Raw genomic sequence first — 288,358 nt, forward strand, 5'->3', positions numbered from 1 at the left:
CTTAAACAGTAACAATATCCAGCACAGTAACAGTGCAGAAAAACAAACAAAATGGCATGTGACAGAGTATTATCCAAGCACATAAGAGGAAAGTCAAGGAGGGCTTTGGGTCTAATCTGAGACCCAAAAGATGAGTAGAATTCAATAAATTAAATAGATGCTGAAAGGTAAGGGTCCTCATTAAAGGGAATGTTTAAGAAAGCAGGAAGAATTTACCCTACCTGGTTCCCATTGGTGCTATGGAGGTCACAACAAACAACACTGGTGTAAAGGGTGAAGCAAATACCCCAAAATATGAACAATCATTATGTGTCAAACAAAAGTGAAATAAAACTAAAATAGTAAATAAATAGTAAAATAAAGCATCAGAGCTCTCAGAATCAGTAATAAGTCTATATACATTATACAAACATGCAAACATATACATATATGTGTATGCAAATATATATTTACATACATCAGGGGCTGGAGATGTAGCTCAAGTTTCTTTCTCATACTTCAATGGTAGAGTACTTTCTAACAAGCCAAAGTCCCAGGGTTCAATACCTAGCACTGCAAAAAAAAAAACCCAAAATTTATATATATATAAATACACACACATATACACACATTTATATACATGTATGCATATACATACATACACATATCCATATATACAAAAAAATGGAGAGGTACAAATAGATATCCCTGAAGTTTAATGGTAGTGCCTGCCTGAACTACTCTCTAGGGAAAAGAACACCATGATATGCTGAAGAATTCCAAAGATTCAGGATCAAGCTCTTTGGAATCCATTTACAGGAACAAAGTTATTTTTCCAGCAACTTAATCCAAGAGAGAAAATTGACAGGTTGATTATGTATCCTTCCCTGTTCTCCTAAAATTCCCGCACTCAGAGACTTCTCTCTATTATACTGTGAGCATCAAATTTGAAGCTTTTAGCACTGTTGTTTAGCACACACTAAGATCTTGATTACGTTCACTTATCACTCTTCAGCCCAAATTTATCATTCTTCAGCCGAAATTGAATTAAGCATTCTTCTTAAACCTTATAGTTTCAAATTTCCCTAGTTAGTAAAAACTATATCATCCCCATTTTATAGATCAGAAAACTGAATGATGGCATAATATCCACAAGGATACACAGGTAATAGTAGTGGGAACAGCAATATAAACCTAGGACTATTAATTTAAATCCTGATTAAACTGTGTTTAACTAAATTACTTCCACATTCATTTAGAAAGAAAATGATATGGTATTTGACTGAAATTTTCTTCATGCAAGTACATACATATTAAGCAAGTACAAACCACTAGTCCATCATAAAGCCTAATCAGCACCATTTGTAGTGATCGTGACCCTCTGGCATAGACATCAAAAAAGCATGGCTAAAGTCTTCCAGTTTCATTTTCAAGTTTCTTTCTCATACTTCATGACCCCTCCAAATTTTCTTAGTTGGCTGGAAGCAACACAACTCTCAGAATCACATATCTCTTTCACTTATCTTGAACATACTTGTTAGTGCAAATTAGAACTTGTTAAAGATTAATTCTTAAAGCATCCTCAAGCTTTCTTTTCCAACAAAGGAAACATCAATTATAGGCTCACACATAAACTTTGCCCCTTTCTTGAATACTTGCTGCCCTTTATAAATCTTAGATTTCTTCCCCTTGAGTATTCGTTCAAAGGAGAGATTTTATTGCCTCCAGGGGTTGTTAAACTGATTGCAATACTGCCTATTTAGAGCAGTTCAGTGGGAATTAAGCTGGTTCAATGCTGTCAGACCTAGAATATAGCTGTCAAATAGCATTACAAGTAAAACACCCTTGATAAGAAATAATGACCAAATGTCAATCTGTTTTTCACTACCCTTACTTCAGACTTCTCCTGCCACACACACAAAAAAGCAATGTTTTACACTTTATAGTAATAGGACATTTCTGATATTTCTGTCAAAATTCTAGCTGTGTTTTCAATTATATATATATATATTATATATATATATATATATATATATATATATATATATAGTTTTAAATGTAATCTGAGCTCAAAAATTGATGAGAGCAGTTTTATTTTTCCTCTTAATTATTTGGCAATCCATTTCAAAACTAACAAATTTTATTAATGCCTGTTCAGGATTGTCTTGAAAATATTTTTAAGTTTTATCATTCATTCATTCAACTAACATTGTTGAGTCCTATGAGTTTGGTATTGTGCTAAACATCAGAGTACAAATGTATGGTGTCTCATGAGCTATTTTAAGGAAGAAAAAGTTCTTAATGAAAAGGTTTGGTAATGGGCTGGGGTTCTGGCTCATTGGTAGAGTGCTCGCCTAGCATGCATGAGGCACTGGGTTCGATCCTCAGCATCATATAGAAATAAAATATTGTGTCCACCTAAAACTAAAAAACAAATATTAAAAAAAGGTTTGGTGAAACAGCAACAAAGATATTCTTGGTCAAATACCAAAAACATATACTGAAATGTATAAAGTATAATGAAACTAATTTTCTCAAGTAGGGGGAAAAACTGGCTGAGGGGAATGCTGTTATTCATGAGACAAATTAGAAAGGCAAGTAGTATTCAGATTTCAGAGATACATGCAATGGGGGAATCCATTAAAAGTAGTGGAAACAGTAGTGGAATGATGTGTATAGAAAAAAAATGGATATAGGGAAAGGGAATAATACTTGAGAAATTAAATCAAATGTTTTTCTTAGCATTCAGACATTATGATTTTCTTCTAAGGAACTGATAAAACAACCTTTTTCAGTAAAATGATTTAATTTGATATGATTTACTAGTAAGCTGATGTTCTATTCTTCTTGGTTAAAAATAATTTTGTCACCATGTATCCATGGATCTGTATACATTGTTTCTTTTTTCTATTTGTTCCTATCGGAGGTGTACCTTATGGTTTACTATAAAACAGCTTCCTCCATGTTCCTTCTTTGTTATTCTGTTTCCAGAAAAGGTGAGTCTTCATGGTAATTTGTTCTATGTAAACTCTTTTGAAGATTTCTCCAGTTTCTGAGGGGAAAAAATTCTATTAGAACTTTTTTTGGAATTGCATAAACTGTACAAACAATGAGGGGAAGAATTTGATATTTTTATTCCTAGACATATCATGGTTTTTGTTACTATTGAATAATATCTTTGTTTCCATCATTTTATAGCTCATTATCATTGATTTTTGTAACTTGATTGTGTATCACTTGTATTGTTGAACTTTCATATCAACTCTAATTGCTGAAATCCCTGCAAGATTTTTTGGGTTGATAATTATATCATGTACAAATGATGGGGGTTATGTCTCTTCCCTTCCAGCTTGTATATCTCTTTTCTTTTTTTCTTGTTATATTGACCAGATCTCCAAAACAATAGTTAGTCACTATTAAAACAGTAATAAAGGGCATTCTTGTATGTTCCCGAATTTCAAAAGGAATATTATATCTTGGTTACTGGTGAAACAGCAAAAAGATTGTTGAAATATGCTCTTTGCTGTGTAATACCCTTTCTGTTGTCAATATTTGGAGGGAGGCTAGGTTAAACATGTATTAAGCTGCATCAGATTTTTTTCTGCAAGGAAGTTATCATGTGATTTTTCTCCTTTAGTCTTTTATTTATTTTTTTAGTTGTCAATGAACCTTTATTTTTATTTATTTATATCCCATGCTGAGAATCAAACCCAGTGCCTCACATATGCTAGGCAAGGACTCTGCCACCGAGCCACAACCCCAACCCTCTTTTAGTCTCTAAATGTAGTAATTTATTCTGATAAATTTTTACATACTAAATATTTGCATTTCAAAGATAATCTCTACTTGGTTTTAATGTATCATTTCATAGTCTGTCAGGTTTTTGTTAACTCATTTTCAGTTAGAATTTTCTTCATAGTTTTAAATCATGTTCATAAGTTAAAAGGATTTATAATTTTCTTCCTTTACAATTACAATTTTGGATTTATCCATTTTTCTCCATGTGTGTGTCAATTTTTTAATTTTTATATCTTCTTGATTTATTGGTCAGTATGCAATATCCTCTTCAATTCTGTTTACATTTTTTCACCTTAAATTTAATTACTTAAATAGTGCTTTCACTAAGTTCTCTTTAATATTCCAGCTTAGTATGTCTCCTGTCCCCTGTGGGGATGCTCATACAGAAATTTCTTCACCAATCTTCCATATCTCTTAACATTTTTTTATACCTTCTCTTTATCCTTCTTCATGCCTTCCAAAAGAATTTCTTGTATTAATCATAAAATTCACTAATTCATTCTTTGGTTATTTTCATTCTACTCAATGTCTTAATTCTTATTTGGCAATTATAATTTTATACCCAGTGTTTGCAATATATTCTTCTTACTGCTTCATGGCTCCAATATAATCCTATCTATTTAAGGGTACTTATTATGTATATTTTAAGTTCTTATTCTGTTAGTTTCATTATTCTGCTTTACCCAGCATATGCTTTTCAGTTTATGTTCTATCACAGTGTTATCTTTCTGTTCTCTGGTATTTTCTTCATATTTTCATAGGAAACCAACCTTCTAGAAAACACTGGCCAGTATTGTATACCTGAAAGAGAAAACCTACAGTCCAGTCCTAACTTACTCCTTGTTTTATGAACTTAGAGAGTAAATGAGGGGGAAATTGCCTTCGAGTGGAGTGTCTGGTATTGGAATCTAGATTTGACTATGTGCCACTGGCATTTCATGCACCAAAAAACTATGCCTCTCAGAGGACTGCCACCCTTGTCTTCCTTATTATTTACCCTTTGTGGTGTGAGTAGGGATAGGTAGAGCAGTGTGAATACTTCTGGGTTTTATCTGCTTACGGCCCCCTCACCTGACTCAGTACAACTCTCATGTTACTCTCCTTCTCCCACCAGTTGTGGGCTAGTCTACAATTTTTCTGATAACAGACAGTGCAGGTCATGGCCTATTTAGGACAATATGAAGATGGGGGTGAAAAATGACACACATAATTTTCCTTGTCTATTCCCTGTACTTGACATACGGCCTACTTCTGCTCTGGATCTCCATCGTTTTCCTATACAGGGGCTCATCAACCTTCTCTGTCTTTAGGGATTTGTCACAATTTTTGTGTCCTCATAGATTTAATAACTTTCATATTTTCCCTTTTTTCGTTTTTGTTTGTTTATTGTTCCTTTTGATTCTGGGAATCCAACCTTGCATGTGCTAAGCTGGTGCTCTACAACTGCTCTGCACCACTGGCCCCTTCATGCTTCTGTCACAGCTTCTTTAAAAGATGATGTTATGTTCCATTCCTGGAGCTGGCTTTGAACTCCTGCACTCAAGTGATACCCCTGCCTCAGCCTCCCAAGTACCTGGGACCGAAGGTGCATACTACAACACACACTCTTAGTGAGTTTGGTGCTAGGGATGGAATCCAGGGCCTCACACATGCTGGACAAGTGATTTACCACTGGGATACATCCTCAGCCCTGTTGTAGAGTTGTTGTGAGAATGAAATGAATTAATAAATGTGAAGAAAAATTCCAACACCTATTGAGTGCTTATTATATTCCAGATGTTATTAATAATTCCTCACAGACATGCACAATTATAACAGAAACAATTCTATACTTCAAAGCATGCAGGGATCAAGGAGGATTTATGACATGGTTTTAAATAGGATAAAACAGTCACCCTGTCCAACTCTCAAATAAAGCCTTCTTCCTTTGGCTAGAGCATTCAATCCTATTAAAATGCTACTGCAACTGAGAGGGACAGAAGTCATTTATGCTTTAGTGTGAATGAGTTTAGTCAGTTTTTTCTCCTAAACAAGGGAAAGAATCATGAGGACAGACTGTCCCCTTGGAGAGAAAAGGCAAGCTAAGGAGATAACTATAAAGTCTTCACATTCGCACTTCATTTAAATAATATTTAATTAACTTATGTAATTATAAGAAAGTAGATTTAAGAACAAGTACAGTGACCCACCAGAAGCATACCTCACAAAGGAGCAGAAACACATGGGAATGAGGGAGAACAGCCACCTAACAGGAACAGTCAGTCAGCAAGGGCATCACGTTAGTCAAGAGGACTGTGGGAAAGTACATGTATGAAGACACGAATTGGTGTGAATATACTTTGTGTACGACCAGAAGTATGAAAAATTGTGCTCTATATGTGTAATAAGAATTGTAATGCATTCTGCTGTCATATATAAATAAAAAAAATAAAATTAAAAACAAAAGAGGACTGTGGGAGAGATACGTCTGAGTTGCTCGAAAGCTTCAGTTGTTCTTCACAATTTGGATTAGGGTTGTTTGTAACTGTGTACCACTACCAAAATCTACCTCTGCTAATTCAGAAACACAAAATAAAACAAAATTCAAAAAAATATGTATCATCATATTTTTGAGCTATACACCAAGTACATTTAATATGTTAATTTCCAGGTACTATCAGGTGCTTTATGTTTATTATCTTACTTGGTCCTCACCATAATGCTGATATAAGTATTATTATTCCATTTTACAAATGAGGAAACTCAGGTACAGACAGGTTAAATAATTTCCTAAAGAAGAATAGCTATGAAGAGGTGGGCCCAGAACTCAACACCACCCACACTCCAAAGCCTAAGCTGCTTGTTGCTGTATTTCCTGAATTTTGCATGTTACTAAGAAATATTACCAACCATACTATGTACTAGTCACTAATTAAAATTTTGTTGAGACTAAATGCCAGGCCCTATGGTGCCTTAGGGAATATGAACATAAATTCTTGAAGAAAGGTGAATCCAGTAAAGAGTAAAGGATAGGAAGATTACCTGAGTTCAGATGCTAATTCTACTTCTAATAGTGTGTAAACCTCAGAAAACTGATTCAATGTCTTTCACTTCAGTCTCTTAAATGTAAAGTCGAATGGGAGTTCCTCCCTAATACAGTTGTTTCACAGAAAAATGGCAAATGCATTAAGAGCATAGTGCTAGGAAAAGTGTTCAAGTCACTTTAAGCCATTAAAAACTATCTTAATTCAAAAATCAGAAAGTCCAGTTCACATAAGAAGTTTAACTTCTAATCTGATTTAATGTTAAATCATCTCTGGGGAAGATTGTGCCCAAGGCTGACAGCATTTAGTGGAGAAGAGTCTCATCCTCTCCCCACCCCACATTCTCTCTACAGCCCTGGGCCTGTCTGCTCTCCCAGCAGTTGCTGACCAGGTTAATGACCCTGCCAGAGGCAAACAAAGTTGGATGGAGGAGGGGCAAAGAGGGACAGAAAATTCTTCTTTTGACTGATTCACTTCTGGGCCAGCTTCTTGCTTTGGAGGACTAATGGGTATTTAAAGATGAATAATAATTTTATGGATTCTTTAGAGTCCCCTCCAAAAACTTAGGAATATTCTACTCTTCTTTGCCTGACAGAAAGTAATGCATCCTACTCTGGCTGGCCCCCGTCTTTTCCGGTGGTTTCCTATCTCCCCTTCTTTTTTTTTATTATTAGTTGTTCAAAACATTACAAAGCTCTTGACATATCATATTTCATACATTTGATTCAAGCAGATTATGAACTCCCATTTTTACCCCTTATACATATTGCAGATTCACATCGGTTACACCTCCACTTTTTTACATACTGCCATACTAGTGTCTGTTGTATTCTGCTGCCCTTCCTATCCTCTACTATCCCCCTCCCCTCCCCTCCCATCTTCTCTCTCTACCCCATCTACTGTAATTCATTTCTCGTTTTTTTCCCCTTTCCCCTCACTTCCTCTTATATGTAATTTTGTATAACAATGAGGGTCTCCTTCCTTTACCATGCAATTTCCCTTCTCTCTCTCTTTCCCTCCCCCTCTCGTCCCTGTTTAATGGTGATCTTCTTCTCATGCTCTTCCTCCCTATTCTGTTCTTAGTTGCTCTCCTTATATCAAAGATGACATTTGGCATTTGTTTTTTAGGGATTGGCTAGCTTCACTTAGCATAATCTTCTCTAGTGCCATCCATTTCCCTGCAAATTCCATGATTTTGTCATTTTTTAGTGCAGAGTAATACTCCATTGTGTATAAATGCCACATTTTTTTTATCCATTCATCTATCGAAGGGCATCTAGGTTGGTTCCACAGTCTAGCTATTATGAATTGTGCTGCTATGAACATCATTGTAGCAGTATCCCTATAGTACTCTCTTTTAAGGTCTTTAGGGAATAGTCCAAGAAGGGGAATAGCTGGGTCAAATGGTGGTTCCATTCCCAGCTTTCCAAGGAATCTCCATACTGCTTTCCAAATTGGCCGCACCAATTTGCAGCCCCACCAGCAATGTACAAGTGTACCCTTTTCCCCACATCCTCGCCAACACTTATTGTTGCTTGATTTCATAGTGGCTGCCAATCTTACTGGAGTGAGATGGTATCTTAGGGTGGTTTTGATTTGCATTTCTCTGACTGCTAGAGATGGTGAGCATTTTTTCATGTACTTGTTGATTGATTGTATATCCTCCTCTGAGAAGTGTCTGTTCAGGTCCTTGGCCCATTTGTTGATTGGGTTATTTGTTATCTTATTGTTTAATTTTTTGAGTTCTTTGTATACTCTGGATATTAGGGCTCTATCTGAAGTGTGAGGAGTAAAAATTTGTTCCCAGGATGTAGGCTCCCTATTTACCTCTCTTATTGTTTCTCTTGCTGAGAAAAAACTTTTTAGTTTAAGTAATTCCCATTTGTTGATTCTTGTTATTAACTCTTGTGCTATGGGTGTCCTATTAAGGAATTTGGAGCCCGACCCCACAATATGTAGATCGGAGCCAACTTTTTCTTCTATCAGACGCAGAGTCTCTGATTTGATATCAAGCTCCTTGATCCATTTTGAGTTAACTGTTGTGCATGGCGAGAGAGGGGGATTCAATTTCATTTTGTTGCATATGAATTTCCAGTTTCCCCGGCACCATTTGTTGAAGATGCTATCCTTCCTCCATTGCATGCTTTTATCTCCCCTTCTGACAGCAATCTTGGGAAGGATTTTAAATGACTCCAGACTGGGTGAGTCTCCCAAGTGGTTCATACTCACTCCAAGAAAATTCTCATCAGCTAACTGTGGGAGTGGCCCCTGGCTTCTACCACTAGAGAACTGACCAATCTGTCCCTTTGCCTTTTACAAATTCTAGGCAAGATTCAGGAAGCAGCTGTGCCTCCCAACAGCCAGGGTCCCTTAGGAACCTCTCTTGAATTGAAGGTAAAAGCACTCTCCACACTCCCTCTCATGGGGGCAGCACCCAGCCCAGCATTCCCAAGAAAAATCCTCAACCCACCTCTCATCTCCCCGACCCTCACCCTTTTCTTTTTGTTACTGGTGTTTGAACCCAGGGGCACTTAACCACTAAGCCACATTCCTGGCCCTTTGTCATATTTTATTAGAGACAGGGTCTTACTAATTGCTAAAGGGCCTCACTAAATTGCTGAGGCTCACTTTAAACTCTCGATACTCCTGATTCAGCCTCCTGAGTCACTTCATCTCCTCTTTCTTGGCCTCTTAATATCCACCATGTGGTTGGAGTTTTTTAAGAGTCAAGAAGTTCATGAAAATGGGCATCAATAGACAGCATCTCACTTTGGAATTCCATATTCATTACAATTTAGTGTTTAGTCAAAACTACCAATTTAATGTCATATTTTATTATTTATCATTTGTATGAACTATGAAGCAGCTCTCAAACAGTGGAATAAGCACTATAATGCAAATTTAAACAAATTGATATGGTAAAATACAAGAAAAATAAACAAATTTTATCCAGAATTGGGAGTAGAAGCAGAACGGAAGTCTTCACTGAGGTGATGACATTTGAGTTGAGCTTTCAAGGATCCACTTGTTCACTTAAACATTGTTAAAAACATTTATTAAGTACCTGTTGGGGTCTCAGCAGTATTCTAGGCATTGGATATATCCAGTGAACAAAACAAAAATCCCTGATCTTGTGGGGTTCTAGGAGGAAGAAGGAAGACTACCAAGCAAACATAATAAATTATATAACTTATTAGAAAATTACAAATGATATGGGGGAAAAAGAAAAATAGGGCAGGAAAGAGAAATTCATGAAACAGAAAAGATGAAGAACATTTGAATGGAAAAAAATAATATGAACAGAGGCCGCCAAGTTTAAGGGGAATGCATAATCAAAGAACCTGTGATATTGTGGGGTGACCAGAGGAAAGAGCACTGTTAAGGATGTAAAGATAGGAGTGGAGATATAGCTCCTTGCAGACTACTTGCCCAGTGTACATGAGGCTCTGGGTTTGATCCCCAACACTACACACAAAAATTAAAATTCCATAAGACACTGTGCTAAAAATGCTTTGATACCAATTCACTAACACTCAAAAAATAAAAATTATCAAACCCTATTGCAAAGGAGGCTTACAGATATGATAACATATATGATAGATAGGCTGTTCTTCATTAACAAAGCAAACCAGAAAAGGGAAAAGGCAGCCCTTCATCCCTGCATGGGGCCCAGCATGGCTCTGGCACACTGAAGGACAACATTAAGACCTACCACTCGGGTCAGCAATGACATCACATCACCTGACACAGCGAGCAAAGCACTAGAAACAAGAGACCTCATGCCACTGGCTCCGTGGGCAATCTAGACAGTAGGGAAGACAGGTAAAATGACAGATTGCAAAGAATGGAAGTCCTGCAGTAGTAAGTTAGGTTAGAAGTCTAGGTTATTGTGGCTTAATTTCATACCCTATCCCAGGTCAACCTGATTTCAGGAAACTCAGCCAATAGCAGCAACAAGGACAACAGACTATAGTCAACATGGATTGTATAATAACAAACATATCTTTAAAGTCTAACAGCAATGATAGGGTTTATTTTGGGGTTTTGTTTGTTTGTTTGTTTGTTTTTTCAGTGTTGGGGATCAATCCTGTGTGCTGCCTTGTGTGTTGTAGGGTACAGCCTCATCCCCATAATTTTTGATCTTAAATACAAACCTGAGTCTTCAGGATGGAATTAGCGCTCAGGCTAAAAATTCCCAATTGCAGTTCACACTTCTACCTTCTCCAGTGAAACACCATCAGACCATCACCAGTAAACAAATTCTTAACTCCTTTCTTTAAAAGAGATCACCAAAATCAGATTAGAGACACAGGCCCCCTAAGTAAAGATTCAATCCATACACTGTGCCCAAAGACAGCAACTTAGGAAAGAAATTATTTTCTTTAACTTTAAAAGGGGAATATAACTTCCTTAATGACAACAACAACAACCAAAAAAAGATACACAGAAAGGCAGAGGGTGGTCTTTCTGCTGAAATTTCGGTTTGATCCTTTGAAAAGTGGGGCTCTGCTGCCCCCTGCTGTCCATTACAAAAATTGCATTTGGTAGAAATGGAAATCACTAAATCATTACAGTAAAAATGCACCCCCAGTTCTGCCCTCAGACACACACACACACACACACACACACACACACACACACACACACCAAAGCAAAGCCCACTGATGTTACTCTAGCTTAGAGGTTCCAAAATATCCTCTACTATCTGAACCCCATTATTATCTATCACTAGGGCCCAGCAAGGCTTCATTCAGCACATGGAATGAAGGCACTATGGATCTATTTCCCAGAGTCTGCTCCTACCAATGCTCTTCCAGGAATACATCTGTGACTTCAGCCATCTCTTCCACACGGACAAGGTATCTCCAACCCTCATCACCCAAGCTTTGCTCATACCTAGATACTCAACAAAGTCTTCAAACTCAAATTACCAAAATCAAACTCAAGAGTTTTCCTCATTAACCAGCCAACATGACCACTGCCTTCAGGAAACTTGACTTTTTTTAGTGATATTTCTAATAGTCACTCAAGTTAAAAAAGCTTATTTGTGAGCTTTTATTTTTCCTTTCTCTGGCTTTCTGCATCACATAAATTTCAGGCACCATCTTATTCTATGAATATCTTCCAAACCTATTGCCTCCTCTCCATTATGACCCAGGTATAACTCTTCACCAGTCCCTTGCTATTTCTTTCTGGAATGTTACACTAGCCTTCAAACTACAATTGCTTCTTCATACAGCTTGTATTTACTTCAGTGCATTTGATAATTGTTGGCAAGCCAAAGAATTCCTCATCCAGAATGAAAGTATTATGAAGTACCATATAAATATAAACACAAATACATTGTTTAGGAAAGAATTTCTGTAATGAAATTAACATGATCACAGTAATTGTTTAATTAGCTGCTTCAACTATAAGTCAATTTAAGTACCAATAAAATAATCAATTAAAATTTTGTGATGTGAAAAACATGTAAGTTTCATGGCATGTACAATTCAAATACATTAATCAGTCATATTTATAACTTTACGTATCAAACCTAGTGTCTCAGGAAAACATTGCTTCATTAGAATTCCAAACTGAAAAATATCATACTTAAATAGAAATTGTGAGGTGTTTTTCTTTTTTTTTTTTTTTTTTTTTTAGCTTTCAGCTTGTAGTATAGAAAAGGCTTAGACCATTCTTTTTGAGTTTAAAATTACATTACATAGTCATATGGTCAGCATCCTGTAGCTGGATACATTCGTTCCCTATAGGAAGTTTATAACTTGTAAAAGGAGTTTTATGCAGAATACAAATTGGGAGTATTACATGACTACCTCTTGAGGACACTGAGTTGTGCAAACAACATCACTTTATCTGACGCAGTGGCTTTCCATTGGTCTATCTGTTCACCCCAGGGCTGTCTGGAATTATAGATCAGGGACATCACTGTCGTACCCCAGCTGCTGCAGAAAGCTACTGGAAGAAAGGGAGATTTATGAGTATTTTGGTTATACTGAACCAAGGATACAAGAGCTATACAACAGGGAGTCTGGTGGCTTTAAATTGTAGGCATTATGCAAAAAGAAAATGCAGAGTAGGGTGTCAAGGGAGTCCTCCAGAAGCAATAGGACATCTTTTGTAAAATCTCTGAAGAATAAATTTAACAGTTATTAAAGAATACCACCCTGTTGTTTCAGACACTGAACTTTATTTCAGCAGAAGGGATACAAGGGATTTGCAGGAAAACATCTGTCATTTAACAGTGACCTCAGCACTGACAACAATTCAAATCCCAGTTGAGTAGAGTGACTTAACCCTTTGGGGGTGACTAATTTGGGAGCTCTAAGATTAGCAGTTTATTGATATATTCTTGTCAATTGAGGACCTTTGATGTCAAAGGGGAAAAAATCGTTAATGATGAATTCTCTTATGTGAGACATTTGTGAATTATTTCCCTTCAACTATATTAAATCATCGGGTCTAAATTTTGCTAATTTTGACCAAAACCCTATGTAAACCTTAAAGAGAAATGAGTTGATGGTAATCTTCAAAATAAGTCATGAAAAACAAAACTGAGTCAAAATGAACATTTAAAAATTTTAAAAATTTTTGTTTTTTACATTTTCCTGTAGCTTTACATAATGACTTACCAAGCCAATATTGTTTTTTTATCTCTAATTAAAAATAAAGAAGTTCTGATTTTTAGGTAACAGTAGGAAAACTAAAAATTAAATGTTGAAAGCCTGCTAAGCACGTCAGACAGTACTACCTGCTTACTTACATTTGTTTAATCTTTATAACAACTTTAGAAAGAAAGTAACTATCTTCATTTATAGATGACAAAAATGAGGCTTTTCTTTATTTAAATGTTTTTCTTAAGGTGGACAAAATTAAAAAAAATGGTACGGCTGGGGAATAGCAAGAAAGGAACATCTACTAAATCCCAAGGCTAATAAATTATTTTATACTATATTGCCATGAAAAATTACATTTTTTATGTCAGACACAAAAATACTAAAATTCATCACTTGTAAGAGAAAGCATTAATACTATAAGTTGATCATGAGCTCCCTCCCTCCAATTAATATACTCATACATCCAATTGTTTACTTGATAATACCATTTAAGTGTCCCTCAGACAGCACCAGCTTATGCCCCAGAATCAAATTATCATCTTCGTCACCTAAATTTGGCTCTTCTTCTCATTGTTCTTTCCTGAAGAAACAGGGTCAACATTGCATAGACTAAGGAAATATACAAAAGATAAGGAAACAAAAAATGTTAGCATTATTATCTGGATGATTGGATTCTAATTTTTATTTTATTCTTTAAATTTCTCTGTATTTCCAAGACTTTTTAAAACATTTGCACTATAATATGACCCATACTAAATAATCTTATTGTGTTGAAAATAAAAATAAAAAACAACAACCCATACCTTTCAATGAGATTTCTCTCTTCATGGGTAAACACTATTTGTATATCTGCTCAGTTTTTTGTATTTTTTTTTGTTGTTTTTTTTTTTGTCAACATATTTTTACACATTGCTGTACAAATAGATAGCTTGGAATTTGTATATTTACATATATATAGCTTTTCCTAAGTGGAATTCAAATATATGCATTATATTGTAACTTGCTTTTTCCTCTTTAACAACATATATTGGAGATTTTTCCAAGCCAAAACATACAGGTTTCTCATCATTACTAACAATATTCAATTGTGAAACCTATACCATAATTTAATTATTCCCTTTACTGCTGAATATTTAGGATATTTTCAATTTTTCATTACTACAAATAATGGTGCAAAGACCATTCTTATATACTCGGTTTTATTAATTCTTAGACAAAAAGTAAATCCCCTATATTTTGTCATTTCTGATGCTTGGATGCATCTTATCATGCTGATGGCAAGTTACCATTACTGTCAGCCAGGTCAGCCAGATGGATTTGCTGTCTAAGTTTTTGTTTATTTTTACATTTTCCTGGAAGAATAAAAAAAAAAAATAACCCTAACCTCAATACCTTTTATATTAGCTAGGTATCTTCCATTCATATATACTTCCAGGCATTTACAATTTCAGGCAAATACATGGCTATTTATAGGTAAGATTGATGGACTTTTATGTACATTTTAAATTTTGCTAGATGTACCCAATTTGCCCTCAAAATAGGGAAGCAATCTATACAGCCATCAATCTTGGAAAGGGCTTATTTTCATCTTAAAATAGTTATTATAAATTTCCAAATATTTACCAATGTAAGAGTTGCTAAATTGAAGAAACCAACTTTATTCTTTAGTCTCTTATATATTATAAATATTTTCTCTCCTTGTTACTTTTGTTCATGGTGTCATTCACCCTGCAGTATTTTCTTTTTTTTTTTTTATTTACCAAATTCATCATACTTTTTCCTTAGGACTTTTGCAGTTTACATCTTGCTTAGAAACACCTCTATTACAAAATAAATGACTTTTTCCTGTCTATTACTTCAGCATAACATAGTACTTGAGTACTTGTGGAATTTTAACCTTTCTTTAATCCACTTATTTTCGTGTAGTGTGGTATAGGTAATATCTGTCCCCTTCCAATGCGGCTATTCTGTCTCTAAATCATCCATAGGCTTTCTTACCCTTGTTTTTAGCATATACACATTCAGATGCTAATCCTGCCCCCCCCAAAAAAAAAAGTCTGAGGGATTAGTATTGGGGATAAAGGAAGATTTTATTCAGTGGCCAAATAATGGAGAAAATGTAGCTCTGCTCACAAATCAGCTTCTCTAATCCAAGTGATTGACTACAGATTTAGGGTAGGAATGATGAGGGAGACAGGCTAATAAAGGCAAGCAATAATAATGAATTTTCTGAATTTCTGAGAATCAGTGGAGATCTCCAAAGAACTCAGGTGCTGCTGGTTGTCATTCCTTTCGTTGTTTGGTGTTTACTCATGGTAGCTATTAGGTGTCTTTAGCCTTGGGGTGGGAAGAGTTGAGGCAGGTCTAGTTCAAGTTGACCCTATATTATAATTTTGGACAAATTATTTCTCAAATGTTCAACAGGTCTATGTGTAAACAGAGCTGAACAGAATCTGACCCAAAAGTTAAGGCAACAAAAGATCGACACAATATGAAAGCAAGAAGTGGGAAGCCTTTCATTCCATTCTAGTCATCCACAGGCCCAAACGAAGAGTTCAACATGTTTTCAGCAAAAACTACCTTCAGGTCCCTGAAGAATAACCATTATCTTCATAACCTATACATCAGAGGTATAATCTACAGTAAAGCTAGTAGGAGACTATTAACATATTGCCCAGCTCTGTGACCTCCAAATTAGTGACTTTTTAACCCAATTAAAAGCAAGTGAAGCTAAAGGGTTCTTAGATTTTTCCTTAGTACCAACACTGTATATCTATATATTATTTTTTCCCTTTTGGTACCAGGGATTGAACTCTAGGACTCTCAATCACTGAGCCACATCCCCAGCCCTATTTTGTATTTTTATTTAGAGACAGGGTCTCACTGAGTTGTTTAATACTTCACCTGGCTGAGGCTGACTTTGAACTGATTCTCCTGTCTCAGCCTCCCAAGTTGCTGGGGATTAACTGCACCCAGCTACATGTGTCTATTTCTTTAATGTTTTTTTGATCTATTTATCTTCATAACTTACCTCTGTAGTTTTGTTATACATTTCCAGCAAGAGATGTAAATCAAATTTTCCTCATTGTTCTTTATTTTTTTCTTTTTTGGCATGGGAAGTTCTTTTATTATTATTTTTTTACTCTAATTTGTTATTATATGACAGCAGAATGCATTACAATTCATATTACACACGGAGCACAATTTTTTATATCTTTGGATGTATACAAAGTATATTCACACCAATTCGTGTCTTCTTACATCTACTTTGGATAATAATGTCCATCACATTCCTCCATCATTTCTTTCTTTTTTTATTCTAACATTTCTTTATTAAATTCTTTTTTTTAAATTTTAAATTAGTTTTATTCTTTTTTTATTGATTATTTAAAGCATTACATAGCTCATGATATATCATCTTTCATACATTTGACTCAAATTGTGTTTTGAACTCCCATTTTCACCCCAAATACAGATTGCAGAATCGCATCTGTTACATATTCACATTTTTACATAATGCCATATTAGTGACTGTTGTATTCTGCTACCTTTCCTATCCCCTACTATCCCCCCTCCCCTCCCCTCCCCTCCCATCTTCCCTCTCTACCTCCCCTGCTGTTGTTCAATTCTCTCCCTTTTTTTTCCCTCCCCCTTGCCCCACATGACCTCTTATAATTTTATGTATCATTGAAGGTCTCCTACCATTTCCATATGCTTTCCCTTCTCTCTCCGTTTCTCTCTCCCCATTCATCTTTGTTTACTGTAGTCTTTTATTCATGCTCTTCCTTCCTGTTCTGTTCTTAGTTGCTCTCTTTATATCAAAGCAGACATTTGGCATTTGTTTTTTAGGGCTTGGCTAGCTTCGCTTAGCATAATCTGCTCTAATGCCATCCATTTCCCTGCAAATTCTATGATTTTGTCATTTCTTAGTGCTGCGTAATACTCCATTGTGTATAGATGCCACATTTTTTTTATCCATTCATCTATTGAGGGGCATCTAGGTTGGTTCCACAGTCTAGCTATTGTGAATTGTGCTGCTATAATCATTGATGTGGCCGTATCCCTATAGTGCGCTCTTTTAAGGTCCTCAGGGAATAGTCCGAGAAGTGCGATAGCTGGGTCAAATGGTGGATCCATTCCCAGCTTTCCCAGGAATCTCCATACTGCTTTCCAAATTGGCCTCACCATTTTGCAGCCCCACCAGCAGTGTACAAGTGTACCCTTTTCCCCACATCCCCGCCAACACTTATTGTTGTTTGACTTCATAATGGCTGCCAATCTTACTGGAGTGAGATGGTATCTTAGGGTGGTTTTGATTTGCATTTCTCTGATTGCTAGATGGTGAGCATTTTTTCATGTACTTGTTTATTGATTGTATGTCCTCCTCTGAGAAGTGTCTGTTCAGGTCCTTGGCCCATTTGTTGATTGGGTTATCTTATTAATTTTTTAAGTTCTTTGTACATTCTGGATATTAGGGCTCTATCTGAGGTGTGGGGGGTAAAAATTTGTTCCCAGGATGTAGGCTCTCTATTTACCTCTTTTATTGTTTCCCTTGCTGAGAAAAAACTTTTTAGTTTAAGTAAGTCCCATTTGTTTATTCTTGTTATTAACTCTTGGGCTATGGGTGTCCTATTAAGGAATTTGGAGCCCGACCCCACAATATGTAGATCGTAGCCAACTTTTTCTTCTATCAGACGCAGTGTCTCTGATTTGATATCTAGCTCCCTGATCCATTTTGAGTTAATTTTTGTGGATGGCGAGAGAAAGGGATTCAATTTCATTTTGTTGCATATGGATTTCCAATTTTCCCAGCACCATTTGTTGAAGATGCTATCCTTCCTCCATTGCATGCTTTTAGCCCCTTTATCAAATATAAGATAGTTGTAACTTTGTGGATTAGTCTCTGTGTCCTCTGTTCTGTACCATTGGTCCACCTGCCTGTTTTGGTACCAGTACCATGCTGTTTTTGTTACTATTGCTCTGTAGTACAGTTTGACCTCTGGTATCACTATACCTCCAGATTCACACTTCCTGCTTAGAATTGCTTTTGCTATTCTGGGTCTTTTGTTTTTCCATATGAATTTCATGATTGCTTTGTCTATTTCTACAAGAAATGCCGTTGGGATTTTGATTGGCATCGCATTAAACCTGTAGAGAACTTTGGGTAATATCGCCATTTTGATGTTAGTTCTGCCTATCCATGAACAGGGTACATTTTTCCATCTTCTGAGATCTTCTTCTCTCTCTCTCTTTAGGGTTCTGTAGTTTTCATTGTATAAATCTTTCACCTCTTTTGTTAGGTTGATTCCCAAGTATCTTATTTTCTTTGAGGATATTGTGAATGGAGTGGTTTTCCTTATTTCCATTTCAGACGTTTTGTTGCTGATATACAGGAATGCCTTTGATTTATGCGTGTTGATTTTATAACCTGCCACTTTGCTGAATTCATTTATTAACTTTAGCAGCTTCTTTGTAGACTCTTTTGGATCTGTTAAGTATATTATCATGTCATCCGCAAATAGCGATAATTTCTTCTTTTCCTATTTTTATGCCTTTAATTTCTTTTGTCTAATTGCTCTGGCTAGTACTTCAAGAACTAAATTGAATAGAAGTGGTGATAGAGGGCATCCCTGTCTTGTTCCAGATTTTAGAGGGAATGCCTTCAGTTTTTCTCCGTTTAGGACCTCCCATCATTTCTAACCCCATGCCCCCTCCCTTCTCCTCCCACCCCTCTGCCCTATCTAGAGTTCATCTATTCCTCCCATGCTCCCTCCCCCACTATGAATCAGCCTCCTTATATCAGAGAAAACATTCCACATTTGTTTTTTGGGGATTGGTTAACTTCACTTAGCATTATATTCTCCCACTCCATCCATTTACCTGCAAATGCCATGATTTTATTCTCTTTCATTGGCACAGGAAGTTCTGAATCAGCTTAAGTAGCATAATGCTACTAGTAGTATCCTAATATCCATTCTCACCTTTTCCTATATTAGAACTTCTACTTTTACAGCTGGAAACATGATCTTGGAGAATAATTTCTAGCTTTCCTTGAAGCCAGGTGTGTTGGTGTAACTATTTTAGGCAACAGTATTAATGTAGATAAACAGGCAGAATTTCTGGGAACAGTTCTTAAAGTGAAGGTGCGTATCTTTCTTTTCGCCCTCTCACTGCACAGAATATGGACTGAATTGGAGAGGTTTTTAAGATGGCAGGCCAAGACCAAAGGGCTTCAGTCTCTGACACTTTGAAGGGTCCCACTGGCCCTCCACTGTCTACCTGAACTTTTATGAGAATCCCAATCTTCCTTAAGCCAGTGATTTTTAATTTTCACAGCCCTAATGAATCCTAAATAGCTAGAATGAGAAATTAACTGAATCACCTGAAGATAGAACTGACATCTAAGTAATATTTTTATAGACAGGAATATAGACAGCTCTATCTACACATAAACCTGTTCTCTAATATTCAGGCATTTTACATCCTTCATTAAAATGTATAGTTTCCTCATATGGATACTGCCTTTCTCCTTTTTTATTCCTAGCTCATACACAGTTCAGGATTTTATTTTTTTGGAAATGAGATATTTTAAATTATACTTCCAACAGTCAATGCTAGTCTATAAAAAGCAACAAGAGTTTTATTTGTTGAACTATCACACAAAACTACCTTGTTATTCTATACTTTTTCAACTGATTCCCTTGGATGTTCTGTCTCCAGTCACCCGCCTGAAACAGTGACTGTGATGTCTCTTCCTAATGTTTCTTAGGGTTAAAAGATCTTCATATTGCTAACAGCCTTCACTGTTTTGATCCTGCCATAAACTTGAATGTTTGCTGAAGCTTTCTGATAGACCTACTTATCCATATTAAAAAGGTTTAAAGGAAACCTATCCTGGAAAAAAAATTAATCAAAATTTAAGTGTTAAATGTGTTTTTTCATCATCCATCAAAATAGTCATTATTTTTCCCTACTTAATGTTTTTTAAATTATAGTACTATGTTTTCTAAAGGACTGTCATGTTATGTTACTTTCTTTGCCTTGACACAATTCTTTAATTGGTAATGTTTTCCAATGATTCTATCTGTTCCTAAGAAAGACTGGTGTATAGTTTCTTTAATGAATATTATCCTGAAATAAGAACATGTTTGTTTCTGAGACTAAACTGAGGTGTTTCAAGATCTTGTATAATATAGACTTAAATTTTTAAAAATCTTTCTAAGTTTTTATTTCCTTTTAAATGTGAGCACTGCAAGGACACTTTTATGACTGACTGGATCACTTGTCAATCATTTTATTGCACTGTAATGACAGGATGAAACCTGATTTTACCTAACAAAAATTCTTTTTGTGGCCCACTTTCATGATCATTTTTTCAAGGTGTTTGAAAAGAAATATATAGTCTATAACTACTAAAATTTACATTCAAAATTCTGTTTCCTCAATTTTGAACTGACAACTTCTTAGAGCTATGTTCAACTATTTAGCTATGATGGCAAATGTCAGTATCTCCTTGTTTATCCAAAATTCTCTTTATATAACTTGATGTTATTTAGCAAATAGGTTTTGACAGTTATTTCTGGAATTCTCGCACATTCTACAACTGCTAAAATGTCCTTCTTGTGTCTTCATTCTCAGTTGGTAGTTTGACCTAAGGTTGAATTCTAAATTTAAAATAATTTTCCTTTGTAACCTTAAAAATAGCAGTATCCTTCAGCATCCCAACACACAGAAGTCTGAGAATGAAAAAATATTTCTCTTTAGACACTGAGATTTTTCTCTTTATCCTGAGATTACAGAAATTTTAACAGGATTTATCCTATATGACTCCATTTTCATTATTTTTGCTTACCTTCAGCCTTTTTTTTCTTTCACCAAAAATTTTTCCTATTTTTTTCACCATTTGAAACTCCTATATAAACATACACACATCCATTTGTCCAAAAATACTTACTGTACACTTACCATGTGCCTGGCACTGTGATATAATCAAGATCTTCAATGCTAAATTCCATGTTCCTAATTTCTGAAAGTTTAAGTGGATAGTGTTTTCCAACATCTTCCCTATCTTTTCTCATAATTTTCATTTATTTAATCTTTTCTTGTAAGATTCCTTTAGTTCAAAATTATAATTAGTACTAATTATTTCATATAATACTAATTATACTTTTTTTTCCCTGCATTGTTTCCCCAAGAATTCACTCTGCTTATGTATGTCACCTATCTTTCATATTGCTCCTTCCTAAGTGTTGTTTCCTGGTTGTGTGTCTCTATTTGCAAGACACTTTACTGATCAGTAAATCTTTACTGTAAAGATTAGGCTTTGAGATCCACATACAGTATGATTCACACGTTCTTTGTTTTGGTTTTATCCAGCCCTTTCCGGATACAAAAATCTGTACAAATACAGGCAGTTGAAGGCCTGCAAATGGTAATTTTCTAACCACTATATTTTTTTCAGCATTACCTAATTTTTCCCAGCTTGAGTGAAAAAATTCCCCGGCAGGTTTTTATTGCAAGAAATCTAGCATTTTAATTTTGCAAGAAAGTAAGAATAGTCAGTAGAAAAACTGGAAAATAGACAGCTAGCAGGTTGGTTGGTTGTGGAAATATGAGGAATCAAAGCCCTCTAGTATTCACAAAACACCAGGGGAACTGGCATACTCTGGTATATACACACACACATACCCACTCACTCTCTCCATATATGCTCTGTGTCTCAGTTTATTTGGTAAACAGCAAGAAATGTTATGGCTTTACCATGGAAGGATTCTGTAGACTAGCAGCTCTGAGCCAGTAACTAGAGTAATTAACTAGTCCTTTAAAAATCTGGTTACCACACTATAACCACTCCCTCTCATTCAAATGTTTTAATATATACTAATATTGCCTTTGTAGTTCTTTTTTCTGTCATGTATACAAGAGAGATCTTGTTACATGGAAAAAAACTACTAGTCCTACTACTGACTTTACAATATGATGGATTAAATTTAAAGGGGGGATAGGGTTCTGACTCCTACAGGTCTGTTACAGATCATTCCAAAGCTTCCGTAAACTATTATGAAGAATCCCCAAACCTATGCATATTTACAAAAGGACCAAAGCTCCTGCTTTGATATGAGAGTCATAGGTACCAGAAATTTACTTGAGGGCCCTATTTTCTAAAATTGCAATCATTTGCCACTACCTTCAGAATCACATGGAATACTTATTAAAAATACATAGCTTCCAGCTGGGTGCTGTGGTGCACACCTATAATCCCAGCAGCTCAGGTGGCTGAGGTAGGAGGATTGTGACTTCAAAGCCAGTCTCAGCAATGGGAAGGCATTCAGCAACTCTATCAGACCCTGTCTCTAAATAAAATACAGAATAGGGCTGGGGATGTGGCTCAGGGGTTGGGTGCCCCTGAGTTCAATCCCTGGTACTCCCCCTGCAAAAAACAAAAAAAACAAAAAACATTACTTCCAAAGAAAATACTCTTTAAGTCATTTTGGGGTGGCACTCCAAATCCTTGACTCTACAAAAATTTTAAGAACTACTGCCCCTTTCTAACATTTTAGGTGATGTTAAGGAGGAAGAGTCAGCCAAAGACAGCTGTCAGGTAAAGGCTACAAAAAAATGTGAAAGGTCTCTGAAGAGAAGAGCTTCATCAAAAAGAAACAGAAGGCCATCATGGCTGATGAGAAGAATGGCATAATATGAAGCTAGAAACCTAGGCCAGGACTGATCACCATAAGGAGTTTGGATTGCACAGGTCCAAACAGAAGAGACTAGCACTACCTGAATTATGTCTTTTTTTTTTTTTTTTAAGAGAGAGAGAGAGAGAGAGAATTTTTAAATATTTATTTTTTAGTTCTCAGCGGACACAACATCTTTGTTTGTATGTGGTGCTGAGGATCGAACCCGGGCCGCACGCATGCCAGGCGAGCGCGCTACCGCTTGGCTTGAGCCACATCCCTAGCCCCCTGAATTATGTTTTTAAAAGATTATACTTTGTGTGGCTGGGCACAGTGGCACACACCTGTAATCCCAGTGGCTGTTCAAAGTCAACCTTAGTAATTTAGCAAGGTGCTAAAGGGCTTGGGGTGTGGCTCAGTGGTTAAGTGCCCCTGGGTTCAATCCCCTCTACAAAAAATAATTAATAAAAAATTATACTTTTAATCTGTGTAGAAAACTAAGTCTAGCAGAGTTAAGAGTGGAAACAAGATTAGTTATAAGCTATTTTGGCTATCCAGCAAAGACAATGATGATTTCAATTGGGTAATAGCAGCAGATTTAAAAAAAAGCATGCAGATAAATTCTGGAAGTAGAATAGACAAGACTACCTGATAGATCAGATGTAGAAAACAATAAAAAAAGAAGACTACAGGATGGTCCCTAGCAACATAATTTATACAATTATATGGAACATAATTTCTTTGGTTATTAGAACTAAACTACATTTTTTTTTAGTTGTTGATTGACCTTTACTTACTTATATGTGGTGCTGAGAATCGAACCCAGTACCCCACACATGCTAGGCAAGCATTCTACCACTGAGCCACAATTCCAGCCCACTTCTTTCTTTTTTAATCAAGAAAACAAGTAATGCGGGGGCTAGGGATGTGGCTCAATCGGTAGCGTGTTCACCTGGCATGCGTGCGGCCCGGGTTCGATCCTCAGCACCACATACCAACAAAGATGTTGTGTCCGCCGAAAACTAAAAAATAAATATTAAAAAAAAAATTCTCTCTCTCTCTCTAAAAAAGAAAACAAGTAATGCTTAGAAAACAGAAGTTGAAAGACTGTTAAAGTTCTTACACAAATTCTTTTTATAAAAGCAATGAAGATATAAACACTAAGGGGATCACAAAAATTAATCTGCCTGCAAACTACAAATCTACAAATTATCCACTGGAAAATACAAGAACTTGAGTTTCTAAATTAAGTATAATAACAAGATATATTTTATTACTACTTTGTAAATAAGCTATTCTGTATAAAGCCTCAAGCCTTCCATAAAAATTACTACTTAACTCCTGCCTCCTCTCACTCTAAAACATTAACCTGAAAGTTGTTACACTGAATTCTTATTATAGAGGACTCTTCTAAAAGATTTTCTTATATCTTAATCTGATTAGAGACATGACATTTTAAAATCCCAATTTAGTGTCAAAAGAACTAAATACTAATAATAACCCAGAGAAATCTATTATTCTTTTACCTTAGCCTTTACACAATTATTTTGAAATAAAGAATTAAGAAGGTTGACCAAGTCCTATTATGTTAAAATATGAACTCCTGAGCAAAACAGGTTTTCCACTAAGTAAATATGAATTCCCTTCTCTTGATTGGCTCCAAATATTTAATATCTAATATTGAATTTTTCCAACTTAAAGGTAAGCAAAACTAGTTCACCATTTAAAAAAAATCACAATGGTCCAGGAAAATTTCATCTAGTTTTAAAAGCCTTGTTTTATACAAAGAGAAATTATCTGTGAAATTCTACAAATGCCCATATATTCATCCACTTAATGCCTTATTATCTAATACATGGTACATTTATACAATTGCCTCAAATTTTTGAAAAGCTAATTTCACTAAAATTGAACCCAGAATAAAGATTTAAAGATGCTGCTCTTTCAATTCATGTTCACAAAAGATTCATATAAGATTTGTAAGAGCACTGATTTTCAGTGAGACATACACACTGTCATTTGAAAATAAATGACTGAAGAGTAGATATCTACCAGTTTTATGTTCTCTTGTAGAATATATAGGTATACAAAACATAAGTTAAAAAGAGAATATATGAAAGAGAAAGAATTAAAAAAAAAAAAGTTTGCTTCTTGGTTCTTTAGGCAAAAACAGCCACGATAAAAGAACTAAAACTGGGGCTGGGGCTGTAGCTCAGTGGTGGAGCACTTGCCTAGAACGGTTGAGGCACTGGGTTCGATCCTCAGCACCACATAAAAAAATAAATAAAATAAAGTTTTTTAAAAAAGAAAAAAGAACTAAAACTGGCACACTTAACTTGCATTCAAATGTATCTTCAGGAAGATTTCAAGATTTGACACAGGCAGAAACAAAAGGAAAAAACTAAAACAAGTATAAACAAAGTCAGTCACACACTGACCTCTCTTTGAAATATGCTTAAAAATATACTTTAGTCACACTTTTTAAAAATATGACTGAGAAATATTTTTCTTTAATTCAAGTCTTCTCAATCATCTTGAAATCCTTGCAAGCTGAACTCATACATTAGAGCAAATACTGATTTTAGATACTCATTTCAATGATAAACCAATTCATTTAAATTGCTAATCCAAGGATAAACATTTTGTAAAAAAAAAAAAAACCAACAAAAAAAAACATTTTATTACTACAAAGGGAAACATGTACACAAAAAGCTTTTAAGGTATCTTAACGCAAATTACTGGTCAATGTCCAATGCAGTAAAAAAATACACAGAGCACAAAATACTTGCCCAATTTATCTCTTCTAGGGTAAGTATTCAAAAAAATCAATGCACACTTGAAAATTCACTCCCAAGAGCAGCTTTTAAGTTCAAATGATTAGAATAGATATACTAATAATACACATCTATTATCCTTAACACCAATAATAAAGTAATAAAAATTAAGCTTAAAAATTATACAATTTATCAGATCTAAGTTTGATAGCTATAAAAACTAAATTAGTCTTACCTTCATTTTATTAAACAAATACCAAACGTGTACAAATTATATAAAACAAATTTTAATGGGTGGAACGCATGCAACATGTATGTTAATTCATATTTTAAGCTATTAAAATTCTTACCCTTTTCCACATTAGGACAAAAATTTAAAGCTTCTTTTAAATCTACTACCTTATATTTAATTTTCTTCAGGTTGCTCAACAGGGAAGTCAACAGGTTCTTCCTTTGCCTCTTCCTCCACTTCTTCTGCTTCTGCAGCTCCCTCTACTTCCCCTACTGCCCCATCTTCCCCCACTGTCCCTATTTCCTCCCCTCCCTCTACATCCCCCTCTCCCTCTATTCCTCCAACTTCTCCCACATCCTCTACTTCTTCCACTTCCTCTGCTTCCCCCACTTCTTCTGCTTCTTCTTCCTCCTCTTCATCCTCCTCTTCTTCAATGGGTTCATCAATCTTTTCTTCATCCTCTTCATCTCCTTCTATTTGCTGATCCTGAGAATGATCTTGAATTTCAAAAGGATTCTCACCCTAAAAACATGAGTAATGCCTTTTAAAATCAGCACACTTGTTTTTTCCATCAGTGAAATTTTTATTTGCTGTATCATGAAAAATACTATCTGTAGTTTTTTCACTTATGAAAAGTCCATTAAATCTATGTTCATATCTATTTCAGAACTCCATACTTAAGTCACTGCTTTGCACTCCACAAACTAGAATACTTAAAAGTCATATTTTCTCTTCTTTTTTTAAATATTTTTTTTAGTTGTAGATGGACACATACCTTTATTTTATTTTTATGTGGTGCTGAGGATTGAACCCAGTGCCTCACATGTAGGCAGCGAGTGCTCTACCACTGAGCTACAAACCCAGCCCCAAAATCATATTTTCTTCTTAACTGAATTTCTAAAATTATATGTGAAAGACAAAGGCAAATATGCAGGTTTTGGTAGAAACAGAGAATACACAGTTGTGCATCTTAAATAACTAATCACCTACTATTATTGTAGGGTCTTTTTAAATCTGAAATGAAAACTGGGTACCTTGTTTTACCTACCAGATACCATGATTTCTTTCCACTTTAAAAAATAGACACCCACTATTGTGTATAGTTACAATGCACCAATGAAAAATTAACTCAAATAAATGAACAAAAGCAAAAATGAGCATAGGTCATTAAAAATAATAATAATAAATTAAAAATAGACAAGTCTTTGGGGCTGGGGATGTGGCTCAAGAGGTAGCGCACTCGCCTCGAATGCGTGCGGCCTGGGTTCGATCCTCAGCACCACATACAAACAAAAGATCTTCTGTCTACCAAAAACTGAAAAATAAATATTAAAAATTAAAAAAAAAACTTATAAAAAAATAGACAAGTCTTTAATTCAGTAAACATTCATAGGAATAATTTTAGCAATTATATACCTGACTCAAACTTCATATAAGTTGGACCATATCACAAGACCATATATTAATGTAGTAAGAAATAGAGAGGCAGTAAAAGTTATTAAACAGGAAAATATTAGGACTGATGCCCAGAAAGGAACAGGCTGTGAGTGTAGCTCAGTAGTACAGCATGTGCTTAGGAGGCCCTATGTTCAATACCCACTGAGAATAAAAGAAAAGTGAAAAAGAAATACTAATGAGGGGGCTACACTAATAATCCAGAAAAGGACAACATAAAAGATATGACAACATAAGAAAATAGGTAAATTAGAGCAGGGAGAGGAGAATTGGGTGCAAGCAGTTGTGAACTTGCAACTCAAAATTTGAGAGAGAACGTATGAAAATGCCTATATGTGAAGGTACAGGTCAGAAGAGAGGAACTGTTCAGTACAGAAGAACCCATGATAGTAAAATATTGTCTGCCAAAAGAGTTTCAAGAAAAATTGTGATTAATCAGCAGTGTCAAAAAAGAACACAAATAAAAGTAACAAAAGGACTGAAAAATGTCATGAAAGCCAATCAACTTATTAAAGCTAAATAAGGGTTCCCAACTGTTTACTTTTCCATGTTAAATAAATCATAGTATGTTAATTTTTTAAAGGCCACTGGATTTAATAATTGGGTCACTGGTAATCTTAGGAGAAGCAGTTTCAAAAGTGTAACACAGGGCTGGGATGTGGCTCAGTGTGGCTCACTACCTAGCATGCACAAGGCCCCAGGTTCAATCCCCAGCACCACCAAAACAAAAGGAAAAAAAAATACACAAAACATACACACACTCACACACGGGAGTTTGAATAGTAAGTTTTCAAAGACTCCATCTTCATAATTCCCTGTGAAATTCACAAAATCCAGAGGCCTTGGTCCACACTCAATATTTTAATTGACAAGTATTAGAGATCTTACTAAAAACACTAATTTCTGAATCAGTTTCAGACCTCCTGAATCAAAATTTCCAGAGTAGAAGGTAACCTGTATATTCGAGCAGCATTTCATAAAATGTTAATATGAAAAGTTTGAGGAAACCTTAATTCAGAAGATCTGAAAAAAAGGCCTTGAAACTTTTTACTTGATCATAGCCTCATAGGTGATTCTGATTTCATTCCTCCTGGTGAGAACTACTCAGTTAAAGAGTGAATAATAAGAAGTAAATAGCACAACACAAAACAATATTTTCAAAGTACAGTCAGATGAGAAGAAACACTAATATGGGGAGGGCCAAAATTCAGGAAAAATAAAGTCATTTTTAGTTTGGAGAACTCATAAGGATGTCTGCTTATAAAAACAGAAAATAAATAATAAGCAAAGTAAAAATCAGATGCAAGCAACGTAAAACAAGAGATAAGGGGTAAAAATAAGAGATAAGGGGTAAAATGAGAAAAGATAATGGTAAAATAAGAACATAGATGAAGGTCAAAAAAGAATATTTTCCTCACTGATAACAAAAAAGATAAAAAGAAAAGGTACATAAATCTAAGGCATAAACTCATTTCTAATAATCTTAATCTCCCTAACAAAAGAGAAAAGAACATGGAAGTGAGGAAAATAAAGATGAAATATAGAACATATGAAGAATGAAAAAGAGTTTAGAATGTTCACTACAGAAGATACAATATTGATAATTAATAAGTAAAATTACTGAGTGAAAAACTGGCAAACAGGATTGAAACAACAGCATGGGTTTTTTTCTTTTCTCTTCATTTTTTAGGCAGAGACTTGTTGTATTGCCCAGGATGGCCTTGTACACCTGGGTTCAAATGATCCTCCAGCCTCAACTTCCTGAGTAGCTGGGAGTACAGATCCCATGCAACTGTACCCAGCTCCATGATACATAGTTTAGCTAACTAGAGGTAGCTAAATGCTGGGAACTGGTAAGCAGTTGAAGAACAAATAAGCAATTGTAGAACACTATTGCTTGTTGAAATGGTTGACCATGAATGTCCAAGGAAGGAAGTAAAGGTAGAACATAATGATACAACTGGAAAATAAACTGATGAACTGATTATCTTGATGGGGTCAAAGATTTAAAAAGGTATTTTTCTCAGGGTGAAAGCAACTGAAGGTAAAAGAGGTTTAAGCCATGACAAAAGCTATTAAGAGCAGAGGATGTTCTCAGGAATGACAAGGAACATCACAGACAGAAATGCTTAACAAAGGCAAATCAATGAGGAATGTGATTCTAGTGCTTCTTGAATTTTAACATGCATATGAATCAAATGGGTTCATGCTAAATGAAGATTCTTATTCCTTACTCTGTAGGCATAATAAGATTTAAAATTCTGAATTTCTAATGAGCTCCAAGGTGATGTCTAGAATACTGATCTAGAGATCATATTTGAAGTTCTAGAGATCTCTTCAGTTCAGGTGTTTTCTCTACAATATGCACATAAGCAAAACACTTCCACCAGTGATGTCTCCCATTCCATGAAATGACTCAATTGGATAGTCTGAAAACCCTATGTAGAAACTCCTAATTTATATTTTCTTCATTAGAAATTCATTCAACAACAGAAATCACTAACTTCCTGAAACTTTGTGATAAAGCAAGGATAAAAATCTAATTTTTCCTCATTTAGCTATTATCTTTTTAAGCTTCTGTCTTTTTGATGCCATACCTCCCCCCAAAATTAACATTTCAATTCACAGCTGCCTTTTTTTTAATAGTGTCAAGAAAGTAGTGAACAGCAACAAGCACAATTAATTAGAATTAGAAAATGGCCCTTGAGGAATAAATCAAAAGAACTGAGATTATTCAGCTTGGAAGTCGCTTGATAATAGTTAATAGCCATTAAATATATCAGGCTTTTTCACAAGAGTAGTGAGCTGTGAATCACCATAAAAGCCAAAATAAACTTCTTTATTCTATAGATTTACTAAATGCAAATAACAGACTTTTGTAAATCTTCAATATAACAGGTCTCATTAGTGCAGAATGATTTTAAATATTTTGCAAATACTCAAAAACTAACCTGTAAAATTTATTAATTTCCTGAAAAACAGTGTGTGTGAGTTCATGTTTGTACAAAAACTATTTGAAGAAATTCTGTGTAAAGAAGGAGTCAAGCAGTAACATATGACGAAAACCCTGAGTAGTAAAGTGGGTAGGGTACCCAATTTGTACTGTATTTAAATATCACAAAGTTACTATGGTGTCACTTTTAATTACTACTATACTACAGTATTTCCTAAAAAACTTTTGCCCCCAAATCTTACCTTAACAAATCGTTCGTATCGTGCCTTCACTATTGGATTATTTAAAATGCTTGTGGCAGTCAAGACACTCTCTCTTTTTATTTGTTCCTTATAAGCCTATGGAAAACAGAATACATTTGAAGGTTAGAATGTCATGCCATAAAAAGTGCTTGTATAACTAAAAACATTTTATGCTCAAATCCTTAAATTTAAATGATTTCTCTTATGGCAAATAAAACTATAGAGCAATAGCTATTGGGATCATAATCTAAATTAAATAATAAAGATTAATATGGACTAAACACTAACCGATTTAATGGATTATGAACTTAAAACAATGAAGATTCATAAGCCAATTAGTTTCAATAAAAACAATAAATCCCTAAACACTATAAATCTAGATGTACTAGACAGTTGCTTTCTCTCCTCTCTAAGTCATCTCTCAGCCCAAATACTAATTTTCATGCTATCTCAATGAATATAATTTTTTATTAATGAATATACTTTTTAATTCTGTAATTTGTTCTTTTTAGTTATACATGACAGTAGAATGTATTCTGACATATCATACACAAATGGAGTATAACTTCCCATTTTTGTGGTTGAACATAATGTGGAGTTATACTGATTGTATATTCATGTATGAACATAGGAAAGTTATGTCCAATTCATTAACTATCTCTCCCATTCCCATCCCCCTCACATTCCCCAAACCTCCTTGTCCAATCCAGTGAACCTCCAACTCCTCCCTCCCCGTCCCACCTCTTGTGAAAGAATATTTTTCATACCACAAGAGTAACTAATTAGTCTTCCTCTAGGCTACAGGTATCACAATAATGTATTAAGCAGAGAAGAAAAGGTAATAATATAAAATGTTTGGCTGCAAAAAGCATCAAAGAATTATCAAGGGCGGGGGAAAGGGCAAAGATTAAGAAAACACTATTATGTGCTCAAACTGCATATAGAAGTCTGAGTTAAATGAAGTTCACTTCAATACAAAATATGAATTTAAGAGACAGGTATCCTCTATTTAAAACTTAAGAGCTTTAATATATGAATCTTTAAATCTAGTTCTCAAGTGAGTTAATTTCCTACTACATTAACAATTGTGTTGTCTGAAATAAATCTGACCCCCAAAACAACAGCCAATATGCAGAAGAAATAAGCTAAAAATTTTCCAGGATATTCTTCTCAAAAACTAAAAAATAAAAACAGTAGACAGTAACTGATCATCTTAATTTTAAAATTTATTTTTCATAACCACCAGAAAATGTATCAGTTATAATCTTTACTCATTTTTATTCTAAAACACATGCCTACTCTCACAAAACCATTTTGCATCAACTATGAAAAAAAATAGTTCAATAACTGATTTTCTCAATGCTTACTGTAACCAGACACCATTTTAATTACCTTAGATGTTTTAATTTATTTAATCCTTAAATAATCTTATTAGAGAGAATCATTATCCCTCCTATTTCCTTATATATAAGGAAACTTAGAAAGATTAATTTACTTGTTACATACTGATTGAGGATTTAAACCCTGAAAGTCTTGTTCCAGAGCCCACAGTCTTAACCAATATACAATGCTGCTTCTATGAGTATACTTTTAATTATTCTCATTTGAGATTAATAGTATTATATGTAGGAAGATAGTTACAAAACAATGGCCAAAAGATAATAAAGGACTGAGAAATTTCAAGGATTTTAAGATAGATCAAAACTTACCTGTTTCCCTTTGATATGATCAGGAGATTTTAAGTGTTGCTGAACTGAACTATGTAAAGCAGGAATGTACACACTGCAAGCACTGCAGTGAACAGTCTCTACTTTCATCATGTGGTCATCTGCAGTAACACCTACAAAACAAATCCTATCATTAAAAAACTAATATATTCTTTTTTCTGACAAATCAAGACTCTACTGCTTAGTTTTCATAACCATTTGTACCCCTTTTACCACAAGAAGGATAAGAGTATATAGGTTTATGTCGAGATTTTTAACACATCTCATAAATCTACAGATTTTTTAGATATGTAAGATAACTGGTTAAAATTACAAGGTGCAATTACATTGTACTTCCTAATCATGTTATACACTCATACTCTGAGGCCTATAAATCTATCTTCCCCAAAATATAAACGAAAACAAAGTTGATTTTGTAATAAAATAAGAATTTTTCATGATTATAAATATGGGTGGGTAGAGAGAGGAAAAAGGATGTCAACATTTGATTCTTTTTTTTTAAATATTTATTTATTTATTTATTTTTAGTTTTTGGCGGGGCACAACATCTTTGTTTGTATGTGGTGCTGAGGATCGAACCCAGGCCGCACGCATGCCAGGCGAGCGCGCTACCGCTTGAGCCACATCCCCAGCCCAACATTTGATTCTTAAGGGGAAAAAATATTTTTTTAGACCTTGAAAATGATTAGAATTTATTTCAAGGAAAGGTATAAATATATGCAAGGGATATTTTGTGTGTATGCTCAAGATACATTTTTAATTATTTTTCTAAAATTTTAAAACTTACTACTTTAATAACAACATTATGCAAATACTATTTGCCTTTTTGGCCCCACCATCAAATCTGATTTTGTCAGGGATTACAAACAAGTAGAAAAGAGAACATAAGTCATAAACAAAATCACAAGCAGGGTCTGAGCACTGGGGTCTCTGCTAACCATAGAGAAAATAGCACAGATTTTCTAAGAATTGCAAGCAATTTAGTATGACTAGGGCACAGACTATAATTAAGGGACAAAAGATGAGAACAGAAAAACTAAAAAGGGCCTAGGTTTAAAAGATCTTTGTGTGCCATGTCTAGGAATTTGAACTAGAGAGTGTAGAGAATGGAGAACCACTGCAATTTTCTGAACTAATAAGATTACACAGAATTAGAAATATGAAAGACTGGAAGTAAGAAAACTAGTTAGGAAAATACAACAACTATCAAGAGAACAGGTAAGGATTTCAATAAAAGCAAAATCTAAAGGAGAGGTTAAGGAACAGACTTAGTAAATATTTAAGATAGAACCTGTAAGAAATAGTGCTACAAACACAGAAAGGAAAAGGTATCTTAAATTAACTCCATACTTCTGGTTTTGGTAGACGGTGGGACTACTTTTCAAGATAAATGAAGGAGATATTAGTGGGTTTTTGCTTTGTTTTCTCTGCAGGGGGCATATGCTGAAATAAATGATAAAATTGTTTTGGATATATTGATTTTGTCTAACTGATGAAGAGATGTCTATAGGCAGTTGGACAAATAAGACTGGAGTTCAGAAGGAATTACAGGAAAAGATGAATTTTCTTATAAACTCAAATGAAGGAGGCAACAGTAGGTAATAACAAATTTGTAAGCACTGAAACAGGAAATCAAAATTCACTTCTGTTAACCCACAAAGACAAGCAAATATTTAATTATGTGCTATATCACTTTGTAGGGGAGAACAAGAAAGCTATCATTTATGATAAAAAAGTTATGTTAAATATACATGTAAATTTCCTAAAACAATTTGCCTACTTACCTTCCATAACATCTTTTTCAATTATTTTGACAACCTCTGTTTGATTATTTGTCTGTTGTTTACGAATAGATGTTTTCTTAAATTTATTCACCATGCATTCCTAGAAAATAAAAAAGAATCCAAACAGTTCTCAATAAGCACTTCAGTATATGCTTAGCACCATGCTCATCTTATTGAAGACACAATACCTGCTCTATAAGAATTAATATCTGTTCATAAGCAGCTTACAATTTAGGTGAGTAGGCTATCATAAAATACTAAAAAATTACAAAAAGTATTGACTTTTCAAAATGTATTTTACACATAGAGAAAAAAATCAAAAACAGCTGAAATAGTGAAGAGGGCTTCTTAGGTAAATGCATATTTAAGTCGTAAGTGACGGATAGCAACCCACTGAGGAAAGAAATTACATAAAGATTTTTTGTTGTTGTTGTTTGTTTGTGGTGCTGGGGTTTGAACCCAGGGCCTTGTGCATGTGAGGCAAGCACTCTACCAAATGAGTTATATCCCCAGCCCCTCAGAAAGAAATTGTAATTAAGGGACACAATTCTGCAAGGTCTGAATGATCACTGTATTTCTAATCCTCTAATAATTTTTATCACTCCTGTCTAAATCTGTTTTCTGTACAATTACCAGTTCAGCTCAAGCCTCTTCTTTCTGCATTCCTGGTCCCAACAACTTTTCTCTTGCCCAAGCCCTTACTGTACTTCTGAACTATTGCCATTTATTCTTAAATGTATCATCTGTTTATCTGTCAATATGTTCTATTATTGTTGCATTAAGAATGGTATCTCTAGTCTTCAGTGCCTGACAGCATCTTCCATAGAAATTAAAAAACAAACAAACAAACAAACAAAAAAATGCATGACCACATACTGATAATATAAAGGATGATGGTTTGGATATGAGTTGTCCCCCAAAAGCTCATGTGTGAGACAATGCAAGAAAGTTTAGAGGAAATAATTGGGTTATGAGAGCCTTGACCTAATCAGATTAGAGTATTGATTCCCTGATAGGGATTAACTGGGTGGTAACCGTAGGTAGGTAAAGTTTGGCTGGAGGAGATAGGTCACTGGGGACATGCCTTTGGGGTAATATATTTTGTCCTTGCTGAGTGGAGCTCTCTTTCTCTACTTCCCAGTGTCCTGAGCCACTTTCCTCTGCCACGCTTTTTGCTGCCACAATGTTCTGCCTCACATGGAGCCTCAAGGAATGGAGCCAGCTGTCTATGGATTGAGACCTCTGAAACTGGGAACCCCAAAATAAACTTTTCCTCCTCTAATTGTTCTTGTCAGGACTTCTGGTCATAGCAGTAAAAAAGCTGACTAAAACAACTAGGTTCTTTGCCTCTGACAGGATCTTTAGCTGCTCTGAGCATGATCTTTCAATTATGATAAAAATGAGTTGCTATAAGGTTCAACTGAAATAATGAATTAAAGTGGCAACCACATGTATACACAGTGGATGATAGCTGAAACTACATGAACAAACAGTGTAAAGCAATTACTTTTCTAACACTTCTGCCATTTCTGTGAGAAATGTAAAATGGTTTTCCAAATACCAAATCCAAACTCTATTACAGAAGAATTCACATCTAATTCTGGGTTAATTTTAATAGCTTTTTCTCAATAAAGTTAATTATTAAATTTTCAGAAACATAGAACAGAAAAGGTGGGGAACTATAAAAAAAAATAAGATAATTCAGATCAGATAAAAGTGCTTATCACCTCAAAAACAGCTACTTACATGCAAAAACTCCATAACAACTTTGTCAAATTTGGTTTGTTTCTGAATATGATCTAATGTTTCTTGGTGTGAAGAACTTTCCAGATGCAGTTCGATATCTTTTTCTTCAAAGGTTCGAAATTTGCAAAATGAGCATGTGAATGCCATTCTATGAAGAAAAAAAGTTTTTCTTTAAATATTACCATTTCCTCTTAGAGAATACACCAATGAAACTAATTTTACCACATAAATCATTTCCTTTTTTTCCATTTTATGACTTACTTGAATTTAACTTAAGTCAGAAAAATATAGTCTTTCTTTTACCTATTTGGACAGCACTGTTATTATACCATTTTTCATTTCTGGCCCACCTTGGAATTAATACAATTAAAAGGCCAAAGCAAACAGAGGACTATTAAATTCGAAAGTTCTACAACTTATTTTACATTTGTATCATCAACAAAGCCAGGTAGCAAACCAAACAATGTAACTCTTGGATGATCAAAAGTTCTACTCACTATACAACATTTCAGGGAAAATAATAGGCCTGGCCTAGACAAATGCATATATTTGTAAGCTGAAGAGCCATATCAGAATGAATTTCCCCATTGTTTCTACTTTATCATAATATATCATTTCTTTTTCCTTGAATTATGTCAATATTGTCTCCAAAATGGTTTCTGACCACAATCTTCATTTTCCAATTAATTCCCCACACTGCTATTAGATTTATTTTCCTGGTTCATACTATGGGCTCTAGAGTCAAATGCTGGGTTTATATCCTGGCTCCCTTATGTGAGATTGAGCAAATGATTTAACTCTGGCTCAGTTTTCTTATCTTTATGAAATGAGATTTCTCATAGAGATGCCATAAGGATTAAAAAAAGAAAAATTATTACATATAAAGTCCTTAAAACAGCAATTGTTCAATTAATTATTATTATGTCCTAATCTGGATAATACCACAATTACGCTCAAATGCTTGAATGGCTCCTTGTCGATCAAAAAACAAAGTCAAATGCTTTCAGCTGCCTAATCTCTCCTCTTTTTGACTTTATACACCAATACCTTTAATGGAATCTACGACACAGTATGTCTTTATTAAATGTTTAAATTACATTATACCTTTTGCCCTACTGTACTCACTTTAATCTATATAGCTTTTCATTTTCTGAATATAAAAAAAAAACCCCCACACAGTTCTTTGCTTTTATCTCAAGCCAAGCACTCCACCTACACTGCCTCTCACAGCTCCTGCAATCCTACCATTTCTAGATTAGTACAAATACCACTTCCATGAAGTACCCTTCCCTGATTTACCTGCACTCTTATTTACAAGTTCTTGCTCATAAAACTACCTTGTATGTCTTCTTGCACTCTTCACCATATACTATTATTTGTATACATCTCACACATCTAACCCTTTCTTCCTAGTTTCCCTTAAGCACATATACATAGTTACATTTCCATCTTCTTTATATTAAGAACATTCAAGTAATCAAAGAAACATATCACAAGAATAGTAGTCATTTACAGTCAATCTCTAATACTTCTAACTCAGAGAAAAACTGCTCTGGTAAATTAAAATAATTTGGGGTTATTTTAAAGGGTTCTTATCCTAATATGACAACTGACATTCTAATTGAACTGACATTCTATTGGATGTATCATCAGGTTTTTATTTATAGTTATGAAGAAAACAGTTAAATGAAAGTTGAGTTCTTTGATTTTCTCCAAATCACAACATTTATTATATTAACGTGAATGTCATATTCAAATCTATAATTTAATGGGGAAAATACTCCTAGGTTAATTAAACATAAAAATTAATCTTAAAATGCTAAATCATCTTTTGACTCCTAAACATTTGATACAAAGTATTGACTTTAATTCATTTCCATATTAAAATAACTATGCCCATTACCTCTGTAGCAAGAAGGAATTATAAGAAATGAGGAGTAGAAAAGATATTCATAAATACCAAAAACAGCAGTCCTCTTAAAACTAAAACTTCTTTTTATGGATCAATTCTTAATAAGGTTAATCTTATTATTACTCAAATTCCAATAACAAATCCCAGGAACAACAAATCAAAAAAGAATAGATTATTAAAGCTAGATACAAATATTACACAAGTATAATTAACAGACTAAAATAAAAAAACAGACAAATACAAAATAATCTGGGTCTTCAGATATAACTGAATTTTCTTTTCCACATTTTACATAAATAAAACTAATACCTATATAATTACCAAGGAGTAACAAAAAGTTACCTATTTAATATGGAAGAAACTCACTCTTTAAAAAAGGATCTCTTAATATTAAAAGTTTCTCAAATTCTAAATTCTTTTAGAGGAAATTTTGGTTACTTACAAAATTATGTGAAACACTTCTTTCTCTTCTTGCTACACCAATAAGTTAACATTTAAAGAACAAATGTACATTCTAAATGGGAAATTTACTGAATTTCCATTGTAAATTTTATATCCTAGCATAAGTAGAACCTTATGAGAAGACTGCAAAGAAAATGATGGAAAAAAGATCAATGATAGTCTTTTTGAAAAAAATTCTAGGCCCCATTTTCTCTCTTGGAGGTGGCCCACTCCATGCACCCTCAGTGTTATTCCACGTCATTAAATAAGTCCTTTATACTTAGTAAAAAATAAAAAATAAAAATAAAAACTTCTACTAGTCCTTTTCTCCAATGCATAATTTGCATTTTATATATGTATTTTTCTATTTTGCCTGCATTTTTCTCCATGCTATCATAAATTTTATCATCTTCATTTTTAACAACAACCTAAAAACCCATAAAGGAATGTGTCAAAACTTCCATCTACTTGCTCACTTTCTATAGTTGGTTTTATTTCCTGTTTAGAGCTATTACAAAAAAGTACTGCAATGGGCATATATGTTTAGACTACACTCTCTATGTTTTTATATTATTTTCTTGGAAAGGTTAATGGGTACAGAGAAATTTACGACGAAAGAAACAAAGAAAAATGGAAAGGGAGGGGAGGGGAGGGGAAGAGAGAAAGGGGAAGGACGGAAAGGAGAGAAGGAGGAAGGAAGGAAGGAAACTGCTAATTGCTTTCCAATGGTAACAACATTATACAGATTTTTTTTTTCAATACTTGGTAATGAACCCAGAATCTTGTACATGCTAGGCAAGTATTCTGTCACTGAACTACCTCCTGTCCTTTTTATTTTACTTTGAGACAGGATTTCACTAAGTTGCTGAAACTAACCTCAAATTTGTGATCTCTCTGCCTCAGTAGCTGGGATTATAGTGCTGTGCCAATACACCTGGTGGCAGCAGAATTTTAAGTGTCTTTCGACTGTACCTTAGTTCACAAATAAATATGTTCTCTTCACTAATAAAATAGCATATTATTATTTGCATTTTCTGGTTCCTTAAATTACTGTCTCAACATTTCTCCACAAGTTATTAACTACTGTTGTTCCTTGACCACATTAAGTACTGGACATCTTGGTTCTCATACTTTTTTAAAAAAAGTTTGAACTCAGCTACTTGGGAGGCTGAAGTGGGAGGATCAACTTGAGCCCAAGATTTTAAGACCAGCCTGGGCAACACAGGAAGACATCTTTACCAAAGAAAAATCGGATGATTTTTATCTAATTTAGACATAAGACATTTCCCATGATTATATTTTCAAGATTGTTTGCTTGTTTTGCAAGTCTGTATTTAGCCAAATTTGTTCATTATCTCATTTATTAACTTATTCAGCAACAAACTTATTAGGGGAAAAAATTTATACTTGAAGAGATTAAAGTACTCCAATTATTTTCCTGTAATTTTCCATTATTTTTAGTAATCTATTTGGATTTATTCCAAATGGTAAACGAGAATCTAAACTGATTTTTTTCCTTATTATTTTGTTGCTTAACCAAATCCTTTTGTTTTTATTACAAGTTTACATTCCTACATATAAGGGAATCTGTTTACAGGCTACTAACTGTTATATTGATTAGCCTATTACCACTTGTGTGTGTGTATGTGTGTGTGTGTGGCGCCAGAGATTGAATCCAGAGCCTCACATATGCTAGGGAAGCACTCCAGCACTGGGCTACATTCCCAGCCTTACCACATATTTTAAACTACTACAGACTTTTAATAGTCTCAATATCTAAAAAAGCCAATATCTACTCATTTATTCTTCTTTTTCAGAATCTGTTTTGGGATCTAGATAGAAAAAACTTATATCATTTGGGTTCATTTTGTTGTGGGGGTGGTGGTACTGGAACTTGAACTCAGGTGCCTTTTATTTTTTTTATTTTTATTTTTTTCAGGTGCCTTTTATATCCCAGGTCCTCTTCATTTTTGAGAAGGTCTCACTAAGTTGTCTCGGCTGATCTCAAACTTGTGATCCTCCTGCGTCAAACTCCTGAGTCACTGGGATTACAGGCTATGCCACCACACCCAGCTAAGAACAGGATCAGCTCTCTGATCCAAAAATATCAGTAATAATCAGATTTTCTATCCAAAAATATCATTATGTCTCCGTATAGCCAAAATTATATCATTATGTCTCCATATAGCCAAAATTCAAAACTTCATAGTTTTCTTCTGTAACAAGTATTTATTAAATAATTCTATAACAAGTATTTCTTTTTAAAAATAGTGTTATTTCTATATATTTTATATTTTTGGATTACCATTATGAATTGGATCTTTTTTCTTATACTAATAGGTGATTACATATAAATATTAAAAAGCAAAAAATTCTATATATCTTTGACCAAACTTTTTCACTTGACTTTTAAGAATTTTTTCATATTCCAATTCATAAACTTGCCTTAACCAGGAAACTATTTTTCAATAAGCCCATTTTTTTATTTTTGTAACTTTACTAAAAATAAACCCACAGGCCTGAAATCCCAGCGCCTGGGGAGGCTGAGATAGGAGGATCGATAGTTCAAAGCCAGCCTCAGCAATGGTGAGGCGCTAAGCAACTCAGTGAAACCCTGTCTCTAAGTAAAATACAAAATAGGTCTGGGAATGTGGCTCAGTGGTCAAGTGCCCCTGAGTTCAATCCCTGGTACCAAAACAAAACAAAAAAACAAACCTGTATCCATCTCCATATTTCTCACTGTTTTTTTCTCTTCTGCGCCTTTGTTTCTCTCGCCGAGCCTCAATCCGTCTCTTTTCTTCTTCTTCACTTTTAGGATCAGTTTTTGCTAGGATATTAAACAAAGAGTCAGAACTAAAAATCATTTTTTCATTTTCCCTTTTCAAGTACCAGATTATAATAAAGTATAGACATGACAAAGATTCCTTAGTGATCACAATCTAAACTGAATTCATCAGAAAAATTTAAGAGTTGAGACTACCCAGAATTTCAGAAACTGCACTGAATAAATTTCATTTGCTTTAAGGATCATAATCTTGCAATATTTGCTTTTCATCTAGTAAATCTGTTCATTTTTTTCTTATCCTTACTCTAAGCAATAATATCCTTGTTACCTTAAATTATCTTGCATATCACATATATTTAACATTGAAGAAATTGACCCAGAATGAAAATAGAAGTCCAATGAACACCAGAAAGTCCTAGATGCAAGAATTCATATTCTTATTATAAGACCATGCCCAAAGTTGCAAAATATATGTTTCTAATTTTGTAATAATATGTACAAAACATAAAATTTACCATTTAACCATCATTTTGAAGTGTCCAATCCAGTAGCTTTAAGTACATTCACATGTTATACAACCATCACCACTATCTAGTTCCAGAACTTTATCATCAGTCCGAATAAACCTTAGTAGCTATTAAGCAGTTATTCCCTATTTCAACCCTACTCTAAAGTTCTAGTATCTACTAATCTACTTTCTGTTTTCTGGTTATTTCACTTAAATAGAAACAGCATTGTCTTGCCTTTTTCTATTTAGCTTCTCTTATTTAATATGTTTTCAAAGGTTATCCATGCTATACTATGTTATAATATATACTGTTTTTTTAAAATCTACTCACCTGCTTGATGAACTTTTAGATTATTTCCACCTTTCTGCTACTGAACTACACTGCTACAAATATTATTATACAAATCTTTGTTTGAACACCTCTTTTTAATTTCTTAGGATATATACCCCTACAAGTGGCATTATTGGGTCTGTTTCCCAGAATGGCTATACCACTTTACATTTCTACCAGTAGTGTATGAGCATTCCAGTTTCTCCATATCCTTGCCAATATTTGTTACTTTTTTTTTAAATTATGACCACCATAGTGGATATGGAGTAGTATCTCATTGTAAGCAGACTCTCTTAAAATACATTAAACCTAACAGCTAAAAAAATCCTACCCCATTTGCCCTTACACTTTTCCTTTCAGCTTAACAATAAACAATTTTAAACACTTGCGAAGTACACAATGGGATGTTTTAAAATTATACAAAATCAATCTTAAAATTTAATATCTATTTTTTCATGATTTATAAGAGCTTAAATGTATATTTTTTAACCATTTTTCAATACCCTCATGATTCACAGATTTCCCTCAAACCCTCAACTAAAGTTCGTTTACATATTACTTCAAACAAGAATTAAATTTCCCTTCCTATGCTAAAAATATTGATTTTTTTTAACCTCCAGGCAAATTAAAGAATATGGTTCCTTTCTTATTAATTTTCTATCAAACATACAGTCTATACTACTGTAACATAGGAAGAACTCATATACTGGAAAATTCAGTACATATCCTTTTAAGTTATCCATTTCATGCCTGAAAAGAGAAGGCATACCTGAAGAGAAGGCTTGATTTAACTAAAGAATTCTGGCTTCACTCTTAGCTACCCCTGTACTTCTCTCAAGTTTTATTAAGAAGAAAAAAAGGATAAGAGGGAAAGGACATATATCTGCCTTAATGGTAAGTCAGTTTCTATAACAAACTTTGCAATATTTACATAACTGTAATTGTAACTGTAAAATGCATCTTTCAAATCTGTTCCAAGAAGACCAATTAGCTGAATTATCTTATTCTACTAATACCAGGTAAAATTTCTTACATGGTAAATAAGTATCTATCAATGAACACACTATAAAAGGTACCCCCCAGCTGGGCATGATGGCGCACACCTGTAATCCTGGTGACCTGGGAGGCTGAGGCAGAAGGATACCAAGCTCAAAGCCAGCCTCAGCTACTTAGCAGGGCCCTAAGCAACTCAGCAAGACTCTGTCTCAAAAAAATAAAAAGGGCTGGGGTTATGGCTCAGTGGTAAAGCACCTCTGGGTTCAATCTCTGGTATAAAAAAAGGTACTCCACTAACTTGGTATCAGATTGTCAAAATATATTTCTGGCAGTGCTGGGGATTAAACCAGGTCTCATGCATGTTAGGCTAGTGCTCTACCACAGAGCTACATCCCTAGTCCCAGAATGTTATTTCTCATTAAATAATGTAGGTATCATAACAGGAAAGTAGATTTAAGTATAGTATTTAATCCTTATCCTAAGTTTTACATTATAGTTCATATATTTTGAGGAAAGAATCTAATATTGTAACTTCAATTTTAAAAATATAAAATCAAAATGTCTATAATGTCATAATTAGGGAAAAAAGTTGTTTAAAAATAAAAAGAGGGCTGGAGTGTCCAATCCAGTAGCATTAAGTATTACTTAATGTGCCTCAGTGGTAGAGTGCTCACCTACCATGCATGAGGCACTGGGTTTGATCCTCAGCAACACATTAAAAATAAAAAATAAAGATATTGTTTCTACCTAAAACTAAAATACAAATATAAAAATAAATAAATAAAAGGAAAAAATAATATAAATTTCCGTTATAAACATTTGGAAGCTTAAGAGCAGGGTTTCTGTGAACCAAACCTTGCCCTGAAACAAATCCTGGATTTTAGCCATTTACTGATTATCTGACCTAGGTGGCAAATTATTTATCTGTTCTACTCCTGCTGCGTCAGCTGTAGAGAGGTTTGATACCCACACCCATACCTAAGCAAGTTCACGTGAGAATTATAAAAGTAATGTACACTATGCTCTCTAACAGTGTCTAAAGTCCAATAAGCATTCAATTAGTGCCAGCTTACTATTATTAGCAATTACTAAAATCCCATTTTTAATAAAGATACTTATCAATCCTTAAGCAACTTAAATGGAGACAAAATTTTAAAAACAAACATACTGTATTTCAAAAATATATAATATAAACACAAGTTTTTAAAAAATCAGGACTTACTTAGGTCTTCATGCTTTACTCCCTCTTCCCTTTTTGGGAAAATTACTTAAAGGCTATCCACCACTTTCTTAGCAATTCTGACAGCAAAAAACACACTCTAAGACATTCACTGTAATCCTCACTACCTCTTATTTTTAAAACTAAGTGTAAAGACATCAAAAACTTTCACCAGAACTTGAAAAGATTCATTTATTACAATTATCTAAACCTTCTTCAGCTCCAAATGAGTTATGTAATTAATTATTAATCCTGAAGAGAGTAACTTTTGCACCTTTGTAATACCACCTACTTAAGAAAGACAAAATACTTTAGTAATAATCAAGGCAAAAATTTGAAAAATAAAAGTAATTCAATGCACAGGCAAAACATTTACTGTATACAATTTTACTATTATGTTTTCACAGAATGCTGATAAATATATTTCCTTAGCTTTTTTATTTATATCCTTGGCTTACTATAATTTGTTCAGATATACTTGCCCCCATTTAGAGATACGTCACAATGTTAAACAACAAAAGTAACAGAGAAACATAAATAAAAGTAATGAGAAAAAAAGAGTAATTTGGTTCTGTGCTTTAAAAAAAAAAAAAAGAGCTTTATGGAATATAATTCCCTTCTAAATTATAGGATCCAATAGTTTTCAATGTATTCACAGATACGTGCAACCATTATCACAATCAATTTTAGAACATTTTTATCAACTCAAAACATAAGTTGCTAAACAACCAGGCTATATTCTGAGAAATGCATCATTAGTCTATTTTGTTATGTGAACATCACAGAGTGTATTTACACAAACTTAGATGGTATAGTGTACTACACATCTAAAATATATGACATATATCATTCTATATGTACTTATCATTGACCAAAACATCTTTATGAAGTATTTGACTGTATGTTTATGTGTGAACTGATATTTTCATTTATGTTTGATATAAACAGAAGTGGAATTGCTGGGTCATTTGATGATTCTGTTTATTCATTTGAAGAATTGCCAGACTATTTTCCAAAGTGGCTTCCCCATTTTACATTCCCACTAAACGTGTACAAAGGTTCTAATTTTTCCAGATCCTTGTTAAAACTTAGTATCTTTTTTATTCTAACCATCCAAATGGATGTGAAGTAGTATGTGATTGCAGTCCTGATTTGCATTATCTGATACCTAATTATTGAGTACCTTTTTATATGCTTATATTTTTTGAAACAAATGTCTGTTTGGATTCTTTGCCCACTTTTGAGTTGTCGTTTTGTTACTGAGTTCTAACAATTCTTTATACATTCTGGATTCAAGTGCTTTCCAGATGCACGACATACAGAAATAATTTTCTCCTATTATATAAGTTGTTTTTTCATTTTCTATTGATGGTGTTCTTTGAAGCACAAAGTTTTAATTTTGATAAAGACAATTCACCTATTTTTTGTTGTTCATCTTGTCTTACAAATTCCTTGCCAAATCCAAAATCATGAAAATTTATCCCTGTATTTTCTTCTAAGAGTTTTATAGTTTTAGATCTTCCAAGTAGGTCTTGCATTTTAGTTTTGGCATGTGGCTAGCCAGTTGTCAAAAATACTATTTTCACCTCTACAATGAAAATTACAGAACACTGAAATTAAAGAATACCTTGGAAGATGAAAAGATCTCCCTATCTCCCTTGTTCTTTTTTTTTTTTTTTAACATATTTATTTTTTTGGTTGTAGTTGGACACAACACCTTTATTTCACTTGTTTATTTTTGTATGTGGTGCTGAGGATCGAACCCAGGGTCTCGCACGTGCGAGGCGAGTGCTCTATTGCTGAGCCACAACCCCAGCCCTTCCTTGTTCTTAGATAGGCAGAATTTATATTGTCAAAATGACCATACTACCAAAAGCATTATACAGATTTAGTGCAATTCCAATCAAAATCCCAATGACATTCCTCATAGAAATAGAAAAAGCAGTCATGAAATTCATCTGTAAAAATAAGACACCCAGAATAGCTAAAGCAATCCTTTGCAAAAAGAGTGAAGCACCATAGAGGCTGGGTAAGAGGGTGTTGGTGGCCTTCGGTTCCCTTGTTTCATCGTCGGTGATATTGCAGCGCAGCCATGGTAGAACCGCAGCCCGCGACCGGCCTCACTGACGAGGTCGCTCTCAGTTGCTGTTCCGACCCGGACCCTAGCACCAAGGATTTTCTGTTGCAACAGACCATGCTGCGAATTAAGGATCCTAAGAAGTCACTGGATTTTTATACTAGAGTCCTTGGAATGACGCTAATTCAAAAATTAGATTTTCCTACTATAAATTTTTCACTCTATTTCTTGGCTTATGAGGATAAAAATGACTTTCCTAAAGATAAAAATGAAAAAATGGCATGGGTATTCTCCAGAAAAGCTACACTTGAACTGACACACAATTGGGGTACTGAAAATGATGAGGCTCAGAGTTACCACAATGGCAATTCAGACCCTCGGGGATTTGGTCACATTGGAATTGCTGTTCCTGATGTATATGGAGCTTGTAAAAGATTTGAAGAACTGGGAGTTAAATTTGTGAAGAAACCTGATGATGGTAAAATGAAAGGTCTGGCATTTATTCAAGATCCTGATGGTTAATGGATTGAAATTTTGAATCCAAACAAAATAGCAGCAACTATTAGTTCATGAGAATGCTCCTTTTAAGATGTCAGTGAAGATGGCGATAAGGAAGGAAACAATACGACTCAAGATATCAGATACCAGAAGCATCTAGAACTGATGGATCATTGTTCCAGTTCAAATTATTCTTTAGTCTATTTCACTTTCCTTTTTCAGCTGTGTTTTTCCACCTAAGTGATCATTCTAGTTTTAAAGTAGTGCTTTATCTTATGACCTTGAATGTAGTTCTGTAACTTTACTTTTTAGGCAATAATTATAACAATTCCCTTTAGAGGCTGCATTTGCTGCCTTCTGTCTCCTAAATATTACTTTTCTTCAGGTCTGCCTTTGAATCATCATCTTTTGAAAAAGAAACATTTATCATTTTTTTGTGGTGGTTATCTTCTGGGGTTTCAGTTCCTCAGAAATAACTTTTCACAATGGAAAGTAAAGAACACTGAACAAAAAAAAAAAAAAAAGAGTGAAGCACCAAAAACATACATTGGAGAAGAGATAGCCTCCTCAACAAATGGTGCTGGAAAAATTGGAAATCCATATGCAACAAAATGAAATTAAACCCTTATCTCTCACCATGCACAAAACTCAACTCAAAGTGGACCAAGAATCTAGGAATTAAACCAGAGACCCTGTATCTAATACAAGAAAAAGTAGGCCCAAATCTCCATCATGTTGGATTAGGCCCCTACTTCCTTAATAAGATTCCTATAGTGCAAGAATTAAAATCAAGAATTAATAAATGGGATGTATTCAAACTAAAAAGCTTCTTCTCAGCAAAAGAAACAATCAGTGAGGTGAATAGAGAGCCTGCATGTTGGGAGCAAATTTTTACCACTTGCACAACAGATAGGGCACTAATCTCTAGGGTATATAAAGAACTCAAAATGCTAAACATGAAAAAAACAAATAACCCAATCAATAAATGGGCCAAGAACTGAACTGACACTTCTCAGAAGAGGATATACAATAAATCAACAAATACATGAAAAAGATGTTCAACATCTCTAGCATTAGAAAAATGCAAATCAAAACTCACTCTAAGATTTCATCTCATTCCAATCAGAATGGCGCTATTAAGAACACAAACAACAAACAACAGTAAGTGTTGGTGAGAATGTGGGGGGAAAAGTACACTCATACATTGCAGGTAGGACTGCAAATTAGTGCAGCCAGTATGGAAAGCAGTATGGAGATTCCTTGGAAAACTGGGAATGGAACCATCTTTTGACCCAGTTATCCTACTCCTCATTCTATACCCAGAGGACTTAAAAACAGCACAATACAGGGACACAGCCACATCAATGTTTATAGGAGCACAATTCACAATTCCACAGCTAAACTGTGGAACCAACCTAGATGCCCTTCAGTAGATGAATGGATAAATCAAATGTGGAATATATACACAATGGAATATTACTCAGCAATAAAAGAGAATAAAATCTTGGCATTTGCAGGTAAATGAATGGAGTTGGAGAATATAATGCTAAGTGAAGCAAGCCAATCGCAAAAATCCAAATGCCAAATGTTTCCTCTGATGCAAGGAGGCTGATTCATAGTGGGGTTGGGAGGGGGAGCAAAGGAGGATCAGATGAACTCTAGATAGAGCAAAGGGGTGAGAGGGCAAGGGGGAATGGGGGTAGGAAAGATGGTGGAATGAGATGAACATCATTACCTAAGTACATGCATGAAGACACTAGTAGTGTGAATATACTTTGTATACAACCAGAAATATTAAAAATTGTGCTCTATATATGTAATATGAACCTGTAATGCATTCTGCTGTCGTATATAACAAATTAGAAAAAAAAAACAACTATTCTCTCTCCACTGAAAAATCTTGATGCCCTTGTTATAAACCAGTTCTCCACAGATGTCCGGGTTTATTTCTAGACTTTCAACTTTATTCCACTGATCTAAATACACTGTCTTGATTACCATCACTTTGTGGTAAGTTTTGAAATCATGAGGTGTAAGTACTTACACAACAGGAATTTTGATAGAGATTGTGATGAATCTATAGATCAGTTTAGAAAGTAATGTCATTTTGACAATTTTGTCTTCTAACCTAGTTTAGTTTTTCCATTTGTTTAGACTGAATATCTTACAACGTTGTATAATTTTCAAAATTTAGTTTTGCTTTTTTTAAAATGTATTCCCAAGTAATGTATTATTCTTGATGCCTTTTTTTTTTTTTTTTTTTTTTTTGAGATAAGGTCTCACTATGTTACCAAGGCTTTTCTCAAACTCCTAGGTTTAAGTGATGCTATGACTACAGCCTCCCAAGTAGCTGGAACTACAGATCACGTCCCCCTGCCTGGCTTGATGCTACTATGAGTAAAACTTTAATTCCATTTTCAGTTTGGCTCAAAATTTTGCACTGGTCAATGAAATTATGGCATTTGCAGGTAAATGGATGGAGCTGAAGAATATCATGCTAAGCACAAAATAAGTCAAACCCAAGAAAACCAAAGGCTGAACGTTATCTCTGATAAGCAGATGCTAATCCATAATGGGGTGGGAGTGGGGGAGGAAGGAACTTTGGATTGTGCAGAGGGAAGTGAGGGGAGAGGAGAGGATGTTGGGGATGGGACAGACAGTGGAATGAGACAAATATTATTACCCTAGATACATGTAGAATTGCACTATCTGTGTGACTCTACACCATGTTCAGAGAGAGGAGAAGCTGTGCTCCATTTGTGTATAATGTGTCAAGATGCACTCTACTGTCATGTGTAACTAATTAGGACAAATTCAAAATTTAAAAAAAAAATTGCACTCATCAATATATAAATAGAAATATCTCTAAGAGTCATCATGTCCAAAAGATTAAAAGCAAATGAGTTTTCTAGAACAGTTTTCCCTATTGCCAAGGACCAGGAAAACTTTCTTTGTCCTCACAAAGAGATTCTATCTGATATAACAAACCACTCTTCATTAACAATGCCTTCAACAAAAACTGTAACAGCCAATTAAGGGGTGTGAATCAAAATTATGTGTATTACCTTTTTACAAATACAGATGTTCGGGCCCCACCTCACACGACTCAGAAAAAAGATCTAGACAAGGGTGTGTAAATTTAAAAAGTATTTCTGGGCAGTCATGACTAATTAATAACTATACTAGGGATTCACAGATCTAATGTGCATAGTTATAATTATTATGCAGCTTTTCTACATAAACACTGAAAAATTACCTTAAAGCAATAAATTTCAAAAAATAAAGAGTATCCTAAACCATAGCAATTATGTTTTCTTACTTACTAGGCGATTTGCTGAGGCTCATCTTCTCCATAGGTTTTGCTAGCTTAGGTTTCTTGATAAAGGTTCCACCGGGCTTATTAAATGGCTGCATCATTTTTCTCTTTATTCCTCTTGCAGCAGCAACTGTCACATTGGTGGGTTTGTTTTGATAGTCAACAACAATTCCAGGTCTATGAATGCTTCCAAAATCACCCATATGCTGTAAATTTGTGAAATCAAAAAATATCAGCATATTGTCCAACGATAAAATATAAATTCATATAAAATTTTCACTTTATCTATTTACTAGTTTTCACCTGAAAATTCCCTGAAATGTGACTAAATTTTACATGTCCACTTGGAAAAAACACATTAAAAAGCTTTGTAAAGTATTACATGAACTTGAATCCAGTGAATTAGTGTTTTTACTTCCAGTAGAACAAATGTGAATATTTCCTACTTTTTAATTTTTACAATTCAAAATTATCTGAGATCATGAACAACATATGTGCCTGTCAGAAGGTTACCACTTGTACAACTCTCTGACAACTCCTCTTCAGAGTTCCTAATTGATGTTTTTCCATGAAAAGACCTTAAAAGAAATCTTTATTTTACTAAAACCTGGCTAAAAGCTAAGATACACAAAGAAGATTATATTTGTAGTTTGAAGTAAAAAAGATCCAGAAATCATTTAGGATTTCTCCCTGTTGAAAAAGGGAATGAGAAGGCGAGATGGAACATTAGTATGAAATAGGAGAGTTAAAGCATAACCATGCATCAACTTCCAAAACACACTTCAGATAAAGAATTGCATCTGACGTTCCATTCACATTCTTACCTAGAGAAACATTCTGACCCAGAAGCCCAAGAAGCAAAAGTTTACAGACGAAGAGTCATGCCACCAAAGGACTCTTTATATCCCTTCCTCTTCTCTTACCATTAGCAAACTCCACTACACCAAGAAGTCACATGTACACAGAAATTTATTCTGCTAATCTTACTTTTAGAAGGTAAAGATTGAGGAGTAATCTGAAGAGAAGGACCCAATGGGAATTGTACAAGTGAAGATTAAAAATGAAGATCCTACTTGGCTCATCTACTTGGTTAACAGGAGGAAAGAAAGAGAAGTCCATTCAGACTAGAATGTATGTAAATACAAAGTACAGGAATACTTGATTTACTATCATGAAACCAAAATTGACATGTGAGGTTCTTATTAGGAAAAAAATCCTTCACCTAACATATTAACAATGTTAAGTGTTTTCCAATTTCCAAACTAGAATGAATTTTCAATTTCAAAACCCAAAGCAAGTCTATTACCACTCTGACTACTTTCAATTAACCTACAATCATCAAATATGGTGGAAGAGCAACACGGTTGCTTACACTTGTATATTATGGCTTAGGTATACCTAACTAACCTAGTAGTTTCATATTAATCTTTTTTGGTAATCTAGGTAGTCACATCAGAAAAATCTTTGTTAACTATCCATTAAAGGTGCAATGCATTTTACATAAGTAAAGAGTAACTGTTAAAACTGCAAAATTTCTACACAAGTATGACAAACTATACTGTCGTACCAAGGGCTAATAAACAGTTGAAAATATGTGCTCTATTACATTTTTTATTACAGGTACTTTCCTCTGCAAAGAGAATATTAAGAGCAATTGCCTTCCAAAGAAATTCTTACATTATAGCAAAAACACAATAGTCTTTAACACGATCAAACTAAATAATCCCAAAATCTACATACACTTACTAGGTAAAATTTTATATCAATCACATAACCTAAAAACATAAAATATAATCTCTATATTTCCTGAAATTAAACACCTGAGGACTAATATATATACTCATTTAAGTAATAATTTACAAAATATTATTGTCTAGGAAGGAGCCATAAACATGTCTTACATTTTATAGGTAGAAAATTATTTCTCAATAGTAAAGCTAGAGACACAAGGGGAAATAAAGCAACCACCAACAGGACATACTGTAAGACAATAAGTTATCAAAATTATACTGACCACAAATCATTCTACAATCTATTATACACATCGACTTCACCATGCTCTCCTGATTTATCACCAACTTTTAAGTCTCTTGTGTTTAAGGTGAAACATAGAGCTCTAAAGAAATTCTAACTGCTAGGGTTTAGTAACAAAGCATAAACATTTTATCATACATTGCACCTTTAACCTACTCAAAAGCTCAAAAAGGGTTCAGTTACCTTTTACAATAATCCAAGAACTGTCCCACCAGCAAAACTGCTAGTGTTTACAAGGAAAAATGTAACTCCTTTTAACCCCTTTTAGACCAAACCTAACATCCTCACCTTTTTAATAAAGGGAGATATGGCATAATTTTATGAACATTCATCTCAAACTGCCACCTATTTTCTGAGGTGCTAGAAAAACTTTTATAGTCAACCTAAAACTTATGTTTATGACTCAGCTTTTGCTTAAAATACACTGGGATGAACAGTGTTTATTCTAGTTGAAAACCATGGTCTTGAAAGGGTTTAAAAGAGTTGACTAGTGAAAAGAATCTGAAAAGATTCTGTTGTACTTACTCCTCGGCCTCGGCCTCTGCCTGTTGATGGTCCTCCAAAAGCATCATAGTTTCTGCTTCCAAACGTACTTTCAGGATAAGCAGGCGTTCCTCTCCCCCGAGAGCCTACAGGTGCAGGCTTCATATGGGGTGAAGAAAAACTGCTGTAGGAAGAGTAATTCTCTCTTCCTCTGTCCTCCATAAACCCAGGCCTCAATTTTGAACGGGAGTAAGGTGCTTCCCAGCTAGACCCGCCCTGGTTTCTACCTCCGAAAGAGTCAAGGCTATTCCGGTAGGAGCTCTCAAATCGACCACCATAACTACCTCCGAAGCGGCTTTGTTCGGGTTCATTAAAACCATAGCCAGATCTGTACAGATCTCGCCCACCCAGAGAAGACCTGGAGTCGTAAGACTCATAAGGTCCAAACCTGGAAAAGTTGCACAGTAAGGGAAAAAACAAAAGTAAGCTTACTAATGTTAGACAATTCAAAAGACAAATTATCAGATGACATTTATCAACTAAAATTCATTTATACCATACTGATTTGCACAGTTCTACTTTTGTTCACACTTGATTAGGGCTGGGCAGTTCAACATGACACCAGATAGAAAGCTATCTGAGTCAGTTTCTAAATATGAATTGATAATAGTAAACCTTAGCTTAAATATCTGCTTTTTAGCAGCATTTCAATTTGATGAAGAAAAGATTTGTCTGTGATTATTTAAGCCCAGCCCTAGTCTTAGAAAAGGTCATTTGCTAAAGTTCACAAACTATTCAAACTTTCTTTGACACCATCCCTAAATTGAAAATCACAAAGCATTTACAATGTTTTGGCTTTCCATTGGGACACAAATTGAAGACTAAATAGATGTAGGCTATTTGTGACAGAGAGCGATCCTTTCGCACCCCCAATAATCTATTATCACAAAGCTGCCTCCTTGTGTCTGTAATAATCAAAATTTAAGGAATTATCTCAGGTTATAAAATTTTGACAATCTGCCAAACTTAGGCCAAGGTGAATAATCAATCCCTAATCACTTTTTACTTGTAGACTAGTAAACCTACCAAATCTAGAAGGATAAACACATAAACTAAAACATAAAAAGTAAAAGATCACCAACATATACCCTCTGCATATGAATTTTCAAGGCAGATGAGAAAGAACACATTTTAAAATGTCTTCAATTATTTGAAAAACTATTTCCTATCAGAAAATTATCACATTAAACTACTCTAAAAAAGGAGAGCACACAGTCTCCTTGATGTTTTAAGTCAACAGAAAAAAAAAAAAGTCATCTTCTCACAAAACTAAAACATGGATTACAAAAATTACTTGTTTTCTTACAACACAGTTTTATAAAGGCCCACAATTACATGAGATAAACGATAACATCTACAGAAACAGTTTATGCACACATTACATTTACAACATAATAGGGCAATAACTGACATTTCCAAGCATTTAAATGTGTTACATTACTTCAATTAATTACAGATCACTAAATAGAAGATACTATTCATTTCTAAATACTAGTAGTCATATAAAAATTATTCCTCTTCTCAACTACGTATTTCAAAACTTCTTCCACATAAGAAAAAAGTTAACTGTTCATTTTCTTGATTTTTCTCTACTATAAATCATAGTGGCACACTTGAAGCAGAAAGAAGAAAAGTAAGCATCATTCGGTCCATCATTAAGGAATCCGGATCCTTCAATTTATGAAGAAGGAACGATGATTTCAAATGTCTCCTAACTTAGTTTTACTTAATATTCAGCAGGAAGCTTTGTGCCTCAAAAAGTAGACCCCCTTTCCTGAAATTCAGGCAATCCTAAAGTCTGTAGATAAACTTAAGTTTTACAAAGTATCAACCATGATATATAGATACAATCTAGACTGTAATCGAAGGTACAGTATATGAGGCTTTAATACAATGCTCCTAACCTGGAGAACAAGTGTTTTGTAAACAGTAACTGCCAATAAATAACCTGGATATGATTTAAAGAACACTCTTATTATCACAATATGCTCTTACAACTTACTTTAGAATTTAAAAAAAAAAACTTTCTGAAATGTTTCTTATAGAAATTGAATGGTGCTAAACTGATTCACTTAAACCCATTCTCCGGCTTTACATAACACCCCACATTTGAAAAGATATTTTTTCTTTAATTGTTAAGCTTCACAAGTAATATTTTTAGAAACAAATTTTCATATCAGTTGTTCAGACATTTTGACTGGTAAGGAGTTAAAAGTTAAAAAAAAAAGTTAAAAAAAATTCACTGCTGAAGATAGAATATCTTACTCTATTATATTGAAATGATAAGAGTTAGCTGAGATTTCTGTAAAATAATGTCTGGCAGTGCTCCTGAGATAATTTTTATGAGCATTAACACCCTTAAATATTTAAGGTGATTATTCAATTCTAAACAACAAAGTTCAAGAATTATAACATGCCTAAAGAATACTTAAAATAATATATCCAGAATCTTATAGTTGTCTAATTATTTGGCCAAGTGATTAAGCAATTTACCTGCTACCCCCACCACCACCACTGTGATTGTCCATGCCATATGACTGGTTTAGGTAGGAATCCATGGATCTTTGACCCCCATAGGATCCATGGCCATAGTCACGATCCATCCCTATAAGAGTTTAAAAAGAAAAAAATTAAATGATGCTCACCTTTACTGGCACTCAAAAGAAGAATTTTTAGATAAATATCCTTGAATGTCAGACCTCCATAAGATCCAGGGCCATAATCACGATCCATTCCTAAAAGAGAGTCAATGAAGAAACTTTAATAAAATATATCATTTTCTTCAGAAAACTTGGTATAAAACAAGATATTCACATCACCTGAGATAATAATTTTGTCATTAATTAAGCTAAACTCATATGAGACATTGAAAGAGAACACACCAAAACGACTACTTGCTAACAAAGCTTTGTATTTCAGAGAAAAGTATATTATCAACTACAAAATTCTATATTAGAATTATTTTTAATTTAACCAATACTTACTTGACTAAAAAACTATGTTCACTATAAGGTCTTGTATTTGCTATTACAGCATATATAATTAATAATACACGATTCCTATTCTCAAGATAAGTCAGCATTTAATAAAGTGAAAAGAGATGATTTTTTGTCCTAAGCATGCTGTGACATAAACGTACTGTACTTAATCTTCTGCATTTAATTCTCCTCAAATGTCTAAAAACTCAGAAACAGCTACATTTTTTACTAGCTCCATTCACATTAACTGAAACAGATATTTTAAAAAAGTAAAATCACAGACTGGGATCAATCACTGGCACCATGTCTATAAATAATGACTCAACAAACAACAAACACTCAAATTCTCTTGAATAAAGGAAATGAATATGAATTCTAGCAATACAAACACTAAAAAAAGTTGTGACACAACAAGGGTAAGGTATATTTTAATACACTGCAATTCTACCTATATCCTAAACTCTGATATGAAAAATAAATACAATGAGGTAATAAAATTAATTTACATTGACTATAAAAATTTGAAATTAAAACTACTATTTAAAATGTTTCCTATAAAGTCCCTTAAAATGCCTCATTACTACCCTCCCCGTATTTTATGTACAACAGTGAATACAAATACTTGAATTTATATTTTTAAAGCATTACTTATAATAATTTAATATTTCTAATAATGAGAAGAACTGAAAAATTGAGAGTTTTGTCATTTTAAACCTGGAAGCAACCTAAACAATCAAATTTAATCTTCTCATTTTATAGATTTGAGTCTTGTAGACATACTCCTGTCTAGCTTCAAACTGTTGCTTATATATGAAACATTTTCTTCTACCACTCAAACACCTGCTTAGTGAAACCTTCTAATTTTTAAAGTCTACTTGAAATAACCTATCAATAAAACGTTTACTGATATTGTCTCTCTACTATTTACAAAAGCCTGTATATCTTATGTGGTGCTATCATTTTAAGTCTTAGATTCTGTTGTTCATGCCTTATCTTAAATACCAGTTTTGTGCTAAGGATCTGATTTTTTAAGAATCTTATGTTTCAGAGAAACAGGCATGAGTTTATTAGTAGAGACAGAAAAAGGGAAAAGGGAAACATTCTCAAGGGAAACGGGCAGGTCCTCTAAGAGAAGAGAGAGACCACTAATTTTTTTTTATATATCTTATAGGAATAGTTCTCATGAAATGGTCTGCTGATCCCTGGGATTTGCTAAGACCGTTTTTCTAGGGATTCACAAGGTCAAAAATACTTTAATAAATAATAATAAGGCATTATTTGCCTTTTTCAGGGTGTTGACATTGAAGATACAAAGTACTGGTGGGTAAAACTGCTGGCATTTCAGCTACAAATTAAGGCAGTAGCTGGCACCAGACTTAATATCACACACCCACAATGAAAAAAATAAATAAAAATATTACTTTCACTTAAATGTGTCCTTGATGAAGCAATAATTATTTTTATTACATCATGATCTTTGATGTAACCACATCTTTTTTTACATTCTATGTAATGAAAGAGGAAGTATACATGAACCATTTCTGCAGCCTACCAAAGCATCCCAGATCCTTCCAAGAAAAGCCATCCTCAAGTGTTTCATTTATGAATTAAATTAGCCACTTTTTACTAGGAAAGTGCTCTTTTCTAGAAAGACTGAAAGTCAAAAACTGGTTTTCAGACTTGAGCATGTAGCAAACATTTTCTCAAAAATGAACGAAGTAAACTGTTGCTTCAAGGAAAACAACTAAAGCTAAATGTTACTTGTTGCCAATGATAAAAATCATACCTTTAAGTGAAAATTAGAATTAAAAAATTTTTTATCTATCAGTTTGACGGTGTGTCAATACTTCAATGTTTTTCTGATAAGACTGTTGTTAGTATTAACTGGTTTTTAAAATATCATACAATAAAACCTGTCTGCATAATGCAGCAAATGAATATTTTATAAATAACTAATATTACAGAATCATACATGGTAAAAAGGTCCATTCAAAGTACAAGACATACCAATGAATTTTAATATAACAGAGTACAAAACATTTAGCAATATAAAAAAGCACTAATGAGATTTTTACATCGTTTGTTCATACAAATACAGTACGTAATTTATTCATGGAACCTCTCATTTCAGACTACCCATATTTCAAGTGTTCAATAGTTTCCTATGATAATGGCTACCACAGTATGAGCAACACATTTCTACATTAATAAAATAATCAATTATTTGTCTTAAATGTTTTAAGATGTAGTGTAATACACAACTGTTTTTCTCCTAGAGATAAAAATTTTGAGATAAAGTTTAACATAAAAAATGTTTTCCTCTAAGGACTCACATTAAAATATAATCTTAAGGACTGGGGTTGTAGCTCAGTGATAGAGTACTTGCCTAGTATATATGAGGCACTGGGTTCTATCATCAGCACCACATTAAAATAATAAATAAATTAAATTGAATACACACAGGTATTGTGTCCATAAAAAAATTTTTTTAAACATATATAATCTAGGTTTAGTCAAACACAGAAAGCAAAAAAATCTTGTTGTTTTTGCCCTTTTTGAGTTAGCAGTGGCTGCCTCTGGGTACTAAATCCTTTAGTTATTTCCTTTTTCTTTAATTCTGTTTATTTTCTTTTACTATGCTATCATATAACTAACATTTACTGAACACTTTTATGTCAGGCACTATAGAGTACACAAAAAATAACACTTCTTTTATCTCTTTACTATTAGTGTTAGATAAGAGAGCAATTTACTCAGGACTTAATAAAACGGACCTATTAATTTGAATGAAATCCATGCTATTGCTTGGATCACAATCATAGATTCCTAACTGGTTTTCCCACTTCTACTTTTACTAGCTTTTTGTTTATTCTGAAGACAAAAGCCAGAAAAATTCTGGCAAATTTAAGTTATATCATGTCCAATGCTCAATATCCTCCAACAGCTTCCATCTTATTCCAAGTAAAAGCCAAACCCCTTAAAAAAAAAAAAAAAAAACCAAAGGTCATATATCAGTGGTTCTTAATCAGGGGCAATTTGGGGCTCACAGAGACACTGGCACTGTCTGAAAGCATTTTTGATTATTACAACTGGGGCCAGAGAACAAGGATGCTACTAAACAAGTGTAGGGTATAACTTGAACAAACATACTTTGAAATAGCTCCCCAGAGGACTCTAATAATTACCCTCTGATGAGAACCACTACTGGAACTAAAATTAAGAAAAAAGAAGTCAGCATTAAATCTCTTTTGTAACACTGTACATTCATAAGGAAAAAAATGCCTGGCCCTGAATGGTTTTGCATTTCACCTCCTTCTTTAGACTGTAAATCCAATTCTTCAGGTCTTCTGTCTTTCCAAATCTCTCTTTGGTAAAAGCACAAGACCTACTCACTTCAGTTTAAAATCCTGAGTTCACTTTTCAACTAACAAGACATTGCCCCACAACAAAAAATTATCTAATTCAAAATGTCAACAGTGTCAAAGTTGAGGAAATTTACTCTATATGATCTACCCCATTACCTCTTCTCTTCAACATCCCTTGTGCATTCCAGCTACACTATGCTCCTTGCAGTTTCTAGAACAGGTGTATGCTAGTTTATGCACTTTGCAGCTTGCCAGGCCAGGAATACTCTTCCCCTATTGGCACTATTCACTACTCACCTCTTTCTGGTCTTTTCTATAGCTTCCCATAAATATGTAAATTACCTTTGATTTTCAATGCCTTCTGGCTACACCTCACCTCTCTGGCCTTAGTCTTCAGATTGCTCAGCAAAAATAATCTATTCTGGTCAAACCAGTTAAGTCTCTGAGAAGCACAGTACACTCACTCCTAGCTTTGTTCATGCATTTCCCTCTACCTGGAAAGTTCTTCCTTTTTCTATGGGCTATTTATATAAAAAGAGTTATTATGAACAAAACGGAAAGCATGGAAACGCTGGAAATATAACTTCCTTTCAAAAAATAGTATGGAGGAAATCATATCTTGACATTTTCTCTGATGCCTTATACTTCATTTCAGTAGAAAGCTAGAAAATATGGTGCTAACAATGAAGTATACTATTGGTTTCATTGGGTACCTACATATCTTTTATTTCCTGAAGTTCTTTCTCTAGATAGCCCTCAAGGTTTGCGTCTGAGCTTAAATGTCACCTGTTTTGTGAGTCCTTCCCCAAATTCTTTAAAATCACAACTTAACATACACACCTGTCCCCCTTTCCTACCTTATTTTTCTCCCTAGCATTTTTTACCTAGCAATTTTAACATACAACATTTGTTACTTTTTTAATCTTGTTTTCTATGTCATCCCATTTGACTGAAGTGCCACACAGGAAGGAATATTTATCCTTTTTTTTTTCACTGCTGCAGTCCTAGCTCCTAGAAAAATATCTGATACACAGGAGTCACTAAATAAATATTTGTCCAATGAAGTCAAATCAAATTCCTAAAGTTAGTCACGATATGTAATTAACTAAGACCTCAAGTATTTTCAATTAGTGGTCTTTAACCTGAGGTGAAAGCCAAAATAATTCATTCAGAGTACTTTTGCAACACATACATAGTCAGGGATAGCTTGCCCTAAAACTAAGTTTATACATACTTTGAAATAGCTCCCCAGAGGACTCTAATAATCACCCTCTGATGAGAACCACTACTGGAACTAAAATTAAAGAGACAAAAATTCAGCATGAAATCTCTTTTGTAACACTGTACATTCATAAGGAAAAAAAAATGTCTGGTGCTGAATGATTTTGCATTTCACCTCCTTTCTTTAGATTGTAAATCCAATTCTTCAGGTCTTCTGTCTTTCCAAATCTCTCTTTGGTTAAAGCACAAGACCTACTCACTTCAGTTTAAAATCCCGAGTTCACTTTTACTCAACCCTATCAAATTTTTACCCATTATTAGTCAGCTTACAAGTTCTATTAATTTTCTTTTTTTTTTTAACATTTATTTATTTTTTCTTAGTTCTCGGCGGACACAACATCTTTGTTTGTATGTGGTGCTGAGGATCGAACCCGGGCCGCACGCATGCAAGGTGAGCGCGTTACCGCTTGAGCCACATCCCCAGCCCTCTATTAATTTTCGTAACATCATCATCTTTAAAATCTAAGGTCTTCTGGCTAGGACTGTGGCTCAGCAGTAGAGCGCTCGTCGAGCACATGCAAGGCCCTGGGTTCTATCCTCAGCATCATATAAAAATAAATAAACAAAATTAAGGTATTGTGTCCAACTACTTCTAAAAAATAAATATTAAAAATAAAATAAAGTCTAAGGTCTTGGGGCTGGGACTCAGTAGTAGAACGCTCACCTAGTACGTTCGATCCTCAGTAGCACATAAAAATAAATGTATTGTGTCCAAATAAATAAATATTAAAAATAAATATTAAAAAAAAAAGTCTAAGGTCTTAAATTCCCTACATCTGAATTTGTAAAGTTTTCTAATTTTCCAGTTCCCAATCTAACCCTTGCGTGGCTATGTTGAAGTAAACTAAATTTCCTTTGGTAATTGTACATCACTTTTCCTCTCAAAAACATATTCTTAAGCATTCATTTAATATATATTGACTATTTCCTACATGTTGAGCCTTTTTTATACATCAAATCCAAAGTTTCTCTTAATCGTTAAGAGATAATAAATAAAAACTGCATGGTAATTATTTCTATAAAATGGCAGTCTTCTTAGTTCATCTACTTACATTTTATTTTGTGAGCACATTATATTCTCTACCATAGCTGGATTTTGCCTTTCTCTGGCAGACAGGATATCACTCCTTCAAGTATTTCATATAATGCTTTTTTAACCTTTTTAAATTGTTCTATGCTCTTTTTTGTGTTATTATCCTCTCTGGCAGGGACTTAACTCTAATAACTACCAAAATAACATTCAATTCTATTCTACATCTCTCTTGTGATTTTATCTAGCTAGCACCTAACATCATGCTTATGTCAATAAACAATCAGTCTTTTCATGTACTTCTCCAGGCAGCTCTTATATACCAACACATTTGAACACACTGTGAAAAAAATGGCCTCAAAAACAAGATGCAGCTGCACACACCGGTAATCCCAGCAAATGGGGAGGCTGAGACAGGAGGGAGGCTGAAACAGGAGGATCCTGAGTTCAAAGCTAGCCTCAACAATTTAGCTAGGCGCTAAACAACTCAGTGAGACCCTGTCTCTGAATAAAATACAAAAAATGTCTGAGGATGTAGTACAGTAGTTGAGCACCCCTCAGTTCAATCCCTGGTACCCTCCCCCAGCCACCAAAAACAAGATGCATTACTGTAAAGATATACAGAACCAAGCCACTAATCCACTAAATCTACGTTACTAAACATCAAAAAAAGACCTCCACAAGGATGGTGGAATGTGACAGACATCATTATCCAAAGTACATGTATGAAGACACAAATTGGGTGTCAAAATATTTTATATATACAGAAATATGAAAAATTGTGACATATGTAATATATTGTAATTTAATGTGTAATGCATATATATGTGTAATATAATGAATTGTAATGCATTCCGCTGTCATTCATTCACTTATTTATTTATTTTTAAACCAATTTTTAAAAAAAGACCTCCACTATACTGAGAATGTAGTCAGTCTTTGAAATAAGTTAAAATAATCATAATATAAAAAAAAAGACAAAAATTCAAGCCAATTTGAGTAACCTTTTCTGATCCTAAATGATAGTATAACAACACTGAAACCTAATAAATCACAAGCCAAAACAATGTTTGAAATAAGGTGGGACTGGCTTTTTCCATTGCCTCTTTACTTTTATGGATATGAAAGAAAAAAACAAAATGCATTCCCTCAACAATTTTAATAGCAAATGAAAGAGAATACTTACCATTAAAGCCCTGATAAGTATTCCTGCAAGCAGAGTGTGTGTAATCTATGAAGACATATTTAACAAAAAGGAATTAGTGCAGTATTTACAAAAACCCAAAATTATAAATCCATCTATTAACACGATTTTTAAATGCCATTGACTCAATTATCTGAACAGCTGGGGCACAAATAATTACCAATATTCATTTGGGAAAACATGTATTCATGTTCTTCACTACCTAGCCAAATGACAGGTTCATCATCCAAGTTATGCCAATGTAAAAATTAGTTTGTAACACCTGATATTATAATAACAGTCAAAAGAGGGGATTTAGTATTGATTCATATTAAGTAACAAAAGGGCAGACATATTATGTATCAAAAATGTAAAAATCAGATACATCTGAGAATTGATTCTATGTTAACAAATTGTTTTCAAAGTTAATATTTCTTTTATCATTTAATTTGCTCTCTAAAGATTTCAAGGTCTTATCAGAGAAATGCATATTTGAGTTTGTGCTACATCTACCCAAGATGTACCATCATAAAAAACCATATTGCCAATTTCTTTGTCAAAAACTAATTTCACAAAGTTAAATTCTTTACTTAAATTTACAAGTGATGAAAAGAATAGAATTCAATTCAATGGTCATTTGGATACAAAAGAACACTACAACAGTACACAGGATTATATTCAGATAAACCCTTTAAGTCAAATTCCATCTTGTAAATACAGCAAGGTGGCTGAGGATGAGCAGTGATGGGCAATTACAAACACTTTATAGGTGTAGGCATATGGTGAAAAGAAAGAAACAATAACAAAAGAGTTATTCTATCACTTTTCCCATACTTAGATTTGGCAGTTTTAACTATCTGTCCTATGAAAACAAAAGATCAAAAGTTCATTCAATGTTACAGATCATTTTTTGGTGGGATTGAATGCATACAATTCCTAGTGATTTCGTTTTATTTAGAAGTGCCCGGTTACTCAGGATTAATTCCGTGTAATAATATAAACTCTTGCCCATGTCTCCTTAATGATGTCACTACATACCATTTTATCTTGATGCTAAGTCCTATAAAAGTTGGACAAGATTTGAGGACAACCAAAATAATTCTACTATGTGACCCTGTGAACTGGTGTCAGAGATGATTGAAAGGTCTTGTAAAAATCCCGTTTATTTAATCAGTAAATCCAACACAGGCTGCTGTGTACTGATGTGAAGGGCGTCTGATGCTTGCTGTGCCAGAATTCTGATTGACTTAACACAAGCTTAAAAAAAAAAAAGTGCTTTGGTTCACAAATTTACTGCCTATTAGGTATTTACGTCTAGGTAATTTAGGGGGATGAAATATCCCAGTTTGCTAACCAGGAAATAGACTGCTTCTCGTTCGGTATAAATAACTACCTAAATATGACGCCCTTCAAACTCATCTTGAACTAAGTCAACCAGGAACAACACCGCGTACAAGCTTCTGGAAACTGTATTTAGCAAGAAGTCACCCAGGTTGAGGATTAACTAAACGGGCGATCACGGTCACCGCCCCTTGGGGCCAAAGCGAGCCACTCCGGGGCGGCCCGCTCGCCCCGCTGCCCGAGGCCGGGAAGTTGGAGGAGTGGAGGCAATCTGCACGCCCAGGGGGGCAGGGCGATTCCGGGGCCCGAACCCCGAGGCCCTCGCGCTCTGTGCTCTTCCTTCTAAGCACCGAGATCGGCACGGACCGCTCAGATCCCCTCTAGCAGTGGACACCCGGCGGGCCGAATAGCGGCGCGCGGGTAGACGAGGAGGTCAAGTCCCGGCGCTGGGCCCGCGGAGGGCGGGTGGCCTCCGGGCCGGCAGAACAAAGCCCACACGGCCATCTTGAGACGGTAAACAGACCCCCAGCACAGGCCACCCCGCCTCCCGCATGCCGCGACCACCAGCCCGAGGCGGTGCTTACCGTCCTCGAAGTCCATGGCGGAGGCTCCGGGCTGACGACCACGGCGGGAATAGTTGAGCTGCAGCCCGCGGCAAGAGCTCGCGACCTACCGTCCCACTAGACCAGTTCACGCGACCAAAAGCGGCGCTACCGGCCGGGGAAGCCGCAGGCCACAGCGAGGCTGGGGGCGGGGCGGGCCGGCGCTGCCTGCCGCAGCAGCGCGGTCTGCGATTGGTTGGCGCGGGGTGATGGGCGGGCCTCTGCGTGGAGGCGTGAAGCAGGGTCGCTGTTACTCTCTAAACTCCCTGAGCTACCGAGTGTGACGGAAGGTGAAAAAGGAGCGCCAAAGACTGGAGGGGATTGCTGGAAAGTGAGCTGAGTGTTCTGGAAGGGCTGGCTGTGGCCCGCCATGTTTGAACCTGGCAAAAGCGAAAGGATCTGGTGGGAACATCTTCCTCCTGCCCGAACTAATAAAACCACGTGCCAACCTTCTGCTTTTTATTGGCTAGTGATGACCGATCAGAAAAATTTTTAAGTACTTCTCAGTTTCTGCCTTGGAGACACAGAAGTCTGGAACGTGCGCAGAAGAACAGATTACTGAACAGAAAACAATTATGGAAATTATCCAAATGATTCTGAATTTTAAGGTGCAATTAAAAGAACTGTAAAAGTTCTCAGGGTTAGATTTGTGGTACGAGTAATTCAGAACTTGAATGGCCCTCACAAACACACACACACATATTAGTATTGTATTATTGCCACTTTGGAAACAGTATTAGGGACATAAGCAAAGTTACCCATGGGGCAGTATGGGGGGGGTGCAGCTGTTTTGGTGATTCTGACCCTGGAATGTCTTGAACCTCACGTTAGAAACTTTTTTTTCCCCACAGAGCAAATGGTGGCAACAATGAATTCATCACCACATAGGAAACCACCAATGAGACTTTGCTTTAGTCAAAGGGGGCAGCCTCCTTTGAACTGGAAGTGAATTGGAAGGAAAATTCGCAGGTATGTATTATTACTGTAGCTCCATATCTGAACAAAGCATTGTTTCCTTCTCATCATTTTCCTTCTCCACCTTGATTGACTCATCCTGTTCTCCACCCATTATTTGTTTTCTTCTTTTTACCCCTCCTGTACATGTTTTCTGTTCACCTGAGCTGAGCATGTTTAAAACTGAACTCATAATTTCCCTTCTCAAACCTGCTCATCCTCCTTTATTCTTTCATCTACTAGTGGCATCATGAGCAACCACCCACTAGTACCCGCCAGAAGGCTGCGAGTCATCCAGTTAACACTCAGTCTTCTCCCAGCCTCCCATCTGCAATCCATACTGAAGTCTTTCATCTATTCATTACCTCCTAAAGTTTTTTAAAGCTGTCCCCTCCTCTTCATCCCCACTACCATTACTTGAGTTAAAACTCTCATTATCTCTGTATGCATCTGTTGCCTTAGCTTCCTAATTAATTTCTCTATCCTTCAGCCTCTCCTGTTTTCAGCCTCCTCAGCCTGCAGTGATCTAAAAGCAAACCTGAACGTGTCATTACACATCTCTAGCATGGTTTAAGTCTAGTCAAAGCTCCTTAACCTAGAACATGTGCAGCAAGATCTGGCCACAGCCTGACCTCTACTATCTCCCTTTATTTTCCCCCTTCTCTCTCCCACACTATTCCTTTTAATGAGCAGTTTCAGACTACTGGCTTCCAAAACATCCCTTTTTTATGCTTTTTTATGCTACTGAACTTTTGCTCACATTGTTGCCTCTTCTTGGAACATCACCTGGTTAAATCAAGGCATCCTCAAAACACAGCTCAGGATTTGCCTTTTCTAGGAAACATTTCCAGACATCATTCCTGCCCTCTTGGTCAGCACCTTTCAAGTATTACTATGCAAGTTATTCACCTAAGGACTTGTTAAAACAGATTCACATTCAGTCAGTCTGAGATGAGGTCAGAGAGTATGCATTCCCAACAAACCTATAAGGGCGGCTGCTGCTGGTGGCTTTGTTCTCTGTTACAGCACTGTCTCCCATGCATCAAGTACTCTGGTGTTACATCTTTTCACAATCAAAGCTCTTTATTTATAGAATAGTCTTCTGGGGCTGGAGATGTAGCTCAGGGTAAAACACTGGATGAACACATATGAGACCCTCAGTTCAATCCCTAGTACCCCCCTAAAAGTCTTCTTGTATCCTTAGTACCAAGCACATGTTTGCCAAGTAAAATTGAGCTCTCCACTCCCTGTTTTTAAATCTTTTTCTTGTTTTCATTTTTACCCACAGCTTCCTCTGGTAAAGGAATGGTCTTATAACCTAAAATCTTCAGATCTTACCATGACTAGAAGGAAATAAACATTGGGTCACTGTATTTTGTGTAACACACACACACACACACACACACACACACACACACACACACCCTTCTACCTTGAAAAAGAAAACTGCCAGACAAGGAATTCTTAACTCCAGAGGAAGCCTGGCCATAATCACATGGACAGCCAGGATACATATAGCTCTTCGCCCCTTTCTTCCTCTTTCCCAAATAGGAAATGTTCTTTCACAGATGGTCATACCCCAAAGATACCTTGCAATTAATGCTCAAGAGGCCATCAAGTTTTTCCTTGACTCACTTATTCAACAAATACTAATTGAGCACCACCTATATGCCAAGCATCATTTTCTCACTTCATTGCCATTGTTCACCCCTACCACTCCTACTTTGGAGAGTCTAAATGGGACTACCTGATTCCCACTTTGCTAGACTCACACATTTTTACCCCAAGATCTCAATCTTTTGTACAAAGTCATATGCCATTTTGTTTTTCATATATTTTACAACAGGTGGAAGCCGGGGTGTGGCTCAGTTGTAGAGCACTTGAATAGCATGCACAAGGCCCTGGAATCAATTCCCAGCCCAAGACATAAACATACAAAATTACAATGAGTAACAGGTTCATAAATCCCAGAGCAACAAAGTCTAAAGGGAAAAATAAAAGAGGGTTTTTGTTTTGTTTTGTTTTTTACTTTGCAGAGTAGCAAAAGATATGGGGGCTGAAATCAAAAACAAACTTCAGGGACAAGGAGGAAATAGAGGTCACAAGTAGGACCTGTTCCTAAGGGAGTTGTCAGAGAAGCTCCACCCCCGAACCTGAAAAGAACTCACTGAATGGACTCCTTGAGGACACAGAGAACTTTGTTCCTCAACTCTTAACCCTTCTGCCTATATAACTTTTGTTTCAACAACCAGCACCATCAGCTGTTCCCTGAACAACTCTGTATTTTCACATTTCTGTGCCTTTGCTCAAATTATACCTTGCTGCTATTGCTGAGATGACTTGCTGCTTCCTTCTGTGTTTTAGGGTCACTATAAATGTGGCCTCTTTTTAAACCTCTCCCCAATCAGAGTCTCATTCACTTTATGTAACCTTATTAGCAGTTTCACAGTCGGATTCTTGTTATAGTGAGTGAGCTAGTTATATCTTTCTGTAGCTCCTTGCTTATCCTTTTTGAATGTGAAAACCCTTCTCTGTGCCCTTTAGGTGGCCTATACATAGCACACTAACATCACATATGTTGAGGGAGAGGAGCATTCGCTAAATCACTACTAAGAAAAAGACTTGACTGAAATTGGTTGCCCAGAGATTCATCTGCACAAAACTACATTGGGGCTGGGGATATAGCTTAGTTGGTAGAATGCCTGTGTCACATGTACATAGGCCCTGGGTTCAATCCCCAGCACCACCAAAAAGAAAAAGAAAGGAAAAAGAAACTACTACATTATATAATTATTTTGGAGAGTAACAGTAAAGTTGAGACCAGTTTTCACAATGCTTTCCTATTTTGCCTCCAAGTAATTATTATTCCCATGTTCTTTATGGAACCCAGAAACAGTTAAGGAATAAACTCAAGACCTAAGAATTACTGTCTTATAGCAAAGCAGTCAAACTTAAAAGCAATTCCCACTGAGGACTCGAAGGACTTATCAAAGGAGAGTTGGTTACAGGGCCATACAATGGAAAACTGAAATCAACTAGTACGATGGTGTGCGACGGAATGTGTTTTATATATATGACAAAGTGTTTCTCCCAGGTTTTAATATAGAACTTCAAAAAGCTGTGGGAATCTCTGCCAGTTGAAAGGAATAGCAATAAAAATAATTAACCATTATTAAGCCCTATAATATAAATATGCTTTTAAAGGTACTTTACTTATATTAACTCATTTTAGCCACCTGAAAAACCCTATGATGCAGTGGCTAATAACATCCCAAACTCAGTGAGGAAACTGAGACCAAGAGAGGTAAAGCTACTTGCCCAACGTCACACAGCTGATAAAGGGTAGAACAGAGATTCCAGCCCAGCCAGGCTGGTTCCAGAATCCAAACTTATACGTATATCTATCATTTTGAAGTACTTACTATGCTATACTAAGCAGCTAATTGTGTTCCAGAAATTTTGATGAACACCCTATTATGTGCCTTATTTCTGATCATTACAATGAGGTAGGCTGTACCCTTTTCCAAAGGAGGAAAACTGAAGAGAAGTCAAATAATCTACCCAACAGTACACAACAAGTAGTTGCCCACTCCGTATTCATGATAAATATTATACAGTCAGGCATAGATCTATTGGTAGACCCAATATCATCATCAGAGTCCTAGGTTTAAAAAAGAAATGACCGATGGTTTCACATCATTCTGCATAATGTGGACAAAGAGAACTACTCAGGAAAAGAAGTGATCATGAATGCTTTGCCCTATGCTCCAGGCCTTCCTCAAATTAGAAAAACCAAACAGCTTTGTATGAATTTCCTTCCTAAGAAAGCAGGGTGAAGTTCCAAATGCACAGGTGCTTTCAGAATGTAACAGTTACTTTCCTGTCTCAGCTACATATTATATAAAGTATGCTCTTTTTGGAAAATGAGGTTAATTTTCTTTTAGGGATTTTCTGCCATTTCTTTTATACTACTAATGTGTTTTAGTCTGCCACAAATTTTAATTGTCCAAGTAAATTGAAAGCAAGCTGGCTGTGACATCTGTCGACTGCACTGGGTTCTACAAGGAATCAAGTTCTTCCGTTTGGATGTCCCAGTCTTGTTGAACAGGTCAACCCACTTGGCCCTGTTTTTCCCAGCAAATAATGATCCCCACGAAAGCAAATATTTCATCTTCATGTCACCAAACCCCTAGAAGCATATCTGGCACATGGTAGGTTGTTGATGTGTGTTGAATAAATAAAAAATAGAAAGACCTACATCCAGATCCTGTATTTATATAGTTCCATTATACATTAAGGCAACATCTGGAAATAAAAATACAGACATATAACATTTAAACACAAAGGTATGCAATCTAAACCACTTGTAGAGTCCTTCCCAACGGTATAGTTTACAACAGAAAAGGGCACAGTCCTAGAATAGCCAGTAGAGGGCACCATACACCAAATGTAGACAACAGAATTTGGGCACAAGTTCTAGTTTCTGGTGATCTGAAGGTTCTCAAATGAACACCATGGTAGAGAATAGTCACGTGGGCCTATGTTCTGCAGGTACCTGTATTTCTATTACGGTGTAATCATAAATATAAATGTTCCCATTTGCCTTCATTAGCTTTCATTTTTAGAGATGACTTTGAAAGCATGAAACAATGCAAAATGCTTGTTTATTAGAATGACAAATTTTGAAAAGGAAAATACAGAATTGCATGTGAAATTGGATCATTGCTATGTTAAAAATTTTTTAAAAGATAAAGTGTAGAAATAAAATAGAAAAAAAAATCCAAAACGTGAATAGTGATTCTATGTGTAATGACCTTTTCTATACACAGGCATGTTTTATTCTTCTACATTCTCCAAATTTCTTGAGCACTTTGATAATAGAAAATATGTATTTGACATAAAATAAGATGCTGTATTTATTAATGACTAGTATCTATTAAAAGTTGTCTTTAGTCAAATACTGTACTTACTATTGTGGAGACATAGTTAAGGTGGGAGATGGGGTGTTCCAGTGGCCATTTGAGTCACTCTGGAATCCAGGGCATTTTTTAGTAAGCACCAATACTCAAGCATCACTTCAAGGATTCTGAACACAGTCATCAGTGTTTAATTATTTTCAAGACATTCTAAGAGATGCTATTTGAAATAAATTATTTTGTGTTTTAGTAACTTGTACTTGAGAAAATGTCAAGTCTGTTAAAAGAACTTTAGAGATTGAATAACCACACATTCCCTGATTGATCTGTTGAGAAATGGGAAAACAACTGCACCCTGAGTCAGGGCTGGTACAGACACGTGTACATCCTGCAGCTCTAAAAGCTGGCTTGATTCCCTATAACTACCCTGCAGCCCTTGGGAGATAATTAGCTAATGACAGTAAAGGGCTTTTAAACTTGAAACATGTTGTATAAATGCTAAACACAGGAAATACACAAAGGATTTCCCCTGATTGCCAATACTTCTCAACCAGAGACAATTTGATGAATCTTTTGGTCAGTTTCTCTTCTGCACCTAAAATCTTTCTAATCTGTCATCTAAGGGAAACAAAAGGAGTTATTTTTCAAATGACTTTCCTACAAATCAAAGACCTAAGAAGATTACATCTTTCACTCTCTTAGAAGTGAGATGCCTGCCTTAACAAAACACCACATTATAAAGTGGTTTGTGTGGATGTAGTTTAGGCAGTGGGCTAGTTTGCTTGTATAACTGAAGAAGCACCCTAGACATCATCTTTTGGGGCTGTTTGATGTTGTTTTGTGTTTTTGTTTGCTTGGTTTTTAAGATAAGGGATTCACTATGTTCCCCAGGATGAGCTCAAGTGATCCTCCTGTCTCAGCCTCTTGAGTAGCAGGACTTGAGTTCACACACTACTATGCCTAGTTCATCTTTTGTTTAAAAGCAAATAATTGTGTGCATTCGGTAGAAAATCACATAGAATGAAAGAGCTCCAGTGAAAAGTAGCTGGTTTTCCCCCACCTGGTTCAGTTTTAGCTTATCTGCAAAGGAAACCTCTTTTTTATCTGGTGTGAGATCAATAATATTTACTTCCGGGCTGGGGATGTGGCTCAAGCAGTAGCGCGCTCGCCTGGCATGCGTGCGGCCTGGGTTGGATCCTCAGCACCACATACAAACAAAGATATTGTGTCCGCCGAGAACAAAAAATAAATATTAAAAAATTCTCTCTATCTATCTTAAAATAATAATAATATTATTATTATTTACTTCCACCGTACTCTATATCTCTTCTTCTTGGTTTACCAATGTAGTTGGCATTAGTAGATTCCACAGTATGAAAATGGACATGCATCACATCCTACCTTCCTCCTCTCTGCTTTCAATGCAACAATAGTATTTTATTTCCCCATAGGAACTAAACTTTTATATATATAAATATATATATATATAGTATTTTATTTCCCCATAGGAACTAAACTTTTATATATATAAATATATAAAAATATAAAATATATATAAAATATGACATAAAATATATAATATGTATACATAATATATATCATGTACATATAATATGTGCATACATTATATGTTATATATTATATAATTGTCTGTATTCATATATTATATAATTATATATAATATGTATATATATCTCTATTATATGAACATATAATATATGTTTATATATATTTATTTATATATATTTTGGGGGGGTGAACAGGGAATTGAACTCAGGGGCACTCGACCACTGAGCCACATCCCCAGCCCTATTTTGGGCTGAGTTGTTTAGCACCTCACTAAATTGCTGAGCCTGGCTTTAAACTCATGAGCCTCCTGCCTCAGCTCCCCTATGCCAGACGTTGGGATTACAGGCATGTGCCACTGCACTTAGCCTAAACTTTTATATTTTTAAATAAATATTCAAATTTCTACTTCTTTTAATATAGTATTTGTGGATTTCTGTTTTATAGAATAAAAGTAGTGGTTCCTCTTCACATTCCTCCACTCTTCCTCTGCTTTTCATTTTTTTCCAGCTACACTTTGCCACTAACAAAATTGTTAACATTTGCATTGTATGCTGTAGCCGTTAAAAAAAGAAAATCATTCTCTGCTTTATCTTTAGGTTGACTTTAGAAGTTAAAAACCTATCTATTTCCTTCCAAGGTAAACTATGCCAAGGGAGGAGAAGGAAGTGATTTTATATCAGAGATGCCTGGCAAACACAAGGTGATCAAGGTCAACGTCAACAATGATAAGTCGGGTATAGTATATACTCTTGGTCAAATGTGACGAAAATGGCACTTTACCTTTGTGGTCTTCACTAGAGAACCAATAACCACATCCCAATTGTAAGAAAAAATGTCAGATAAACCTCGAGAAAGAGATATTTTTATGCCTGGTCATAGTTTGCTTCATGTACAGTTTGTGACTTAATTGCTCAAACTTTTTTTCTCAAGTTTCTAACTGTCATTTTATTTTGTGTACTCCAGCTTGTAGTATTTTCTGCTCACTTTTTTTTTTTTAAATCAGGGATTAAACCCAGGGTTGCTTAACCACAGAACCACATCCCCAGCTCTTTTTTGTATTTTATTGGAGACAAGGTCTCACCAAGTTGCTTGGGGTCTCACTAAGTTTCTGAGGCTGGACTTGAACTTGCATTTCTTCTGCCTCAGCCTCCCAAGTCACTGGGATTACAGGCGTGCACCACACCCAGCTGGCTGCCCATTCTATTTTAATAGGAAAAATAACACAGGAAATTTATTACATGCCTAAGACACAGGAGTATTAGATTCCTTCCTGTCCATTTTAACCATTCACTTTCCACTTTCACTTTCTTTTAGAAATTGGTTGAAGTTACCAGCCTGCTGGTTTCTATTTCTATATCTCCCCAATACATACTAATTTTTTAAAATTTATTTTTGTTGTTGATAAACATTTATTTATTTATATGTGGTGCTGAGAATCGAACCCAGTGCCTCACACATGCCAGACAAGTGTGCTACCATTGAGCCACAACCCCAGCCCCATACTTACTGATTTTTTTTTTCTGTACATGTCTACTTGTATTTCAGTGGAGCCTCAGTTGAAGATAACTGCCTTTAGGTTTCCTCTTCTCTCTTGACAGGGAAACTTACTTCACCTTTCCTATGGTTTTATCATCATTCCTTACAGTGGGTATATTAGTAGCTTTAAAAATGGAAAAGTAAAGCCAGGCACACAACCTGTAGTCCCAGCTACTTAGGAGACTCAGGTGGGAAGACCACCTGAGCCCAGGTGTTAAAGGCCAATCTGGACAACATAGCAAAACCCTGCGGGGTGGGGGGTAGGGAGGGAGCATCCGGAGCCTTATGGTTTTGAACTTACATTGGCTCCTTTAGGAGAAGGAAACAATTCTTTTGATCTATCAGTGACTTCCTGCTACCAAATATTTCTAAAAGTAGATTGCTCAGATTGATACAATTCTCTTCCTTGTTTTAAAAGAACTGCATGATTATAGGAAAATGATTAAATTTAATAGAAACTTCCCTTGATCATTTTTAACAGATCCCTGTCTAAAGCACATGTTGTGCTTTCAGCATTGTCTTGAATGAGGCAGGCAGAACTAAAAGAATCACAGAGGGGAGGTGAAGTTGTCAAGTCTTGACATGTATTTGGGGATCATTTGCCTTTATTCCCAACTTTTCAGCTGAGGACAAGAAGACCTGGTAAACTGAAGGTACTTGTCCAAGATTACTCAGCAAATAAGTACAAGCATTAGTGTAAGAAAACAAGTCATTTTATTGTGTATATTTCAGCCTGTGGCATTTTCTGCCCATTACACTTTATTTTAACAGGAAAAAGAACACAAAATTTATTACATGCCTAAGGCATGGGAGTATGCCGCTCCTTCCTACTCATTGTAACCATTCATTCCCTTCTTTCACTCTTTCAGAAATTTGTGAAACTCTCTGGTCTGTTGGTTTCTACCCCTCACCAACGCACACAGGTTACTCCCAATAGCCTTCTGACACATACCCCACCCTAAGTCTTGAGAAGCTGTTTTCCTTTTGCTTCAATCACCTTCCTCCAACCACATCCTTTTCAGGAATTATGAAAAGAAAAACTTAGAGAGGAGGGCAGGCTGGGAAGAAGAGGACTGCTGCTGGGATGGAGTCAGACCTGCTTTCTCCAGGGATCTACCTGCTAAGGCTGGGATCAGTGAACAAAACTTGTAACTTTGGGAATTACCCTTTTCTCCTCTCTCCCCACCCTTACCCCAAGGCTGCCTGAGAGAGAGTTGATACAGATGGCAGCTGTTTTTGACAAACCTGTGTCCTGGCCCTAGAAATGAGAGATCTCTTTTACAAAAGGAGTTAGTAGATGTTCCTGTTTACATAATACACTGTTCTCCCCAGAGCCTTCTTATGTCCTGTCATGCTGGTATGAATTACCAGGGGAGAAAGGTGGTAATTTTATGATGTTTAGTCCACTAATGAGGCAAAAGAAATGTTTTCTCTATTGTTTAATTTGTTTATTGCTGTTTGCTTCAGGAAATCAGAAAGGAAAATGTTAAGAGTATACTTGACTATTCATGTAGTTTTAAAAATGCAAAGTAATGAGGAAGAAGTCCTCTTCCACATCCTATAATGGCCATCTGTAACAGCTCTGACAAATAAACTCTCATGTGTATCTCTGCCTGGTCTCATCTTTTATTTCTTGCTTACCCGCCTCTCTTCCTCGCTTTCCCTTCATAGGCAACCTTCAAACCCTTGGCACTAATGTATTATAACTGTAACTGTCTCTGAGTCCCATCTGAAAATGTAACCAGCTTTGTGAGGCACTGAGGGCTCACTTCTGCATGCCTCCATTGAGTATCTTTAGCTGTGACTCAGCAAAGTTTCTTATTTAGGAGGGACAGCCCTAATCTCCCTTAGCAATTTCTGTCCATCCTTTCAGATTCTTGTCTTGTAAGCTGTACCTTCTATAAGGTCAGGCACCAGTGATCAAAAGGAGGCAGGTTAAAAGCTGCTGAACAAGGCTTTATTGAAATTCGCTCTGGGAGAGACCCTGCAGTCCAACAGAGCAGGTACTAGGGAATCACACCCAGGCTCAGCTGGATTGGAATTTTATTGAGTTTGGAGCAGGAAGGGAGGGCTTGGGACAGGAAAGGGAGGTTTTTAGAGTCCCTTGTCCTCCTGGGGTTGGTCGGGGGATCTTGCTGAGATCCATGTCCTTCCAGGATTCATCAGGAGACCCCGCTGGTTGACAGGTGGTTGAGACACCATCACTGCTTGTTTGTGGGCACCTGATTGGTTGTTCTTTCGTCCGCCAGCAGTTTGCACAGTGCTTTGTTCCCTTAACCACCTCAAACCGACCTAATACCTTATCAGTTAGAAAGTTCAATGCTAGGATCTTCTTTTTTTTTTTCTTTTCTTAAGAATAATGGCAAATGTAAGCTTTAAAATTAAATTCCAAATTGTAAAAATTCTTCTTGAGGCTGAAATGAAATATTCAAAAATCTCAAAATGGGACTGGGGACATAGCTCCAGGGTAGAATGTATACTTGGCTTGCATAGACAAGGACCTTTGTTCCATCCCCAGCAAACACACACACCCTGTACCGTCCAATGCACACACATAAAAACAACAGCAACGAAACAAATCTCAAAACAGTTTATACTCAACAACGAATGAATGCCTAATAAGAATAATGAGATAGTCATAGAAAAGATATTTGAAGATAAAGAATAAGGTTGGGGTTGTAGCTCAGTAGTAGAACACTTGCCTAGTATGCACAAGTACCTGGGTTCTGCCCTCAACATTGGAAAGTGAGACAAAGAAAGAGAGAGAGATAATAGATGGTTAGTATAGATCTATTAATAGCATAGAAGCATTGGTATAACAAAAATATTGATGGACAAGCTGGGAAATCAGAATATTGATTTGACTATTAAATGATATTGATGTACAACAATTTAGTTTACATTTCTAGATTAATTTTGTCATTGATATACAATATTTCTCAATGTACCAATGGAAACTCACAAAACATGTGAGTAGTGGATGGACACTACAGCACATGAACACAAGTACATCCAGGGTTTGGATCCCATCTCTGCCAAAGTGAACTTTTACAAGTTTCATTCTGAGATAGTTTATCTATAAAGGGGGATAATAATGGTATGTTTCATAGGCCATTGTTGTGAGGATTAAATGAAATAATCCATTTAGCACAGTGCCTGACATATAGTTAGCACTCAGTGCTTTCATCATCATTCTGACTTTAGACAACCTCCTTTCCCTTCTTTAGGAGTCTCACCGTCACGGTTACAAAGGGTCTTGCAGGTGTGTGTGCAATGTGCCTGCACATGAGAGTGTGATCTTTCTGAAAGAACTGTGCTTTCATTCTTTTTTTTAAATATTTTTTAGATGTTGATGGATCTTTATTTTATTCATTTATTTATATGTGGTGCTGAGAATTGAACCCAGTGCCTCACACATGCCAGGCAAGCACTGTACCACTGAGCCACAATCCCAGCCCTGTGTTTTCATTCTTATAGATTACTCGTTTTGGTAAATGATATTCTAATATGAATGGTCAGTAAAGTTCTAATATATTTCTTTTTCTCTACATTTCCCACTTAAGTCACATTTTAAAACAAAGGTTTAAGATGGCATTTAAATTTCAGAGTCATGAGGACACATAAATACAGCAAATTCTGTTATCTAAGGCAATTTTTTCAAGGTGTCTTTTTAAACTCTAACTCATAGTTGACAATTTTCAAGGTAACTGAAATTTTGTCTGCACTCATCAGTAAAACTATACTGACCACTGTTTACACTCTCTCTTTCTCCCTCCCCATCTTTATCTCTGTTTTAAAAAATATTTAAAATAAAATAAAATGTTTAAAATAAAAAATTTAATGGACTTTATTTAAATTAACTGCTTTTCCACATTGTTAAAAAAATAAAACACAAGTTTTGGAAGAAATATTTGGAATGCATATATCTGACAAAGACTTGCATCTAAAATACAAAAGAATAAGGATACAACAACCTAATTTTTTTTACAGAGAGAGAGAGAGAGAGAGAGAGAGAGAATTTTTTAATATTTATTTTTTAGTTTTCAGCGGACACAACATATTTATTTGTATGTGGTGCTGAGGATCAAACCCAGGCCACACGTACGCCAGGTGAGCGCACTACTGCTTGAGCCACATCCCCAGTCCCAACAACCTAATTTTTTAAATGGGCAACATATTTGAACAGATGCATAATAAAGCATATCAATGGTCAAATGCTTGTGATAGATGTTCAACATCCTTAGTCATGGAAATGCAAATTGAAGTCATAATGATATATTACTATGCATCCAATATAGAATAATTAAAATTAGATATATAGACTAGCTGGACCTCTAATACTGATAATAGGAAAATAAAATGGCATGACCTCTGAAAAACAGTTTGAAAGTTTTTTTGTGAAGTTTATATGTAAGAAAAATTAAAACTATGTCTATACAGAGACTTTTCCACAAATGTTCATAGTAAGTTTATTCATAGTAGCAAAAATTGGAAGCACTCCATATATCCATCAACAAGCAAATGAATAAATAATTGTAGTGCATCCACACAATGAAATTCTACTAAGTAATAAAAAGAAATGAACTACTGATAAAGGCAACAGCAAGCATAACAGCATGATTTTTTTTGTTTGTTTGTTTGTGCTGGGGATTGAACCCAGGGCCTTGTGCATGCAAGGCAAGCACTCTACCAACTGAGCCATATACCCAGCCCCAGCATAGATAAATCTTAAAAACATTATTCTAGGGCTGGAGATGTAGCTCAGTGGTATAGAGCTTGCTTAGCATGCACAAGGCCCTGGATTTGATCTCCAGCATCACAAAAACAGAAAAGAGAAGAATATTATGCTAAGTGAAAGAAGCCAGACTCAAAAAATGTACATTCTCCATATATAAAACTCTAGAACATATAAACTAGCCTATAGTAATAGAAAGCAGAGCAATGTTACCTGGTGCCAGGAATAGAGATGGATTTTGACTACAAAGGGGCATGAGGGCACTTTTTGAGGTAATGGAAACTTCCCATAACTCTATGTGGTAGTTGCATGGTGGATACATTTGTCAAAACTTATCAAATTGTATACTTCTAAAGATTTAAAATTATTGTACATAAGCTATGTATTCAATAATTTAAAAGAATATAATTTATCATTTTAAAAAATTAGAGCACTGTGAAGATGTCACTGGAGAATTGAATATAATAGCAAAGAATAGGAAGTAGCCTAATAATAATTAATGAATGCTTAGAGAAATTATTTATGATGAATCAATACTATAGAACAAAATGTAACCATTACAAAGTTTGTTTGAAATGGAACTTTATGACAAAGTAAAAAGGTAACAGTATGAATAATATGATCTCATTTGTATAAACATATTTTGCATCATATTTTCCAGGGAATCTATACTAATCTATAAATTTGATAATTGGGAGCTTAACTATGAGGTGAGCCATTTGCAAAGGGATTTTTAACTTTTCCATTTTTCAGTGTTGAATTTTTATAATAAGGTAGTTAGTTTTACACACATAATCAACAGAAACAAATGATACTTTCATTTGGGAAAATTAAAAGACAATTAGGGATAGCTTTGCACACTCCAGGCATCATTATGAACATCTATCATTTTGTCATCTCCAAGTGGAGAGATATTGATTAACAGGGATTCCTATTTGATTAAATACCAATAGACAGGGTTTCACTCGATGTTGCATAAGAAAATATTCTGCTCAATTCTTCCAGCAACCAGCTGAAAAAACATGAAATGGAATTGTGGAAGGGAAAAATATAATGACTAGACTTGGTAAGGTAGGGGACTTCCATGCCTAATCACTTTTCCATATTTTTTCTAAAAAACAGTTAATATCTTTTAGTCTAAAAACTGAGAGCATCTGTCTCTACATCCTTTTCAATGATACTTCCTGAGGGCAAAACTGACAAAGACCAGGGCATTGAAACACAGTTTTCTCTCCAGTCTTTAGAATCTTCTTGAAGAAATAAGATTTTATGTGGCAGTGATGGGGGAGAGGGTTAGGGATTGAACTATCGGGGCCTGTAGCAAGCGTCCTAGCACTGAGCAACACCTCCAGCAGAAATGAGAATTTTGACAATTCCAAGTGTTCAGACAAAACACAAAGATGCCCCTTTGCATAAGAGACGGTGTCAAGACAATCCTGAGAAACTCAGCTCGGTACAGCATTATTCTCTGGAGGGACTTTCAAAATCCTGTCATCTTCATGTGTCTTCTCAACTCTGCAATTAAATATTCTCTTATTGCCTTCTATAGTTTCCCAAGTCTAGACACTGTAATTATCATGACAGTCCTTCTAATGTCCTAATTAACAGAGAATGAAAAGCCCTAGAAGAAGAAAGGATCCCAGCAGTCACATCAGCCAATGCCAATGAGCAAATTAGCCAAATATAGAGGAGAATGATTCATCTGCTTCTCCACTTTCCTATCTCTCATTGCTTGGCTTTTCTGTATCCTTCTCAAAGGAACATATCAAAAGTTTGCTTCTATTTTTTTTTTTACCTCCTTTTTAATCTTCGCATTCCACATGGCTCTGCATAGGCCCTTCCTGACCATCAGAATTTAGCAGATGGTCTGTACTGGACCAAGACATTCCAGTTTGCAGTATGTTTTTGAAAACTACTTTCTATGGATAAAACTACAAAGTTCTGCAGCACAATTTAATTAATTCATTTTTTTCTATTTGGATGGCTTGTACAACCTTTTTTAAAAATTTTAATTTGTTATATATGACAGGAGAATGCATTACAATTCGTATTACACATATAGAGCACAATTTTTTGTATCTCTGGTTGTACACTAATTAATTCATTTTTATATGACAAACTAAATGTGGACAACCTGAGCCTATTCAGACAGGACCCTAGTTTCAGCTTCAGGACAGGAGGCTTTAAAGTATTAGTTCAGCCAAGCTTCCCCCTCTCTGCCTTATTAAATAAGGGGACCTGGTAAACCCAATAACGAAGCTGCTATATACCCTTGTCAGTGCCTGGCCCTTAGTGGCTACCTCTGTAGTGAGTCAGAAGATCCAGGGGTTGCCAGATGCAGTTTTGCTCAAGGTCAGGGCCACTTTTCATACAAAGGGCTTGATATTTACCGGCAGCTGCAGGATGTTTAGTTAGGAGCCAAAATTCCCCAGGAGTTTAATTCTGTGGGCTGAACTGCCCAGCCCTTCTGGGAACTCACACCCAATATCTTATTACTTCTGCCTATGCACTGTCACTTCTCTCTTTTCGGCTCTCATTTCCTTACTTCCTGTGTGCTTTTCTCTTTGTCTTTAAAAATTTTTGAAGATGTAGTGAAGGAGGTGGCACTCATGGAGGGGAGAAGAGGCTCTGAATAAATAGAAAAAGGTTCCTCGATTCTGTCACTTGTTTTACACACACACACACACACACACACACACACACACACACACACACCAAGTACTCAGAGCCTTGTGAGAGCCTTGCGACCAGGACTCCTGGTTAGCCACCTAGCCACCTCTGGATGTCCCTTAATGCAGGATAACAGGAGATTCCAGGTCACTCCCCACCCATTGTATCCTGTCCTTGTTCCCTTTCTAGATGAATGGATGCCCTTTCGGAGAAGCTGAACTGTTCAGAATGACTCAAGAGGTTATTCCTTTTGATAACAATATCATTAGTATAATATTAAACAGTTTACAGATCACTTTTACCTCTGCACTTATCCTACTAAAGCCTCACCACAATTCTATGAGATAGCTTTAATTGTGATTTTTGTGTATAGATAAGGGAATTTGATTGTCAACTGGTCAAGGAAATCAGGCACATGATTTGATGGTGCTAGGACTCAGCTTAAATACACATTCCAGGGACTGTGTTATAAGATAATCACTTTTAGTACGAATTGCTATATCCATAACATCCAGGATCAGGGAAGTCATTTTGGTTGGGCTAGTATCTGTGCAAAAGCAATTGCTGAGTGGACCAGAGGTAGATATCTGGCCCAAAGTGGTCTGTTCATTGTTTGGCTCATGCTTATGACTATGTCTTGGGGCAGAGAGTTCTACTCAAAAGGCAATGCCAATGAGCAAAGTCCTTTACACTACCTGTCTCTGGCACTTGAACTGAAGAATTAGTAGTCCTATTGATTAAAAAAAAAAACTGGAGCAGGGGTGGAGGTAGGGGTTGGGGGTGGGGGAGTAGGCGGGGAGTGGAACATTACAAGAGAAAACAGAGAGATGACAAGAGGGAGAGTTTACTGGCCATGAGAGAAACAAAAGGAACAGCCAGTCCCTGGAACTGCCTCAACACTGATCAGCTTTCTGGCTGCCATTTGTACATCTATGATAACCTTTTCTCTCCTAGAAGCCTTCAGCCTCTCTCTTCTCCTGGAGACCAAGGAACCCTTTTCACTCTTTCTCAAGCAGTGATTTTTTACTGACTTAACCCAAAGCATTAGCCCATGTCAGGTACCCACCAGGAATATATGTGAATGACTATGAGAAGTGGCTGTTCTGATTTTCCTCTCTGCCCACAGAGAGGTTCTGTCCAAGCCAATAAACCCAAGTCATTGCAATCTCTCTGATTCAACTGGTTAGGCAGGGGACATGCAGGACAAGCTACTGAGTCCAGGTGTCTACTAATCTGGCTCTTTGAGGATCAGTTTTACAAAGATCAAAAATTCTGGCGCAGGGAATATACTCCGTAATAAGGTAAACATTTAGTTTTATTTTACAAACTCTAAGATTGTGTCCCAAGGGGAACGATTCTTACAAATAAAAGGGCTTTTTCAGTAAGAGAATGCTTTTGAAATTCTGCTGCTGAGTCAAATCTGTTTTATAAACCCCTCTCGAGGCCATCTGTTGGGAAGGAGGGAGTCACACAGGACAGGGGGACTTTCTATCTCAGGGAAGCTCTTCCTCAGGAGGCTCTGTTTTCCACTCACTTATATCTGACAAAGGAAGTACAATCTGACAACACCTCAAACCAGTTTGTGTACTTTTGCCATCCCCCCCCCCACCCGCCACTTTACATTTTCCTTTTCTATTTCCCTTTATCTGTAAGTTTTTAAATTAATCTGAGTCATTTTTTATTGTGTTCAGACTTGGGAGAGTAGCTACTCTTCTGAATACATTTTACCTGTTTCAACAGGAAGCATGGACAGGAGAGCCCCCAGGTGTTTAAATCACGGCACTTCAAAAGTTAGCTGGTTCTGTAATCCTGAACATAAGTCTATACAAATATGATTCAGCTCGAGTTTATAGCCATGCCTAGAGCTTTCTAACCAAGAACATCCTGACATGAAACAGAATATAGAAAGTTTTATCTGCACTCCTTCAAAGCTAACATGCAATCATTCAATCCCCAGTTTTTTTGTTACCAGGGAGGTAGGGCAATGAATGAACCACACAGGAATATGTGTAGTTACAAATAAACAGCAGAGGGAAGGGAGCAGGTGAAGGTGAGCCATTTAGTAACCCCTCGTGACATTTAAGTCAGGACACATATTTTGGTAAACAGTTTCTGTAGCAGAGGGCAATAAGGAAAAAGACTTTAGAAGCCATCCCCCAGTGTTTGCCGTGGACAGAATTGTAAGGGAGAAGAGACACCTTAAAGTCACCCACTGAAGTGGGAAGCTCCTAGGATTATCCCCTAAGAGAAAAGTCATGCCCATCATTACCCTAGGTACATGTATGACTGCACACATGGTATGACACTATGTCATGTACAACCAGAGAAATAAAAAGTTGTGCTGCAATTGTGTACAATGAATCAAAATGCATTCTGCTGTCATATATACCTAATTAAATAAATAAATAAAAGTTTTTTAAAAAAAGTCATGTCCCATTCCAGACAACTCAATGTTGAACTGGCTCTCTGTTTAGAGCCCAGTGACATGTTTATGGTCAGCCAAAGAAAAGATGCCTTCAGAGAGAGCCACATGGAGGAGGCACTGTCTGAACTGGAGATGGCCTGACTGGAGAAGACCTCTGCCTACTCACTGCTGCCTGCTTTTCCAGATCTCAGGATGCATGGTGATTCCTCTAGATGCTCTAACTTGACTCCTGATGCTAAATTATTAGCCGTTGCTAAATTCTCTCACCTAATCTTGAAGCTGGTTCTCATTACATAGCTCTATCGTTGGGAAATTGTTTGATGTCTTCTTTTCTCATTAGACATGGAAATTCTCTGAGAATAGATTCCATATTTGTCATGTTGACTGACATTTCTCAATCACTTAGCATAACAATTGGCATATAATGTACTCTCAGTAAATTTTTTTGAATGAAACTAAACTGATTTGGCTTTTCTACTAGTACATTGTGCTCCTTCAAAAGTTATTACATTTGCAATTATTTATCATAATTATAATATTTGTAATTATTTAACATCTGTTTTCCCCACTAAACTCTTAGGTCTATGAAATCAAGAGCTAAGTCAGTTCGATACATTGAAGTTTCTGCAGCACCTATCACAGTGCCTGGCATACAAATAATTGGCATAGATGTTTAAAAAAACACTTGTTGAATGAGTGATTGCTTTAGTTAAGATATATAACCTCTATAACCTTCAGCTTCCTAATCTGTAATGATAATCACCCATAAGTTATAATGATGATTAGATTCCATGCATGGGTAGATGCTCAATTCATTCCATAAATTACAATGGGCTCACAATGGTGAGTAAACTAAAGTTTTGGGAATTGCCATAAGTATGAAAAAGCAGAACAAGGAATTCAGGAAAGTTATTTGGAATTTGGTCCCAGAAGCTCAAAGCTTAAATCTACAAAGGATCCATAACAAGGGTAAAGGAGTATGTTAATTTTCTAGGGCTTCCATAACAAAGTACCACAGCCTGGTGGCTTACACAACAGAAATTCTTTTTCTCACTGTTGCAGAGGCTAGAAATCCTAGATCAAGTTGTCAGCATTGTTGGTTCTTTCGAGGCCTCGATCCTGGGCTCAGAGATGGCTTTCTTCTCTGTCTTCACACAATCTTCCTTCTGTGCATGTGGGTATTCTAATCTCTTCTTATAAGGATACTAGTTATATTGAATCAGGGCCCACCCCAATGACCTAGTTTAGTGTTCACGGTCATTTTAAAGATCCTACTCTCAACATTCTCACAATCTGGAGGTTAGGGGTTCAACATACGGTAATGTAGCAAAAACAATAATTCAACCCACAACAGGGAGCACTGGAAAAGTGCTCCCCTTTCCTTCTAATTAAAAAAAAAATTCATAAAAAACATACAGAGAAGTGTCTCTGTGCTGTATAAGTACTAACAGTGAACACCCAAAAGGACATTCAACCCCCAAAGCAGCAGCCAATGATATGTATATGGAGAATGTCACACAAAAAAATGAAATAAAATCCAGAAATCCAATCAGAAGCAGAGAATGTGAATACAAAATAATGTACAAGAAAAGAACCAAAAGATTGGTGGGTTTTCTATTTATTTATTTATTTATTTATTTTTAGTAGTTGTGTATGGACAGCATGCCCTTGTTTATTTTTACACAGGGTGAAGGATCAAACCCAGTGCCTCACACATGCCAGGCAAGCACTCTGCCACTGAGCTACAGCCACTGCCCCAGATTGGTGGGGTTTGATGCTTGATGAAACATGGAAATTCAGAGGAGTATCTTCATTTATACTTGGACTTGACCCATAATGTTTCTCGTTGTTATATAGCTTCTGATTTAGCATAAGTTATGAATACAACCATACACAAATGATTTAATTTTATTTCATTTTCCAAACCAGATTGTATTTAGGTATCTATTAATAATTTGCATAAAGAATTTTTGTTAATTGTATCACTATTTTTTGGTACCAGGGATTGAACACAGGGGAGTTTAACCACTGAGCCACATCCACAGCCCTTTTATAAGAATATATTGTTTTAGTTGTAGATGGACACAATACCTTTATTTATTTATGTGGTGCTGAGGATCAAACCTAGTGCCTCACATGTGCTAGGCAAAATGCTGTACCACTAAGCCACAGCCCCATCCCTCCCCAGCTCTTTTTATTTCTTATTTTGAGACAGGGTCTTGCCAAGTTACTTAGGGCCTTGCTAAGTTGCTGAAACTGGCTTTGAACTTGTGATCCTCTTGCCTCAGCCTCCTGACCTACTTGAGTTAGATGTGTGCCACTGCACCCAGCTAATTATATGTCTTTTAATTTAATTTTATTGTATCGTGTAATCTGTCTGACACAAAAGAAATGTAACAGGGGTTCACTTGATGCTTGAACTATATCCCTTGTGGCTTTGAAGCTTACATGTTTTTTTCTTTTTTCCAATCTTCTTTTCCCCACACTTCTCCTCCCTGATCTCTTCTTTTCCCTGATCTTCTTCCTGATCTCTCTTCCCTAATCTCATTTTTTTCTGAATCACTTCTATAAAAGCCCCCTTGTTCCTGCAGATGGGCAGAATCACAGCCTTTGGGATAAGAGTCCTCTGTGTTTCTCCTTTGCTAGCAAAGCAATAAGCCTTCTTTTTTCTTTTTCTCAAAACGGTGTCCTCGTGTCCTCATTATTGGATTGGCATCAGGGACAATGACCGAGCTTTCAGCAATAGGAAGATTAAAATTACTTCCCCAGGGAGCTGGGGTTGTAGCTCAGTGGTAGAGCCCTTGCCTAAGGTGTGTGATCAAGAAATCAAAAGTAATTACAACTCACAAAGTGCTACTATGAAGGACAAAGCTGGGTAGGCCTAGGAAAAGTAATAAACAAAGTTTCTTAGACAATCCCTATGTGTTTTGCTAAGAATGGGTGACATTAGTCTACTTCCTATATTTACTTCTCACATTAAGAAGATGAGGCAAATATATTATCATCCTCATTTGCAGTGAAGAAAGCTTAGACACAGAATGATTAGGTTGGAACAGAGAACAGAATCAAAGTCTGACTGAAGCCAGAACCTACACGTCTTCCTTCTACATTGGGGAAAAGTTTTCAATATGAGGATTTAGGGACCATGAGGATAGGAGTGTGAAAAGAGGAGGAAAGAAGAGCAAACACAAACTTCTCATTTGGGGGGAAAAATCTAGTACATTCCTTTTGACATGTGTGCTGGAGGCTGTCAGTGGAAAGGGAGGATGTCAAATGCCCACCCCAAAACACTCGCCCAGCTTCACAGATGCAAATCTTATCTATGCAGGAAGGGTTGGGGCTCAGCCCTGGGTGTTCCCCCTTTTGGAAAGCTTGTGCAAACAGATCCTACTCTTAAAACTCAACATGAGTCAGGTTTTTCTCTAGAGCAATGGTTCTCCACCCCATCAGACTTAATTCCCTTTTCTTTTTATATATTTTTTTAATTCCCTTTTCTTACAACAACATATTTTGTAACACTCTCTTCACCATCATAAAACTAAACACATGGATAATATAAACTATCTACATGATTTCAGGGAGCAAAACCCCACTTCATTTCGGATGATCATGAGTGCTCATTCACCTGGGATTGAGAAATGTTCCGGGCCACATGACTTTTAGTACAAAGCCTTAACTACAATATAAAGGAGAAATAAAAGAAAAATTAAAATAAATTAATAAGTATTGGAAGTCTTCGCTTGTGCTGGGCTCTATTACAAGACAAAGTAAAATATCGGTTGCTTATACTTATTTACAATGAATGAGTTAGACTATAAAACCTAAGAAAGAAATACAAAAATATGAAGAACAAGGGTGTATAGAACACTAGAATAAAATCTAGTATTTAAAGAAGTAATAACAGACTAAATTTATTCATATAAGAGAAGGGAAAGTGTCCATTTCATTTGACTAGTGCTGGGATAACATGCAAAACAAATTACATAATGTCAAATCTGAGATCCATGATGATGTGCTGCCTTAAGAAGTGAGTTGGCCAGTAATGAATTGTCCTTCATCATGTGTGACTTTCGAATGTCCCACCAGATGAGGTTCATGTAGGTGGAAACCCAGACATAGTGTAATGCCCAAATCCATACTAATGGGACTTGTCATTAATATAGAATCTTTCTATGACACTATAGACAATTACATGGGCAAGGTGGCATCTCTTTTCTTGAAAACCCTCACCACTTTGAGGCATTTAAAAGTACTTAAGAAGACCCTGGGGACATGCACTTGAATGGACAAGTGTACAGATTGGAAAAGAGTCACTCAAGAGTTATAGAGGTTATGGGGTAGAGCTCTGAGGACAGCATCAGTATAACCCCAAAATAACTTTGTTGTTTTCATATTATGAATTTTTTATCACAGCCTAAATTTTTTAAAATTCAGGGTAGGTAATATGAAATATTTTTAAAACAACTGTTATTCATAAAACTCAATGAGATTGATTCTAAACCTATTGAGAGGGGTGTGGAATCTTCTGTGTTGCATATTTGCACATGAAAGCTACAAATGCAGGCAGATGCAGGCACAATATTCTGTGAGTCAGCTATCATGAGCAGGCATTATAGTAAATGATATGCTTGCTGAAATGGTGAACATTTCTTCATAAAAGTTCCAACTTGAGTACGATCTTCCCTCCCTTTAGCTGGTGACTGCATTCAGAATGTATGTAAAATGCAGTTCTATTTTAAGTTTGAAGATTATAAACAGGTTTTCTACCTACACGAACCTCATCTGGTGGGACATTTCAAAGTCACACTTAAAGAGGTTCATTATGGGCCAACTCGCTTATGGCAACATGTCTCTTCCTTCTGGTCTCTGACCACTAAATGCTAGTTTTTTCCGCTCACATATTTCCAAATGGCTCCAGTGGAGAACTTTTCTCTGAGTGTCCACATTGAAATAAGGGAATCCCAAGTGCTGATAGAACCGAAGGCTTAACTGTAGAGATAATAATATCTGCCTTGCAGGGAATTATAAGAATTGAAATGAGATCAAATATAAAAGTGCATGATACAATGCCCAGGCCATGCTAGTGAATGAATGGTAAATCTCGTCTGCAAGCCTTAGAACTTTCCACTCCCTCCACTTGGAATGTTCTTTCCCAATCTGCCTCCTTATCATTCAAGTCAAGCTCAGAAGTCCCCTCATCAGAGATGCTTTCCATAACCGCCTACCTAAGCCAGAAGTTGTGTAGGCCTTATTCAGTTTCTGCTAACTTTGATAAGTCCCTGGAGAACTGATATTTATGAACAAGTATATAATAGGCACTTCCTTTATGCAAAGCAAAGGATAGAGATTAAAAGAGCATTTCCTGTTGATCTCACTTCTGCATTGACCCTGAGGAGCTTCCAGGGCCCCCTCCTCTCAAGATGATTGAACCTCTGGGTCTTTGAAGACTCTGGGCTAGCTCTCATAAAAAAAAGCCCAACCAAACTGGCTGCAGGGTGCCTGAATCCTCTCCACTTCGTTGGGGAGCCCCCACTCCCTCCTGAAAGGAATGAGACACAATGAATATCACTGTGGGAAGAGGTACTGGAAAGAACATAGTCTGGAGTCAGGTGGGCACATGTTTGTACTCCACCCACCAATCATAATTGACTAAGACTTTGAACCATTCACATAATTTGCCTGTGCTTCAGTTCCACATTTCAAAAATACATCTATAATACTTCTGTTATGGAGCTTCTATAAGGACTAAACAAGATTGCAATGCATATAAAAGGCTTAACGTACCTTTCAGGGGCTGCCTGCCAAGTATTATTTCTTGCTTTAAGTGGGAGAGTGAAAATTACCACTAAGTGGGGGAACATGATGAGGGAAGCTTCCCACAGCCTAGTTCTTGGAGAAAATAGAAAAGGAGAGACGAGGAGGATGCAAAAGTGACTAATTCAGGAAGAGGTGACATCTGAGTTATCAAGTAAGATAAAATTAACTTGGTTCACAATCAGTAATAGGAGGCCTTGGAAGAGCACAGTGACTCTGCATGTTTTATATTCAGAAAACCTGGCTTCCTGTCCCAGTTCTGCTGCTTGCAAGTGAGCTGGGCAAAGACACTTCACTTCTCATGTTCTTTATAGGATAAAATGGGTTGAATAATACCTGGCTTTCAAATTTACTGTGAAAATGAACTAAGACGTAGGATGGAAGGTACCTGGCTCCCAGCCAGATTTTTATTCATAGTAACTCTTAACCTACCGAGAGCTGCTAAGCCAGTATCTGAAGAGACAGGAGTAAAGAACATAAACATCAAGGCCTTATTAGTATTTCAGCTGGGCTAAGCTAGGCTCTGCGGTGGTGATAAGTAGCACCCAAATTTCAGTGACTAAAGTTTGAAAATAAAATTTCTTATTCATAATACTCTTTCATAATAGCTGGAGGCTCTATCCCACACCTTTATTATCTGTACTCAGGCCCTAGTCTGACAGAGTTTTCCTTTTAGGAACATCACTGTTTGCCCTAACAGGAAAAAGATAAGATGATACAGCATTCTGACTTTTAAAGCTTCCACGGACATTTCATTGGTCAAAGCGTGTCATGTGGCACTCCCTCCCAATGGGTGAGAAATTACTATCCACCACAGGTCAGGAAGGAAAGAGGACAAGAATATTTGTGAACAGCTCTAATGACTACTGTAGGTAGGGAGAAAAGACTTCAAAAAGATTTAATTATCTCTTTTCCCGGGGAAAGATTTGCCATGAATTACCTTGTTGAGAATTGGTGTATTACCAAGAATATGTTTTTCTTTTCTTGATGAAAATAAATTATTAGCAAATAGGCTTGCAGAGTTGTTGTACTTTTTTGCAATGTTTTCTGTTGCCATGCCCACTGCTAAGTATAGCTACCTGAAGTTGATTGCTGTAGCCTTCTTTATTAGCAAGGCTGCCTCCTTTCCTCTGTGAGTCTCTTCCTTCTCTCATGTTAGGAAGGTAGACCTCCTTGAGTCTTTTCCTACTACTCACATTTTGAAACCCCAAATTTCTGCCAGCACCCAAAAAATAGAATAGTTGATCAGAAACTATGAGTTTGAAATGACTAATATTTGTTATTTAAAAATTTTTTTTACTTTATAGTGGACCTTTATTTTATTTATATATGCAAGAGCTCTACCACTGAGCTACAACCCCAGCCCTGAAATAGCCAATATTTTAATATACCTTTCCCACCAAATTGGGTCTCTGGTCACTGTGAAGTGCAGGAAAATATTGCCACCTTTCCCATTTTAATTATTCAGGGACTTCTCAGACTGCCCTACAGGGAGCCTTCCTTTAATCTAGGGAGTGTGTCAATTATCTACTGCTGTCTACCAGGTTATCCTAAAATTTAGTGATGTAGAAGAACAATAGACATTACTATTTCTCACAGGTTTTTTTTTGAGGAGGGGGGGGGGGATCAGGAATTCTGGAGCAGCTTAGCTGGCAGGCTTGGCTCGGGGTTTCTCACGAGGCTGCAGTCATCTGAAGGCTGGCAGATCTGCTTCCAAAGATGACATACTCGCATGCTGGAAAGTTCATGCTGACGATGAGTAGGAGGGTTAGTTCCTCCCGATACGTGGCTGCTCTGCAGTGCTGTTTGAGTTGTGCTCCTTCCTCCTGTGGAAGTGATCCAAGGAAAGCGAAGACAGACCTGCAATGTTCTTTTTGACTGAAACTCCAAGTCACACACTGTCACTTCTACAGTATTCTATTGCTAACTCAGGGCACCGTGGGAGGGCATTTTACAGGGATGTGGTCACCAGGAGGCAAGGATATCATTGGCAATATTTTGAATGCTGGCTACCCAAGAAGGCAGGAATTCTCTCACGTCACTTGAAGCCCACCTCAAACATAAAAAGCAAGAATAATGAGATAAATTATCTGAAGGCAAGAATTTTTTTTTTTTTCTGTTTGTTCACTGCTTTATATTTTGGACATGACCTAGTACGTGACAGTATCTCAATAAATGTTTTTGCAATAAATAGATAAGAAAAATCAGGAAAACTTTTGTTTAAGTCTCTTTGTAAAACATTTCAAATATTGTGCTTTTGCAGCTTCAATAAGGCAGAAAGAATGCCTTGGAAATGTGGTACCCAGTGCCTTATTTTGTAGACACTGAGCAAACATTGAGAAAGTAATATCCACAAAGTTCCCTTCAAATTGGCTCAAATTCATTAGCTTTTTGACATATGATTTCATGCTGGGCATAGTGGTGCACAACTATGATCCCAGCAACTCTGGAGGCTGAGGGAGGATGACCACAAGCTCAAGGTCAGTCTCACAACTTAGCAAGACCCTGTCTCAAAATAAAATAAATGTTTGGGGTATCACTCAGTGGCAGTGCACCTCTGAGTTTAATCCCTAGTACCTCAAGAAAATAGTCTGATCTCCTCAGAGAGGTAATGTGACACAGTAAATAAACTCAGAAGAACTGAGATTTTTTTCTTGTTCTACCACCTTAGCTCAGTGAATTTGGGCAAGTCACTTCACCTGCCTGGGCCTCAGTTTCCCTACTTATAAAACAGGTTTAGGGCTGGGGCTGTAGCTCAGTGGTACAGCACTTGCCTCACAAGTGTGAGGCACTGGGTTTGATGCTCAGCACCACATAAAAATAAATGAATAAATAAAGATACTGTGTCCATTTACAACTAAATTTTTTTTAAAAACATAGGTTTAGATTAAATGATATCAAAAGCACTTCTAGCATGAACATTATTTGACCTCAACTTGAATTTTACCATTAAACTAGACTTAAAAGAAACTATTTCTGATCTACTCTATTTATTTGAGAGTTTTTCTATGTGTACCAGATTTGAGGCTACAGTGCATGCATAGGGCTGGGTTTATTTAAGGTCCATGGAGTGAATCACTGAGTCTATGTGTATGAAGATTTGAGAATCCTCCTAGAAAAAAAAGTTTATTTCAATGTAAGTGAGAGTTTGGTTCAAAAACAATGTCTGAAGAATTAGAAGAGAAAGGCAATTTTTAAAAATAGCTCCACGCCCACCCATAATGTTCACAGACCCCATTTGCTCCTGAGAGCCCCAGAGATGGGGCTAAAAGTGAAATGGGTGCAATAACATGTGCAGTAATGACACAGATTTTTTTTCTTGTCACCTATAGAGGAATGCAGTGCATTGAGCGTGGTCTATCCCAAGAGGAAGAGAATTCCAATACTGTTTTATTATTTTTTAAATTTTTTTTTCAGTTTTATTTTTTATTTTTATGTGGTGCTGAGGATGGAACCCAGTGCCTCACGAATGCTAGGCAAGCACAATACCACTGAGCCACAATCCAGCCCCTCCAGCACTGTTTTATTTGGGAAGCTGTGAAATCAGTATGGGAGGGGGCACTGGCGATGTAGTTCAGTGGTAGAGCACATGCCTAGTCCACACACAGCCATGGTTTTAATTCCAAGTACTGTGAACAAACATGACTAGAATTTTCTTTGGAGAGGCTGTGTCATGTCAACTCTTGATTCTTATAAGCTGGTAATAATCAGAGCTCCACAGAGTGTAGTCACTACATTTTCACACCTTTTGTTGGGTTAAACTCTAATTGGAGCCTGGGAACACTTGCTGTGAGATCAGAAGAACTCTGAAAAAAATGTGATAAGAGCAGAAATGGGAAGGGGAAGATGCTAGCCACTTCCCTCATCTCCAATCTTCGGGTGAAAATCAGAGTACCCTGGTTGTAAAGTAAGAGAATATATTCATAAGCACCTTAAGAAATTCTACACAGTGGGCATGCAACCCATCATTCACATATATATATATTTCCCCCCTGCTTGTAGGTGCATTGCGGCCCTCCCATGTATCCCAGCCTACTGCTGCCAAGGAATATGTGAATGATAAAATGTCCAAACCCTCTCCCTTGAGTCCTCCAAGTTCTTTATTTTTGATTGTTGAACAGTGTGCTTGGGGCATTTGCAGTCGTGGAGTTGAACACCTATACCTTACACTAAGCATCATCATATTAAATTAATCCCATTGTTCCCCTCAGCCCAGGTCTGTGGATCCTGCTTATGTCACTTATGCATTGAGGATATGTGAGTTAGTGTCCCAACGGGAAACTGACCAGAATTCAGAGAAATCCCAAGGGGTGGTGCAGGGCTAGTAACTTTACAGAAGCCACAAGGGAAGGGTGAACGCCTAGGCAACAGAAACGTCTTGTGTCTCTGGATGAGAGAGTCCTGTGCTGGCCTGCAGGGAGGGAGCAGTCCTCTATTCTCTCTTTCCATTTGGATCTCCCACTGGAGCTCCTCAGGTCCAGACCCAAATAGACTCCGAGGCCACTTGGCACACAGTTTACACAAGTCTTCCTCCCTTCCTAGAGCAGGATGGAGAGTGGATCTAGGGGACCACATGAACTTTTCCAGGTCATTAATTATAATGTAGAACATTCAAGACCATAAATGGAGATCTTCAGCACAACACTAGAAATTTTATAGTCTACTCATTGATCTATTAATTTAAAACATTCAGTTCATATGATATATCATAAGCAAGAAAATTATTCTATATTCTTAACACACTGATGCCTCTTTCTTCTAGTGCTTTTCCCCCCAGATTTCTTGAAATGGAATTTGCTCATTGCAGTGTATAAATCATTGTATGTGTCCACTGTATACTGTAATTGTGGGAACCTCTTATGTACAGCTGGAGGGTCAGATGTACAAGTCACAACTTGGGGCTTGCAATTGGCATCAAAAGGGGGTAGAGGTAATTTTGTGGAACTGCGTCCTTGACCTATGGGATATGACACTGTCTTCAGGTAGGCAGGGTCAGAATTGAGTTAAATCATAGTCTACTCAGTTGGTGTCTGCTGGAGAATTGCTTGGTATGCCCAATCTGGTGTTGGAAGGCCCATGTGTAAGAATAGGGAAAACACTGTTTTTTTTTTTCTATCTTTATTAGCATCTTTTACTAAGGATTATGTTTTCAGATTCACCCACATTGCAGCATATATCAGGGATATTCCAGTGTATGGATATACCACATTATTGAGTTTTTCCACTTTGGGCTGTTATGTAATGTATAATGCAGCTATGAAATTTAGGTACAAGCTTCTGCGGGGGCATATGTTTTCATTTCTCTTAAGTATATACTTAGAAGTGGAATTTCTAGGTTGTAACTCTATTTTTAACCTTTTCAGGAACTGCCAAATTGTTTTTCTAAGTGACAGAACCATTTTACAATTCTACAAGCTCTGTGAAAATGTTCCAATTTCTCTACTCATACCCTGGCCAACCCTCTTCCCCCCCCCAGGTCTTCATGCATGCCAGGCAAGCACTCTACAACTGAGCCACATCTATAGCCACCACTAGTGTGTGTGAAGGGATATCCTGCTGTGGTTTTGATTTGCGTTTCCTTGATAGGTAAAGATGTTGAGCATCTTTTCCAGGTTCTTGGCTCATTTTTTAATTGAATCATGTGTCGCCCCACCCCACCCACAGCAGTTCTTGAGATTGAACCCAGGAGCCCTCTACCACTAAACTATATTCCAGTCCTTGTAATTTTTTTTTTAATTTAGAGAAAAAGTATTACTAAGTGGCACAGGTTAGCCTTAAATTTGCAATCCTTCTGCTTCAATTTTCACAGTCCCTGGGATTGCAGGTGTTCACCACCACATCCAGCTTTGTGTGCATGTTTTATTTTTTATTAAGTTGTAGCAGTTCTTCATATGTTTTAGATACATTTTAAATATATGATTTGCAAATTTTTCTCCTATTTTGTGGGTTGTCTTTTCTCCCTTTTTAATGATGTCCTTTGAAGCACCAAGTTTTTAATTTTAGGATGTCCAATTTATCTATTTTTTTCCTATTGTTACCTTTGCTTTTGAAGTTATATTTTAGTGCTGGTTTTATTTTATTTTATTTCTTTGTGGTGCTGGAGATGGAACCTAGGCCCTTGTAAATACTAAGCCCATGCTCTTCCACTGAGCTATATCAGAGCCTCTAGTGCTGTTTTGAGAGCTATTTTTTTTTCCCTAGCTTCTTGTTCAGGGTTGGAAAAATAGTTCTGGTTTTTCTTTCCTGCCCCAAATTGCTCAGAACAGTAGAAGCTAATATTTACTGAGTACTTACTGGGTGCCGGCTCTTGTTAAAGAGTTCCAAGAGCTTGGGTAAGCAGCCCAGAATTTCAGGGCTAGTAGGGGTCAATCCAGCTAATCTGACTGCGGCTCTCAACTGCTTCACTGTCCTACTGAAAGTATCTCCCTTGTCTTGACATTTGTTTCATTTTTTTGCAAGAGGAAACGGTATATCTGCTGTTGGTGTTGGACAACTCAGTCTGCCTATGTTCTTTGTTCCCTGCCCTTCCCTGAGGTGAGTGCCCTGCCCCACCCTTTCCAAGGACTGCCAGAGTCTACAAAGTCTCCAACACACACATGGATTCATCCAAAAAGGCAAAACAACACCCTCCTTCATGACAGAAGATTTAAAACCCTGACGCCACAACTGCCGCCTCTCCTTGACCCTGGTCTCACCTGACCTGGGCTGAATCTGTCCTCGTGGTGATGTCTGGGCATTGACATCCAGGGGCAGCTCTGACACTCCCAGGAACTGAATTCCACTTTGTGGCTTGTTTTAGAACCCACACCAAAGCTCCCAGGTTTAAAATACTTCACCTGTCCATTTGAATAAGTATCATCTGGTGGGGCAGTAGAGGACAAATCAAGTTAGAGCAGCTTCTCAGGACTTCCTTTCCCTTTGATAGTATTGTTTGGACTTCACTTTCTTTGTGTGTGTGTGAGAGAGAGAGAGAAAGAGAGAGAGAGAGAGAGAGAGAGAGAGAGAGAGAGAGAGAGAGAGAGAGATACACTGGGGATTGAAACCAGATTGCTCTACCATTGAGCTGTATCCCCAGCACCTTTTTCAAAATTCTTTAACTTTGTGACAAGGTCTTACTAAGTTGCCCAGGCTAGCCTCCAGCTTGCCATTCTCCTATTTCAGCCTCCCTTTTGGCCAGGATTACAAGTGTGTGCTACCATACCTGAATTCATCCTCCTCCTCCTCATCATCATTATTCCTATTATTATTATTTGTGGCACTGGAGCTAGAACCCTAGGCCTCCTACATGCCAGGCAAACACTCTACCCATAAGCTACATCCCTGGTTCCATTTTTTTTTTTTTTTAACTAAGTGAGATCAGACTTACCAAGCAGGAGTCCAAAATCTTCTTCTCCGACACCTCATCCTACTATATCCAACTGCCTATCAAATCTGTTTTAATCTGCTTAAATGTTTCTTAGCCTCTAATTTCTCAGTCTTCCTTCCATCTAATTGAATTGAGTTATCTCTTCATGGTTGTCTTCCCCAGCAGATTAGGATATCCTGACCTGAAAGCCAGAGACAGAAAGGAAGTAATTTTCCCAGAACCCAGCACAGAGTCCTCCATCTAAAGACATTTCATTAGCACTCATGGAAGAACACTGCTGCCATACTTTTCCACTGCCTGAAAATCCCTAATGAAAGCCCTTGTAATAAAAGCAATTTAATCTCACATGACCCAGGTGTGCCAGAAACCCCCTCCTGACCCGCAGAGTGGCTAGGCTTTGCTAGTCCTCCAGATGTGATGAAGACAAAGCAGGCATCTTGTCTCCCATGAAAAGGGGTCCTCTGCAGGCATGTGTAGGGGTAAAAAGATGTAGTATTTTTTTTGTCACCCATAGCAAGGGCCATCACCAACATTTATATAGCAAAAAGGAGGCTAGCAAGAGGTTACCATTACAAATTGAGTTAATGAATTTTATGTGGCATGAGAACCTCCAAAATTGAAACCCAAAGACCCAGGTAAAATGATGTATTTTTTAGCTTGATTTCATGAAGAATGGACAGCTGTGAAGAAATACCATTGGAAGCCGAGTGCGGTGACACATGCCTGTAATCCCAGTGGCTCGGGAGGCTGAGACAGGAGGATCTCAAGTTCAAAATCAGCCTTAGCAACTTAGTGAGGCAGGCACTAAGCAACTCAGTGAGACCCTGTCTCTAAATAAAATATAGAATAGGGCTGAGGTATGGTTCAGTGGTTAAGTGCCTTGAGTTAAATTCAAGAAAGAAAGAAAGAAAGAGAGAAAGAGAGAAAGAGAGAAAGAGAGAGAAAGAAAGAAAGAAAGAAAGAAAGAAAGAAAGAAAGAAAGAAAGAAAGAAAGAAAGAAAGAAAGAAAGAAAGAAAGACCACTGGATCAAAAAAAAAAAAAAGTGTGATTCAGTGGTCATAAACCAAAGGGGGAACACAGCAAGGCTTGTCTGCTCAGATTCTTCTAGCCTCTCTATGAAGCCTTCCTACTTCTCAGTATAGGTAGAACACCTGTTACATGAGAAGCTTCAGGGGAAAAGAGAGAAGGTCAGAGAGTGACATTTCTAGGTTTTATGACTTGCTTTGCGGAAGAAAGGACAGGAGACAGGAGGGTGGAGAAGGTAAGAATCACCTTGCCTCTGAGACCCTTCAATGTTCTTCAGTTCAAAATACTCTGCATGCCATAGCACCACACTGTAGGATATAGTATTCTGAGCCCCAACACCTGTTAACTTCTCTTTTTCTTAGTTATGAGAGGAGAATCTGGCCTATGCCCTTCTCAGACCATCTTCCTATCAAGGGATCAGAATTTTTGTTTTCTAAATATATCCACACATATTTTCCCAAGTTCACATACCCATACCTCCTGAACACTGATAAAGGAGTATCTGGACTTTTTTTTTTTTTTTTTTTTTTTTGCAAAATATTTAGGTCAGCATTACAAAATAATTCACAGGAGAAGGACCAACAGTTGTAACCTGATCTGAGTAATCTCCCCACTTCTTCTACATGGGGAAAGGTGGAGGCAAGTGAACAGGACAAGGACTCACTATTTAGGCTTTTGGGGGGTTCCTCAAATCACTGCTTTCTTGCTAATTCTCTCTTCCCAGGCCTCTGCTGTCTTCCTCTTAGGTCCTCCTCCATGATCCCATTTTTAGTGTTCCTGTATCTTTGCCATAGAAATCTACTCCACTCTGCCCTATTCCCATAAAAGAAAGTGGCCCTCCCTTATTGCTGCTGTCTTTTCTTGTTAAATCCAAAGATTAATGTTTTGGCTTTCTGATGGATTTTAAAAGTACTTCCCTCTCCCAGCCTCAGCCACTCAGAGGTAGGAGGATGGTGGATTGGTCCTAGAGTAGAATGTTCAAATTTGTTAACTCTGGGACAGTGAAGACTGTTGGCCCAGACAACTTTCCTTATGAACTACCCAAAGACAAGTATCTCTCCCCAAGACCATTATTATTATCTTTCAAAAACAATGCAGGTCAGTATAACAGGCAAAAAAGAAATTTTCAGCCAATTAATATGATCTTCATCTATTCCTATTATTAAAATTTTGGCATTTTATTGTGGTAAAGGAGTTTTTGTTTCCATTTTGAATCTATTTCATTGAAAAGGTCCCTCATGAGTTGAGATTTATTGATTTTTGTATTTTTTTTTTATTTGGTGGTGGTCCTGGGCATTGAACCCAGGGCTTCTCACATGCTGGGAAAATGTTCTACCACTGAGCTATTTCTCCAGCCCCTTTTTAAATTTTACTCTGAGACAGAATCTTGCTAAATTGCCCAGGCTGGCCTCAAACTTGAGAACCTCCTGTCTCAGTCTCCCGAGAAGCTGGTATTCCACCCATGCACCATGGTGCCCAGCCTACCACAGAATTTTTTGATCCCCACATCTCTTCCCATATGGGGCAGTAATGGGAAGGATCTAGCTTATCCTGCTGCAAGAATAAATAGGAATTTAGAAGTTTGTATATAGAATTAGCAAGATAATTGCAACGGTTCTGTTTGTTCATTCAGTGCCTTGAGTTGTAAAGTGTCCTTAAAGAAACTTTATATTCTTCATATTCTTCAATTTCAAGGGAAATAGTGAGATTCCTAATTAACATGTGCCTTTTTATCTGGAATCTAAAGACCTCTTCTTCCAGTTCACTATTTGCAAGATGAAAGGAACTGATCAAAGATTTCAAGCAGATTCTTGGAATCCAGTGTAATTCACCTAATGTCTAGTGAATCTCTGCTATGGGCAGGATTGAGAGGTGAAAGTGCAATTTTGTCTCCCCCAGGGAAAAATTCTCATGGTTTCTACACCCTTGCTTTGAGAAATAATATGCCAGAATAAAAGCCAATAAAAAAAAGGACTATTTCTTTTGCCATGTCAACCTGACAGCAAAGGAAGAAAACATTTTTCCAAAATGGTTTATCCTAAAATCTGTAAGCCCTACTGGGGATTTTCATGTGGTAGGTAGCTTGTTGGGGTTCAAAAGTTTATGGAAATCGTTACAAATTTCTCGTTTTTCTCTCAGTAGTGACTTCATTTAACCTGGACAGTGACAAAGAAACTTCTTCAAGGAAAAATAAAATTGAAAGGAAAAAAAAGAATTTAAACAATAATTGAGTCTCAACCATATTTCAACTAGAAATATGAGCACATAAACAGTGCCAAGAAAAATGTGTTAGAAGAGTTGTTGGAAAAATATCACTTTTCCTCAAACTATTTCAAGTGAGAGAAATCATTCATGAGAATCTAAAAGGGAACAATGTCTAAGGGATAAACACTGCTATTTTACTCTTGGGTATTCAGAAATACCTTAGTTTACCACACATACTGTCCTAAGAAATCATCTACCTCCACTAGAAAATTCTGGGCATAGACAAATTAACCTGCATTATAACATAAAACATTATTTTCCAGAATACCCCCAACCCCGCTGCCACCTACTAGACAGTATAGCCAAGGTGCTCTACCACTGAGCTATACCTCTAGCCCTTTTTTATGTTCATTTTGATACAGGTCTCACTAAGTTGCCCAGGCTGACCTTGAATCTGCAGTACTCCTGAGTTGCTAGGATTACAGGTGTGTGCCACCACTCCTGGCTAGAGTAGCCTTTTTATATGGCAAATTATTACCAAACATTCTAAGTTCTCAGATGCATTTGTCCTTCTACCTTCGTTTTAATGTCAGATCCTAAATGGAATTTGCATCACCAAACATAATAGACAGATGCTCTTTGTAATGTTGTGAACAACCAATAAAAAAAAAAAAGTATGGCAATTAAAAAAAAATAGACAGATGCTTTAGTGGTAAGCCATTCTTGATGAATTCTCCTTCTCCATTTACTTAAAATTCAAATTGGTTGGGTTGGTTTGCTTTGGGTTTCACTTCTCAGGAAATGGTATCACATGCTACTTTTTAAAAAAATACCCTGTTATTTTTTTTTAATGTTATTGTATTTAAATTTTTTTTTTAGTTGTAGATGAACACACAGTATTTTTATTTATTGTTATGTGGTGCTGAAGATGGAACCTAGTGCCTCACACATGCTAGGCAAGTACTTTACCACTGAGCTACAACAACAGCCCCACTTGCTAATTTTTGATCAAGGCATAAATCTAGCTGACATCCTTGATTTCTCTTTCTTACTTCCCCTAGATCCAATCAATTCATTTGTCCTGATGGCTCTACCACTGAGTCAGAATCCAAGTCTTCCTCTTCTATCTCTATTGCTATTGTTCTGGTCCAAGCCATCAGCATCTTACAGAAGGAACATTATTACTCTAGTCTCCTAAAATTTATCCTCTTTCAACCCCTGCTCCCCTAAAACCCATCCTTTTTATTGCTGCTAGGTTAAGCTTTGAGAACTTAAATTTATTCATTTGGTTTCTGACCCTCTTGAAATCTTCCAGTGTCTTTCATCACACTAAAATAGAATGCAAACATCATGCCACTGTCTAGAAGACCCCACATATTTGACCTCGTCTCATACCCAGTATTCTTCACTTACTTCCTGGCTTCAATATAACCCTTGTGCTTCTCTAACCCAAACATCCAACTTGTTTTAAACTCAGCACCTTTCAAAGGCCTATGTCTTAAAGGCTTGGTCCTCAGTCTATGATGCTGCTGAGGGGTGGTGAAACTTCTAAGAGGTGGGATCTAGTGGGAGGAAGTTAGGTTACTGAGGCACACCTTGGAAGGGGACTTTGGGACTCTAACCCCCTTCTCTTCCTCTCTTTCACTTCCTGGCTTCCTCAAGGTAAGCAATTTGCTCTTCCACACTCTCCCTGCCATTACATGCTGCTTCACCACAGGCCCCAAAGCAATGGGGTCAACTGACCTTGGATGATACCTCTAAAACTGTGATCCAAAACATTTCCTCTTTTTAAGTGATTACCTGGTTATTTTGTCATAGTAAAGGAAAGCTGACTAAATGGTGTTTTCTCTTTCTGAAACTCTCCTCTCTAGATTCTTTCATTGTCTTTTCTGCCCAATGTGTAGTCCATAAACCAAGTAGCATAAACATCACCTGGGTCCTTACTAAAAATGCAGAATCTCAGGCCAGAATCCTCATGTATTAAATCATGATCTATGTTTTTATAAGATCCCCGGTTGTTTCCTATGCAAATTTTAAACTTCAACTTAGTTGCTGCCTCCTCAGAAAGACTTAGCAAACTCCCAATCTAAATTAGTTTCCCAAATAATTTTCTATTATTCCACTTACTTGATTTTTCTCATGGCAATTAACTTTAGACAAAAACATTTTATTTGTTAAGTAACCTGCTTGCTGTTTTTTTCTCCACTACAGTCAAGGTTTCATGAAGGCTAGAACCATGTTTACTTGATAGAAGAATGAATATTCCAACACACATTTAATCTTCATGATCAAGGAGATGGTGGAATAGAACAAATTTTTGATTTCTGTTTATTCTAGCTTTTTCTAACCAAGTTACCAGTCAGAAAAAGTATTAGTCATATCAGTTATTTTGGCACAAATTGCTTGCTGTATGCTAATCATATTTAATAAAAGAAGAAAGGACAGAAAGAAGCCTGACACCAGAAGATGAGGTGGTAATAATGACATGGAATTTACAAAAGCTTGGAATGCTGAGAGATGTAAAATAATATCACAGGTCTCCCCAGAAAAGTGTAAATGATGCTAGTTTCTTGTCTTATAGAGCTTGTGGAACACTGAAGATTGAAGCTTTACATTTCCTATTGTTTACATGGAGTACATCATCAATTAATAGCTATTAAGAAGGAAAAGTATGTTAATAATCTCCAATTAATAAAATTACTCATATGATGTTTTGGTCGGCTTTTTCACTGCTGTGACCAAAAGACATGACAAGAACAATTTCCTAGGGGGAAATTTTTATTTGGCACTCAGAGTTTCAGAGGTCTCAGTCCACAGACAGCCAGCTCCATTGCTTTGGGCCAAGCTGAGGCAGAACATCATGATGGAAGAGGCAAGCAGCTCAGGACATGGCCATCAGGAAGCAGAGAGAGACTAAGCTTGGCTCACCAGGGACAAATTATATACCCCAAAGGCACATCTCTAGTGACCCACCAGCCACATTCTACCTGCCTACAGTTATCATCCCGTTAATCCATTCAAGTGGATTAATGCACTGATTATGTTAAGGCTTTCATAACCTAATCATTTCACCTCTAATTTTTCTTGCTTTATCTCTCACATGAGCTTTTGGGGGACACCTCATATCTAAACCATAACACATGAAAATCTCATTCCTTACTCATCAGTAAACCAGAGGGAGTGTTGGTAGAATGTGTCTATATCAACAGGGGAAGTACAAACAGTTGAGTTACATTTGTATAGCATTTTCATTGTTCTGCTAAAAACAAAATCTGCCAGGTGCAGTGCACAGGCCTGCAATCCCGACTCAGGAGTCTGAAGCAGGAGGATCACAAGTTCAAAGCCAACCTCAGCAACTTATTAAGTCCCTAAGCAACTTAGTGAGACCCTTCTCAAAAGAAAAATAAAAAGGGCTGGGGATGTTGCTCAGTGGTTAAGCACCCCTGGGTTTAATCCCCATTACCAAAAAAAAAAAAAAAAAAAAAAGAAAGAAAGAAAGAAAAGTTCATATGCATGTTTGAGCTAGAAAATGTAAATTGTGTTTGACTAATTCTACATACAAATTTAAGCTCTTATATTTGCATTTGCATTTAAAATAAACATAGTACAATAGATAGGTGAGTTGGGCTTGGTGGCACATGTTTGTAATCCCAGCAACCAGGAGGCTGAGACAGAAGGATCACGAGTTCAAAACCAGCCTCAGCAAAAGCAAGTCTTTTGGGTTTCACATCTCAGGAAATGGTGTCACATGCTAAATGGTGTCTCTAAATAAAATACAAAGTAGGGCTGAGGATGTGGTTCAGTGGTTGAGTGCCCCTGAGTTCAATCCCTGGTAATCCCCCCAATAAATAAATAAGTAAATAGATGAATGATAAAGTTTAATCTAATAATTTAAAATTTTATATTTTTGTTTTTACATAGGATGACAGTAAGTAAGAAACTAAAAACACTTAAGTTGAGAGAAAGAATAAAATATCATGTTTGGAAGAATGACTCATCTCTAACTTGCTGTTAGCCACAATATAGTCTGTAGATAACTCAAAAGGATTTTCTTGAAGGGGCCAAGCCTTCTTCTTCAGCCCCCAAATCATAAAGGCACATTTTGAATATACTCAGTTGAGCACTTTCTCAAGTCTGGTTATCATTTCCTGTTAATATTAAGATTGGCTCATTAACCAAACCTTCTCAGTGTAGAAAAGCAGTCCCAGCTTGAGTGAAAATTGTTCTCTGCTCAGACCAGAATGACCTGGCAATCACAGGTTAGACACATGACTTCAGAGTGTAAGTTTAGACAAATAGCACAGTGCTGTCCAGGGGCAAGGTCCATAAAGAAAGGACCTGACACCTTTACTGTTTAGTGTCTTCATGGCTCTGGATCATGAACACCTTCAGATTATGTCCTCCATGGGGAAGTATCAGAAAAATAAATGTTTCCATTTCCTCCTGGCCGCTGGCCTGAAGCCAGTTGGCTAACCAGAAATATTTACAGAGCTTCCCAGGCTCAATCCCCTGGGGAGGAAAACAGAAGAAGCTGCCGGGGCGTTTTGCTTGGGGGATTTCGTGATGGCAGTAGAAAATGTGGGTCAAAAAGTCAGAAGCTTACTTCTTATGGGCTGTGTGACCTTGAGCTAGTCACTCTCCCTGTGTGGGCCTTGTTTTCTCCTTCCTAAGGTAGAGGTGTTGATATTTGCCTTACTTGTCTAGTGAGACAGTTGTGAAAATAAAATAAGATCTTTTTTTTTTTTTTTTTTTTTTTTTTTTTTTACAGTAAAAGCATACCCAAAGTCACAATGTGACTAAAAACAAAACATTCTGGAAACATTTTCAAATTATTATATTCAACATTTAACAGATATAAGCATTTCCCATAGGCCAAGTTCTATTATAGGAGGTGGAGAAAAATCAGGGCATAAAAACAGATATTTCTACTTGTATAGAGTTTATAGTTTGTTAATCAAGGATAAAAACTATGCAGAAAAGTAAGAGTGGGGCTGTTATTTTAAGTAGGATGTTGTGGCAGATTGTTACCATCATGGCCCCTGATAAATCACACATAAATAAGCCCACACTCTCTTGCAATAGATTCTGCTATTCCTGACTGGCCAGAGGCCAAGGCCCTGAGAGGCCTTGAAATGTCCACTCTTCGCTTTTGAAATATTCATGTTTCAAAATGAATATTTAAGGAAGCCAGGACTGGACTCTAGAAGAATGAGATACCACAGGAGGAGAGACAGACCCTGCCAACCATAGCAGTGAGGCCCAGACACAGGAGTGAGGCCATCTTACTCCCTCTGGTCCAAGTCGAGCTGCTAGAGGACCCTGGTGAACGTAGGTACCCACAAAATTGTGAGAAATAATAAACTGACGTTTTTAAGAGGCCAGAGAAAGCCTCTCTTAGAAGGTGATATTTAAACAAAAACTTGAAGGGAGGCATTATGGATTGAATGTTTGTGTCTCTACCCCCCCAAATTCACATTTTGAAGCCCTAACCCCCAGAGTGGTTGTATTTTGCGAAAGGGCCTCTAAGGGAGTATTAAGGTTAAATGAGGAGGTAAGGAAGGGGACTTGATCTGATGGGATCAATGTCCTCGGAAGAAGAGAGCCATAGAGCACTGAGAAAGGCACATGTGGGGACAGAGTAAGAAGTTGGCTGACACTGGGCCAGGTGGCACATACCGGTCATCCCAGTTACTTGGGAGGCAAGTTCAAGACCAGCCTTAGCCACTTAACAAGACTCTGTTTCAAACTAAAAATAAAAGTCCTGGGTATGTAGCTCAGTAGTAGAGTGTTCCTGAGTTCAATCCCCAGAACTGAGGGGAGAAGAGGGAAGAGGAGGAAGAGAAGGGGGAGAAGATGATGATGACAGTGGCTGACTACAAGTCAGGAAGACAGCCCTCACCAGAAACCAAATTGGTCAGAAACTTGACTTGAACATCGATCCCCCAGAACAGTGAGGAAACAAATTTTTGTGGTTCGAAACACCTCATCTGTCTATGGTAGTTCGTCATAGCCTGGGATGACTAATACTGAAACCACGCAGATGTCAGGAGGGTGCTCTCCAGTCAGAAGGATGAGCTGATACAGAGGCCCTGAAGCCCAGGGAAGGTGGAATGTTGGGAAACCAGAGCACAGCAGAGGAAGGAAGGATGGGAGGATGGGGTCTGAGAGCCTGGGGAGTGGAATGCAGGCCACTAGGCCATTTAAAGCCTTTGCCTTTTACTCTGGCTTAGAAGAAAGATTGGTACAGAGTTTTGAAGGATGGAATGACATGTTTCCAAAGGGCATGGATTTCTGTAATATTTGACTTTTGTGTAATGATGAACATAAGTTAGTTTTGTAATCAGGAAAAAAAGGGACCAAAGCACTTAGAAGGCTACATAAGTAAACAAAACAAGTGATGCGCTTTAATGCCAGCCCATGAGGTGCAGAGAAAGAGAGTAGGTGGGGAGAGATTGAAGCTGATTAGAAGACCAGTTCCACCAGGCTACTATCCTTGGGTTCTATGAAACTTAGATGCTTGCATTGGGCTCCTGCTCTTAATTACACCCTTGTGGAGAGGAGGCTGGGAGCAGAGGGTGAATGGGCCAGAACAGAAAACAAAGCATAGATTGAGTCCTTCCTTGCTGGGGATCAAGTACATCTGTTTTACTCCAGCACTTAGCACATTGCCTGGTTTATGTGGGGTAAGGAGCTCAATTAATATTTGTTTCTGTTCCCTTCCTAACTTCCTTCCTTATTGGATTTGGAGACAGGATCTCATGATATTGCCCTGGCTGGTCTTGAACTCTTGAAGTTAAGCGATCCTTCTGCCTTAGGCTTCCAAGTTGCTGGGACTGCAGGTGAATATCACAGAGACTGTCTCTTTCAGTGAACATTTCTTTCTTTTTTCCTTTTTTTTTTTTGGACTGGGGTTTTAACCCAGTGGTGTTTTACTACTGAGCTACAACCCCATCCCTTTTTACTCTTTATTTATTTTTAATATTTATTCTTAAGTTTTAGGTGGATACAATATCTTTCTTTTACATTTACGTGGTGCTGAGGATTGAACCCAGTGCCTTGTGCATGCTAGGCGAGCACTCTACCTCTGAGCCACAACCCCAGCCCCTCTTTATTTTTTTAAAATATTTATTTTTTAGTTATAGATGGACACAATATCTTTATTTTATTTTTATGTGGTGCTCAGGATCCAACCCAGGGCCTCACATGTGCTAGGCAAGCACCCTACTGCTGAGCCACAACCCTAGCCCTTAACTTTATATTTTGAGACAGGGTCTCACTAAGTTGCTGATAGTCTCATTCAGTTGCTAAAACTGGCCTCCAACTTGCAATCCTCCTGCCTCAGCCTCCCAAATTGCTGAGATTATAGCACCCATCTTCAGTTAATATTTCTTTAAGAAATGAATGAACTGGCCTGACCAGTCTCCTTAAATGACTCTGTCCATCACTTTCTCCATGCCCATCCCCTTTCTTTGACATTACAACTGAATTCTACAGAGGGTCTTTACAAAAAGAGTGGATGGAGTAGAGGTTGATATTTCATATAATAAAATAGCAAAGTCTACTGTACTTAAGCCCTGCATACCTCATGGTCTGTTTCTAGTTTTTAAAATGTAGTAAATTGAGCTGAACCTTCAAGTAAACTTTGAAATCTCACAGGTCCTTGGATAACCCTTTACATCTCATCAATCCATTTATGTGTAAGTGTGTGATTGGAACTGAAATTGTTAAAAGCACAATGGGAATGTTGTAGGAGTTGTTGTACGTTTGTGAAAGTGTTATCTGCTTTTTCTTCCCCCTCTTTGGTAAAGGGATGCTCAGTGAACAAAGATGCTCAGTGCCAGCCTGTCCAAAGTGCAAATGTGCTTTGCTGCAATCAACAGAAACATTGCCAAAACATGAATAATCTATCTTTTTTTCTGAATTCTAGAGGAGCTAACCCTGATGAATAGAAGAAAACATTCTTTTTATGTTGTAAATGATCATCCCCTTAATGATCTGTTAACATGGGCTTTTATAGATCTAGTATTTTTCAATACACACAGATGTATATCTCTCTATATATATATAGATATAGATCTCTCTCTATATATATGAATGAAACACAGTTTTCAAAGGAAATAAAATCACCCAGTTTGTGGTCATGGAGAGATGACTTTTCAATAACCCCATCTTAGTTATAAGTTTCAAATTAACCAACAAGAAATATAAAATGCTGTTCAGCCAAGCAGCAAATTCCTTATCCCCTGTACCACAAAAGCAGATCACATACTTTATTGTGGACCCAATAGCTCAGTCTAAGAGAGAGCTCCTTGCTGCTATTCTTTAGAAATCTGAAATCTGTCTCCCAGCAAGCTGAGCCTTTTGCTAGATAGATCACTGGGTCTGTCCCAAATTTAAGGAACTACTTAGAAATCATCATAACCAACCAAAGAGGGTTCTTAACATTACAAAGTCTGATTACCCTGATTTGCTTAGCAAAATAAACAAATTAATAAGTGTATGAAGAGCTGCTTGTGTATCAAGTCACTAAGCACTTGTCCTTGCTGTCTTTTGAAATGAGAGGAAGGCAAATTAATTCTTACTGGGATAGCGTCCAGTTCCTTACCTCTACTATAATCTTACATTTGCATAGTCTTGTTTCCCAGGTTTTATTTTATATTTGCTAATGAACACATCTCCCCAAACTCTCAGAAACATTAGTAATGAAGACCACTTCCACATATTAAACATTCAATGTGCCAGACACTGTCCTAAGGGCTTCGTATGTGTTGGCCAATTTAATCAACACAGCTGTGCTTCAGGTGAAGACTATCATTAACCCCATTTCACAGATGAGGAAGCAAAATCATGCCATGTTAAGTAATTCCCCTTCCAGGAGGCAGTTCCAGTAGCTTAAGCCCTAGCCGCTGTACTCTGCAGTTTCTCAGTTCCAATGACAGAGAGCAGGTGGTTAAGCTGCTGGCAGGAGGCTCTGTTTATTCACAGGGAGTTAAGTCTTAGGCCAAGAAAATTAATTTAACTTCATGCAATTAGGAGGATTGTAGCAAAAGGAATTCAGTATGAGTACAGTTAACTTATTTCCTCTCCTAATCTTCTCAAAAGCAAACTGCAAGAGTTCCCAGTTTATTGCAACTGAGCACATGTTATTTGTTCTGCCTTCAGCTCTCGCTGGTGGTGGAAGAACTGAGGCCATACTTAGAATGTGTCATCAGGCTAATTTTATTCTGTAAATAACAGAATAACTGTTTACAATATTTTAAAACATTCCCACCCCTTTCCTGGCTTCCTCCAAGTTCTTTCTCAGTCCTCTGTCAGCAGACTTTTTTTGGTCACCACGGACTCTAATTTTAGTCCTGGTGAATGAGAAGATTCTCTTGGTAATATTGACTGTATATGAATTGTATTATCTTAAAAAAAGTCTGCTCAGTTTTACAAGAGGTTGAGGATATAAAACATACACAAATTGTCTCAAATGACAACTCGTGTCTTGGTTAAAATTCACTTACCAAAATGAGTTTTTTGTTGATCTGTATGTTTTTTTCCTGGTGCTAGGGATTGAACCCAGGTTCTCCTGAATGCTAGGCAAGAGTCCTATCACAGAGCTACAGCCAAGCTGAGCTCATTTGAGGTGAAGTTTTAGAACAAGTTACAGTGGGTAAGAAGAAAGGCCAAAAATATGAAACAAACAACACAAACACACACACACACACACACACACACTCGCAAACAAACAAATAAATAAATAAAATCAGAACATTTTAGAGGCTTTGAAAGGTAAACCTGTTAGTGTAGTGCATTACAATAGAGGTGGGATTATCAGTTTCTCACTTCTCTTCCTTCTTTCTCTATCATAAGCAGTTTCTTCTGTGTGAAACTGGGTCCTTCCTCCCCACAGACCACAAATATCCGATTTCTTGTCTTAGCCCAGATGGTGAAGTACAGTGACCGTTGACAGAGAAAGAGAGAGATCCAGAGAAAATAAAGGTCAGGATGATGCAGGCGCCTGGTGCCGCCTGGGTTGGTAACAGCCTGAGAGTCCCTGTTTGAAATGCCAAGCTGGAAAGAAAAGTCACATCTGCCTGGAGGGCCCAGCAAATGTTAGTTGTTTTCCTGCACCCACCTTTTTGGATCTGTTGAATGTCACTCTCTACCGCATTGACTCTGCATCAAATAGCGGTGACAGAGCTTTCTCATTTCTGAGTAAGTGACCATGAGTAAAGACGGTCATGCCTTTATCATTTAGCAAGGAAAAATAATTACATTACCTGGGGTGGATTGCCCTTTCATAACTGTCAACAGCCCAACTGAGGAAACAAGTTGTAACACTAAGGACAGGTGCTGAGACACATCAAAAACTTCACTCTAATAATGCTAAAGAATGAAAGAAACTCCTAGCTTGGGGCATATTTATGTAACTGGATGTCAACAGTGATTTCAAAACATCTTTTGGAATTGCTGACAAACACCAGTTAGTTGAGTGGGAGAACACAAGTTCTGGTGCCTGATTTAGCAGTGCCCCTCTTCTGCCAGAAAGGGTGACCTTCGACAGATAGCTTAACCTCACAGTTTCTTCATCTGTGAAACAGGGACATTCTCAATTCCCTGATCTTCTGTGATGAGCGAGTCAAGTGCCCATCGGGCACTGAGTTGGAGCTATTGTTACTTACCTGCGTTGTCCAGTTCACTTCCTAATATCTTCTTCCACTTTTTGAAATAGATTATGTGCTGAATGCACATAATCCCCTGAATAGCAGTTACTTACAACTGATCAGTGGAAGGTGTGGGCTTGACTATGTGTCAGCTACTTCTCCAACTAAGATGAACAAGCTGTCTTCAACTGAACTTCCTGCCTTCTACGATGATAAATTAATGGCAAACAGTTATTATGCAGGGTTTATCTCCAGGGAGTAGTAGGCACTGTGCTGACATTATCTTCACAATATCCTGGGAAAGATGAAATGATGAGTAATCTAATCATCATTATCAAGATGAGGAAGGGGGTTAGGAAGGTGACCAGATGTTTCCACTATAACCAAAGCCAGATAGTCAGTAGGCCTAAGCTGTAGGAAAAATCTGGATGAAATTTTTGGAAATGTATCTTGAAGATACATTTCCTTCCAAGCAGTGCCTCATTTCAAAATGCTGAATTATGTGGCTACTACATATAGTTTTTCAGTGGCAAACTAAAAACAATATATTTCTTTTCTTTTTGGTATCAGCAATTGAACCCACCCAGCCATATCCCCAATACTTTTTATTTTTTGAGACAGGACCTCACTCAGTTGCTTTGGGCCTCCCTAAGTTACTTAGGCTGGCCTCAAACTGAATATCCTCCTGTCTTCCGAGTCAATGGGATTACAGACGTATGCTACCGCACTTGGCAAAAATATATTTCTTTATATTATCTATGTGGCATGGTTTAATACCCATGTGTTTCCTTTGAGTAGATCTTACCCTGATATTACTCCTGCCAGGTTTCCCAGGGGCACTCTAAAAAGGTTCAAATGGGCAAATTATCTCATGGTTGGCTGAGCTTTTGCTGCTAACCCAGACCAGTCTAAGGTTAAACAAAGGAATGGGGGCATTTAGCTACCTGGGCGTGTGAACGGTGTCAATGGATGAAGGGTATAGCCCAAGTGCATGAGCTACTGGGGCAATTATAGGCACTTCCAGACCTCACACCCCTGGGAAGAGGACATATATTGCTACCACCTTGGCAAGCAGCCCACAGCAGCAGTTTACTACCCATCTTTTTTATAGTTGCTATGGTGATATGAACAGCATGCTGCCTGCAGGAGCAAATGGGGGTGTGGGAATTGGTGTAAGTCACAAGCACCAGCCAAATTCCAAATTTCTCTCTGGAGGCTGATGGGAGAGGCAGAACCCAGTGGTGCTGGAAAACTAGTCAGCACCATCCTCTTTTCAGCTGAGGATGACCAGCTGATTCATTCTCTATAGATTGTGCACTTCTAACAAATTCCCAAATGATGCTCTTGCTGCTGCTGTCTATAAACAGCTGTTTTGATTTTTTGTTTTGTTACCGAGAACTAGGGGATTGAACCCAGGAGCCCTTGATCACGGAGCCAGGCCACTTTTTAATTTTGAGATAGGGTCTAAGTTGCTGAGGTTGGCTTTGAGCCTGCATTTGTCCTGCCTCAGCCTCGTGACGTACACAGCTGTTTTGAGTAGCAAGGTCTTCAGAACTTACTGTGTGCACCAGAGTGCTTATTTAATAGAGGCTTACATAAGAGAGGTTTATTTCTCCTTTGTGCAACCCTGCTCCTTGAAGTCATCAGGGGACCAGACCATTGTTGCATTGCTGTGCCATGTCTGATTTGTTGCTCTGCTTTGCACAGTCTAAATTGGACCCATTTCTATAACTGCAGTTTAAGCAGCAGGAATAGGGCAAGGAGGTGGCATGCCCTTCTCTTTAAGGGCCCAGTCCAGAAATAGTGCATTGCTTTTCTCTTCCCATTTTGCTAGAATTCAATCACGTGGCCACATCAAGTTCCCAGTAAGGCTGAGAAATATTTTTATAATTTTATTCTGTGTTCCACATGCCCACTGAAAATTTCACTCTCGAGAGAATACGGGGGCTGGGGATGTGGCTCAAGTGGTAGCGCGCTCGCCTGGCATGCGTGCGGCCCGGGTTCGATCCTCAGCACCACATACAAACAGAGATGTTGTGTCTGGGGCTGGGGATGTGGCTCAAGCGGTAGCGCGCTCGCCTGGCATGCGTGCGGCCCGGGTTCGATCCTCAGCACCACATACCAACAAAGATGTTGTGTCCGCCGAGAACTAAAAAATAAATATTAAAAATTCTCTCTCTCTCTCCTCTCTCACTCTCTCTTAAAAAAAAAACAGAGATGTTGTGTCTGCCGAAAACTAAAAAATAAATAAATAAATATTAAAAAAAAAGAGAGAATACGTATTAGAAAGACTCACAATTGTAGATTAGAGACAAAAGTAATATAAGTATTACTGAGTATGTACTGTTTGCTAGGCACACTACCTCTAAAGAATCACCTTATTCAATTGTCACACACAAGCCCAAATTCTGGAACCCAAATAGACAGTTGATATGCATTTGAGTTTCCAAAAAGTTCAAGAGGGGTTGGAGGTATGGTTCAGTGGTAGAGCACACCTAGCAGGGACAAGGCCCTGGGAAAGATCCCACTACACAAAACACAAAACAGAATAACCCCTCTGCCCACCCCCCCCCCACCAACATTGAAGAAAGAACAAGCTAGTCTGTAAGTTTTAAGATTTGTGAGTGAAGTGGCTTTCCCCATTGCAGAGCATGACCCATCCCCACCTCTCAGACAGACTTGAGAGGTGCCTGGTTTGTGCTTTCCTGCTCTTCTTCTCTTGCTTCCATCTCTCCCTGTCTCCAGCAAACATTACCCTAAAAGGCTGGTGCCCTTGCCTAGGAGAGCCACAGCTGGTCAGGACCAGATGGGGTCATTTTGTGCCACAGTCATAAGTTAGAAGACATTTGAAAACTTGTTTCCAGGGGTTTGCTCATTTCCCCTTTCTTTTCATGAAAGGGGCTTTTTGTTAACCACAGCCTTTGTTTGGGGACTCAGTTAATAAAGGGACCATTTTATCAGAATGAATTACTGACGTAATCACCGCCAGAAATCTTTGGGAGAGGACAGCACTCTGGCTTTCATTCAGCAAGGTGAATGGAAACAACTGTTGGGCGTTGGTCGAGGGCACTTTGGAGTTTGCTGTCATTAGTAATTTGAAAAGAGTTTGTTCCTGGTTGATGTACAAAGCAGGAGAGACAGTCACAGAAACTACTAGGGATATTTATAAAATATGACTTCCCTTTATACATAAAAAATGTCAGTCAGTCAGAATCCACTGGCCAGGAGTTATACAGAATGAACTCTATTATTAAATTGCTAAATCGCCACTAAGAATGGAGTCTCTGTAATGATTTCAGCTCATTTTTCTGAACCCTTAAGAAAGCGAGTCTTCTTTGCCAAGCCAACTAAACAATGGTGGAATAAAAAAAAAAAAAAAAAAAAAGCCACAAGAAAACTAGGTTCTGACTGCATGAGATTCACCAAAACATGAAATATTTAGATTGTTTACAATAATTTTCTTCAGATGGGTGCTCAAAAACTTTGGAGAAAGATATGAAAATATTGAGCCAAGACTTATACATTCTAATTTGTATCACCCCATACTGATGTGTATGAGATCAACATAAATTTATGGATACATGGGTAGACAAAACAGGCCCACAAATCCCTCATCTGTTATGTGCCGAGACTCCAACACCCAGGTATTTTGAATTAATCAGCATTTATCAGGAAACTTCTCTTAGAACAGTGCTACTTGCAAACAGCAGCATGGAATGTGGCATTTAAATCAACTGACCATGAACTCTTCAACATTCAAGGACACTACAAAGGGCTGATAAAGTCAACAAAAAGTGGGTAAGAGGAATGGTATCCTTTGATATTGTTTGGAGGCATCTCATGCCACTCAGTTCTAATTGACTGAACCCCAATTACTAAATAGAAAATAGGCTGCCTGGGGGGAGAGCTGCCAGTGGCCAAGCTTTGGGAGTATTTCAGATTTTAGGCCCTGTAGAATGGCTGTTCTCTGAAAAGCAAGATGAGCATGGCATCTTGCCACTTCTCCCCGACAAAAATGACATGCTTGCCCTTTGTGCATGTCTGTAATCCCAGCTATTCAGGAGGCTGAAGCTAGAGGAGTGCAAGTTCAAGGCTACTCTGGGTACCTTGTCTCAAAATATTTTAAAAAGGGCCTGGGATATAGCTTAGAGGAAGAATGCTCCTGGATTCCATCCCCCGTACCACAAAAAAATAAAACAAACCAAAAACACCCCCAAAACCAAATGCTAGGCAGGTGTGATGGCATACACCTGTAATCCCAGCAACTCAGGAGGCTGAGGGAAGAGGATCACAAATTCAAGATCAGCCTGGGAAATTCATCGAGACCCTCTCAAAATAAATTTTTAAAAAGGGATGGGGATGTAGCTCAATGGTAGAGTACTTGTTTAGCATTTGGAGGCCCTGGGTTCAATCCCCAGTTCCACAAAAATCAAAAGCAAACAACCCCAAAAGCTTGTTTTAAAACAACTCTTCATAAGGTATATATGTTCAGTATGTACAGCTTTTTATATGCCAATTAAACTTTAATAAAATAATTTTTTATTTATTTCTGGTGCTGAGGGACTGAACCCAGGGCATTATGCATTCTAAGCACATGCTTTAGCACATGCTTTACCACTGAGTTACATCCCTTTGCACCCAGCATAAAGAGATTTATCACTGGGAGTGGTGGCACACTCCTGTAATCCCAGAGACTGTGAGTCTGAGACAGGAAGATCTCAAATTCAAAGTCATCCTGGGAAACTTATTGAGACCTAGTTTCAAAATAAAAAAAGGAAGATAAATTTTTGGACTACAGAACAAAGATCATAATATTTGGTCTGTTGATTTCATAATTAAGATGGTGTGGCATTCTTTTAAAAATGCTGTAACAATTTCAGGTGATGGCAATTGCTCAGTGGGGAGAACAGTGCCATGTGGCTGACGGGAGGGAAACGCAAGGAGTGTTTACAGGCACTTTGTTATATTACAACTGTAATTAATCATTTCTATCACTTGCATATTAATATTAATGCCCCCTACCTGGCTGACAATCTCTATGTAGCCCTGTGACTGATTCTAGTATTGAATTCTCAGTTCCTCACACTGGCTAGGCACAATGCTGGTGCATAATCAACACTGGTGAATTATATTAATGAAGGCTGAGAGAAATAGAAGAGTATATATGGGGGATAATGTATTTGAATAAAAAATTTACCATTCACCTCTGATTCTCCAAACTTGGTCTTTTATATGGTGGTCTCCCCATCTCAAACCTTTTAGGAATATAAAGGAATGGCCAGGATGTGGGAGTTCCTAATTCAATGACAGTGACTGTAGCCTTTCCTATTAGTGACAATACTTCTCAACCCAAGAGTATTTACAAGTTCTCCAGAAAGCTGACTCACCTCCAGTATCTAGATGAGAGTCCTAGAATTTAATTTTGGGGAAGACAACAAGGAAATAAGTCCATCGTTCCATAGTCTGTGCATAATCATTTAAGCTGTGCTTAGGGTCCAAAGGATGTCCTGTGTTTCACTGAGCAAGTTCAGGCTTGTAGAGAGAGAACAGTACTTTGTCGCTCAGAGCACCAAAAAGTTCTTTCCCTTGAAAAAGCACTCCCAGGGAAGGCCCATGAAACACTTGCCAATAAATACCTAGATGGGGGTCAGGAAGTTTTTTTCTTTTTTTTTTTGAGACAGACTTAGACAATCCGTAAGCTAGATAAAGTAGGAAAATCATAATCTAAAAAGTGTATTCTGCTAGAATGTCCCTGGACATGACCTATCCTAGCTTGAGACAAACACAGGAAATACAGTTTGTCACTAAGATGAATAGGAAGTCAAAAGTTTTCCAACTCAGTAAACTACGGGTCTTATTTTATAACCACTACCTCCATCAAAAGAGTAGGAAATTAAGTGATACTTACTTTGGTTTTGTGTTATCTTCCGAATGGTTATTTTATAAAGTTGTGAGTCACCAAAGTCACTAAAATTATTGTGGCTGTAATTACACATTTATTTTTAAAAAACATTTTCTATTTATTGGTAATATTATAGTATCAGTACAAAAGTGTCTCATATAATCAGAAATCTAGTCCATGGGAAAAAAGTTACTATTAAAGGATGTATTTTTTTTCCTTGTTATTATTTATTTTTAAGAAAAACAAAAAGGCCCAACAATCTACACCCCTTTACTACATCTCAGGCCTTCAAGAGGGTAAAATCCATAGGGGATTCTACAAAGAAGCAGCATTTAGCAAATATTAAAAGAAGTGCTTATTTGAGGTGCTATTTAAATTAAAACAGGAAAGAAATCAATATATCAGCAAATCTAAATTTATAGGTTTGGACCTGATGTGTCTTAAGCAATCTGAGTAAAGCAATATTGCATCAGCTAAGCAAAACAAATCAAACACCTCAAAAAAGGTAGTAGAGTAAGAAAAAGTCAATTTAATCATTTACTTTAGCAGGCAAGCAATTTGTAAACATTCAGTAGCGGCAGCATCCAAGTTACAAACAATTAAAAAGAACCAAGATTAGTGATTATAATTTTTCCTTCTCTTTCCCCAGAAGAAAAAATTAAAAAAAAAATAAGAAGAGAAAAAGAAAAGATTTGGAAATGAATGACTTAAAACACTACAAACATTGAACATTCAATTATGTCTTCTATCAGCCTTCTATGCACCCTCTCATGTTTTATTTTAAAAGATGTATCTACTCCTAAAATGCATTATCTTGCAATAACTTGTACATGAGCATTTGCAATCTAGGAAGTTGTTCCTGCACATGGATGTGCATGTAGTATTTCAGTTTAAATCCCATTTGCAAAGGGAACATTTATGTCTTGATTCAATGCTTCTTTGACTTCTAGTGGCAGAGTGTCAAAAAGGTGATCTTCCACAGCAAGCCCGCTTTTCTTGAGCATTCGACACTGGCCCAGCTGGGCTGGCAGGCGGTCCAAGCAGTTCCCCTTCAGCTCCAGCTGAGTGAGCTGGGACAGCTGACCAATTTTTTCTGGGAGGGAGGTGATGCAGTTCTGTCCCAGATTCAAAGTCCTCAACTTCACACATTTAAACAATTGTTTTGGCAGAATGTCTACTTTGTTCCCAGTGATATGCAAATGCTGCAGGTTCTGAAGCAATCCTATTTCTATGGGAATCATTGAAATGTTGTTGTAGCTTACATCTAAGCATCTGAGTTTCTGTAAACTAAATACTGCCACTGGTAAAGACTCGAGCTTGTTGTTGGAGAAATAAAGTGACTCCAAGTTTTTGACATGGGTAATGGAGGGAGGAATGGTAACAATTTTATTATGCCATAATTTTAAACAAGTCAGTCGTTTTAAATGCTGGAAACTGATGATCTCCTCGATTGTGCGTATGTTATTTGACTTTAAATCCAGTTCCTGTAAATTAGAGAGGCTGAAAATAGCATGTGGAATTCTCTCTAGTTCACAGTTCTGGAGCTCCAGCTCAGCGACATTCATCATTTTCTTAAGGCTGTTCAGTACCAAGAGTTTAGTGCCGTCATTATGAATGACTAACTTCGTAAGATGTGGAGCCACATCTGTAATGTTGGAGGGAACTTTGGTCAAATTGCTCTTCACGTGGAGAATCTTAAGGTGCCGCAACTCTCGGAGAGATTCAAGTCCTATCATCTTGTTGTTTTCTGAGTTCAAATTGCCTATCAAGTACAACTCTCGAAGGTTTTTGAGCAAATACACCCAGGCAGGAATTTCAGCCACATCTGTGAACTTCACATGAAGGCATCTCAAGTGATCGCGGAGAAAGCTAAAAGCAGTCTGTTCCACTTTCGCAGGGCAGTGGCAGAGGTGGAGCTCTTGGAGGTTGGTCATTTGAGAAATCTTAGCAGGAATTTTAGCTTCTGGAATCAGTTCAAGTTTTAGCACGTCCAGGTCTGTGAGGTCAAAGACGGCATCGGGCACCCCTGACAGCATGAACAAGTGCAGCTCCTGCTTGTCCTGGGCATTGCGGGACACGTGCTGTCTGAGCTTCTCAAATGTCCATTCATGGTTCAGACTGATTTCCCTCAGTTTGTTCTCACTGACTTCCGATAAGAACACACCAAAACGCTTGGAATAGAGCTGGTCGTACTGGTCTACCATGTGCAGGAGGAACGCAAAATCGTTTTTGACGTCTGGAATGTCACTGAAACTGCTCTCTTCTCTAACTTTTTCAAAAGAATATTCCTTCAAAGGTATCCTGAATAACCAGAAGAGAGTGTAGAGGCAGATAAAACCATAAACACAAATAATGGATATATAACTGATGAGAAGCTTCTTCAACATGTAAGCCATATTGTGGGTGCACTCAAACACCTCATAACCAGTCAGGTGCTCAACTTTCGGCTTGCAGACATGCTCAAAGCTGATTGCATTGACAAAGTTTGCAGTGTAGCAGAGAATAAAAATGAACTTGGCTGTTTTGATAACTGTCTGGACCACATACAGTTTATAGATCAAGTCACTGTCTTCTACGTGGGCACGGAATTTCCTCACTTTCTCAAACAGGGCTTTCGCCTGTTCCCCATCTTTTTTATCCAGGATGGTCATGCTGGGAACTTCGATCACAGGCTTTTCAGCTGAGAATTTGAAGCCAGTTTTGTTGATCATTGGGGTGCTGGCGCTGGGGCTCCCTTCATCGCTGCTGGTGGACACATGCTTTGGTAGAGTCTGGGCCCCTGTTATCCTCTGCTTGTTTTCCTCTGAGTCTTCACAGGCTGTCTCAGACAGCGCTTTAGTAGTCCAAGGAGATTCAAAGCACTTTCCTAGTATTGAAACAAAATGCTCTACTTTTGAGCATGTTTTGGGATATTTGAACCAAAAGTTGCTACTGACCATGAGAATAATAGTATGTATCAGAGCAAGGTATGGAAAGTACTTAGAATACCAAGGAAGGGCCAGATGGTAACACATCTGATTAATAAATACATATTGCTGAAAATCCAAGTTTGTTTTTCGGCCCGTGGGATCTCTCTTCTCTTTCTTTTCCTCCTGGCTTGGAACTGTGGAATCCATGTGAGGATACGTGGCTCTGAGAGGTATGTCAGGTGTCACAGCAGATGTGCCAAAGGAAACGTCATTCGTTGTCCGCCCATCTTGGTCTTGGTGAGTGGCTGTTTCCATCTTCGGGATTTCGGTGGTGATGTCAGTGTTTCCTGGTGATGTATGTGTCTTTGAATTTACAGGAGATGGCAGTACTGGCAAGCAGACCACTTGATCTTTGGTAAGTTGCATGGTTCCGGCAAAGATGGCTACCATCAACATTACAACAGCCAGGTAATCCATAAACACATCCCACCATGGTTTCAGGATTCGGTAAGTTGGCTGAATGTCATTAAGTGAAGCAACTTCCGCAAGGGTAAACATTCCTAGAAAACGAGAGAGAGAGAAAAAAGACATTATAACAGAAATGCAAGTAACAACAGTAAATGAGAAAAAACCCCCATGCTTGCTCCAAACTAAAGAGTCCTCATACAAGGTCTATCTTTTCATCCAAGATAGGCATAGTAAAAATAAACAAAGAGGAATATATATGAAGCAAATGGTCATTTGTTTATAGCCGTTTCTCTCCGACTGCAAGAGAAAAGGGAAACAAAAACAAGGATTGCATGGTATGAAATGATGACAGCCTACGAAAAGTCTAGTGATGACTGGATCTGGAGGAGGATAGGAGAGCGGGATCCATTTGTTATGGATTGGACTGATTTAAGGTTCAGACTTAAATTCAGGGCAGGAGCATGGGATGACTTCTATTGTAAAAAGCCCAAGTGGAAGGGTCTGCATGCACTATTCAACTCTGGACAGCCATGTATCCCAGACTTGATCCTGCCATTTACGCAAGATGTGATTATCTAAGCCTTGTATTTCCCATCTGCAACTTCTAAAGACTATCAGAAAGGCTTCATAAGGAAAGAATGCAAATGCCCTAGCATACCCTCTGGTCCCAAGTACTTGTTATCTGTTTATATTAGTTCTTATTATATTGTGCTGGAAGTGTCCATGAACAGTTGAAATAAAAGATCCAGAATTGAAGAGAAGTCATAGAATACATACTTAGGATTTACCAACATATAGTTGATATTCTGGAATCATGGTAAGCCAAACTAAAAGATAAACAACTCTATCTCATGCCATGAGTATTTCAGTCCCAATCTAGAGATCACAAAACAGCACTGACTCACAGGCTACAAAGAAGCTCTTACTTCAAGTACATGGATACTGTGCCTTGCACAAGTTTATTCTTGGTAAAAAAATTGATGGTCCACCTAGGACCATAATTTTAAAGGGCCATTTGTGTGGATAACAGAAAAAAAATATATATGTATATATACATATATATATATATATATATATATATTTTTTTTTTTTTCTATCAGGTTTTAGAAAAGCTGTTAGGGTTGGAGGATTGAATTGAGAAGTGAATGTTGACAGTGACTGTTCTAAGAACATTGGCTGTCTTTTGCATCTTGATTATTTCAGCTGGTATCCCCACCTCCACTCTTGACCTCCTCCAACCTGTCAGTCTTCCACCCTACTGCAGGTCCTTTGGCTAATTCCTCCCCTCCCCACCCTCTGAAGTCAGTAACTTCAGTTTTTCTAACAAGCTATTCTCCCTGAGTTCAGCCCCTTGTTGTTTCCTCTTTCTAGACTACTTCCTCCCCCTTTTGACACTAGGCTGTCAGGTGTCTGTCAGGGGCTCCCACATGACTCTGCAGCTCTCCCCATCATGACCCAATCACACTGCCTGTCTGATCTCCCATTAGATTATCAATTTGGTAAGAACAGGGGCTGTGGCCATCTTCCTTCTGTGTCCTATATATCCAATACTGGATACATAGCAGTGCTCAATCAGTAACAGAATGTACAAGATTCTGATCATCACCTTCATCTGCATAAAAGTTCCAGGAACACTTGGTGACTGCCTACCTATGGTATTAGGCAGAGGAACATTTTATTAAGCTGAATTCTTTCATTGAACGGCTTCCTGGAAAAGGAAATAGAGAGGGGGAATAGTTTGAAATAATCAAAATGTAAAAGACAAGTAACCAATGTTCTTTGGATAGTTACTAGCACAGAAACTCCAACCTCAGGTGAGCTATTCTCTAGCACACTGTCTACTCTGCCACCCCACTGGAGCTTCTGTGCCCCTGCATTTCCTTCAGTCTACTTCCCTTCTGTCGAGTTTTATTTTCTCTTTAATTACCATGGAAGCACTACCTTTTGCCCCACATCTACTCCTGAAAGAGTACAGAAAGCAGTTAGTAATAATAATAATAATAATAGTTATTGCTTGTCACCTTCCTGCCAAATACCATGCACTATCTCAGGAGCTTTATATCTGACACCATCCCTGTGTTTGTACAGAATGCATTCCTGAAAATGAACGTATGAAAAATTTAGAGTTTAAGATTTTGGTGGCAAAGTAAATGGCTCCATTTCCAAAATACTATAAAGTATTATAAAATCCACCCAAATCCCTAAACTGAAAAAGACAGATAATACTAAGTGCTGGTGAGGATATGAGAGCAACTGAAACTATACCATCTTTCAACAGAAAAAGTATAGTGAAAGTAGGTATGGCTACAGCCTATTGTAGTTATTCATGCTAGGCCACAGTCTAATTCAAGTACAAATGTTAAGATGATTGCTACATGTTATCATTATTATATAGAACTGGTTCTGGAGAAAAATCTTTAGCATGTACTCATTCCTCTATGATATCTATACCTCATTTATAAAATCTTCATAATGACCTCACAGGGTAATGTATCAGGAACACCCAGTTCACAGTTTGGCACAAAATAAGCCTCCAAAGATGGTCATTGAATCCAAATGTAAAAAAGACTTACTAGGAGATAAGCAAGCCAATTTCAGTCTTTATAACTAAAGAAAGGATTGGCTTCTCCACCACTCAAGTCAAACCCAGGGTCTTGAAGTGCAGTCTCCCAGTGTAGACTGGCAGCTGCTGGGCCCTGGAGGTGCGCTGATTTTTAAATCTTCAGACTAACTGCTATTCAGCTAAAGAATCTGTGACCTACCTGGATCTACACCTTGCCTTCAGGAGCTCCACCTAGAGGAACTCTGCTCAGAGAACTCTATAGCAACCTCATCCTGAGAGGGGAGCAGACAATATACTCCAACCCACTCCATCCCACGGGGCCAATATACTCCAACCCACTCCATGCCACGCAGCTGAGAAGGGAAACCAAGAATTTGAACTCCAACTGGTAATTTGAGGAGCAACGTAAAGAGAAAGAACTTGACAGCCTGAGGCTACTACTCTCATGTGCAGTACATGCCTCAAGAAAAAACAGAAAGACATTGGGGAGCAATGAACCTATACTCTGACAATTTTTGACCACCATAAGGAAACAATTCCTTAATTTTTTATCAAGAAACATTTTCCCCCCCTTTTCTTTCTTTTTTGATTGTTTGCCTGTGTGCTGAATGGTTCATGAACCTTTGTACATATTTGCCTCTTTTCTCATTTCCTGTATTTTCTGAAGACAGTTATTTTTCATGATTCTGTCTTTTGAGGGATAGGGTTTTTGATTGGTATATTGTAGTTTTGTTTTGTATTTTTTTACACTTATCTATTTCTCTTTGATTCTCTCTTCATCTCTTCTGCATTATCCCTGTTCACCTTTTGAAATAAAAAATGTTTTGTCAAAGTTAATGTTATTACTGTTGGCAATTGCTTATCACACCGTTTTTGTTTATTGTGCCGATTAACGCTGTAGATGTTATAACAGGATCTAAGTATTTAGTCAAATGCATTGGTTGTTGTTATTATTTGTCTCCCCCTAAACTGTAAGGTACTAGAAACTTCAGGCACGTTATAAGTCATAGGGTAGAAACTCCACTGCTTCACATTCATACTGATAAGTGGGTAGACACACAAACAATATGAAGAAGTGAGGAAACAAACCATCACAAACAAACCAAAATATCTCAATAATAGAATCCACTGACATCACAGTGGAGAAAATGTCAGAGAAGGAGTTAAGAAAGTTTATAGTTAAACTGATCTGTGAGGTAAAAGGTGATGTAAGGAGTGAAATCAGAGAGAAAATACAGGAAATGAAAGATTACTTCAATAAAGAGAAGGAATGAAAAAGAACCAAATGGAAATACTTGAAATGAAGGAATCAATAAACCCAATTAAAAATCCAATGGCCGGCGTCACCAGCTGATTAGACAACTTGGAAGACAGAGTTCTAGGCAATGAAGACAAATGTATATAATCCTAAAAAAAAAAAAAAAAAAAAAAAAGCTGACCACAGAGAAAAGATGTTGAAAGATCATGAGGAGAACTTTCAAGACATATGGGATGCAAAAAGGCCAAATTTAAAATTCTTTGGGACAGATGAAGGCTTTTAAAACACAAAGTAAAGGAATGTACAATCTTTTCAATGAAATAAAATCAGAAAATTTCCCAAACCTTAAGGATGAAATGGAAAATCAAATTTTTGTTAAAAAAAATTTTACAACTAGAAAGCCTGTACTACAAAACATAATCACTAAATTATTTCACGAAGAAAAAATAAAAATTAAAAGTGAAAACCTGCAGAAGGAGAAATTACACTAGAAGATTAGTCATTCAAAGGAGAAATTACTACAAATTAAAAACTAGAAATAAATCAAAATGACAGGGAATAAAAATCATCTCTCAATAAGAACAGTGAATGTAAATGGCCTAAATTCATTAATCAAAAGGCATAGGCTGGCTGGAAGACTGAATTAAAAAATTCAATATGCTATCTCCAAAAGACTCACTTCACAGGCAAAGACATCCACAGACTGAAGGTAAAAGACTAGGAAAAACATATCAATCACATGGATCTCGTAAACAATCAGGTTTTCTATTCTCATATCAGATAAAGTGGACTTTAAACCAAAGTTAATCAGAAGAGACAAAGAAGGTCATTTCATGCTGCTTAAGGGAATTATGTACAACAATAAATAACAATTGTAAATATTTATGCCCCAAACAATGAAGCATCTAAGCACATCAAACAAACTCTTCTCAACATCAAGAATCAAATAAACCACAACACAATAATACTGGGGGCCTCTCTCATCACTGGATAGATCTTCCAATCAAAAACTAAATAAATAAACTATAGAACTAAAAAATATAATTAATAATTTAGACTTAACAGACATATATGGAATATTTCATCCAAAGACTGAATACACTTTCTTTTCAGCAGCACATGGATCATTTTCTAAAACAGACCATATCTTAGACCACAAAGCAACTCTTAACAAAGACCAAAAAGTAGACACAATACCTTGCATTCTATCAGATCATAATGGAATGAAATTAGGAATCAATGATAAGATAAAAAATAGAAGCTACTCTAACATCTGGAAATTAAATAATTCATTATTGAACAAGGAATGCCAGCAGAAGAAATCAGTGGTGAAATAATAATAATAAAAAAGCCACTTAGAGGTAAATGAGAATAGTGATATAAGAAATCAAAATCTCTGGGATACTATGAAGGCAGTTCTAAGAGGAAAGTTCATAGCATTGAGCTCGTTCATTAAAACAACAGAAAGACACCAAATAAATAATCTAACATTGTATGTCAAGTCCCTAGAAAAATAAGAACAAATCAATACCAAAATCAGTAGAAGACAGGGAATAATTAAAACCAGAGCTGAAATCAATAAAGTTGAAATTTTAAAAATTAAAAAAAAAAATCAATGAAACCAAAGTTGGTTTTTTGAAAAAATAAACAAAATTGATAAATTGTTAGCCAAGCTAACCAGAAGAGAAAAAAAGATCAAGTCATTAAAACTCATGATGAAAAAGGAAAAATCACCACAGAACAGACACTACTGAAATACAGAAGATAATAAGAAACTCTTTTGAAAATTTTACTCCAATAAATTAAAAAATCTTGGAAGATAATCGACAAATTTTGAGAGGCATATGATCTAATAGAACCAGGAGGATACAGAAAATTTAAATAGACCAATTTGAAGAAATTAAATTGAAGGTGCCATCCAAAGCCTACCAACAAAGAAAAGCCCAGGACAATGTGAATTGTCAGCCCAGTTCTGCCAAACCTTTAAAGAGAAACTAACACCAATCACCTTCAAATTATTCCATGAAATAAATAGAAAAGGAGTGACCCCTTCCAAACTCATTCTATGAAAGCAGTATCACCCTGATACCAAAAGACAAAGACACATCAAGGAAAGAAAACTTCAGACCAATATCCTTGCTGAACATAGATGCAAAAATTCTTAACAAAATCCTGGCATATCACATACAAAAACCACATTAAAAAGATAGTGAACCATAATCAAGCGGGGTTCACCCCAGTGATGCAAGAGTGGTTCAACAAATGGAAATCAATAAATGTAATTCTTCACATAAACAGACTTAAAGACAAGAATCAAGATTACCGTAATAGATACAGAAAAAAAATTAGATAAAAATACAGCATCCATTCATGTTGAAAGCACTAGAAAAACTAGGGACAGGGGGAACATACTTCAACATTGTAAAAGCTATCTATGCTAAATCCAAGGCTGACATCATTCTAAATGGAGAAAAACTGAAAGCATTCCCTCTAAAATCTGGAACAAGACAGGCATGCCCTCTTTTACTTCTTTTCAACATAGTTCTTGAAACTTTAGCCAGAGCAGTTAGGCAAAAGAAAGACATTAAAGGGATATGAATAGGAAAAGGAGAGTTTGAACTATTTGCTGATGATGTGAAACAGAATTAACACCCATAAATCAATTGTGTTCCTATTCAGGAGTGATGAAGCAATTGAAAGAGAAATCATAAAAACTATCCCATGCATAACAACCTCAAAAAAAATTGGTTATCAATCTAACAAAAGAGGCGAAGAATCTCTACAGTGAAAACTATAGAACACGAAAAGAAAGAAATTGAAGACTTCAGAAGATGGAAAGATCTCCCATGTTCTTGGATAGGCAGAATAAATATTGTCAAAATGGCCATACTACCAAAAGCACTATACAGATTTAATGCAATTCCTATTAAAATTCCAATGATATTCTTCATAGAAATAGAAAAAGCAGTCATGAAATTCATTTGGAAAAATAAGAGGCCCTGAATAGCCAAAGCCATCCTTAGAGAGAAAAGAGAAGCAGGAAGCATCACAATACCAGACCTTAAATTATACTACAAAGCTATAGTAGTAAAAAACAGCATGGAGACCAATGGAATAGAAGACACAGAGACAAATCCACATAAATATAGTTATCTCATATTAGACAAAGGCACCAAAAACACACACTGGGAAAAAGACAGCCTCTTCAACAAATGGTGCTGGGAAAACTGGAAATCCATACATAGTAGAATGAAATTTAACTCCTCTCTCTCACCCTGCACAAAACTCAATTCAAAGTGGATCAAAGACCCAGGTATTAGACCAGAAACCCTGCATATAGAATAAGAAAATGTAGGCCCAATACTCCACTGATATGTGGATGCTAACCCACAGCAAGGGGACAGGGTGGAGTAGGGAGGAAGAATAGAGGTTTAGTGGATTAGACAAAGGGGAATCAAGGGAAGTGAGTGGGGATAGGAATAGAAAAAACAAGAGCTGGGGATATAGCTCAGTTGGTAGAGTGCTTGCCTCGAATGCCCTGGGTTTGATCCCCAGCACCAAACACCAATAAAAAAAATAGAAAAGACAGTAAAATAAATCTGGCTTACTTTTTCTGTGTACATATATGAATACACCACAGTGAATCTTAACATCATATATATCCACAAAACTGGGGCCCTAATTAGAATAAGATATACTCCATACATGTATAAATATATCAGGATAGGTTCTATAGTCATGTGTAACAAAAAAAAAAAACAAATAATAATTTTAAAAATGTGTTATTCAATATCACATATTCTTTTAAAAACATGTAAATAAAAATTACTTATGGTCTGGGGTTGTGGCTCAGTGGTAGAGCACTTGCCTAGCACATATGAGGCCCTGGGTTCGATCCTCAGCACCACATAAAAATAAATAAATAAAACAAAGGTGTTGTGTCCAACTACAACTAAAAAATAAATATGTTTAAAAAATTACTTATAGGGCTGGGTATGTGGCTCAAGCGGTAGCGCACTCTCCTGGCATGCGTGCGGCCCGGGTTCGATCCTCAGCACCACATACAAAGATGTTGTGTCCGCCGAACACTAAAATAAATAAATAAATAAATAAATAAGTAAATATTAAAAATTCTCTCTCTCTCTCTCTTAAAAAAATTTAAAAAATTACTTATATTAGAAAGGAGTAAATTATATTAGATTGGGTACAACTTTGATGCCCCAGAGACCTGAGTTTAAATTTTGTCCTTTGTTCACATTTGATAGAAGTGTAAAACGGTTAACTAACTACACATTGGAAAACAAAAATCAATGAAATTATTACCAGCAATCAGCAAGATTCTAGTATCAAACAGAAAAATATGATCACCTAAATTAAAACTTTAAGAACAATAAATCTTACCATCACTACAAACTTCCCCAACACTCAATATACATGTAAGCATGTACATGCAAGTACACAGACTCACAAAACACCCAAGTCAGGTATCAAAAATCCCTACAATTTAAGGAAATAATACCCGGAATGGTGGTACATGCCTATAATTCCAGGTACTCAGAGGCTGAGGCAGATCCGAGGATCACGAGTTAAGGCAAGCCTCAGCAACTTACCAAGGCTTCAAAATATAAGATGATTTTTTTTTTCTTAAAAATGGGACATTAAAAAAAAAAAAAAAAAAAGACTTTCTTGGGGCAGCCAAGGCTTTGCTTATGTTAGGCAAGTGCTCTACCTTGAAAGGACATCCCTTGCCCAATGAAACACTTTTTAAATAGAACCTACTATTATCTGATTTCACACTGGGCAAAATCCACCCATTTTGTGAATCACCAAAAACTTTTTATAACATCCATTTAACACCTGGAAGATGAGTTCTGAAGAAAATTTAGAACTTGTGAAATATAAAAAGAACTTTACACAAGGAATATTTTGGTACCTCTTTAGTAGTTTCTCCCAAGAGCACTGCTATTCTCAGAGAAAATTTGCTTCAAAGCTAAGGAACAAAACTCTAAATACTTGGTAATGGATCTAAGGTAAAGCAGCTTAAGAATTAACAAAAATGTGTTAATATGTTACCGTGAATTCCTGGCCTTTTGTTCTAGCTCTCACTTGTAAAAACCCAGGCTTATGTCTGAGAGCTTGAAGAGGAGAACTTATTCATGGGTCAAAAGAAAGAAGTCTCCAAGTCCATGCTTCCACGTTTTTTTTTACTCACAGGACCCCCGGTGATCCAACACACGGTCACTGGCATACCCTAAATCCCAAACTCTGGACAACAGAATATCACCATGCTTTAGTTCCTACAGACCCCACTTAGTTAACACACTCTCCGCTAGAAACTTCATTTAACAAATATTTACAGATTATTTGCTATGTGCTAGATACAGCTTCTGGGGATTGTAAACGGGAATAATTTAAAACCAGAGGCTGCCCTTATTGAGAACCGCATCCTAGAGAAAACATAAAACAGGGGATAATGGCAAAGGTCTTATTGGCCCCTACAATTAGAGTCTGGCAGCTACCTGACCTTAACTAAAGCTCCAGAGACAGCTGGCCCAAGCCTAGAGTGAAGCCTTCATAATTCTAACCTTCATAATCCTAACTTTACCCAGTTTATTATGTAGCCAGTGGGATTACTAAGAGAGCTTTGCTTGCATCTTTCAAGTCCCTTTTTTCCACCTGTAACATGGGCATCTTAGACCAAAATTTGACAATTCTATTCTTCCATTTACTCACTTTGAGTGTTTTTTTTTTTTTTCCTGGAGTATGCATGGCACAAGCCAGAAACAGAGCTAAGGAAAACATGCTAGGGATGGAATTCCCTGACCTCCTAAGCAGCTCAGCATGGTCCCAGAAGCTTGTCGCACTCTCTTCCAGCTGTCTCTGGGATAGAGAGCCCCTCTGTTGGCAAACTCATGGGTACTCTGGACATGAACAGCTGGGAGCCTGCCAATCCTTACTTCTGCTGTGGTGAAGACTGCTGGAAAGCACCCAAGTACCTGGTACATACACGTGCTCATCCTATGAGCCCTCAAAAACTTCTCAAAGGTAGTATGAGAGAAAGATACTAATACAAATTCTAATCCTTGGATAGGTAGCTTATTTAGTTGAAAGGGTTTCTTGGTAGTATATTGGAGGCCCTAGTCACTAGAAATAAAAATGAATGTATAGTCAAATAATGGCTGCTCCTGAGGCCGGCACAACCCTTAGGCTGTCTTCCTTTCTCCCTCAGCTGGGTTTAAATGCTTCTCCTACAAGGAGGGCAATGCACAAGATAGGCACTTAATTAATAAAGGTCACTATTAATTATTCCAAAGTAAAAATGATCGGCTTTGACAGGCTGATCATTTTCAATGTCTAGATGGACAACACATTATAGCTCTTTGTAACAGGTTATTCTGAACCTAACTCGTTTCAATATACAAAAAGCAGGCAGTTTAGCTCACACCTAAACATTTTATAGGGACAGAAAGACAAAGGTGAGGGTGAGCATATCCTTACTAGGACAGACGATCAATATCTAATTCCTGATGAAGGGCAGAGGCTTAGAGCCTGGTCTTAGCACACAGCAGGTAATAGAAAAGGCCAGGGATGAAGGAGCTCCAGAGAGGGAGTCTCTTTGAGTTATGAAGCTGCCAGAGCCTCAGATTTCCTCACACATGGGGTTTTCTTCACTTCTGCACAGGCAATGGCGCTGGATGTTGTAGTGCCTAGGCACATGCTAAACATTCAAGCACATACTGTACACTGAAGTGTTAAAGCTATGCAAATTGCTGGAGAAAATTGGTGATCAAATTCAGCCATATTTTCTCTCTCACTCTGTAAAGTGTAGAGGAAGGAAATACCCATCTAGTTGGACACATAAATCAAACTGTCAACTGTGAAGAGCTGCCAAGAAGAGGAATGGGCAGAGGCAGATGTGCCATGCAGAAAAAAAGAAGCTTATGCACCAGTATGTCACCTTTGCACAGGGCCCTTTCAAGGCTGGCACTACTTCTGTATCTTTAATTGTTTACTCTTTTCTCTGAGCTCCCCAAATTTCATAAATTTCTGGTCCCAGAAAGCATGGACCTTTCCCTGATTGCATGGCAAGATGAAAGTGGATGATGAGAGTTTCCTCGGTCAACAGATCAGGGAGGAATTTTCTGAAGTTATGACAAGTGAAGTATGAAGAAAGAGCCAGAGCCCAGAGGTCAGGGAGTGAGTACAGCGTGAGATGACGCAGGACCCTAGAAGATTTGAGATCATCAAACTAAGGGTAGTGGCAAGTCAATGTTGAGGTTTTTTGTTGAAGACAAGTGAAAATCAGTTTTATGTATCTTTATCAAAAGAATACTCTGGGCTGAACATCCAGGTTAGTAGGGAAGATGAGAGCTCAAGAAGGCAGCTGCTGGGGCTGGGGTTGTGGCTCAGCGGTACAGTGCTTGCCTGGCACGTGTGAGGCCCTGGGTTTAAACCTCAGCACCACATAAAAAAATAAAAAATTAAGGTATTATGTCCAACTACAACTAAAAATTAAAAAAAAAAAAAAAAAGAAGGCAAATGTTGCATTACTCTGGTCAAAGGACATATGTGGTAGTTATGACCAGGCTGTGAGTGATAGAGAGGAAAATGAGTAATAAGAAAGTCTTATAAAAGTTAGGGGGTGGGGGAAAGCAGAACTTAACAACTGATTGTATGGGGAAGGGAAAGAGGAAAAGATGTGACTCCCAGATTTCTTTTAATCCTCCATTTCATTGTTCCACTATTTGTTCTTTTACTCTGATTCACATGGTTTTATTATAAATTAATTTTTTCACATGCCTTCAAATCTCTTTGAAAAGTTAAGATTATATATAATAAATGAAAACTATAAACCCTCATATTCTTGGACAAGAAATAGACCATGAAATCTACCAGCTTAGTTGGAATATAATGTGTTATCAATGTAAAGGTAATTGATAACTACTCTTTCGCAATATTTCTGGAGTGAAGCATACTTTGAAAACTAAAAATATTTAATTTTGTCTTTACTTATATTTAAAAAATATAACCATTGTGTGCAAAACAATCAGAAGGGGTCAACTTGCCTTATATCAGTCAGCTTTTCCTTGCTATTACCAAAATACCTGATGAGAATAATTTTGAAGATGACACATTTATTTTAGGCCTATGGTTTCACAGGTCTCAGGCCATGGTCAGTGATCATAGTAGGGTGGGGTGGTGGAAGAAAGCTGCTCAGCTTGTAGCAGCTGGGAAACAGTGAGAGCAAGGAGCCAGGGACAAGATAAAGCCCAAGGACATACCTCCAGTGACCTATTCATCCAGCCATGTTCCACCTGCTCACCCAATAGTCTACTAAAATCATTAATCCAGGGCTGGGGCTGTAGCTCAGTGATACAGCACCTGCCTCACAGGTGTGAGGCATTGGGCTTGATCCTCAGCACCACATAGAAATAAATAAATAAAGATACTGTGTCCACCCACAACTAAATAAAATAAAATAATTAATCCATCAAATAGATTAATCCACTGATTAAGAATACAGCTCTCTTGGGCTGGGGATGTGGCTCAATTGGTAGTGTACTCGCCTGGCATGCACGAGGCACTGGGTTCGATCCTCAACACCACATAAAGAAAAAGATGTTGTGTCCACCAAAACTAACAAATAAATTAAAAAAAAAAAAAAAGATATTGTGTCCACCTAAAACTAAAAAATAAATATTAAAAAAAAAAAAAGAATACAGCTCTCAAGGGCTGGGATTATGGCTCAGTGGTAGAGCACTCACCTAGCATGTGAGAGGCACTGGGTTTGATCCTCAGCACCACATAAAAAATATATAAATAAAAATAAAGGTATTATGTCCATCTACAACTAAAAATATTAAAAAAAAAAAACAAAAAGAATATAGCTCTCACAATCTAATCTTTGTACCCATGAACATTCCTGCGTTGCTTAACATGCGTTTTTTGGGGAACGTTACAAATCCAAATCATATAATACTTGAGTTTGAGCCCCAGCACCACAAAAGCAAAAATACTATCTTGGACCATTTTCCCAGAGTTAAATAGATGTGCTTTATCAGAAAGTAAATATTCAAAATGATCCATAGTCAAAGATCTTCATGAGTTTTCAAAGAAGCAACTCATCTAAAATAAGAAAAACATACTGAATTAAAAATTAGATTTGTCGTATTTTGTACCTTCCCACCACATGAAGGTTTAGGAGTTTTTTTGTTTTTGTTTTTTTAAATAAACCACAGGCCACTCAATTCTGATTCAGTATTATAACTCCACTAATTCTTTATAATTGGGAGAAGTGTTATAATGTCCTAACTATGGCTCTCCATTAAAACTCCACTTGTTCAAATAATTTGGGGACAGGGAAATGACCATTAATTACAGCACACCTTAGCTAATGAAAGGCTTCCTGCTAAATGTCCTCTCAGAACTCCCTCTCTGGATTATTTGTAATTTTCACAAGAGTGACACAAATAAATAGATGCTAAGTACTTAGAAACAAGATTAAATATGAATAAAACATGTCTTTGTTTTATCAAATCCTTCAAAATAGGACAAAAGTAATATTTATCAAGTTTACTAATTTATCACTAATTCTAAAATCAGGCTCTATTTGTGTTACTTTAAAAGGTCAACCCATTGGGGGAATTTTTAGTTAATTCTAAGACATTTTCTAATGTTAATAATAAATCCCACCACAACAGAGATTATTCTTTGAAGGTCATTAACAATTTTTAAGTGTTTAGGTTGTCCTTAATTTGCGCATTATTTGACTGATTTATCCCTTTACTCTCTCTCAAGTCCCCTCCTGGTTTTGATTTTTCTATTCTCCTTTCTTTTCTTTATTGTTTTTTTTCCTCTCAAAGCCTTCATGACTCTTTATTTTCCTATCACCATCATATTCCAAATTCTGGGTTTTCTTCACGGGTTCCCCCTGCCCTCCCATCCCCCCAGATGTTTCTGGACCTCTGAATCCAATTCCAGGGAGCCCTAGCCATGAGAACATTTAATATGTGTGCTTTATTACAACCGTGTTTTAACCCATTTCATCGATAAGGAAAATGAAGATCCGAGTTTACTCAGTGAGTAATGTGAGATATCAACTATTTTCATTTTTCAGATGAACTCATAAAAGGTAGAGATAAAATGAAAACTCAGGCAAGTGAAACTCCTTAAGTCACATTCTTATATACCATTCGAGCAATTTAAAATTGAAATTCTATTTTAAGTTAATTCAACAAAAGAGACTGTAGGCTACTTATGTACATATTATGATATTTGTTGTGTTGATTATCTTGTACAGGTTTAGAGTATTTGGTTTTGTCTTCATTCTACATCCTTGTATCTTTGAGCCCTCCTTTACTGTTACCCTACTTCTTGGCTATCATTTACTTATGAAGTGTAAATCATTTTAATATTAGCCTAAAAAAAACCCCATTGATGAATGAAAAACTATGCTACCTTTCCTTGTCTCCCTAGAAAGTTTTTTTTTTTTTTTTGGTGTGTGTGTGTGTTTTGTTTGTTTCACTAGTTTTTCAATTATTCCAGAAACCAGATTCCATTAGCCTGAATAGTCTGAAAAATAATAGGCTTTAACTGTGGGGTTCTTAAGGTGTTATGGTTTGATTCTTTAATGTCCCCTGAAAAGCTCGTGTGTTAGGTAATGGAGGAATGATCAGAGGTGAGACGATTACTGGTTGATAACTGCTGGTAGGTGGCATGGCTGGAGAAGGTACATCCCTGGGGGTTGGTGCTTTGGAGGACTATATCTAGCGCCTGGTTCCTTGCTCTCTCTGTTTCCCAGCTGCCAGGAGCTGAGCAGCTTTCTTCCCCCAAACCCTTCTGCCATGATTTTCTGCAGCACAGCAGGCCTAGAGCAATGAAGCTGGCTGACCATGGATTGAGAGCTCTGAAACCTAGAGCCCCAAATTAACTTTTCCCCCTTTATAAATTGTTCTCAGGTATTTTGGTTAGTGATAGAGAGCTCACTGAGGCTTTGCACAGGCTAGGTGAACACTCTGCCACTGAGGAATATCCAACCCTCAATGTAATATTTTGAAAAACTGTTTTGCAAACTCATACTTAAGCACCTGCTATTTTTTTGGGGGGGGGCGTGGTGCATGGGGGCGGTTTACTGGAGATTGAATTCAGGGGCACTCAACCACTGAGCCACATCCCCAGCACTATTTTGTATTTATTTAGAGACAGAGTCTGGCTGTGCCTCATTAATCTGCTGAGGGTGGCTTTGAACTCACCATCCTCTTCCCTCAGCTCCTGGGTTGCTGGATTACAGATGTGGACCACTGCGCCCAGCGATTTTTCAGTTTTGATAATGAGGATTGGTGTAATAATTTTAAAGTAGAGATGGTTGAGCTAAATCTCAGAAGAAGGATCTGGAATACAACTAGACTTATGACTAATCAGTGTATGGAAAGTGAGATCACCCAAAGAGAGCACACACAGGAACTAGGGAGAGAGGCTTGTCCTGGGAGCCTGTGGGAGCCACAGCAGGGAAGCATTTCAGGAAGAGAGTGGTGAGCAGCGACACCCATCACAAGCTAGTGCTGAAGTCAGGAATCAAAGTGCCTCCAGTGCTGGAGCCTCCAGAGATTCCTATGGAGCCCTTTCAGTGAAATCTGGCCCACAGCGAGCAAGGGTCAAGTGAAAAAGTGAATACTGAATATTCCCTTCTCAAAACCTACCTGGGGTGGGGGACACAAAGAAACAAAGGCTAGGTCAACAGCAAGACTGATGGAAGAATATACTTTTTAGGATGGGAAAGGAGTAGGGAGGTAGAAATTGAGAATAGCAGGGGGAGGCTAGGCACGGTGGTACTCGTCTATAATCCCAGGCTGAAGCAGGAGGACTGAAAGTTTGAGCCTTAGCAATTTAGACCCTGTCTCAAAATTTAAAAGAGTAGGTTGTGGGTAGGGTGGCTGGCAATGTAGCTGAGTGGTGGAGTGCCCCTGGTTCAAATCCCAGTACTACTACACACACACACACACAGACAAAAAGAGTGAAAAAGTTGAGAGATGTAGAGACGTTTTTGAGCTTAAAGGTAAGTCACATACTATAAACATTTCTACTAGAACCTACAACTCACATATATATAGGATGCTTAATATTCACACCTTCAGAAAGGACTAAAGACCACGGAATTCCAATTCTGATAGAAGTTTGGATATATAGTGTTTGCTTTTCCCTTTAGTAAGTTGGTAAACACCAACATAATAGGGTCCTTTTTGGGGAAAGACTAAAGGAAAAAAAGATACCTTGCAAAATGGTTCCACATCCTATGTAATTCACCCCACCTGTACCACATAGTACATGGCCACAGAGGCGAGCAGCTCTGGGTATGATCAAGTAATAGGCAGAGAGGTGGGAGGTGCAGGGTGTGCTGATGTCCTCACAGGGCAATCTCAGGCAGTGCCTTCCACGCAACCCCAAGGCTACTGAAAACACACAGGGAAGGTGGGAAGAAAAGTATCCTATTGAGGAACCAAGTAGTCACATACTTGGCTCATTAAATTGTCCATCTGAGCAGTAGGATTATGTTTTCAGTTCTACTAAGAGGAAACTGAGGGATAGAAAGCTTGAGTAATTTGACCAAAGGTCACACAGCTAATGTACAGTGGACTAGGATTCAAACCCAGATCTGACTGACTCTACTAAGCCCACAGCTGCCCTGTTCTCTTGCTTTACATTAGAGATGAGCCCAAATTAAATTAAATCCCCAAATTTACCAACCATTAGAAGGAACCTTTACGTGAAGGAAACAATGCTTAGTGTTCAAAGGCTACCCCAGGACACCTGGAACACAGTCTAAAAAAATGCAGCTACAACTTACAACCTAACTGCTATTTAATGACAACATCACTTCACACCTTTATCATCTTTCTGGTTTTTTAATAGCCCATTCATGGAGTCCAAAGAACCCGATCCTTACTAACTACTAAGAGACAAAGAAATAATGTGAACTTTGTTTTATAGCAAGAAACGGCTACACAAGGAGATGGCAGAATAGAGATTACAACTGGAAAGACACCTCTGACATTAAGTATGCTAGATTGGCTCCAATGAGCGTCAAGTCTCACTCAATTTTTTACTCATCACTATCAGAAGCTTAACAAATTCAGACCAAATAATCAGGGTAAGCCCTTCTTTAAACCTATGTTATGAAGATTTCCTTTTATTCTGAAATCATTTAATATTAACTGTAACACTGATTCTCAAAGAGTAAAATATGTACTCTTACCCCGTGAACAGTCGTACGTTAGCTATGATTTCACAAATATTAAGGAAAGGGCTAAAAGGCTTAATTCAGACCTAGTGAAGGGGTTTGGTATTTTTACTACATTCTTAGAATTCTACTTTGCCAAATAAATTTCCTTTAGTGCTTCTGAAAGATGCACCATTGGACCCCATATGCCTTCTTCTCTGTCTCTTAAACTAGGAAACGAAAAAAAATGTGGCATTAGAGAAAATATTTCTACGTACTACTTTTAGTTACGAAATCATCGGTTACACAATCCAAGGCACTAAATTGCATCCTAGCAACCTATACCTAATGGCTGCTTTGTGTATATGATGGAATTTGAGGAGGTAGTGCATTTCTTAGAGGATGCAGGTATTTATTCACTAATGTCACAATCAAGCAGAAGAAAAACCAGACCTGAATTAGACAAGCACAGGCTGAAAGATAGTAAGGACACAGATATAAATTACAGGCCTCCCCTAAATCAAACTCTGTCATGAACCTCACATAGAGCTTTCTGCAGAGTCAAGTCTGCCTTAATTGGTTTTCATCCTGTTGCCGTTGAAAAACAGAAAACTGAGCCATCTCAGGCAGCATTATGGGTCTCTCTCTCTCACACACACACACACACTCTCTCTCTCTCTCTCTCTCTCTCAAGCTCAAGTGAATACATCCATTTTTTAAGGAAATACTAATAACAAACAGGTTGAGGGTATTTTCCACTGGTTTAAAAATAAAGCATTCTGCTCGTATAAAAAATAAATCTCAGAATTATAGGAACAGGAAGCAGCAGCTGATTTATCAGCCTTCATTTCCTCTGAGAGTCAAAGTAAGGAACTCCCCATCGAGACAAAAGCAATGCAGAGGTTAGCCCCTCCAGCCAGACCTACAGGATCCCCACGCGGCTGCTGACAGTTACAACAGCAGATGGTGGTTGGCCACTTCAAAACCAAACTGCTCATTTTATCTTATGGAGCATTTGGTGTCCAAGCCCTGCATTTTGATAAAATGAAAAATCTGACTAACATCTAAACACACATATATAATTGGCCCCAGAGGAGCCTGACTCTCATTTCTCATTGTATTTCCTTCCTGGGCTCATTCCAGAGGTTTCCAGAGCCCCAGGACATCAGAAGATGACCAGGACACACCCTGAGGGACCCTGTGGCCTTTTTCTGGTGGCTTACTGGATACAAGCCAGTGTCCTGGGTGGATTCTAGTTCCCTTTCAGCCATCTGTGATAACAGCTGAAGTACCTGGTGTCTCTCAGGCTCAGTTCTCTCCTCTGTGAAACAGCAAACAGATCGCCTACCTCACAGAGGTGTCATGAAAAGTTAACGAGACAATGACTATGAAGTACTTGCGAGTCACATGTGAATAGTAACAGGTCAGAGTTACAGGATACACATACTTATCTAAGGGGCTTTACCAGTGTCAAAGCTTTCACAAACATTGCATTTGATGCTCTCAATGATAACAGCAGGATCAGGGGCAATGGAACTATGGTGGTCCTCCTCCTCCTCCTCATCATTGTGGTCACCCTTACTGTTTTACAAATCTTTGGTCTAGAGGAACCCAGGGAAACTCCTCTGCAAGTGTTCAAATCCCTTAAAAACATTTCTGGCACTTAGTGAGTGACAAGTATGAGGTGAGGAGTTTCGAAAGGTGCTCACATTTCAGGCTTGTGGCTCTGGGCAAGTCCCTTCACTTCTCTGGCAATATGATTCATTCACTTGTCAACAGGCTAGTGGCAGAAAAAAATAAATTAGACCTGGTTCCAGCTCTTGAAGAACTCTTGGAAGCAAGGGTGGGGGTGGAAAGACGTGACATATAAACAGATTAATTACAAAACAGTATTTACTTAAAATATGAAGTATGAACAAAATGCTGTGGGATCAGAGGGCAGGAAATGACTAACTTTGTCTGGGGGACTCATGGAAGAATTCCTCTAATTTGTAAACTGGGAAAGAAGGGAATCAAACAACAAATTAATCATCTTTGGGGGCTAAAATCCTGAGAAAACTAGTTTTAGACTGGCAATAATCTCAACACAGCATGATTCCTCTTATTTGCTTGCTCACAGTCAATGCATAGATTATTTGAAATAACGTAGATATCTTAAGTAATGGAAAACTGTAGGATACAAAAGTCTAAAAAAAAAATCACTTTTTTTTTTAAAGAATATTACTCAAATATACATTATACTTGCAAGTCTGTGAAAGTCTGTGGAAACAGGGTCTAGATTTAGCCCTAGGTGCAATAATTTAAGAGACTGAATCCTAGAGCCAGACTGCATGGGTTAAAATTTTGACTTTGCTAGTTACTAACTATAGGAATTGGGGCAATTTACTTTATCTCTCTGTGCTTCAGTTTCCTCACTTATGAAATGTGGCAGTGCTGTGATAATAAGAATAGTAATGGTCACCTGTCATATACGGCCAATGTGAGGATTTAATGAGTTCATATACAGAAGTGTTTCCTGGCACAAACTGAAGGTGACCTGAGTTAGCTGTACATTTCCAAAGTGCAGTAACTGGGATCTTTGGATTGCTATTCAAAAAATTACTCTTAGGATGGAAAGTTTCACTTTTCAGAAATTTATAGAATGTTCCAATAATCAGTGGTGAAATATAGGCTGTTGGCTTCAACAACCTATACTTTAAGCAGAATTGCGGGGAATGTTATACATCAAGTATGATTTTAAAAACTTACTTCAAGGGTCAGATGTGAAGCCAACACACTAATGCAAGTCTAAGGTGGTGTAATCAGAGATCTTTTTATTTTAAAAAATGACCCACCTTTAAAGTAACTATATCAGGGCTCTGAATAATATTTTGGAAATTACAGAAAAGTAAAAAACAAAGGGAGGAGGGTATTTATATATTCCCTCGAGATTTCTTTTGTTCCACTGTCATAGTATTATCTTTAAAAAAGATATAGTTTATAGTATTCCAAAATTGTAAGAATTCAATGTAACATTAAAGATGCAAATTGGGGGCTGAGGTTGTGGCTCAGTGGTACAGCACTTGCCTAGCACGCATGGGACACTGGGTTTGATCCCCAGCACCACATTAAAAAAAAAAAAAAAAACTAAACAAAATATAGGTATTGTGTCCATCTACAACTAAAAATATTTTAAAAAGATGCAAATTTGGCTACCTATCAGAAAATATAGACCATTAAATATTATTTTCATTTTTTTTCTCATTGCATTCACATATAATTTTAGGAAATCTTTTGGGCCTATAATAGTATTTTATCATTATTATATAGTGACTGTCAGTTGAAATAGATTGTATCTAGATAAAATTAAATTTCTGTAAATCAAACTGGATGTTTTAATTGGCAGCTTCAGCAGCACTCACCAAACCATGTTTCTGCCTTTAATATTTAATACATTAAACATCATTTATCCACTGGCTTTAAACCAACATCAATACTTACTGACTCTTGGGACCTGTGGTTTTTATTATAGTCGATAATGCTTAGGTTCAGGCCTTGAAATTAATCACTAAGACCTGCTGCTGGAAGAGTGCTTTCCAGAGCCTCCAAAGAGTAAAGAGAAAGAGAGGCGGGTGGGGGTGGGGTGGAAGATATTTATCATACCCTTGTTATGTCTGGAAAGAACCGGATATTGTTTCTCAATACAAAAGGTTTGCTTTGTGACTCTTAATGCTTTACAACATATCCACAGGAAATGAAGCAAAATAATTCAAACTATAATTTTACTGAGATTGAAATATGTGGGCACACAGGGGTGGGGGGTTATAAGATCATTTCATTTAAATAAATTATTTCCTCAATTTTTCAAGTGTGTGTGTGTGTGGGGGGGGCTCAAGAACATTAAGTGTGGCACAAGACTATAATCCAGCAGCTCAGGAGGCTGAGGCTGGAGGATGAGAGTTCAAGGTCAGCCTCATCAATTTAGCAAGGTCCCAAGCAACTCAGCAAGACTCTGTCTAAATAAAATATATATATATTAAAAAAAAAAAAAAGAAAAAGACTAGAGATGTGGCTTAGAGTTAACTGTCCCTGGTTCAATCTCCAGTACCAAAACAGAATAAAACAAAACACAAGCAAAATTAAATATGTGGGATTCTACCTCTGGTTCAGAGGTAGAATGCTTGCTTGCCTGGCATGTGTGAGGCCCTGTGTTCAATCCTTGTACTACAAATCAATCAATCTATCAATCAAACCAAAACAAAAAATACATGGGTATATACACATAAGAGTTGTTGGGTCCCCCCCCCCCCCACTCCAGTGCTAAGAATGCCAGGCAAGAGCTCTACCACTGAGCTATACCCCAGCCCCAATTTTTGTTTGTTTGTTTGTTTGTTTTTTAAACTGGTAAGAATGAATGATACCTGATGAACTGGAGCTGGCTCCAGACAGGCCCTAGACTACTTTAGATCTATTTCAGGCATCAAGAAAGACATTGCTTAGAACAAGTCTCCCCCTCCCATACTGGGGATCGAACTCAGGGGCACTCCACCACTAAGCCACATCCCCAGCCCTGTTTTGTATTTTATTAGAGACAGGGTCTCACTGAGTTGCTTAAAACCTTGCTTTTGCTGGGGCTGGCTTTGAATTCCTCCTATCCTCCTATCTCAGCCTACAGAGCTAGAACAAAAGTTTTATAAAACTAAAACAAACAAACAACAAAAAAAGAAACCTTAAATTTAAGAAGTAATTGTCCTTTCCAACAACTCTTTTTTCCCCCCCTTCTTTCCTTCCTATCCATCTCCTATTTATTTATGGTACCGGGGCTTGAACCCAGGGGAGCTTGGCAAGAGCTATATCCTCAGATCTTACTAAGCTGCCCAGGCTGGTCTAGAATTTGTAATTCTGCCTCAGGCCTCCAACTTGCTGGGAATACAGGTGTGCACCACCACACCCAGCATTTGCTATCCTTTTAAAAAACATCAATTGATTTCTAGGTTGTCCACATAATCATATAAGAAAAAATAAAAGAAAGGAAATCATTTAAGTAGTTCTGCCTGAGGGTATTCAACTAGTTCATTTAATTCTACAAATCAGGAATTACAATGATAAGATAAAATAAATTTGTAAGTGTTTGGTGGGTATAAGGCAAGAAACTTAGCATGAACTTGTAGGAACTGACCTTTTAGGTACCTGTGTAAGGTCAAAAGTTTATATCACTATTATTTAACCAATCTCTATAATCAGAATTAAGAACAAAAGTTTGGTGACACTGTAATATTTTATAGAAAAGGCTGATCTAGGACAAAAGGTTCAACATTCAAATAATTCAATGCTATAAACTTTTTATTGGGTACCAGGATCTCTACTTAGCAACAGATGAATAAAATTCTTTCATTTTTTTCTTTTATCTGCCTAATGATATTGTGTGATGCTCTGATTTATAGTTCTTAGATTACCTGGGGCCCCAAAACTATTCCAATTAAGAGGTTTTAGTTGGGCACAGTGTTGAATGCCTATAATCCCAGCAACTCAGAAGGCTGAGGCAGGAAGATTGAAAGTTCAAGGCCAGCTTCAATAATTTAGCAAGATCCTGTCACAATAAAAAGGGCTGAGGATTTAAATAAGTAATTAAGTTCCTCTGGGTTCAATCCTCCAGTCAGTACCAAACAAAACAAACAAATAAATAAGCAAAAAAACCCAAACCAAACTAACCAATCAACAGGTTATTTTAGTCTGTCCTGTATTTTACTGTCTTTTTACTGTACATGTAGGTAGTGTAGGTACCAGAAGAGTTGTTACTTTAGGTTTCTACAAAAGAAAATTTAAAAGGTAATCCTTCTCAGATTTATGATAAAGGTAACTCTATACACACCGGGCAGTTCTATGAGAAATTATATTCAATAGAATGTTGATTTTATTTCCCCAAAACAATTATTTATATGGGAAGAACATGAGCGGCCCAAGCTCTATTTCCAGCAGATGCAGGAGAGTTCTAGCAGAACTCTAGCTCTGACAGACATTGATGAGCTGCTGGATCCCACCAAGGACAATCAACATTTCTAGGTCCCAGACTCCTTGTCTATCTATAAAAGACTATATTAAGATCGTCTTTGGGCCCCTTCCTGACCTAAAATTCTAAAATTTGGTTCCCTTGAAATTCAAAGTCAAGGGCTGGGGATATAGCTCAGTTGGTAGAGTGCTTGCCTCACATGCACAAGGCCCTGGTTTCAATCCCCAGCACCACAACAAATAAATTCAAACTCAAATGTGTCCTTAAGAAAAGCCACCTTCCATCCCACTCCAAGGCAGGGTTATCTGGGCCTTTCTTGACATTCCATCATAGTTTCTTCACAGTTTATTAGGATAATCACCAACAGATAATTTCTGTATACTCAATAGGCTAGACTATACATGATTTCAGGAGAGACTGTCTTATTCATCTTTGTATATGTGTCATCTAACACATTCTAGCTGCCTGGTACACAAGAGACAAGTAACAAATATTTATGGGATAAACTCTTGTAATCACACTATCAAGCATCCATTTGGTATTTGTCTTTTCAGGGGCCCTTGGCTATATTCTTAAGACACACTAGTTTTCTCATCCATAAAGTATTTTCAATTAAGAAACAGGGCCCCTGGCCTCACATCTGTAATCCCAGAAACTCAGGGAGCTGAGGTAGGAGGATCACAAGTTTTAAGACCAACCTTGGTAACTTAGTAAAAAAAAAAAAAAAAAACCCCAAAATAAAAAGGTCTGGGGATGTAGTTCAGTGGTGGAGCACCCCTTGGGCTCAATCCCCAGAATAGGAGGGGGGGAAAAAAAGGCGCGCAGGGTGGGGGCGGGGTGGTGGTGGGAAACAGGACAAACAGGTGAGACTATACTACTACAAATTTAAATTTAGCACATTTTTAAAAAGTAAGTTTTAAATTTGTAATAAGTTACAGTAGATGGGGTAGAGAGAGAAGATGGGAGGGGAGGGGAGGGGAAGGGAGGGGGGATAGTAGAGGGATAGGAAAGGTAGCAGAATACAACAGTCACTAGTATGCCATTATGTAAAAATGTGGATGTGTAACCGATGTGATTCTGCAATCTGTGTACGGGGTAAAAATGGGAGTTCATAACCCACTTGAATCAAATGTATGAAATATGATATGTCAAGAGCTTTGTAATGTTTTGAACCAATAAAAAAAATTTGTAATAAGTTTAAGGAAAAGCATACTCCAGGAGTTTAAGATCTCAACAGTTGAAGATTCTTTGATGCTTTCCTGTCTTGTGATTCACCTTGTAAAGCTATTAACTTTTTTTCCCCCCTTCTTCCATATTATGGGGATGAAATGCTTTTTTTGAGGGGAGATACAGTGGGTTGAACCCAGCGAGCTTTACCATTGAGCTACATCCTCAGTTTTTTTTTTTTTTAATTTTTTAATTTTAAAATAGGGGCTTGCTAAATTGCTAAGGCTGTCCTTGAATTTGCCTTACCAGTCACTGGGATTACAGGCTTGTGTCACCATGCCCTGCTACAGCATGCTTATTTTTAAAGATTCAACTGTTGAGAAGAAAAAGTGATCTCATAAGGGGAGAGACTGATTCAGAGCTGGAAAAGACTTCAAGGGAAGGAAAAAGAAAAAAAAGTTTAGGAAAGGTTAACAAAAATTTTTAATGAAGTGGTGTGAATTAAGAGTGAGGTTACATAAGGCCAGGGAGAGAAAAGAAAAGATGTATATTTTTTTTGCCTGAGGTGCTTAGCTTTCAAGTTCCAAAACAAAATTTCATGTACTGCTTGTCTATTCTTTGGCATTTATTTTCCTTGTGCATGCACATCCCTGGCAATCAGGAACAAAAGGGAGTAATGGCAGCTGTCACTCATGCATAAAGGCACAGTGGAAGACAGGAAGCCCAGCACCTGGAAGATGGATGGGGAGTCCTTTGGGACCCTCTGTGTTCTCACAATGACAAATCACAATAGCCTCCCTGCATGAGTAAAGGCTGACAGGTTGGTCTAAAGGAGGTTGATTTACCCATTCTAGTGTTTATTAAGAAGTAACAGCTGGGGCTGGAGGTGTAGCTCAGTAGCAGAGTGCTTGCCTGGTGTGCACAAGGCCCTGGGTTCAATCCCTAGCACCACAAAAAAATAAAATATTCCTCAAGAAGTAACAGCTGAATTCAGATGAGTTGGGTTAGATATAGCAAACTGAAATTGCTGGGCTGTACCCAGACTTATTCCAGCTCTACTTGATCCCTCACAGACCTGCAAAAAGAGCCATTGACAGCCACTGGAATGCAACCAGTAGGAAAAGCAAACTAAATGCAGTTTGGGAGCCCTTGCCAGCAAGCCGGAGCCCAGATGACTCAGCAGGGTAGAGCTGTGACCCTTCACTTCCGGAGTCTTTACCCAGTGCTGCTACAAATGCATGCACAGGAACTGGTCTTACTCCAGAGCCTATCTGAGAACAACATGCAGTGGCAGGCTTCTCTGAAGAAGGTCAATCCCCAGGTTCTGGGTAACATCAACTCCCAAAAGTTTGGCTGAGAACACCAACATAAAGGACAGAGCAGGCACCTAGCAATCACAGTCTACCTGAAATCCTGTAAAACTGTTCCCCTAGACAGGCATAGGAGTTGGAGAATGTAGAAAAGAACAGACAGGGTGGGATGGAACTATGGGGTTTTGGCTGATGCATCACAAATCACCTTCCAAGGCTGAGCAATCAGTAATGGCAGTAATGATGAACTCCCTTCAGTGACAGCAGTGGCTTTACTTTACTGAGACGCCCCAGAGCAGATAGCTGCCATGCATAACACTCTGCTCAAGCTTCAGATAAAATCCACCTCTGGGCTGCGTGCATTCACCATCAGATATCTGGTACTTTATGAAGAGGAATCCTTCCTTTCATTTTTTAGTCAAATAAGGATTAATTTTTGAAAGGCGCTTTTTAAAGAAGCTCCAGAGAGGATGGGAGGGTAGTTCAGTGGTCAAGTGCTTGCTTAGCATGTATGAGGCTCCAGAACCATAAATAAATACACGAATCCACACATAATCCATAAGTAAGCTTCAGAGATAGGATGGGGGTTAGACGTGAAAAGTAATAGTCCAGTTAAAACATCGGGGATTGGCTGCCTCACAAAATGTGCTCCCACTCCTAAAGATGCGCAGAGGGCAAACTGAGGTTCAGTCCTCCCAGTAATAATTCCTGGCTTCCTTCCCCACTGAATGCACTTACTGAGCAGGGGCCAGAAGGCCTCCTCAGGTTACATCACCTGGAGGGAATTCCCTAAAAGAATTCATCTGGCCTCTCTCTCCCCCTGAAAATTCGAACCTTGCTTTTTCATCTCTCTGGGGTCTGCCTGCCTACAGAGATGATGATTCTGGATCCCTCTCCTATGGGTGTAGATGGCTTTCCCTGCAGCTTCCTGGCTTCTGTTGTCATGCTATGCTAGGGAAAGGGTGGGTAAGTCTACCTAATAATTCATGGATAAAATTTCAGAAGGCTCCCTTGGCTGCAGACCCAAAGCCACATTCTTTAAAAAGCATCATCAGCACTAATGATGGCATTTTTGTATCTATCAGCCTTACTTTTTTCTTTCTAACTGGTTTTGAATTTGGGAATGAAAGAGGAGTTATTTACTGGGTCCTCAAATCTCAAGAGTGGTTAGGAGTTGCCTTGTATATCTTATAGTTTCAGTGAATATTTACTGAAGATATATATGCAAAAATGTTATAAGAAAACTTATCTTCTTAACAAAAGAAAATGTGTAAATGTACATAACAATCCTATGAAATTAGTGTTGTTATAGACCCCAAGTCACAGGAGAAACTTGTGTTCAAGAAGTTCAAAAAGCAAAAACGTGATAAGAAGGAAACAAACAATAAAATATATGATCTTATTTCTTCATGAGTGGATATTTGACCATATCTGACCCCATCTAATTTTTGAGAAACAGTCCAAAACATGATATGCAGAAATTTCTATATGAATTCTCAGAGCAAAGTAATCTAAACTATATTCAAGTCAGGCACAGTGGCCCATGCCTATAATCCTAGGGACTTGGGGAGCCAAGGCAGGAGGATCACAAGTTCAAGGCCAGCCTCAGCAATTTAGCAAAGCTCTAAGAAACTTAGTGAGACCCTGTTTTCAAAATAAAAAGGACTTAGCATATGGAAATTGGTTTTTCAACCATGTAGAACATAAAAAGTTTTTCCCAGATATTTTATAGGCCAAATGAAAGCCTAAGACATGAAAACCTAAGAGGAAGGACTCTTCCTTTATATGTACCAAAATAAACTTGAAGGGCACCATGACACTGTTTCACAAGTTCTTCCCCATTTTTATAACCAAATATTTAAGCTATTATTCCTTTATGAGTTATTAAAAAACATTCAAAATGAACTGCTTCCATGTAAAAATTCATACAACTAGCCATCTGCCTGCAGTTGAAAAAGGGAACTGTGTGTAGAATCATAATAGCAAGGGGACCTGACCAGCTTCCACAGTGACTTTAAGGTGTTACCATTTTAATTCACCCTCACAAATGCACAAGGAGCCTGTGAAAACTAGTGTTGTTATCAACCCCAAGTCAGGGGAGAAACTTGTGTTCAAGAAGTTCAATTCCTTGACCAAGATTATCAGCTGATTAACAATAATGGCATTGAGATAGAAACCCAGGTCTTCTAAAACTTAGTTGCTATCCGTTCCATTCAGTCATGATTCTGGAATAAGGATGCTAAGATGTTCACACTTTCCCCTGCAGCTTTACAGTCTATGGTCCTGAGACCTGGACACTTAAGCAAGACCCGAATAAAATAAGCAGGAGCATACAGAAGTGCTAGTTAATTCACTGCCTTCAGATTCCTCCAACCTTTCTCTATTCCTGCAGGCTCCTTTTAAGGAAGAAAAGTGAGTGAAGTCTTTCACTTTATTTCCTTCCTTCTTTGTCCCTGGCCTGACCTGAGAAGGTACATCCCAGGAACCTGACCAATGGAGAGCTGATAGGAAACAGTCTCCCATCTGCTAACTACAGGATGCCCCCTTAACTCCAAGAAGAACCTGACGGTTCAGCTTTCTTGAACTCACCAGTGTTCAGATGCTTACCTACAGCTGCCACGAAAGCAGCAGCTGGCACGGGGTTCTTGAAGGAGCCAACCTACAGATGAAAGGCGTTGGCTTTGACAGCACTATGGGAAACGAGGGAGGGAGAGCCTTGAGTGCTGGGAAAGCAGGTTTCTAGTAGTAGTTCTGCATCCTGCTCCGCCCACTTGCATTCTTCAGGCCCACCTTCTCTGATTAATTTTCGAAGGCACAGCAAAAGGCTGAGTCCTGAGCAGGGGGAGCTTGAGTGATCTCAAGCCAAACTGGGAATCCAGTGATAGTAACAATTATCAAGGACAAAAACAATGCGTAAAAGGAGCTTCCCAAACCACTAGAATCATTAAATAAAATGACATTTGGATATTGTATACCAGAGTTACTAAGTGAATTAAAAAAATATTTATCTTTTAGTTATAGGTGGACATAATATATTTTATTTTATGTGGTACTGAGGATCGAACCCAGTACCTCATGCACGCTAGGTGAGTGCTCTACCTCTGAGCCACAACCCCAGCCCTATTAAGTGAATCTTAAAGGCATCCTTGTTTTGGAAATCAATTCAGTGAAACCTGTTTGTCAAATTTCTGGGCTCAACTCAAGACACCCAATTAGTCTTTTAAGAACTTCATTCAGGAGAAATAGCAGATTGAAATGTTCATAAGAGATTCCTTCTTATGAATCATGGTTATTGTACTTCAGTTAAGTGTGGTGAAGCAGCCACAGAAATAATGCTTAACTTTCCAAAGGAAAAATCCTCCTTAAGACCAACCAACTGCACCCGAATCTTGAAAAGACACATCCTGTGTGTAACTATGCTTACTTGAAGGTGACTGAGATAAAACACCTAACACCCCTCTTTCTGCTAATCCTGCCATTTCTCTCAGCTGTGAGAAAGTATCACCAGAGTGGAAATTACACGCAGCAATGTGATACTGGGAACCTCGTTGAAAAGGCATCCATGACAGACCACGAATACTGGGTAAGAAAAGTGAGGAAGAGAATTGAAAAGATGGCACTGTGGAGAAGATATTACCTAATATATTCAAGGGAGAGCATTTTCTGAAACTTCCTCTTGTTAACAATTCAAAAAACAAAAACCAAACAAACAACAAAACACAACTTTGATTATAATGGAAAGAAACCCAGAATTAATTAGCTTTTCATCTACTCAAGGTAAGTTACTACTTTCCCCACACTGTCTCCAGCCCACTACACCTCCCCTCCTCTTCCTCTTTGAACTCACAGCACAATGTCATATTAAGAGGAAGGGCTCAGTACTTACATCAATCCAGAGTGACAATCCTGGATCTGCCATTTAGATTACTTATCTCTGTCCTCCATGTTCCTTTCAATAAAAGAGAAATGACAGCACTCACCTGAGTAGTCCTGGGGAGGATTTAGTGAGTCCACATAAACACCCATTTAGCTCAGTGTATAACACTGGTTCATTTTATGCTTTGGATATTTCTTGCTGCTCAGCCAATGCAATTTGTTTTTAAAATGGACAAGTTTCTTTCTCTTCCTCTCTCCTTGTTCCTCCCTAATCTGTCCCCTCTCTAATCTCAGGGGAAATAGGATTACCTTTCTTCCCAGTCTTAGATTTTTCGGTCCTTAAGCACACACCCACCATAGGAATGAAGTAATCCAGACTTTGGGGATGGTACTAGAAGATCTCAGAAACGCTTATCTCCCAAATTAACGAGTAAATTACAACTTCAACAGAGAACAGGAGCAATGTAGCCTTTGAATCACCTCTTTAAAAGACCATCATTCCTGTTGATGGGCAGAATCACAGTCTTTGGGACAGAAGCCCCTTGGTTTCTCCTTTGCTAGCCAATCAATAAATCTTCTTTTTCCTTTTTCTCAAGACCTTGCCTTTGTTATTGGATTGGCATTGAGGATGAGGATGGAGCTTTCGGTTACAGAAGGACAACTGTGCCCCACACTCTTGGCCTTCCTGTGCCCTTGGACCAAATCCCTGCATAGAGATTAACAGGGGTTCACTTGATGCTTTGACTATCTCTCTTGTGGCTTTGAAACTTACATATATTTTTTTCTTTTTCCCAATCTTCTTTTCCCTAAACTTCTCCTCCCTGATCTTGTTTTCTTAATCTTCTCCTACCTGATCTCCTCTAATATTTTTTTCCCTAAACTTCTCCCTGATCTCTCCCTAATCTCATTTTCTTTGAATTACTTCTATAAAAGCCCCCTGTTCCTGCGGATGGGCAGAATCACAGCTTTTGCAAAAGGACTCCCCTGTGTTTCTCCTCTGCTAGCAAAGCAATAAACCTTTTTCTTTTTTCTTAAAACAGTGCCCTCGTGATTGGACTGGCATGGGGATAGGACAGAGCTTTCAGCAGAGATATTCACCTGGAAAGTACATAATGAAGTAGAGCCATGCCATATAGATGGATGAGACTGGGCTGGCTTGTCCCTGCCTCTGAGAGGCTTTGGTGAAGGGGCTGAGTCCAAGAATTTACAGTGAGGAAGAAGATGAAGCCACCAAAGTTCCCAAGCGCCAAAAACATCACGGTGTTTCTCCAAATCGAAGTTGAAATTGAAATGATAAACCATAAAATAACTTTACGGAAGTCAGTGAAGGTCTGCTTTTACCCATGACAACCCATTTGGGGTGTTTTGGATAAGTACTGAATATCAAATTCTTTTAAAAATATTTCCTACTGGGCACCAATCTCCAGGTGCCCTGAATACATGTCGAGTCTGGCTACCTGGTGATCTAGTCCTGCTTGCACCAAGGATTCCCTCCAGGTCCACTGAAGCAGGAAAGCTAGCATGGGCAGGTGAGGTAGAGGGGGAGCTGGATTTCAGTTCTTGCCCTGTCTCCAGCTGGCAGCTGGACCTTAGGCCAGTTCTCACCACAGGGCTCTAGTTTCTACCCTGTGGAAGGAGAAGACTGGGCTCAGACCATTTCTGAAGTTCTCTCTAGATTTAGGCTGGCAGGAATCAGTTTCTAAGCTTACTGTAATGCATCACTGCTGATCCCCAGCTGTCCTCGGTGCTGCCCCACCCTTTCATTCTTACTGTACCAGGCTGCTCAGTGCTGTGCTCAGTGCTGCAGGTCAGCAGAGCTAGGGAGAATGGACCCCTTCGTATCACACTTTATGATGAAGCCATTCGGTTTTCTGACAGGATTCACTGGGCTAAAAATGTATGAGGCACAGTCTGTTCCCCATCCTGCAGGAAGTCTGGCTGTTATCAGAACACGTGAAAATTCATGGCACAAAAGCCCACAGCACAAGAATTAGGTACCCCTTATCCTTCCTGTCCCCTTTCTGCCTCCACTCACCAGAAGGACAGAAATCACCACTGGATATCTGGCTTCGTGATTCTTGATTGCTAAGATGGGGGGTGCAATTGTGAAGCAAACAGGGAGAAGACAAGACACCTAAGCTGCTAAGGTTGGGTAGTCTCAAAGGGATGCTGTTGTAGCTTTGATGCTTGGAAAACTGGGACAGGCACAAAAAATGACTGGGGCTAAAGAGAAGCTCCAGTTTGCTGTTCCCTGCAGTTTGTAGATAAACTTTTTGATTTAAATTATAATTCAGACCTCCAGAGCTGTAAAGACTTTCTTGAGAAGAACAGCCTTCCTCGCTTTGCTTTGGAAATTCTGTGTCACTATATTTCAAGGTTGGCCTCAAATGTTAAGCATACACTACACCTGACCTGAACAGAGGCCTATTTTTAACCGTGGATTTTTGATGATGTATAAAAATCACTCAACTTCATTCCTCTTCCATACCTCCAAATATCTACACAAAATCAGGCAAAAAAAGAATACACCTGATGATGGTTTTAATCTACATCTCTCACCTTCTTTACCCTCTGAATTCTCTCCAATGAAGCCTTTACCCAACAAACACTTATTTCTCCCAAGGGAAAGCAATAATTGAATAAAACAGGGTTAGCATCAGCATCACAACGTCCCCCTTCAGGGTTCTCTTTGCTCACTGCTTTCTCTGCCTGGAACATCTGGTTTTCTGGTTCTCCTTTTTGGTTTTATCTCTGTCTGCATCAGTGCCTGTTGGAGGTATTCTTGAAATCTCCATGCCAGTAACCCTGCTAATCCTTCCTTGATTCTCCCAGAGCATCCTCTGCATTTCTGACCTTCCAAACTTTTCAACAATTGCCTGCTTTTGTGTATCTCTCACTGAACTGTAAATTTGTGCAGGACAGGGATTATAACCTACGTTTGCTTTTCCAGGGCCTAGTACAGCACCCAGCACAAGGAAGGAGTGCAATAAATACACAGTTTTAAGGCTTACCACAGTCTTTAGCTGGATTCTTAAGAGTGGCACTGTAAGGCAGGAATCACTGGTCTCCTTTTACAAAGAAACTGTTGCTCAGAGGGGTTTTTTTTATAGACTCTCTGAGCCTTCAGTTCTGACACCTATGGCTCCTAGGTTCGATTTTTCACAGGACCACATTCTAATCAGCTGACTGTACAAATATAGAAGACAAAGGCGAAAGCACTGATCCTCTGATGTGGGCGTATGCTAGAGACCCACACAAGTGAAGTACAAACATACAAAATATTCTAATATGGGCAGAATAACTGTTCTGAAAGCAGGAATGCTGATCAGATATGGAGATGGAGTTTACATCAATTCTTTTCTCAAGGACCTTTTGGTCCTAGAGCTCTGCAGAAATGTCTGGGTACACATGACTTAGATACAAACAAAGTTTATCTGGTTATAAGGTCATGAAACAAACTGTCTCTGGTGAACTGCCAACACTGCCTCAGACATCTTGAAAGAGCTGCTCATGGGACAGCTGCAAGCTGCCAAAGTAGAAGTAACTTGGATGTGGCTGATTCCCCATTAGGCTCAGGAAGCAAAAAGGGGCAGGAAATGCAGGCAGCTAACAGGCAGGCGGGGCGGGTGTGGGTCTTGACTCTTTGTGACCCTGTGGAGCACTTGAGCTTCTCCTCAGCTTAGGAAAGTGGTTTTTAGCACAGCTGTACCCTGTAATGGCATGGAGTAGCCTCTTAAAAGCACCCAAAGCTAGCTGTTGCATTAGTTGGCCTAGGGTGGCCCTTGTGTGGGCATTTGAGTTGATTACAAGCTCCTCTGCAATTCTCACATGCAGCCAGTACTAAAGGCCTGGGTGTTTTCAAAATAGCTCACCTGGTTGGTCCAAAATTAAAATGACAAGCACAACAGTAACACCATTTGAAACTTTATACTATATCCACTAGTGTTTCAGACACTTAGGTAAACAGCCACTTAAGTTAGGTCATTGGGGGCATGTCCTTGAAGAACAGATTAGGAACCCAGCCCTTCCTTTTTCTCTCCATTTTGCTTCCTGGCTGTCATGAGGTGAACAGGAATCTTCTGAGCACCCCAACTATGATGAACTCTGCCACCACAGGCTCAAAGTATCAGGGCCAAGGACCATGAATTGAAATCTCTGAAACCCTGAATAAATAAACCCTGAATAAAATAAACCTTTGTTCCTTTAAGTTGAAAATTTCAGGTATTTTGTCACAGAGATAAAGAGCTGACTTAGTGTACCTATAAATGACACAGAGATTATATAAGACCACAGTATCTAACAATGGTTAAAACACTTGCCTGTTAGAACTTTACACTATGTAAAATGTTCAGTACATATCTGCTGTCATACCTTTCTTTTCCTATCCCAAAGAGCTGGGTATAATATTCTGGAGTTTGGGGCTCAGTCATTCTGTCCTGAGCCTTACAAATTATACACAGATGCACACTGCTTTAAGAAAAAACGATAAAGAGATCACTCGAATCATAAAAGAATGAGATGTGATTATTCATTTTCTCAGAGCTCTTTTAAGACATCTAAAAATAATTTAGCTAACAAAAGTTCAAGGTCTTAATTTTTCAGAAGCTCAAGTGCTGTATAAAATATATGAATAGAAACATGTAGATATGAAGATATTTTAGTAATTTAAGGATTATATAAGTCAAATCTGTTCACAGAGAAAATTGGAAACTAAAGATAAGCAAAAAGAGGAATGAATATATACATCTTTATATAAAACTTTCAAATCAACATTATGCTACTCAGACGATACATGTACTACACAGAAAAAATTTTATTACACATACATTTATACACAGTTTTGGGAGCCTGGTTAGAGCCAGCTTGAGTTGCCTCTGAAATTAAGCAGATACACAGTTGAAAATTTTTCTAAGTTGTTTGTTTGTTTACAATAATGGCTTGAAAAAATTTAAGAATTTAAAACTCATGTCAAATAAGAAAAACAAACTAAAATTCTATCTCACAGACTTTAATTTCATTTCTCAAACATGCTCACTATAGTATTATCATGTACTCAGCTCCTATTTGTCCTCAGATAAGCAAGTACAGAGGTCAATTAACACAGGTCACTGCTGTCCCTGAAACCATATGCTCACTGCATGATGCCTGGCTGGAATGGGAATGCAAGACCTTGGTCGGTAGGCAGATTTGGGTCTTAGGCTGACAATGAAAGAATATAAGCCTGTTGCAGAGAATACAGCTTTTTACCTTTTACTATATGGTTCTTTCTGAACTTGACAGAACTTCCCATACTGTGTAAGCCAATACCTTTCCTCAACTGTAAGATACAGAACACTTATATTCTTAGGAAAAGAGACAAATACTTGAGTGACTACTTATATTGCCTTTATGAATACACTCATGCTGCTCACATGCAAATAGTGGTAAATTGTGGGAAGCCATTCTGACACGTGATTGGGTGGCTCCCGTTAAGGGTCTGAGGCGCTTTGGCTGTGTCGAAGCTTTCCCGGCCCTTTCCTGATGAGAGAGCCCATCCGTGTGGGGGTGTGCCTGACCACTGACCCCGGGGACCCAATCACTGACCCTGACCTTGGAGTGCGGTCCCCCCTCAACCTTCATTGGATGGAATTCTCCCCTGAATCTCTTGTTCCCCAATAAAAGGTAACTGAGTCTGTGTGTTTTATTTCAATCTCTTCTAACTAACTTTATGCCTAGAACCTCATTAATGAAACCATTGCGCAGGCCGTGTGGTAGCGTAAATATATGTTTTTTTCTATAATCCACTTTACCTAATATTGAACTCATCATGTACACTACACTTATTGGTTTTACTCTGTTCTCAATTCACTGTTAGCCAATTCATGTCACCAGCCTTGATTACACCAATTACCTATAAATTCAACAGAATGCGATCCTGTCTGATTTACTAAATGATTAAAGTTTACCTGTCTAAAGTGCTATCTAAAAGAATGTTTGAGATAAGGAACCATCAGAATTTCCTATGTTCTAAAATGCAACACACAGAGATAAACAAGAATCACACTTTTACTGTACATTCCAATTACCTGCCAAGTATTTCCTCTCAAACCCTTGTGCTCTGATGCCAAGAAAGCTATGCACTTGGCCCACTCTGAGAAAGTACAAAGTGAGAGAGACAAGGAGATATGAGCTGTTAACAACAAATGACAAAGCCCAGGTGGCTTAAACAAGCATTCATTTCTCATGGTTCTGGAGGCGAGAAGTCTGAACTCAGGGTGGCAGCATGGTTGAGTTCTGGGCAGTGATCTTTCCCCCGCTGTAGAGAGCTGACTTCCCTCACATGGTGAACAAAGGGCAGAAGAGCTCTCTGGAGTCCCTTTTTTAAGGGCAATAATCCCATTGTGAGGACAGATCCTTCATGACCTAATTATCAGCAAACAGCCCCAACTCCTAATACCATCATATAAGGTTTAGGATTTCAACATGTGCATTTTGTGGGGGACATAAACATTCATACCATAACAGAAGCCCTTTGCTTTCAGCATACGTTGTTCCAATGAGAGTTATAAGGCAAGGATTTAGCACATTTAAATCTTAAATTGATTGGGGGAAAAAAGCAGTCAAAAACCCAAAACACCAATTATTTGCAAATACCAAAGCAGAACAAGCCAAACTAACGATTAAATTACTCCAGATATGCATGCAATGAAACTCTCATTTTCTACTATGCTCTACTGAAAAAAAGATCAAGTCTGTAAAAGGTCTTTAAGTCTGAAGACCAAGGGCACATCCCGAGGCAGTGTTTTACACTAGACACTGAAGCACCCAAAATGATAACATAACCCATTACAGTACAGATAGATGGGTTTTCTACTAAGGAGTATGACTGTTAGGGAAGAATTTACACCTGGGGACACAGGAACGTTCTTAGCAATCCTTGGGAAGCTGTAATTTACAGTATTTTGTTTTATTTTCAGATGATACTTTTGTTACCAGGGAAAGGTACTAATTCTCATCCTACAATTCTAGTTTACCTTTTCTTCTAGCTGTCTTAGCAAACAAGGTGAAATTTTCATCATAAAATTACATGTTTTCTAGAACAAAGACATTAAGTATACTCATCAAGTACACTTGGAAGCTGCATCATGTTCTGGCCCGCTGATTGCCCCTCTGTCATCTGGGTGTGCCGAGCTCACATGTGCCTTGACAACTCTGCACCTGCTTATCTTTCTGCAGGACTGCTCTTCCTCAGATCTTCTCACTGCTCCTCTTCTCATCATGCATGCCACAGATCCCCTGTCACCTCTCCATGGAGGCTTTCCTGACAATTTCCACCCCGATTCACTGTCTCCATTGCATTTATAACTATTTGAAATTATCCTGTTTATGATTTGTTTGCTTGTATATCCATAAGCCAGGACCTGGTCTATCTTGCTCACACTATATTCTTAGCACCCAGAACAGTGCCTGTCATGTAGGTATTCAATAACTGTATGTTGAATGAATGAATTAAATTAACTAGAAGTCAATGAGAGGTCATATGAACATGTAATTACAAATGAATTTGTTTGATCAAAACTTACCTCTGTATGCTGTAGCTGGCAGGAACACTAGAGACAATCTACATTGATTTCAGGAAAGTATTTAACAAAGTCTAAATAATAACCTTGTAAATTTGACAGAAATAGCAATCTAGTGACAGGTCTACAGATTCCTTACAGGCTGAACCACTGTATCAAGGGAGCTGAAAAATGGAGTAGGAGGGTGTCTCTGTGTACCTGGTCCTGCCTGACCCTACACTGTTATCAAAAGTCTGTGAGGTGAAAAATTTAAACTGCACAAAGCCGAAAAGGATAGCAAATGGATGGGAGAACAGAATCAGATATTATCAAAAACATCTCTACAGGTTGAAACAAACAAGGATATTTAATAGGAATCATCCTAAAGATTTGCATATCATTTAAAATTCTAAGATTAGAGAGATGGACTTTTGGACACCTGACTGAACCAGCAGTAGCACCCATGAAAAGTCCTAGTGTTATTATTGTGAGCTTCCCGTGGGTCACCCACATGATGTGGCTACCAAAGAACCATTACAAGAATCTAAAACATGCTTTGGGAGGATGAACCAGAGTTATAAAAATTCTAAATACAAATTTCATGTTTGATTTCATTCAGTAACAGTTTCTGAGCACTCCTGATGTGACAGGCATTACAGACAGGACAGGAGCTGAAGGCATAAGAGACTAAAGGTCCAGTGTGGGGGACAGAATTTGGGTAGGGAGGACAATGGAATAGGGGCAAACTCTAAGTCATGGGAGCAGAGTTGTCTAATCCACATGGATGGGTTTGGGAAAGTTCTCCAGAACCCAACTGGAGTTGGGTTTTGGAAAAAACGACTTTTGGAAACAGAAGATTTAACTCAGAGAGTGAGGAGAAAGTAAGTGAAATCAAGAGCTCAGCACAGTGCCGGGCACACAGCAAATCACAAGAACAATGTTGGGTACAACTATCATTATCATCAATACTGTTGCTATTGTTATAGTAATTATTAAGAATGAATTCTCCTTGACAGCTCTTAGAGTAGAATTCCAACTAATATATGTAGAGGAAATGATGGAAACACAAAAATCAACCATTAGGCAAATATTTTAGTAATAATCACTAGAGTCCGAGACTCATTGATGGATGCTAAAATTAATGGACAAAAATATGAGAAACAAGACATTTGCAATGTCTCAAAATATCTTTCCACAAGAAACTTATTACAAAGGGGGAAAACACTGACACCACCCTGACCAAGAGCTCAGTTAATATCCCCAGGGATAAGACACAGCAACATCATGTTCAGCTTGGTATGATTAACTGGGAAGAGCGTGTCACTTCTGTGGTATTCTTGCTAAGAATGCATAATCCCAGTCTAACCATGAGAAAATACCAGAAAACCCAAAGTGATGGTGAACAAAATAACCAACCAGTGTGCTTCCACCAAAATGTTAATGTCATGGAGGACACCCTGAGGAGCTACCACAGACTGACACAGACTATAAGGGATCTTGAATTGGATCCTACAACAGAAAAAGGACATCGGTAGGAAAATTTGAGTAAGGCCTCTACATTAGGTAACAGTGTTGTATGAGAAGATTGATTTCCTATATTCTATTATCACCCTTCAACATGTACGATGTTAACCTCAGGGAAGCCAGGTGAAAGGTAGTTAAAAAAATTCTGTATTATTTTTGTGACCTTTCCTTGAATCTAAAAAATATTTCAAGATAAAACATTAAAAAAAACTGGATACACCTGAGCCAGGAAACCAGAGATTCTGACAGGAGATAAAGGGAAGGCGGAGAGGCTGACTCAGACCTAAATTTTAGTTACTGAGACTACCAGGCTAAACTATGTCAGGAAGAACACTGAGTGGATGATGGAGTGTACAGAGCCTGGGGCTATAAATACCAAAAAATTGGCTCTAACTAAAAGAATGTAGAGAGAACTGCTCTGAGTAGAAGAGAACTGGTTCTCAGGGTATAGCCAAACGCATTCTTGATGACTCAGCTCCAGTAACAAGAGCATTAATCAACACGGTTTTATAATGTGGAGGCCCCAGGGCTCCTGGGTATGGTGTACAGCCCCTCTCCTGCAATGCTGCTAGAGTCTTGGTGCCTTTTCTTAAAATAAAATAAAATAAACGTCTTTAAAATATGGATTTGGATTTACAGAAAAGTGTGAGGCTACCATTAGGAGTTACAATTTACCTCACACTCAGTTTCCTGTTATTTTATGAGTATAGTACCAACCACTAGGGTCCATGTTTCTGGAAGATTTCCTAATGCTCTGCTTCTGTTCCAGGATCCCATCCAGGAGACCACACTACATTTATCAGTCATGTCTCCCTAGGCTCCTCTTGGTTTAGCAGTTTCTTACACCTTCCTTGTTTTTGATGACCTTGACAGTTTTGAGGGGTACTCGTCAGGTATTTTATAGCAGGGCCCTCAGTTGGGATTTGTCTCATGTTTTTCTCAGGATTAACCTGGAATTATGGATTTTTTTGGGAACAATATCTTAGAAGTAAAGTGCTATTCTTACCACATCAAGGGGAAATATTAACACAACTTTTTGCTGTTGATGTTGACCACCTGGCTGAGGTAGTACTTGTCAGGTTTCTTGCCCTTTCCATGCTCACCGGCTGGACGGAAGTCACCAGACACAGCTCACTCTTAAGGAGTGGCAAATTATGATTCATCTCCTTGAGGGTGAAACACCCACATAAATCAATTGGACTTCTTTTCTGCACAGCCTATTCTTCCTCATTTACTTATTCAATCATTTATTTACCTTAGTATGAATTAATATTTATTCCATAATTTGGACTATAGATCATTGCTAGTTTATTTTGGGATCAAACTGTAAGGTTCTGTGTCACTTTGACAAACCTCCCTCACTGCGTGTTTTGTTTGTTTGTTTGTTTGTTTGTTTTTTGTTTCTGAGTACTTCCTGTTTCCAGCACGGCAAGATACGCCAGGTTCATCTTATTCTTATTTTTACATTCTCTGCCCCAGCTCTAGAAACTAGAATCGGCCATTCTGCCAAGAATACTGGTTCCTTTATAGAAAAATGGTATTAGAAACCAAGATCTGGATACAAAAGGAGATTGTTGCTATTGGGGCACTGTTGCTTCTAAGCCTTGTTAGCTGACAAAAGCAGAGAAATGTACATCTGTGTGCTAACTCATGTACATCCACACATCTGTATTTCTATATGCATCCATCAGTACTAACCATCAAGCTAACCATGAACTCACACCAATAACTCAAAGTAATCCATCACATGGGTCATTCCTCCCCTTGCTTATCTACAACTTGCCATTTCAAAGAAACTGGGCTCCCGCCACCCATCATCCAGTTACTTAATTATTCACTTCCAGTATACACATGTAGTGACTTCAGAATTGTTAACCTGCACCCCTGGGAAACACCTTTATCAAGTAGGGTACAGTGCTTATATATAGTTTCTTTGCATTTAGTTTTATAGTCTCCACCCTTGTCTAAGAAATCTCTTTCCCTGTTGTTCCTTAATCTGTCATTAGCCAAGAAACTAAATAAATGAGTTCTGTTAATATTACAAACATGCCAGCCTATGGGAACGCCTCAAATGCCAAGCCACAGGGCTCTCTGACCTGTCCTACATTCTAAATCCAGGATACTATTGCAGGAAGAGTTTTGATTACACAAAGTTTAAGAGGACAGCAAATGGAATAGAAAGAGAATTAGCAAGAAAAACACCTTAACAGATTGAAAAATAGGCCAAAATAAGAATGGTTAGATTAGTAGGGATCAAATTAAATAATTTGATTTTAAAAACTCAAGAGTTCAGTTCAGGGTCAGAGGACTGGTTTAAAAGCTGCTGCTTTATCTCTAATAAAGATTTCGTGTTTTCACAGATTTTGAGTTTGATGAGGCAAAGAGAGATTAACTTGGTCACAAAAAACCATTACCAGGACAATGACCAGGATTGAACAAATGAGGGTCCCACAATTTTTGCATTTGTCAGATCATGCCTGTCCCTGATGGTTTATTCAGTTTTGGAAATGGAAGTCCTAACTGACATAATGAGATGAGCCAGAGTTGTAAAGGGGCTGGAAAAATTAATTCAAAAGCAGTTAGTGAATACTACCATTGTATAAGGTATTATAAGATGTGCTAGTATCCAGGGATGATAATGATGAAAATAATAAACTAGCTTATCATATCCAACAACTGCTCAAAGCACTTCACATGTATGTATTAATTTAATCAGACAAATTACTTCTTGGTGATTCTCCCATATATTAAAGTTTCCAGATTTCTGCGCATGAGAATTCTGCACATGAGAATGATGACTATGTTCAACACATTGTATCAAACCACTTATTTTCCCATATCTTACATGCTTTTTTCCTAAGTTTTCTTCTTTTAAAAAGTAAAATTTAAATAATAAATTACCAAGCCAGGCATGGTGGGCCACACCTGTAATCCCAGTGTCTCAGCAACTTAGCCAGGCCCTAAGCAACTTATTGAGACCATCTCTCAAAAGGGCTGAGGACGTAGCTCAGTGGTGAAGCACCTCTCGATTCAATCTCCAGTACCAAAAAAACTAAAAATAACAATAATAAAAATATAATAATTGTAATAATAATAACCACCAAATCACTTGGTAGTCTATTATTATTAATTTTATTTATTATTAATGTTCATCACTCGGTACTGATATCTAAAAAGTACTTTTTAAAAAAGTTTTTTAATTATAAAGATAACATCCAACAAAAAAATTTGAAGAGACACAGAAGTAAACAAATAACATAAAAGTTTATGATCATTGATAACATTTTTGCTATGAATAAATTTGTGATCTTCATCTTATAATGAAACTTGTACTGCATATGCATATTTATATTTGACCTGGTGAACTTGATATTCCCTGTTATTAAATAGGCTGTTTAAGCATCAATTCATGGGTTGTGAATATAACATAGTTTTCAGATTAAAACCGAGGAAGATGCTTCCTGCCACACTCACCCATTTTAATCACTTATTACTAGGTCTTCTAAGGTTTCTAAAAGACGTCCTTGTCCTCATATATAAATGCTCACAGAAAAAGAAAGGTAGTCTCTTAATTGCTACTGTGACAATGAGCACTTACCTAAGATAAGGAGACGTTTTTCTGAGTGAGTTAGATTACAAAAGCTACCCAATCTTTCCATGATTTAGACTTCTAAGACATTTGGAAGAGAGAGAAAATTCCAAGTGTGACTTCCATTTTTGAGGCAGTTACACATTCTTGCCCCTGACAATGCCTTTGAAGAAGGGCTGTGCCCCAGGTCTAAGGTGTTCCCTCCCACCTCCGGAGGTCTAGAGAACTGGCACGAAGGGAAATCTATGAACTGCCATGGATGAGACACCGTACTCTGGAAAATGAAAGAGAATTTAAGAGATCAATGGAATTCACAGGGATGACATGTGAGAGGGAACAAATTCTCTCATTACTACTCCTTCCCTTGCTCCATCTCTTTAACCTATCTTTAATGAGATGAAAGAGTATAAGGAAAAATGTAGGTCAGTGAGGTAAGCACCTCAATACTATGGTTGAGTTATTAGGTGTCCCAGAAAAGCTCAAGTGTGAGACAATGAAAGAAGGATTTGAGGTGAAATGGTTGGGTTATGAGAGGTTTAACTAATCAGTGTGTTAATCCCCTGATAGGGAATCACTTGTTGGTGACTGTAGGCAGGTAGGGTGTGGCTGTCCCTGGGGCGTGCCTTTGGGTTCATATCTTGTCCTCCTTCAGCAGAGCTCTCTTTGCTTCTTGGGTGCCATGTTTCCTGCAGCTTTCTTCAGCCACACTCCTCTGCCATGATATGCAGCCTCACCTCAAGCCCTGAGGAATGGAGCTGGCTGTCTATGGACTGAGACCCCTGACACTGTGAACCCCCAAATAAACTTTTCCTACTCTAAAATTGTTCTTGTTAGGTCTTTCAGTCAGAGCAGTGAAATAGCTGACTACAACACTCAACAAACCAGAATAACTTTACATTTTGAAGATCAAGCTAAATAGCATTTGTCTATATGTCCAAGAAACATCTGGCTACACCTTCAGAAAACTGATGTAAAGGAAACCTGGGGAGCGAATTTAAAATGACTTTTTGCCTATTCTTCCTCCACAGCCAGTGGCCTGTGGAAGGAAATTCCTGGGAGAAGACAGGCAGCAGGTCACTTTCTGACATGGGGCTCTGCATGCCAGGTCCTCACTAGGGCCTCAGCACAAGGTACTTATTCCATCTAAGTAAACAGAGTTGAGAGAAGACATTAAATACCAGCAATAGCAAAATAAGGATTCTCTAATGGGTCTAGAAAAACATTTCTTAGTACACACAAATGGGAAACTCATTGCTTCTTGTTCTTCCCAAATATCCCAACACAATAACATCTTCCTCCCTGCAGTTAAACACTCTGGCACTAACTTCACCAGGATGTACTAAGTCATTATGAAATTAATATATCCCAACAGTGTCAGGAAATTAATCGTCAAGGCAGAAATAAAATGTAAAGCAGGGCTGGGGCGGCTGCTCAGTGGTAAAGCATTTGCCTAGCATGCTTAAGGTCCTAGGTTCCATCCCACCAGCACAACTATCAAAAAAAAAAAAAAAAAGGAAGGCAGAGGGTTTCAAGATATGAGTTTCCCCATCATTACTTAAAAAGAAGACATGTTTTTGGGCCCTCATGCTTCTTTCGTGACTAAACATAGACATACATACATGTATATTTTTAATTGTAATCAATACTATACACAATATTTTACACAGGACTAACAGCATGAGCAGGCTGGGGATGTAACTCACTGGTAAACTGCTTGCCTAGCATGCATGAGGCCCTGGTTTCAATTCCTAGAATGGAAAGAAAGAAAGGAAGCAAGAAAGGAATGAATAAATAAATTAAACTTACTTTAAGGGCTGGGGATATAGCTTAGTGGTAGAGTTCTTGCCTAGTATACATGAGGTGACGGTTCAATTACTATTACCACCCAAAACTATTACCACTGAGCTCATTCTATGTTTGAGGTTAAGATGCATGGTGTAGATGGACATCATTACCCTAGGTCTATGTATGAGTATACATATGGTTCGATGCTACATTGTGTACAACCAAAGAAATGAAAAGTTGTGCTGCAATTGTGTACAAATGAATCAAAATGCATTCTGCTGTCATATATACCTAATTAAAATTAATTATTTTTTAAAATAACACACACACACACACACACACACACACACACACACACACGATGCATGGTGTGACTGGGGAAAGAACTGGTGCTGATTAGTCCTAAGAAATAAAGTCAAAAGGAAAGTTTTAGCCAGATTTCAGAAGACACCAAGATCCAAAAGGTGTAAGCAACAGAGACAGTGGCGACTCAAAATAGTATTGAAGAGCTTTAGAAAGCAAAGTCACACCATGCCATATGAGATGGGATGGGGGTGGGCAGAAATGGGAGAATGAGAGACACTAGGGATTGTCTGGGAGGTGTTGCCATAATTAGCTAGAGAGGAGGTCCAGCTGGTATTGGTGGGACTGAGGCAGAGAGAATAAATGTAATGTTTTAAATGGAGCAATGTGGGTGGGAACTCTGATAGGCTGGGTGGAAACAGGCCATGGATGCCAAGATTTGACAGTAAGTAAGCCAGGATCCAAGTAAGTAAGTTCTTATCAGTTATGAGCACTTTTCTGGGGTAGGCCCTATTTGAGAAGTTTCATAAACCTAACTTCTTTTCATTGGCATGTCAATTCTGAGGGTAATTATCACTATAGTTTATAAGAAGGAACCTGGGACTCAGAAATATTAAGCAGCAGAAGGTCACCCTGCTGAAAACGATGGGCTGTGAGCTCATTTTGTAGACCTCTGTGACTCTTGCTCTCCCCTTGCTTCCCCAGCATCAAGGCCTGCAGAAGAAACACAGCAGACTGCTCTCCACTCCAAAGCCACCCCCAAATTAAGTACACTCCCCAGGTGCCTGAGACCCGATCCTGCTTTCATTAGAGTATTAATATCACATACATGATTTCTGATACTTGGACGTGAATATATATGGCATTTAGGAGCTCTGAAGTGCTGAACAGATGTTAGGTATTATTTTTATTATTGGGTGGGCGTTTTCCTTCAGTGACTAATGTCAGGAAATAGAAAGGGGCCCATCGAACAGTCTACCTCGTCTACAGCCCACCCTAAAGATGAACTTATTAAGGCTTTCTATGAGATCATTTTTCTTTACACCAAGATGTATAGACCAAATGAAGAATCTGTGTTCACGCTTTGGGATTCTTGCAGAAAGGCCCATCTGCGATTTTAGGTACAGGCTGTAGCACGACAGATGCTATTCAAACACCGTGCCCTACTTTCCTCAACAGTGAGAAAGAAGAAAAAAAGGTTAACATGAAACTCTCAACTAGTGACTTGTTTTTCTCCAAACCTTACCTACAAAGTAGTAGCAGTAATAAGTAAGCAAGAAATGGATGGCAGGCCCACCCTCTTCAGGGACCCTATGCCCTTCCTAAGCTGGAAGCTGGCAGCTGGTGGTTGTCTGGGCTTTCAGGAAGCACCCAACTTTTCCAAAGTCCCTGTGTCTCCAATGACATTCACAGACTGCTAGTGCTGAACAGGATCTGAAGGATTATTTTACTAATGAGGTAATTAAGGTCCCAAGAGATGAACAGTTCTGTGTTTTCTGCCCAACTATCAATATTCCAGCTACACCACTTGTACTAAGTGTTAGATGCTGTGGAGCATATAAGGGGTCTGCCACTAGCTTCTTCTAGGTTTCCTGTCCTCTTTTTCCCCCAGAAGAAACACCATGATGAGGCATTTTCACAGTGGCCTCAAAGGCCCAAGAGTCAAGGGCATGCATGGGTCAGCTCCTTCAGGGCATCTCTCCTCAGTGGAGACTTTGCTGCCAGTGTCCCACACCTCTTTTTTAACCAACTCCGAGTAATCTTGCACCATCACAGAAGTCCACTGGTCTCTTCCCTGAGCCTCCACTCCTGCTTTAGACTCTCCCATTCTAAAAAGTGAAACCCCATTTTGATTCTACAACCTCTCAGATCTGCCCACCACATTCCATCCACAGCAGCTTCTGCAAGTACCCCTCCACCCCCACCCCCGCTGCTGCAAATAGTCCTTTAAAAACTCTACTACTTTGAAAATAAAAACTACTTGCTGGCAAAGTCTTACCCATTACCTGACCCCATTCCTTCTCCTATTTTCTCCCATTTCTCCATTTGCCCTGCGCAGAGTTCTGTGTAGCTTCCTGGGTTTTATGAGTGGCTGACTTGTGCCACTTCTGATACACGGCATTCTCCTCCTTTCTTATGTGGATTTCTCCCTATTTTTCCAGGCATGGCTCAAATGTCACCCTTCTTGTAAGAAACACTATATATATATATATTTTTTTTTTTTTTTTGGTGTGTGTGTGTGTGTGTGTGTGTGTGGTACCAGGGATTGAACCCAGTGGCGCTTAACCACCGAGCCGTATCCCCAGTCCTTTTTTATATTTTATTAGAGACAGGGTCTCGCTGAGTTGCTTAGGACCTCACTAAATTGCTGAGGCTGGCTTTGAACCCATAATCCTCCTGCCTCAGCTCCCAAGTCACTGGGATTACAGGCATGTACCACTATGCCTGCCTAAGAATCACTATTATAGTAGCATGTCAATTTCTGTCTTGCAATAAACAGTTATTTGTCCATTAATTCAATAAACATTTATTAAGCATTTGGGCACCAGTACTCTGTTGAAGATACAAAGACATTTGGAGTCTGAAATATAAATGACCAAATAATGGAGAATTTACATGGCAGTCTCTACTTCTGGAGGTACTTGAGTATATGTGTTCCTTTCTCCCACATAAACTGTAACTTCCTGAGGGCAGAGACTGGGCCCTTTTGTTTAATATCTCCCATAGCACTTACCATCTGTGGATGCACAGAACTTTCAGGATATCTCAGTTACAGAAGAAACATAAAGATGTTGTAATTTACCTGCTTATACTTGAGTGGACTCAATTAACACTTAAAATTTCAAACAGTTGGTCCAGTGCATGGCACAAAATAGTCATACAGTAAATCAGATGAATGAATGGAAGGAAGGAAGGAAGAAACAAACCACCATGACAAATAGAGCTTTGTGCACTTTTGTGTCCGTGGGCCCAGCAGAATTGGCAAATAGTAGGGACCTATCTAGCAAACAGCCATAGTCACTATTCTAGAGGGATTTTTCTCTCAATCAATGGTCAGAATATCTAGTTTCTAGTCCTAATACATGTCCAAAAAAAAAAAAAAAAGGTCTATGGAAAGAACCAGGGCTTTGATTTGCAACCCCTCCCAACACACTGAACTATCACCACGGCCAGGGACAGGGAGGAGCTGTGTCCAGGTGAAGATTCATGAACAGCTCATTGAAAGGCTTGAAGTTAGCACCACCAACTCCCTCTCCTCATTCACACCAGGAGCACTCTCAGCATGGCCTTACTGCTCTGGGCCAAGGGTTACCAGGCCCATGACCATTTTGCTTAGCTATCAATTTGGAAATGAAAAGCAGATGCTAAAAATAAAGTTTAGTGAAATCATTCAAGGTCAATGGAATGGAAACCACAATGAATCCATGCCCGAGAACAAGGCCAGTGGTCCTGGGATGGCACATGCTGGCAGCACTTGTAACTTCCCATGTGTTCCTTCCTAGAACCACTCAGTGTCTGTAGCCTGGCCAACACAACTCAAGTCCCTGCTTTGCCTCTATCATGAGGCTTCAATTTCTTTCCTGAAGGTGAAGTAGGGTGAAGTTCCCTAAATATAAAGCTCATTTCCCTGACAGAAAGGAATAACCTCAAGGGAAAAAAGTTGTAGCCAGGGGTCTAAACACAAATCGCCATTGTGTTTACTTTTTTTAAAAAACTAATCATAAATGTGAAGATTGCACATTAAAATCCTGACTATTTTTAAATACTGAAAGATCTTGGGCTGGGGTTGTGGCTTAGTGGTAGAGAGCTTGCCTAGCAAGTCAAGTGTGAGGCCCTGCGTTCGATCCTCAGCACCACATAAAATAATGGTATTGTGTCTATCTACAACTACAATAAAAAAAAAAAAAAAAAGATCTTGCGGTCTGGAATCCACATGCCCCATGACAATGACAATTACTGCTGAGCTGCTCCTTTCAGAAGGATCACGTACCTGCCAGTTCACCACATCTCACCTACTCCTTATTCTCTGGTGTTCTGACTAGATAGGCCCTGTGAAAATTTGAGTACAAAAACCACAATAATGGGGCTGGGTTGTGGCTCAGTGGTAGTGCACTTGCCTGGCACATGTAAGGCACTGGGTTTCATCCTCAGCACCACATAAAAATAAATAAATAAGATAAAGGCATTATGACCATCTACAACTAAAAATAAAATTATTATTTTTAAAAACAAACAAATAAACAATAAAAACCATAGTGACCTAGTCAATTTAAGGTAGAGTCTGAGCATCATCCCTGACTTTGCTCTTAAGTCTCAGTCCTCACAATAAATTAATTACTAAGGGTTACTTACCTTTTAAACATCTCAGACACATTTCACTTGTTCAAAGCACTTGCTCCGGTATTGACTCTCATGATCTGTTACTCTCACTGGAACTAAATTCCACTCATCCCATATATTTGCACCATTCTTCAGCCCCCTTATATGCTCTCCTCCTACTCTAGCCCCAACCCCACTGCAGCTCACATTGACTTTTCTCTTCTTCACCTTACTGTTATTAGTTGGATCTAGAACAGGTCCGAGGGTCTTATGTATTAAATGCTGAGTCCCTAACTTGGTACTATTGAGAGGTGGTGGAAACATTAAGAGATGGGACCTCACAGGAGGTTTTTAGGTCATTGGGTGTGCCCTTGAGGGGAATACTGGGACCTCTTAATCCTGGCCATGAAGGGAATGGGCCTTTCTGTAGCACACATGCCTGCAGCTGGGAAAGCTCTAGGAAGCATTTCAGGTGTGCCACTCCAACGAGGTAAACGAGAACTAAACACAGTCCTTTACAAATCCTGATGCGATGGGTCACACGTAAAATTGCCACTTACCAAATTACAAAAAAATTTGTACTGAACATAAAACTGTTTGATCAGCTGCTTGTCAATGACGTTTTCAAGATTATTTCACAATCACTCCAATGCTCAAATCACTTGGTGAACAAAGGCATAATTTTTTTTTTTTAAAGTATTCAAGCTATAATAAGAGTCTGGATAAAGTGATGCCATCTTTCTTCACTGATTGTCCAGGGAGGGAATAAGTTGAAAGAGAAACAAGTATCATATTTTGAAAAAAACTATTCCATCAAATGGTTCTGCTATTACTTTAGGAGAAGAACAGTCATTTTGGAAATACATTAAAGTTCAGGAAGAGCTCCAGGCACATAATCATCTGTCTTACAAGTTAGAGCATTGTGCAAACAGTAAAATACTGCTAACAACCTGAGTTTTCCAACTATAAGAAAATGGGCCCACTAAATGGAATATTATACAAACCTGTAATAGTGCATGCTATATATTGATATGAAAATGTAGTGACTTAAATGCTTTGTATTCTACAGCTTTAACCATATTTTTTGGAAACAGAGATTACATACTAATAGTGATTATGTAAGGGTGCTTTTTCATGAACTTTCCAAAATTTATCATACTGCATTTATACTTTAGATACATAACTAAAATTTTAAATTAAAAAAATAGAGACAATTTTTACACGTGTTCATACACCAAAAAGGCTCAACCGCATACTCTATTTTGCACACTACTGCATCTTGAGATCTGGGTCAGTCCCCGGTCACTCTCAACTTCCTCTTTTAATAGTTTGAGACAATATTCTGTACTTGGTGGCTGTGTTTTAATTTCCAAACAATTTAGATTTGTTTAAAAAAGTCATGACTTAAATATATAGAGAGAAAGCAACAGATATCTAAAATGTTACCTATACAATTGACTGAATTACATATAAAAATACCTACCAATACTTCTTTTTGTGTGAAGAAATCAAAGAGTAGCTATTTTCTTGACAATCCATGATACTTTCATTATCAGAGAACAATACTCATTTCATTAATGCAAAGACAGTTAAGTGGTTCACTGTCTTATGCAAATTCCACAGTATATCCAGAATTTTATACAAGTTGGGATAATTGTATAAAACTAGCAAGATTTCAACCACGGGTTCAACATCCATTTAGATGTCACAAATGTAAGGTTTCTAGTGCTACATTGAAAGATATGAATTCATAGTTCTAGTCCTCTAATAACTTATGGTCTAGGGCTGGGGTTGAGGCTCAGAGGTAGAGTGCTTGCCTGGCATGTGTGAGGTGCTAGGTTCCATCCTCAGCACCACATAAAAAAAAAATTAAATGAAAGTATCATGTCTACCTATAACTAAAAACAAGTAGATAAATATATATATTTTTAAAAAAGAACTTATGGTCTAGAAGGAATACAATATGCACACCTATAACACTCAGTGAATAAGGTGAGTATGTGATCCTGCGGTGTGTTTAAGTGTTGGCTGAACAGATGACTGGATGAAAAATATCACTAGAGGAACAGAGCAATAGAGGGAGGAGAAATACTTAAACTTGGATTAGGGAGAAAAATGGAGCTGGAAATGGGAAGGTGAGGTTAACACTGGAAGAGCTAAAGCAAATAGCTAAGAACCTGCTCTTCATTCTATGGGAATAGAGTACCACTGAAGATCCTTAGCAGGGCAGTAAAATGATATGTATACTTGAAAAAATTAACCTGACAGTCTACATTCAGTACAGCAGTGCACAGATCAGTTCAGAGACTACTGTAATAGTCCATGCATGAAGAAATATGGTAGTAAACTCAAATTGTAGAAAGGAAATATAATATAAATATGAGGTTACCTAGCATGTGAGGCAAGAAGGAAGAAGGAAGTACCCCTTCTCTACAAAGTATTTTGCTTTAAACTCTGCCTCTTATGGTCTTAGAAATAACACTGAGAAGTCAAGGTATTCATTTAGATTAGATAATCTGACCTCTATCCTTCTCATCTCTTTTCTAACTCATTGTCCCCACAGATACGACAGTCAGCCACACTAGACTACTTGGTATTCCTTTCCTTATACATTCTAACCACATTCCCTCCTTATCCCTAACCAACTTCCTCATCTATAAAAGGAGGATAACAGTACCAAATCTCTTAGGGACATGCAAAACACATAGAAAAATGTTTCATACATAGTAAATACCAAATAAATTTAAATTATTTTTATTCTTTCCCCTTAAAACCTTGTCTTTTAAAGTTTCAGTCCAAACTACCTCTAGATTTCTCCAGAAAAAAATTACATTAAATCATTTCTACCTTATTGTTTTTTTTAATTTAATGTTTTTCATGGTGCTATTTATATTCTAGCTCATGTGCATGTGTCTATTTCTCCAATTAAAATGCAAAAGCAGTATTTCCTTTATATTTTATCCCCCATCATGCCAGCAGAGTGATGGAATACAGAAGTCCCAAATAAATAACTGCTGAATTCTGTCAAGTATACTGTAATCAGTAAGTCATTAATTAATTAAAAAATGAATTTAATGGGGCTGGGGTTGTGGCTTAGCGGTAGAACGCTTGCCTAGCCTGTGTGAAGCGCTGGGTTCGATCCTCAGCACCACATAAAAAATAAATAAATAAAATAAAAAATATTCTGTCCAACTACAACTAAAAAAATACTTTAAAAAATGAATCTAATGATTATATAATACATATTAAAACAATGATCGATACTAGAGTTAGTCCCATTTACCTATAATTTAGTAAAAAAGAAATAGTTATTTGTACACAAAATTACAAATAAAATAATATCACATATTTAATGGGAAAATGGTTACTATTATTAGACCTTCAAAGTGTACAACATTGAAGCACACGAGACCATCCTGACAGCTTTCTATACATTCAGCTTCCTAACCGAGTGTTTGATGTGTCCAAGGTCTTTCCATAGCCCTCATTCTTAACAAATGTTTCTTTATATTCAGCTCAAGTCAGGTTTCTTGTAAACTTCTTCTGATTAATTCTAGCTTTGCAATTTATATTAATAAGGTTTACCCCTTCTCCAAAAAAATTAATTATTAGAAGCACAGTCTTCTAAACTGTAAGCTATACCTCTTCTCTACAGTTCAAACATAAGAAAAAAAAAATAATGAATCTGGAGCAGGAGAAATGGCTTTTATTGCTAACTCTCTTTGAGCTGAAGTGATGCAAATGAGTGCCAATAGCTATAGATAAGTGTGCTAGAAAAGCAATTGATAATATCTAGCAGGCAGAGGCAGCCAAGGAATACCAAGTGGGGAGGTACAGGGATGTGCAAGGAAAAACAGAGCCTGCAGCCAAACAGCTGTGCTTACTGACAATCAAATCCCTCAGGGGCTACATCACATCAGAGACTTCCATACTTCCATATCCTTCTTCCTTAATATGACCCAAGTTTCAGGCTCTTCAGGGTTTTAAGCCATAAGATATTAACAGTTGACCATTTCCTCATTCTTCCTACTCAATGCAAAATAAGCCCATGAAAACTCTCAGCATGTTCCATGCATCCCAGATACATTCTAGAACTGGAAAATAGAAAACAAATAGAATACCATGTCTTAAAAAATGGGGCTGTTTGCATTAAAAAAAAAGCCCTTGCCACAGAAGCAAAGCTTTCTTCTCAGCATTATTTGCTTATCAAGGAGTGTTGCAACAAGGTCTTACAGATCAAAAAGGCAGCCTTGGAGAGCGACTGTTGGACATTTATTCCAGCTTCAGAAAACAGACCTAAGAACTAAAAAGTAATATTACATTACTAATGTCTCAGAAACTTCAAAGCAAACTTTCAAGGGCCTACATTCATTGATTTCTGGGATGTCTTTAAATGATTCTTGTTTATCTATTATAAGTACCCAGCATTGGATTATTAGTAGATAATACTGAAGATGAGAACGTTAACAAATAATCATTCAATTAAATAACTCATAGTATGATTCCAAAGATATTTTTTCACTTTTCCATTTGTATCTACGTTATCATTTATACAAACAATTGTACCACCCAACTCCCAGTATGTTCCTGCCGACCCTGCTTATATTTCTATAAAAGGGAAGACATCAAGCTTACTCATGTTAGGAGACTCTGACATATTTCAAGATAAAATAGAAACATGCTTCCTTTCAACTATTACTAGCATTTTTTTCGGCTTAAGAACAAGTGCTCACACTAAGAAATGTTCTGCTTTCAATTAAAAATGCCTAGTTTATTTTTTGAAGAGTTTCTACAGAATAATCTAGTTGCCTATCAATGTATAGAGTAACCACCAGTAACCCAGACAATACCACATTGTCTGTGTCACATGCTGTACCTAACTAGCTTAAATGTAATGAAGCTACAGAAAAGAATACTAGGCACAGCTGATCTCCGAACTGGGAACAGAATACATTAGCCCAGTTATTGTACCCATCACCCTGGAATTTAGAATCCTCTTTCCTTAACACAAGAAGAAAAGGACTGGGGTAAATATATGAGGATTATTCTTCTCAACTATGCCTCAAAGTGCTTCTGGAATAATAAAAGAAGCATGCATTTATGCAGTTTTTATTATAAGCAAGGCCCTTTTTAAGCACTTAAATACATAAACCTCACAGCATTCTTATCAGGTAGGTACCATGTTTGTTTTATAAATGAGGAAACTGATGCAGAGAAAGCTAATTTGACCAATGTCAAAAATCTGGTAAGTGCCAAAGCTGGATCTTAGCACAAATAACTCTTAATAACCACAGGGGGGAGAGAGGGGAGAGGGAGAGAGGGAGAGAGGGAAAGAGGGAGAGAAGTGAGGGAGACCAATCTTGCACGTGACTGAGTCACACTCCCCAGCTGGGTGCTGAGGCGCTCAGTCACAGAAATGTGGCAGAGCTTTCCCCACCATTCTTGGGTTCGAGGGTCAGGGTCTCACACATGGGTGTGTCTTGCTACAGCCCCATGGGTGAAGCTATGCTCACCTGTTCCTTTGTAATATAACCCTTTGCCCTGTTTAGGATAGAATCTTCCATGGAAGTGCCTTGTGTGTGTCCCCTTCTCTTACTGTGCCCTTGGGTGTGGCCCACCCAGGTGTCAGTCAACCTGCTGACAGTGGACATCATGAAAATAGACTCAGCCCCCTGAAACCTGACCCCTTGCCTCATTTGAATAGCTTCTCCTCAATAAAAGGGGTCAGCGCGTGCTCTTGCTCTCTCTTTCTGTGGACCCTTAAGGTCAGAGGGGCCATCACAGTGACCCCAAAGAAAAAGGTATTTGTGTCTCTTGTGTGGTTATTTTGCGCAGCCCAGTCAGCCCAGTTCAACTGGAGTGACCCCTGAGCCTTTTAGTCGCGAGAACAGAAACCCGGCAGAGAAGGAGAGAGGGAGAGAGAGAAATTGTTTTAAATTTTTCTCTAGGATGCATCCTTTCTAGATATTCCTTTCCCTAATCTTTGTCTTCCCAGAAGTCTGAAGTAGACCTTTGTCAATACTTAATACCTTACAAATGGCAATATGTAAAAATGTGGATGTGTAACCGATGTGAGTCTGCAATCTGCATTTGGGGTAAAAATTGGAGTTCATAACCCACTTGAATCAAATGTATGAAATATGATATGTCAAGAGCTTTGTAATGTTTTGAACAACCAATAATAATAAAAAAATACTTAACACCTTACAGTCAAACCTAATCTGAAACCTTCTATGCATACCTGTGTTATTCAATATATTAACTAGCCAAATGTGACTATCTATGTTTAAAAAAATAAAATTAATTAAAACCAAGTAATAGAAATTTTCTATAAGTCATATTACTCACCCTTCAAGTACTCAATACTCAAATTTCAAATGCTGGTAGTGACCATATTGGAAAGAGCAGATAGATATAGTTCTGTCTTGGAAGATCTATTAGATAGCTTAGTTACCTGGCAAACTTTTTCTGTGACAGTAAAATAGTAGATATTTCAGGTTTTGCAGGCAATATGGTCTTTGTAGCAATTAGGAAATGGCTGTCATGTAAAAGCATTCACAGACGGTGCATTAAACAAGAGTCATGTTCCCCAAGTCTCATGGGCCACAGCTCACCGACTCCTATTCTAGGTAACACTGGAGTTTCTTTTTTTTAATTTTTTTATTTTTTATTTTTTTTTTAAAGAGAGAGAGAGAGAGAGAGAGAGAGAAAGAATTTTTAATATTTATTTTTTTAGTTCTCGGCGGACACAACATCTTTGTTGGTATGTGGTGCTGAGGATCGAACCCGGGCCGCACGCATGCCAGGCGAGTGGGCTACCGCTTGAGCCACATCCCCAGCCCCAACACTGGAGTTTCTACTTGGATTTTTCCCTTAGTATTTGATCTTCCATTCCCCTACAACCTCTCTTCCCTAGCTAGCAGAGGAAAGAATTGCACAGGACTATAGAATCACCCTGAACTCGTGGAGATTAACTTCTTTCATGTAACTCTTTCCTCATTTCATCTCCTTCCTCTCCCAAGGGTAAGTATATAGCCTCTAGTCCAGTAGTTTTTAAGAAGCATAAAATACAGATTGGGGGGCCTATTCGGCAAGGACTGATACAGTGGGTCTGAGGTGCAGCTCAGGAATCTGCATGGTAAATGAGCCACCTGGTGGTTTTAATCCTGGTGGTCTGTAGACCATAGTATGAAAAACACTGCTTCCTTTTTACGTAGTAGATGACAGAAGGATAGAAAAGCAGGTGACAAATCCCCGCAGTAGCTGTGATCCCCTAACCAGAGAGAAAAAGCCATCACTTTACCTCAGCAGCCCCAGGAAAGAGGATGCAACTGATGCTTTGAATGGGTTCATCAGGAAAGCAGGGGAAGGAGGCCTGGGGAAGAGCAAGTGTCATCTGTCCAGCCTGGCAGGCAGGGGAAAAAGTGAGCTTTGTAAACAGGGCTGACTTGCTCTTCCCCTAGCATGTGGATTCCCACCCTCCTGCAACCCAGGAGGTGGCAAAAGTATCTTCAAGAGTCTTTGTTTCTTCCCATTATTTTTTTCTGGACAACATTCATTATTTGCTGCAACCAGTTTCTGTGACATTTTGGATAAGAACAACTTTAGTGCCTCAGTTTCCTCATAAAATGAAACAGTACCCAAAGGGTACTCATGAAAAATCAAGTGAATTAATATTTTCAAAGCACCAAAAACACTGCTTGGCTTAGAAAAGTTCTTTGTATTTGTTAAGTAAATAAAAATGATATTTAACATTTAATAAGCACCTGCTATGTGCACATAGAATGAAGAGAAGACAGTAGAAATAAAGAGAACCTCTAGGAAGATGGAAGTTAAAATATGGTTCTACGTGAAAGGCCTTCTTTGGCTGCCTAACCCCCCCTTCTCCTCTTCCTCGTCGCCTTATCCTGATTTCTTTTTCTTGTGGACATTTATTGTTGGACATCTGATAAATATACAAGAAATTTATGCTTTTTAGGCTCATCCACAAAATGTTATACCATGACAGTATCTCTAGCTTCTAAAACTTTTCTTCTAAATGGTCAGAGACTGCTCACGAAATGAATCAGTGAATGAATGAAGAACATTTAATGGATCCCTACAATGATATTTTACAAAGACTAGGTTGTCAACTTTGTATGTGTGTGTGTGCATATAAGTGTGTGTGTGTGTGGTGTGACCACAGATTGAACCCAGGGGCACTCAACCACTAAGCCACATTCCCAGCCCTTTTTTCTATTTTATTTAGAGACAAGGTCTCTCTAAGTTGCTGAGGCTACCATTGAAATCATGATCCTCTTGCCTCAGCCTCCTGAGCCACTGGAATTATAGGAGTGCACCACCACACCGGGTTCTGACTTTTTAATCACATTATATTTTAAAACTTATAACTTGGTAAACTTTCCCCATATTAGAAAGATCCAAGAGTAATATCTGAGTCTGAAAAGGGGAATTTGTATTTTGAATCAAGTTCCAAAAGATTCTAACTGGTTGCTTGACCTGTCTTAGTTTATAGCTTCATTTATATATTTTATTTATCCTCATAGTGTTCCTGAGGGGCAAGGATGGGACAGATATTTCCTCCATTTATAATAATGAGAAAACAGGCAAGAGAGGTTACCTTATCCAAACACAACCTGTTCAATCACGAAGCAGGAAACCAGGCACCTGTCCCCTCCCAGCAGCTCTGCTGACTAGGTAGAGCAGAGTGATTCCAATTATGAGATATTCCCATTGTAGGAACTACTAAAATGACAATCATGGCCAAGTCTCAGAACTAAAAACTCAACGGATATATGAACAGCACCCTCACTAGTCAATCAGCCAGCTTTTCTATCAGCCTCTTAACATCTTTGGACCACTGCTGAAGACACCATCTTTACTTATATCTACGAATAGCAATTATACTTTTTAAATGCCACCTCTTTGCTACAAGTCAAATTAACCAGCTACAATTCAAATTCTGGCATCCTTTGTCAATGTATATGGAGTGGAGAGGAGGGCAGGATCCACAGACAAAAGGCAATGTGTGACACAAATTCTAACTGAGCACAGGTTCCTGCTTTTATTAAGGGGGTAAAGTCACTGAATTAATGAGCAGCAATCCTCATTTCTTTTGATAAAAGGAGAAACATCCAAGTACTGCACCTCTCTCAAAACACACAAAAAGTTACTATTTTTCTTCAAAATAAAAAAACAGATTCAATACTTTGGAGTCATAGAGTTCAAACCCATCTTGTTAGAGATGAAAACAACTGAGGTACAGGGAAGTTAAAAGATGTGTCCAAAGCCACATGGCTAGTTTCTGACAGCACCAGAGTTAGACCCTAGACTTCTGTCTCCCAATAGGGAGATTCCCATTTAGGAGCTGGATAACCCATGTAATCTGGCACTTTTTCCTCCTAGTTTTTCCCTTTAATACTCTTTTGGGTTTCATATAGAAGAAATTTAGTCACTAAATGAAGTATCCACTGACTTATGCATCATAAGTTCCCCATAAATGTCTGAGTGAACTGAACTGAATCTGGACATGACTTACTCCCATAAGAAGCAGAACACTCAATACGACTATCCCATTTGTGATTTTTGGTTTCCATAGTGATAAATAACACTTACTGCTACATGTGGTCTGGCTTACATCTATGAACAAGCATTTCCTGATGAATGGCAACTCCCACAAGATATAATTTCCCAAATATTTCAGACAGCTGATGGAAAACACACACACACACACACACATACACACATTCCTCATAGGAAAGATTAATCACCGATTAGGTCATTTAGCATTGAAAGGCACTCTACATTTGCCTATGGTATGGTTGATATCCTGTCCTTCAAAATTCATTTCAGAAATATAAGAAAAACACTTGGGCTTTATTAACAAACTTAAGAGGATAATAAATTTTAGGATAGTGAGACTCATGCTACAAATTTGATTCCATGGTTTAAATTATAGGATCATTCAATCCTACTTGATGGCAAAGATGTACTTTGTATTTTATTTCTTCGTCTGTTAGCTTTACATTTACAGAAAGGTCCTATTTTTTCTGGCAGTAGCATCCTTCTTCTGTTTCCAGAGCGCACTTGTAACGTACCAATCCTGTCAGTCCACTGTGGTCATAAATGTGGTGCTGTGGCAAAGAAGGAGCCACTGAGAGAAAGCCATGAGCTTCAAAACCCAGCTAGACCCTCACCACCTCCAGCTGGCTTTCATTTTTTGGCAGCTTAGTGTTTCTGTTAGAGCGAGACTTATCAAAATGTTCAAAGTATTAGGTCACTAAAAATACAGGAAGAGAGGGCTGGGGCTGTAGCTCAGTGGCAGAGCACTTGCCTAGCATGCATGAGGCACTAGGTCCGATCCTCAGCACCACATAAAAATAAACAAACAAAACAAAGGCATTCTGTCCATCTACAACTACAAAAAATAAAATAAAAATAAAAATACAGGAAGAGGGGCTGGGGATATGGCTCAGCTGGTAGAGTGCTTGCCTCCCATGCACAAAGCCATGGATTCAATCCCCAGCACCACAAAACAAACAAACAGGAAGAACCTGTGAAGGATATACATGCAATCACCTATTAAGAAACACAGAAGGCAGTAGCACAGCATTTGTACTGACAGTTTTGGGGGTTGCTGATTTAGAGGGGAGGAGTCACATATTTTTTCAAAGAGGACAGGTTGAATTAGTATCTCCATGTTCCTTGGATCTCTATGATCTCTTCCCTGTTCAACTGCAGAAGCCTGTACACACTGTTTCTAAGAACATTTCAACAAAATTGCCTTTGGTGAGAACAAGACAACTGTTCAGTCTGGACAGAAAAAGTAAACCTTTTAAAGCTTCTAGTCTAAAACGAGTCTTTATTAAAAATCAATCTGTATTATTCATCTTGGGTGACAAATTATTCCCACCTAAAAATCTAATATTCTACTCCAATTAAATTCTACTCTGCTCCCAAATTTGGAAATTAAGCAAAACATTAAAACTTTTTTTTTTTTTTTTTTTTTTTGTGGTGCTGGGCATTGTGCATGCAAGGCAAGCACTCTATCCACCAAGCTATACCCCAGACCCTAAAAGTTAAACTTCTTAAAAGTATTAATTCACAGAAGCTTTGAACACATCACTAAGCACCTATTGTCTATGGTGCCATGTAAGAGACACAATGGTGCAGGCTTTTGGTTGTGTACATCTGCCTAAAAGGGGAGGGTCAAAGTTGGGGAGAGATAAATTGTGCAAGAGATTAGGTTTTGTTATGTTTTATAAATTTCACTTCAGGGAAATGAAGTTGCATTTGGTAAGCAGACAGAACTCGGAGGAAAGTTAAATATCTAAATACAGACACTTGACATCAATTAAGATATATTTCTAACAAATTCCTTAATCCTTAAGGGAATTTTCCTGGAGATACGGAATGATGAAACCAAAGTTGGAGAAAGTAGAACAGACCACGAATGTATTGTTCAGAGTACAACTGGGTTGTTCATGTCCTGTGTTCTCTCGAACAAACAAAAGAGCAAAGTCCTAGTCACGACTATAGAAAGACTCCTGTAAGGAACAGATCATCACCAGTTCACCAAACTACCTCTACTCCTCACCTACAGGGCAGTTTTAGGTCCTATATCTTGGCATGAGTGGTATGGCCTGAAATGGATGAGTAACATCTATGAAAACAGCAGAACACTCCCTATGTTGCACTTCCAGATAAGACTGTCCATTATGCACCCAGGGCAGTTCAATTCAGTGCACGTTTACTGAAAAAGCACCCAAAACTTGTAACAAGTTAGAGATAGATACACTCAGGAAAATGATATCCCAATTTATGAAATATAAATTTCAAATTCTGCAAGAGACAACCCAGCACTGAGAAAGAGTCATACAAGGAACTGAGTAATACTAGGTCAATAGAAATACCTTGACCCCTGGTGCCAAATGAAGGCAAAAGCTGTAAGTGCTCAAAAGCAAAACAGAAACATGAGGTAGCATCTGAAAGCAAACAAGCAAAAAGTGATGGTAAAAGTACGAAAAAATATACCCCCTGCCCCCTACCCAGTGCTAGGGATAAAACCCAGGGCCAAGAGCATGCTCAACCACCTGGCTACACCCCCAACCCTACTTCATAACAATTTCATCAAATTTTTACTACAGAAGAGAGATACTGAAGGTATTGAAATAAATCTATCACCTGTACTAAACCATACGTAACAAAGCACTCATTATGTGTTACCAACATTTTTTAATTTTTATAAATCACTGAGAAGTTTTTTAATAAAATTTTATTAGTATGAAACATCAGCCCTTGAGATAATAGTTTAGCTACCTTGTAAATATTCCTACAGGTAGCAGAAACAATGAGAATGAGAAAACAAGGAACTCTATTAACAGTCATCAGAGACCTTAAGAGTAATTATTCCCTGTGTAAATTAATGTAAATACAAATACTCTAAGAATGATAGATTTTGTATTCTGCTCAAATATATTTAAGTAAATATATATTTTTACAACCGATAAGTGGGTCTCTCCTGAATACTGGAACCTCAAAGACCACTACCCACAGGGTCCTTACAAGAAAAGAATTTCTGTGTGTTTTCAATTAATCATTAATGAGCCTCCAAATACCAACTCAACCTCAGGTAATCATCTACTCACTTTACTTAACAAAGCCCAAAAAAAACAAACTGTTGCACCATATTACCCTTGAGACTTACCCTTGAGACGGTCACATTTAACCCCAGATAGACGTAAGATAATTTGACTCTATAAACATAAAACAGCTGCGAGAAAAATCCAGATAGCCATCACACTAAATGCTTGAGGTCTGTACCTTCTAGCAACAGCAAACGGACATTTCTTCACTAGCATTTTACTGAAAACAACTTACATAACTGCAACCTTGAGGCATGAATGAAATGACCTAGGAAGTAATTTCATCATCTATCACTCCAATGCTATATTATTAATTAAGTACCTCATCCCAGAAATAGACTCTGCTGTAGAATTATTTAAAGTTGAATTGTATGTCCAGGTTGAAGGTACGGAGTAGCCTATAGAAATTACCAAATTTAAATCTTCCAAGAATAAAAAAATCTTCCCAGAATACTATTAGTTCACTCAGAAAATTCCCAAACTGAACAAATGTTCACAAACATTTATGGGAGGGATTCCTGGTTTCAGGCTGTCACTGGTTCCTACAGAGTCTGTTTTCCTTACACTGAAGTCTGGTCTTGAAGAATCTTAAGACAAGGCTGGGACTGGATGGCCATGCAAGCATCAGTATGACCAGGGTGAATTCCCTTGGGAAGGGGGAGAGGGGTGTAAAACGACCCTAGCCTCTTCAGAGATAAAATGCTTTGAGCTTCCCTTCTAACTGCACCTACTTCAGAGAAATATTTCCCCAAAGAAAAAACTATGGTAAAAATACTCATCGTTTAATTAAACCCTTCTCTTGCTTTAAAAAAAAAAAATTTACCTGAGGCCAGTAGATACTTCAGTGTTCAGCATTTTTCTAGAAAAAATAAAAGGCAGGCAGATGCAATTTAACTTCGTTTACCTTCTAATTAAGTTGACAAAACCATTCAAGATCAAGAGAGCCACGTGGTTCCCAGATAGCCTGGAACCTAAGTCTACCACTGGCTTTTACACACCTCAACCGATCTCCACATCAAGGAGGGTAGTTCTTCCATTTCTCCAAGCTAGAATTTTTGAGGCTACTTTCAAGCCCTCTAACTCACAAACAGGTTACCAAGACCTAATCGTTTCCCACAGAAATCTTTCCTGCTGTCCTCTCTTCCCCACTGGGGGGGGGCGGGGGGGTCCTCTGCTTCATCTAGGAGCAAGTCCAACTTTCCAAGTGTGTGCTCAGTAATCAAGTGCCCCTGAGTTCAATCCCTGGTACAACCCTCAAAAAAATAAAATAAATGTAGCTCCATGGTAAATTATCCCTGGATTCAATCCCCAGTACCCCCTTCTCCCCAAAACACATTGCTTATAATGATACCTATTATATAACTGAATTTAACAATTAGTTCTTTGTTACTATAAGAACTGATCTGTCTTTTTTAAGGGGGAATAAGGTGAGATATAGTTACATAAATCCTTGGTATCATCAAATTCACAAATGCCTTTCATGCATATGTGGTGTCGTAGTCAGTCACAGCAGAGACAAGCAGAGTAGGCAGAGCAGGCAGAGAGTCTTGAAAAAAACTGAAAAAATCAGAGGATGTTCCCAGCAGTTTATAAAGACTTGAACGCAGGGATGCTTTATTTGGCAAACCCTTTTTATTCAATCTCAATGAAATCATTAGCTTCAATCTTACATTTCATGATTCTAAACTTTTAATGTGCTGGCTACATTCAAAGTTATATTTTTATAATCAAAATGAATACTTTTTGCCCAAAACACCAAATGACATAGTGGGGCGATAAAGATGGCTTTTTAAATTTTTTTCCTGATAGATTGAAACCAGGGCCTTGAACATGATAGGTGAGAGTATTACTACTGAGCTACGTCCCTAGCCCTTTTATTTTATTTTGAGACAGGGTCTCACTAAGTTGCTGAGGCTGAACTTGAACTTAATATCTTCCTGACTCAGCCTCCGGAGTTGCTGGGATTACAGATATATGCCACAGTGCCTGGCTTCAATTTTCCCACCTTTTAAGGTCACTCTTTGGCTTGGCTATGCTGGTAACTGAGCATCCTGAAAGGGAATCTCTTACATTCTGGCCCATCATCCACCTTCTCTTCCTTTCTTTGTGTATTACAAACAAGGACTTTAGTAGCTTCCTAAAAATGAAAGATTGTTAAACTGCTTCTACTTAAATTCTGATCTGCCAATGCTTAGTCCTTCTCTCTTCCATTCCTTGTTATCTGTGTCAAACTTTACATCCTCAAGAATTCCCAAAGGAAGCCAAGCACTGTGATGCATGCCTTTGTCACAGCTGCTAGAGAGGTGAGAGGCTGAGGCAGGAGGATCTCAAATTCCAGCCCAGCCTGTGCAACTCAGCAAGACCTTGTCTCTAAAAAAATGCGGGAGAGGGATACAGTTTAGCGGTAGAGAGCTTGCCTACCATGCATGAGATTCCCAGTACAGGGGGGAAAAAATCCCAAAGGATGTATTTTCTTAAATTATAACCCTGAGAAAAAAGAAAATTTCAAGAAAAGAAAATAAATCCCAGTTAAATTTTTAGTCTTCACATGAAAAGATGCTCTGCATCCTTAGACATTGGAGAAACGCAAATTGAAAATTACAACAAAATACCTCTTCATAGTCGATAAAATGGCTACCATCAAAATGATAATAACAAATGTTAGGCAGATGTGATAAAACTGAAATCTTCATATGTTGCCAGTGGGAATGTAAAATGGCACAATCATTTTGGAAAATAGTTTGGCAGTTCCTCAAAATGTTAAATAAAAGAATTACCATATGCTCTATCAATTCCACTAAGCATACACCCAAGAAAAATGAAAACATCTCTCCACCCAAAACCTTGTATGCAAATATTAATTAGCAGCATTATTCACAATTGCCAAAATATAGAAAATCACACAAATGTCCATTAACCAGTAAAAATAGGTAAATAAAACAAGATACATTTCATTCTAGTTTTATGAACTGAAAAAGTTCTGAATATGTGTTTCACAACAATTTGCATACAAGTAACAATACTGAAATTTGAATACAAATAACAATATTGAATGGTACACTTTGAAAAGTATGGCACATTTATACAATGGAATATTATTTGGCAACAAAAAGAAATAAAATACTGACAGGAGCTACAACATGATTGAACCTTAAAAACATGCTCAGTGAAAGAAGACAGGCACATAAATTGTATAATTCCATTTTATGCTAAATATACAGAATAGGCAAATCTACAAAGATTAGTGGTTGCTAGGGATTAGTGGAATAAAGAATAACAGGACCACCAGGCATGGAGGTGCACGACCATAATCCCAGCAGTTTGGGAGACTGAGGCAGGAGCATGGCGAGTTCAAAATCAGATTCAGCAACAGTTAGGCCCTAAGCAACTCAGTGAGACCCTGTCTCTAAATAAAACACAAAACAAGGCAAGGGATGGGGCTCAGTCAGTGGTCAAATGTCCCGGAGTTCAATCCCCGGTACCCACACCCTCTTAAAAAAAAAAAAAAAAAGATTTAAGAATAGGGAGGAGCAAGGACTGTGGCTCAGTGGTAAAGTGCTTGCCTAGCACATGTGAGGCACTGGATGCAATCCTCAGTACCACTTAAAAATAAATAAATAAAATAAAGGCATTGTTTCCATCTACAACTATCTTAAAAAAAAAAAAGAAAAAAGAGAATGATTTCCAGTGGGTACAAAGTTTCTTTTTGAGTGATAAAATTGTGATGATGGCTACACAACTCTGTGAATGCACTAAATACCAGTGAATTGCATGCTTTAAATGGGCCAATTGTATAGTACATTAATTATCAATAAAGTGGTTTAAAATATATACAAATAAAGTTAAGTGCCTTGTTGGGTCCTTAGACTAAAGCCCCAAAGTTAAACTTGGCTTAACAAAATGCCTTCACGTTTGGAGTTTACATTAGCACTAATGTCTCCCTTTAATGTGAAAGAATCTGATATACTTAAAATCCTCACTACTTCCCTTAACTCCTCTGGCTGTTCTGTGGGCGCAGACCACACCCCTCTCAACAGGTATTCCATGCTCCTGAAGGGCAGGGCTGCAAACGGACCAAGGTAACCAGAAATGACCAGAGAGAGACTCCAGTATAGGGCCTGTCTGGCTTAGTAAGAACAGACAACAGTTTCACCATCCCTCTAAGAAAGGGTTTTGTAAGACGCAGAAATAACATAAGAGGCTAAAACGTAAAGAAAGGAATGAACCAGTAATTAGAACACTTCCAGAAATGCAATGCTCTGGCTGTATGTGTGTGCACCATCTGCTCGAGCACTAGATGCAAGTGTTCTCAAATACGGGAACAAGGATCTCTCAAGAGGACACAGACACATTCAGGAGCCTATGACTTCTCCAGAGTAATCTTTCCATTTTGTCTTTTTATTTCAATGTTAATCAAAAAGAAACTGATATAAATACAAACTGGAGTGTTAACAATCCATTGTTATCAATATTGTGCCCAGGTTGGATTTATGACTGCAGTAGCACCAAGTGTCCCTCACCTGCAATGCTACTCAAGGCACACTGGTAAGCGCAAACATGGTGACAATGAAGTATAAATTAAGACACTTTCATCAAGCAAGACTTTGATTTCATGCCGGCATAAAATGACAGAGGTGGAGCACCGTACTACCCTAACTGCTACAGAGTAATGAGAAAAGGAGAGGGGCAGGTGGGACACACGGTCTACACAGTACTACCAAGCAAAGGTCAAATGACATGAAGGCATGTTCTATGCATAAAGGTACTGCCGAATGAAGGCTTCATGTTAACACTTCAAAATTACAAAGAGGGCCAATGATAAGAAAGGTTGTGTTCAAGTTATTTTTAAAGTAGTGTGAATGAGTTGTTTCTATTGACTTTTTTCAACAGTCTGACACATAAAACTGCACACTGAACAAAAATGAACAAACATTATATTTGTCCCTAATTCTGGTGACAGCTGAATTAGATATATATATTTTATGTTGATTTTAGTAACTCCGAAATGTTAACCTTTGAATGAACAAGATGGTTAAATCTCTAGCAAGAAAATCATCAGTCATTAAAATCGTTACAATCTGTAACTCAAGGACTGCTCTTTGGCGCGGATATGTGGTCTGATGGGGTCTGAAAGTCCTGAGTTAGAAATGCAGGGCCTTCCAATCCATAATGTGCTTCTAAATAACATATTTATGCAAGCAAGTATTCTGTGCATTATTATTATCGAAGTCAAATTTAACTTTGGGGCTTTATCCTATGGAACCTGTAAGACACTTAAACTTTTTATATATATATATATATTTAACCACTTTATTGATAATTAATATAATGTACCATTAATTATCATGAACTCAATCTATACTTGGATCCCAATTAATAACATTATTATTTTTTTTAATTTTTACTGTGCTGGGGATTGAACCCATGGCTTTACACAGGCAAGGCAACATCTTTACATTTTTGTCAAAAAAATTACCATAGTGGGCTGGGGATGTGGCTCAAGCGGTAGCGCGCTCGCCTGGCATGCGTGCGGCCCGGGTTCGATCCTCAGCACCACATACCAACAAAGATGTTGTGTCCGCCGAGAACTAAAAAACAAATATTAAAAATTCTCTCTCTCTCTCTCTCTCTCTCTCTCTCTCTCTCTCCTCTCTCACTCTCTCTTAAAAAAAAAAAAATTACCATAGGTGATTTGGCTTTGGCAAAACAGCACTCATTATATTCATGTGAATTTTAAAGTATTGTTTGTACTTACTTGTGATGTTTCAAATGACTTAATAACTGCTGTAAGTACACGTTATCTATTTCATGTCTGTACATATTAGGTACAACTAAGCAAAGCTAATGTACATCAACAAAAGGGGTTTCCTGTAAACTCCTTTAATGGCAAGAAATTCATTCACAGGCTGTTTGATAATTACTACTACAAATAATAATATGGAAGTGATTTTGTTCATGTTCATTTGTTCAAAAAACATTTGAGATCCTACCGTGTGCCAGGGTGAGTGGGGAACGAGACAGATATATTAAAGCTCTTGTGGGACTTAAATCTACTCGAAAAGGCAAATAAATATAACATGTGTCCTGTTGTTCATGGGTATAACAGATGGACCTGATCCAGCTTAGGGGTCAAAGAAAACCTGAAGGATATGACATTTAAATTAAGACAAAAGAGAAGGAGTTGGCCAGACAGAGCAGCAGAAGGGGAGAGAGAGTGCTAAGCAGGAGACACACCCTGTGCAAAGGCTTGTGGTCACAAAGCAGATCAGAGGCACAGAAAGAGGTTCTGAGTGGCTGTAAGTGAACAGTGGGGGAGGGGTGAGGCGACAGCTCTAGAATGGAGATGGAGGCAGGGACTTCCTCTAGGAGGGTTCTGAGATTTTCTTAAGGAGTCTAGTTTTTAATGCCTTATAAAGGAATCTTGAGGATAAGGAGTTGTCACTAAGGGCTTCACACAGTTCATGACCTCTTGCATTTTTTGCTCCATACCAACCTGAGGCTTCAATGTATAGAGGGCACCAGAGCTCAGAGGCAAGGAAGGCAGCGGCAGTCAGTTGCCAGTAGTCCAGGCCAGATTCCAGGGTCACAACTGGAGGAAGCATATTGGGAAAATTCAAGGGATTATCAGATAAAGTGAAGAAATTAAGTTTAAGACAAAAATTTAGAAGACTTGGCAATTCAGTACAGGTGGGAGTTACGGAAAACGCTCCAGTAGTTAACCTGTGGACAGTGGTATCTTTCAGAAGATGGAAGTATACAAATCCTTGGATATTGAGGACCACCTACATTCAAAGACAGCTTTGTACAAGTTGTTTGAAAGAAATACTTTTGTTTTCCTTGCTAGTTCATATCTCTGCATCCATTATGAAGTTTTTTTTTTTAAAAAAAAAAAAACAAAAACACTACAGACTTGCATAATCACTCACACCCAGAGGCGGCAATATTCAAAACAAGTCTGTGTTCTCTCTGGAAAGTCTTGGTTCAAAGACAAAAAATAGAGAACAGACAAATCTTTTGATCCTCACTACTGACATGGTGCTTCACTGCAAACCCAGGCACTACTTAAGACTTAAAAAAAAAAAAAAAAAAAAAAAAAAAAAGACCTTTCTTTGATGGGACAATGGCAAGAGCTCAAGGTGTACAGGCATTTAAATTTAAGAGACTCAACCCTCTGCACTTCTACCATAGGAATAGGGATTTAAATATCAAAAGAACCCACTTAAGTTCAAGTGATGGGGCGCACCTGGTGAAATTTAACCCAGCATAAAACCTCTCCATGCAAATTCATAATTTCCTAAAAAACAAACAACTCTGGGAAAATTTTCCCATGACCCCTCCCCCTCAGGATCATTTTTAATATTTTTCAAAAATGCTTACAAAACCGGAACAAAGCAATTTTAAAATCTCAAAGGGTCAGAGCAACTGGAATTAGTTTAAGAATGCATTATACATGAAAGACACCAAGGCTTTCTTTATAAACAGGGCATCTTCTTCACACTAAAGCACAAGAAAACAAAGGAAGAACTAAACTAACACAGACCACAGAAAATATCACATGAAAGGAAATTCATGTCTGGCCTAGCCTGCAACAGTAAGATCTCAAATAAACAGGCTTCGTCTACATGGGCTTCCTAAAAACAAGAAGTAGAAAAAGGAGAAGCCCAATAATTTTTGGCATGAGGAAAATGAGACAGGAGAACTTTAGTAATATTCCAAGTTGTTACGATTATGAACAAGGCAAACAGGGGCAGAGGGTCCTGGGAACCCTCCCCTGTCCTGTTTCCATGATCTCCTTTCTGGGTCTCTTCTCTTCCTTCAGGGGTCACAGACAAGAAGACTACTTACACAAGTGATGACGTATTTCATTCATGCCATACCTGTGTAGCAGTTACTATGCAAAGTTCTAAATGCTTTAGAAATAACCCACTGAATCCTCATAACAACCCTACAAGGCAGGCACTATTATTACTCTTCTTTTACATACAGGCAACTTAAGCATGGTAAGGCTGTACAACTTGCCCAGAGTCAAGCAGCTAGTAAGCGATACGATACAGTTGATGTCTGAACCCACTCCATCATCTGACTATGGAGCTCCTGAAGTTATTTAAATGATCTTTTTCATCTCCTATATTCTTACACTTTCTTTAAATGAGGATCTGTGACTTTTCTAATAACAAAGAACTAAAAGACCACTTTCATTTTGAAAAAGCAAAACAAAAAATAAATAGAATCAAAGGTCTTAAATATTTCATCCATGAAATCACAGGGAAAATATGTCTGATCTGCTAAAAGCCAAGAGACTAGACCAGACGACCACTGGCTCATTTGTCACATAAGATCTTCAATTCCACGCCTTTGCTCTCCCAGCACACAGGCAGCAAGGGGAGTGGAGAACACACCCTGGATCCAGTTTCCCTTTACAAGCTGTATAACCTAGAACAAGTTGCTTTAGTTTTGCCAGCCTGTTTTCTCCCCTGACAAATGGGTATACAGTTAGACCAGTCTGCTAGAGGAGACACATGAAGCCTTAAAAATACAACAGTGGTGGGGGGCTGGGGTTGTGACTTAGTGGAAGAGTACTTGCCTAGCATGTGTAGGGCACTGGATTTGATTCTCAGCACATTAAAAAATAAAGATAACGTGTCCATCTATAATAAAAAAAAAAACACATACAAAACAGTGTCCAGCATAGAGTGAGAGGTCAAAAAGTGATGATCATTGAAGAAAGAAATTGTCCAAATAAATACTTGCTTATGTAGATTTTCCTGGGCTTCATCAACCAAATAAACCAAACTTTTGAAGTCATCAAATGTGGACAAAAGAAAGAATGTAAAAATAAAGAAAGTTTCCATTAATGCCTTAGTAAGCTGTTAGTCTTAGGATAGAGAACATTCTTGAGCCACAGAAAAATGACTCCTAGGCTTAGTAGCTAGAGTGTTAGTGCTGCACAGGGAAGTGTTAGCTGCAGGTCCCTGACTTGCCCTTTCTAACATCAAGAGTTACAAAAAACAAGTCTCTTCATTGCTCTGATTCTCCATTTCATTATGGAAATCATTGCATTGCATGACACCAAAAATTCCTTCCAGTTCTAATAATTTGTATTTCTCTAATGACATAACCAGTTCTCTTTCAGTCATAAAGTATGTACTAATGAGATTCTATCATACTTCTAAAAGATATCACTCTGCCAATAAGTGGATCTTCAAAGAGTTCATAATGACTAAAATTCTATGTTGTTTTCTGTAGTACTTTTAGCTACTCCACAAAGTTATGTTAAATGTTCCTCTTAAAGAAAATGAATGCTTCTGGCCCTCCTGGACCTGATATTCTTCTTTCTCAAATACAACATTTGCAATTACAATCCTGGCTCCAAAACAGAAACTTACAGTGAAAAAAGAAAAAACTAAAGCATTACCAACGTAGATTTCTATTCCATAAATCCTTGTATAAAAAGATTTTTCCCTAAACATATCCAACTCCAAACTGATACTTTCATGACCCCTCATCTATGGGGCAGAAAGTGGTACAGCAGAAGCCCACAGGAAGCTAACACAGCAGTGCATGTCTTCAGAGTCATCAAAGGGTCACAGAGAATCAATCCCTGACCACTGACTTGCTCGGGTACAAGACATTGAAGGTGTCTTGCACCATGGGGTAGACCTAAGGCATAGACTGAGAAGAGGACAACAAAAAGTGAGAAAATCAAGAATTATTAAAAGTGCTACAAGAATGAGAAGACAGAAAAAGGGAGGACAGAGGGAAAGAAAAAGGGCACAAAATGAAAAACCACAGAATCACCATCATCTGGAAGGAGAACTACACAGCGCTTTCTTTGCATGTGTTAAATTCACACAAGAGTCCTCACATCATTTTTTCCTTTTATTTTTATTTTTTTTTAATATTTATTTTTTAGTTGTAGTTGAACACAATACTTTTATTTTATTTATTTTTATGTGGTGTCGAGGATGGAACCCAGGGCCTCGCACATGCTAGGTGATTGCTCTATCACTGAGCCACAACCCCAGCCCCTTGCCCTTCTTTTAAAGAGGGGGGAGAAGTCAGCTTATTCACCTAGGGTCACAGAGGTAGGACAGGGAAGAGATGGTATTTTACATGAGTTTTCCCCATACACTGCTCCTCAATGAATGGTATATATACTCCCTGTGACCTCTGAGGCCACTGCTGGCCCAGCCTTTCATGGAAGTTTCAAACTTTTCCAAAGTGCCTGGGGGCTCTTGTCAACCTCCCAATTCTATCATTTTGAAGGACTTTATTCCTTAGATAAAGCAAATATCTGTCTCCCAACAACATCCGCTGCCTGCACTCACAATCATCATCACATGGTGGCTAACAAGGTTTCTTGTCAAAGCCCTTATCAATAATTTCAAAAGATAAAATGGAGAGTATTAAAAGAATTAAGGAAAATCTCAAAAGTATCCCTTTTTTTAAAAAAATGAACTCGGTGATATAGTTAAGAGCTCTAGGATTGGTAAACTTACTAAGGAGAAAGATGAAGATGGGCCTGTCTTTGGTTAGTATTTCATGGAGGATGATATATATTAAAAAAAAAAGAAAAAAAATTAATTAGGTTTTATCATAAAAGTGTTAATATAAAGAGTTATTGATTTAAGACATATCAGAGAGTGCATAGGTTTCTATGTCTTCCAGAAGAGCTTAAATAGCTATTTTCTTTATATGGAAGATATGAGCCTAAGGTAAAATAGGAGATCCTTCACCTACCAAGTGATCCGAATGACCTTCAACTCAAACTAACTACTTGACTTTTAGGCTCCAGATACAAACTGGAATAATACTTGGCCAAAAATATTTTGATATTATTATAAAATGTTGCTTTTTGGCCTTATTGTCCCACAAAATACACTATTCATATAGAATTAAAGACTTAAATTGGGAAATTCATTTATGCAAATAAATAAAATATCTTATATGTTTTATATATCACATGTAACTATTAAAAACTGTACATTTTTAGTGCTCAGTATTTTTACAGGGTACTTTCAAAGTAATTTTTGTCATTTAAAAATCTTCACTTTACTGTTTATAATGCAGTGCTGTAATATCTAGATCTCACACTGGGCATTTGTGGCAAAGCTAACCACAAGCTCTCAGTTTTTTCAATAAGCAAATGATTGAACACGCAGAGGAATCATCATGAAATAAATGGATGAAAAGGCAAGTAGAAATTAGAGCCTGCCAATCTTTTCCTAAGAGTAGCTATTAAAGCATTATGGTTTACATTATAAAAGCAAAGATAACCTATTATGCTACCTGTTCTTTTTGGGTGAAAGCGCAGGGTTGTACATAATCCTGTTTCCCCGTATTTAAAATAATGAGAGGATTATTTCTTTCCTCCATTCACAGTCCTTAGCCCCGAACCATTCTCACTCAAGTAATTTTCACAGCTGCACCTGAGGAGCAAGAGGCAAACAGAATTCTACACTTCAAATTTCAGCAAGTTAAAAACAGAGGAAGAGACTGAAGGCACCAAGGCTGTCACAGGTAAATGCTTGGAGACAGGAGCTAAGATAGTAACAGTCTCTACACTGTCATCACTATCCCTCTGATGATACCACCCTCCATGTCAAGTCCCTCATTTAGAAATAAGTAAGAAAAAGAAGTCAAATTACCTACTCTTACTTGCTACACCTACTGAACACTCTACTGAATACTACAAATAGAACTTGTACTATAAATAATAAAAATTCAGTAACATCTTAAGATTATGTATCTTCATAAGTATCTTAGACACTTGACTTTTGACTGCTGTAATTCTTGTAAAATAACATCAAAAGTGAGAATTAAATTTTACTCATATCCCTTAAGTAGCAATTGTTTATATTTTTGTGTTCCCTTCAAAATTTGTATGAACTTTAACATAGTTGCAATAATCAGTGTAGGGTGAATAAATACTTTTTATATTTATTTCATACATTCTTCTGATTGTTTTTATTTATATCAAAATGTTAACTTCTGTAGCTCAGTGGCAAAATGCTTGCCTAGCATGCATGAGGCACTGGGTTCGATTCTCAGCACCACATAAAAATTAACAAATAAAATAAAGGCATTCTGTCCATCTACAACTACAAAAAAAATTAACAAAAAAAGAATGACTATTACTCATCGCTTAGCATCAGTGAAACGCCCTTGCTCCAATAATAAAATACATTAAAATGGAGATCTATAATTTTCCATCTAGAAATACAGGAAGAAAAAGGCATTTGCTTTTATAGACTCTTTTCTTTCAGAAGACTTAAAGTCACTTGTAATTTGTTTATTTCAATGCCACAGGCAAGCAGCAAAACATAATAGTCCTAATTTTACAGGCTAACAATCTAGTATTTATAAAATTTATGACTTTCTTGATAACACAATGGAAGTTACTTAGTACTAAAACCGTATTTTTAAAAAATCAAAAACACTATTTCACTGGTTTGCTACTTTCTTAAACCTTCGTTTGGGTTTGGTTTATACCATGTCAATGTTTAGATATGAGGCAGCCCCTAAAAATCACTGTGTTAACAGGAATATTCAGAGGTAAAATAATTATCTAGATAGTGACAGCTATACTCTAATCAATCCATCCTAGTTTGAATGGACTAATTGGGTGGTAACAGTAGGCAGGTGGGGTGTGCTTGGAGGAGGTGGGTCACGTGGGCATACCTTGGGGCCTGACTGACACCCCCTCTTGACTCCTCTATGAGCCGAGCAGCTTTTCTCTGCCATGTCCTTCTGCCATGTGCTGTGTCACCTTGGGCCCAGAGCAATGAAGTCAGTCATTTATGGACTGAGACCTCTGAAACTGTGAGCCCCAAATAAACTACTCTTAGTTGTTCTTGTTGAGTATTCTGCTCACAGTCACGCAAAACCTCATTCAAACACAATGTAAACCCAAATAAATTCAAAAGATAGAAGTCACATGGCAAAAACAGTAAAGGTAATTTTTTCTTGTAGCCTACAAGAGGCCCAGGTGCCTCAATATTGAGCTGGACCAACAGCCACACATGAAGCATCTCTTCACCAATTGTTCTCATCTCCCCTCCACCCTGCCACAAAGAACAGCAAAACAAAACCTACCACAAGTTGTTTAAAAGCTTTACTTTACACTAGTTTTCAAGTGTTCTTCTTCTATTCATTAGTTTTTTGAAAGATAGTGAAGAAACATAAAGAAGTTCCACCTGAGGGAAAACCTTAGTTATGAAGACAGAGGGGTTTGAAGCACTCTGTGTTAACAAGTTTTATGCCAAGCCCAGAGTGAACTGCTTCCCAGGTCATTGTCGGGATTCACTGCTCTGTATGCTCAGAAGAACAGGAAGAGGGTTGACAGTCTTTCCAGTGGAAGGTGCAAAGCAGCCAAATCTCTCTTCCCTGCCGGGGACTGCAGGCTGTTGAGAGACTATGTGCTTACTCCAAGTTAGAAAGAATCAGGGTGTAAAGTTTAGATTCAGAGGACATTTTCAGTTTGTTTTGCTGTAATCTGCCTCTTGGTTCTTTTTCAAAACGAAAAGAGCTCTGTTGTTTCTGATTATAAAAGTAAGGCCTGCTTTTAAAATCAGATAATACTTACATTTTTAAAATCAGATAATACAGAAGACTATAAAAACATAAAGCAAAAATCAGCTATTATTCTACCAATCATTGATAACCACCCTTAATATCTTGGTGTACATACTTCCAATTTTTTTCTATGCAATATATATACAAACATTACTATTTTTCTTTTCCTTTGAAAAACTGAAATCAGCTGAAAACTCTGGGGCAACCATTAAAAGTTTGTTTTTTGGCTTTTTTTATTTTGGTGCTGGGGATTGAACCCAGGGTTTCATACATTTGAGACAAGTACTCTACCACTGAGCTAAAACTTTTTTTAAAGTAAGTATAATTGGTATGCTGAGATAAAATGGAATTATATAAACTATTCACTTAAAAATCACAGAAGGCAGAAGAAGATGGGGGTGTGGGAATGGAAACAAAGAACAAATGCAATAAATAAACAGAAAACAACTACAAACACAGTAGATATTAATTCATTTATATCAAGTCACTTCAAATACAAATCATCTAAATACATCAACCAAAAGCACAGACTGTTGGGCAGGATAAAAAGACTCAAATATGTGATGTGTACAAGAGACCCACTTTGAATATAAAGACTTAGGTTAAAATAAAGGGACTGAGAAAGACACAGATCCTAAACTTCATGCTTACACTGCATTGAGATCTGCTCTCTTGCCTTTAATCTCCCTTCCCTCTTCCCTTCCTTCCCCTCTTTCTCTCCTTGTTCCCCTACCCCCATCCCTCTTCTGCTGAGGATCAAACACAGGGCTTCATGCATGCTAAGCATATACTCTACCACTGAGCAGCACTCCCAGCTCCCTACCTTTTCTCGAAAGACTAGTAAAAAAAAAAAAAAAAATTATTCTAACAAGAAATTCTAAAAGTTCTCAATGTATTCAGAATCTTCCCAACGTAAACACTATCCAATATTTCAAAATGTTGACCTATTTTACACCATTTGGGAAAAAAAGAATCACATATTGTTTGGCACAAATTAATGACAGATGAAAAATGAATGCATGTATTTCTCCCTCATCTTGCCTGTTCCTTACAAATATGAATCTGCCAACTATAACAGAACTGACTTCCTTTCTTTAAAACAGGCTCTCCTATCATGTTTCTAGAAATAGATGAATACTAATGTGCACATTTCTACACACACACACACACCCCAACAGAATTCCTGTAGCAGATTCTATTTTCAATGCAGTTCAGTGTCTGAGCTGCTAAACTTCTCCTACTAGCACAGCTATGAAATAATTTACTGAACTAGTGAATTTAAAGTTTAGATGGTGAATGGATGTAGGAAATCAGTTGGTTGTCCCCTGTTCTTCCTAAATTTAATGCTCAAGAAGGGTATTTTCCATTGCTTCATGTTCATACAAATCAAATACACCTTGGCAACAGATTCTTGGAATTTAAGACTAAATAGCCAACATTTATGCTAAGTCCATTTTAAATATGCTCAAGGTGCATTTCTGAGTTGTACATATACTTTCTGATGCCTAATACCCAAAACAACAACAACAACAAAACTACATTACAGTTGGTTTTCTGGGTTAGAAAAATGACTGAAAATTTCCCATTATGTGATCATGCTGGAATCTTTGATCTCTACTGCTCCGAGTTCATAGTCAGGCTACTTCGTTTATTTTGAGAAAGCAAATCCTTCCTGTTGTTTCTCAGGAAATGGAAGAACACATTTATAGACTACATTTTAACTTCAAGTTTAAAGGGTTTTAATTTTTAAATTATGTTTTACTTTGAAGAATATCGAATTATGTGGAGAAATTAAGACTTTCAGAAAGAAAATAGAGCAGGTGGGTGAAGAGAGAATAGTATTCTCAGACGGAAGAGGGTGAGGTGAATTCTGTAGAAAATGTCTCACAAAAATTATGACACCCTGTTACTTCCTGTGAAAATTTTTCCAAGCATTAAGTTGTATAATAACGGAATGAGGGAAAGAGGAAATGCTGAGGCTTCTCCAGAATCTGTGAGAGTATGGACAAAGATTCGAGGCTCACTGTTTAAGAGTGACCTTTCACCTGCCTAGGCTTGTTAAATTATTACAGGGATCTCTGGAGCCACTTAACCTGACCTGGATTTACCTTTTAATGCCAGCCACACCTCTGGGGTTTTTAAAGTGTTATTCCTATTCTTTGAAGAGCAGTAAATGGTTAAACAGCTTGAAGAGTACACCCTCTAAAGGAGCAGAGCAGACCCAACTCAACAGAGAGAGGAAGTCTTGCCAACTTTTCTGATTTCTCTATGGGCAAAGAAACTCTAGGTGTGTGATTTAAGGAAGGTGCTGAACATACTCAGGCTTCTGCAACAGGTCAATTATCTTCCACAACAGCACACTTTTTTTTTTTTTAAAGAGAGAGTGAGAGAGGAGAGAGAGAGAGAGAGAGAATTTTTAATATTTATTTTTTAGTTCTCGGCGGACACAACATCTTTGTTGGTATGTGGTGCTGAGGATTGAACCCGGGCCGCACGCATGCCGGGCGAGCGCGCTACCTCTTGAGCCACATCCCCAGCCTCCACAACAGCACACTTTTAATGGAGAGGGGAAATGGAGCCCAGTGAGAGGAAAACAAGACCAAGATGAAAGTAAAACTATCCCCTCCCTTACAAAATGTCACCTGTGACCAGTGATTTATCAGGGAACCACGTGACACATAGCAGGTGGGGCGCAGGGCAGATCTACTCATTCCCCTCAAGTGCAGCTCTTACCACAGCTTCCCACTCCTGTCTCCTTTTCTGACTCGTGACCTCTCTCCAACTGCCACATGCAGCCACAAAGCATCCACCTGGGCACCATTATCTGACAGCTGAAACTGACCAAGATCTGCTATCGGAAGAACCCCTGGGAAATAAATGATAGCAATCTAGCTCATCTTTTTTATGCACTCTTTTTGTCTAATGATATACACATCTCACAGAAGTTCTGAGAGCTATAGGAGACTTGAAAGGACACGAAGTGTATTTTTTTTTCCATTGAAACATGGGAAAACTGAGGCCCAAAAGATTAGATCACCTTCCTAAGACTAGAACTCAAGTTTTCTAATGTTCAACCTCCTGTTCCTCTGTCCTCCTTCTCCTCCCTTCCCCCCAGATCTTTAAGCTTCCTTGAATTGCTGACTTAAACTTGATGTTTCAGGCAAGGCCTGTGTGTTCTATTTTAAAAGTTCATTCATATTAATCATATTACTCTATCAAGCAGGAAAAAAAAAATCCACCATCAACATCTATTCCCACTGACAGAGCTCCAAGGGGCCCTCAGCTATGCACAACTCTCATCCTCCATCTGTAGCCTCCTTTTTCCTAAGTTAACTGTTACTAACTTTCAGCAGCCTCCTCAAGGCACCTACCTCATCCTCAGCTCATTTCATCTCCACCTTTACTGAGAACACCCAGCCTTCAGGATATGAACTCTTGCAACTTCCTTCCCTCTCACTATCTGTACCCTCATCTATAGTCATGCAGACTCTTTCTCCTCAACCGTTCCAAAGGAGTAAATGTCCCAATTCCCGAGACAACCCCTTTTGAGCATGTCTGTGCTCCTGAACCTGGCCTCCTTATCTTTCTAAAACGTCCTCTATTAGTTATTCCCTCTTCTACCTGTGGTCACCTCCTCTTCACTCTTTTCAACCAAAGTGTAAGCTCCAGTCACCATCTAACCCAACACACAAACATGCACATGCGTAAGCGTACACACTCTCTGATCCACCTTCTCATCTCCTACTTTCATCACCTGACAATCCAGCTTTAGACTTTAGACCTCACCTAACTACCAACTGAATACCTGATTGCCAAATCCAATGTCCTTTATTCTCTTCGCTCTAACTGACCTCTCTGAGTCCTCTGACAAATGTGGCAGTTGCTCGCTATTTACTTCTACCTGGGTGACTTGGTAAGTTGCTTACTTGAGCTTTAGACACTGGGTCTGTAAAAGACAGTAACAATGATTACTTCAGGGGGGAATGACAACATAAAATATGGGAACAAAATTTAAAATATAGGGTGCTGAATATTATTTTTATTTCTAGATTTTCTTGATTCTTGCTAACTCCTCTCCATGTGTCTGCTCAGTCTTTGATCCTTTAGCGGTCCCTACAAAGATCAAAGTCTTTGATCCTTTAGTTTTTCTCAACCACATTCAGGACTCTCAGTCACTTCCCAACTCACATCTAAACCTGACTCTCTCTCCTGAGACCTAGACTTCTGAAACTCAACAGAATACCCCACAGATGCCCCAACTTCACTTCAAGTTGGACCCACTATTCTCTCCAATCTTGTTCCTTTTAAGTTTTTATCCTCACTAGCTACACCCTTAGACAGTGAATCTTCCAACCAGAAAACCCAACAGTCATCCTACTTCTTCTTTCCTCTTATTCTTCTCCCACTTTCTATGTAGTTAGGAGCCAATTCTTTCGCCTAAACATCTCTTCAGTCCATCCTCTCCTCTCCTTTTTCACAACTGAAGCTTCGGTTTTGGTCCTCATTAATTCTGCCTAGATTATTGGGGCTGACCCTGGACTTCCCTGCTATTGGGAAAACTTCATCAGTTTCAGCCTAGTTCTGTCCAAGTGTACTTTGCTCCAATTTGTTCTCAGCTTTTCCACATATCTTAAGACAATGATTTGAGCATTTATTTTATCTCTGATGAAGCCACAATGCTGTAAGGATAAAGTTCACATTTCCAGAACTGTAATGCATGGTCCCAGATGCAGGTGTGGACCAAGAATTCAAACCCAGAGGTGCCTCCAACGTCTTCTCTCTGCACCACAACCTCTCTGATCCAATCACTCATACTCCATGTTTCTCACACACTGAGCTCTTTCGGGCTTTGAATCTGAGCTGTTTATTCTATCTGGGCTACTTTTCTTCTGCTTAACTTGGTAAATAATCCTAACCCTTTAACGGCACCAATATCACCTCCTTTAGGAATTCTCTCCTCACAAATAAGAACATACCATTCTTTCCTTTGTGTCCCACTCTTTACTGCTTATCAGAATATATTTCTGGAAAATGTCTTGTATTCTAAATTCCAGTTAATGGTTTATGCCTGTATTTTCTGAGGTCAGCCACCTTATGATATTTACTTTGTATCCTCTGAACTTAAAACAATGCCTGGGACACAGGAGGTAGGAGAAACTAAGATTTAACAATTTGGATAAGTAGTTTGGCTGTCAATTATAGTAGAAGAGTTGAATAAGAGAGGAAGTTGGTAGGACAGGTGGATCTCACAGCTAGTTAGGGTAGCACAGAAGAATCTGGATGAGAACTGGGAAACATCCATGCTACAAAGTCCTTAATAAGTATTTAAGTTCAATCAAATCACTAGCTTAGGCTGTTATAATCAAACTCAGGTGAATACCTACTAAACTGTATCTAAAGCACAAACAGAACAATTTCCATAGCCCAAAGGTATCTATCTTACCTGCATAAGCAGATTTTGGACTCCGCAACATTTCTACATTATAATTTTATCATACTTAATTTAATGCAAGTAAATCTCAGTAGTTAATGAAAAACACCAAAATTCTCTCCTATATCTATAAAGCAGATAAAAGAAGAAATAAAAATACAGTCTATCAGTCACATGATCCTAAAACTGATAGCTAAGAGTAACATCTTTGGCCTACACAAATCTTGTCATGCCATCTATTTTGAGACTGTAATTTGTTTCTCATAGTGATTTCTAATTTATTTTGATAAAAAGTCATGTTATATACATTGTACTTTGCACAGGCATGCAAATACCTAGTATCAAATAAAGTAACATCGCATTCAGTGGAGACAGGACGAAGAATGAGACCCAGTGAACTGAGAACAAATTGGAGCAAAGTACACTTGGACAAAACTAGGCTGAAACTGATGAAGCTTTCCCAATAATAAAAAGACATCTATAATTAACAGGCTTTCAAGAGTATGCACCCACGTATTAGAGCACCACACCTCATAAAACATTCATTCAAAGCCATACCCAGAATGTACCCATAGCTATATAAGCCCATATGGAGCACTGAAAAAAAGTGAAGTCTTTGAAGTGAGACAACACTGCCCTACATAGAGAACTATGTGTGAAGAGGAGCCATAACCACTAAAAAACAAAACAGAAAAAGAAAAAAAAAGGGGAGGGGGTCCTATCCCCAGCATCACAAAACAAAAAAACACAAAACACAAAACTTAACACTAAGCCAGACTCAGTGGCACCCTCCTGTAATCCTTGGTGGCTTAGGAGGCCGAGACAGGAGGATGGAAAGTTTAAAACCAGCCTCAGCAAAAAGCAAGGCACTAAATAAGTCAGTGAGACCCTGTCTCTAAATAAAATACAAAAAAAATAGGACTGGGGATGTGGCTCATTGGCTGAGTGCTCCTCAGTTCAAACCCCAGTCCCGACACCCACCCCCCAGAAAAAACTTCCCAAATTTAAACATTTTTGAACTTTTTAATATACATTAGTATCTCAATCATGTTAATAGGATTTGTATATAAATGGTACATGTAATACGAAAGCATGCTAAAAATTATATAAATATATCTGTAAATTTATAAAATTTATACCTTAATATACCATTATTTATAATATTTATTAATATGGCAGTGTATCAAACACCCAGGAGCACACAAACAAATCAACTGAACAACATACCACTTACATGCTAACAGTAGCACTAAAAATCTATAAAGAATGAATTATTTGACAATGCTGGGAAAATGACTCAAAATATGATCAGTTTCTTAAGATTAAAAATTGGAATAGTACTTGTACTATTTATTTGAAATTTGAGATACTCAAATCCCAAATAATTTTACAAGATAAAGGATAAGATTAAACCTATAAAGTTAATGAAAGAAAGTGAGACCAGTCACAGGGAATGACCTAAATAACTCAAAATGCACAGACCACAGTAATATTAAAAACTGTTGAGTTCAGGGTTGAGGATGTGGCTCAGTGGTACAGCACTTGCCTAGCATGTGTGAAGCCCTAGGTCCCATCCTAGCACTGCCAAAAAGAAAAAAAAAAGAAAAGAAAGAAAGAAAAAAGAATGTTTTTAATGGAATCAACTCCATTAAAGCTAAAGATTTTTGTTGTTACTGAAAGGCACCCCAGACAAAGTTATCAGAGAAGTGACATACCAGAAGCAAGTATTCGTAGTATCTAAAGACAACAAAGAATTAATATCTAGATTAGTCAGGGAACTCCACAAAAACTCTCCAGAAACTTCTTGCAATAAGGGCAGGAGTGCCAACAGAAAAGTGGGGGAATAAAGATATGAAGACAATTCACAGAAAAGGAAAACTGAATAAATGAAAATATCTCTCAACTGCACCAGTAATCTGAAAAAAAGCAAAATTAAACTGAGAACAAATTAAACAAAATTTTATAAAAAAAACTATGAGGTACAATTAGCATCTATCCAGTTGGTAACACCAGGAAATTCGTGAATAAAAAAAGAAATCATTATGCAATATCGGTGGAAGTATAAACTTGCCAACAATTCCTAGTGAAATATGGAGCCAGTCTCTGGTTTTTATGCATATATTCTATAATCCAGCAATTAATTATGCATGTAGGCAACTATCTCAAGAATCTCTCATGAGGGGTAATAAATTCCATACACCTAAATTTCTTCAGGAAAATAATGAAAATATATCACATGAAAGTCAAAAATATTTACTATTTTTTACTTTTTCCTGTGCTCATATATGAATACACAACCAGTGTAACTCCACATCATGTACAACTGTAAGAATGGGAATAATTATATTATACTCCATATGTCAAAACTCATTCTTCTGTCATGTACATTTAAAAAGAACAAATTTTTTAAAAAGTTGACTCTTTAATGTTCCTAACATCTGAATTTTCTCTATGGGATTAAGTTAACCTTTGCTGAAAAGGTAGATAAGACTAAACCAAGATCACTTCTTTTCATACATTAGGGTAAGGATACAGAACACAGGAAACACAGCAAAGGAAATGTTAAGCTTGGGGGTGGCACATATCTGGGCATGAAGCAAGGCCTTGTCCCTGAGACTTGAGTAAGTCATGTCTGCCTGCCTCGGTGTCTTCACATAAAACAAGGTTATAACCCACACTGCACAATATCAAGAAAATTAAACATAATCCACATAAAAGTCTGACAAATAAGAAAAATAGGAAGTCATTTTTTTTCTTTTTTACCAGATAAAAGAACTATTCTGTTGCTCTGATTAACCCATCTTAAGCAGAATACAGACTGAACAGTTTTAACAGTAGGTGTAAAAACCAGAGACTGGCTCCATATGAACTATGTTTTTTCCCACCGCAGAACAGGGACAAACAATATATCTCCCCTTCCACATACTTACTGCAAACTATCAAGGTTAAAGGTGGGAAGCTTCTCTGAGCTTCTGGGAAACAAATACAAGGATGTGGTAACTGCTATGACACTGGTGATTCTGAGATTGGTGTCAGAGTCCTGGCAAACACAAGGAAAGGATGTTCACAGAAATGTTCTTAGAAGAAATCCTGTTATCCATGACTGAGTAACTGAAAAGATTGCAAAGTTGACCATGAAAAACAATTAGCCTGGAAAAAAGATTAGATCCAAAGTCAGAACTTCACATACCACTCATTTAATGTACAACAAAGTGGAAAAATTCCACCTGGAAGTGTTTATGACCGGAAGGGTAACATACTATATATGTTAATCACCATTTCAGCATTTCTGGTCTGAAGCAGTTGTTTTATTTTGGCCCTGATTTGCAACCTGTGGACTGGAGGTACTGGGAGAAGTCTGGATACAGAACCCATCTCACGTGGACATGCACTACTACTTACAAATGCAGAAAATGCTATTATCACTAACATATACCCAGTAGAGTGGTATTAAGTAGCTTTTCTATAAAATATTTGCAGTCCTCAGAGATAAAAAGTAAAACTCTAAAGAGCTTTAAAATCTTTTAGTATTACACATTTTCTCAGTTTTCAAGGGCTGAGAAACATTGCTTTATAGTTTAAAAACTGCTTACAATTTCTGACTGAGATGGTAATTTTTATTTTATAATATACATGAAGAAAAAAGAAGGTTTTGAAAAAAGGAAAAGCTTAACTTGATTTTATTTCCACTCCTCGTTCTCTCGACCATTAACTTTTCCTTGGCATTTAACATCAAAGCTAGTTACCCTTTAATTCTTAGCCTCTCTGTTGGAAGAGACACGCAGCTACTTCATAAGCCATTGAAACTCACCAGGAGAGACAGAAACCGCCAGTGCGTTGTGTATTAAGGAAACATACATGAAATCATTTCACTCCTACCATATAAAAGAAAGAGCCCTCATTTTACCTCCCTTTCCTATCTTCTCCTACCCTTTACATTTTGACACAATATTATAGAGGAGGAATTACAGACCACTAAAGATACTCCAATTATTGAAGAGAAAATAAATACTTTATTCAGCATTTTCCAGTGAAAATATACCCAATTTTAATTTATATTCTTTAAAATGCAAAATTAAAATTATAACTAAAGAGAGCCTCAACTTTAAGTACTGCAAAGATAAGAAAATAAATCTATTTCTATAGAGGCAATATTACAAAAATATTTAGTATATAACTTAAAGTCATGTGGATTTGCTCACACTTCCCAGTAATGTGAATTTCTTAGTTGGTTATCCTATACTGGGGCAGGAAAGTAGTGGATATGTATGGTAGCGGTATTGGTGGAATATGGGAAGAGCCATATATATTACCTATTATAAAAGGGGTAAACCAGTGATATTTTTTGTTAATTCTAAAATGTTAAAGTATCCACAAAAAGATACTTGCTCACTGAGACACCACAAAAGACACTACCACACCCCCCCCAAAAAAAATGGTATATCTGTAAATGAAAATATACCATTAGAACTTTGGCAACAGAATACAAATCACACTGACGCAAACACATTTAAATCTAGACACAGATGTAGAGAAGGTGTAAATGACAAGCATGCAAGTCAAAAAACAACAAAACCCAAAGCTCTGGGCCAAAGCCAAGAAGAGAGGAATGGGAAAAGACCTGGACATGTGGGAATCTCTCCATAAACTAGAGTAAAAGTAAATGAATTCTGTTTTACCACTCTCTTACCAACTGTAAACAAGATATAGAAAATATACTCTGCAAATAGAATATGACAATTTAAAGGCCTATTACTATAACAATTTAAAGGCCTGTATTACTATTCCTGAATTTAAATCCTAATAAAGTGGGAGTAGATCCTGTTCCTAAAGAGGGAACAGGTTTGGAGGGTCAAAGAAACCATCCTACTGTATCTTAGAGCAGAGTGACAGATGCTGAAGAAAGTTCCTAAGTAAACTAATAAACCAGAGTACAAGGAATATACCTGGGTATAAAGACAGAGGCAAGACAATAAGGCTATAAAGGTCTTTCAAGAATTTCTCTTGGACCCTAAGTACATGTATGAAGATGGAATTGTGTGAAAATACTTTGTGTACAACCAGTGACTTGAAAATTTGTGCTCTATGTGTAATATGAAATGAACTGCATTCTGCATCGTGTATAACAAATTAGAATGAATGAATATATAAATCAAAGAATTTCTCTTGGCGCTGGATGGGAATATAGCTTAGTGGTAGAGAGCTTCACTAGCATGTGCAAGGCCCTGCTTCAACCCCCTGCACTGCAAAACAAAACAGAACAAAACAAAAAACTCTCTTGATGACTTGTTTTCACTTGTCAGCTTGTGATGTATTTGGCAAGAGACATAATACAGACATCTAACAATTTAACATACTTAAGTCCACCTACCTATTCAGTAAGGATGAGATTAACTGCTTCAGTTTTTATACTATGTCTTGGCTACTTACTGCTAATATAATTATGCCAATTACTCATATCACAATGCTCAAAGCAGCTACATCTTAAAAGAGATTAAAGTTCTGAAGGAATATTGGTACAATAGAATCTTATAATTCAAATTATCTCCATACTATGTATGCGGAAACAAAGGAAGGGAAGGGGGTAATATAAATGTATCAGTCTACCTGAGTACAAAAGATAAAATTAATTTCAAAGCAAATTAATTACATAGCAAATATATTTTATTATAACTTTTTCAGTATCAGAATGGTTTAATAAACATTGCACATCATGAATTCTACAACTAAGCCTGCCTCTTGAGAAGGCTTGACCACCCAATGAGGTGAATGAGTGGATATGTGTATTACTGTGATTACACACTCTCCCTGTTATAGAAAAAGATACTCATTTTCAAAGTCTCACTTTCCTCCCTCTAGTCGCTTGTTTTTATCACTTTCTCCAAAATAAATAGCCTAAGAAAATGTTATTGACTTGCATATTGTCCAAACATTTAATCTGTCCTCATATAATCATGCCATCAAACTGAATCTTCTCTAGCATCCCTCCCTTAGTTTCCCTCCCCAAGATTAGTATTTCACCAGGTGGATAAATACAGGCATTATAATAAGGCCAGGACTTCACTGAAGAAGTCAATTTGACTTAGTCTGCAGAGTGAAGAGCAGCCAGGGAAATGAAAAAGCAAAAAGTCTGCAGCATAAACCAACCTTTCCCTAGTGTTTTCTTCTCCTATGAACATCTGAGGTGGAACGAGATATGGATATAAAATTATAATCCACCTAATAAATTTGAGAAAAGTCATTCTCAATTTTACTTTGGAGACAAACAGAATTTAATAAATGAAGACGGCTGGTTCATACTTCTAAAGCACCCTCTGTCTCAGCACAGTGGAAACCACAGTGGAGTTAACAAGCCAGACACCAGACTAAACACCTCCGAACTCACTGCTCTCCCTCACTTCTGGTCTCTACCTTTCCGGTGTGTGTCTGCATCACCAATTCTCTCAGCCAGTGATGGCATGGCTCTTCCAAAATAAAAAAGCAAGAAACCAGGACCCTCAGTTTCAGGGCCTGGACACAAAGACTCCTCTTTCCACCTACTCTTCACCTACAACTCATCCTTTTGTTTCTCCCCAGGTCCCTACACTTGCCCCCACACCAACCTCATTAACACCCCTACTGTCTCAAGCCTCCCAGAACATTTATGTAGACAACCCCAGGTCAGCAGTGAGGAACAAAAAGCAGCTGCTCCAGGCAGCAGCCAGAGGAGGAAAGTGCGGCCAGGGCTGCTGAGGACTAGGAAGCGGCCACAGGCAGTACCGAGCAACCCTGCCCTGGGGCAACCCAGCAGGGAAAGCGCCTGCCTAGGACAGCGCCCCCGCAGGTTCTAGCTCTGGCTCAGCGATGCCCAAAGCCATCCAGCCCGTGTGACACACCTGGGCGGTGGCATCGAGAGTTTAGCAGAAACCCTTGGATGAGAAAGCTGTAGTAGGGGCAGGCGATCAAGAAAATCCACCCAAGTGCAGCTGCAGTGCCAAGCTGGAGAGCCGGCTCAAAGGCTCTCCGGGGCTGCAGGGCCAGTCCGGCGCTTCCCCCCAACGGGGTCCCCACCCTGGCCCGGCCCCGCGCACCTGGACCAGGAGGTCACCCTGCTCCCTCAGGGTACTCTCTCCGGGGACTCGGCTTCGGCGGGCTCCGGAGGCTGGAACCGCGGCGAGGCAGGACTTCACTCCTCCATCCTGGGACCAGGCAGCACGTTACAGTCAGCCGTGCACTTCCTGTTTGAAAACACAGGGGAGAGAAAGAGCGAGAGATCCGAGGGTTAGCAGCATGGAAGGAAGGACGCAGAGCAGTGCGGAGGGAAGACCAGGGGCCCCAGCTGCTGCTCACCTCGCCATGGTCCGCCCTCTCCCGCGCCGGCCGGCCGGATCCAGCCACACCGGCTCCGGCTCCAGCACCACCTCAGCCGGCCTCCCCCTGCCGGCCGCCTAGCGCCCACTGCCCGGCGCACAGCCCTTCCGTCCCCAGCCCATCTGGCCTCTCCGCTCCCCACGAGTACCTACATCCGTGGACTCCGCGCCTCCTCCCGGTGGGCACCCCTGTAGGCACCCCAGTAATCGGCCTTCCTTTTCCTCCTTTTCTCATCTCCCCACCCCCGCCCTCGCCCGCTGAAAAGAATCACCTCCGGGAAGGTGTAAAGACAAGACTCAGCCTTTCCAGCGTAGAGGAAAGGCTGGATTTATGCAAATTTTAAAAGTTAATAGCCACATCCCAGTACATCCACTACAGCTAAGCGGGAGAAAGCTTCAGGATGGGAAATTACTTGTCTTGTGCCCTGCTGACTCAAAAGAGAAAGCGTGCACGCTACCACAAACTGAGTTGTCAGGAACTGAGGGGGTGGGGAGAGACCACCAATTACCCAGTACTATGGGTTCCTACTAGGGTCTCTACTCGGAACAGCCTCATCTCAATCCACCAATATTTACATATACTGAATCTTCAGGGAACATGATCTCTGAGTGCATTCTTCCCAAAAAAAAAAAAAAAAAAAGATTCCGTATTTCTCTGCGTGTGAATCACAGAGAAATTCTAAAGTTCTAGGATTACCTTCAATTTGCTGAACTCTGACTTAGTGAATTTTCAGAGTAGTATTAAAAAATAGTAAATGCCCAGCATTGAAAAATGAAACAAACGTAAACAGATGATAGTTTAAGAATCTGCTGTGTGTAAAGAGAGAGGGTGCCTGCCCCATGAGTTGGAATTTGTAACCTGCCTGACTTTGCACCCAGAATCTATCAAGTTACAGGCACTTCCAGGACTGTCTGACAAACAACTCCTTTTATCATCAAATTGTTGGCTTAAAGAAAAGTCATCCTTGTTTCTAAGCTCAAAATGGAGAACAGAATATAAAGAATGACTCATTCTACATAAAAAGCTAAACTTTGAAACAGAAATTGATGCATATTAAGCTCCCATTCAAGTGTTAGACAACATCTCATTTTAATCTCCTCTTGCTTAGAAGCATTTCTCAGGAGATTCACACAAATCCTATTCCCATGTTCCCAAATGAGAAAATAAGTTCACAAAAGTCAAGTAACTGTCCCAATGTCTCAACTGGAAAGTGATCAAATGGAGAATCAAGTACAGGTCTTTGTGAAGGAAAATATCAAGGCTATTTCCTCTACACTCTAAATTCCTAAAACAATAGTGAATTCCAGGGGAAAAGTCAAGCACAGAGACTATCTGAGATCCCCTCCACCTGAGAATGATCCTGCAGTTTACAAGCTACCACTGCTGAGGTAGCTGGGTTCTTCACCATTGATACCTTGATGACTGAATCAGAGGACACTGTGCTCTTTTGGTTATCTATTATTGGCTGTCAGCCTTTTCAGAATTACTTGGTGGTAAAAGTTCAAAAGGTGCTGGGACAGCCACTCACATGTCAAGGTACAAAGTCTATCCAGTTCAGGACCTAATCAGCTAATATGTGTTCCCTAAAAAAATTTTTTTCCCCTAACAGGCTGTTTTAAGAAGGTAAATGCTATTTACAAAAACAAACACATGGCTTCAACTTCTAGTAAAACTGTTGGCAATTTCTCATTTTCCATTTGCTTTTGCCTTAGGACTTGGTTTACGGTGACTTGTGAGTAGCATGCTGCTATAGTGACCTCCTAAAGCAGGCAAAGAAATAGCCTGTATAAAAAGGTGGATAGGAGTCTTGACAACGGCAATACCTCTAGACCCTTGCTCAGAGTAAGGAGAGATGAACTGCATCTCACCTGCCCTTCCCCATCACCCTAATAAAAGCAGCACAGACTCCAGTTATGGAGCACACAGTTGAACTGCAAGGGCAAGGCCTTCAAGTAAAGCAGGGCCTGAGCAAAGGGGCCAGAAAAACCAGTAACTTGCATTCCTATCCGTCAAGCACTAAGAAGGCCTTGTTATTCAAAACTTCCTAAGGGAACTCAGCATCCTTTAAGATACTCCTCTGCCACCCATTTCCTTCTCTCAGTCCCTTGCTTACCAAGGCCCTGTCAGTTCTTCAAGTCTTTTCACAAACTTAATGCTTTTTCCCAAAGAGCTACCATTCCTTTCCCAGAAAGAACCCAGTGAGAGGGGCAGCTTGAAGGAGGGCATTTAGCTCAAAACATGCTCATTTTAAAAGCTCTGCCAACAATCATATTGTAAAAACATAAACTTCTATTTTAGAGTATCTTTTGATATCCCTACCTTCATTTCTGCTACTCATTATAATTCTAAATGTCCAGAAGGAAAACCTCTGAAGAAAAATAAAACTCTTTTAAGAAAAGTTAAAAGGTAATGTGTTTAAATTAACCTGCAGATCCTGAGTTTCTTTCTGTCTTTGAGAACTTCAGGTCTCTGTGACGGGTTAGACTAATTAAAAAATTTTAAAAATCTCCCTTAGTTCTGAAAACTTCAAAGTCATTATGTAAAAAACAGTCAATACTAAACCATTCCTATTTTATCCTCATACTGTGCTGAGTGATAATTTTCTGATACAAAGTTTATATAATTTAGTAAGTAACAAAATACACATGAAGAACTGACAGGGGCCATAGTAAGCAAGGGACTGAGAGAAGGAAATGGGGGCACAACAGGACCTTACAGGATGCTAAGACCCCTCCGGAGGTTTTGAATAACAAATAATTTCTATGCTTAGTGCTTGAAGGATAGAAATGTAAGTAAATGACTTTTCTGGCCCCTTTCTCGGGCCCTGCTGTACTTGAAGGCCCTTGCCCTTGAAGTGGGTGAACACAACCCCATTTCCTTCTTAGGCTTCCCATAACTAAAATCCTCTTCCTTATCAAAAAATATTTATTAGCATTCATCCTGTATATGGATCCCAAAGTTTATAGTTTGGAAAGCACAACACAGTCCATGATGTTTCCTAATCCCAACAACCAGAAGGCCTCAGCACCACATCATCCGTCCCCATGGTCTGGCAAACCTGCTCCTTCTTTGATTCACGGAACAGTGTTTCTTCCTTACTGCTGCTGAGCAGAAAAAAATTAAAATCATAATCTCATCAGGAAAGAAAGCAATATGCTCCCAGGAAGGCACAAATGATGCTATGAACAATAAAAGTGATTTTGGAAGAATTTGGGAGATTTCTTTGAAAGTCTCCACTCCTTAAGTATCATAATCCGTGGTACTTAGATAGCAACATTGTGAAAGCCATTGTAGAGGCTCCATATTAAGTTATAAGATGATACAACTCATCTCCACAAGCAATGCTGCTTATCTTTCTTCATCTTAAAAGAGGAAGATCTTACTTTGCAGGTTAAAAATGTCACAAAATTTCTGTGTGAATATCACATGTACTCCTGGTTATTATAGATTTTTACAAACAAGAAAATGAAAGATAACCATCTGTCTGGTTACCTAAGAGATGGCCTCTCTGCACTAGCAGGTTTCACAGCATAATGTTCCTGTCTCGGCCATCACCTAATGCCCCACACACAAAAGGATTTTTTGGAAAGGAGGTCTCTGGCACTCAAGCTCACCTCCTGGTCTCTGTAAAACCTTGGCCATGGCTTTCAAGGAAGCTTTTCTCAGAGCCAACTGGCTGGCTTGACTGGCATTTCCCAAACAGGATCATTAGCCATCTTCAGGGAGCCAGAGCAAGTGCCTTTTCCCATGCAGCAACAGTTGCCAGTCATCTTTTTAAAATATCTACGTGTACCACGAGGGTCTGGGCTCCCTCTTGGGCACAGTTTCCTGGTTTTGAGCAAGTTGAAAGGAAAAGCACTGCTCAGAGCATCCCAGCACAACCTGGAAGAGGCAGCCACAAGAAACATAGCACCAAGGTGGCTGAGGGCCGAGAGGGCATCTCCCTAAAAGCTCAGGGCCTCAGAGTCCTTAGCTTCCAGTCACACACATCAGGAACCTACTGCCTTGCACCCACTCTGCCTCAGAGTTCGCCTTCACAGGGAGAAGCCATTATCACCATGTAACAGCACAAGCAGGGGGGGTCACAGATGTGAAGTGATTTTCTTAAAGCAATGGGTAATAGAGTTAAAACCCACTCTGGTCTGTTCTTCCTCCTTTTAATTGGAGAAGAATGAGTGGGTGCATTTTGGCTGAGGATTTATTATTCTGTGCTACATGTCTTTTAAGTTTCCCCTCTCATTTTTCAGCTAATATGCAACTATGCACGGAAAGTAGACCATGCTGGCTGATGAACTGTGTGACTATGTGAGTATAACATGAAAGAAGAGTAGGATACCACAAAAGTTGGGCTAAATATCTGTATACAGAGAAAAGAGTGGCCAAAATGTCCCTGATCATGTGTAGTGTGTGGACTGAATAGGATCTTTCTCTTTGAAAGGCATTTTTTTTTTTTTTTGTCTGCCCATCTTCTGCGGTACCTATCTCTGCCTTCTTCTTTAAAGAATTGTTTTAATCCTATTTGGTCAATTTTATTTTTTAAAATAGTATATTTAAAAGTGTAGCAATTCAAAGAATTGGTCCTAACAAATTTAATAAATCTAATGTTCATTTCTAAGAAAAAAAAATGCTCTTAAAATGACTTTAGCGCTGGGGGTGTCACTGAGTGGTAGAACATGTGTTCAGTATGAGAACTTGGGTTCAATCTCTAATACCAGAAAATTAACACGCACACAGACACACACGTAAGGACATACATCTGGAAGTAGTAAAATATAGGAGTTGATAGGGAATAAGTCACATATGTCACCATCTTGAGTACATCAATTCTCTATTATCCATATAACACAGTCACAAAGAAAAAAATACAATTCATGACTAATTTAAGGTTGCAAAACTGGATTGTTTGATTTTTTTTAGCCTCCTTCTTTGCTCTGCAGAGGAACAGTCATGGCAGATAGCACGAAAGGAAAATAAAGTGCCTGGAAAATCCAAAACTTTTGTTATTAACTTTTGAAAGCTTATTCATCATTTTTTAAACTAATCCTAATTCATAAATGCTAATCACTTCACATGTACCATATTTCACTGCATAATCATCACAGACTTTACGCCAATTTTTTTTTTTTGCAAAAAAAAGTGGAATACAACCATTTCGTGAAGCTTTTGTATTTCAATTGTCTATTACTTAAATCTAATTTATTATTAAACTATCTTTGGTGAAAAAATTAGGATGCATGAAATCCTCATGAATATACAATTATGTGGTGAATTATGGGTATTAATTCACTCACTGCTGACAACAACCCTATGAGGTTATCTTGATAGTATAGATCAGGAAACAGAGATGTTAAGTGATTTGCCCAAAGTTACACTACTATTAAAAAAAAAAAAATGTTACACTGCTAGTAAATCCCAGTACTCAGGTGGCCTGGATGGCCAGAGTCTACTTTTAATCAACAGAACCACAACCTGAATGGGATTTGCTTTATTTAGTGTAGAAGTGAATATGGTATGGTGCCATGGATGTGGCTGAAAGAAAGAAGAGAGGTGAAAGGCTCTAATATTTTCCTTTTTATAGCAAGAATATATAAATCGAATGTTCATTAATAAAGCTAATGTTCACTGGTCACAGGGGCACTAGACAGAAAACTTACTACTGAACTGAAAAAAAAAAGAATGCAGAATGGAAAATTCAGGAAGATGAGCTGCTTCCTCACCTTGACCAGAATCCTAGATTTCAAGGCTCCCGGATTGCCTGGCTACCACACAAGTGAATTAGCAACGGAAGGGAGTGCGGAGTGCAGCGAACCCTATGTACTTTGATCTTGGTGAAACAGTTGATACAGTGCCCTGTGGAGTCAGGATCGCTAAATCACCGAAAAGTGGCTACAAGAATCACACAGCAGTTTCTCGCAGACTAGAAAGAAAAACACTGGATACATTGTTAGTGTGATGGAGAAAGAGCCACAAGGAAGAGTACTCAATCTGCATTCGAAAGTAACTTAGAAATTATTCACACTGTTATAATCAAATCTGCACATAACATTAATTTGTGAGGTATGAAAAGGGCAAATGAGGACAAGCCAGTGGACTTAGTTGTTAACAGAGAGGTAAAGGAAAACAAGAAGTTCAGTTGCATTTCTGTGTTCCCTTTAATTTGCAGTGAAGGGCTTAGGTGGAAACCACTTCTAGACCTGAAATGCCAAGACTGAACTAAGCAAAAGCAAATTGGATATGTTTAAAATTTTAGGACCTACAGTCTGAACTTCACAATGTATGATCCCATTAATCCAAATGTTACAAATAAGGTTCCATGGGAAATAATATTCCTTTCAAGTAAAGGACTTGGTTAGCAAAACCCAAAGGAAAAAAAGGGGCTGGGGCTCAAAGGCTGATGACCAAGTCAGTTGAACAAGTCAGTGGTGTATGTATAATCTGGCCCCACTACAAATATGCCACACAGGCAGAAGGTCATGAGAATGCTCTGCAAGCTCATGGCAGGATAAAGAGCGGCAGGGAAGGGGGACAGTAGGGAGCTCAAACTTGGACAAGCGTTATTTTTCTAAGCATAAATTGTAATTTCTAATTTCTTTAATGTTGAGAAATAGCCGCTCCCTTGGTAGAAGTGTTTATCTTTCCAGCAAAAAAAAATTATACTTTTAAAAGTTAGTAGTAGAACTCAAGAAATGGGAGCTAAGACAGGGCGGAAACATCTGACACAAGTGGGTCTGTATTCAGGCTGGGTCCAAGGAAATGTGCAAGTGATCATCAAGCAACTCCTAAGAAAGTAAAGAAAGCAACTAATACCTCTGTGGTCAACATGTATGGAAAGGTTCTTTCCCAGTGATGGGCTCCCATTGCATCTTACCAGGCTTGTTTATGAGAGAAAAGCACATTTCTAGAAAATAAAAAGCCCTGAAAGGAAAGAGGAACACTGAGTAATCAAAGCTTCCTAATGTGTCATCCTTATTACTCCCCACAGCAATTTGCATGGTTACATTTTAAAGTGAAGCTCTTTATGTGTGAGCAGTGTAGGCAAGGAAGATCCCTGGGCATCTGCAGAATTACTGACCACAACCAGAGCAGCAACTCCCTTCTGAATGTCAACTGTGTGCCAGAAACCATTCTATGCCTGTTATACAAATCATCCTCACAACTAACTCTAGTGGGTAAACACTACTCTTTCTTCCTTTTGTAGAAAATGAACTAACTTTCCCATGGTACCATGGCTAGCAAGTGGCAGAACTGGATTAAAATCCAGGCAGCAGACTCCAGACCTCATACTTTATGAGAGACTATCAAGGAAGACAGCCAACAATGAAATCTTATACATCCCATTTCCTTCTAAATAAACAAAAAAGAGGCATAAACAGGCACAGAGGCATAAGGATCAGCCATACTACATTTTAGATATGAAGGGGAAAATGGGTATAAAAAACTTCAGTCAAATGACAATGCTCTGAGACTACTGTTTATTCACGGGGAATAAAAAGCAAACCATAAAACCTAAATAGATATTTCATCAAGGTTTGATAATTGGCTCCCTCTCATGATCTAAAAGCATCCATACAATGACAGACCCCAAATCAGACTCAGTCCAGACTCTTCTCCCCATATCCTAATACCTTCAGGAACCCTTCCCTCCCCAGGCTTCACAGAGAGACATTTGTGGGCTTTTAAATACACTTTCCCAGGCCTATCCAAGATCTGCAGCACCACGGTAGTGACATAGGATGTGCTCCTGGAATCTGTACATTCAAGAAACCCTCAGGTGAGGGAACCCCTGCTGCAGATGTCCTTCTCCATTTTCCACCCCTGACCAGAATCCCTGAAGTCAGAGATTGGAATGAATTATTTCCTTTCTCAAGAACTTCCAATGGAATAACCTTTGTTCAAAGGCAATGGAATGAAGTCCAAATTCCTGAGCAGGACGCTAGGTCCTTTGTACTCTGTCCCAAACTGCTCCTCTGGCCCCCCTTTCTCCTATAGCCTTCAGTCTGTCACAACATTTCCCAAATTCATTTCCTACTTTTGGGTCTGCATACTTTGCTGCTCCAATGTCCCCTCAACTGTCCCCAGTTCTCTGCCACCATCTTTCTCATCCTTCAAGGCTCTGATCAAGTTATCTCTGGTCTTTCTTGTCAAAATCTGCCTCTCTTTCCTTTGAGAAAATGTCCAAACAATTTAGTTCACATGAGAATGTAGCACATACCGCACAGTGTGCTGAATCACCCCACACTGCTTACGTTGCTGGCCACGCCTTCGGACCAGGGGCATATCAGACTCATCTTTTGTACTGTGGTTGAGACAGACTCAGGCTCAAAGTTTAGTTCTTCCAGTTACTTACTAGCCCTCTAACCCTAGGCACACTGAGCCTCCATTTGTAATCCTTGAAACAGGACACTAATGACACCAATCTTCAAGATTAAGATGAGAACAAGAAGTGGCCCACTGTGTACCACCTGAAATGCACCAACACGACTGCTAATGTTGTTGTTATTATTTATTATCAATTTCTGCTTCCCATCCTACTGGAGTGCACTGCAGACATAGTCGATGCTTAAGAAGTGTTTGCTTTTTCGAAAAAAAAAACAAAAAAACAAGCATTTTAATTTCAATGTAATAAACAGTGACTTCTTAAAAGCCCTTTATCCTTATTCAATTTTGTTCTGCAATGAAGGACATTTCATAATATTTCTATTGAAAAGTGATCTCTTACGTTCCTTTCTTTCCCTCAAAAATCAATGTACAAAATTCTAAGGAACAAGCCCTGTCAGTGTCCCTCCTACTCCAGCCTGCCTTTCTGCTTTGAACTACAGTAACTCCCTGCAGCCAGTGTTGCTGCCCAGAGAATCGCCTGCTTCTCCCTTACAACAAATAGCACTTTGTCAGGAGATTGGAGGCAAGCCCAAAGTAGGAGGGGGAAAAAAACAAGGAAAGGAAGTTTCAGCCAAAAAACTGAATTGACACCCACACTATGGCCCATGCTATAACACAGGTAAGAAAAGCACAAGAAAGAGAGTTCAGACCAGCACCACCCATCCCACCCATCTACCTCCCTGCCCACTCATGGGAAATGTGTTCCAAGACACACAAAGGACATGCTGGTCAGCTTGGTGCCTAATGCATGTGGCTTTTGTTGTTATTAATATATTATCAAATAGAATAGCTCCTTATACTCACCGAACCAATCACACTGCAGTTATTATCCCCTCCCCCAATCTCAGGACATGAAACCCAAGTCTTGAGAAATGCAAACAAGACTGAGAAGAGAAGCCAGGACCAGAATTCATGTTCTCTAAGCTCCAAATCCCAGGTCTCTCCCACAGCAATGTATCAACTGTAAATGGCAATTTAAAGAACGCTCTTGGAAGCTCACCAAATGCACTACTTGTAAAGGTAAAGGTAAAACAAGGCAGGTTTTGTCTTCTTGAAAACAATCCTGGTGCCAAGGATGAGGGTTGTCACAAGGCTTTCACAACAGCTTTCATAAGGATCAGTCCAGTATCTTAGTGCAGTGTTTCCGAAAGGTCCCTATATCAGCCCTCTGTTCCAGGATGCACACTGTTGCCACAATTTTATTTGCTTATTGGTTTGGGTAGAAAGTATTAGGGAGGGAGTAAAATTTTCTTTTGTAAATCAAACTTTGATGCTGACTTTGAGACTCAAGTAATGTGGAAGCAAAAGAAATTTCTAAAGCAAATTTGTGATTACAGTTATGAGGATTCAAGGACCAGTAATGCAGAGATCCTGAAGCCATGGCTGCTTGGGTTCCAATTACAGCTCTGCCACTTAACTACACATCAAGCTATGTGACCTTGAATCACTTGGTTGTTCTTCGTGCTTGGGAGGAGCAGCCAGACCAGACAACCAGCCTTGGTTTCCTCTTCTACAGAATGGGACTGTTGTGAGGAGAAAATTTGAGCTAATGCATATGTAAAGGGTTCAAGCCATGCCTGGCACAGAGGGAGCACTCCATAAGCATTTCCTGTTATTACTTCCAGATTAGTCATTAGAATTGAGTTCTTTTTTAAGTATACTTTATAAGAAAGTTGAAGAACATTTCTTATATAACTTGCTAATTCATACTGTACAAAACACAGTCCAAAGATTATTTTTAAGTTTCACTTCCTGATAGGATCTTCCAGGATTTCCATCCATGAACCACAGTCCCTGGAAGGCCAATTAATGGAATCTGAAGAATTTTCCTTCTTCTCAACAGTGCAAGGAAACCTGTACCATTTTACCCAATACCACAAATGAGTTCCCATAATGAGGGGAAAAAAAAAAAAAAAAAAACAAGATCCTTACTGTATAAACTAATGTACTGACATATTTTTAAGTGCATTTCTTCAAAAAGCAACTAAAGTGTTAAAAATTTAGTTATACCTCTTGGGAAAAACTCAGCTCAGCTCACAGCATGAAGTCTATCCTACAGACTTGGATAAAACCTGCTGATGAACCAAAGGCTACTTTTCCAGAAGATGCTGAAATTCCTAAAAAAAAATGACTAGGTACTTGCGATGATTGGGGAAAGGGGAAAAAATGTATGTATGTGTTTGTGCATATATATATTTTTTTCAAAACTGTTATACTCTTATACTAGGATTCTAGACTTAGCTATACAGAAATCTGCTAAAATACTACCACTCTCCTCTCTTTCAGAGAGGGCATATGTATAACAAATCACACTTCAACCACATTTAAGATTTTCCCAAAGCAGATAAAACTAATGACTGGGGCAAGGCTGTGTCCTGTGCATAGGGTCAGCCATCGGGTGCGAGGGATTAAAACTCATGGGACATTGCTCCCCCAGCAGTGTACTCAACAAGAGAGATGCAGCCTCGCTGACATTATGTCACACAAGACATAATATGTGGGCTGGACCATGGTTCTGAGCACACCGGCCCTCCACAAACAGAACAAAATGATGTTCTGAACCATCATTTCCTTGGGGACCGCTGTAAACAGACTCTCAACCAATAGTGTCATTTAGTTCTGTTGGGGTGGAGGTTGGTTTGTACTCTAACATAACAAACTCTCCACATGCAAACCTTTTCCAGCTTTCTTGGTTTACTTTTTGGCATCGCCTGCTCTATGGACCCCTTCTCTTATTCTCACTCCATATTCTCCTTTCTGCCCCAAATCCTATCCCTTCCATTTCATTCCAATGCCCCTCTGCAGAAGCCACACAAATTAGCACAAACGCACTATTATATAGAAAAAGAATAGTACTCTTTGCCCTTCCTACATGGATTCTAAATTCCAGAGTCCCAATTTTCCCTTTCTTGTGTAAAGATTCCTTATTCCTCTCTCTCTCTCTTCTGTCTCCATTCACCCCTAAATCAATTTTAAGGTAGGAGCAAATCTTCTCTTATCTCCTGAGGAGCTGATTTCCACTCAACTCCTGATGGCTCCTACCTGTCTCCCTAGCACTGGGCCCATCTCTTGGGTGCCCTTTGCCCTCACTCCCTACCTATTTCTCCCTGAACCTATTACTCCTCAGGGAGGACAGACTCTTCAAATGCATCCACTCCAGATGTAACATTCCAAATTTAAAAGGTCAGAAATTGTCATATTTGTAAATATGGGGTTTTGTTTTGCTTTTTGTGCATGGGAGGGAATCACAAAAGAATCAAATCCAATTTTATTCTGTTTCTGTGGTATTACAGATTGACCCCAAGGCCTCACACCCAAGTTCTAGGCAAATGCTGAGCTACATCCCAGCCCTCAAATCAAATTTTGATTTGATTTATTTAAATTGACATTTTTTTTTCCCAGTACTGGGGATTGAACCCAGAGGCACTTTACTACTGAGCTACACCTCCAGCCCTTTTTTATTCTGAGGCAGGGTCTAACTAAATTGCCAAGGCTGACCTCAAACTTGTGATGCTCCTCCCTCAGTCTCTCAAGTCACCCCGCCCAGTCTACGTTGACTTTTTAAAGTGTAGTATGATTTTATTCAAATCCTATACTTCCATTTATCTGGCCACTAAAGGGCTATCTATCTTTAAAAGCCTAATCTCACAGGCTGTATCCAGCCCACAGAGCTATTTTATTTAGTCGAAAGGAAGTTCTTACTTAAAATGTTGAATTAGCCAACCTTTTAAAATCAGATTTTACATAATAATCTAGATTCTTGGCTGACAATGAAAAATCAGAATATCTGGCCCATATTCCCACAGGGCAACAACCAGCTGCTCAACAGACCCTCTATAGACAGGACCTCCATCTTCTACTTCAGCCCAGCCCCCACTCAACTCCCTCCTGATTACCCTGCCCTGAGCTTGACTACCAGCTGCCATAAATAATCTTATGTGAAGCCCACTTCAGGCAATGTTTGTATTTTCTGAGACCTCAAGGATATAGCTACTATCCATTTCTCTCTCTAGTTAGAACAATGATTACAGATGCAATAAAATTTCTTCTTCATTCAGAATTTTCCAGGTACAATTTTATGGAAAATAATTTAGAACTAAGCAAAAAAGGAACTTTTTATGACAGAAAATTATTTCAAAAGAATTAAGTTAGGGGCTGGGGTTGTGACTCAGTGGTAGAGCACTCGCCTCGAATGTGTGAGACCCTGGGTTCGATCCTCAGCACCACATAAAAATAAATAAGTGAAATCAAGGTATTGTGTCCAACTACAACTAAAAAAAAATAAATATTAAAAAAAAAAGAAACAGCACTTAAAAAAAAAAGAATTAAGTTAAAGGGCCAGGTGCAATGGCACACACCTGTAATCCCAGTTATTCAGGAGGCTAAGGCAAGAGTACAGCCAAGTTCAAGGCCACATTGAGCAACTTAGATTCTGTCATAGAAAAAAAATAAAAAGGGGTGGGGATCTATTGCAGAAGTATAGTGCTCCTGTGCTCAATCCCCAGTACCAAGAAAAATTTCTCTCTCTACACACACACACACACACACACACACACACACACACAATGTGTGTGTGTGTGTGTGTGTATAGAACGGGAGTGTATGTACGCAAAGATTTGAACCTACAACTTCTCAGTTTACACTTTATTATTAGCTAAATATTAATGTGAAAAATAGAACTGTTAAAAGTAGAAAATTCAACCAAATGAATTTATTGCACTGAAATTATTAGAGTATAATAAATACATAAATGAACACTCTGAATATGATATATGAATATTTATTCATTCATTCATTTTTTTACTTTGATACAGGAAATGATTGTTTTATTACATATATTTATTATAGCATGCATTCAGCTTTGACTCCTTAGCAAACAGCTATATATTTACATAATATATTTAGTTGCTATAGGGTCAATCTAACTAGGAGAAAGGTGCTTAATGTGTACTACTGTGGCATTTCTATCATCAGTACATGATTTTTAAAAAAAAGGTTATAGAAAACACCAAAACAGTTAAGTGATTTAAAACCAGCTCTCAAGTCACCCAAGTGTTGTGTTTTCTAAAGCCACTGTGGGACGAAAAGAACAGTGGCCTGGAGACCTGAACACCGGGGCACCAGTACCACCACACCCTTCAAATAAGAAGCAGGAACTAGATGAGCCTTGCAGTTCCTTTCCACCTCAAAATCTGATCACTTTTTTATTTAGCAGAAATAGTATCAGAATTATAAAATAAATACAGAGACACAGTGAAGAATTGAAAAGGCCAAGTACAGTGCATATTGAGAACAGGCTTTTAAATAAAACAAGCCTGGTTTCAACTTCTACCTCCACCATGTGTATGTGATATTTTTGCAAATTACATAACCTCCCCAGCCTCACCATTACATCTATACAGAGGGAATAAGTTCTCCTTTCACTTAGGATTGTTTTAAGGATTAAATGAGAATGAATGTATATTTCAAGGCAGAGGTTAAGACAATAAATGAATTATTTGTTATTACTGAGAACTTTGGGTGTCCTATAAATTGTACAACTACTTCTCGATCATATAAGTTTTCTCAGTTATAGTTGAGTATAAACTGATTTTCAAAGCTCATTCAATAGGATGCTATTCCAAGCATCAAGAGGGTCATTTTGCCATGAATCAATTTTCTAACATTTCTTAGAATTAGGTTGGGAACAATCAGTGAAAAGAACTTTGGTGCCTTCTGTTCCATCTTCAGAGTGAGAACTAGAGGTGGCTTTCTGGCCACCAGCAGAGAGAGAAGGGTGTCTGGCACATCCTCTTCTCCCTGCTCTGTAGAATTCATTGCAGTTCTTGATGTCTGTTGACGTTAACATTCAGCAATAGGATTTGTGCATTGCTGGGAGAATGAAGCCTCCTCTGACAATGTTCCTAACTATTGCCAGCAAACAGAGGGGTGGAGTGGGGGGACCTCTTTATGAAAAGAAATGCTTTTAATGGAATCCAGCACCATATCTGTGAGCCTCTTCCAATAGCAGGTGTCAAGGGAGGAACATCTTGAAATCCTCAGAGCAGTGGAAATTCTCAAACTTCTGATTTCATAGGCCAGAAAAATTTTAGAAAAGAGACTGTCATAAAATTGCCAGGTTAAAACTTGACCAAGAAACAACACCAAAAATCAAACAATCACCATCCTTTCACAAAAGAAAAAAAAAAAACCCTCAAAGTAGAAAGGACAATCCAATATTAAAAAAAAAAAAAAAGAAAAAGAAAAGAAACAAACAAACAAAAAAGACCCTTTAAGTTGAATAAACTTAGCATTGAAATTTAAACTGAAAAGCTTGTTGCATCATATTTATTATTCTCATTATTCCACAGGCTGGTGAAACTATCCTCATGGGCTCACTGTGGGTGGGTTTGGTGTTATTTTTGGTGTTATTTCTTGCTCAAGTTTTAACCTGGCAATTTTATGACAGTCTCTCTTCTAAAATTTTACTGGCCTATGAAATCAAAAGTTAGAATTTCCAGTGCTCTGAAGATTTCCCTATGGTCACAAACTCAAGAACGGACTGAGAATTGCCATCCCATCAAGGCCGCACTATCTCATGGAGGCACCAAGGGCCATACTGTGGACCACCTGCTATCATAATCAGCATCCTCTAAGGAATCTGATGCCTCCTTCAAACTCCTTGTTTGTCTTAATAACCCTTCATGGGACTGTCAGCCACAAGTGTCTCAACACCTTTTTAAAGGTGTTTTCAGTCACTGTGTAGCCTTTTGGCACAACAACATAAAGATGTTGGTTTTCAGCTTTAGATGGATATCAGAATCATTTGGAAAGAGAAAGGACTTTTTTCAAAACAAAACTCTGCCTCCAGAACTTCAGAATCTCCAGAGATTCATTCTGATTTCACAGGCATGGGGAAGGGTCTGGACATATATATTTTAAAAATAATCCCCAAACTGAGTTTGACACCACCCATTGTTCACAAGAATTGGTACCAATATGGTACCGATTGCATTCATCCTGAATTCATGTCTTACAAAGCTTTAAAACAAACATTTTCATTTATTTAGGTAACAGATACTAAGGGAGAGAGTACCGTGTGTGGCATTAGAAAACCAGAGGAGAAAAAGACAGATAGGTCCCTACCTTCACCACACTGACAAGAGTATTAAGAACATGGAGACAAGGAGGCAGGCAATTAAAATGCCATAATTCAGGTTTACTGGAATTCAGTGAACAATCAAGAAGGCTTCCTGTGTCCCTAACCTGGCAGTTTCAGGGGCAATATCATCTTAGCTGACTACTTCCAGATATTGGAAATGCTAATGTTTTTATCTGAGAAATACACGGGCACGGATCTTGTCCTGTGGAGCTTACATTCCAGCAGGAACATCCAAATCTTCAAGGTATTACATTAGTCTTTCCTAAGCTGAAATGCCCATGACTTTGAACACAGTACAATGGAAACTGAATTAGACTATGTTTTCTGTTTTTTCCAAATCTTTTTGGTGAAGATTAGCATTTCCTGTCCATTTTCTCCTCAACAAGTTGAGACAACATTGTGAAAGTATTTTCAGAGCCCTTCCCTGAGTTTTCTCAACAAAACACCATCCTACGGAATTTCCTAATATCCCCTTAATACTTGACCTTGTATTTGCCCACAAAGAAATGCACCTACAAATCTTCTGATGACTAATGCATCCTAGTGTAGTTTCCCTGGAGCAAATCCCTACTGGTTAGATATTTCATAATCCAGAAAAGCTTACTGTCATCTGTAAAAGTAGAAATTCCACTGTGTGCTCCTTCTTTTGGTTCAATTATGTAAATAAGACCTGAGGGACCTAATGTTTACACACCTCAAGCAGAGAATTCTTTAAACTTTTCTTTTTTTTTTTTAAGGCAGACAGATTCTAATGCCCACTCTGAAATGATTAGTATGAACTTAAATTAATCAGGTCACTTCCTTGTGCCTGGATATTTTCATTTATAAAATTCAAAGGTTTATCCCTTGCAGCTATAATATTCTACCTTTCTATTAAAAAAATGATGCAATGGTATATATCCTTAGTTCCAAGGTGACTTCAATTTTTTTAAATATATATTTTTAGACATTGATGGATCTTTATTTTATTCATTTATTTATATGCAGGGCTGAGAATTGAACCCAGTGCCTCACACATGCTATGCAAGCGCTCTTACCACTAAGCCAGTCCCCCAAGGTAATTTCAATTTTGACAGTCTCTGAAACTGCAGGATAATATCTAAAGAGTTTTGGCTATTTTCCTCCTGAAGAAACCTCCTCATACTCATATATTCATAAAACATCCCTTCTTCTCATAGGAATATCCTTCACCTCCAGAGGATAGAGGCAGGGTTCCCACGGGGCCTAGCACAGAAGTGAGACCCAGCAGAATGAACCATCAAGACAGATTTGACCACCAACAAGGAATCGAGTAAAATGGACAGTTCTCTTATTTATTTGTTAATTATTTATTTTAGTTGTAGATAGACGCAATACTTTTTTTTTTTAATATGGTGCTGAGGATTGAACCCAGTGCCTCACACATGCTAGGCAAGCACTCTACCACTGAGTTATAACCCCAGCCCCCAACAATGGACATTTCTAAAAAAGTGGCTGTTATGTATTGGATCTAAGATTTGGAATTTTACGCTAGCACTCCTACAACCCTGTGGGATGGTCACCAAGGAGTTCATTTAAATGTAGTTTGTTGGATAGATCTAGAGCATTTGGAGAACCTGGCATTAAATTACAAGGGATTTCTTACCTGCCTGACTCGAAGGACCTCTGGGAATGATAATTCCTAATGTCTCCTTAGTGAAGATGAGTAAAACCAATGATGAGTTAAAGTCCAGCTCTGGAAAAAGATTTGTTTCTAAGCTTCAATCCTTTCCCCTTCCCTCAGTGTAAAGCTGTTATTAAGTATTCTGAGCATATCAGCAAAAAGAAAACAAAGCTCAGCCTGAGTGGGAACCAAGTGCACACCTGGTTTTGCCAGTTTTCCTCGATACCTCTCACAAATTTCAAAAGCAACTGTTTTGGCAAGTTTTTTCAGATTTGCATAAAACATTAAAATCTCTCTTCCAGGGGATGGGAGTTGTGGCTCAGCAGTAGAGTGCTCGCCTAGCATGAGCAAGGTGCTGGGTTTGATCCCCAGCACCACATAAAAATAAATAAATAAATAACAGTATTGTTTTCAACTATAACTTAAAAAAAAAAAGAATTATAAGAATTGTTTAAAAAAAAATCTCTCTTCCAGATGTCCAAACAGAATTACAAAGACCCCGGAGAAGGGAGTACAGACTTCAGAAACCTGCAGCAGACTCAAACAATTTCAAAATGGCATCTCAGGTGCAAGCATCACTAAATGCATCACTAAACGCATGGTAGCTAAATGCATCATAGCTCCACCACAAAAACAGATTTCTCAGAAGCCTCCAAACTAAGGACTTTTGGAACTCACCTCCATCACTCAGCAACTCCCAAATCTCAAACAGGACCAGCAGTGCTCCAGCCTATCAGGTTTCACATACTATGAGTTGACTGCAAAGTTTTCAGCAAAGCCATTCTCCTACTTCTTTTTGAGGGGGTAGTTACCAAGGATTTAACTCAGGGGCGCTTAACCACTAAGTCACATCCACGGCCCTTTTATAATTTTTTTCTTTTGACATAGGGTCTCACCAGGTTGCTTAGGGCCTTGCTAAGTTACTGAAGCTGGCTTTGAACTTGTGATCTTCCTGTCCAGGCTCTGCAGTTGCTAGGTTAACAGGCATGCACCACCACACCCGGCCTCCACTTCTTTTGGACAGAATTAGAAAGCAGAACCAAAATTCAAAAATCTCGAAGACTTGACTGAAATAAATTGGATAATACTGAAAAGGAACAATACTCAACTTCTCAAAACTTGTTGCCCAATGAATGCAGGATGCAACAGTTCATACAACATATATCTGGGTATTTTAACTTATCAATAACTTATACCTGTATCTGTACTAGGTGCAACTTGTGGGGGAAGGCAGTTGTCAATTTAAACCACAATAAGCAGACATTTATGTCTAGGTTTCTGGGAACGGTTAACCCACTGTGCTCTTTGCTGGCCAGTCATGTCTCAATTACTTTATTCAATTCGAGACTGTCCATGAGAGATGCTGACAAACTGAGCAGACCATCTAGAAACCATGTCCTCTGTGACAAGAATTGGGACCATTTTACATAAGAAAAGCTAATTAAGGGGAAGGAGACTTGATACTGTCTTCAAAGGGCTGTCTTGTGGAATTGGGAAGCTGCACAGGAATAAAATCAATGGAACAGAAGTTGCAAGAAGGCGGTCTTCAGCTCAAGTAATAACAATAGCATAAAGAGTCCAAAGATGTAATGGCAAGTCTCCAGTAAGGAGAATTCATTGTTCCTGAGGGCATTTAAACAGAGGCTACCTAGCAAGTGTAAAGAATGTGCTAAAGAAGGTAGATTAGGTGGGGCTGGGGATATAGCCCAGTTGGTAGAGTGCTTGCCTTGAATGCTCAAGGCCCTGGATTCAATCCCCGTCCAAAAAAAAAAAAAAAAAAGAAGTTAGATTAGGCTTCTAAAATGCCAATTCTGAGTCTATGACTCCACACTTATTCCAATTATTGTGCTGCTTTACCAGCTCTTCAGCAGCAATCTGTCTCAAAACTGCCCCTTCCTTCCAACCAGGACTAGCACAGCAGAAGTATCCTACCTACACTGGATTCCTAACCTCAATTTTTCCTCACAAGTCAAGACCTCCTTCAAGGTCTGTTCTGAGATGTAACTTCACTTTGCAGAATGCCACTGTGGCATTCATCCTATTCACTGTCTAGGGTAGTTTCTCAACCTCTGCAGTATCAACATTTTGGATAAAATCATTTCGGGGGAGGGTGGGGGTGGGAGGGGAGTTTGTCCTGTGGATTGTCCTCCACTCCCTAAAAGTCAGTGGAACCTGCCCCCTAGCTATGAAAACCCCAAATCCTACAGATATTGCCAAATGTCTGGTGGGAAGCAAAATCACCTTGTAGAGAACCACTGGTCTTGAGGCAAATGATTAACATCACTGATTTGTAGTTAAGTTTTCCACTAAATAGATTAGTCATATTTTCTGCTGCAGCCAGACAAACCTACTTTATTGCCTTTTCTTCTTCCTTTTTTCTTTTTCTTTTTTCTTTTTTTTTTTTTTTGGTACTAGGGATGGAATGAGGGGCACTTAACCACTGAGCCACATACCCAGCCCCTTTCTTATGTTTTATTTAGAGGCAGGGTCTCCTGCAGCTGTTAAGGCCTTGCTAAATTGCTGAAATTGCTGAGGCTGGCTTTGAAATTGTGATCCTCCTGCCTCAGCCTCCCAAGCCACTGTGATTACAGGCATGCGCCACTAGGCCCCACTACTTTATTGCTTTTAACCTATGACATACCTCAAAGCTTCTCCTAACATGTGCTCCTTCACCCTTGCTTTTGAGAGAACTGCATCCCTAAGGACTACTGAAGTAAATTCAGATTTATGCCCTACTCCCATTTTCATCTAGGCCAAACCACCCCGAACAGAACAACTATAATTGTTTACTTGTGTTGTCATCCATGTGTACCTATCTTATCTCTGTGACCACAAGAATCCTCTCCTTTCTTAAGTACCCAGAGAAGCCACTCTAGTTTCCTACTTATTGCTAATAATAAATATTAACTGGTCTTTTTGAGAATATCAGACATCAGGTCCAGATATAAAGAAGTGAAATCCCTTGCAAACTACAAACTCAAGAACATATGTGATGACAAATAAAAAAGTTTTGACAAAATTTTGGCCCTTTTATGTGCCAATCTGTCTACAGTCCTGAGAATAGAACCAAATCTAACTTCCAAAGAAGGGTTAACAAAACAATTTAACTGTTTGGACATGACAAACACTAGAATTTTCTAAAATGATTTCAAAAAAGTTTTTCACAATGTTAAAATTAAGAGGAAAAAAGGCCAAGTTTTGATCAAGTTTTTTAAATGCTAGAGAAAAATAGTAGGAAGAAAATAAGATGTGACTATGGCTCAATACTTTGTTGCATCATACAACACTCCACATGGTAATGGAAGAGACTGGGGGAGGGGGGACCAGGTTATTTGAGGACAGTTTCCTCTCCGACCTTCTAATCCGTTAAGTTTCAATCAACAAAGTATACACACACACACCCTCAATAAAAACTAGACAAACCTAAGATAAAATGTTCAAGTGTATAATTAAACCATGACAATTCAAGATTTTTGTCATTTTTTTCTTCAGGTTTATGGACTAATTATTATTTTATAGAGAGCTTACTAAATACCACGCAGAATCAAATACTCCAAATCAACTTTGCCAGATCTTAGTTTAACCACTTAATTTCTCTCACTAGTATTTGTGTGTGTGTGTGTGTGTGTGTGTGTGTGTGAGAGAGAGAGAGAGAGAGAGAGAGAGAGAGAGAGAGAGTAAGAGTATGTGTGTGTGTACTGGGGATTGAACCCAGGGGCACTCTACCATTGAGCCACATAACCAGCCTTTTTCAGACAGGGTCTAGCTAAACTGCTGAAGGCCTTGCTAAATTGCTGATGCTAGCCTTGCCTGGAACTTGGAATCCTCCTACTCCAGCCCTCTCAATTGGTGGGATTACAGGCATATGTCACCACGCCCAGATCACACTTGGATTTTAACAGGGTTTTAGTCAATACGTGTCAAGACAGAAAAGCAAAAACTCTAAACCGGACCTAGCTGACAGTAGGCGTTTAGTCAGTATTTATGGACTGTAAAAATAAATGCTGTCTGAAGACCCCATTTACTGGTTATGGCTCAGGATTCTTCTCAAAGGTCTGTAGGATGCAGAGACACCATAATCTTTCGGAAGAAAGATCTGAATCACCATCATTCTCCGCACGTGGATTGTGCCCTTGTTTGTTTACTAAGTTAACAGCCCTCACTACTCCCACAAACGTCCAGACTTAGCGTCCAGCACAAAACATATAACAGGTGCTCAATAAATGCTGCCTGAATGGAATTTTATTATTAAAGCTGCCAAGGAAAGTTTCCAAAAGTCAGCTCTTTACTTCTACATTCTTCAAAAGTATGTCATCACAGCTTTCTTGCCCAATGAAAAAATATTTTTCAAGTCAAGGAGGAGGAAATCTGCGAAAGAACAGCACCCAAGAACCCAGTGGCTCTTGGGTCACTTGGCTAGGACTCCCCAATATTTATTCCCCAATACTCTGCCAACCTCCTACATACTCCTTCTCCCCTCTTCTCTTCTTCATGCTTGTTTTTTCTTTCCGGTAACCCTACCTCCCCATTTTTGGCCACACATGCCCCAACTGCGTGAGAACTAGTGGGACCTCACACCCCACCTCTCCCTCTCCAGCAAGGACCTACCTCTCCTCCCCTCGACCTGAAGCAGTTCTTCTTCACTGCAGATGGCTTTTTTTTTAATTAAAAAAAAATCTCATTTATCTGCTAGACATACCCCAAATAAAAAAGGGTGGCCTCCATCAACTCTCCACTAACTGGAGGCGATGGTCCTCTGGGCAAGCACCCCAATTTCCCTGCTTTCCAAGCACCAGCATAAGATTCAAGCTCAAGTCCCGCTCCCAAGAGCCCACGCTTCCAAACAAGCTAGAAGCGGATTATACCGGTACTCAACCCAGAGACGGCCCGCGGCGGGCTGGGTGCACCTGCGGCCCCAGCTCCCTCCCCCAGACGCGGGAGGCGGGGCCCAGCCTTCACCTCCCCACCCCACCCCGTGGGGCTCCCAGCGCGGCCCACCCGGCGCGGGACGGAGGCGGAGAGGAGGCGTTTCTGGAGAAGTTAAAGGGCTCACGTTCTGGGCACCCGGCCAACAAGGCCAGACACTGAACACCCACCTCTGGGATGAATCTAAGGAGCTGTAACCCGCTCTCCCGCTCCTCCGATTGGGCGGAAGGAGGCGGAGAAGGGAGCGCGCGCGCGCCGGGAAGCAGTCGGCAAATCGCCTCCCTCAGGGCCCACAGCCGGCGGCCGAGGCGCCTGCCACTCAGACTCCCGAAAGCGGAACAATCTCCCGGGCCTGGGCGGCCAGAGGCGGGAGCACGTCCCCGCTTGCCGCCCTCTCCCCCTGACACCCCTCGCCGGTCCCCGAACGAGTTCCCGACCGCAGCCTCCGCTGCGGGGCCGCGCACAGGGAGGCAGGACGCCTGCGCCGGGATGGCGCGCTCGGGTTCCAGCGCGGCTCCACCTGCGCTTTGCCCTCCCTCGAAGCCTTGGGGCCCGAAGAGTTGGGTACCAACCTTAAGAGGCAGCCCAGGCAGCTCGGCCGCCGAGCCACGGCTTATGCTGAGACGGGAGGTGGCGGCATCACCTGCGGCGGGCGGCGGCTGCACCGGGACGCGCCGAAGCGGCGAAGGCGCGCGGCGCCCTGGACCCTGCTCCCGCGGCCCCTCCCGCGGCTGCCACCTCGAAGCGCGGCGGAGGAGCCGGGGCACCACGGGCGGCGGCAGCGGCGGCGACGAGAGCAGCAGCACATGACTCTGTAACGAGGGGAATTAGACAAAGCGTAACATGGACTCCGGGCCGGTGCAGGCGCTGCAGCTCTGGGACCAACCGCAGCCAGCGAGCGTCGCGACTGGCCCGGCCGCAGCCAATAGGGCGGGCCCGGGCCTCCATGTGATTGCGAGCACTTTCCCCGCTTGCACTGCCGCGCCCGCCGGGGGTCCTGCCGCTTCTGAAGGGGGCGCCTCCGGGCTGACCCCAGGGAGCCAGGGAGGTGGTCCGGGGTCGGGGGCTGTTGGCGGGAGACGTCAAGCAGGTGCAAGGGGCGGAGAAGAATGGCAGTCGAATATCGCTATCGGCGATAATAATACTAATCTATCAAATGTACACCTGGGCTGGGCTCGGTGCCAGGCAGTCTGTTCTGTCAGCAGCGAGGCTTGGTCTGGAAGCTTCATCCTCTCTGCAAAGGAGCATATTGTGTAGACAAAAAGACTTGGGGGGTGCGGGATTACATAAAAAGTCATTTAAGTGCCTTCCAACTCTTAAGTAGAAAGTTCTTACCTGGGATATGGGGCACATGCAACCGAATGTCCTCATACACAGTTTCTTAGCTTCATCCGATCTGCCTCTGCTATTAAATCTATGTTAAAGAGTCAGATTTTTATTTCATCTCAGTCTGCCCCTTTTCCACAAGTCCCTTTCACCAGAAAATTGTCTTACATATGAAGAAGGTGGTGAAAAAGTTGTTCTTTGATAATATGTGTTTTCCAACTTGATTGTTTTCCTTTTTATTTTTGTGGTAAGGCTGAAGTTCCTTTGCAGTCGTTCCTAGGTGGAGAAAGAAGTTTGGAAGTATTTGGCTGAAACGAAATAAATGATTTGGCCCAATACTTAATTATCTCCTTTTATCTGAACCCGTATGTTTCTGGAAACAATGGGAAGCCTCATCTCTCCACTAAGATTTCTCCATGTCAGCAAGCGTTCAACCAACATTTACTCAGCTCTAAATGTCATTAATAAGCAATCTAAACAAAATGTTACAGGTAGTCAGGAAAGTGTGGGTCAGAAATAGTGAGGCATGGAGGAGAATGTTTTTTCTAGGGTGTCAGAAAAGGTTTGAAAGTGGAGGTGACAGACTCCACTCGCCCTTGGATGGTGAGCATCTGGGCATCAGACACTAAGAGTAAAGAGCAATGTCTTAGAGAGAAGCATGAAGCAGAGGTCCAGAATACACAAGGGGCTGCCCCTGGCTAGTTACAAGATGACACCAGATTTGGAGCCCCCTGCCCTCCTCTTGCTTTCTCCCTTTCTTTCCTAATCCTCATACCAACAGCCTCTCCTATTCCATGCTCACTGCCAAAGAGGAAGTTCATGGGCAGTGGGTGTACCGCAAGTGATCTAATTACAGTCTCAGGTTTACTGTTCTGAAAGCTTAGAACAGTTTTAAAACTGTTAACTAGTGATGTGATGTTTTGATTTAACATTCCTCACTATTATAGTTAGTTTAGAATATTTTGCTGTTGGTGAAAATACTCTCCTGTATTTTGCTACTTTCTTCAGTCTTCCCTGGGTTTTAAACTGTGACTCCAGACTTGGAAAAAGAAAGGGGGAAGGATTCAAAACTGGTATAAATTGAGAAAAGAAAAGATTATATTCAGAAAACATTCAAGTATAACTAGGCAAGATGGCACACATCTGTAGTCCCAGCTTTTTCAGAGTCTGAAGCAGAAAAATCACTTGAGACCAGGAGTTTGAATCCAGCTTGGGCAACATAGTGAGACCCCATCTCAAAAGAAAGAAAGAAGAGCAGTCAAAAACAGGCATTCTCACACATTATGAATGTGAAGGTAAATTGGACAAATCCTTTTAAGAATACAATTTGGGAATTGTCAATGAAGTATGTGTATTTTAATTAGATGTGGTGACACATGCTTGTACTCCCAGTGATTTGGGAGGATGAGGCAGGAGGATCACAAGTTCAAGGCCAGCCTCAGCAACTTAGCAAGATCTTGTCTCAAAAAATATAAAGGCCTGGGGATGTAGTTCAGTGATAAAGTGTCCCTAGGTTCAATCTCCAGTACAAATAATGATGGTGATGATAATAATAATAAAGTATGTGTGTTATTTTTGAACAGGCAATTCCACATCTAGGAATGTATATGTTGAGAATATTTGTGCAAAAAATTATGTAAAAATATTTGTACAAAAATAAATGTTCAAGTGTGTTTACCGCATATTGTTCATAATAGTAGAAACATGTAATGGTGTAAAAATCTTAGTAAATCCCAGTAGATAACTATTTAAGCAAATTATACAAGATCTGTAGGATGCCTTCAATTACCATTAACAAAAATAAGATAGATTCACTTTGACCTGCATGGAAGGATGTCCAAAATTTGTAGATGAAAAGAAAGACACTGTAGAATCATTTGAGGAGTATGATCTCATTGTTTTTGTATTAAAATGTATAGTTACTGTAGCCTAGAAGAAATCTGGAAGCATATATGACAAGCTATTAATAGTGGTTGCTCCTGGATGCAGGATTACTAGGGCCTTTCACTTTCTGTTACCAAGTTCTGTATATTCCAATTGTTTTTATGTTGAGCAAATATTATTTTGATAATCAGAAACATAATAAAAATCACTTAAGACATTAGCTTTTCAGTGTGCTATAACAAATACTGTAAACTGGTTGGCTAAGAAACAGAAATTTATTTCTTACAGTTCTGGAGGCTAGAAAGTCCAAGATCAAAGCACTGGCAGACTGGTTCATAGAGGGTGCCTTTTCACTTCTGTCCTCACAAGGTTGAAGGTGTGCGTGGGTCTTTCTTAGGCCTTTTTTGTAAGGGCACTAATCCCATTCCTGAGAGATATGTCTCATGACCTCCCAAGGTCATCACTTTTGGAGTTAGGATTTGAACAAATAAATTTTTGGGGGGGACACAAGGATTCTGACTATAGCAGATATAAAGTTATTTTGAACTCTATCATTGGGATTAGGGGTGTGTAGCATATGGGAGCACTAGGTTGGAGCCCCAGCATTGGGGGAAAAAAACTGCCATAGCAAATAATGAAAAATATCTCTAATAGTTTAAGATGTAAAAACAAAAAGTATAAGAAAACCTGTCACCTCTCCCTTTTACGTAAGCAAAACTATAAGGAAATAGGCAACAAAGGAAAATAATTGGTCTGACATTGGGTTCAAAATTAAGAAATGTGGTAGAAAACGGATTTGAGGCTATGCAGACATTTCTATAGGGGTAGGGGTGTAGGAAATACAATGAATCTTCGAGGAAGATCTAATTTACAGAAATTTATGGAGCACTACTGTCCTCTACTGAGTTGTTATAGTCAGGAATTAGTAACTGATCCTGAACATGGTAAATCTGTATCAGAAAAATAACAATAGCTAATACACAGTGGTTACACAACTAGTACACACACACTGTTCTAAATACTTGTGTCATTTACAGTCTTCATAGTGACTATATGAGATAGATAGTAAGTATCTTCAATCTGTAGATGGCAAACCAAGGCTTAGGTTTTGGAAATAGTCAAGATCACACAGCCTTTAGGTGGTAGAGCTAGACTTTTAATTCTAGCAGCCTTGCTGTCAAAGTCCAAGCACTTAATCATAGACCTGTTTAAAAGAACCATGTATTATAAAGACCATTATTTACGCATCTTCTTTTTCCAAGTATTATAAATCTAAGTTGATTTGTGCTTACATGAACTCTATATAGCAGTTAATATGCTTGAAGATTCTCAGTAATACTTATTGAATGAATTAATGAATAATTGACATTTCTAGTAGAGAAGAAACAGAACTCCTTGAAGGAATAATTTTGCATTCTTCCTTTTTCTATTACCTAGTAGAGTTGCTAATATATGATAAGCAATATAAATGCCAATAATTTATTAACATTTTGAAGACTGTGCAGAAATCAAGCTTATAAATTGGTCCCAGATACACTGGGGTAGCTTATTAATAATACCACAATGACTTCTTCATAAAGTGAGAAATAGCCCTGAGGCAAAGAGGCTAAAGAGGCTAAAGCAAGATATACCGGCTAACCTTACACAAATAAATTTAGAATATATTTGCTTAAAAACTGTTATTAATGTTGAAGGATTTTAAATTGTTCTCTCTCTTACTCTCATCTCTCTTAGTTTATTCATCTCTACAATGGGATAATAGTACATATCTCAGGTTAGTATAAATGCAATGGTTAAATGAAATAATATATGGAAAGGACTTAGCCAAGTGCCTGAAAATATATATACAGCTCATTAAGTATTACCTATTATAATTATGTCCACATATGATAAGTGTGCCACATGAATCTATTATGGCTCTACTAATGCCATAGCTAACATAATGTGCAATATCTAGAGCACCTTCATATTTTAAAAGGGCAAGAAATACACATAGAATGCTTTGAATTACTAGCAGGAGCTCAACTGGGCAAATAATAAAGCAGATCCTTCTCATCTTCTTTCCTCCCTTGTGCAACTTCTAACTTTCTTCTCGTTCCTATTCTCTCTTTAGAAGAACTAAAACCATGTCGCTTCTTAGATTTATATAAACTCTTAGCCTGGAGATAGGAAGCAAATTGTCTCCCTTATTCACACCTGAGGAAAGCAAAATGATGGAGACCAGAGTAGAGAAAAGCAGGTGGATGGAGGAGAAACTGTGAAGAAATAGAACTGGGTAGAGTGTGTGGGGTAATTTCCCATGAAAATATGACGTAACATAAAGTCCAAAGAGGAAGGAAATTGCCAAACTGCTGTAGTTAGAAATAAGTTGGTGGGCTGGGGATGTGGCTCAAGCGGTAGCACGCTCACCTGGCATGCGTGCGGCCCGGGTTCGATCCTCAGCACCACATACAAACAAAGATGTTGTGTCCGCCAAAAACCAAAATAAATAAATATTTAAAAAAAAAAAAAAGAAATAAGTTGGTATAATCTAAGCTAGAAAAACTAACCAGAATGAGTAGAAAGGAGCTAATCCATGCTTTCTCAAATAGATTCGTAGAGTGGTAAAATTCAGATTGCCTATCTAGGTGAGCAGGTTCCTGCTTCTTCATTGGTAGAATTAAGTATCCCCTGAACACTAAATTAAGAAAAAATAAAAAGAAAGTGTGTAGAGACACCAAATTCAACTTCCTGCAAATCTATATGCACATACTCTGCTTTCCTGCCTGCTACGACTATGAATAAACTGTCCATGTGCTTATCAAAAGCTGGTTATTGCACTTGCACTAGAACTCATCCAGTCTCCGTGGATAACTGCAGCAGTTGTCCACTCTCTACTCGACTGTGTATTTTCTCTTTCCAATGGGTTCTTACCATCACCTTTTAAAAAAAAAAAATGAGGCTATTTCTCTTTCTCTTGTTGAGGAGGTACTGCGGGTTCAACCCAGAAGCACTCAACCATTGAGCTACATCCTCAGTCCTTTATGGTTTTTTTTTTTTTTTTTTATTTTGCAACACGGTCTCTCCAAGTTGCTGAGGCTGGCCTTGGACTTGGGATCTTCTTGTCTCAGCCTTGTAACTGACTGTATCTCATTTTGTTTGTTTGTTTTTGCAGTGCTGGGGATTCAATTCAGGGCCTCACATGTGTGAAGCAAGTGCTCTATCATGAAGCCATATCCCCAGCCCATTGTCTCTTATTTAAAGTAATAAAATTTCTTTTGACCTTGCCTTCTCTACCCCATTTCTCTTCTGACTTTTGCATTTCAGCATGCCAAAAAATTTGTCTACACTTATTGTCTCCAATTCCTATCTTCCCTTTTCCTCTTAAACTCAATTAAATCAGGGTTTTTACTCTCAAAGTATCACTGAAGCTGATCTTGCCAAGGTAACTGAAAACTTCCACTTTGCTAAATACAGTGAGCAATTCTTGGTCCTTAATTGACCCCTCAGCATATCTCACACCATTGAGCACTCCTACCTCTCTAGTGGTCTGCCTTCTGCAGCCTTCCACAACACCAAATATGAATATGAATTTCAAATATGAATTTCACTCCCTTCAATAAGCCTGTCCAGTTATAGGGCTTTGAATTCCCTCTTTAGGCCAACTCCATGTTTCTATCTCCAGTTCTCAGTCCTTCTCTGAGCTTTAATTTATGCTTCCAGTTGGCTAATTGTTTTATTCCACTTAGACATCTTATAGTTATCCCAAAATTAAAATAATCAAAACTGAACTCGTTGTTTCTGCCTGTGTGTCCCACAGTTTTCTTCCTATCTAAATGGCAATTTTGTCCTTGGGCTTGCTTGGGCTAAAAGATCTGGCGTTATCCTTGACTCTTTCTCTTGCAATCCACATCTCAATAGTCATGAAATACAGTTGGCTCTACCTTTTAATATAGTCTTATAAGTGGTATAAAGCTATAACATTGTTTGGGGCAACAACAGACCACTGACAGTGATCCCATAAGATTAAGTTAACTAGTAATGTCATAGCCATTTTAGTTTTTGTAAGCACACTCTAGGATTTTTTTGTTTGTTTTTGTTTTTTGGTTTTGTTTTGTTTTGTTTTGTACTAGGAATTGAACCCAGGGGCACTTCAAACCACTGAGCCACATCTCTAGCCCTTTTAAATTTTTATTTCAAGTCAGGATCTCTCTCACTAAGTTGCTTAGAGCCTTGCTAAGCTGCTGAGTCTGCCTTTGAACTTGTGATCCTCTGGCCTCAGCCTCCAGAGCCACTAGAATTACAGACATGCACACCCAGGCCCTGCACTTGCTATGTTTTTTTTTAATAGCTTATTTCTCCCTGCTAGAATATAAGACATTTGTAGACAGGAAATTTTATCTGTTTTGCTTACTTGTATGCCCCATATATTTTGAAAAACTTTTGGCATATAGGGAAAAGTCAGCAATTATTAATGAACTAATGAATTAATTTTCGATTTCTAATCAATAGCAAACATCAAAAAAAATTTCTCAGGAAGAGAATTTTCCATATCATGCTCTTCCCTGAATATTTGTTAATTGAGAAAATGCATTCATATTCAGTTTTTAAATCATAACTGTCCCGGGCTGGGGATGTGGCTCAAGCGGTAGCGCGCTCGCCTGGCATGCGTGCAGCCCGGGTTCGATCCTCAGCACCACATACCAACAAAGATGTTGTGTCCGCCGAGAACTAAAAAAATAAATAAATATTTAAAAAAAAAATCATAACTGTCCCTAAAATAGCACCTAGTATTTTACATGGCAAGAGAAGAAACCTAGTGGCAAACATTACCATTTTCCTAGTCTCCCATGAGGGAAAATAATCTATCTGAATTAACCAGCAGACAAAATTACAAAACAGTAATTCCAAAGTCCTAAATTATATTCTTATTGAGGAAAATATTTAAGCAAAGTAACATAAGAGTGAAAAGAATAAGTTGGAGTAGATTAAACATTCATTTTTTCCCCCTAACATTATTTACTTTAAAACTGTCAACTTGTGCAGTGAGGTTGCTATGTATTCTAATCTGGCTAAATAAAAGGTTTGAGTGAGAATGAAAGAACACAGATGTGACATAAAATAGCGAGTGGTAGTCTTAATTATAGTTTTGCCAATTTGAATGTTGAAATGGCACAAAAATCCGTAGAAAAATAACCATAAAAAGGAATTGGGAAATTCTTAAAGAGGCACCAGAGCAGGCTAATTTGTACGGTCATGTGGAAAGAGGAAGAGTGATTGTTGTTTTCAACTGGTGAGTTGAATATTTAAAAATCCACACGGAACTCACTGGGCTGGGGTAGCTCCTCACAGTTCTTGACTGTGGGAAGAGAAGATGAGGGAGCCAGAAATCTGAAATGTCAAGAGGAGGCTGAGCAGTGCTGGAGTTAGACAACAGGAAGAGACTACAGGAAGAGAGAAGCCCGCCTGCAGGGGTTTCTTTCTCATGGGTAAATTCCAGTGTTCTGAGTTTAAAGGGTTGTGGTGTCTGAAACTGTATCTGATAGTGCCTCACAGCCGAGTGATCTGGCAAGGGTGTGAAAATAAAGTTTAGATGGGGAGGTTGCAGTCATGAACCTTAAAGTCAGCACTTTCCTACTGTAAGCTGCTCTTTGGGCAATGCAGACCTCTAGCATATGGAGTTTCCTGTTTTCATTCTGATCATTCTTGAAGTTGTTGCCCTTGCACAGCTCAGGCAGGGAGCCTTAGCCACAGGCAAGTGTTGCTTAATCTATGTGTTAACTTGACTGGGTTAGGGGATACCCAGATGGCTGATAAAGCATTATTTCTGGGTATGTCTCTGGAAGAAATTGACATTTGAATCAGTGATCTGAATAACGAACATCTGCCCTCACCCAATGTGAGAAGGCACCATCCATGTTGTTGGGGACCCTGATAAAACAAAAAAGGCAGGGGAAAGGCAAAGTTGCTTTCCCATCTGAATTGGAGTTGCCCAAGAGGTCAGATCTTCAGGTAGTCAGGCCTTTGGACACCAGGATGTAGACCAGCACTCCCAACCCTAACCCCAGGATCTCAATATTTGGCCTCAGACTGAGAGTCATACCATAGGCTTGCCTGGTTATTAGATCTTTGGAGTCAGACTGAATCACACCACTGTTTTCCTTGGTTCTCCAGCTTGCAGAAGGCATACCATGGGACTTTTCAGCCTCCATAATTCACACAAGTCAATTCCCATAATAAATCCTCTCTCATTCATCTACCCATCTATCTTTCCCTCTTTCTTTCTCTCATTCTCTCCTCTCCCTACTGCCCCTCCACACCTTCCAACTGTTATCCTATTGGGTCTGATTATCTAAAGAGCCCTGACTACTATAGGGAAGCTAAAATCATGAGTCTCAATAATCCATACATGAGACCAGGTGACCAAGTACCTTCCATTCCTGAGATTTCATGATATTCACTGTGTGATATTATGAAATACACATTTGGTGATTCCATTTCCTATCACACAATTCCTAAAATCCTTGAACTGTTCTAAGTAATAAGTTCCTTTTTATGTTAATGTATTGACTGATGACTGTCAGCCCCCAGTAGCTCCAGGATGGGGCTAATCCTAAAAGGCCAAGGCAGGATTAGAGGGTTGGGTCTTTTAGCCCCACCCCCCAACTTCTAGGAAAAGGAGAGGGGCTGAAGGTTAAGTTGATTACCAGGGTTCAATAACTTAATGTGGATGTAATTAAGCCTCCATAAAACCCCAAAATGACAGGAATGTGGGCAGCTTCCTGAGAGCTAAGCTTGTAGAGGTTCCTGGAGGGTGGCATCCTTGGAGAGGGTGTGGAAGCTTCATGCTCCTTCCCCTATATCTGGCCCTAAGCATTGCTTCAACTGTGTCCTTTGTAATAAACCAGTAAACATGTTCCCCTGAGTTTTGTGAGCTGCTCTAGTAAGTTAATTAAACCTGAAGAGGAAGCGATGGGAACCCCAGTTTATAACTGCTTAGGTTTCCAAAGCACAGGACACAACCTGGGGCTTGCAATTGGCAATTAAAAGCAAGGATGGGCAGTCCTGGAGATGAAGCCCTCAATTTGTGGGATCCTATGCTATCTCCAAAGTAGATAGTTCAGAATTGAAGAGAATTAGGACAATGGCCAGGACACTTGTTGTCACACACTTATAATCCCAGCAACTCAGGAAGCTGAAACAAGAAGTTCAAGGACAGCCTGGGCATTTGAGCAATACCCAGTCTCAAAATAAAATAATATTAATGAAAGAGCTGGGAATGAAACTCAGTAGTAGAGTACTTGCCCAGTGTATATAAAGCTCTGGGTTAAATCGCCATTACTAAACAAAAACAAAAACAAAAACAAACCCAGCTAGTATTCTTTGCAGAATCAATTTCTTGTTGGTTCCTTGAGAGAGGTCCCTACACTTTTTGAGATCATAAAAATCTTTTGATTGATTGTTGTTGAGTGAGGGTATGGGAAAAACTGATTGGAGTTTTTTTTTTTTTTTCTTCTAATCATCAGACCCTAGAAGTTTATTTTTAGCACACTGTAGACAGTTCCTCTTGACAATTTCATCACCAATATATGCCCATCTCCTAAAATTTGCTCTCTTTTTTCTCTTTCTACTAGAGTAAGAGTTTTGTGAGTTAACTGTTATTAGTCTCTCTTTTCTTCGTGTGACACCTGGATGTCAAACTGTATCCCCAAAGCCAGCAGGTGTTATTTTGTTGTTGGTTTGTTTTTTTGTTTTTTTGGTACTGGGTATTGAACCCAGGGGTGCTTTATTATTGAGTTACATCCCCAGGCCTTTTTACTTTCTATTTTGAAACAGGGTCTCACTAAATTGCCCAGACTAGCCTTAAACTTGAGACCCTCCTGCCTCAGCCTCCTGACCAGTTGGGATTACAAGGGCACACCACCATGCTCATCCTACAGGTGTGATTTAATGCATAGTGTTCTAAACTTTAAAAAATTAGTTGCCAATGTTTAATAATCAGAAAATTTATTTGAATACCCAGACTTCCAGCACCTTTTAACAACCAGAACAAAGAGCAAGGTAGGGTAAGGAACAACTGAAAAATGAAATTGGGTGGTCCTCTTGGGAAGGGGTAGAACTGAAAAAGCCAGCTTTGACACACACCTCACTGCAAGAAGTATCAGGTGGTGTTTTGTGTGTCTCCTGCTATCTCATGTGTTTCTTTTCTTTTTTTTTAATTTAATTTTTTAAAATTTAATTAGTTATACATGAAAGTAGAATGCATTTATGCACTTTGATATATCATACATAGACGGAATATAATTTCTCATTTTCCTGAGTGTACATGTTGTAGAATCACACTGGTCATGCAGTCATATACATACATAAAGTAATAATGTCTGTGTATTATTCTTCCTATCTCCATATCCCCTTCTTTTCCCTCCCTTCACTTTCCTCTTCCTAATCTAAGGTAACTCTATTCTTCTCTAGTGCCCCCCATCCTTATTGTGAATTAGCATCCGCATATTAGAGAAAACGAGTGTGTTTCTTTTTGACTCTTCCAACTAGGACTAGACTATTTTTCTGTAAGCCTCTCCCACTGCTTACACAGGGATGGGCCAATGATCATTAAGCTTATGAACAAATGCCCACCCTCAATAATTTTTATTTATTTTCCTTGCCACTGCCATATATGAATATTCAACAAGCATTTATTTACATACTTTATAAATAATAACATTTATTCAGTACTTACTGATTCTTTAAGAGCTCATAGTCCAGTGAAGAGGGACAGAAATGCAAATGGAAAGATTTTATTCTATAGCAAGAGAAACTTCAGAGAGGAGATATTTGTGTTGGGTCCTAAAGGATGAATAGGAGTTCACCTCTTAGAAAAGGTAGGAGAGATCCTTCCTGCAGACGGAACAGCACAAGTACAAGCACAGAGCTAATCTTAATCTTCATTCTATCACGTAACCAGGGACAGTCCCCTTTTAACCTAAATTTAATGAGTCCTTGAGTAAGGATTACACAGTTTCTGTTTACACTGTGCATAAAGCAAAACCTTGGGCTTTGCTTTTGGGCCTCAATAGCAAAAATGAAAATAAAGCCCTTAGAAAATTGCTTTTTCTTAAATTTTTTTAATGCAAGTTATTGACTTTTTAATCACTCATCAAGAGACTACACATGAGACTCTTTGCCTTTCTCATTATGAGCACTAGACTTGAGTGGAAACTCAAAAGAATTACTCTTCTTATCCTGTCTTCTCTTGATTAATTAATCAAAGTTGTATGCATCATGAATAATAATACTTCATGTTCCTTTTCATCACAAATAATTTTATAGTAATGCTAAGAAATCATCCTAAGAATCTTTTCTTTTAGCCAAGATGTCCCAAAAGTACTTTATTGTGTTCTGAGCAAACACTTTTATTTTCTAAATTTTCATGGGATGTTTGAAATAACATGGATTCTGAACAAAAATTCTATAGAATGGTGCATTATAACCCTAACACAATTCAGAGAGAATGAGCTGTTTTTCTAAAGAGGAAGCTTTTCCTCTGATGAAATTTAAATACCTCCCTCTCTTTCCACTAGACCTTAGACACACCAAGAACAGTTACAAAGACTATGCATGCCTCAAACTGCAGCCAGAGACTCCAAAACAGAGAGCATTTGTTTAGACTCCATTAGATAAAGTCCTGGCTGAGTTCCTAAGAGTGGGAAATCTATGACAGAGACTGTAATTGGTAATCGGGGATTTGGAACAACAGCAGAGCTGGGTGTGAGCAGGAAGATGATTGGGCCTTACTGTCATGTCTAAAAAGGCATTCACAATTCGTTAGCTAAGGTCCGGAGAGCCAGCAGTCATGTCCAACTACTGTGACAATCTCAGGGACAGTGCTACAACTTGTGCCTTGGACCTTGTGCCATGCAACAGCTAGGAACCTTTCCCGAAATCACCTTTGACCCGGGTGGACTGTTGAGTTTTGGTGAATGGGACAGCTGAGAATTTATTGCCACTATTTTTTTTTAATCTTCTGCAAGAACACTTGAGTTCCTTTTGGCTTATTTAAATTGTTGGTGGAGGTGTGATTTGTATGTGTTAGTTTTTCATGATAATAAACAAAAATCTGAAATGTCATTTGCTTTCTCCCACTTAATTCCTATCATTTGTTTATATTGCTGGCTGATTAGAGGCATAGTTAAACAATGTGCAGGTGGCTAGATGTGGTGGCACACTTGTAATCCCAGCTACTTGGGAGGCAGGAGGATGACTAGTTGGAGGCCAGCCTGGGCAACTTAGCAAGACCCAAACTCAAAATAAAAATAAAAAAAGGTTGGAGATGTTGCTCAGTGGTAGAGTACTTGTGTAGCATGTGGGAGGCTCTCGGTTTCATCCCCAGTTCCAGGGGTGGGGAGCAGAAAGAAAAAAAAGAACATGCAGGTGTCGGTGTGAGGTGTTGGAAGCAGCTTCAGGCATCCAAGACTTCCCAGAACACAGTAGTCTTCCCTCCTCCCCACCTTGCCTTCTGCACCCTGAGTGCTTTTTCTAACCTTCTCACCTAGATGTTCATTTTTCTTTTAAGTTCACAATCAACCGCAATGTGGCATATTTGTGATGTGCGGGGGCTGTCATCCAAAAATAAACTATTGTATTGAAGAGGAAAAAAGGCTGGTTTTAAGAGACGTGCCAGCCAGCCATGGTGTTCTGTAGCAGTTATTGGTTAATGTCTGCAAATTTTCTTTTTCTACAAAAAGCCAAATGGGGCTCATTAAGCTCCTCTGGTGTAATTTTTTTTTTTTTAAAGAAAGGACAAGTTAAAAATAGCCTAAGCATAAGTCTTAAAGCTATTAGGAAGAAATGTTGATGAGGTCTGGGGGAAGTTTTCACAATTGCAATCTGCAGGAGCTGTGGGACCCCAGTAGGAGGGATAGGCTGGAGGCCCAGAAAGAGACCTTGGGGGTGCAGAGCCCTGCTTCCAAGGGTCACACTCATTTTCAAGTTTGTTTTTTTTTTTCCCCTCAGTGCTGGGAATTGAAACCAAGACTGTGCATGCTAGACCAGAACTCTTACCACCAAGCTATATACCAGCCCCCAATTCAATTTGTTTTTTTTAAGCATCTTGTATATATAAGCTACCAGTGATAATATGTGTTCCCAATATATGTTCCTGACTCCTGTCTGCTTAGAATATCAGGATCCTGATACAATTTCATGAAAAAGTAGGGAGTGAAAAATCTAAAGGACAGTACCATTTGGAGGTACCGGCCCTTTGAAGACAGTTATCCTGACTCATCAAATGATGATTAGGCCTCACCTGCCATGTGCTGATAGAAAAGAGAAGACAAACAAATCATCAGTGTGTGAATATAGCAGGAAGTGAGATACTTGCCCCTTGCTAATGTTCCCCTGGGCTGAAAGCTAAACTAGGAAGGCTCAAGCTGCAGCAAATTAGTATTCAGACACCTCTTTCTCCAGGATTTATGTTGGGCATGGAAGTTGAGGAGAGCCTTCGAGAAGACTATTAGTCTCCAATGAGCACACTGTAGCCAGTAGCTTTAATGTGGCTTAGAAGCTGGCTGGGAGGTGTTTCTTGTGGATTGAGCTGGTGCAAGTTTTTGTGTGACCAGCTTTCTGAGCCAGCTGTCCTCTGATAACCACCACTCAGGGGATGCTGACCATGCCAGTACCCCTGGGCCTAGGGGCTGTCTTGCCTGCACCTAGGATTATTTGGATTCACAAACACATGACCCCTTCCTGCCTCTCACTGTCTCCTCGGGAACAAGGAGGGAAGAGGGGTGGGGAGGAGTGACTCTTTCTGTAGTGGGCAGGGAGGAGCTACAGTCTCTCCTTGGTTATATAGCAGTGATCTCCACTCCAGGCAGGCCCCAAAAGGGACAGATGGGATGGACTTATGGATCTTGAAAGTGTTGAGCAATGATAACTTTTGGACTCAGGTTCTACCTCCTACTCTCCCTACCCAACAGCAATGTGAAGAGCTGGTGCAGGTAGAGGGTAAAGCTGAGACAGATTAAGGCGGAGACAGGCACTTGGCAGGAATGTGGGAAGGGATGTGTGCAGCAGATGGGAACCTGAATGGGGGACCTGTGAGGCCTTCATGACCCCATAATGCTATGGTTCTACAGGAAGAGAGATCCGGGGCTGATATCTCCTATGTCCAGGAAGCAGGTGTAGCACTGGTGGCGCACTGGGCTCCTTTCCTGACTCTGACTTGTGTCCTGTCCGGGAATGCATGAATTTGTTGAGATGAACCCAACTAGACAGGAACCCAGCCTTCCTTGCTATCTTGGAGAATAACTTACCCCAACAGCAGTAATCCCGTGGATTCAATTTATGTGGTTCAATTTAAGAATATTAGAAACCCTCTATGGAAGGCTTACTATTTGCCAGGCACCGGGCCAGGATTTTACCTGCATTATCTAATTAATTCATCAGCTAGTCCCAGGTTCAAATCATTGCTGTATGATTTATTATCTGAGTCTTAACCTTTCTGAGCTAGTGTATGAGTCATTTCAGGCTGCCATAATAAAATATCATAAACCATGTGGCTCAAACAACAGAAATATGTTTTCTCATCATCCTGGAGATTAGCAGTCTAAAATCAAGGTGCTAGTAGGCTTAATGTCTCCTGAGGACTTTCTCCTTAAATCACACATCTACCTTTTCATTGTTTTCTCATATGGGGGTATTCACTGAGTGGGGATGTTCTCTGATGTCTTTCTTTCTTTTCCTTTTTTGTGATACTGTGGATTGAACCCAGGGACACTGTACCACCGACTTACCTACCCAGACCTTTTTAAAGTTTTTTTTTTTTTTTGAGATAGGCTTGCCTTAAATTTTTCTTTTAAAGAGAGAGTGAGAGAGGGGAGAGAGAGAGTGAGAGAGGAGAGAGAGAGAGAGAGAGAGAGAGAGAGAGAGAGAGAGAGAGAATTTTTAATATTTATTTTTAGTTCTCGGTGGACACAACATCTTTGTTGGTATGTGGTGCTGAGGATCGAACCCGGGCCGCACGCATGCCAGGCGAGCGCGCTACCGCTTGAGCCACATCCCCAGCCCTTGCCTTAAATTTTTAATCCTCCTGTCTCAGCCTCCTGAGTCACTAGGATTACAGGTGTGTGCTGCCATGTCTAGCTTGTGTCTTTTCTTATAAGGACACTAACCCTTTTGGATCAGGGACCTACCATTATGACCTCATTTAATGTTAATTATTTCTTTTGAGGTCTCACCTCCAAATACAGCCACACTGAGGTTTAGGGCTTCAGAATATGATTTTTAGGGGGCACATATTCAGTCCTTAACAGCTAGTTTCCTCAGTAGGAAAAATGTGAATGATATGGCACTTAAATTAGATAACTGAGAGGATTAGACATGATAATGCATAAAAAGTGCTTTGCAGAGTGCCTGGCATAACACTTAAGAATGTTACCTGTTGTTAGTATATGCCAGGATTGGCATTATTATTATTATTATTAGACATACTTTAAAGATGCAGCTCAGGCTGCTGGTGGCATGATTACTAAGAGCAGGTGGCTATGAGATTCCCACATGGGTTTGTGGGGCTTTTAACATCTGGCTTTTTCCCATTAAGCTCATTGCTTCTTACGATTTGTCTTACACTAAAATCAGCATACTATAGTGTTTCAGCCACCTCAATGTTCACAGCAGCATGATTCACAATAGCCAAATTATGGAATCAACACAGATGCCTGTCAAAAGATGAATGGATTAAGAACTTGTGGTATATATACACAATAAAGTTGGAAATTATAGTATTTGCTAGTAAACAGATGAAAATTGAAAATATCACGCAAAGTGAAATGTCAGTCTCAGAAAATCAAGGGTTGAATGTTTTCTCTCATATGTGTAACCTAGAGCAAAATAAAGGAAAGAAGAAAGGGAAGATGAGATATCATAAAGATACAAGGAAGATCAGTGGAGTAAAAGAAGAAGATCAAGAGGAAGAGAGGAGTAATGAGAAAGGAGAGGAAATGGAAAATACATTTTAAAAAATTATGCTATGTGCATATATATAAGTGTACCACATGGAATTTTGCCTTTATGTGTAAGTAGAAAGAACCAATCAAAAATACATAGCTGAGGGCAGGGGATAGAGCTCAGTTGGTAGAGTGCTTGCCTCGTGTGCACAAGGTCCTGGGTTCAATCCCCAGCACCACACACACACACAAAAAAAAAGATGAGAAAAGGAAGATCAGTAGAGTGAGGAAAGAGAATGGGGGAGGGAGAAGGGGAGACATGAACTGAAATAGAATTCCATGAATGCTTGAATGTGTTGAGATGAACCCAACTAGTATACAATGCTCTAAAAAAACTTATCTTACATAATGTGGCAATTGTAAGGCCCAGAGTCATTTGAACTCCCCTAAGAATGCAAAAGTATAATTTCTTGTATCCTATTCATAGCTAAATACACTGGCATATAGGTCACAAAATAGTTTGCCATTATGTATCACATCTCTAACTTTAGGAACTGTGTCTAATATATTTTTGATCTCCCAGTGTCCAGCACAGTGTCTGTCACATTAAAAGCACCCCAAAATATGCATTTGAGTTGAACTGGCTATCTACATCAGAATCACCCAAGATGCTTGTTAAATACACAAAGACATTTTCTTGGGTTAGGGTCTGGGCATCTGCAAGTTGGACAGGTAACCTGGGTGATTCTGATGCTTGTGAAGATTTGAGAACCACTGCAGGCCAGTGCTTATCAAGCACCTTGTACAACTCAGTAAGCTCCTACAGTCAGAACCAGGGTGGAGTCGTCTAGGCCCCAAGGGAGAGCACTCTAGGGTGTGAAATCATAGTCTTCTCTGAATTTTAAGAAGAAAAGGGAGGATTTGAAATAAAGTCAGGAAGGGGATCCAGAATGGTACGTTTAGGATAGCAAAAATATTGGACCGACTGGAGTGAAAGGTCAAGGTTCTAACTAAAGAAATTCTAAGGAATTCTGCAAATAAAAACTCTTAATCAGATAATAGGGATTTTTATGTTCTTCAGCAATCAAAGCCCTATTGCTTTGACAATATTAGTTGAAGGATTTTAATAATAAATACATTCATGACTTTGGACACATCATTTAGTTTCATTTAACCTCAATTTCTTTCTTTCTTTAAAATATTTTTTAGTTGTAGACGGACATAATACCTTTATTTTTATTTATTTATTTTTATGTGGTGCTGAGGATCGAACCCAGTGACTCACATGTGCCAAGCAAGTGCTCTACCACTGAGCGACAACTCCCACCTCAATTTCTTAATCTATAATGCGGCAATTATAATACCCACTTTTCAAGGTTGTAAGGATTAAATACTGTATGTGGGAAAAGTCAATCCTACTCTGCATCAAGGTTACATTAAAACAATAGCAAAAAATAAAACCAAAGATACACACACACACACACACACACACACACACACACACACACCATTTCATAGCCCCTCATGTGGCTTGCCACATATGGCCTGGTGTATCTATCTGTAACTTTTCCCTGTTTATTTTCTTCATCTGGAGGCTCCTGGGAGTCTGTGCATCCAGCCTTCTCATGGAGCGCCCTCTAGTGTCAGATGCTATAATGATTCATTCTGTCTCCCAACTAGCCAGATGTTTCTGACTTGTAAGAAACTATTCTTTAGGAAAGCGATGTTAACTGACATAAAAACAACAGCTTTACTAGCAAACAACATATTAACTGAAAAGTAAAGTTACTTTGTGATCCTATAACCATAATATCAGTGGCTGATTAGTGATTTTCTTCTTGAAGCAAAATCTTTTAGTAAATACTACAAAGGTGGAGGATAGGAATCAAGACCCAAAGGTTTTCCATTCTGATGCTTGCCCTTTCTTGATTCCAAAGAAACTGAAAAATGTTTCCTTCAAATATTCTTTTATTGATTATGATTTAACTTGCAAAGAATAATGATGTCACTGAGCTGAGAATATCGGGAGTCTGATTTCTGGGGCCAATTCTGTTATTGGCTGGTTGGGTGATCTTGGCTAAGTAGCTCCCCTTGTTTGGATCTTACTTTTTGCAAATCTAAAATGAGAACTGAAGCCTTCAGAATCACAGGAGTCTCTTCCAATGCATGGTTCTTTGCTGAAATAGAGAGGGATGTAAGGGTAATGGGAGTGGATATCACACTTAGGTAGGAATCAGGGGACCTAAATTCTTGTTGCTATTCCAATATTTATTAGTTCTGGAATCTTCATCAATAATTTACCCTGTCTGGTAGTTTGTTTCCTCATCTATAAATAGTGAGAAGTTATTATGAGACTCAAAAAAAAAAAGATGCTGTTGACAAAATAGTTGAAAACTACAAAGTGCTATAGAAAGGCAATGTTTTGAAATAAAGACCCCTTTCCAGTCAACTTTTTGTGAATGATATATGGCATGTATGGGCTCCCCCTGGCTACCCTTTGGTACCAGGAATTGAACTCAGGGGCACTTAATTACTGAGCCACATCCCAGTCCTATTTTGTATTTTATTTAGAGATAGGGTCTCCCTGAGTTGCTTAGAGACATTGCTTTTGCTGAGGCTGGCTTTGAACTCACAAATCTTCCTGCCTTAGCTTCCTGGCCACTGGGATTACAGGTGTGCACCACCACACCTAGCTAGGTAAGGGCTTTTGATAGGCGTATCTGAGTTTTGGTCTTTAGACATGATGTAGAGGCCTAGATCAACATTGCTGCATGGGCTAAATAAGAAGGGTATGAAAGGGCAGGGGGGGCTGTAGTTCAATGGCAGAGCACTTTCCTATAATGTATGAGGCACTGGGTTTGATCCTTAGTACCACATAAAAATAAACAAATAAAATAAAGGCATTATGTCCATCTACAACTACAAAACAATTTAAAAAAAAGAAACGTATGAAAGGGCTTAACACAGGGCTTGGCATATTGTAAGAGCTCAATACATGAGTACTATTTTTTTAATCAATTTCATGGTAGCATTTAATGGGTAAAGAAGCCAAGAAAGAAAAGTTAAGTGATTTTTCATATCATCAGTGACTGTATTCCTAGACGTTTAAAATTTTTTAAAAAAAATTTTTGGGCTGGGCATGGTGGCATATGCCTGTAATCCTAGCAGCTCAAGAGGCTGAGACAGGAGGATTGAGAGTTCAAAGCCAGCCTCAGCAATGGTGAGGTGCTAGGCAACTTAGTGAGACCTTGTCTCTAAATAAAATACAAAATAGGGCTGGGGATGTGGCTCAGTGGTTGAGTGCCCCTGAGTTCAATCCCCAGTATTAATTTTTTTTCTTTTATTTATTCTACATTCTTAATTCTAGAAATGTATTAACAAAAAACTCATAAGGCCTCAGACTGTGTAGGAATGGCAGGTTAAGACCCATGCATGGCTTACATTTTTTTTTGTGTGTGTGTGTGTGTGGCAATCTATTTGAACAGCCAGCTTAGACATTCAGCATGCTGAATGACTCTAGGAGGCTACAGAAATAGGACAATTATGCAAAAGCTGACAACATGTGGATTCTCTGAATTTTGAATTCTCTGCCTTGGACTATGCTCAGGGAGCTGGCACCAGCTCATCCTGTGTAGGCCTCTTTGTTCTGCCCTGGCTAAAGACAAAATGTTACAACTAATGGCAGGATAGACACATACTCCTTATCACTGGGTCCTTGACTCTGGTAACTATATTGTATCCTTTTAAAAATGAAAGCAAATCATAATTGGAAGCCCAGTGAATCATTCTAAGCTATCATCAGAGCAAAAAGCTGTGGTCAGCATTTTGAGCCAAGAAATAACTATTTAAATAGGCTTGTTTGCTTTGATTTCCCAGCTACAGGTTCCAACTCTGGTAAAGATTCACATAAGCAATGGCAGAAAATGCCCTAGGGGAGCTAGCTGCCCCTTTTTGACCAAAGCACTTGCAGGGAGAAGTACCTTTCACACTACTGAAGAAACTCAGGCTAGTGCACTTTCCCCTAGATTTTGAAGAGCCACTCCTGTTTTGAAGCTGTGCAACTGAAAGGGAAAGCTCAGGCTGCAAAAGAATACTGACGGGGGAAACTCTGAGCTTCCTTCCACTTCTTTCCCAGCCCAGTCTCCCTGAGTACGGAGGAGTCCCTGGCAGGGTAGGGGACGATGATGATCATGTGGAGAAACAGGTGCAGAGTCTGAAGTGATGGGCTGAGTTGGCTCATTCCTCCCACATTTCTCTTGTTTTATAAATGAAGACTCCTGTATCAGCAATATATTTAGCATGATATACATTCATGTAGAATCAGAGTGACAAGACAGTGGCATTTTATAGTCTGGCAGCTGTAAAGTTGACACCCCAGGGGATGAGAGTAAAAAAAAAAAAAAACAACCAATGACCAAGGTTTTCCGGAGGGCTCCTCCTCCACAAAGCTGGAGGGCTCCTCCTCCACAAAGCTTATCAGGGCTACTTCAAATATTGTGCCCCAAAAGTCCACCAAAGTGGGCCTCTCTGCTCTGTGTGGTATCTTTCTTTGGTGTCAGCATTCCATGAAAATTTAGGTTCAAATCCCTGTGATTTAGGATCAATCCTCAGGGGCTGTAAATAGAGAAAGTATATCCTACCTTTCCTCATGACCTCAAAGGGTGATTATGAGGAAAAAAAAATTTAAATGTGATTTGGTTTATGCAAAGGATCTGGAAACTGAAAGAATATTCATGAATGCTTGTCTGACTCCTGAGTCAACCCAGGAAATAACTGGAATTGACTGCTGAGATAAGTGGGGAGTCAGGCATCAAGCAAGCAAAGATGATGTGGAGATAGATATCTGGGGTTTTGTGCCGCAGTCTTGGCTGGGCACAGAATCACGAGCCAATCAAGCAGGAACAAAACTTTATTTTGAAAAAGCCGCTAACACTCTCAGCGCCAGCAAGTCAAAAACCGGTCCTCCCACGAGGGTGTCCGACCGGAACCGCGCGCCGACCGGAACCCCCCCGTCTCCTCCCACCTCCTCCGGAATTCCCTCCTACTATCCTTCCCCAACCAATGGGAACTCTCCAGCAGTCCCGTAAAGTCCCGTAACTTGAGTCCGGTAGCAGGCCAAGGTGAACAGCGGGAGTCCAGTTTGCATATGAATGTAAATTTTAACATAATCATCTCAGTGGCTAGCTGGCGTCACTTTACAACCAAAGGTGCCATACATCGTATATATGCTTGTGGCTCCTAGCATCTGCCCCCTTCTGTTTAATTAAGCAACAAGCAATGTGGCTAGGGACCGTGCCTGGTAGGTTGTCCAATTTAACATATGGTTCTTACCCGTCATGGGAGAACTGACCTTTAGGCGTCAGCTTCCTGTCTTAGGTTGAATCCACTGTAATCAGAGCAACCCGTCGCTGACTACCGGTCCAGCATTCAGCCATGCTTGTGGATAGGCCTATGCACCAGTGGGGGGGTGAGGTTCTTGCCTCACCTCTGTTGGCCCCCAAATTTAGCCTTGGTGCCAGTGGGGGGGTGAGGTTCTTTGCCTCACCTCTGTTGGCCCCCAAATTTAGACCATCACTAGTAGAAGGGAGGAGGATACAGAAATGCCACGACACCAAGCCAATTGACGGCTCCTTTGGAAAAATTGCGTCACTGGTGACACCATCAGCAAAGATATGCCAGTATTACCACAATAAACATGGGGTGAGCTGGCAAGGAAATTGCATCACTGGTGACACCATCAGCAAAAATATGCCAGCAGTACCACAATTCGGTGCACCAGATGATATTTCACAATGTATGCAACTGATATATAGTCCAGGCAAGTTCTGCAAGCAGTTCAAATTGGAGGAGTCTATCAATATGTCCATATCCTCCCAAAGTAAATCAAGTCCTTGATAGCATTACTTGTTGAGTTATATTCATTGATGCATCAGTTTATACAGTTTACTGTGATAGCTATCATAGAAGCTGTAGTTTGGTTTTATCTCAGTCTTCACTGGAATTGGGATGGAGATGGAAATTCTGGCAATGATGGTAAAGAGACATTATCCTGAACAGAATTATTAAATATAATAAAAAGAAAAGGTGAAAGTAAACAAACAGATCTGTTAAACTCCTTTAAAAACAATCCTTAACAGCCGTTTACCAAATTTAAATTAGTAAACAAACAGATCTGTTAACCATCTTTAACAACAATCATAAACAGCTGTTCACCTAATTTAAATTAAACCATATAAATCACGTGAATAAAGAAAAAATTCGGATCCATTTTTTCATGAGCGCTCCTCATATAAGAAATATGGACATACACACATACAGACATACAACACAAAACAGAAGTGTGCACACAACATACAACACATAAGACAATAGTAAATAAAGGCCTTGTAACTATACTTAGGTGAAATCTCCATTGCAATGTTTAAAAACTCCACAGTCAAAAAAAAAAAAAAAAATAAATAAATAAATAAATAAATAAATAAAAAATAAAACACAGTCAAAAAATAAAACTGATCAGAAAAACATTAACCTAGGTTTGTATGAGCTCAAAAAAAAAATAGAACTTTATGATGTGGAAAAATGCAATAATAAAATAGATACTGAAAAAAAAAACCTTGGTTAATCACTGTCGCAGATGTAAGAATAGCCAAGCTGGAGCTCTGGATGTCAGCTGTTATGGATTTGAGTCAAATCATCTTCTTTTTCTGTAGAAATTGTTTTAGTTAATCTCTCTGGAATCCAAATCGGTTGCTGTTCATCCTGTGGGAAAACACAGACAGCGCCCCGATTCCAGACTATCACTGGATCCGGGCCTTTCCATTGTCCTGTTAGAATATCTTTCCAAAGTACCTTAGGCTTATGTACATTTTTGGGGTACAAATGTCTTTCCGCAGCACTAAGTCCCGATGAATCTAAATTTAAAAAGTTTAGAGTAAAAAGGGTTATTTTAAGTTTATCTTTGGGGGATATATACCCCTTTCCAATTCCCTCCTTTTGTTTTAATAAGTACATTTTAATAGTTTGATGAGCTCTTTCAACTATGCCTTGTCCTTGTGGATTGTATGGAATTCCTGTTATGTGAGTAATACCAAATGATGAGCAAAATTGTTTAAAAGAGGAGGAAGTATAACCAGGACCGTTGTCCGTTTTTAACTGTTTTGGAACGCCCACAGTGGCAAAATTTTGTAAGCAATGAGCTATAACATCTTTAGTTTTTTCTCCGGCATGAAGGGAGCCCATCAAAAATCCGGAAGAGGTATCAACTGTAACATGTAAATATTTTAATTTTCCAAATTCTGGCAAGTGTGTGACGTCCATCTGCCAAATATGGTTAGGTATTAGTCCTCTAGGATTGACTCCAAGATTAACTTGTGGTAAAAATGTCACACAATTTTGACATTGTTTTATTATATGTCTGGCCTGTTCTTTAGTTATTTTAAAACGCTTTTGTAAAGTATTAGCATTGACATGGAACCTTTTATGAAAATTTATAGCTTCTTCTATTGTGGAGAAAATATGTATGTCATGTGTAGATTTATCTGCTAGTTCATTGCCCATACTAAGGGCTCCAGGCAATCCTGTATGTGCCCTGATATGACCTATGAAGAATGGATCTTTTCGGTCCCAGATTAGACTTTGTATAGCGGAAAACAAAGAGAAAACAGTAGAGGAAGGGGAAATCCTACCAGCATCTTCAAGGGAATTAATAGCATTAACTACATACTGACTATCAGAAAATAAATTAAATACAGAATCTTTAAACATCATAAAAGCTTGTAATACTGCATTAAGCTCTACCTTTTGAGCTGATTGTTTGGGTACTAAAAATGTAAAAGTTTGATCAGGAGTAACTACTGCTGCTGTACCATTGTTTGACCCATCAGTGAATATATTTGGAGCATTTATGATAGGGGTTTTTCTTGTCATTTTTGGAAAAACTACAGGATGCTTAGACCAAAAAGACAACAAAGGATTAGATGGTAAGTGATTATCAAATGAAACACTAGTTTTACACAGGATTATTGCCCAAGTATTTAACTCATTAGCTAACTCATCAATTTGATCCATAGTATATGGAGTAATAATTTTATTGGGAGAAATCCCAAACACTCCCTTAGCTGCTTTTATTCCTTTGAGTATTAATTGTCCTACAGCCTCAGGATATCTAGTAAGAATAGTGTTAGGGGAATAAGATAAATGTATCCACAATAATGGACCTTCTTGCCAAAATACTCCTGTAGGAATATTTTTTGTTGGTAGTACAATAAATAATAAAGGCAAACTTATATCAATTCTATCCAAATGCATATTTTCCATATATGTTTCAATGATTTTTAATACTTTTCTTGCTTCAGGCGTTAACATGCGGGGTGAATTTGGATCTGATGGACCTTTTAGAATATCAAATAAAGGTCCTAACTCTCCTGTTGGTATGCCTAGATAAGGCCTTATCCAATTTATGTCTCCCAATAACTTTTGAAAGTCATTAAGTGATTTGAGTTGATCTACTCGTATTTGAATTTTTGGTGGACGGACCATGGTTGAGGATAATAGAACTCCTAAATAATTAATTGGAAGATTTAATTGTACTTTATCTATTGCTATCTCTAGATTATAATTTTTCAATAAATTTGTAAGTGTGGCATAACATTCTAGTAATGTGTTTTTATCTTTATGTGCCAGTAACACATCATCCATATAGTGAAATATTTGTAGTTCAGGATTTTGGTTTCTAAGTGGCTGGATTGCTTTATTAACATAAATTTGACACATAGTTGGGCTGTTAGCCATCCCTTGAGGGAGTACTTTCCATTCATATCTCTGATCAGGACCTTCATGATTCAGTGCAGGGATAGTAAATGCAAAATGTGGACTATCCTCGGGATGAATTGGAATTGAAAAGAAACAATCTTTAATATCTATAACTAAAACATGCCAGGTTTTTGGTAAAGCAGACAATTGAGGAATCCCTGATTGAGCAGGTCCCATAATAACCATCTCATTATTAATGGCTCTTAAATCTTGTAATAATCTCCATTTACCAGATTTCTTTTTAATGACAAAAATGGGAGTATTATAGGGGGATACGGAAGGTTGTATATGTCCTTCCGCTAACTGTTGTCTGACCAAGTCATGGGCTACTTGTATCTTTTCTTTAGTCAAGGGCCACTGAGGAACCCACACTGGTCTTTCTGATTTCCAAGTAATTTTGATTGTCTCAGTGGCCCTTTCTGAAAACCCAATTCATGTCTATTTATTTCTTGATCTATTTGAATAGGTGCTGTCATACCTTGTTCTTGTTCTCTTAATCTTTTTTCTTTCCTAAAGCCTTGTTTAGCCCTAGTAGTGGGCGCGTTAGGATTGATGTTATTTGTTAATGTCAATCCTAATTGATCTAGGACATCTCGTCCCCATAAATTTACAGGAAGATGATCCAATACATAGGGCTGTATAGTTCCTTCACATCCTTCAGGATCCCTCCAATCTAATACCATAGCACTTCTATGGGGATTTGTTGCCACTCCTAGGCCTCGAAGCGTTTGAGTGGCTTGTTGTAATGGCCAATGTCTTGGCCATTCTTGACGAGATATGATGCTGAGGTCAGCTCCTGTGTCCAGCAGCCCATTAAAGTCATGTCCTTGAATTTTTAATTTTAGCATTGGGCGAGAATCTAAATTTAAAGACAGCATAGCCCAATCTACACCTGTGGAGCCTAATCCCTTGGAACCTCTTTCTACATTACAACTGGAAAATTTATCATGCAGGCTGGGTATTATTAATAACTGTGCTATTCTATCTCCTGGTGAAATTACTGATATACCTCTTGGAGAACTAGCTATAATTTTTATTTCACCTTCATAATCGGGATCAATTACCCCAGGACTTATCATAAGTCCTTTTAGTGTAGAAGAACTGCGTCCCAATAATAAGCCTACTGTTCCCTGGGGAAGAGGTCCTTTTACTCCTGTGGGAATGATTTGAATTCCCATCTCTGGGGTTAGTACTGCTCTGGCAGAGGCGCAGATGTCCAGCCCTGCGCTCCCTCTAGTTTGTCTGATGAGGGATTTAATGGATAATGCGTCCTGGGCACTACCTTGATGGGGCTGTTGGGTTCCTCCATTGCCCCATATATTTGTGGTTTGGGGCCCCGGGGCATTGGGCCCTCTAGTCCGTTTTTTGGCAATGGAGCTTGATACCTTTCTCCACGATATCGTGGGTAAACACTTGGTCCTTGTCCGTTTTTTGATAACGGAATACCCTCTATGGTGGTTTGAGAACGGCATTCATTAGCCCAATGTCTCCCTCTACGGCATCGTGGGCAAATACCTGGTATTCTATTCCTTTGATATCCAGCTTTGTTAAACCCTCCTCTTATGGGGCAACTCCTTTTAAAATGTCCTGTTTGATTACAATTATAGCATGTTCTTGGCCTGGCATCTAAAGCCTGTTGTACTGCTGCTAAGACTTGCCCCTGTTCATTAATGTCTCTACATAATTTAATATATGTGTTTAAATCCTCATGTCTCCATGGTCTAATGACCTCTCTGCAGCAACGATTTGCTTGGTCATAAGCCAGTTGTTTTATAAATGGCATTACCTGTTCTGTATTTCCAAATATCCTAGAGGCTGACTGAATAAGTCTATCTACAAATTCAGCATAAGGTTCATTAGTTCCTTGTATTACCTTAGATAATTGACCTTGTAAGTCTCCATGCCCCTGTAAAGTTTTCCATGCCCTAACTGCATCTACAGCAATTTGTGCGTACACACCAGGGTCATATTCAATTTGTTGTCTTTGACCCTCATAAGGTCCCTTCCCCAAAAGCATGTCCATATTTCTTTGAGGGTACCCAGCTTCTGCATTTCGCCTAGCTGTCTCCATGCAAAATTCCTCATTGGCAACCTTCCATAACAAATATTGTCCTCCGTTTAGCACAGATCGACACATGTTAGCCCAATCTGCTGGTGTCATGTCCAAGTTGGTAACAGATTCAACCATGCTTATTGTGAAGGGAGCTTGCGGCCCATAGGTCGTTACAGCCTCCTTTAATTGCTTTATTGTTTTGAAATCTAAAGCACGGTGAATTCGTTGCCCTCCTGCCTGCTCAAGTACAGGGCATGCTAATCTTTGGGGTCCTGCCTCAGAATTCCGTCCATCAACTACGGTAGTTGAGGGCCGCTCAGCGGTAGATGGAGCTGTTGGCTGAGTTACGCCCTCTGGTGATAGAACGGAGTTGGTAGCAACCTCCTGTTGTAATTCTCCACCTGATGGCTGCTTGTCCTCTAAGCTTGCTTTCTTTAAATTCTCCTCTGTCTGACTAGCTTGAGAGACCTTCTCTTTTGCTTGACCTAGCGTTTTTTCTACCATAGTCTGGACCTCTAACAATTTACTTAACAGTTTTTCGGTTTGTTTTTTATTGGATTCTAATCTACTATAACCTAACCCAATAAGGTAGGATAAAACAAAGCCGAAGCAGAATGAAACAAAAACGGAGCAGACAATGGTTGTATCAATTTTCTCTTTCTCAGGGCCGAATAACTTCAAACCTTGAGCCAACCATTTTTCCCAGTTCGCCTGAGAAAATTCTAGGGCTAGGGAGCTCGAAATAAAAACAAAATAAATCAAAACAAGAACACATTGTTTTCTGAGAAGGTCATCCATCCTGTCGCCTTCCCTCAGGGGCGAGCAATTTACTCACCTCTAAGCTTCAGGCGTTCCCCGCACGGGCCGCCAAATGCCGCAGTCTTGGCTGGGCACAGAATCACGAGCCAATCAAGCAGGAACAAAACTTTATTTTGAAAAAGCCGCTAACACTCTCAGCGCCAGCAAGTCAAAAACCGGTCCTCCCACGAGGGTGTCCGACCGGAACCGCGCGCCGACCGGAACCCCCCCGTCTCCTCCCACCTCCTCCGGAATTCCCTCCTACTATCCTTCCCCAACCAATGGGAACTCTCCAGCAGTCCCGTAAAGTCCCGTAACTTGAGTCCGGTAGCAGGCCAAGGTGAACAGCGGGAGTCCAGTTTGCATATGAATGTAAATTTTAACATAATCATCTCAGTGGCTAGCTGGCGTCACTTTACAACCAAAGGTGCCATACATCGTATATATGCTTGTGGCTCCTAGCAGTTTTGTCTTTGTTTACATTCTCTAGTCATTTACTCTATCCAGACATGAAATTTAAATTTCCTTTAACCCCACTACCCCATGAAAGAGCTACCCACACAGGGAGCACTAGATCAGATTCTCTAATATCATCACGGTAGCCTGAGCCCATCTAAGTGTGACTGATCATATTCCCAATGGGTCATCTGTAATCCCTCCTAACATTAACTTTTAGGAACCCAATGCAACAGCCCCCTATGGACTCAAGAGAAAAGGAATATCCATGTACATCCCATGACCTCACATTGCTCTTCTAACCACAGCTGGATTAAGTTTTTCATACTGTAGAATGGAGCTGCTCAAACGTTAATGTGTGAAGAACCATCTAGATGACTTGTAATATGCAGAATCTGATCCAATAGGTCTGGAGTCAGACCTGACATTGAGTTCCCAGGTGATATTGATGCTGCTGTTTCCCAGAACATACATTGAGTAGCCTGGCTGTAGAAGACCATCAAGCCCAGAATCATCTCCCTCACACCGCTATGTTCATTGGTTGACCTACAGATTTTTTTTATGTTTTTTTTTTTTTATTGTTGGTCGTTCAAGGAAGAAACGATTTATAGTAGAGGGGAAGGAGAGAGAGAAGGGGAGGGGAGGGGAGGGGAGGGGGGACAGTGGAGAATGGGATAGACAGCAGAATACATCAGTCACCAGAAAGGCAATTTGTAAATCAATGGAAATGTAACTGATGTGACACAGCAATCTGTATACGGGGTAAAAATGGGAGTTCATAACCCACTTGAATCAATCTGTGAAATATGGTATATTAAGAACTATGTAATGTTTTGAACAACCAACAATAAAATAATTAAAAAAAAACATTACATAGTTCTTAATATACATGTAATGTTTTGAACAACCAACAATAAAATAATTTAAAAAAACATTACATAGTTCTTAATATATCATATTTCACAGTTTGATTCAAGTGGGTTATGAACTCCCATTTTTACCCCGTATACAGATTGCTGTATCACATCAGTTACACTTCCATTGATTTACATATTGCCATTCTAGTGTCTGATGTATTCTGCTGTCTATCCTATTCTCTACTATCCCCCTTCCCCTCCCCTCCCCTCCCCTTTTCTCTCTCTACCCCCTCTACTGTAAATCATTTCTTCCACTTGTATTATTCTTCTCTTACCCCTCCTTTCCTCTTATATGTAATTTTGTATAACCCTGAGGATCACCTTCCATTTCCATGCGATTTCCCTTCTCACTCCCTTTCCCTCCCACCTCTCATCCCTGTTTAATGTTAATCATCTTCTCAAGCTCTTCGTCCCTACCCTGTCCTTGGTTACTCCCCTTATATCAAAGAAGTCATTTGACATTTGTTTTTTAAGGATTGGCTAGCTTCACTTAGCATAATCTGCTCTAATGCCATCCATTTCCCTCCAAATTCTATGATTTTGTCATTTTTTAATGCAGAGTAATAATACTCCATTGTGTATAAATGCCACATTTTTTTATCCATTCATCTATTGAAGGGCATCTAGGTTGGTTCCACAATCTTGCTATCATGAATTGTGCTGCTATGAACATCGATGTAGCAGTGTCCCTGTAGCATGCTCTTATTAGGTCTTTAGGGAATAGATCGAGAAGGGGAATAGCTGGGTCAAATGGTGGTTCCATTCCCAGCTTTCCAAGAAATCTCCATACTGCTTTCCAAATTGGCTGCACCAATTTGCAGTCCCACCAACAATGAACAAGTGTACCCTTTTCCCCGCATCCTCTCCAGCACTTGTTGTTGTTGGACTTCATAATGGCTGCCAATCTTACTGGAGTGAGATGGTATCTTAGGGTGGTTTTGATTTGCATTTCTCTGACTGCTAGCGATGGTGAGCATTTTTTCATGTACTTATTGATTGATTGTATGTCCTCCTCTGAGAAGTGTCTGTTCAGGTCCTTGGCCCATTTGTTGATTGGGTTATTTGTTATCTTATTGTCTAATTTTTTGAGTTCTTTGTATACTCTGGATATTAGGGCTCTATCTGAAGTGTGTGGAGTAAAGATTTGTTCCCAGGATGTAGGCTCCCTGTTTATCTCTCTTATTGTTTCTTTTGCTGAGAAAAAACTTTTTAGTTTGAGTAAGTCCCATTTGTTGATTCTAGTTGTTAACTCTTGCGCTATGGGTGTCCTATTGAGGAATTTGGAGCCTGACCCCACAGTATGTAGATCATAGCCAACTTTTTCTTCTATCAGACGCCATGTCTCTGATTTAATATCAAGCTCCTTGATCCATTTTGAGTTAACTTTTGTGCATGGCGAGAGAAAGGGATTCAATTTCATTTTGATGCAAATGGATTTCCAGTTTTCCCAGCACCATTTGTTGAAGATGCTATCCTTCCTCCATTGCATGCTTTTAGCCCCTTTATCAAATATAAGATAGTTGTAGTTTTGTGGATTGGTTACTGTGTCCTCTATTCTGTACCATTGGTCCACCCGCCTGTTTTGGTACCAGTACCATGCTGTTTTTATTACTATTGCTCTATAGTATAGTTTGAAGTCTGGTATCACTATACCGCCTGATTCACACTTCCTGCTTAGCATTGTTTTTGCTATTCTGGGTCTTTTATTATTCCATATGAATTTCATGATTGTTTTATCTATTTCTACAAGAAATGCCGTTGGGATTTTGACTGTCATTGCATTGAACTTATAGAGAACTTTTGGTAATATCGCCATTTTGATGATGTTGGTTCTGCCTATCCATGAACAGGGTACATTTTTCCATCTTCTAAGATCTTCTTCTATCTCTCTCTTTAGGGTTCTGTAGTTTTCATTGTATAAATCTTTCACCTCTTTTGTTAGGTTGATTCCCAAGTATTTTATTTTTTGGGGGGATATTGTGAATGGAGTAGTTGTCCTCATTTCCGTTTCAGAGGATTTGTCGCTGATATACAGGAATGCATTTGATTTATGCATGTTGATTTTATATCCTGCCACTTTGCTGAATTCATTTATTAGCTCTAATAGTTTCTTTGTAGACCCTTTTGGGTCTGCTAGGTATAGAATCATGTCATCTGCAAATAGTGATAATTTAAGTTCTTCTTTTCCTATTTTTATGCCTTTAATTTCTTTTGTCTGTCTAATTGCTCTGGCTAGTATTTCAAGGACTAAATTAAATAGAAGTGGTGAGAGAGGGCATCCCTGTCTTGTTCCAGATTTTAGGGGGAATGCCTTCAGTTTTTCTCCATTCAGAATGATGCTAGCCTAAGGCTTAGCATATATAGCTTTTACAATGTTGAGGTAAGTTCCTGTTATCCCTAGTTTTTCTAGTGTTTTGAACATAAAGGGATGCTGTACTTTGTCGAATGCTTTTTCTGCATCTATTGAGACGATCATATGGTTCTTATCTTTATGTCTATTGATGTGGTGAATAACATTTATTGATTTCCGTATATTGAACCAGCCTTGCATCTCAGGGATGAATCCTACTTGATCATGGTGTATAATTTTTTTGATATGTTTTTGAATCCGATTTGCCAGAATTTTATTGAGGATTTTTGCATCTAGGTTCATTAGAGATATTGGTCTGTAGTTTTCTTTCTTTGAAGTGTCTCTGTCTGGTTTAGGCATCAGGGTGATGTTGGCCTCGTTGAATGTATTTGGAAGTTCTCCCTCTTTTTCTATTTCCTGAAATAGCTTGAAAAGTATTGGTGTTAGTTCCTCTTTAAAGGTTTTGTAAAACTCTGCTGTATACCCATCCGGTCCTGGGCTTTTCTTAGTTGGTAGTCTTTTGATGGTTTCTTCTATTTCCTCTATTGTTATTGATCTGTTTAGGTTGTCTATATCCTCCTGACTCAATCTGGGCAGATCATATGACTTAGAAATTTATCTATGCCTTCACTATCTTCTATTTTATTGGAGTATAAGGATTCAAAATAATTTCTGATTATCTTCTGTATTTCTGAAATGTCTGTTGTGATATTGCCTTTTTTATCCCATATGCTAGTAATTTGGGTTCTCTCTCTTCTTCTCTTCGTTAGCATGGCTAAGGGTCTGTCGATTTTATTTATTTTTTCAAAGAACCAACTTTTAGTTTTGTCAATTTTTTCAATTGTTTCTTTTGTTTCGATTTCATTAATTTCAGCTCTGATTTTAATTATCTTGCCTTCTACTTCTTTTGCTGTTGTTTTGCTCTTCTTTTTCTAGGATTTTGAGATGAAGTATGAGATCATTTATTTGTTGGTTTTTTCTTTTTTTAAGGAATGAACTCCAAGCAATGAATTTTCCTCTTAGAACTGCTTTCAATGTGTCCCATAGATTCCGATATGTTGTGTCTGTGTTTTCATTTAACTCTAAGAAGTTTTTAATTTCCTCCTTGATGTCTTCTAAAACCCATTGATCATTCAGTAACCTATTGTTCATTCTCCAAGTGATGCATGATTTTTCCTTCCTTCTTTTATCGTTGATTTTCAGTTTCATTCCATTATGATCAGATAAGATGCATGGTATTATCTCTACTCCTTTATATTGTCTAAGAGTTGTCCTGTGACATAATATATGATCTATTTTTGAGAAGGATCCATGTGCTGCTGAGAAAAAAGTGTAACTACTTGATGTTGGGTGGTATATTCTATATATGTCAATTAAGTCTAGGTTGTTAATTGTGTTATTGAGTTCTATAGTTTCCTTATTTAACTTTTGTTTGGAAGATCTGTCCAGTGGTGAGAGAGGTGTGTTGAAGTCTCCCATGATTATTGTATGGTGGTCTATTAGACTCTTGAACTTGAGAAGAGTTTGCTTGATGAACATAGCTGCACCATTGTTTGGGGCATATATATTTATGATTGTTATGTCTTGTTGGTGTATGGTTCCCTTGAGCAGTATTTAGTGTCCCTCTTTGTCACTTTTGATTAACTTTGGCTTGAAATCTATTTTATTAGATATGAGTATGGACACTCCTGCTTGTTTCCGCAGTCCATATGAGTGGTATGATTTTTCCCAACCTTTCACCTTCAGTCTATGTATATCTTTTCCTATCAAATGCGTCTCCTGTAGGCAGCATATTGTTGGGTCTTGTTTTGTGATCTATTCAACTAGCCTGTGTCTCTTAATTGGTGAGTTTAAGCCATTAACATTTAGGGTTATTATTGAGATATGGTTTGTTCTTCCAGCCATATTTGTTTATTAATGTTACTAAACCTGATTTGTTGTCCTCTTTGATTACTTTCCCCCCTTTTCTGTCCTACCTCCCACTGTTGGTTTTCAATGTTATTTTCCCTTTCCTCTTCCTGTAATGTTTTGCCAAGGATTTTTTGAAGAGATGGTTTTCTAGCTGCGAATTCTTTTAACTTTTGTTTATCGTGGAAGGTTTTAATTTCATCTTCCATCCTGAAGCTTAATTTTGCCGGATACACGATTCTTGGTTGGAACCCATTTTCTTTCAGTGTTTGAAATATGTTATTCCAGGATCTTCTAGCTTTCAGAGTCTGTGTTGAGAGATCAGCTGTTATCCTGATTGGTTTACCCCTAAATGTAATCTGCTTCCTTTCTCTTGTAGCTTTTAAAATTCTCTCCTTATTCTGTATGTTGGGCATCTTCATTATAATGTGACTAGGTGTGGATCTCTTATGATTTTGCACATTCGGCGTCCTGTAGGCTTCTAGGATTTGGGATTCTGTTTCATTCTTCAAGTCTGGGAAGTTTTCTCGTATTATTTCATTGAGTAGATTGTTTATTCCTTTGGTTTGGAGCTCTGTGCCTTCCTGTATCCCAGTGACTCTTAAGTTTGGTCTTTTAATGTTATCCCATATTTCTTGGATGTTCTGCTCATGGTTTCTTAGCAGACTTGCTGAGCTGTCTATGTTCTTTTCAAGTTGAAATCCAGGGACATGTTCCAGTTGCTCCAGAGGGTCTCCTGAGGCCGGCTACCTCTTCTGCATCATCCACCTACCAAATCCTCCTCCCGCACTTTCTGGCTTCCCTCTCAGACTCTCTGACCACTTTCATAGGCTGGAGGCAGGTAATTGACTAAAGGCTCAAAATCAGTTCAGAGTCTCCTTTGCAAGTCCCACAAAACAGAGATAGCAACTCACTTTGGAATAAGGGATCACTTCCCTGTTAACCTCCTGCCACAGGCATTCTTTTCATAGTAGCAACTCTACATTTGTTTTGCAATTAATATTTGTTTACCCTTTTAAAAGATAATCTCTGCGAGGTCTGAGACCTCTTCCATGACAAACAGACAGTGACCACGGCATCTAGTTGTTCAGTAAGCGAAGCATAAAAGAAGCCTTTTCTGCAACCGTCTTCTCGACACAGTCCAACCCTTCTTCCCTTCCCAAAGGTCTATGGTGGTTTACTCTCAGTGTCCCCATTTCCTAAGTCTGTGCTAGGAGAGAAGTTCATGGAGACAGCACTTGCAGCTAAACAGAGGCTTAGGGGACAGTCTACACCTGCCACAGCCTTGACCTGTGTTAGCTGGTGGCTCTTTGGGTTCATGACTGCTGCTCCTCCTTTTTATGTCTGTGCTGGGCTTTCAGTTGCTTCCTGTAGACTTACTACAGGAAGCATCTCACCTAGGCCTCAGTAAGTTAGGGTCAGGTTCTGGGACTCTGCATCAGCATCCTGGGGCTGTTGAAACAAAGTGAGAGGCCTGAATTTATTTTCACATAGTTCAGACATCTAAAAGTCATAAATCAAGCTGTTGGCAGGTCTATGCTCCCTCTGAAGCCCTAGGAACCATCCCACCTCTCTTTTTCCTAGTGTTTGGTGGCTGTTGGCAGCCCTTAGTGTTCCTTAGCTTACAGATACATCACTCCATTCTCTGCCTCCATCAACACATACACACACACACACACACACACACACACTTCTCTGTGCATGTCTCTATGGCTTCACACAACCTTCTTTCAAGGACATCAGTCACCAGATTTGGGGCCACCTTAATTCTAGTATGAAGTCCTTTTAACTAATTATATCTAAAACCCCTTTATTTCAAAGTAATATTTCATATCACATTCTGAAATTCTGGGAGGACACAAATTTAGGGTGATGCTATTCAACCCAGGACAGGAGCATATTGGAGAAGGGACAATCTAATGAAGTAGGACAATTTTTATCCCCAAATGAAAACAATGGCAAAGAGATTTTCATCTAAAAAAAAATCTCCTTTTTAAAATGGATGTTTTAATCATTTTATTTTTACCTTCAATCTTATAGAGAATGAGGGAGCTTAAATTTTCCATGGAATTAAACAATTCACCAGAGGAAGCAGTGTGCATAGCACCTATAATGTAACATACCAAAACACTCAGTGAATCTAACAGTTATTTGTTGTTGGGTAACAAATTAATCCAAAATGTAATGGCTTTAAACAACAAGCATTGATTATATCAGTTTCTGTCAGTTAGGAACTGGGAGTGTTTTTCCCCTGCTTTATTGAGATATAACTAACAAAAATTCAAGGTGTACAACATGGTAATTTAATACATTTATATACCATATACTAATTACCATAGTCAACCAAGACATCTATCACCACACATTGTATATGTGTATATAGGGATGGGAGGTAAAGGCACCTGAGATCTTCTTAGATCTTGTTTCGCATTGTCTTAGCAAACAAATACTCTATAAGAAAATGCATTTTAGTTTAGTTTTGTTTCTTTATTTTTATAATCAGAAATAGACTCAGTGACTTCACTGCATTAAAAACTAAGTTGTTATCTAAGCTGATCTATAGACTGGCTGCATATCACATGACACAGAGGACCCTAGAGGCCATCTTAGAACTCTGTGACTATGGCATTAGTTATTATTTGGCTAAATGCTAACCAGTGGTACTCTTGGGAGGTGGTTGTACCTTTAAAAGTTAGGGCCAAGTGGGAAGACTTCAGGTCACTGGGAGGGGGTGGGATATGGTGCCTCCAGCCCCTTTCTCTTCCTCTCTGACATCCCAGTGATGAAGTAAGCAGTTTCCCTCTACCACATGCTATGCAACAAGATGTGCTGCCTCACCACAGGACCAAAAGGAATGGGGCCAAATGACTATGGACTGGAATCTCCAAACCCTTCTCTTTAGAAGTTGATTATCTCAAGTGTTTTGTTACAGTTATGCAGAGCCAACTAACACACTGTTCCTGCCAGGGAAGGTGTATTTGAAACATCAGAACATTCTTTTTGACACAGAATGGAAGGGTAACTTTTACTCTCTAAGTAACCTGAATTCCTGAAAATAAATCTGCTTTCTCAAGTTATTCTCCAGCTATTGACACAGCAGACAGGGATACTCCTGTCTCCTGGCTTCCTAGTGAGCCTACACTCTAACCTGTCCTTTTCCAAATATATAGAAAAGCCTTATTCTAAAAGGCAAAGAGAAAGAACAAGTTGGGTCCCTAGTTCACCTTGCAGCTTGGGTTGGGAGCACAGAGCGAAGCTGAGGGAGCCCAGGAAGGAGAAGTAGGGAGCAGCTCTGGTAGTTAGATAGCAAGAGCTTCCTCCAAATTCAGGGACTGGGTCCGACCATTCATGTGCCTAGTGCTTGGTCTGACACACAGTGGATACTGCTGAGGTATAGACAGAATGAATGACTGGTCTCTGGGGATGCTGGCAGCTAGGCCAGCTTGTTTCTCTTTGATCGTGGTCCTTCCTGGGGCTTGGATTCTTTAGAACTGTTCCTCATTAACACATGACCTGGTTTGGGGTTCAGAAATTACAGTGACTATTTCAAGAAGGGATATGCTCAGCTTAGGGTCTCTTTGAGCCTGTTTGTGACAGTACCATTCCATACCCCTGAAAAAGCATGTGTGGTCCCTCTCCTCATCCTTGCCAGGAAAGCCTGGTCCTCAGACAGCAGGAGGAATGCTGGGATGCTCTGGAGTTAGACCTTTTATAACACAGTCATTGACAGGATGTTGGTTGAAGTAGAAGGAGGAATCTGTGACTGTTATTGTGACTTCCACAAATCTTTGCAGGTATTAGCTGCAATGCATTAGGGAGCTGGCTTCAACATTTACAAACTCACCTAAATATCAGAAAAAATAAAAATGTAATTCAAATGCAGAACTTGATGCCAATTTGCCTCTTTTGTTTGGGGTCTGGAAGAATACATGGTGAGCTTACCTATCCACACTCTTTTTCCCCAAAATCACATATCCAAAATTCATAAGAAGAGATGTGCTTATAGATATTATTACCTCCAATCTTACAGAAAATTAGGGAGCTTAAGCTAATTGGAATTAACCTATTCACCAGGTTAGCAGCTATATTATAGCACCTATAACATACCAAACACGGTGAATGTAACAGTTATCTGTTGTGGAATAACAAATTAATAAAAAATTTAATGGCTTAAAGCAACATTTGTTATATAATAGTTTCTATAAGTTAGGAACTGGAATTATTTCCCCTCAGCTTTATTGAAGTACAATTGAAAAAAATTATGTGTATTCAAAGTGTACACTGTGCTGATTTGATAAATTTATATACTGATTACCGCAATCCAATAACACATCTATCACCACACGGTTTGTGTGTGTGTGTGTGTGTGTGTGTGTGTGTGTGTAGGGGGTAAAGACATTTGAGATTTTCCTAGTGAATTTTAAGCAAAAATACAGTATTATCAGCTATAGTCTACCAGCTGTACATAAGATCCCTAGAAATTGTTCATCATATAACCGAAAGTTTGTATCCTTTGACCAGCAACTCCCCATTTCTCCCATCTCCAGTTCCTGGAAGCCACCATTCTGTTTTCTGCTTCTATTAATTCAACCTTTTTAGATTCCTATAGTGAGGTCATCCAGAGTATGTTTTTCTGTGTCTGATGCCTTTCACTTAGCATAATGTGTTTCAGATTTATCTTTACCATTGCAAATGGCAGGATTTACTTTTTATAGCTGAATAATACTTCAGTACCACATTTTCCTCAACCATTCACTCATTGATAAAAATTTAGGTTGTTTCTATATCTTGACTATGTGAATGATGTGCAATGGATATGCGGTGTGGATATTTCTTCAATATTGATTTAATTTACTTTGAATATTTCTCCCCAAATGGAATTGCTGGATTTTATGAGAGTTCTATTTCTCTTTCCCTCCCTCCCTCCCTCCCTCCCTCCCTTCCTTCCTTCCTTCCTTCCTTCCTTCCTTCTTTCCTTCCTTCCTTTCTTTCTTGGAACCCCAAACTGTTCTCCATCATGGCTGTACCAATTTCCATTCCTTACCTAGGTGGTTGTATCTTAAGCTCTCCTATGTAAACAAGATGTCTTCTGGGATTGTGGTTCTCTGAGGGTTTCATTGAGGCTGGAGAATAAACTTCCATGCTCATCTCAATTGCTGTTGGCTATTGACTGGAGACCTCAAGTTTCTGCCCATATAAGCCTCACTACGTGGCTGCCTATGTGTCCTCATGTCAGAGCACCTGGCTTTCCCCAAAAGGGATCTAAGAAAGCGAGAACAAGACATAATCAACAACGCTTTTATGACCTGACTCAGGAGTCACACACTGCCACTTGTGTCATATTCTATTGGTCATGGAGACCAACACTGATATAACATGGGAGGGCACTATATGGTGGTAAAACCAGAAGGATGGTTTCAACAGTCAAAAATTAATTTTCTTCTGTGATCATCTAAGGTCAGATGTGATGCAATTAATTAGAAATAAAAATGAAATACAAAAGAGTAGTTTGCTATATTCCTTATCTTCTCATCTGATAGACTTTCATGTGAATATATTGTATTATTTTTGTCAGATTTAGATTAAAGTCTTGTAGCAAATAGACCCCGAAATAAAGTAGTTAAGACAAAATAGAATTTTCTTCCTCTTTCAGACACCAGCCTAAAAATGGGTAGAGGCTACAGGGTAGCCTTTCTCTTTGAGGGTATCCAATGAGAAAGGATCATTCTATTTATTGCACTTGCCTCAAAGATTCTGAATTCATTATCAAAACTAGTTCACCAGTACAAAAGTTGAAGCAGGATAGGATGTGAAGTGGTAAGAGCTTCCTTTATAAGGATGAGATCTGAAAATTGCACACATGGATTCTGCTTACTTCCCACTAGTCATAGTTACATGGTCATGCACCCTGCAAGAGAGGCTGGGAAATACAGTCTTTCCATCTGGTTGGCCACATGCCTCACTCAAACTTGGGATGCAGAAGAAGAGGAGAGTGAATCATGGGGGATGGCTAGCATTCTCTGGTACATAAGTGAATAGACAGCAAATGGGCACCAGGTCAGGAATAGAACTTGTAGTTCTTCAATAACTAGTTATGAAACCACAAGTAAGTACCTTGGTTTTCATCAGTAAAATGAGCTTATTGGACTAGATCCGTTATTTTCAGCTCCAGGATTTATACTTGGAGGAAACTATGGTTGCTTGCAAAGAATCTTGGGAATGTTTGTGAATCAAGCATTTTGTGACAATGAAATGAATACTATGTCTCCTATATGTGCATGCCAATAATCTTCAATGTTGGTGCTGTTGTAATGATTAAAATATAATGTTCAATGTTGTACCTAGTTAATTTTACCTCATCAGATACTTTTCTTTCTTTTAGTCTAGAATTACAATTACCAACATATGAGAGGCAATTTTTAAATATTGAAAATGGATTTTCGTAGTTTGAGTTTTGAGTACATAATAGGTTCAGTAAATATTTGATGACTGGTTAGATAAAAATGTAAGGCAACTGTATTAGCTTTTCATTACTGACCAAAATGCTTGACAAGAACAACTTAGAGGAGGAAACGTTTATTTTGGCCCATAGTTTCAGAGGTCTCAGTCCATTGTTGGCTAATCCCATTGCTCTGGGCCTAAAATGAAGCAGAACATCATGGTGCAAGGGCGTGGTGGAGGAAGGCTGCTCAGCTCAGGGCAGAAAGAAAGGGGGTGGGGAATGAGGGACAGGTACATAGTAAGGCCATGGTCCCAGTGATCTATATCTTCTAGCCATGCTCCATGTACCTTCAGTTCCTAACTAGTAATCCATTCAGCTATCAGTGGATAATTCAGGAAATGGATTAATCCACTATGAGTGGATTTAATCATTGCCTAAAAATTAATGTAGAACCTTGCTGCATTTGGGGATCAAAACATAATATTTTCAGGGGACATTCTAGATCCAAACCATAAGAGTACCTTTGAATAAGATGATCACTTTGGTCTCTGCCAACTCTAAAATCATACGGATTCTTTAACTTGGAGGCAATTTTCCAGTTTGAGTTTTACTGTAACCAATCATTTCTATATAATTAGAACCAGCTCTGGTCCAATGCTCCAGTTCCCAGATACTGGGAGACATTTCCATTTCACATGCATATTATAGCACTTCTCACTTAGTATTCACGTCTTTTAAATCCCTTCTTGGAAATAATCTTTCCCTATTGTAAAAATGAGGTCTGTGGAACTTACATGCCACCCTTTAAAGGTTTTGCATTATAAATTCTTTCTGAAACATGGATTATGTTTGCTTGTAAGGGAAAAATTAGGAGACAACATGGTACATCCCCAGTGGAGGGAAAAATTTCAAAGGCTTTCCACAAAATCCTGACATTTATTATTTCATGCTGTGTAATGTTATTATGTTCCAAAATGTGAACACAAAGAAAATAAAGCAGAACCCCAGTGCTCCCCACACCCACCTCTGAGATCTATCCTGGGAGGAGAGAGGTTACTATGGACAAATTGAGCCAGCATATTTTTGAGCCATACTTGGAGTGGTTGGAGCATTGTTAGCTGGAGCTTAAATAAGATTGATTTGGGAACAAGTGTCACTTCTGTCTTTTGGAGTGGTTTTCTTCCAAAGGGGAAAGGAAGAACTGAATGCATTATTTCATCCTCTCTTTCTTCTTCATTCTTTTTCTTGTGTGCCTCTATAAGTTTGAAAGGCAGTACTGAGTTCACAGGAGAGCTGGGGTTGGCTGCCAGAGCAGCTCTGTCCCAGGCCTTGGGATATACATTGGTCTCCCTCTCTCCTCTTGTTGTGCCCCAACCCTGATGTTCACTGAATTGGTTTTGCCTTACCGTTGAGTGCTGAGATGAGAGGGGCTGAGACTCAGCATTCTACAGAGGAAACAGTCATAGTCTGTGTGGCCTGCTTTATTTTTTGGGCCATAGGCCATATCATGTGGCTTATCCTCACCTGCCAATGAAGTGTAATAGTTTTGAGGCCAAAGTTTGAGTTTTTAATAAAAATTTTCCTAGTTTCAGCACTGTGTTCCATGCAAGGCTTAGATTAGGTTAAGTATGGGATTAATGGGGTTGGAGTTGTGGCTCAGTGATAGAGCGCTCGCCTCACGTATGTGAGGTACTGAGTTCAATCCTGAGCACCACATAAAAATAAATAAAAATATTTTAAAAACCCAACAAAACAACAATGCATTGCTATGCCTAATTGTGTGAATAATGCTTGAGCCAAAATAAAACTCATTTTAAAAAAAAGAATAGGATTAAAGGGATCTTCTGTCCAGGTCATCTATTTCTCTGATTGCAACAATATATCATAAGTTTTTTAGAAGGAAGAATTTTTTATAGAGAATACAGATTATAGAGAGTATTTCTGTGTAATGATATTATGTTATAATACAGAAATGCACATTAATTTAAATTGTTGTAAGTTTGATTTTATACTCCAAAAGTTGTTTTGAAATGTAACTTAAAGTTAGAAGCTTGTGGTTCAGATCCTGCTAAATATATGATGTTGACTAAGATATTTACCTTCTCACTTTTCTGGAAGAGTGTATATATGTGTGTGCACATTTGATAATACATATCTAATGGAGTTGGAAGTCGATGAGTTTCCAGGGATAAATGCATGTCTTCGGTATGCCGGTTCTGTAGAATAACAAAGTAGGTGTTTCCTAGCAGAGATCCATGGTGAGAATTCATAGTGGGCTGAGATGAGTAGTGCCACAGGGAACCAAGTGACTTTGAGCTGGAATCCCGTCTCCCTCAGCTCCTACTTTTAGCCTCAGCCTTAACATGTCTTAAACTGGGTGGATTTCAAAGGGAGAATCAATATTCGTGGCAAAGCCTCATTCTGTACTCTTGCATCCCCTTCTGACAGGGTCAAGTGGTCCTGCTGGCTTCTCCATCAAAGGTTCTGATTCTTTTGGGGGGAGGGTGCTGAGGATTGAATCTAGGGCCTGGCACATGCTGGGCAAGTGCTCTACCACTAAGCTACATTCCCTTCCCTTGTCCTGATTCTTGACAAAACTAACATTTATTGGGACAAGCCATTCTAAACATCCTACATAGATGATCTCATTCAGTATTCCAAACACACTTGGTCAAGGAGGCTGTACTTATTTTTATCCTAACTTTTCCTATGAGAAAACTGAGCCTTAGATATAATCAGCAGTTTTCCCAGGGGCACACAGGGAATAAGGGAAAGCTAGTGGCCAAATCAGAGCAACTCAACCTTATGGCCTGAATTCTGACCCACACATCCCTGGATCCCTTTCATGTCTCAACCAGTGATGACCTTGCATCTCAATTGTTTTCATCAGTCCTAGCTTCAATGGGTCCTTCCCTGTAGGCTGTGAAGATGCTCTAATTTGTCCAACTCTGTGTCCCAATTTCTCTTAATGTTTTAACCATAGGTGAAACTATGTATTTATTAAACACACATTTATATAGCACTTACTATTTTAGATGCTTTACAAAAATTAACTTAAAAATTAATTTTCTATATTTTTTAGGATTTTGTATAATACTAAATTTAGGATTAATCTAATTTAATACTTATAACAACCATATAAAATATACATTATCTCCATTTAACATATCACCTGTATTGTACAGAAGGAGAATTTGAAGAATAGAGAGATGAAACAATTTGACCAAGTTTACAGGACTCATAGATGGTTAAGTGGCAGAGTTAGGATTCAAATCCAGTCTACCTGGGTCTAAAAGCTAACTAGTAACCATTGTGCCACATTACTACTACATTTGTGGCATTAATCAATGGAGCATTTACCATGTTCTCAACACTCAATTAAGGGGATGTAAATATGGACTCCAGCTGCGTCCAGAGGGGGTCCTCTGAAGGTATGACAGACACCACTCTTGTCTATCTTACCTTATCTTTCCCTCTTCCTTTCTAACAAAATGTCAGTGAGCAATGTGATCAGCAGAAGTGGCCATGTAACCTGATTCTGGCCAAGGAAATGATTGAAGGTCTGTTGGATGGGGCTTCCAGAAAAGCTGTTATTTTCCTGATACCAAGGAACAGATTTAGTTGGCACACAATTTGATTGTTTGCCCTCGCTTTATTTTCCTGGGACTCAAGACACCATACCTGGTGTACAGTGGCCATCTTAGGTCTGTGAAGGCTAAAGTTAGATGCTCAGGTGTCCGTTAGGAAATGGAAAACGCCTTGTTCCTTGGTGGTTTCTCTAAGCAGTCATGCCAGTCCTAGATTGTCTTCTTCTGAACTTTTTGATGTGTGAAAAAAATGAACCCCTATTTGGATAAAGCAACATAGCTGAATTTCTGTTATGAGCAAATAAGCAAACCTGTAATGTGTACAAAAGCATTTATGGAAGAGAGTCTCTGTCTAAGCTTTGAAGTTGAGGAATGTCCAACTAGGTGAGAGGAAGGAGAAATCTTTCCAGGGGGAAGAAGTGATGTGATTGCAACAAGGAAGGAAGCCTCAAGAAGCAGGAAAAGGCAAGGAAATGGATTCTCCCTGGGAGTCTCCACAAGGAACGCAGCCCTGCTGATACCTAAATTCTAGCCCAGTGAAACCCATTTCAGATTTTTGACATTTGGAATTGTAAGGTAATGAATTTGTGTTTTTTAATCCATTAAGTTGGTGGTTTAATTTGTTATAGCAGCCACAGGAAGCTAAAACAATTTCAGACAACACTGGAGGGCTATCTCAGCCCCAGGGTCCCCCAGAGATTGGCTGAGGACATATTTCTACTATGTCTCAGGCCAGCTTCTCCTTCTACCCTATATGCCTGCTTCATGTCCTTGCAGGTGTATTTTCTGAGGGCACTCCCCAGTAGCCCGATTCCCCATCCCAGAGCTGTTTCCAAGGGTCCCACATGGATAGTTGTGATAGTGCCTAAATGTCTCCACACCACACCAAGCTCTCTGCAATCTCTTCTCAACATGGCCTCTACAAAGACTCTGTTAAAACATGAATTAGACCAGGACACTCTACAGCTTTTCTTCCCCCTCCCTCAGAATAAAGGTCCAATTCCTTACAGTGACTCTTCATCCTTTGCTCTTTCCCCCTACCATTACCTCTTCAGTTTCACCTCCCATGACTCTATTCCATGTTCACTCCACTCCAGTAACATGGGCATCCTGGTGTTGTGAGGAGGCGCTTCAGAAAACACTCCAAATCTGCATTCAGATCAAAGAGAGCTTTATTTACCTGGCCAGCGACTGTCACCTACCGATAGAGACTGAAGCTCTGGGAGAGAAGAGCAATTTCCTGGTCCATACCTTCATCATTTAAGGACGAAAACCGCAAGCCTTGGGAAGTCCCTAGCATGCAAGCTAGCCAATCACAGAAGCTAAAACAGCAGTTAGCGGAACTTAAGAACCCCTAAGCAGAACTAAAGACCCTCTAAGGTGGGTGTACAGTTTGGGTTTTAGTACATTTTCAGGGTACAAAGTAAAGAAAACACAACTCTTGGGGAAGACAGTTCAGACACCGATTTCCCATACATGGCTCTTACCTACAGGAATAGCAATGGAGTCACTTTAGCTTACTTATGTTGGCCTATTACAATTTTTGCCTTAATATGACTATGTAACTTAACCTATATCATCTTAACATTTGCCTGTCACTATAGTTAAGCTATGGGCCTATAGACACACACATACTTACAACTTTTATTTGTCTGTATCTTATCACTAACATCTTTAAGTCTATGTACTATATAAAGCTATATGTTTATACTACTGTATTGTTATTTCTATCTTAAAGCTTAAAACATATTTAAGTATCTTAACATTAACTTTTACTTTTATTATTTTCTATTTATTGATTTATGTCTATTAATCTATAGTCTATGACTTATCAGTATGACTTATTAATAATCTATGACTTTTCTCTTATAAAACTACATTACTTATTTTAGACCATAACGCTGGGTCTTCTTGAAAATGCCAGCCAAGCTCTTCTCCAAGGACTTTGCATTAACTCTTTTCTATACTCAGATGTCACCCTGCCAGTGGGGTCTGTAAGTACTTTATTTAAAATAGAAATTGCGGGGTGGGGATGTAGCTCAGTGGCAAAGCACTCACCCATTATACATGAGGTCCTGGGTTCAATTTTCAACACCACACACAGACACACATACATGTGCATAATTGTCCCTCATCCTATTTTCTCTCTGAACCCACAATTTTTGTCTACTATATAGTACAATTATTTATTTTTTATTGTTTTTCTCCTCCCACTAGACTATAAACTCTAGGAAGGCAAATATTTTTGTTTATTTATTGCTGTATTCCCAGTGCTAAGGACTGTGCTTATCAAATAGTGGCCAATTAATAAATGTTGAATGAATAAATGTAGGTAACATATTTAGAATAGTGTCTGGTACATAGTAAATGCTCAATAAGTATTAGCTATTATGTTTGCCAGTGGAGAAGGACTCATGAGATTCATGATACTTGCAGAAGCCACTTCCATAGTGTTTGATCCTGTGCTCCTGCAAGAAGGGGAGACAAATAAGATGCATATGTTCGCTAGGACCTCAGTTTCCTTGCTTTTATGTATGTAGCCCAACCTCTAGGATGACTTGAATTCCCTTTGGAATAGACTAAGAAGGATGAAGCTGAGTCTCACATGGATGCAAAAAGGCTCAGGAGAGGAGAGGGTGGGCTGGAGCAGTTTGGAATCACAATTTGGGCCAAGTAATCAGAGCTCAGAAGTCTGATGTGGCTCCAGGCCAGTCCTGATCAATCCCAGGATTCCTTTGGGAAATGAGAAAGTCCAACCTTATACTATGATATGAAGGTTGATGGTAGTTTACACTGATTCTGAACTCTTTTTGTTGGAAGGACTACTCTGCTCTAATGAGATTGTCTGTGTGTGTGTGTGTGTGTGTGTGTGTGTGTGTGTCCCAGAGCATCATCTCATAGCCTTACTTATCAGTTGTGACATAATAAGAAATATAATATTTTATCTTTCTCCTCAGTTTCTGACACAGAGCTTCTAAAACCCTTGTAATTTCCCGAGTGTCTTTAGTATTAATGAGGTCACTTTTGGCAGGCCCCTAGGTGGCTTGAGGAGGGAAGCTGGCTGTAAGAAAGACCAGCTCTGGATTAGAAGCTTGAAATTTTCAGCCTCACTCCCAACCTTCATGGAGAGAAGAGGGATAGGGGTTGAGTTAATAATCAATCATGTCCACATAATGAAGCTTCCATAAACCCCTCTAAAGGACAAAGTTCAGAGCCCTTCCTGGCTGGTGACCTCATTGCAGTTCTGGGTGGTGGCATGACCAGAGAAGTCACAGCAACTCCAGGCACTACCTCTCTCCACTCCTTGCCTTATGCATCTCTTCCATTTGAGTGTTCTGAGTTGTATGCTTTATAATAAACCAGTAAAAGTTAAGTTAAGGCTATCCTGAGTTCTGTGAGCTTTTGAGGTCAATTATTGAACCTGAGCAGGTGGTGGTGGGAATCTCTGAGCAGAGGCATGGCTGGCCCAGGTCTTGTGAGTGCCTTCTGGTGGAGGGCATTTTGTGGGCCTGAGTCCTTTAACTTGTGGAAACTGAGGCTATCTCTGGGTAGTTACTGCCAGGATTGAATTAACTGTAGTTCATCCAGTTGTTGTCCAGAGAGTTGGGGAATTGGCTGGTGTGCACAAAACTCTCTTATTTGGTTTCAGATGTGTTGAGAGTAAAAATAGCTCATGGGCCCTCTCTTTTTTATTTATTTCTTTCTTTCTTCTTCTTCTTCTTCTTCTTCTTCTTCTTCTTCTTCTTCTTCTTCTTCTTCTTCTTCTTCTTCTTCTTCTTCTTCTTCTTTTTTTTTTTTCCTGGTACTGGGGATTGAACTCAGGGGCACTAAACCACTGAGCTACATCCCAGTCCCTTTTTTAAAATTTTTATTTAAGACAGGGTCTTGCTAAATTGCTGAGGCTGGCTTTGAACTCAGAATCCTCCTGTCTCATCCTCCCGAGCCACTAGGATTACAGGCATGCCCACCATGCCTGGCTCCCTCTCCTTTCTTGAATGCAGACTGCAGTTACCTCTCATTAGGTGAAGTTATTGCTTTGGTAGGTTTTGAAGAAAAAGACTCAAAATTGTTCTTTGAAATGGAAAAGAGCAACAGAATGTGCATATGATAAGCAACAGAATGTGCATAAGATATCCTGAACTCTAGAGAAATACACACCCCTTTTTAAAAATAACTATTCTGCTTGATATGAAGATTTGCATTTAAACACAGAACAACATAACAAATTCTGCCATCTGTTGGTTGCATGAGAACTTTAAAGAAACAACTCTCATGTTGGGACACTTGAAATTAGAGTCCTTGACACACAAAAAAATATATAATGCCTAAACTGTCATGGGATGAAGGGGGTTGGTCCTATTTTAAAGGATATTTCTTGACAGACATTCTGTAACTTTTGCTTCTTGTTCTATCCAAGATCAGACCACACATTGAAATGTCTTAAATTCATTTCTGTCTTGTTTGTGGCTGGGGATTGAACCCAGGGCTTTGCACATGCTAAACACTGCCACTGAACTACACCCTCTGCCCCTGAGCTCTGTTCTGATTTGATCCTTATCGATTAGGTTAGCATCAAACAGATCCCTTTACAATCAACCTGAGAAGTACATATGTGAAGATAAAGAATTGTTACTTCTGTAATTTTTTTTCTAAAATAAGATTAATTTTCACTTCTTTAAGAATTCCTTTTAAGGAGATTTGGTTACGGGAACATCCCTAAAATTTGGATAGTGTCCAAATAATAGCATACTAGCTCAGGATTTCCACACCTATCACGTAATACTTGCTTAATAAAAGTTGAATTTTTAAATTAAAAAAAATAATCCTTCTTAAAGAAAAAGTCCTTGTAAAAGCACTCTGAGCAAAGTACAATATAGACAATGGTATGCACATGGAGTATTCCTTTAAGCTCTGAATAACACACATCTTTCTTACATCTGTGTATGCATTTCAGTATCTTGAAAATTTCTGAAATACAAAACACGGCTGAAGCATGGATTTTTAATTTAGAAAGCCTTAGTTCTTTTTCTACTTCACTTTTAGTGTTTTATTTTCCATCTTTTAGTGTTTTATTTTCCATCTTGCCTCAGGACCTAAGATAAATCAGATATGAAACCTCACACTCCTTCTTTACTGTATTTCACCCTGATTTAGTGAGCTGTTTTATAAGTCTAATTTTGAATAATAGCCTAATCTTAGGAAATGTGATAATCCTGTCTGGGTGTTATTTCACCCTACCTACTGTCCTTTCCCCACACTGTAGTCAAGGGATAATTCTATTCTTGCTTCCTGGACATGAACTGATAATTGATATTTCTAGCCACCAAGGTCCCCAACTAAGTAATATTTTAAAAATCAAATTTCTTTAACTATTATGTGTGGCAGGTATTGTTTTCTGAACTTTAGATACTTTGCTGAGAGAACCGTTAGTGATGAATTCAAGGGCAAGTGCTATCCCTTCATACCTCCTCAACTTTCTGCTGGAGTCTATGTCAACATGACACATACTTGAGCTTATATCTGTGTCTTTAAAAACTTCTGCTTTAATGCTCATCATCCTTCTCAACCTTTTCCCTGGCATCTAAAGTATCTTAGCAACAATTCACATCTTGGAGCAACCATCAAGAGCAATCACAGTCAAAGTATCCTACTTGGTTGTTCACTATTCCCCCCACCCCAGGCTACCTATTTTTATTTTAGGGTTATAACAATGATATGAAGTGGTAGGCCAATCTTCTATCTAGTCCTTAGGGAAACTTTTATTGCCACAAGAACATTTCCAAGAGTCTGTGACTGTCCTTAGGTGCTTCTGTTTACTGCTGGTTGGTTATATTCTATTAGTGATCATTTGAAAGAAAACTTCTCAAAAAAAGGCACAGCAATTTGGAGATAGTTTACACCATGTCCTTTGAAAAATACCACCAAAATCACATACTAATATGATCTTGTGAACCACACTCTTAGGAATTTTTAAAAAATTAAAATGGAGATATAATATATAAATAGTAAAGTGTACACATCTTATGTAAATTAAGAATTTACACACACACACACAGTAACACTGATGCAGCTATGGCCTAGATCAAGATATTTATTGCTTCCAATACCCCACAAGTTGCCTAGTTTCCCTTAGGCCCCTTCTCAGTTAATATCTATCCCTACTTCAGGTAACTACAAATCTGATTTCTATTGCCATAGACCTTTTCTTTTTCTTCTTTTTTTTTCATACTGAGATAGAACCCATGTGTGCTAAGTAAGCACTTTATCACTTTAGTGGCATCTCTAGTCCTCCTTTTTTCATATTTTATTTTGAAACAGTCTTATTAAGTCGCCTAGGCTGGCTTTGGACTTGTGATTCTTCTGTCGCAGCTTCCCAAGTAGCTAGGATGTTAGTCATGTGGCATATGCCCAATTATAGAATTATTTTGTCTGTTCTCTAACTTCATGCTAAATGGACCTATACAATCTGTGCTTTGTTTTGTCCATCCTCCTTCCTTTTCACTGTGTCAATGAGATTCACCTACGTTTAAACCTATCAAGTCAAGAAACACATAGATTATGAGCTGTGCCAAGGACTTTTGGATTTTTGATGCTTCATGACATATAGGTGCTCCATTGCTCTTTCAGGAGCCAGGAAAGATCATGAGGAAGCAGCAGATCAGCCAATATCAGAGAATAATCCCAGTGTCTGTACAGTGGTGTGATTTCAGCAGTTTACTTGGGGGCAGGACAGCTGTACGGTGGTTTCCTGATAGGTAAGGGTACCAGGACCACAAATCCCTAGCATCATAGGTAAAACCTTCCATGTGGCAGGCAAAACACAAACCCAGAGAAATATGAATTGTGGCATTAGCATCAAAAGCATGTGTGAAGCCAGGCAGAGTGGTACACACCTATAATCCTAGCTACTCAGGAGGCTGAAGCAGGAGGATCACAAGTTTGAGGCCAATCTGAACAGCTTAGCAAGAACTTTAGCAACGCCTGAGAATGTAGCTCAATAGTAGGGCACTTGCCTTGCCTGTTTGAGGATCTGGGTCCAATCCTCCGTACAGCAGAAAGAAAAAAAATGTGTGTGAGATACCTATAGATGGCAGCCTGGCCTTGTGCTTCTCTTTCACATAATGTGGCTAGGATTTGGGTCGCTTATCAGGGTTTTCATTGGCATTGCATTACGCTTATTATGCTCATTGGTGACCTCACTAGTATAAATGACTGCTAATTTCCATATAAATGACTGTTAATAAAAAGCAGAAAGACTTGATGTATCTTCTCATATAAACTTTTTATATGACACCTTTGTGTCCTCAATAGCACCAAAAAACCTCCTTCCCTCCATAGGGTTGGGCGAGGAAATATGCTTGCTCTCCAAGAGTGGGAGCAAGGCCTTCTTGTGCCTTCAACATCCTGGTATCATGGAACTGCTCTGGTGAGTATCCAAGTCTCCCAGAAGTGGCCACTGCTGTTTTCCTTCCTAGTCAGTGTGATTTGATTTTATCTCCCATGTTATTGGCTAAATTAACTTTATGGAGACATAATATGTATCTAAATAAAAGTTTAACACAGGCAGAAATGGGGATAAACAAATGACTTCAGGCACTTAAAATTCCTAACCCAGGTCTAGGTTGTGGTTCTGAGGGATTGCACCTCTCTTATTACATGCATTTCCTTACAACAATGACCTTATTGTCTACACATATTCTTGCCTAGCCAATTTAACAGGCTTCTTTCAATCTATGTGAACTCTTATGAGAAAATGAACTTAAGGTATTAGGGAAAATTTTTTTTAAAAGGTAGTTTTATAAAAACAAGAAATGTTTTCATTAGAATTTGTGCCTCAATGAAGGGAAAGCACTGCAGACACTTGCCAATTGTGCTTGTCTCCCATCTCTAAGGAAGTATGTATCTAAACCACCAGATACATTGGGCTGCCTGGAGCCCAGGAGTCTGTGCTTCTTTCTGTCTTCCTCTACTCAGTGATGTCAAGAAATAGTAAAGTCTCTTTCAGAGGTGTGACTCAAGGTCCACAAGGCCCAAAGTATTTCACTGAGAGTTTACCCTAAGAGAATGCCACTGGTCAAAAATGTCACACCAGACCCATGGGTCTCTTGTAAATGGGATACATTCAAGAACTTGTGAAATCTTGAAGAAATCAGGTGCCCCATTCTTGGTTGGGCCTTGGATAATTTTTTCCCTATTTCCCTTCCTTATTTCCTTCCCCCCTCTTCTTTCCTTTCATGTATTTATTAATTCAATAATGATCATTAAACATCTGAGAGATGAAAGGGGCTGATTAGGAAGTGAAGATTCATCCTAGGACAAGATTACATTCCAGTGACAGGGTGAAGTAATGAACAAATAAACAATTTTAATCAATGAAATATGCTCCGACTAAAAGTACCATGCAGGCAGTACACAGAATACTGGGATAGAGAATCGTGTGGGAAAAGCATGTTATTTCTCATGACCGAAATGCCTGTACCTGGAACAATGTCTGCAGGATTGTGAATAGCACTGGGAGAGTCTTTTGGGGGCAACTCTTAAAGGAGAGCGCTTGCGGGCAGTTTCCCTGGTGAAGGAAGAAAAATAAAACAAAATTCTCGGGTGCTTTATGCTGTATGGAACTCAGAGAGAAATGAAATACTTCTAGGTTTTCTATGTTCCACAAGAGCAGGGTCATTTTGGTTTGTGTATCATGGCATGTTTGACACACAGCACTGCACCAGCACACAGAAAAATATCTATCATACCACAATTGATGGAAAAAACAACTCATCCTGAAAAGCATACACTTATGGGACCAGTTTTTTCTTTTGCTGTAGGTAGAAGAAAATGTAGCTATAACCTAAGTGACAGGTCTTGATGGCCAGATACCATCCCAAACATGGCAGACTTAATGGCTCTGGATGGGCTTCCTAGAAAGAAATGGAATGAGTGGAACAGGCTCAGGGATGCAAGGAGTTTCCTTCCTAACCATTTCTAAGCCTAGTAATAGTAGGACATAGCTCAGAAGAATCAAGACATTAGTGCTGGCGAATATACTGGTATTTGGGGAAGGATTATCTCCTGGACCTTACTTGCTAATTTTCCAGAAGAAAATTGACCCTGTGGTCCAACTGAGAAACACAATACCTCATCATAGCATTCAACATCTTGTAATATATTTCACTGTGCACATGTTTGTCACTTCCTCTAATAGGCATAGACCTCTTTTGTGGCAGCTTTAAAAATTTGATGGGCGGAAGGTACTAAATCCTGTCTTGGAGTTGCATTTTTCTAACAATCTGAGATTACAGATGTCAGATCCATAAAGGTGGCATTTTCATGAGACTTCCCACTTTTCATTTATTATTATCATCTTCATGGTAGCTGGGTGGCTTTGAAGTGCCTCCTAAAGATTATGATAGGGCCAGTGTCTCCATCCCTGCTGCTTTTTGGTTGATCTGTGTAATTTTCAATGTATAACACAGTGGCTTAGTGATTATTGCATTGAGTATAAGCATGAAGAATAATGAACTAATTTTAGAAACACAGGATATAAATGTTAATCTTATCTTCTAATACCTGTATTTTGAATGTTTTTCATAATTAGTTATTTCTAGCATTTCCAAAATGATACACATACTATTTGTGTATATCATACTTCATAGGATAATTATACTTAATTCAAAATTTACTTTAATGCTATCCCAAACAAAGTGTGTGGAGACCACAGGGAAGGGAGTGGAGAGGCTCATTATTGTAGGAGTCTTTCAGCATTGTGAGCTATAACCATCTCCTGCAAGCTGGGTACCGGTCATGCATCTAAAGCTGCTGTTCCTGTCTTCCCTCTCCTAGACAAACTGCTTTGACCCCAAAGCCTCCAAGCCTTCTGTCAGGCCAGATGTGAGAGGCAGGAAAGAAAGAGCGCTGGGAGAAAAATAAGCTGCCGTTTGCACAGAATCACTCATGAAAGACCAAGAAGCTTTCCTTCCCAGGATATGGCATGAGACACGAGATCTGGGCTAAAACAATTATGGCTAGGCCATTGCCAACAGAGTACCATGTCCCTGGCTTAATTAAAAAAGAAAAAGAAAAACTTAAGTGAAATCCAAATGAAATAAAATTTCTATTTCCTTTTCATTTAAGTGATTTAGGTGGCCGAAGGATAGGAGCTCTGCTGGTGGCAAATAAAACAAGTCCCCTGATACATTGCAGAGGCTTTTAAGACAGAAACAAAGTTGGGGGATGAGGGTACTCCCCCCCCCCCCCCCGCACTCTCCCCCACCCCAAAAAGCAAGCATCAGAACACAGGAGAAGAGAGGGAGGTAAGGAGATATAAAGCTCCCCAGGACTGAGATTCCTCTCTGCTGTCAATAATGGAGAATCATAGTAGGTTCTTGAGCAGGGGAATGACATGACCAAAGTGGCATTCAGTGACTTTGGTAGAGGAAACCTGTCAGATTTCAATGAATGGTTATTGAATAAAGGAATGATTCAGATTAAGGCCAAGATGGAGACATGAATCTTGTCACTTAGGAATATAAATCTCACTAAAGCTCTATGAGAAAGGATCTGAAAGAGACAGCAGATCAACACCATAATTAAAGTTTTAGGTTACTTATAGCATTGAATTTGATTATTCCTAAGCAAATGTAACAGAAGTGTTGAACGAATGTGACTTATAGAATGGAATAAAAGCATAATTTTTGTTCTCATTAATCCTGTAAAGTTTTTGTGATAATCCTTCCCTAAACTGGATGAATACAGTTCTCCCTAAAGTGCTACAGAGTCAGTTCTGTGGTCATTTAAAGTCACAAATACAGCCCACTGCACACACTAGAATACCTATCCTGGTAAGAATAAAAGTCTGAATTTTATTTACTGTTGAATCTTCTTTCCCTGGTGCCCCAGCATGGGCTGCCATCAGCAGCGAGAGATGGAGGTGGGCCTTCAGGTCTCTTCCGGCTGCTCCCTCCTCCTCAGGCTCACCCCTCAGGGAAGGGAGAGAGAGAAAGGAAGGGAAAATGGAGCCTGAAGTCTTCTCTTTCAGCTCTATCTGCTATAATTTGGCTTAGTGTTGGGTCAGAATGATGTTTAAAGCTGATATTCTTCTGAGGGTACTTTAAAAAATTTTTAAACTTTGTTCTAAATGGTTATACATGACTGTAGAATGCACTTTGATACATCATACATAGATGGATACAATTTCTCATTCTTCTGGTTATTTATGATGTAGAATTCCACTGGTCATATAGTTATATATGTATATAGGGTAATAATGTCTGAATCATTCTACTATCCTTCCTACCCCCATACCTGCTCCACTTTCTTCACTCCCCTCTACCTAATCTAAAGTAACTATTCTTCCCCAGCCCTGCCCCCACCTTATTGTGAATTAGCATCTGCATGTCAGAGAAAACATTCAGCCTTTGGTTTTTTGAGATTGGCTTATTTAGCTTAGCATGACATTCTCCAGCTCCATCCATTACCAGCAAATGTCATAATTTCATTCTTCTTTAAGGCTGACTAATAGTCCATCATATATATATATATATCATTTTTTAATCCATTCATCTCTTGAAGGGCACCTAAGTTGGTTCCATAGTTTAGTTATTGTGAGTTGAACTTCTATAAACATTGATGTGGCTGCATCACTATAAATATGCTGATCTTAAGTCCTTTGGGTATCTCAAGGAGTGGGGTGGCTGGGACAAATAGTGATGAGCCTCTTGTTAGAGTTCCCTGGAGCCATGTCGATACCCCTCTTTCCTTGGTAGTTTCTCCAGCCCCATGCTCTGTGGGAGTTTATGCCCCCCTTTAAGAGATCCTGAGGTAGAATCTGGAACAGCCTTGGAATGCTCAGTCCTTGGTCCTGTGCGATCTGCCTCTTTTTTTCCTGCCACTGTAGGGGGAGGCGGTGGGGTTGCAAAAATTTCTCAAAGATAGCTACTTGTCCCCTTCTCCCACTCTCAACCTTTCATCTAGCCAAGCACAGTGACACATACCTGAGGTCCCAGCTACTTTGAAGGCTAAGGCACAGGGATCACTGGAGCCCAGGAGTTCAAGACCATTAGAGACAACATAGTAGCAAGATACTGTCTTTAAAAAAACAAAAAACAAAAACCAAGCAAACAAATAAACCCTTTTAGCTCTTAAAGTGAGAAAGAAGCCCCTGCATAACTGGTTGGAGACTTGAAGCAAAGTCTTAATAATTTTTTTTTGTGTGTAATCCTTCTTATGATCTATCTATATAGAGTTTGGTACTATTGGCAAAATGCCAGGGGCCATTCTGACTCGGCTGTGGCTCTCAGCACCACTTGCCAGTGCAGAGTTTTGTTATGTATATAATTTTAGAAGGTGGTACATACTGTGGAAAAGGGAAAGTTGGACAAGATACAGAGGATTAGAAGTACTGGAGTAAAGTATAACAGGTGGAAATTTTAAATATAGTGGTCAGGAGGAGTTTTTTTTTTTTTTTCCTTTTCTTTATGTGAAGGCCATCAAGCAAAGTTGTGAATGTGAATTCTAGGCAGAGGGATGAACCAGTGCAAAAGCTGTAAGTACATCCCTGGTGTGTTCAAAGGAAAGGGCATTATAGAAGAAATTGAGGGATGAAGAAAGCAATAGAAGAAAATAAAAAGAGGGAAAAGAGCCAGAAAATGTAGGAACTTCTAGAAAAATGGTGAGGACTCTGTCTTTTTTAAAAAAATAGTATCTTTTTAAAATATTTATTTATTTATTTATTTATTTATTTATTTATTTATTTATTTTTAGTTTTAGGTGGACACAATATCTTTCTTTTACATTTATGTGGTGCTGAGCATTGAACCCAGTGTCTCGTGCATGCTAGGTGAGCATTCTACCAATAATCCATAATCCCAGTCTCTCTGTCTTTTACTGTGAGTGAAAGAAACCACAGCAAGATTTTCAGCAGACGAATAACATGAATTATGTTACATTTTGAAAAGACTGTTTTGGTGTCTGGGTTGAGAATAGACCATAGGGTGAGGGCAGTTAACAATCTACCATAGGAAGTGACATGGTAAGATGGTGGCAGTGAACATGTTGAGACTGGGTAGATTCTAGATATATTCTGAAAGTAAAGTCATCATTATTATTGGCAGCACCAGTTTTATTATTAGCAATGCTGTGGTAGTAATGATAATTATGATGTTTTTGACCTCTTACTATGTCCATGTTCTGTTTTATTATCCTCATAAAGTTCAAAGAGGTTAAGCAACTTCTCTAAGGACACACATTTCATAAGGAATAGACCAGGGAGTCATCTCAGCTCTAGCAGATTTTAAAGCAAATGCTTTTATAACTTCTTTGTCTAGGTCAGGTTTTCTTTTTGCCTAACTCTGTGTCTTGTACATAATAGGCGATCAATATCTTTATGTTCAACAAACAAATGGTACCATTTGCTTTATCCTAAACTTGCTGAGATTAAGCTACATTTTTGCTTCTGAGGTTTCTAAAAAGTTTATTTTAAGCTAATGTATAATAAACTTTAATATTTTTATACAGTTCTATGGGTTTCAACAAGTGTATAGATTTGTGTAATGGTGACCACAATCAAGATATAGAACATTGATTGCTATCACTTCCAAAAATTCTTTGTGCTGCCCCTTTGTAGTCAAAACCTGTCCTGTTCTGTTCTATTCTCCATCTTTACATACTTTAAACATTGGTGTACATGTATTTTTGTATGAGTGCACATGCTTAGGCACAGGGTTGCTGGTTCATATGGATTATGTTGTTTAGCTTCATAAGAAGCTGCCAAGTCATTTTCCAAAGTGGCTGTGACACTAAGAGTCATAGTTGCTTTGTATCCTCATTGGCATTTGGTAATGTCAATTTTATTTTTCATTTTAGCTACTCTAGTAGATATGCAGATTATGGGATTTTTGAAATTTATAGTAAAAGTGTTTAGACTCTAGAATTTATTTACAGGCTGGGTCCAAATAATTTGTGAATAACCATAGCAAAATGCTTATTATAAGTTTTAAGTTTTAATACTTTGAAAAATTTACCCATTGCTCTTTTTGACCCATATGCTCTTCTACTTGGAGACTCTCTGATTGTGATGATGTAACTTAAATAAAAGTAACAGGCCTTGCTGGCATAGTTTTTGTGACAAGTGAGGCAGTCCCTAATGAAATAAACCTATGTTTTGCTTTTCTTTCAGGGATGTTGTAGAAATTAGGCCATCGAAGTTCAAAAGACATTGAGTGGAAAATTGCTTCAAGGTACAAGACTTATAGTACTAATATTATGATAAGATCCAGTCAGTTATTAATTAAATTAAGCTAGTGTTTACTAAATAAGTAACACAATGAAGTACTAACTAGTATAAGTGAAGGTATTTTCTATGGAGAAAAAGGTATAAAACATAGATCTTATACTACGCAGAGAAGTGTCAAAAATTTAAATTACTATTCTAGTAACGAATATAAGACTTAAATTTTTAAAAAATATTGCATACACAATAAAAATACCATACATAATACATACATATATTTGTACAAACATGTATGTATGTACGTTTGTATAATGCCCCATCACAAGTTATTTCAGTAGCCTCCATATGAGATAGCTTAAGGTAGATGGGTTCAGGATGATTGCCTCAGTCCCTCAGTAGATGAAGGGGTTTGAGCTAGGCTTGGAAAAACAGGTGAGACTTGGTTTTAGAGAGGAGGGAGAAGTCACTCCAGGCCAATAAAGTGTCAACAGCCAAGGTGCTGAGATGGAAAGTGCAAGGCATGTGCCAGACCTGTGAACAAACCAGATGCCTTGTTAACAGAGGA

At 38.3% G+C, this 288,358-nt stretch overlaps 3 protein-coding genes and 1 long non-coding RNA gene across 13 annotated transcripts; 2 read left to right on the plus strand and 2 right to left on the minus strand.

The window, feature by feature from the left end:
* Window positions 1–23,420: 23,420 nt before the first annotated feature.
* Window positions 23,421–64,585, minus strand: ZNF326 (zinc finger protein 326). Of its 3 annotated transcripts, XM_081306146.1 has the most exons (12): window positions 64,433–64,585; window positions 62,511–62,555; window positions 55,370–55,405; window positions 55,164–55,275; window positions 52,653–53,058; window positions 50,101–50,299; window positions 41,079–41,190; window positions 36,011–36,158; window positions 34,265–34,364; window positions 32,463–32,593; window positions 30,754–30,849; window positions 23,426–26,625 (listed from the first exon to the last, which is right to left on the minus strand). In XM_081306146.1, the coding sequence occupies exons 1-12, from the start codon at window positions 64,446–64,448 to the stop codon at window positions 26,278–26,280; spliced, it is 1,749 nt and encodes a 582-aa protein (XP_081162272.1). In that variant the 5' UTR covers window positions 64,449–64,585; the 3' UTR covers window positions 23,426–26,277. The 3 variants fall into 3 exon arrangements, with proteins under 3 accessions (XP_081162273.1, XP_081162274.1, XP_081162272.1); XM_081306147.1 differs by lacking the exons at window positions 52,653–53,058; window positions 55,164–55,275 and having other exon boundaries at window positions 23,421–26,625; window positions 55,316–55,405; window positions 64,433–64,517; XM_081306148.1 differs by lacking the exons at window positions 52,653–53,058; window positions 62,511–62,555; window positions 64,433–64,585 and having other exon boundaries at window positions 23,421–26,625; window positions 55,370–55,384.
* LOC308656671 (lactoylglutathione lyase-like) lies at window positions 46,219–47,139 on the plus strand. Its single transcript, XM_081307978.1, has one exon. The coding sequence runs from the start codon at window positions 46,295–46,297 to the stop codon at window positions 46,799–46,801; it is 507 nt and encodes a 168-aa protein (XP_081164104.1). The 5' UTR covers window positions 46,219–46,294; the 3' UTR covers window positions 46,802–47,139.
* Window positions 64,027–74,968, plus strand: LOC308655830. Its single transcript, XR_014023524.1, has 4 exons — window positions 64,027–64,361; window positions 65,302–65,419; window positions 72,527–72,623; window positions 74,295–74,968. It is a non-coding gene; the product is annotated as an uncharacterized lncRNA (long non-coding RNA).
* Window positions 74,969–116,320: 41,352 nt separating this feature from the next.
* LRRC8D (leucine rich repeat containing 8 VRAC subunit D) lies at window positions 116,321–234,755 on the minus strand. 8 transcript variants are annotated; one of them, XM_081305047.1, is made up of 4 exons: window positions 229,694–231,281; window positions 206,754–206,900; window positions 187,171–187,266; window positions 116,321–119,687 (listed from the first exon to the last, which is right to left on the minus strand). In XM_081305047.1, the coding sequence occupies exon 4, from the start codon at window positions 119,683–119,685 to the stop codon at window positions 117,109–117,111; it is 2,577 nt and encodes an 858-aa protein (XP_081161173.1). In that variant the 5' UTR covers window positions 119,686–119,687; window positions 187,171–187,266; window positions 206,754–206,900; window positions 229,694–231,281; the 3' UTR covers window positions 116,321–117,108. The 8 variants fall into 8 exon arrangements, 7 of the variants coding, with proteins under 7 accessions (XP_081161173.1, XP_081161177.1, XP_081161178.1 ...); XM_081305051.1 differs by lacking the exons at window positions 187,171–187,266; window positions 229,694–231,281 and adding exons at window positions 217,423–217,529; window positions 228,804–229,162; XM_081305052.1 differs by lacking the exons at window positions 187,171–187,266; window positions 206,754–206,900; window positions 229,694–231,281 and adding exons at window positions 127,398–127,438; window positions 234,741–234,755.
* Window positions 234,756–288,358: the final 53,603 nt, after the last annotated feature.

This window comes from Spermophilus citellus, assembly GCF_964194105.1.
Source record: "Spermophilus citellus genome assembly, chromosome: 9".
Lineage (NCBI taxonomy): Eukaryota > Metazoa > Chordata > Mammalia > Rodentia > Sciuridae > Spermophilus > Spermophilus citellus.

Coding starts and splice junctions, on each gene's coding strand:
- LOC308656671 (XM_081307978.1), top strand. CDS start 46,295: ATGGTAGAACCGCAGCCCGCGACCGGCCTCACTGACGAGGTCGCTCTC.
- ZNF326 (XM_081306146.1), bottom strand. Junction 53,059..55,163: donor GGTGGTGGTGGGGGTAGCAG/GTAAATTGCTTA, acceptor CAACTTTTCCAG/GTTTGGACCTTATGAGTCTT. Junction 32,594..34,264: donor TGAAAAAGATGTTATGGAAG/GTAAGTAGGCAA, acceptor TTTGTTTTGTAG/GTGTTACTGCAGATGACCAC.
- LRRC8D (XM_081305052.1), bottom strand. CDS start 119,685: ATGTTTACCCTTGCGGAAGTTGCTTCACTTAATGACATTCAGCCAACT.